The sequence below is a fragment of the Xenopus tropicalis genome, chromosome 8 (assembly GCF_000004195.4).
Source record: "Xenopus tropicalis strain Nigerian chromosome 8, UCB_Xtro_10.0, whole genome shotgun sequence".
Lineage (NCBI taxonomy): Eukaryota > Metazoa > Chordata > Amphibia > Anura > Pipidae > Xenopus > Xenopus tropicalis.
This window is the reverse complement of record NC_030684.2, coordinates 40,533,808-40,822,165: the sequence shown is the minus strand read 5'-3', so window position 1 is coordinate 40,822,165 and position 288,358 is coordinate 40,533,808. Positions and strand designations below refer to the sequence as shown.

At 41.3% G+C, this 288,358-nt stretch overlaps 8 protein-coding genes across 28 annotated transcripts; 5 read left to right on the top strand and 3 right to left on the bottom strand.

The window, feature by feature from the left end:
* The first annotated feature begins 4,153 nt into the window (after positions 1–4,153).
* On the top strand, positions 4,154–19,867 carry hsf3 (heat shock transcription factor 3). Its single transcript, NM_001045588.1, has 13 exons — positions 4,154–4,266; positions 6,782–6,890; positions 9,925–10,046; positions 11,472–11,596; positions 12,135–12,210; positions 12,914–12,975; positions 13,108–13,192; positions 13,945–14,084; positions 14,332–14,652; positions 15,073–15,172; positions 16,254–16,319; positions 16,684–16,744; positions 18,204–19,867. The coding sequence occupies exons 1-13, from the start codon at positions 4,156–4,158 to the stop codon at positions 18,476–18,478; spliced, it is 1,653 nt and encodes a 550-aa protein (NP_001039053.1). The 5' UTR covers positions 4,154–4,155; the 3' UTR covers positions 18,479–19,867.
* Positions 19,868–34,864: 14,997 nt separating this feature from the next.
* On the top strand, positions 34,865–49,075 carry vsig4 (V-set and immunoglobulin domain containing 4). 12 transcript variants are annotated; one of them, XM_031891642.1, is made up of 13 exons: positions 34,865–35,189; positions 38,477–38,824; positions 39,515–39,625; positions 39,781–39,843; positions 41,085–41,132; positions 42,997–43,047; positions 44,077–44,142; positions 45,235–45,285; positions 46,523–46,588; positions 46,919–47,080; positions 48,242–48,346; positions 48,503–48,524; positions 48,637–49,075. In XM_031891642.1, the coding sequence occupies exons 1-13, from the start codon at positions 34,994–34,996 to the stop codon at positions 48,902–48,904; spliced, it is 1,557 nt and encodes a 518-aa protein (XP_031747502.1). In that variant the 5' UTR covers positions 34,865–34,993; the 3' UTR covers positions 48,905–49,075. The 12 variants fall into 12 exon arrangements, with proteins under 12 accessions (XP_031747502.1, XP_031747501.1, XP_031747503.1 ...); XM_031891641.1 differs by having other exon boundaries at positions 45,229–45,285; XM_031891643.1 differs by lacking the exon at positions 41,085–41,132 and having other exon boundaries at positions 34,866–35,189; positions 45,229–45,285.
* Positions 49,076–56,134: 7,059 nt separating this feature from the next.
* On the bottom strand, positions 56,135–69,666 carry LOC100487103 (oocyte zinc finger protein XlCOF7.1). Of its 3 annotated transcripts, XM_002936796.5 has the most exons (10): positions 69,526–69,666; positions 65,022–65,130; positions 64,167–64,223; positions 63,775–63,913; positions 62,680–62,787; positions 61,825–61,929; positions 60,850–60,954; positions 59,369–59,449; positions 59,070–59,177; positions 56,135–58,690 (listed from the first exon to the last, which is right to left on the bottom strand). In XM_002936796.5, exons 2-10 carry the CDS (start codon positions 65,103–65,105, stop codon positions 57,537–57,539), a joined length of 1,941 nt encoding a protein of 646 aa, XP_002936842.3. In that variant the 5' UTR covers positions 65,106–65,130; positions 69,526–69,666; the 3' UTR covers positions 56,135–57,536. The 3 variants fall into 3 exon arrangements, with proteins under 3 accessions (XP_002936842.3, XP_012824357.2, XP_031747459.1); XM_012968903.3 differs by lacking the exon at positions 60,850–60,954; XM_031891599.1 differs by lacking the exon at positions 64,167–64,223.
* Positions 69,667–72,095: 2,429 nt separating this feature from the next.
* Positions 72,096–84,735, top strand: LOC100486951 (zinc finger protein 25). 3 transcript variants are annotated; one of them, XM_002936795.5, is made up of 10 exons: positions 72,096–72,203; positions 76,018–76,126; positions 76,835–76,891; positions 77,106–77,244; positions 78,811–78,918; positions 79,504–79,608; positions 80,147–80,251; positions 81,111–81,179; positions 81,394–81,501; positions 81,971–84,735. In XM_002936795.5, exons 2-10 carry the CDS (start codon positions 76,043–76,045, stop codon positions 83,122–83,124), a joined length of 1,929 nt encoding a protein of 642 aa, XP_002936841.1. In that variant the 5' UTR covers positions 72,096–72,203; positions 76,018–76,042; the 3' UTR covers positions 83,125–84,735. The 3 variants fall into 3 exon arrangements, with proteins under 3 accessions (XP_002936841.1, XP_031747440.1, XP_031747439.1); XM_031891579.1 differs by having other exon boundaries at positions 72,102–72,192; XM_031891580.1 differs by lacking the exon at positions 76,835–76,891.
* A 2,860-nt stretch (positions 84,736–87,595) lies between these two features.
* On the bottom strand, positions 87,596–97,034 carry LOC100486793 (zinc finger protein OZF-like). Of its 3 annotated transcripts, XM_031892066.1 has the most exons (7): positions 96,703–97,034; positions 95,726–95,773; positions 94,857–94,941; positions 92,202–92,324; positions 91,063–91,210; positions 90,486–90,545; positions 87,596–89,259 (listed from the first exon to the last, which is right to left on the bottom strand). In XM_031892066.1, exons 2-7 carry the CDS (start codon positions 95,764–95,766, stop codon positions 87,926–87,928), a joined length of 1,791 nt encoding a protein of 596 aa, XP_031747926.1. In that variant the 5' UTR covers positions 95,767–95,773; positions 96,703–97,034; the 3' UTR covers positions 87,596–87,925. The 3 variants fall into 3 exon arrangements, with proteins under 3 accessions (XP_031747926.1, XP_012824359.1, XP_012824358.1); XM_012968905.3 differs by lacking the exon at positions 95,726–95,773 and having other exon boundaries at positions 96,703–96,914; XM_012968904.3 differs by lacking the exons at positions 95,726–95,773; positions 96,703–97,034 and adding an exon at positions 96,504–96,669.
* Positions 97,035–131,996: 34,962 nt separating this feature from the next.
* Positions 131,997–185,854, top strand: msn (moesin). Of its 4 annotated transcripts, XM_031890716.1 has the most exons (14): positions 151,279–151,283; positions 165,780–165,783; positions 171,194–171,277; positions 176,363–176,458; positions 177,065–177,339; positions 177,792–177,875; positions 178,492–178,638; positions 179,074–179,170; positions 180,211–180,374; positions 180,812–180,942; positions 182,394–182,554; positions 182,756–182,848; positions 183,719–183,952; positions 184,231–185,854. In XM_031890716.1, the coding sequence occupies exons 3-14, from the start codon at positions 171,215–171,217 to the stop codon at positions 184,393–184,395; spliced, it is 1,710 nt and encodes a 569-aa protein (XP_031746576.1). In that variant the 5' UTR covers positions 151,279–151,283; positions 165,780–165,783; positions 171,194–171,214; the 3' UTR covers positions 184,396–185,854. The 4 variants fall into 4 exon arrangements, with proteins under 4 accessions (XP_002936828.1, XP_031746576.1, XP_004916858.1 ...); XM_002936782.5 differs by lacking the exons at positions 151,279–151,283; positions 165,780–165,783 and adding an exon at positions 131,997–132,181; XM_004916801.4 differs by lacking the exons at positions 151,279–151,283; positions 165,780–165,783 and adding an exon at positions 164,041–164,079.
* A 1,899-nt stretch (positions 185,855–187,753) lies between these two features.
* Positions 187,754–194,844, top strand: LOC100498263 (adrenodoxin-like). The gene is made up of 4 exons (XM_002936781.5): positions 187,754–189,308; positions 192,202–192,329; positions 193,293–193,422; positions 193,685–194,844. The coding sequence occupies exons 1-4, from the start codon at positions 189,151–189,153 to the stop codon at positions 193,803–193,805; spliced, it is 537 nt and encodes a 178-aa protein (XP_002936827.1). The 5' UTR covers positions 187,754–189,150; the 3' UTR covers positions 193,806–194,844.
* An 8,593-nt stretch (positions 194,845–203,437) lies between these two features.
* LOC100486629 (rho GTPase-activating protein 20) lies at positions 203,438–251,908 on the bottom strand. Its single transcript, XM_002936793.5, has 15 exons — positions 251,218–251,908; positions 228,364–228,446; positions 220,436–220,606; positions 220,117–220,266; positions 218,709–218,750; positions 217,720–217,804; positions 216,340–216,417; positions 215,256–215,322; positions 214,752–214,940; positions 214,117–214,289; positions 213,366–213,527; positions 210,367–210,476; positions 209,366–209,555; positions 208,711–208,828; positions 203,438–208,453 (listed from the first exon to the last, which is right to left on the bottom strand). Exons 1-15 carry the CDS (start codon positions 251,293–251,295, stop codon positions 206,778–206,780), a joined length of 3,372 nt encoding a protein of 1,123 aa, XP_002936839.2. The 5' UTR covers positions 251,296–251,908; the 3' UTR covers positions 203,438–206,777.
* Positions 251,909–288,358: the final 36,450 nt, after the last annotated feature.

The window sequence follows — 288,358 nt, the reverse complement described above, 5'->3', positions numbered from 1 at the left end:
GTCTTGCAACTGCTGGGGGGCCAGAAAGCACAAGGGGCTCAGTAAGACACTGACTGATATTCAGTTTTTTTATCCCCAAAGTTTAGGGAGCCTAAAATAATTTTACTGTGAGCTTAAGAACTTCTAGTTATGCTATTTCTATCTGATAATGAGAAGACACAATCACTCCCTAAGGGGTGTTTACTTTTGAGTTAACATTTAGTATGATGTAGAGAGTAATATTCTCAGGCAATTTGCAATTGGTCTTCATTTTTTAATATTCAGTAACTCTCCAGTCTGACATTTCAACAGCTATGTAGTTTGAATGAGAAACTGGTATATGAAAAGGAGAGGACCTGAAAAGATAAATAATAAAAGTGTATGTCTATGAAGATTCTCATTCATCCAGGTCATGATATACAGTATCTAGTAGAATTAAGTCTAAAACAACTGGACTTTTCTGAGTTTTTCATGAAAACGTTTCACCACTCATCCGAGTGGCTTCTTCAGTTCAAATGACTGGTAGGGAATTCCCCGGCGGTTTCAAAACAGTTCACACTTCCAGTCATGTACTTTGAAGGATTAACACCTTCATCAATGAGAATCTTGGTACCATTGTGATTGGATCATACCTTCTTACACCTGTCAGTTTCAGCCAACACCTAACTGAACAAGTTCAATGGAACCATTGTGATTGGATGTCTGTGACTGTACTACCATCCAGATTAAATTTAAAAAAGTTTAAATACCGGGGAATTCCCTATCAGTCATTTGAACTGAAGAAGCCACTCGGATGAGTGGTAAAACGTTTTCAAGAAAAACTCAGAAAAGTCCTGTTGTTTTAGACTTAATTCTACTAGATAATAAAAGTGTAACTTTACAGAGCTATAGTTTCTGACTGCTGGGGTCAGTGACCCCCATTTGAAAGTTGTAAAGAGTCAGAAGATAGATGCAAATATAAAATAACATTTATTATAAATAAATAACAAAGACTACTTAAAAAGTTGCTTACAACTGGCCATTCCATAACAGAGAGCAGATTTTCACATTTCAGTTACACAAAATGCCAGACTTTTTTGAATATTTTGTGCTCTCTCACTTTAGTGGGGGGATTTTCAGTTTACCTAGGAAATATATACATTCAGGAGACCCTGATCTTTCTAAGGCTGCCCGAGTACAAGATTTTAAATTTTTTTTTATTTTTTTATTTTTCATGATATAAGGACCTATACTAGAAAAATATTATGCTCCAAAATGTAACTGATTCAGAATGTCTCATGTCTTTCAAATGTGCCAATACCAGATATGTATCATTTTATGGAGATTTCTATGGATCGAAAATTCAAAGCATTAAACAACCAAATTTTTAAAGCATTACAGCAGAATATGGCATACTTTAGAAGGCAAAAATCTTGGAACCCCCAGGAACCCATACATTTTTGAAAACTACACATTTTGCCAAATCTAAAATAGGTAACTGTGTCTTTCTACTTTCTGCTTTTCTAAACTATAAAATGTATGACAAATTCAGAAAAATCACCTCAAAACTTTCATTTTGTGAGTTAGACCCTCTTACACAGCATTGGGTACTTCGAAAAAACACCCTAAATATGAAAGCCAAGGGTCCATTGAACAGTTTGAGGCCCATAGTGCATAGGATTACCAAAGTTTCTGGCATTTGGAGATGCAAAAATTAAGTTAGTGCATACAAATTGCCCGAGAGCTTGTATTTCACCTCATATTTGGTAGCGCACTTACATAAAACATTCTAAATTTGCCGTACAAAGGTGCCCAAATGAAAACAGTGCATATGAATTTTCACATTGGTCTCTGCAATATAAGCACCCGCTATGTGTATTATGTGCCATAAGACCCCTAACAGTACAGAGACCCTGCAAAACCATATATATTTGCAAAGTACACATTCTCACAATAAAAATGGGTAAATATGTCTTTCTACTGCAAAATTGCATAGCTATGCGAAACATAGGAGTGGATTTATCAATATGTGAGTTTAAAGCTTAATAAATAAAAACTCACCCACATTCTAATAATTCCTATGGGATTTTTAGAAGTGTATTTATCAATGGGTGAAAGTTAGAACTCACCATTTGATAAAGACACATCTAAAAATCCCATAGGAATGAATAGAACATGGGTGTGTTTAATGTATTAAGCTTTAAACTGACATTTTAATAAATCTACCCCACAGTGTTTTTTTAATAAAATGTCTAGAAATTGTCGTAAAGTTTGCATTTTACCCCATTATATTCCCACATTTCATAACATAGCAATATAAAACATTCTAAATATGAATGCAAGGGGTCTGCTGAACAGCTTGATGCCCAATATACATGGATTTACTTAATTATATGGCATACAGAGGCACCCAAATGACAAAAGTGCACATGAATTTTCACGTCTGACACTCTGGTTGCTGCAATATAAGCATTTGGTATGTTTATTATGTGCCATAAGAACTCTCCCTACTATACCTGCTATCCCATAGCCCCAGTCCCTTCCTAGAGGCTATTATCCCACTGCTACTATCGGCACCATCTCTCCCTACTATACCTGCTATCCCATAGCCCCAGTCCCTTCCCAGAGACTATTATCCCACTGCTACTATAGGCACCATCTCTCCCTACTATACCTGCTATCCCACAGCCACAGTCCCTTCCCAGAGGCTATTATCCCCCCACTGCTACTATAGGCACCATCTCTCCCTACTATACCTGCTATCCCATAGCCCCAGTCCCTTCCCAGAGACTATTATCCCACTGCTACTATAGGCACCATCTCTCCCTACTATACCAGCTATCCCACAGCCCCAGTCCCTTCCCAGAGGCTATTATGCCCCACTGCTACTATAGGCACCATCTCTCCCTACTATACCTGCTATCCCACACAGTCCCTTCCCAGAGGCTATTATCCCCACTGCTACTATAGGCACCATCTCTCCCTACTATACCTGTTATCCCACAGCCCCAGTCCCTTCCCAGAGGCTATTATCCCACTGCTACTATAGGCACCATCTGTCCCTACTATACCTGTTATCCCACAGCCCCAGTCCCTTCCCAGAGGCTATTAACCCCCACTGCTACTATAGGCACCATCTCTCCCTACTATACCTGTTATCCCACAGCCCCAGTCCCTTCCCATTGGATATTATCCCACTGCTACTATAGGCACCATCTCTCCCTACTATACCTGCTATCCCACACAGTCCCTTCCCAGAGGCTATTATCCCCACTGCTACTATAGGCACCATCTCTCCCTACTATACCTGTTATCCCACAGCCCCAGTCCCTTCCCAGAGGCTATTATCCCCACTGCTACTATAGGCACCATCTCTCTCTACTATACCTGCAATCCCACAGCCACAGTCCCTTCCCAGAGGCTATTATCCCACTGCTACTATAGGCACCATCTCTCCCTACTATACCTGCAATCCCACAGCCACAGTCCCTTCCCAGAGGCTATTATCCCACTGCTACTATAGGCACCATCTCTCCCTACTATACCTGTTATCCCACAGCCCCAGTCCCTTCCCAGAGGCTATTATCCCACTGCTACTATAGACACCATCTCTCCCTACTATACCTGCTATCCCACAGCCACAGTCCCTTCCCAGAGGCTATTATCCCCCCACTGCTACTATAGGCACCATCTCTCCCTACTATACCTGTTATCCCACAGCCACAGTCCCTTCCCAGAAGCCATAAATCAAGGCTAGACATTGGTTTTACCTGTTATAATTAACCATGGGAACAGATTTATAAAAATTGATTTCTATGCGCTACATGTTACATAACTATGCAAATGAAAGTGGAATGACATGGCACAATGTTACACTAGCGGTGTCAGGCAAAGTGATCTAACAAGGAACACACCTCACTGGGGAATGTGCCACTAACCACACACAAACTATAATAGGAAGAGCAGCTGCACTGCATTTCTAAGTGGAAGAGCAGAACAAGTACAGGCCGCACTGCCACATGTCCCTGTCTTGTCAATGTGTTTATCCAGGGAGCTGAGTCACTGGTTGCGTCACTGGAAGGCAGCCAATTATCACCGACTTTGTACTTTGGAGGGGGCAGGGCCTGAGTGACCCGGAAGTCAGAAAGTGTGTGTTTGAGCTGCTGAGGGCTAGTGTCGCCTTACTGCGGTGCAGCTATGGAGGAGCCGTCTGTCCCTCTGGGGCCTCCCACAGTCCCTGTGTTTCTCACAAAGCTCTGGGTTCTAGTGGAAGACCCAGCTAATTGCGACGTCATTGCTTGGAATTTGGTAATGCTGAGTCTGCGCTACATTTGAATCTTATGGCAGTGGCCTTTTACATTTGTCTCTTCCGCCTTAAACTATAACTCCCTGCATCTCCAGTCTCTTTATTTCCCCTGTCTTTTCTCTCCTGGCAGCTGAAGTCTATTCTGGGTTGGAGAGCCACCGGTTAAGGGGTCCAGCTTGGCAAATCTCGTTTCTTCTCTGCTTTTTCTGTGAGACTTTTCTGCAGCCTTTATGGCCAAATCTAGTTCTGTAGCTGTTTATTGCCAACTTCATTTCTCTGGTAACCTGCATTCCATAGCAGCTCTCACCGCTGTGAGGGGAGATCATGTTTGAGTAACTGCGAGTATGTTCTGGGATGAGCAGTGTAGCAACATTTCACTTGGTCTTATTTTGTTTTAGTGAAGTGATTTCCTTCCAATTCTGTCTCTTTCCAGAATCTGGTTGTTGGCTGTCACTGACTGCTGAAACTGTAAAGCTCATGATCTGTGAGGCTACACTTCTTTCTTTATTGGTCTTCTCCGATCCATTTTTCATTCCGACTTCCAAACCAATGATTGGTTGCTAGGTTGTGAGGGCATAGCAACAAGATCATTATTGGAATTTAAACATGAGAGCTGCGGAAAAATGTTAAATAAGGCAGAACAAAACACAAGATAATTTAAAAAATGAAGACCAATTTAGATTCCTAAATTACTGTTTTCATGAAAACTCATTTTATGTTGCACTTCCCCTTTAAATGAGGTGTCTTTAAAAGCTGCAGTGTTAAAGATTAGTTAATGTTGGCTTATTATAACAGTGTATAATTAAAGGACCAGCTTATTATGTAGCTTAGTGTTTAGTGTACACGGTGGCCCAGACCCAAAGGCCCCGTGACGCTCCCACAATCCGTCTGTCTCCCTCCCCCAACACGCTACAGGTAAGTTTCATTTAAGCGCGCTCAGGGGAGGGGGTCGGAGGGTGTTGGGGGGGCCCCTGCAGGGGGGCGATGTGTGAAGGCAAGGACCATTGGGGGGTGCAGGGGCCCCTAAGGCAGAAGCCCCGGTGGGCCCTGCACCCCCAGTCCGACCCTTAGTGTCTGGCTGAAGTCCATCAGGACAAACAGAAGACCTGCCTCAGTGACCCACAACTGCACTACATCTAAGGATAATGGCACATGCTAAAATTAGCAGCGATGTTGATTTACAGGCCAAATGCTGTAGATGTCCCCCACATTTAGAGTTGATGGAAAACTTAGTGATCATGCCTTGCCCTGCTTTGTAATAGGTGCATATCTCTGCCTATGTATTGACCTATATGTTATGTTATCATCATACTAGGGCTTATTTATAAACACTGGGCAGTAACCTATAGCAACCAATCATTGATTAGACATTTCTAGCCTGCTGCAGGTTAAACACTAAAAGCATTTATCTGGCTGGTTGCCATGAGTTACAGCCCAGGTGCAAATTTGCCCAGTTTTTATAAATGACCCCCACAGTGTATTTTATATAACATGGGAGGAAAGAGTTATTGCCTTCACATTTGCACTTCCCATACCCAGGTGTCAGTATAATAAGTTTATTTCATTTACTCATTTGGTGGCTGTTGTACAGCTTGTCTTATGCAGTAACACGGGCTGTGATCTACCACTAGAGATATGCTAGGAATTCACAGTTACTCTACATATTGCTCCTGTTATGTTCATATGGTCAGCTAATCAATTTCTCTCTGCAGCCTCCTTCATATTCTATTTCTATGCAGGCCTGTCAGAACGTATCATTATGTTGATTCATTTTAATTCAGGGTGCTCGTCACAACAACATTTTCGGGACAATAAGGAAAACTGATATGTTTATTAAAGCCAAAAAATTTGTCAATTTGCTGAGTTCAAACACAATTAATTGGGTGTTAGTAGTGAGCAGAGTTTTTTGTGTGTGCACAAGATCACATGGGTTAAAATGTAAATATTGACCCAGACCCACTAAACAGAAAAACAATTAAAAAAAAATCCCCTTTTGCAATTACTATTTTCCAGCAGGGTTTTGCTGGTCATTGACCACGGCAGCCAAAAACCTGTTGCCCAGGGCAGCCATCATGGGTTACTGTATTCAGGGCCCTCTTGGCAAAGAGGGGCAATTTGGGGGTTGTGAAAGGGGTTTGTGTGGATCACAGGCAAAGGTTAAGCATAAATGGGGACTAAAGGGGCAGATCTGGGGCATGACCCATATATTTTTTATTGGGGCACCATCCGGGGAGCCCAGGTGACCAATGGTTTATTAGTTAGGGCCCCCTGAAGAAGATCCCTGGTAACTTAGTAATATGGGTATGCCATGAATACTGATAATGACCTTTTTGCTCTGTGAGGCTACATTTCTATTTTTGTTTTTTTAATTTCTCCACAGAAGCCTTAAATCCTCATTTGCAAATCCCTCCTCAATATACTTTCATTACCGATAACTGCTATAGAAATGCAAAGTAAGGGTGCCTTCTGACAATTATGTTTTCAGAATAGTATACATTTTGTTACATTCTTTTGCAGAATGGCCAGAACTTCAGGATACTGGATGAGCAACGATTTTCCAAAGAGATTCTTCCAAAATACTTTAAGCACAATAATTTGTCCAGCTTCATTCGGCAGCTCAATATGTGTAAGTTAATTAACTTAAATTTGTTCCTTAATACTATAGGTATATACAGTGAGGAACATAAGTATTTGAACACCCGGTGATTTTGCAAGTTCTCCCACTTAGAAATCATGGTGGGGCTGAAATTCACATTGTAGGTGCATTCCCACTGTGAGAGACAGCATTTAAAAAAAAATTCAGGAAATCACATTGTATGATTTTTAAAGAATTTATTTGTATTGCACTGCTGCACAGTTGTATTTGAAGTATTTGAACACCTGGCAATCAGCAAGAATTCCCTAGGACTAGGGCTCCATGCAAGATCTCACCTAGTGGGGTATCACTGATGATAAGAAAGGTGAGGAATCAGCCCAGAATTACAAGGGAGGAGCTGGTCAATGACATGAAAAGAGCTGGGACCATAGTTTCAATGGTCACTGTCGGTAGAACACTACGCCATGGTCATGGTTTCAAATCATGCATTGCACGGAAGGTTCTCCTGCTCAAGTCCTCGCATGTCCAGGCCCGTCTGAAGTTTGCCAGTGACCATCTGGATGATCCAGAGGAGACATGGGAGAAAGTCATGTGGTCAGATGAGACCAAAGTAGAACTTTTTGATCTAAACTTCACTCGCCGTGTTTTTAGGAAAAATAAGGATGAGTTGCATCCCAAGAACACCATTCCTACTGTGAAGCATGGGGGTGGTAACATCATGCTTTGGGGGTGCTTTTCTGCGAAGGGGACAGGGCGACTGCACTGTATTAAGGAGAAGATGAATGGGGCCACGTATTGTGAGATTTTGAGCAACAACCTCCTTCTCCGTTTGACCTCTGTAATTGCAAACAGAGGCTTTTGTACCAAATATTAACATTGATTTTCTCAGGTGTTTAAATACTTATGTGCAGCAGTGCAATGCAAATACATTCTTTAAAAATCATACAAAGTTTTTTCCTGAATTTTCTTTTTAAATGCTGTCTCTCACAGTGGGAATGCGCCCACAATGTGTATTTCAGACCCCTCCATGATTTCTAAGTGTGAGAACTTGCAAAATCGCAAAGTGTTCAAATACTTATGTTCCTCACTGTATGCAGTGGGTGTGAGGCATTTGTTGCCCTATAGTCTGTAGATTTAGGCCATAAAAACTGTGGTACGTGAAAAAAATGTATTAATTTTAGTTTTTTCAGAATCCTTATTTTCTTTCCCTTATGAGAAACGTGATAGCAGTGTGTAAAGTGTTCATAATGCCACAGTAGTAAGATTATACTGTCAAAAGACAGCCTTCAGGAGCTTTTTATTGAATCATGCTGATATAGACACAGACACTGATTGTGGTTAGAGCTACATTAAAAAATTAAAGTCTAAAGGTGGGCATACACGGAAAGATTCACTTGTTTGGCGAGGTTGCCAAACAAGCGGATCTTCTTCCAATATGCTCACCTAAAGGTGGGTGATATTGGGCTAATTCAGATTGCAACAGTGGGCATACGTGCTATCGGACTGAGGACCACATCAATGAGCCGATGAGGTCCCTGATCTGACAGAAAATCAAACCTTCCCAATCAAGATCTGCCCAATTTTAGGCCAGGGGTGCCCATAAATGGGCAGATAAGCAGCCAAATTGGTCTGAAGGTACAGAAGTTCTCACTCTGCAGATTGTTGATCCCTACATTTGACATCTGTAATGGGGAATAGATAGTTTGTGCTGTGTTATCCAAACAGAACAAAGTTTACATAAAAACCTTTTATTTGATGGCAACAAGGTTATACATTTGAAAGCTTGTAATTTGTGTTTTATCCAAGTACTGATTATAACTTATTATATCTTCAAGCAAGCAAATGCACATTAATCTATAATATTGTTAATACAAAGGGGCTGATTTATCAAAGTCCGAGTTGGAAAAATTCATATTAAATTACAAACATTTCGGATGGCATCGTCATCGCACGAAAATATTGTGGTACGATCCGAAAGTTCTGAAATTTTCATATCCGAATGATCGTAAACGGCTCAAAAAAAATTCTGACTTTGAACCTTCAGTGCATGATTTTGGAAGCCTCCCATAGGACTCAATGGCTCTCTGCAGCTCCAACCCGGCCCAAGGAAAATCTCCCATAGGGCTCAATGGCACTCTGCAGCTCCAACCCGGCCCAAGGAAAGTCTCCCATAGGGCTCAATGGCACTCTGCAGCTCCAACCTGGCCCAAGGAAAGTCTCCCATAGGGCTCAATGGCACTCTGCAGCTCCAACCTGGCCCAAGGAAAGCCTCCCATAGGGCTCAATGGCACTCTGCAGCTCCAACCTGGCCCAAGGAAAGTCTCCCATAGGACTCAATGGCACTCTGCAGCTCCAACCTGGCCAAAGGAAAGTCACGATACCGAAGCTTGAATGAATAACGAAACTTTCTACTCGTTGCGATAATACAATATTGTTGCAAAGCACGAAACAGTTAGAAAATATGCACAGTTCTAAAAGTTAAAAAAATATATGAATTTTTTCCATTCGGACTCAATCGTACTTTAATCAATAGTCCCCAAAGTGTGCAGAAATGTTGTATATACAGTACTGCAAAGATTTAATGAATCTGTTAGGGAATGCCCAAATATCACTATTTCCAAGCTGTAGCCACTTCACACAGTACACTATACACTGGTTAAAAAAAAAAAAAAAAAAAAGGGCATAGTCATAATGTTGAAAACTTCCATGTTCCAAATGCATAGGGTTGGTAATGTAGAAAAAGTCCCAGAAACAAAAATGTTTTGACCATGACATGGGTTTTAAAAATACTGGAAATACATAAAATACATTTTGGATAATTCAGGTGCACAAGATTTGCCTATTATATATGACTACTGTTTTCTTTGCTTAACATTTTATTCCTTCTTTTATTATTTTTGTAATAACTTTCTTCCTCTCATTTTTATCTTGTTTCCTTTGATCTCTGTTCAGCATTACAGTTACATAATTAGGTACTTTAAGTGTGTAGAGAGGCTATAACAAACTGAATTTATTGTCTCACTCTTTGTGTGTCAGCTTAATTTGAGTTATATTTTCTAAATAGATGGTTTTCGAAAGGTGATGAGTTTGGAGAATGGTCTTGTGAAAACTGAGAGTTCCATTGAGTTCCAGCATCCTTTCTTCAAAAAAGGGAGACCTGAGTTACTGGAACAGATCAAGCGTAAGGTATAGTCTGCATATGGCATTAATTACAGAGTAATATGTGTAGGACAAATGGGAGAATGAAATATCATTTACACAAGATGAGTAATTTAGTGTTTGTTTCCATATAATGACTTCTTTTTATTCCTATGAAAAGTACTTATTATAAGTAGAATTTTTCAGGTAGTAGGTTATGACTCTGCAGAGCTTGCAATTTAAGCAATAAAAGTTGACTTAACTGTTATCTAAGCAAATCTAAATGGAAGTGAGAGGAGCTTTATCTCTCATCTTCACCAAGAGAAGACAAAATATTCTGTATGACCAAACCAACGGTAATCCAGTAGGACAAACATGGTCTGTGAAATGATCCCAGTGCATCAGTAGACAACTAAAACCTCTCCTTGTTCCTTTTGGTGGCAGTGTCATACAGCAAATAATGCCAGGCATTTCTGACTGCAGTCCTGAGCAATAATAATTGTAGTGCATAACACAGCAACACATTTCCCATTCTTTAGAAAGGGAAGTGGCAGCAACTGGGAAAAGGCTTTTTCATTTGTTGCCTCTTGAATTTATTTTTAAATATTTATCTTATAGATTATTTTTTCAGGGATGCTTACAGTCTCCTGTAGACACCAGGTCAGTCACTATTGTTATTTATTTAAATGTCACCAACATATTCCACTTACACCTCTTGACAGATATTATATATACATCATTCACTTGCAGACCCTGGTGGCTATATGGTACGATTAAAGATAAAGTGTGCAAATATATGAATTATATATTTATTATTTATATAGACAAACATTTCTCCAAAAATGATTCGCAGTTACAGTTGTATATGGGAGGCAGAAGGGGAAGAGCCTTGCTCTCTAGGTCTTACATTCTGGATTAACCATTATACCAGCACTTTGCTGAGCTGTTTTATGTTTTCTTTTTTCAATAGTTATTTAATTATCAAACGCTCAGTTTTTAAAGCTACATACTAAATGTAAAACAACTTTAATGTAAGAGTCAAAGATGGTTTCTATCGTAACTTGCCATAGCAGTTATATATTTGATTTCATTATTCTAACAGCACTACACCAATCAAAGCTGACAGCCGATTGTTTGCTATGGCTTACTTGTCTAGGCAGGGCATATATTACTGCTGTTAATGGGAAGTATGGCTTTTTATAAGCATACTTACAAGGCAAGTATGGGTTTTGCTGTTTTGTGGGGTTACATTGTTTAGCAATAATTCCACTTCTTGCATGCTTTGCCAAAAGGTCAGTTCTTTGAGGAAGTAGATTTATACTGCTATTTCTTATTTTTATATTTTGTTACATAGCTTGCTGCAGTTCCTAAAATCTCTATTTCCTGTGTTTACTCTTCTTATACATTTATAATAAAAGGAAAATTACGCTTGATAGGACACTTGTTGTTTTAATACCTTTAATATTCTTTTAGGTGAACACAGTGAAAACAGAAGACTCTCATCAATCACAGGACAATTTGCAAAAGGTTCTTAATGAACTAAGACAGCTTCAAGATGGACAGGCCAACATGAATGTCAAGTTGGAAACCATGAAAAGGTACAAACCTGTCTGACACTGGCTAGTAGAAAAGGTGATGTTTTCAGCAACACTTTGTGACACTAGTGTACACAAACAGTAATGGAAATTTTTTAAGAACGGTGTACAGTGCAGGCAATTTGCATAAAATGAGAGAATATTGGGTTAGACAATTGTGTAAATGGGGAGTAACAGGTCTGTGTGTAAGAGCAGTTTTTTGTTTCTGCTCAAGGGGGTAGGCATGGTTCCTGTATCTTAAGTGGCTGTATGCTTTTTGATGTCTGGTTTAGTGTCCTTATTGATCATGCATTGGTACAGCATTAACATAACTCCTAACAATTGAAAATCAGAAAGAGGGGCAAAAACATCTGCTGCATGTTCCATGATGAAATTTTCCTGGACACCCATTTAATGGCCACACCCCCAAATATAATGCCCACTTTACATAAGCACACACTTTTTTTACTTGGTTGGTTGCTGCTTTCCCTGATGCATTTTTCAGAAATTCTTCGATGAACTTGTCATGGTGACAGTGAACTATTTTTTTTCTTTATTTCAGAGAAAATGAAATTCTTTGGCAGGAGGTTTCTTCCTTGAGAAGGAGACACAGCCAACAGCAGAAACTTCTTGCAAAGGTGAATCCCGTTTGATGGAGTCTCTAAAACATATTTACTAAAACTAGGCAAATTTGTCCCAGCTCGGTAACTCATGTCAACCTATTAGTGACGTTCTTTGAGTACTATACCTGCAGTATAATGAACAAAGTAGAATTTTAGTATATCAGTGCCAAATTTTCCTTTACATTAACAGGTATGGGATCTATTATTCAGAATGCTCGGGACCTGATGCTTTCTGGATAAGGGATCTTCTTCTTAATTCAGATCTCCATACCTCAAGTCTACTAAAAATAATTTAAACATTAAATAAACCCAATAGGATTGTTTTTCCCCCAATAAGGATTAATTATATCTTAGTTGGGATCAAGTACAAGGTACTGTTTTATTATTACAGAGAAAAAGGAAATAATTTAAAAAAAATTGAATTATTTGCTTATAATGGAGTCTATGGGAAGTGGCCTTCCCGTAATTTGGAGCTTTCTCATAAATTAGTCAGGGCAGTTTGACAAGCTGCTTGTGAGGCAAAATGTGCGACAGTTTCTGGGATTGACTCTTGTGTCATTAGCATTAGGTAAATCTTAGAAATATTTTAGTTATGTTTCGCTGACTGTAGCACTGTATTGACATTTGTCTTCAATAGTCACACATTTGTGACTTTTGTATGACTTTGAACATGTCATTTCCTTGAAAACTGTATTCACTAAAAATGTTATTTGTCTAGATCCTTCAATTCATCCTGAGTCTTATGAAAGGGAACATTTTAATGGGAAGCAACAGGAAAAGGTATTCAAGTTCAGATTATCAATTTCTTGCTTGAGTTGGAGAACAAAATTTACACTCTAGTGAAATTAATTCAGTAATTTATATGAAGTTTTGTGTTATCATTTTCTTATCTTTTTTTTCCCCTGTTTACAGGCCATTAACCATTGAAGCTTCACAGACAACTGCCCCTAAATACAGTCGCAGTATGTTACAGCTTGTTCAGGGAGGGGCTAATGAGGTGAGCACCTGTCATTATCCAGATTAAGACCCATTGCATGTCTGTGCTGCTCTGGATCTCCTGGCCAGCCCACAGCAAGTATCAATGGATAGTAGAACATAAACAGACTGCTCAGGTCAGGTCTTACACAGGCCTACCAACTGCAGGGATGTGGCTGATCTGCAAGGGGTTTTGTGGGCAGTGGTGACTGAATAGAATGTAAAAGATATGTGATGACAATCCTATGCTAAGGGTGGGCATGCTTGTGTAAGAGCTAAGCTTAGATTAATGCTTTAACATTGTGTCCCTAATTCAAGATAACTGTGCCTAAAACGGTCCCAGACAATCAAGTGGGTTGGTGTAGCAGAGATTTATAGGTATTCCTGTAGCTGGCACTTTCAGACCAACGGCATTACCAACTTGGTGTATTTCTTGAATGTTTAGTGGGCTTTGGAATCTCTACAGGTTTCTGTAAGGACATTAATTAAGTTATACTATAGATTGTTAGCTGTTGGCTGTCTTGTCTCGCTTGTGTATGTTTTGGGCTTTAATAGACAAAAAACAAAACATGTTATTGGGAAAAATGCACCTGTGCAATTAGCACTACTGGCCCAACAGAAGATAGCTTTGATCTACTACAAAATTAAAATCATATCTGTTTGATTACTATAAATAAATGCACTTATGTTAAAATATATTAGCGCCAGTAGCTACTGTCCACTACCCAGCTGTCTTTGTTGTGAAGTGACAACTTTTTTTAACTAATTTCTCAGGAAAATCAGTCTTCAAACCATCGAGGCAGCACAACCAACAATTACCTTGTAATCCACAAGATCCCTAGTGCTGGGGAGGGAACCTCTGCACAACTCTCCGAACATAAATACCACATACCAGCAAGCCAAGAAAGCCTCAAGTAAGTGCATTAGTCCTGGGAATTAAACCTACAAGCTGTGCAGGGGTGATGGGAGGGCATATTACCACGCCAGGGCAAATTTAGTACTCTGACTCTGCCCTCACGCAAACCCTTATTTTAGCACATGTATATAAATTTGTGTAATGTAAATGTATAAAAATTTGTGTAATGTAAAATTCCCGCTTGTTTAGGACAGACTAGATATAAGACCAGAGAAATGCTCACTATATGTTTTTTCCATCCTCAGGAATACAGAGCAGGTGATTCTAATAGATAAGTCTGACGTAGACCTTCAACTGGAGGTGGAAGAGTCTCATTCTCCAAGCAGCTCTTTCCTGGCACAGGACCAGGTTATGATCCCAGATGTTTCTTTGCCCGTAGCAGATCAGTCAGTAGTTCCCAGCAATTCTACTGAAGCACAACGTTCCCTCATTTCTAGTAGCTCTGCTACTGGTGAAGAGTGGGCTCTGGATCTGGTACAAGACAACGCTTCTGAGGACCCTGAAAGTGTCATCGATTCCATTCTTAATGAAAATGTCTCTTCAAGCAACAGTGACATATTTGACCGGTGAGAACATTTATCCTATGCAATATACATAATAATTTGAAGTCTATATGTAATTTATTCTTGCCAATGACATATACATTTTCATTAAAATATGTTCATAAAATGTTGGTACCAATGAAACCAAGATATTCAGTTCTTGGTGAGTGTGCAGAGTTAGTTCCATTTGGGTCAGTGTCAATAAATCTCACGCATCTGACAGCTGTTTTGTGACATAATAATAATTAAAAAAAAAAAGGAAATCTGTGACTGGGGAAAAAGGGAAATCTGGGAAGTTGGTTTCAGGAGAGCCAAGGCAATGTACAGGCCTGTTTCATTCTCTCTTTCTTGAGTATTCTGCCATTGCAGGGCCTGAAATCTGACTGGGAACAAGAACTTTCCATTTTGTATGAACATTACCTTACTTTCAGCTTCTTTTTTTAGAGAGGAGATCCAAGATTTCTTGAACTGCATTGATGCCAGCCTGGAGGATATTCAAAATATTCTAAACAAAAAGAATGTAAATAGTGATTTTCTTGAGGAGGTGGGTATTTGAATTCTCTTTTAAAGCACACAAACCCTTGAAACAAATCTCACCCTTGTATTTGTTTAAGGGAAATATAAGAGCAGTGGTCCCCAATCAGTGTTGCTCCCAGTGGCCTCAAAGCAGGTGTTTTTTATTTTAATCCTTGGCGGCAAGTTTTGGTTGCATAAAAACCAGATGTACTGACAAACGGAACCTTATGTAGGCTTCCAGTCCATATAGGGGCTATCAAATAGCCAATCACAGCCCTTATTTAGCACCCCCAGGAACATGTTTTATGCTTGTGTTGCTCCCCAAGTCTTTTTACATTTGAATGTGGCTCACGAGTAAAAAAGGTTGGGGATTTCTGTATTAGAGGATGAATATGTAATTATTTTGCAGTTGAAGGGCTTTCTGTTATAAATGCAGATTTCCTACACCACCAAACCGATTTCTGTTGCTTTCATAAACATATTGTTAATAATCTTTTCCAATTATGCCTTGCACGTAGAAGTCATTTTACTATATCCCCCCTTAATCTTTCTTACTTAAATTATATAATATAATTTCTAAATAATGAAATAGATTCCTGCAGAATCAGGTTTGTTTGTATAAAACAAATTCAGTTTATATCTGGAAGTTCATAGGGGTGTAATGTCATTTATGGCTCTTAAAAAATATCTGTGTTGGAATTGCTGCATGTAAAAAAAAAAAAGACTTTACATGCAGGTATCCTTTGTAGCTGTGCATAAATATAGAAGCATCCCATATGTCATCGACCATAAGGTAAAACCCTTTCTTATAAGAAACTTTGTTTGCTAAATAATTGTAAGACCGCTGTTTGTAACAAATTATTTTAAAGCTCTGCACCACTACAACTTTATAAAAATATGTGTGTGTGCCAGCTCTGGTCATAGATCTGTGAATTGTCACCTTACTAGAGCCACAGCAGTTCTGTTCTGTTTTTTGTTTTTTTTTGGTGCCACAGATGGACAGCCATATAAATATTTACTTTTTAGTCTAATTAGAATGTGGTTTATGTTGATTTTCTATAAACCGTGACTACGAAAACTGCCATGTCACCCTTTATGTCCTTTTGCAGCTATTTAAAACTGACTTATTATCCTCAGATAATACCATGACTAAGGAAGACAGCAGCCTAGGCAGCGTGAGTATATCAATTTTATTTTGTAATTTTATCTTATGATTTAAAGGGAGAGCACCATCAACACAAATTTTCAGTTGACTTAAATAGTACACCAAAATAATGACATTTTATTTGCCTCCTTATGTTTCCCAGAAACAGCTCAGTAGGGGGGTTTGTGGGCTATCTAAACTTCAATTTGACACATTTTATTTGTTAATAACAGCAGCAGTCTGGTATACTATTTGAGAACAGTTAACTGGAAAAGTGTTTGGAGGTGAGCTTTACCCCCTTGCCATTTGCATGCTGATTTGTTCTATATTGTGGCACTTTACTGCCCGCTTGCCATAACAAAAACTCTGGTTCACTGTTGTGCTTGTTCTAACAGGGGGTATCAGAGCAGCAGAAGGAGGTTCCTGTGCTTTCCCGTCAAAACTTGCTGAACAAAGGTTTTTTTTTTTTTTGTTATTATTATTTCTTTTTAACATTTGGCTAAATGAGTCTCAGTGTGTGTACATTAGCTTCCTTAATAGCTGGGCAGTCACAATTATGACTGTGATTGTCAACCACAGTCACTTAAATGGGAAACCCATGAATGGCACAGTGGCTGCACAAGTACTGGTAGAGCGGGTTAATCACAGAGATGGCAGTGACTGATTTTATTGCACCTTTAGCATGTCTCTCAAATATGCTGGAGCAGAAAAGCATCAGCAGCAGTGCTGTCATGAATTTTCTGTTAAAATGAATGTGAGGCAGTTGATTTGGGCAGTTCTTCCTTAGTGCAATCCAAATGTGAGCTAAACAAAAGTCATGCTATGGTTTTTTTAGTTTTTTCCTGCCTTATCAATCATGACTGTAAGCAGGTTGCCTAACTAATCTGTAGAAAGAATAGCAGTTAAATACTAATACTGTCATGCTAAAAAATTATATTTATATCAATGTAATTCTTCACCTTATTTATAAAATAGCCAGCAGCAGCAAACCCAATATAGGTGTCTAAAGGTGGCCATGCATGGGCCGATTTGGCTGCTGATATCGGTCCTATAGACCAATTCGGCAGCTTATCTGTCCGTGTATGGGTACGAACGATTGACCTGCCAACAACTGGTCTGAAATTGGCCATATCTCGATAGGGCAGGTTTGATCTTTTCATCGGATCAACAACGCCTATACTTGCCATCCTAATTTGATCGTTTGGCCCTACATCATCTAATATTAGTTACCATGGTCACCTTAAGCTGCTTGTTCCTCCAAATGGCTACTAATCCGTAGAAGCAGGGATACTCTAATATCAACTTTAAAGCTTCCGTTATGTCACCCAGGGTTTGATGCCAAATCATTAAAAGTTTTTAATTCAAGCTTTGTTTTTCTTCAGGTTTCAAACCATTCTTCCTCCTAGTAATTACATAAATTGCCATGTATAACAAAAAAAACTGAAACAATGAAAACCAGTAAATTAGCAAAAAATTTTTGAAATATGGATTGAAATGTTTCAGTTTGAGAGTGATTGACTGGGAGCTCATAGTATTGCAGGACAGCCTTATGGGACCATTATGCATTTTCTGATGGTCGGGCAGTATGGCTGATATTGGACAAACTACTTGACCAGTACTGGGCATGTATCCGTTGCCTTTACCTTTGGGCAGTTTTATGGGAAAATCCTGCAAGCTGTGTCACAGACAATTAGCTTTGTTACAAGCAATGGGTGTTTCATTTTCCAATAGAATATGTGCTGATGTGGATGGCCTTTTTGTGGAGGGCATTTTGGCGGCAGTGGAGAAGGAAAGGTTGCCTTTCCTACTGTTAATCTTCTCTGTTCATAAATCACAAACATTACAATAAAAGCTTAGTAATTTCTGCATTGTGCTTGAAGCTGCAATAAGCACTAACCTTCTACTTTCTTTACAGGGAAACAGTTGGTACAATATACGGGGAACCCTCTTCTCTCCTTATTCGATGACATGCCACAGAGCAGCTATGGAGAAGGATCATCAGACCCAGGTCATCTTTTGAATGTAATAGATGATACTATGATCCCAGTGAGATCAGAGGAACAAATTGTAACCAAAGAAGCCGACCTGGCAGTAGAGGATTACCATGGATCACATGTGCTCTCACCAATCTATGTCCTTAGCCCTGTTAGTAAGTTAATAGAGGAAGCCACAGAGCCAGACACAGTTTGAATGACACAGGACTGTACTATAAGAAGGCTCAGCAGGCCAGATATGTTACCGTATGCTTGCATAACCTGTACTGCTTTGTTGCTATTGCCTTATGAATGGTAGGGTTAAGTACAGAAAAGAGTTGAGCCATAAATGTTCAAAGTACAGATAAAGTGTGGGTGCCAGGGTACGTCAGGCAGTCATTCACAGTAAAGTTGATGCAGTATTAAAATTCTTATGTTTTATATTAATATAAAAATGATCAGTACTTTACACTTGTCAGAGGACTACAGAACATAGTTACATAGGGTTGAAAAAAGACCAGAGTCCATCAAGTTCAACCCTTCCAAGTAAACCCAGCACACACAAACCAGAAGGCTTAGAGAATACGTACATTTCTCTGAATACATCAGCTAATATTAGTTACCATGGCCACAGTAAGCTGCTTGTTCCTCCAAATGGCTACTAATTATCAGAAGCAGGGATGCTCTAATAGTAAGTTTAAAGTTCCCTTTACATGTCACCCAGGGTTTGAGGCCAAATCATTAAAAGTTTTATTTAATCTTAGTTTTGCTTTTTCTCTGAGTATTTCCTCTCTCTCGAGGTTTAACACCTTCCTTCCTCAGACTCCTTGTAGTTACATACATTTAGGGGAGCATTCTCCCTAGACTACAATATTAACTGTCATCTGTTAACTAATATATAACTAATATAATAAATGTGCTGCCCTCAGTCACACTAATGGTTCATTTGTCAGCACTTCAGATGTTGTGCTTGCATATGGCCCATGTATTAATTATTATACTACAGTAACTAAGTTCCTATAAATATACATGCTATACATACACTACTTCCAGATGCAATTCTCAACCTTGGATATGACCCAAAAGAATGTTATCTTATTAATAATTCTAATGCTTATTTTACTTTTTTTATTTCATGCCATTAGCACCTCTCTGCAAAGAGGAACATTGTGTATTTTATATATTCTATATGGAAAATTGTCTGCTGTTCCCAAGTAACACAGCTGCATTCTTTTTTGCAATGGTTAGTTCTCATATTGGTACATTTAGCTATGCAGAGAGCAGCGCTTCCTTAAAGCCTTAAACCTAAGTTACATGGAAAGAAGGATTTGGTAGCAATGGCTTCCAGCTTGTATTCATTGAAACTTTTCTTTCAGGGGCTTGTTTTTATCTAAAATAGCCTCTCTCCTACCTTGCTAATAAGGCTCAGCAATAAGTTGTATTGTTAGATTTCTCACTCTGGTTTGCTAAAAGAAACACACGTTTGTCTGGGTTTTTTAAATGTATTTTATTATTTCTGACCTTGTATGTGCCCAGTATTAAAAAAAACATTTTGACTATACAACATTGACCAGATATCAATAAATTGTTTTTTTAGCAGACTCTTCTGCGGCCTCTGTTTGCTCTCATTTCTGAAGTAGTTCTAGGCTACTGACGTAATATACAAAAGCTACAAATGAAGATATTAAAGTCATCAAGGAGTTCCATGATCACATAAAGGCTGAAATACTTTTATACAGGTCATGGATAACCAAGATAATATCCTTAGCAGGGTACACATTATTCTTTTTATAATAGGCAAGTTTCAGTAAAGTTGTGTGCCACAAAATCACCAAGCACCAATTATAGGTGATGGCAAAGTAATTCAGTACGTTTGGTTGATTTTTGGTCTCACAATTTATAGCCTTTCAAGTGAAAAGAACAGTGCTTTTAAAAATAGTTAAAACCAGAAATGATGATATGTATTGGACTTCCCCTCTAACAATAGTCAATACAGATTCCACTGTTAAAGAAACACAACTGTCATTCTTATTTATTTGTTCACAAGTCATAATTTCCACTTAACCTGACACCTTTTGTAAAGAGGTGCTCTGCAATGTGTCTTGAAATCTCTGCAGCCCAGCATCAGATTCCTGTATTTCTAGTATATGAAATGGGAATGCTGGAATGAGTACATGATGCTGCACTGCAGAGATTTTGGCACACCCTGCTCAGTACAGTTTGCAGGATACGGATTGAATTGGTGCTTCCCCTCCGATGCACAAGGATGGAGGTCAGTCAGAATGGATAGTGTGGATAGGAAATGGAGGTGCCAGGGCTCATGCATCATATAGGGGGGGAGGGGGTCAGGGTTCCATGTATTATGATATATATGAACCGGAACCACTATATCAGTCATCTCTGATCTTGCCACTCATACATTAGGTACATTTATAATTCCAGCACAATTACTGATCTCTGTAACCTATCCCAGAGAATCATCAAGGACCCATAATCTAAAAATATCTGGGAAGCTAAAGATCTCAGCCACTATGAAGAAGGAGGAGTTTGCTCAGAGAAACCTGGCTTCTTGGTTACCATCAGTCCCGGATATTACACATGTGTAAGAATATGTAGGCTGAGGGAAGCGACATTGGAGCAAACACTATTATTAGGTACTTGGACATGTCAGGATTTGGTAACCCCCAGTGGCACAAGCTGGCTTGTAATTCTTACTCTGCTAAGCATATACCCCTGCTCCCAAGCACTAAGTATACATTGTATTTGTTTCATTCTTTTTTTATTTTCTGTGGTTTCACACACACAAAGCTGTGTGTTGTATTTTAGTACATAGGGATATTGTCCAACTTGCTAAACACTGCAGCCGTATTCAGTATGGAGAACGGATCCTATTTTTAACAGGCACCAACCCCACAGGGAATGTAATGCACATGAGCAAACTGGCTCTTGCCTTCCCTCACTCTCCAGCCCTGCACACAAATATTCTATGGGCAGATGAGAAGATGTCTGGGTACAATCTTTTAATAAATGATTAAAAGGTTTATAAATCACATACATTATTTGTACATTGTGTAATTTTCTAAATTGTAAGATTGTACATTACAAAATCCTGACATTTCCAAGTACCTAATAATAGTGTTTTTAAACCAAAGTCACTTCCCTCAGCCTTACAGGACTTTATAAATAAAGTTATACATACGTACAATTAATTACATTAGACAATTTGTTAAACAGACAACTAAAAACATTTACCGCATCCTGCCCTAAGTCCATTAATACACATCTAGTCCACTGGTGGAGCCTTGATCCACAGTTTATTGTTATCAGGGATCACTGCTTTGGGCCATATATTGAAGAGTCTTATCCCAACCAATATATATCTGCTTGAGGCCCTGGATTTACAGGTCTACCACAGGGTTACGCGCTAAAGCATTTCACACATTATAATTCCTATTTTACCTTTACCATTAACCACTTATTTAGCTTATCTACACTGATAAACTCTTTCCTCTACAGCAGATTCATCCTTCATGTTCCTTAACCCTCGCTTTTACCTGTCTGCTCGTTTGTACTTACTTGGAAATGTCACTTAATATACTCAAATGTGCATAAAGCATTAATGAATTTTCAACAACAAAATTTCACAGAGAAAAATACTCATTGACTTTAATGTATTTGGAGTGGGGAAAAAAGCTGTGAGTGTAAAAAATTGTCCCATATGTGTAAAATCTGAAATTATTCAGCAGTTTTGCGAATTTTTTGGCTAAGTGAAATAGGGCAGATCTGTACACTAGTGATATTATTTAAAATCCTTGCATAGTGGTCACGCGTTAAATGAGTCCTTATAATAAATAATTTGCCCCACTGCTTTACATTATACCTAGTCATAAGAGATCATTTACAACGCAGAATGCTGTTTGCAAAGTGCAATTGGCCATTTATTTGTACTTTGTACACTGTATTTTGCTCTGGTAGAATGGCCGCAGCCTCTGCACCAGGCCCGGATTTGTGGGGAGGCCACAAAGGCCCGGGCCTAGGGTGGCAGAAATTTAGGAGTGGCATGCCGCCCTGCCACAGCAGAAAATTTGGTATAATTCTGGTATATCCAATGGTATTAATGCTTACTAAGCACAGGGATTTAAAATAACAGGAAAAGGTATGGGATCTATTATCCATAATGCTTGGGAGCTGAGGTTTTCTGGATGAGGGTTTTTTTCCATTATTTTAGTCACCATTCCTGAAGTCTACTAAAAGTAAACTATTAACAAATAAGCCCATTAGGAATGTTTTGCCACCAATATGGATTTGTTCAGCTTAATTACCATCAGGCACAAGGTACTGTTTTCTTATTACAGACATAAAGGAAGATAGCCTGTTACCCAGAATGCTCGGGACCTGGGGGTATTCGGATAAGGACTTTTTCCGTAATTTGTATCTCCATACTTCTATACTTCTATAAAAAAAAAAACATTTAAACATGAATTAAACCTAAAAGCATATGTTTTGCCTCCAATAAGGATTAAGTATATCTTAGTTGGGATTAAGCACAAGGTACTGTTTTATTATTACAGAGAAAAAGTAATAGGTTTTAAAATTTTGAATTATTTTATTAAAATGGAGTCTGGGAGAAGACCTACCCATAATGGATAACAGGTTTCCAGATAATCTGATATACCTGTACTGATATAAGCTAATGTAGCAATATTCTTCTCATACATTTTCATTGTGGTGGGGACATTTTGGCAGAAAAATATTCTCCAAAATGTCATAACTACCACACAAATATATCCTTGCCCTCCTTTTGTTGGCAAAAGCAGAAAAATGGGAATTGGTCCATGAAATGACAACATTTTTATTTCCCAACACTTTTGTGAATTCCCTCCCATAGAGATAGTGCTGGTAGTGATAGTGCAACAGTGGTATTGGCCACATTATATGGGCATTATATTAACCCAACCAAAACAGAGCTTGAAAGCAGAAGTGCATATCAAACCGTGCCGTTTCCAAGAATGTGCTTTCCCCATCTGTACAGTGTGCTCCGTAATAGAAACATGGTGCAGGCTTTAGCCCACAATTTCTTTATATAATGATATCCTTTACCATTGCCTGCAGTGCAGCTTAGTTTGCAGTGCTCTCATCTGCCCTCATGTACATTTCATGGTGCTTTTGGCATCATCTGGTCAGCCCCAGACTGCCCTTATTATTATTAACCAGATGGCTTGATCCCTATCTTACCAAGCCACTAACAGAACAAACCATTACACAATCATTACAGCTGTAATTCCCATTTAATGAAGAATCTAGAAATGGTAGTATGTTTGTTTGCATGTTACCTTATATATATGAACCACCCAGAAGATCAGTGATAGGTTTTCCTAATAATAAACAGTATTATTCACTTCCAGACTCTATGCATTGTCAGGAGTTAGAGATTCTATGTTATCAGTCGCATAGGGTAGCAACTAGCTGGTGGCTGCCTGCCAGGAGAAGAAGCAGAAGAGAAGTGGTGGGGATGTACCTCCTGGCAGGCAGCCACCAGCCTAGAGATACCCTGTGTGAGTCATACGACTGGCATCGTGCAGCTACTGCACAAATAAAAAAAATACAAATACAGAACAAGCAGAATGGGCCCCTGATCACACCGGGCCTCTAGGCTATTGCCTAGGGGTGTGTGTCTAGGCATTAATCTGCTACTGCCAGTTTGACCCAGAATGTATTTTAGAAATGTGCCATGCATTTTACCCGCTAAGGGGTTTGTTAAAAGGAATTTGCTCCACTCTGTATTGCAGTTTCTATAAAGTGAGGGTAATTTTACTCAAACACTCACTGGTAACTGGTCTAAATCATGTGTATCTATTGCCCCAACAGTTGCTAGTTTCAGCACACACAAAACTGTCCCACTTAGTTGCAGAACATGTAGAAAGAGATCTACTAAGAGAAGCAAGAGAATCATATCCTGTTGTCTTTCAAAACCCAAAGAGGAACTGGGTGTGAGCGAGTTGCACTAGCAATCTGACTTATCAAACTGTGCATCTTGTGATTGGGCAGGAATGCAATTCTTTTACAAAAGAAACAGAGTATAGCCAATACAACAATACAACACATAATTCTGTAATTAATTATTGGGGTGAAAATCACAGTTCCTTTGGTCAGACTGGAACACTTTTGTTTAAGGATCAACACTGCTGCAATCCCGGTACCCACTCCAAAAATCAAGTAAACAGGGCCAGATAAATTGGACCTCAATGAAACTGAATAGAGTGAGTGTGATAGGGATCTTAGATTAGAAGCTCCTCTGATTGAGTTTGTTGATATCTTTTTTTAATTACCCTTTCCAGATGGACAATGCTAGCAAAAAACACCAGTGGGTTTAAAAGAGAACATATTAGGGCTGATTACCAACATAAATGCTGTACCACTAGTAACCAATTAGATATTTGCTTTCATTCTCCAACTTCAAGAAGACTGCTCAAAACTAACTGGTAATTTGTTGCTATTGGATACTATACTTGAGCTATTAAGTCACTCTGTTTATAAACCCCCCTCTTTATTTTTGTCTGTGCATGATTGCTCGGTCAATTGACTTGTGAGCTTACTTGAGAATGCAAAAATCATCTGTCACGGTTGAGACTGTCTGGCTGCAGTTCTGAGATTTGGGGCCTGGGTCTCAGCATTCTTGAGCCCTGAATACAGGGTATATAGGTTAAGCCAGGACACCTTAATGACCTGGCTGGCGTTTCTATTTTTGCTGTCAACACTGAATTGTGTAAAACTATAAGTTCCATGCAGGATGCTGCCGCTTTGCAGAGCGATTTGACTAAATTGGAAAACTGGGCAGCAAACTGGAAAATGAGGTTCAATGTAGTTCAAAGTTACAGACTTTGGTACAAATAATATAAATGCGAGCTATCTACTGAATGGTAGTGTGTTGGGGGTTTCCTTAATGGAGAAGGATCTGGGGTTTTTTGTAGATAACAAGTTGTCTAATTCCAGGCAGTGTCATTCTGTGGCTACTAAAGCAAATAAAGTGCTGTCTTGTATAAAAAAGGGCATTGACTCAAGGGATGAGAACATATTTTTGCCGCTTTATAGGTCCCTGGTAAGGCCTCACCTTGAGTATGCGGTGCAGTTTTGGGCTCCAGTCCTTAAGAAGGATATTAATGAGCTGGAGAGAGTGCAGAGACGTGCAACTAAACTGGTAAAGGGGATGGAAGATATAAGCTATGTGGTTAGACCGTCAGGGTTGGGGTAGTTTTCTCTGGAAAAGAGGCGCTTGCGAGGGGACATGATTACTCTGTACAAGTACATTAGAGGGGATTATAGGCAGATGGGGGATGTTCTTTTTTCCCATAAAAACAATCAACGCACCAGAGGTCACCCCTTTAGATTAGTGGAACGGAGCTTCCATTTGAAGCAGCGTAGGGGGGGGTTTCACGGTGAGGGCAGTGAGGTTATGGAATGCCCTTTCTAGTGATGTGGTAATGGCAGATTCTGTTAATGCCTTTAAGAGGGGCCTGGATGAGTTCTTATCCAAGGCTATTGTGATACTAATATCTACAGTTAGTATTAGTGGTTGTATATATAGTTTATGTATGTGAGTGTATAGATAGGTCAGTATAGGTTGTGTGTGCTGGGTTTACTTGGAAGGGTTGAACTTGATGGACTCTCTGGGTCTTTTTTTCAATTCTATGTAACTAACTATCTAACTATAACTATACATCTAAAACATAGAACCAATCTAGACTAAAGCAGTCACTTTTCCTCCCTGACATCACCTAGAACCCTAAACTATACACAGATATGGGTGAACCTACCCAAATTAGTTAATTTCTAATGATGATAAATTGTTTTTCATTCTGCATACTGATAGCCAATGACAATGCTGCTGAAAGAAGAAGATAATTCAATTGGATTAAAGGGAATTTGTAACACTGAACACTGCAAGCCTATATAAAATATATATTTAAAACAAGTGTTATATAAAGTCTATTAAAAATTACAATATTTACCACTGGAATATCCCAGAATCAAAAGTCCCCATTATACAGTAAGTACTAAAGTCTGTCCCTCTGTATGAGCCCCCCCCCCGTGCTAACATACACACTAAGGACAGGCATATCCAAACTTCACTTACATTCAGCAACTGAATATTTATATAACAGACGAAATACCCAGAAACTAAGAAACAGAATAAAAAAAGCAATTTGTTGTTTGTGGGGAATAAGAAGAACAAAGCTTTGCTATTCGGTTTACATTATTGTGTTTTCCATGTCGCAACTGCACTGGCCGCCAGCGCAAGCTCTGTGGCTAACCTTATCAAATGATTCAAGTGATAGTGAGAAAGTTCAGCATTTTGGGTTTTCTTGGTCAATTTCTATATCATGTTGCATGTTCTATTGCACCAATACAACTGGTGGTTGTAGAAAATGCTTTCACCAGAAATATATTACACTAGAAATATTTATCCCGGTATATACTGTCCAGAGCAGTATATCTACCAGGAAACTGCAATATGCATCTTTGGTACCAGATCCTTTATCTGCCCAAGTGGCGCTTACACTTAAGGGCCATGGCCCACGGGGAGATTAGTCGCCTGTGATTACTGTTTTCCCTGAAATGCTTTCCCACCAGTAACCATGTAACTCGCTGGTGGGAAAACATACTCATCACAAAGTTGTCCGAAGTTTCCTTGTAAGGAAAAATAAAGTGATGCATGTGTTTTCCTACTGGCGATTTACATGGTTACTGGTGGGAAAGCATTTCACGGATATCAGTGATCTGCAGATTTATCACAGGCAGCTAATCTCCCTGTGGCCCCTTGCCCTAAAGGTCTCTAACACATTAAGGTTTGTTTAATTAGGTGCACAACCTAACCTGTTAGGAACTGAACCAAGTACAGTAGCGCTACAGGGCTATAAAGCTAGCCACTTCACCACCATGTTGTCAAGCCATTCTCAGCATTTGATATCTGTTGGCCTTCAGGGAATGATACTAGGGGTTATATTTCAGTAACAGACATCCAGACGTTGTCTATGATGCACTCAAAGCACTGACAGTGTTTCCCACTGCAAAAGAAAAATGAAACAGCAATGTATTAGCCTGATCCTTTTTAACTATCCCCTTAATGTATAAACCCCAGCACCCTCATTTAACAGAGCACGAGGCTCCCTGTACCCTGGTAATGAATTATCAGAGCCTGCCTCTGCCAACAACTTACTGTATGGGATCACTACAGGTCATGGCGCTTTAGTAGATTAAACTGCTTTGGAGCCCATTTTGGAGAAGAGATATCAGAGCTCCAAGCTACTATACCATCTTTGCCAAGAGCTGTGTTGACCTCTGTTGAGAATGTGAGACCTCTAAGAGACGGTTGGCCTGGCCCACCGGGATACTGGGAAAAATCCTGCCCACAAGCCAGCTGCCCAAAACCATCAAAGAACTCTGCTCCGCTACTTACTTTGCTGTCAAAAATGAAAAATGGCCATGCTTTTCACAGTAGGATGCACAGCCATCTTTAATTTTTAATACAAAAGTAAGTATCGCTGTGGAGTAGAAACAGTGGTGGCTAGGGGTGGAGAGTTAGTGGGGATTGGCAGTGGCTGAGTGGCCTACCAAGTGCCCCAGTTACCCCAGTCCAACTCTGCCTGAGAGAACCCCGATATGTAGGACACCACTAAGAGGTTATTAGCAGGAGTGCCAGCTTAATACTTTCCTGACAAAAGACCCGAAAGAACCATTCTTAAGTGAGAGATGAGGATGTGGGACTTTGATTTAAAGAAAGATAACTAACTAGTTAATTGTTTTTTGCCAACTTTATCTTTAAATATGCCTAAACGGATATTCTATTACATTTAGGCATATTTAAAGGCAAAGTTACCAAAAACCCTTATTAACTAGTTGGTAGTGGAACCTTCCAAGATTATCTTCCCGTAAATGTTTCTTTAAAAGAGCAAGGACCCCCAACCCTTTTTACTTGTGAGCCACACAAACATGAAAAGATTTCTTTGGGGATACAAAATAAGGACAGTGATTGGCTATTTGGTATCCCCATGGGGACTGCTGGGCTGCAGGAGGCTCTGCTTGGAGTAAAACTGTGTCTCTGGGCTTCCAAAACTTGCCTCCAAGCCAGAGATTTAAATATGGCACCTACATTGAGGCCACTGGGGGTAACATCAAAGGGGGCGGTGAGTGACATGTTTCCCCAGAGCCACTGGTTGGGGATAAAGGTAGTAGAGTTATACAGCTGGTGTTGTGCTAGGTAATTAGATTGGCCCCTTTGTAGCTGTAAACAGTTGCATTAGATCTGAGTGGTATGTTCTATATAAAGTTCATTGTTATTCTCATGTGTGTAATCCATTAGATGAAGGCTCTATGTATCATTATGTGCTAGGCTTTCCAGTGCCCTGTCAGAGAGCAGGTACACACCCTTTGTAAATAGATCTGTAGTTCCACCAATTAAAATAGGAAAATACAACATATTTTAAAATTTTTCATCAATGTGTGTCACCCCATCCTCCTAAACTGCTACAGTGTAAACACTTTTTTAAATACTTGTTATAGCAGCAACAGAGCTTGTAGGTTCTCTGCCCAAAATAACCCGTCTGCACTTTTTCTGTGTCTTGGTGAGACACAGGCCTGTGGCAAGTAGCAGTGCTCACACTTCACCCCTAGGGGTCAGGGATAACAGATTTACCTTCAGCCAATCATTCAATGAATAGTAGAGAATCTTAATATTCAGCATGTGTTTTTGTTTGCCCTTCATAGAACTTAACTGGCTAATTCCCTGCCCTGCCTCACCAGCTGAAACCTATAAAAGAAATCTATTTTTAAAGTACAAGAGATTGAAACTATGTCATTGATTGCCGTTTTGTTATTAGACAGTCTTGTGATAGAGTTGTTCATCCTTGTGGGGAGAAAAAAGGGGAAATTGTCCACTACCACAAAGTGTATGGAATCTGCTGAGAAGGGAAGAGCACATCCTTTCCTTTTCTAAGTTAGAAAGAATATGCTGAGGCCTAGAAACCAAAAACAAGAAGTGACGCATGATACATAACTGGTTTGTTAGCAAAGTGTGTGGTAATATACACTTTAACCTGCTACTGTCATAGAAAAATTCCCCAGTGGAGGTGTGGGCTAATAGAGACTGCTCTCTGGTTGGGGGAATCAATATTATTTTGGCCAAAAATTGCTCCTAGGGAACAATATGCCACATACTCTGGGATGAAGCTTTTGGTGTGGGTGCCTATGTTTAGTCTGACACATAATGAGAGAAATGGGACTCTATTTAATATTCACATTTTATAAGCCCCAAAATGGATTCTCAGGCTGCAATGCCCCACTGATTATTAGGGAGGCAATCCCTTTCAGCAGAGCAGTCAATTTACCCCTCACTATGAGATTATTTGCAAAGAAATAAACTAATGTTTCCCCTCTATTAGCCCCTGCTTCCAATGGGTGAAAACAATTTTTAGTTGATAGATGTTACTCTGCCATTGCCAGTGCTCTTCCCCCCTGAATGTACCTCACACTGCTTGCTGTCTCTACATATAAAATAAAACATTACCATTAAACATCTAGTCTTGGCATCTAGCAGGCAGATGAAATACAGTGCCTTTTTGGCTATTTTAATCAGTTACATTTAAACAATGAACCTCCCAAACATGGGAAGGAAAACATTTTAGGTCCTTACTACCAGGTTCTCCGGTGGTCCCTTGATGCCCTAGTCCAGCGTTTTTCAACCACTGTTCCGCGGCACACTAGTGTGCCGCGAGATGTTGCCTGGTGTGCCATAGGCAGGGCACCAATGTACTAGGGGGGCACTGCTCTTGGCACCAATGTACTAGGGGGGCACTGCTGCTGGGCACCAATGTACTAGGGGGGCACTGCTGCTGGGCACCAATGTACTAGGGGGGCACTGCTCTTGGCACCAATGTACTAGGGGGGCAGTGCTGCTGGGCACCAATGTACTAGGGGGGCACTGCTCTTGGCACCAATGTACTAGGGGGGCAGTGCTGCTGGGCACCAGTGTACTAGGGGGGCACTGCTGCTGGGCACAGAGTTAAATGTTTTAACATTTTCTAATGGTGGTGTGCCTCGTGATTTTTTTCATGAAACAAGTGTGCCTTTGCCCAAAAAAGGTTGAAAAACACTGCCCTAGTCCAACACTGTTCTTATTACAGAGTTTTATCAGCTGTTTATATTGGGATCTGTTTACCAAATGGTATGAGCATCTCCTACATGAACATTTGAGCAGTGGGATGATTAAGCTCCTAAACATTGGGAATATTTTCCATAAATATAGCTACTTATACTACTGGGACCCATATAGTTCTTTAGCCCCAGCTATAGCTACACCCTGGCTTTTGAGAATGGTACTGACACTAAACACACAAGTTGATCTAAAGAATGGCTCTATTAGTGCACGCTTACAGTGGGGGAAATGGTTGTCTTCCAGTAGGTGACCTTTAAAGAGAGCTGTTTTAAAATATACAATAATTGCTAGAATCTGACAGATGCCACTGATAAATGTGCCAAGTAATGAAGCAAATTACAGCAGAGCCTGCCCCTGGATTACTGAGCTGCCAGACTCAAACACCAAAGACAGATATATAAAATTTACATTTTAGAAAACTTTAGAAAGTTTGAATGTTTAAAACAAAAAATAGAAACAAACAGAAAGCAATTGAAAAAATCCTTCATTTCTGCAGTACTGTCTGACAACGGAACTGGAAAAAGCATTTGGAAGGTGAACAACCCCTTTGGTTTTGGAATGGCCAAATCAAAGTCCTGACCTTTATCCAGATCATGTGACCATCACCAGTCAGTGAAATCAATAGGTCACATACAGTACCTCTTGCCACACATAAATAATAATAAAAATAATAATAAAAATAAATGAACATCATGTGTTTGACTCATTTCTTTAATTGGGCCCTTATTATGTTGTTTTAGGACCTGCATGAAAAACAGATTATGTTTTAGGTTTAAATATTACATTCAAAAGGGTTCACTTTCAAGCACCACTGAAGCTCAAGGGCTTCTTATATCTCCAAACCAAATGTTGGCCAGCTGTATACAGGGGTCCCTACTCTACATCTATGTTTTATCTAAAAGGCAGTGAGAGTTCCTCTCTCTTATTAACAGGTCATTACAATAGTAATACCTAGGGAAGGAAGAAATGCAGAAGACCTTTTAGTATGGGAAAAATATTTGGACTGAGTCTCAACGTCCCATAGTTTCAGTATTTCTCCTAAATACAAGATTTCTGTGAATACATTGACACCAACTTGACCCTGGTGGTGACCAGGCACAGGAAGAGTAGCGTTTCCGCAAATTTTCCTTTGACCATCACATAGCATGTGTGTATCTGTGAGACAGTTCATACATGTCAGACAAAGATGGATGACAGATATTTAACCCTGCACAGTTTTAGTTAGTGAACATATGGGAAGCAACTGAACATCTGGAAAGGGGACAGACAGACAAATAAAATACAAAATAGAAATACAAATGTGTCTTTGCTGAGGCTGAACATCCCAAATCAGAACTTGTAAAGCTCCATAGGGCATATTGATCCTGGGAGCGAATCTGATTGCCATTTAGGAGTCGGGAAGTATTTTTTTTCTCTAGTGAAGCAGATTGGCCCAAGCTTTTCAGAAATTTTTTGCCTTTCTTGGGATCAAACAGCCCTTTGTGATAGGGCAGTGATCCCCAACCAGTGGCTCGTGAGGAACATGTTGCTCACCAACCCCTTGGATGTTGCTCCCAGAGGTCTCAAAGCAGGTGCTTATTTTTCAATTTCCTGGCTTGGTGATGTTTTAATTGCATAAAAAACAAGATCTACTACCAAACAAAGCCTCCTGCATAGGGGTTACCAAGTAGCCAATTGCAGCCCTTATTTGACACTCACATAAACTTTTATGATGCTTGTGTTGCACCCCAAGCCTTTTTACATTTGACTGTGGCTCACAGTTAAGAAAGGTTGGGGACCCCTGTTGTAGGTTTACCAGCCCCTCTGGTGATGGGAGGACACGTATAGAAGGTGCATTTATATTGCAGCGTGCAGCTCTTTCTATATGTGCCCTCTGATTTCCAGTGGTATCGCCTACAATAAGTATCATAATAATACTGGAGATTAAACTGCCCTTTGAAATCTTATATTCTTTTGCGTTTATTTTGCACAGTTCTAAAAAATACTGCACTCATAGTATTGTTTTGTTTTCCTTCTTGGGTGAGTAATTTTAAAGTTTATAAATGACATACCTGCGTTGCTTTAGGTTATTCTCACTTTGATATAAAATTGCAGTGCAGAAAGTTTAAAACAGTACAAAACCCATATCACTAGAAGAAGAAAAGCTTCAGAAAAAAAAACAATGTTTCAAAAAACAAAGTGTTGGTTAAGAACTAGGAACTTTATTATCAAATAGTATCTTGTCTTTATAAATAGCAGTTCCTTCTTCTGCAGAACCGCAGAAGAAAGGAACAATGCTAAAGGCCAAAAGGCACAGGAGTATTCGCTCATGTAATTAGCGCTTAGACAATAGCTGTATCTGTGCCTTTACAGATTCTGCTCAGAGGAAGTTGAGGTTCGGTAAGACCCTATTATGTTCTTTGGTAATAGTTTTTATTTTTAAGCAGATACATTGGGTGGGTTCTCTATGTTCTGCAAATGCACTGTTCACCAAGTATTGTACTCCCTCCTTCCCATTTCAACTTATTATCATAATGCTACCCCATTTACTAATGGAAAAGATGGCAATCCTAATATAAATATCCAAAGTGTCACCCTCAGCCTACCACCATAAAAGCTTTGACCAATGAGAAACCTAACTTAGGCCCCAGACTCACTAAAGCAGGGGTCCCTAACCGCCAGGCCATGGACCAGTGGCGGGCCATGGGCTGCTATACACTGGGCCGCCTCTGATCACGGCTGTGGTTGATATGTGTTGCGCCAATGACATTGAGAAAAAAGCCCCACGTGAGAATGAACACATCATGCGCATAAAGGTGAGAATGAACACATCACGAGCAAGACCAACGCGAATGAACGCATTGTTTAAATAATGACACAAATCACTTTTTTAAATAAAATAATTACATTTACATTATATGTGTAATAATTATATACTATGGACTGACTAGTTTATTGTGTTTTATTATACGCCTAAAATGCGCGCCCCCCTCCCCCGACGGTCCTTGGAAAAATTGTCCTGCTTGAAACCGATCCTTGATGCAAAAGAGGCTTGGGACCACTGCACTAAATCATGAAACACTACAGCATGAAAGTTAAACATTTATCACAATCATTCATTTTTTGCATTATTAATTCAGTAAAAAAGGCAGTCAGACCGGGAGGAATTGTAGTACTCAGGAATGCACCTTTCAAGCACAGTCTTTCAGGTTGGTTACAGTAATTAAGACATTTCTGACTGATCTGCCCATCAAAAAACAATGTTCTATTTTATTCCACAGTGGAAATACTATGTGGCACATTTATCTAGGCAATAAAGGACAGTTCACTAGGAGGAAAACTGCACCGTTCTCTACACAATTCTGCATTCTCTAATAGAGGAGTTCAGTTTTAGCAACCCGCCCTTTGCCACTTTGATACAAATACCCCTATTTCTTATGTATATTGTTAGAAATGATTCCAATCGTGGCATTTGCTGGACAACCCCAACCTTGGTGTCCCCCCACAAGTTATTACATTGTGCTTATAGCCAGTGTCAATCTTACTGGGAAGGGAGGTCTGCCAACTTTTTGCTTGCTGACAAAGAGAATTAAGGCTAATGCCAGACAAGGCGTAGGGCGGATATTTTCAGCAAGCGGAAAAGCGCTTGCTGAAAATACCGCCCTACGCTTCCTACATGTGCCTGTACCCGAATGCATGAGATACGCTCGGGTGCAGACACACGTCTTGACTTTGCATTCTCTCGCTTTTCATGCGTATTTCGGCTACATGTGCCTGCACCCGAGCGTATTACATTCATTTGGGTGCAGGCACAAGTAGGAGGCGTAGGGCGGAAATATCCGCTTGCCGAAAATATCCGCCCTACGCCTTGTCTGGCATTAGCCTAAGAGGCTCTTCCAGTAGATCAGTCCCAGCCATGACCCATCAACATGTGAACATGTGAATTATTACAGTATCAATTCAACAAGGAAAACAGACTCACAACCTTGCTCCTGTATTAAATGTTTAGCAACTCTAATAGCAACTCACCTATATTCCTCTGCCTACAGAAACACATAAGAAATTCTTGACAAACTGGAGGAAGTAGCCTCATTGGATCTGTGGGGGTCTCCCTGGAAGTGACATGCATTTCAAGATAAAAACAATAGTACTGATGCTATAAGGCATTTTGTTTAATTTAAGTGAAGGGGAGGCAGCAAGGGGCCCCATTTGACTTTTGGATTGTGAGAGCAAACTGGGACACCTGGAGGGAAACCACCCAAACAATGCAAACAACTACAAACACAAATAATGCTCTGCTTGCAAACCCGCCAAACCACAACAAACCAGGTGTCTTTATGTGGCTGCACAGTGGTTTTTTTTGTCTACCCGGCACTGGGTCTTCCGCTGCCACATAAAGAAATCTCCTTTTCTATATTACTGTATAATATAACAATATCCCATGATGTTGCAAATAAAGAAAACTGTATAATTTACTCATGGAATCCGTATTAAAATCTCAGGCAATGCACTGGACTGTATTTCTTTCGAAAGAGACAGAGGATGAGTATCTTACCATGTCAAAAGGGAAGGAAGAAACATCAGCAGAATTGTAGGCTTTCAAATAATAAAGGAAGTTTGGCTTCTGCTGTGGTTCATAACAGCAACAGGCTCTGGAGGAGAGATCAGGACAGGACTGGAAGTATGGCTTCATTGGCACTGCTTATTGCCCTTGTGTTGTGCCTGGGAGGCAGAACTGGTAAGTGATAAAATTATATATTTATATATATTTTATTTATTTATGATTTTTGCTGTATTTCCTTTAGAAAGGTTATAGTTACCAAAATGTCAAGTTTGTCAACGAAATAAAAATAACTTATTTTTGCTTGCGTAAGACCTGTTGAGTGCTGTACTTCATTGGACTATTACATTATTTGTTACTAGCACCCAGGGAGAAGATATATTTTTTAGTCCTACTGTATGTATATATATTATATATACAGTATACACACACACACACACAGATGGAACATTAACTATCTAAAATAATTTCCCAGAGCAGAATACCACACATATTATATATATACTACATATACAGTATACAGTTCAGCTTGTCTTGAACCATTTTGAGCCAAAAAATATATAACAATACATTATAGGCTACACAGCAGGGTATTTAAATAAACTATATTAGGGTTTCTGAAGAAAGCACACACCTTTTACCAGTGCAGGGCAAAAGTACATTATAATTGAATTGCCTTAATACAATACAATTGCCTTAATCATGTTCATGTGTGGCTCTTTCCCAGGGAAGCCTAGAAGCAGGGTTGGACTGGGGGGTGAAGGGCCCACTGGGGGTCCCGCCCAGGGGCCCTTCAGGTGCCCCCGCCGGCCACGGCCCCCCACCTGATGTCCTCCCCTGAGCGTGTAAATTTAATGCGTCAGGGGAGGAGCAGTCAGGCAGGGGGAGCGGCGGCAAGGTTCGGGTTTGGGCCGCTGGGGACCACTAGAGCCGGGGCCCGCCGGGATTTTTCCGGGTGTCCTGGCGGCCCAGTCCGACCCTGCATAGAAGTGACATTGCATTAACTTTTACTTTCTGGAAACTGGTGTTTCCTACAACATACAGTAGTTTTGATAAAATGTGCAATTGGCCAAATAACAGGGGTGCAATAGACACAGCAGACCCAGCAGTTACTAGGGGAGTAGAAGTTCAGAGGTTCTGATGGAACTAAGGTTCTGATGGTTCAGAGGAACTAACTTACAGAGAAAATACTCCAGCACAGTTGGCTAAGGGATAGAAATAACAAAACTATATATAGTGTAGTAATTTAACAATATACCCTTTGTGATCTAAGGAACATATGGGAGAAAATATCACCCAGTGTAAAACCAAATATATTTTAAATATATAAATACTTATAGATATATAAATAAAAATCTAAATATAGAAATACTTATATTAAAGACAGAGAGTTTTCATTAAACGACAACTCCCCAACTGAATAGTGATGCCCAAGTGTAGGTGGGTACTCATCACATTAACGTCAACGTAAGTAATATATAAGTAATATTTTATTGGTTTTACACTGGGTGACTATTTCCCATATATGCCCATCCTTGATAAAGATACAGGTATGGGATCCCTTATCCAGAAACCCGTTATCCAGAAAGTTCCAAATTACAAAAAAGGCCATCTCCCATAGACTCCATTATAAGCAAATAATTTTAATTTTATAAAATGATTTCCTTTTTCTCTGTGATAATAAAACAGTACCTGTACTTGATCCCAACTAAGATATAATTAATCCTTATTGGGGGCAAAACAAGCCTATTGGGTTTTTTTCAATATTAAGTTATGGAGATCCAAGTTACGGAAAGATCCCTTATCCGGAAAACCCCAGGTCCAGAGCATTCTGGATAAATGGTCCCATACCTGTATATATTTAAAAAAGGCTTTTATACTGGTTTGTTGGTTCCAAGGTCTGATCATTTTATTCCTCACAGACTTGTTTTAATAGATGCTGTGCCTGCACCTTAGATCACAAAGGGTGTATTGTTAAAAGCAAATTACTACATTATATATAGTTTTGTTGTTTCTATCCCTTAGCCAGTGGCGCTGGAGTATTTTATCTGTCTGATCTGAATGAAAAGGATTTTGTTGGCAGTGCATTAACTTCTGCAGCGATTGGCTTGGAACTTGTATACATTTATCTATTTATTGTATTGTAGAGGAACTAACTTGATGCGCAGTGTCTATATACAGTATGTGTGCAAAACAGATCTTTTGCAAGGGGGTTAGGTGGGGCCAATTTAATAAATAGCCAAAAGGGGCATTTGACCAGGACAGGAAAGACTAACATAAGCCTGATTTCAATCAGTCAAAAGAGCTCTATTAATATCTGTTTCCTTTTTTATTTGTAAGCTTTCTTTGCTTTTGTATTATTCTTGATTTCAAAAACTGACTGATATCAGGGCATTTTTTTATGCACAACATGTGGGGGCAGATGGGTCAACAATCACAAATTAAACAAAGATTGTTACAGTTTGCCTATGACAGCTCCCATTGATTTCTACATGAACTCGGCAACTTTTAGATGGTGTATTTTTGCATTTACGTTTTTTGTGGTTTTGATGCATAATAAATAACAAAATAGTGAGTTTTAGCACAAAAAAACACAAAGTGCGGGAAAAAAAATAATAGGAACATTAGTAAATGGCTCCCATCTACTTAACATATAAAACTACACAAGTTTAATAATGAAATATGAATATATCTTAGTATGTCAAATGAATGTGACTGCAGGTCTAGGGGCACAATTAAAGATAGTGCTCATTGTATACCATTATGGATGGCAGATATGAAACAAGGAAGTAAAATTAGACAACATTTTTTTTCTAAATTGGGTACACTTGCAACCAACCTGAAAAGTGCAGTGGGTCCCACAACATCATTTTTACCTGCTCAGACCCGACACAACTATAAACAATACACTGGTCTACTAGAGCACCATGGTACCCCCAGCATAGAGCTAGGAAATGGGGTTGAGGGGCAATCTATTTAGTGCAGGTCCCCATATTGTTATAGGAGTCAATAAGAAGCCAATTCTGCAGTCAGCGCTGGGCCCCCCTGTCCTTCTCACGTACAGGACCCAGGGCAGCTGCCTCTTTTCCAAGCCCAAGGACTGTTCTGGTATTGACATATGTAACATTCCTGGGACTACACACTTATAAGTGTTGCATTGACAGATCTAGAAGGTAATAATGAGCCATGGGGTAGTGAGAATAGTATTTTCCCCAGTCCAATGAAAGTGATAACTCAACTTTATGAGACAACTTTCATAGTATAATTATAACTTTCAGTAAATTAGCAGTAAATGATGAGGGTTTTGATTATTTGCATGTTGGGTGAAATGTAGTATGCTTTTCATTTCTTTTTCCTCACCATCACCAGAAAAAAGTCTGAATGTGAGGGCTTGCAAAGTAGTAGTATTGAAGGCCTCCATTTCTTCTTCATGTTCTAACCAAAATCTTGTTCTATGGCTTTAGCTCTTTGCGACCTCTCACTGAAAGTGCCACATGAAACACAAGGAGTAAGAGGTGACTCGGTGGTTATACCCTGCACTTACACGCCCTCTGCACGCTATACGGAACATGAGGTTCACTGGTATGCTGATGATGTCAAAATAATCAGTCGATTTGATTCCCAGTCACACATTCTAAAGGCTGACTTCGAAGGCAGACTCAAAGTGGCCGACACTCGTGCCGGAGACGTGTCTTTAACCATAAAAAATCTAAGAACTATAGAGAGGGCTGACTACAGGTGTGAGGTCATCTGGAAGTCAAGTGATGGATTTGTCACCAAACAAGGAATCAGCAAACTCATGGTACTTAGAGGTGAGTATAAATACTAAAATGACATCCTTGCTAAGAAGCCATGAATGACTTCTCATTGGGGAAGATTTAAGGCAATTAGAGCCTATATTTATTAATATAGGCATGAAATTATTCCATTAGTGCAGTGTTCAACTTCCAGTATGCATGCTAGTGCTACTGATTCCAATCTAAGCAGACAGCCAGAAGTAACATGGCCCAAGATGGTAGCTTGAACCAGCTCTGACACTTTCTCTTCTGTTTCCTGTGATACAGAGGCAGAGTGAGGATTTTCATGTTCTAAACCAGGGATCCCCAACCTTTTATCCCTGTGAGCCACATTCAAATGGAAAAAAGTTTTGGAGAGCAACACAAGCATGAAAAAAGCTTCTGGGTGTACCAATAACAGCTATAATTGGCTATTTGGTAGCCCCTATGTTGACTGGGAGCCTACAGAAGGCTCTGTTTGGCAATTACACTGGGTTTTTATGCAATCAAATCTTGCCTTCTAAGCAGAAATTCAAAAATAAGCACCTGCTCACGAGCCACTGGTTGGGGATCACTGTTCTAAACAATGTGGTTTGGGGGGGGCAATATATTGGGGTTAAATTTAGAAAAACGACTGGCTAGAAAACAGAAATGTTCTATAACTGCAGTGAATGTTTAATATATTCCACTAAATCTGTTTTTCTCATCCTCCTATATCTAATACAGTTCGACCCGCTACAGTTCGACCTGCTACAGTTCGACCCGCTACAGTCCGACCCGCTACTCAGAAACCAGAAGTGAATATTGGCACTAGCAAGATCGATGACATGAATAGAGGTATGATATGTAGGGAGTGTGCGGGGTACAATCATTAAAGTAATCTTTTTCTGGTGTCTACAGATAAATTGTGCTTTTTGGCTGGTATAATTTTGCTTAGTGTTGAATATAATATGCTCTAACAGAATTACCTTTTTTTATTATTTTTATTTAAGCTACAATGGGTTCAACTAAGAAGCCCAATGTGCCCGCTATTATTACCGGAGGACGTGCCACAGGTGAGCAATAGTTTGCTGTTCCAACCGGATGGCTGTTTCTCACCAGTATAAAGAGAAATAAGAGAAATTGCCCAAAGGGAGGCAAAACCTCTCACCCACCCCTGTTTCTCCTTTCATGGAAGAGTCTGGCTCTTGAGGCTGCTTTAGCTGTAAGTTTGTGCCCACCTGTGAGCCTTTGTTAGCAATGGGAAGTCAGGGGCTCTACTTCACTCTCATCTAGAGCTAGGGCTTTCAAACTGGTAAGAACACATTAACACTGCCTCCTCAATCTATGGGAAATATCATAACCGGAACAAATAAAAAATGATACAACATCACACAAACTCACTATTCTTCTATATAGTGAAGCCATCTTAGTGGTTTGGATCCCACTTGAGCTTCACTAACATTGCTTATTAGTATCACATTGTGAGATAACATGTCCGGATTAGCAGGGACCTGCTTTTTTCAGTGCATTATAGGCTGACAGTTCCTCGGTGGTTCCAAAGTGTCTACTAAAGGATATATAAACCTAACATGTTGCTACCATGTATATGGGCACATCTCCCCCACCCAAACCACACCATTTGTACTGCATATATTCCCTTCGTTCGCCAGCACCATCACATGTTCCTAAAACAAATAGCAGCTTTACCCAGCGGCCATTTTCTCTCTCGCACATCTTCAGTGACATTTACATATGCAAACAGCACATGTGCACTGTAAAGTTCAAGAAATGAAGAATGCAGGCTTACACAGGCAGAAGTTATTATGATAAAAAGTTCTGCTTAGATTGAGCACTGTAATGGAGTGCACTGCTAGAGCAGAGTTTCTATGGAAACTACCAGTGCCATCTCTTCATTGGCTGCTAGACTGGAGGGTGTGTTTTGTAATAAGAGTTGATAAGAGCTGAGCATGCCCAGTAGCCAAGAGCCAAAGTGAATTCCTAAGGAGGAGCAAGTGGATTAGAGGAGGAGAAGGAATCCCAAGTGATTAAGGGGATGCTGCAGCCTTATTATTAACCTTTGAACAAAGTGGCAGGTATGAAAATATTTCAAAAAGGCTGTTCACTGATTTTTGTGGGTGGTTTACATGTCCTTTAAAGGGGTTTCTTCCTGTAGAGAAGCCATATACAGAGGGAGAACAGCATAGTTTGCCCCAAGGCACCTACAATTTAAATGTTAATTAATGACCCAAAAAATGTATTTTTCACATCTTCTTCTAAATCTAACATTACTAACGTGGAAATCTTTTACCTACAGTTCAAACTACTACTAAGAAACCAGAAATGGTCAACAACATTAATACAGGTGTGATATACAATACTACTACTGATATGGTTGGGCATTTTAAAGGACAAATAATGGCCAGGTTCTTATTTTGACATTCATTCATTTTTTTGTTGTATAACAGAGCAGAAAGATAGGTAGAAATTTGGGAAAAAAAAATACAATACTCCCTTATTTTATTATGATAAGATACAAGTCTGACTTACATGAAGGCCATCTCCCATAGACTCCATTTTAATCAAACAAATCACATTTTTAAAAATGATTCCATTGTTGTCTATGATAAAACAACCTTGTATTTGAACCCAAATAAGATGTAATTACTCTTTTGAAGGGACCTATAGGGTTAACAATCCATATGGCTTTAAACCCTACACTTCCTTATTTCGCTGTTACTGGGCAGATGCCCATGTATCTATTTTGCTATTCCCATATTATGTGTTATTGGCCGATAAGGTTACTGATCACTTCCCGCACACAGTAATATAGTGTTTAGCAGGGGGTGGATCTTTCTCTTTGGCCTGCATCTGTTGAACTAGGTGGATGCTCCGGGGAGCCTGGGATTAACAAGGCCCAGTAAGTGTTCTGTGCTAATGGGACCAATGGGCAGGGGAGCAGGGACTTAATGAACAAGGGATATTTAAAGCAGGTTAACTTTGTGATAGCACTTTTTAGAAAAGTGAGACAGCTTTATTTAGTAAAAGCAGCTCATTTGCGCTTCAACCAGGAGAGACAGCAGGAGTAGTATCTTTTACAGGCTCTGCTGCCTCGGTGAAGGGGCCGCAGTAGTGACAAGGGAATCAGGCTTAGATTTATTCTCTCTAGGATCTGGGCCATTTAAGGTAGAAACCCTAAGGACATAAATCTACTTACCCCAGCTGGTCCTCTGCAGTGGTTGTATTGCCTGCTGTTCCATGTGCATTGTGTGTATTGATCACCCATTGCTGTTGTCTTGGACAATAAAAGTTGTTGGTTCTAGTTTGCTGCAAAACAACTCCTGGTGTCCTTCTTTTACATGACTATTTTACATCTGGCAGTGGGAGATGTAGTTCAAAAACACCATCCAAATATACTCTTCCACATAGAGAAGGTCCATGCTTTTGAAAGAGTCCAATGTACCCTATGCCTGTGAAAAAGCTCGGGCTTGCTGAGCCAAATGTGCATTAGGCGCTTATTTTAACCAGCTGGGTAGGCAGGTGTAAAAGCGCCGTGGGTGTTGATGGTGTGGGAGAGGGGAAGAGGGTACTGTTGGTAAAGGGTGCGTGGTGGTCCTGAATGATGTTGGTGGGTGGTATAGTGTGTCATATAAACCCCACACTTACCTTTCTCCACACTTGCTCCCCTTAAGCCAGGCACAGAGTGCTATTGTGGGCACCTTAGTGTGTCTCCGAGCCGTACCCCTTTTAGTTTTTTTTATATATTTTAATGATTAATTAAAGGTTACGTTTTAACTTCATCTTTCTTTCTTCCTTAATTGCATTTATGTTTTTGATCATGCACACCCCCATGCACTAATTTTTTGTTCAAGTGTTGGTGCCCCACCTAAATCTTTATTGTACCCTATACTCTAACATTACTAGCCAAAAGGGTTTATTTTTTAAACTTGGGTTTACTGTTACATTTCACTTTGTTGGCTTTTCTGCTCTCTTCTGTTTGCTGTGATACAGAGGCAGAGTAAGGATTTTCATGTTCTCAACAATGTGGTTCGGGAGGGGGGGCAATATATTGGGGTTAAATTTAGAAAAATGGCATGTTTAGTGTAGATGTAGGACTGGCTATAAAACAGAAATGCACTATAACTGCAGTACTGAATGTTTAATATATTCCGCTAAATCCGTGGAAAATAAATCTAACACTATTAATATGCCAATTATTTTACCTACAGTTCGACCCACTACTAAGAAACCAGAAGTGAATATTGTCACTATGAATAGAGGTATGAAATGTAGGGAGTGTGTGGGGTACAATCATACCATCATACAATCGGCTGTGATAGACCTCTGCTATCATGGCCAACAAACCGATGCTAAGGGCTTTCCACCAGTGACTCCTATTGTTGCCGGTGGAAAGCCTTTTCATAGCGGTTTGTCGCCCCCAATAGCAGAGATTTATTGCGGCCGCCTCAACCCGTGGGTTCTTACCCTAAATCAGGGGTGGCTAGATTTTCCATTCCGCGGTCGACTGATGACTGGGGAATGCGGAAGTGCGTCATGAATGCGTACGTATGCGACTCCGCGTACATATGCATTCACGCAGCACTTCTGAATCCCCGGCTTCATCGCGGTTCACCAGTGATCCACGGGGGATGGACTGGTGGACCATGATCAACTATTGGCCACCCCTGCCCTAAATGATAATAAAGTCTATACAACTGGACAAACCGTTGTGTAATTGTATAGCAAACAGGTTAATTGCATTTCCATGGTGTCTGAATGCTAATTGTTTCTGGGAAAACAATAGGGATAGGGAAAAGTTGGGCTGTAAAACATCAAAGTCAGTAACACCTTATCCTGGTTAAAAATTGAACTTCATTTCTGTAACTAGTTAGCAGGGTAGTAGGGTTTAGGGACAGCATTTAGTATCTTTCTGTGCTGTATTTCTGTGCCACTAACCTGTTCATTGAAAAGAGAAATAAATATATTTTATTTTGTAAAAAAATATTATGAGTCTGAAAATGATTATCATACCCCTAGACACACGAGTGAGTCGGCACGTGTATTAGTAGCTGTAGTATTCTGCTAAATCTGTAAGCAATAACCAGACTTCCAACATTATATATCAGATTACTGATAATATGATTGTAAATAGTAAAGCAGTTTCTTCCTGTATAGAAGCCACATACAGAAAGAGGGCAGTATAATTTGCTCCAAGGCACCTACAATTTAAATGTTAATGACCACAAAATGTATTTTTTACATTCTCTTCTAAATCTAACATTACTAACGTGGAAATCTTTTACCTACAGTTCAACCTACTACTAAGAAACCAAAAGTAATTACTGTCACTAGAAAAGTCAACAACATTGATGAAGGTATGATATTTCATACTACAGCTGACATGGTTATGCATTTTAAAGGACAAATAATGGCCAGGTTCTTATTTTGACATTTAATGATTTTTTTTGTTGCATAACGATAGTGTATGAGTAGACAGGTAAGCAGAAATTTGGAAAAAGTGACAATACTCCCTTATATTATTAGTGGAAAGATACAGGTATAGGTCCTCTGCAGTGGTGCACCCTTCTATTTTTTTTGCTGCCATCTTGTGCCTTGTATTGTCTGCTTTTCCATCTGGATTGTAAGTATTGATCGCCCATTGCTATTGTCTTGGACAATTAAAGTTGTTAGTTTCAATTTGCTGCAATGAGAACTCTTGTCCTTCTTTTACATGACTATTTTACATCTGGAAGTGGGAGGTGTAGTTAAAAGCACCATCCAAATATACTCTTCCACATAGAGAAGGTCCATCCTTTTGAAAGAATCCAATGTACCCTATGCCTTTGAAAAAGCTCGGGCTTGCGGAGCGAAATGTGCATTAGGCGTTTATATTAACCAGCTGGGTAGGCAGGTGTTAAAGCGCCGTGGGTGGTGATGGTGTGGGAGAGGGGAAGAGGGTATGGTTGGGTAAAGGGTGCGTGGTGGTCCTGAATGATGTTGGTGGGTGGAATGGTGTGTCATACAAACCAACACAGGTAGAGTTAACCCCACACTTACCTTTCTCCCCACTTGCTCCCCTTAAGCCAGGCACAGAGTGCTATTGTGGGCACCTTAGTGTGTCACCGAGCCGTAACCATTACTTTTAGTTTTTTTTATATATTTTAATGGTTAATTAAAGGTTAATTTTTAACTTGGTCTGAGTCTACGAATTAATACAGCTGTGGGGGGTGCAGTGTTCTTCTTCTTTCTTTCTTCCTTAATTGCATTTATGTTTTTGATCATGCACCCCCTCATGTATTCGTTTTTTGTTCAAGTGTTGGTGCCCCACCTATATCTTTATTGTAGATGTAGGACTGGCTATAAAACAGAAACGCACTATAACGGCAGTAGTGAATGTTTAATATATTCCGCTAAATCCGTGGAATATAAATCTAACACTATTAATATCCCAATTATTTCAGCTACAGTTCCACCCACTACTAAGAAACCAGAAGTGAATATTGTCACTATGAATAGAGGTATGAAATGTAGGGAGTGTGTGGGGTACAATCATACCTTTATGTTATACCTTTATCAGCAATCTTAAATGCAGTTATTATAGCAAATGTTGGTTAAGGTTAAGAACCGACGGGTTGAGTCGGCCGCAATAGACCTCTGCTATCGTGGGCAACAAACTGATGCTAAGGGCTTTCCACCAGTGACTCCTATTGTTGCCGGTGAAAAGCCTTTTCAGAGCAGTTTGTCGCCCCCAATGGCAGAGATTTATTGCGGCTGTCTCAACCCGTGGGTTTTTACCCTAAATGATAAAAAAGTCCATACAACTGGACAAACCGTTGTGTAATTGTTTAGCAAACAGGTTAATTGCATTTCCATGGTGTCTGAATGCTAATTGTTTCTGGGAAAACAATAGGGATAGAGAAAAGTTGGGCTTTAAGGGCTGTGGCACACGGGGAGATTAGTCACCCGCGACAAAACTCCCTGTTCGCGGGCGACCAATCTCCCTGAGTTGCCTACCCCTGCCATCCCACCGGCGAACATGTAAGTCGCCGGCGGGATGGCAGATGCGGCGGCGCGATTTTGCGTAAATTGCCGAAAAAGACTCGCAAGTCTTTTTCGGCGATTTCCTGAAATCGCCCCGCCGCGTGTGCCATCCCGCCGGCGACTTACATGTTCGCCGGTGGGATGGCAGGGGTAGGCAACTCGGGGAGATTAGTCGCCCGCGAACAGGGAGTTTTGTCGCGGGCGACTAATCTCCCCGTGTGCCAGAGCCCTAAAACATCAAAGTCAGTAACACCTTATTCTGGTTAAAAACTGAACTTCATTTCTGTAACTAGTTAGCAGGGTAGTAGGGTTTAGGGACAGCATTTAGTATCTTACAGTGCTGTCTTTCTGTCCCACTAACCTGTTCATTGAACAGATAAATAAATATATTTTCTTTTGTAAAAAAATATTATGAGTATGAAAATGATTATCATACCCCTAGACACACGAGTGAGTCGGCACGTGTATTAGTAGCTGTAGTATTCTGCTAAATCTGTAAGCAATAACCTGACTTCCAACATTATATATCAGATTACTGATGATATGATTGTAAATTGTAAAGCAGTTTCTTCCTGTAGAGAAGCCACATACAGAAAGAGGGCAGTATAGTTTGCCCCAAGGCACCTAAAATGTAAGTGGTAATGACCACAAAATATATTTTTTACATCCTCTTCTAAATCTAACATTACTAACGTGGAAATCTTTTACCTACAGTTCAACCTACTACTAAGAAACCAAAAATAGTTACGGTCACTAGAAAAGTCAACAACATTGATGAAGGTATGATATGTCATACTACTGCTGACATGGAAAAACTGTAACTTATGCATCTGAGTGTAAGTGCTATTACTAGAGGGAGTAATAACAGTAACACAACTGCTTATTAACAGTGGGCAAATTTGCCCCAATACAATGACCCAAAATAAGAAAAACCACAATATTGATGTTTTCCTTGTTTCCTGTAAAGTTAAGGACCCTCTATTTCACCCAATCAAATCTGGGCTTTTAAAAGAAATATTAACACAACTGTTACGTTTTTGCGCACAATATATTTTTTTGTCAAAAATTTCTGACTTTGCTTTGGCTAAATGCTGTGTGTTTGTGCGGCAGTCACCTCGCGGAATACTGCTTTCCCTACAAACAGGAAAAGTAGCACCGCCAGGGGCGGCCATACCACAGGAGAGATGGGCAACTCACAGAAGAGTCAGATCCCCGTGTTGCACTCTCCCAAAGATGCTACTGAAACCGCAAAACTGGATTATATAATAAAAGGTAATATCGGGGAGGATCCCAGTTGCCATGTGGCACATTATACTCAGTGCTGGAAAGGATAACTACACTATGATATGTCTATGAATATACCAAGGAAGTAGGACTAGTAGTGGAACTAAAAAAAAACTACCTTCCTGTGGTGATAATGCAGTGCTTAATATTTCTGTTAGACAAATCCATAGGGAACATTTAAATGGAAAGGTGGAAAGGCCCTTAAAGAGGGTTGGGAAACCCTTAAGGCACATATAGAAAGCAAGAGTTATTCCATAAGGTAAAAACTGTCACAAAATTATTTTGGAACCTTTCATCCATGGAAAAAGACAATAAAAATGCTCAGAGTCACATGAATTGTTCCCCATTTTTGTGATTACAATGCAGAGTGCCCTCAGAAGTGCCAAACTCTGTATATTGGTCTATAAAATGATTCAATCAGTTTTGAGAAAAACCCTCTAGAAAGTGAGAGCGAGTGAGAGCCAGACTAATATGTTTATATGAGAAATGCAAGATCAAGAAGGAATAAGGAGGAGTGGAAAGAAGTTGGGGAGAGACAAGGTGGAATGTGGGAAAGGTATGAATGAAACTGGTGAATAAGAGAGAAAGAAGGGATAGCTGAGAGTAATGGAGAAGGGTCATGGTGAGATATTAGGAGAGGCGGAACAGAAGTAGTGTTGAAAACATGAGGCAGGGGGAAAAGTGACAGAGATGAGGAATACTTTCATGAGTGGGTAAAAAGCATTTTTCTACGCAGGGCTGTCAATGGGAGAATGATGGGATGTGTATTGCAACAACTTAATTGCTACCGGTTATAAATCCCTGATGTTTTACATTCCTTTCTTCCCTTCTCCTCTCCTCCCCCCTGCTGGTAGGCATTAGGCATGCCAGTCTGACACCACATTTGTATGTGTATTGTTATATTAACAAACGACTATACTAAGAGAGGACACTGCAACCTGATTCTGCCCCTTGAATTGTCTAATGCGCAGCTCGACTACCAGTTTGGGACTGGGACTTTGCAGCAGATTCTGTACCTGGGGGGTCTGTTCTTGTAGGAGGGATTTGCCATACAATAATTAGATTGCCTTAGATCCCTTAGATTATCCCAGATTACATACAGAAAACTGTCAGCAATGCAATTCTTTCTTTGTGTTTGTATTATTACAGGCTCAGGAGTGCCACTCTATATTATACTGCTTATTGCTCTGGTCTGTGCCCTCTCCATTTGTACATTAATTATTGTCTTCATCACCAGAAGAAATAAAAATGCATGTAAGTGTCCAAGTGTGTAAATATTGTGTACATATTGCATATAGATTTGCTGAAATGAACCTTGCTGAAACCTTGGCTGAAATATGTCTTATTCAGCCAAATAATAGATATGATGATGATGATGATGATAATGCTAATTCTACTTTACCCCCACAGATTACAGTTATAACATGCCCACGTAAGTATCACTCTACTTAATTTGAAACGGATTTATTTGTGCTTGTTGAACAAGTACATCTCCCAGGTAATGAGCAAGAACTATTTAAACTTAGTGATTTTTTTCTCCCCAGCATGGCCCAGTTGGCTATGAGGCAAGAAGGATCTGCTCCAATTGCCTTTGGCGAATATTCATCCTGCGCTTGTCAAACCCCACAAACTGAAAATGATTACCATCCATGCAAGCAGATGCCTGAAACTGAGTATGAAGTCATGGCAGCTCAGGCCAGCAATGAATATGAATTGCTGATACCAGAGAGAGAAGTACTTCCCAGCTGTTCTGCTCTTACAGAACCGAATCCTGCTGTTCCCCCCTCTCCCAGAAGCACATTTCTAAAATGATTCTCTAAGAACTTTGCCCACTAAGGCTTGATTTTCTTCTCATATCATCCCCCCCCAACAGTTACTCTGTACCTCTTCCCTGGCTGTGCCCCAATTCTGCATGTACATATGGTTGTATTTAAATCATACCAACAATGTATATATACACATTTAATAAACATAAGAAAAGTATTCCCAGACCCAGGGGTGTTACTAGAAATTCCAAGATTTATTTTTTATCTTTTATGGAATTCCTTGTCAGAGTGCAGTACGTAGCAATATTAGTCCAAGTGGCCAAAATTCAGCAGTTTTGATGCATATCCCTGCTGAGGGTTCCTTGGCAGTCTGGCACCATGCCACCCCAAACCCCATGGACCTGCGCAACATTCACATCGATACACTGAACTACTTTCCAGATTGGAAAATGTCATTCTGTATTATTAAATGTAAGTAAGGTACAGGCATTTTAGCATTATATACTTAGCCAGGACTTAATTGGGCTTTGCTTTACGGCAGCATGTAGGAAGGCGCTAGCCATTGAAGGTGGTAAATCCCTTTGATCCCAATATGACAATCATAGTGCTTCCTGTATCAATAAATTTCACCAACTAAAAATGTATCCAACTGACCTATTCACCCAACTAATAATAGTGGTACAAATCTAACTGAAGGCTCTCTTTGCCTTAGAAATAGTATGAGTTGCAGATTGCTGCTTATTGTGCATACACATCGAGACAGTCAGTCTCTATAGCAATAGTTTTAACTGATTTGCAGCTCAGATTATTTATAGCATTACATGGCAGAATAGAAACCACTGTATTCAGCATCAAAATTGATTAAGAAATCAACCCTAACATTGGCTTCTATGGCAGATATATCCTCACTTTCCTTGACAGCTTAGATCACACTGTGCAGAGTCACTGACGCTCTGAAGGTGGAGTAAACAGACAAGAAGATGGGGAGCTGCTGTGGACAGTTTTAAAGGCCTGGAACAGTGCTCACTTTCCTTACTGACTTCATTTTCTACTGACTGTGTCCTGTCAGAATGAACAGCCTCTGTTTTAAATTAATGGTATAAACTGTGCAAAACCTGCACAGGAAAGCTCTCTGAGAAACTTGACTTTGTTTGGAGGGTTTATATTGTAATAAGATTCATATTCTGGACAGATGCTAACAACTGGAGGTGCAAGTGCATTGGGAAATATGTCAGAAATTTAGAATAAACATACATATAAATGTACTAAGTGTAAAGCTACAAGAAGTAGAGTATAAAACAAACACAGTTTGCTGTTAGGAACCAGTTTCAGGCACAAGCACTGTGTATTATACACCAATGGGCACAACTTTCCTCACAGTACTAGGCATATTGCTTGCACTAAAACAACAGTTAGCCTCCAGGTTTCCCTTTCAGAAGCTGGTAACTATACAGGGAGCTGTCTGTCTGTATGGGTATATAGGTGTCATATTATAGCTGTTGTCATGTATCTGTTAGTCCTAGGTTCCCTTAATCCACCAATGGTCGTCACAGCTCACTGCAGAGTTTCAGGTATACAGATAAGGGAGGAAGAGTACTGGTCTATTTTGATAAAGCTGAAAACCCTACAATACCAAGAATCCTATCACATGTGGATAGTATCTGCAGCAACACGGCAAGGAGTTCAGGGGCTCCTACGTCAATGTATTCAATGTATTCAATGTTTCAGTCAGTAGTTAACACAGTATATAGGAAAACTGCTACAGCTAAAGCTCAGTGGTTAAACCATATAATACAGATACTGCAAGGGCAAGGAGAGGATAAACAGTGCAAGGGCAAGAAGAGGTTAAACAGTGCAAGGGCAAGGTGTTCTGACACCAGAGGCTCTCCTGGCAATATCCCAATCCCCACATGGTTAACATGAAAAAAACATATATTAAGCATATAAAACAATGTTTTCCATTTATTAGTAGAATTATCAAATTTTTAAAACTTTTATTTTCATGGTAATTCTATGTGAAGCGAAATAGGACAGATTCACTCATCACTAACTACCAGTAAGAAAACATAAATGTTTGGGGTCACCCCTGTACTCACCATTTTTCTCTGGGGTAATTTCTCTGCCTCCTGGCTTTCCTCTCAGTTCTGCAGACACTCAGGCTCTCATTTGTTTTGTCGAGGCTCCATCTGCAGGCAGCACCCCCAGCCCCTCAGGGAGTTTCAAACTCAGACAGGTATCCTTCCTACTGAGAAACCTTCATAGCATTCTCACTATTATTAACCACAGGACAGCCTTCCTTGGTGGAAAGTGAGCTCCAAAATGCGAGCTGGACCACTGCAACGGATCGCCTGGTCTGCCTGTTCCTTCCAGAACACTATAGCTTCCCAGACCAGACAGCTTTAAAGTCTGAGCTTCATGCTTGTGCTGTTTTTTTTTATTACACTTCACTAAGCAATAAACTTTTTTGGCATGAAAATACTAATTTTGTTTTCTCAGTTAGTAAAAATCCAGTCTCGTTAGCATATGCTGAATTGTATTAATGAGCAACTGTATATGTGTTAGAAATAATTCTATTGTGCAGCTAAAGAGTAAAATCATTGCCTAGAAAGACAATATTAGGCAAGTTTGCCAGGGAATGGAATATTATTATCATGCATGGAACAAAGTGACTCATGCTCGCACTTATTTTACCAGTAAAGGCACAGTTAAGGTGAAATTGCTGTAGCCCTGCAGATTTGCAGAGCAGTGTAGAACATTTAGGAAGGCTAATGCAAAAACCATTTGGTTAATTCTTGTATTGAAACGTGTCCATTCATACAGAAAGGCTCACTGCTAAGATTATCTGAGCAAAGGGTAACGTCACTGTTTCAGAACTCATACTTGCCCTTTTTTTATTAAACAAAAAGGCAGATGTGTTTCCTCTGTCATGCTGAGCCAAATGCCACAGGGAATAATCTGCCAAAATGGCATGCTTACCAACCAGCAACCCCCAAAAGCCAATTGTAAAGTTGGATAAATTTTAAACTCCATGTTGCACACTCCTGCATCTATAAACCCTTCCATGTGTCAAAAGCTTTAGCAGAGAATTAAGACTTTAGCAAAATAATGGGTAAAGTAGTGCCCTTTTAAATACAGAATCAGTACAGTGATCTGACAAGTAAACTCTGAATCCCAGAGGCACTTACCAATATGACAAGACAAGTCAGGCAGACAATAAAGTCATTACTTTTAGTGCAGGTACAGACAGATGTTGTGCTCTATATGCAGGCTACAGTGAGTGTAGCATGAGTCTGACATAATTTATATTGATTTAAAGCTTCCTGCCTCAATGGACTATTTAAGTGACAATGCTGACACCACTGGCCCACCCAACCAAAAGAGCACAGGTAGATCTCCCATGACCCTTCATGATAACAGTTCTGCTAGACGTATCTATAGACAGAGTAATTCTGCTAGGTCTCTATAACTGCTGGTTCTTTGAAAGTGGTGCTGTATTCCCGCACAGTGTGACATTGCCCCGGTGCTTCTCAGTGCATCTGGCCTTACACATGAAGCATTTTTATTATTGCTCAGGGTTGTTTACATCATTTCATTAAGTAGAATAGATGTTTCTCAAGCATCATCTCAAGGCCATTTCGCATTTTTCAATGTAAGTGTTTTTCCAGACTTCAGTACATTCAATGCAACATTACAAAATAGATGTTCCTAATGATATCTCTATAAGATCAGGAAAAGGAAGTTAGGGTGCCCTTACAGAAGAGCTTTTTAGGGTTCATATTTTCAAGGTCTCATTTATATAAATCATTTACAAACCCCTACAGTTGAGCAAAATTATCAGGTATATGTATTTCTACCCAAAGAGTAAAAGTATTAAATCATCTGTTAAATCTGTGTGAGCTGCACATACAGACAGTAGTTTGGCTCTATGCAGTGTCAGGGTTTCCCATTGCACACACACGTGCTCAGATGTATGCTGTCCTGGAATAACCCTGTATGTGAGACCAAGTACCAAGTCTTCAGCAGGATTTAGTTTGGATTGGAATATTCCTCCCTATGCCATACTTTACCACATCTTTATTCTAAGCCTTTTTCTATTGTAAGGACCAGTTTGTTACTCACGTAGAAGCTCACATTGGAGACCGACAATACCTAGAAGGAATATACTTCCAGTACCAGATGGAGACATTGCTTGCAAAGGTTTACTAGCTCCTCGAGAAGTGAGAGGGTTAAACCACTTGGCACTAGGATTCCCAGATCTTTCCAGCACAATGTGGAGAATTTTTTTCTTGTGCCCAGTTTGCTGTAATAAAATATCATATTGCTTTATTTTTTTCCTCTTGGTAATTAATGTATTGATTACCCGATGAACAAAATAATGTAGCAGATGAGACACATAAGTTCAACCCTTCTCCCAAATAATTCCCCACTAGATTGTAGATAAGGGCTTCCTATCTTTTGTGCAATGCTCCCAGAAGAACCCTCTATGTTACTGAATTTGAAACTTATTTCCTGTCCTCTAAAGACCTCTTATTCTTTTTCAAAAATTATAAAGGTAAATTATATGAAAGTATCATAACTAGTGGCTGTATGGTAACCCGCCAGTCACATTCGAATAATGATAAATCATTATATTATAAGCCATGGTTTTTTTTTACCCAAAATTCAAAATTTTCTCCAAAATTGCAGTGTAATTGTAGGCACTAAAAATGAGTGGAAAATGTTATGCCTGCAACAAAAGGGCCTGGACATGGTCATGTTCTTTCCTTTTTTTTAAACTGAATGCAAATGTTTTGCTAAACATTTGACCCCTGTATTAAAAAAAAGGATATCATTGCTCCCAGAGACCCTGAATAATGACACATACATAGTGACTTCATGTGAAATGGGGGATGATCACAGCTTTAATAATTACAATGTTTGAATTTACTTAAATATGGATGTTTAAAGATGGAGTTTCTAGATGCACCAAGGCTAAACACACACCAGAGAGATTTAAATAGAATCAGGGTGTCCTTTAATGATTAGATATTGGTTAATTCTTTTCCTGCTTTGTCTAAAGAAAGACTAAGAAATCTTTAAGAAGGGCCAGGGAAGAAGATGAACCTGATATGGGATTGTGGTAATAAGACATGGCCAATGCAGGGTATGCTTCAGAAAACTACTGGGAACACATAGAGATATATTGCCATATTGGAGACCTGGAAAAAAAGCAGTAAAAGCACAACAATAATGCTTTTACAATTACATGGATCTTTAATAAATGACTTTCTATCTAAGGGATTCATTCCTGGCAATCTTAAATGTGCATAATCTAGCCCAACACTACTATAGTTTAAAGGAACAGTAACACCAAAAAAATTATATATTTCAAAGAAATTAAACTATAATGTACTGCTGCCCTGCAGTGGTAAAAGTTTTGTGTTTGCTTCAGAAACATTACTAGAGTTTATATAAACCCTGGTGTGTAGCCATGGGGGCAGCCATTCAAAAGAAGAAAAGGCACAGGTTATATAGCAGCTAACAGATAAACCCTGTAGAATACAATGGTGTCTTATCTGTTATCTGCTATGTAACCTGTGCCTTTTCTCCTTTTTTCCAGCTTGAATGGCTGCCCCCATGGCTACACAGCAGCTTATTTATATAAACTATAGTAGTGTTCCTGAAGCAAACACACCAGTTTTACCAGTGCAGGGCAACAGTACATTATGTTTCAATTACTTTAAAACACTTTCAGTTTTTGATGTTACTGTTCCTTTAATATAGTCCTCAAGATATTGAATTATATTATCCAGACCAAACTGGGGGGTCATTTACTCTGGTGGACCTCCAAAAGTATTTGCTCTTTATGCTAGGTTTAATTACCAATTATCCCCATGCAGTCATTGTGAGCCACGCTTGCATGCACAGTGACAGCTGAGGCTGGTTCTTGGACTTTAATGCTCATATGCAACATATGTATCTATGTCCCAATGTGTTTTCAGATAAAAAAATGTTCCAGAGCTATTCTAAAGGGATAAACACACAAGGGTAAACTATTTTAGAAAAGCTGGTGCAGTGGCCTCTGGGATATCTTGGTGTGATGGTGGTTGTCTTGGTGTGATTGTTGTGTTTCTTGAAGGACTACTGAGAAAGTACTGGCCCACACCATTATTTACCCTGGGGAACCTCAACAACCTGTTTCAACACTGCGTCTTTGAGTCTTAAGGCAGCTATACATGGGGCAATTAGGTGCACTCTCCATTGGATAGGCAATTACAAAGAGCATATGAGCCACACATATTATGGCTGACTCAATTGTTAAGATCAAATAACAGAAAGTGAAGAGCAGTTGTAGTTTCCCTTCCATTTCTCATCTGCCCCTGCTCCATAACTGGCTGATATGGTGAATAGGCAGATGAATATTGCAAACCTTCCTGATTCCTAAATCAACTTATCAGTACTCTCAGCCACTTGGATTTTAAGCACAAATATAAACAATCAAGTCCTTGATACAGACTTGTTTTGCTCTTGTTTGGGGCCCATCAGCAAAGATGTTTTGTTCTTAATGTGTGAAACCAAGGGTGTGTGTTTTACTGGAGCACCGTTATAATGAGAAAAGCACAAACAGTAACTAATCTGTTGTGTCTTACATTTTGCTATAACCTTGAGTTTTCCCTTCCACTTTTGATTTGCCCCATCCCTTTTGTTATTATTATAATGTATTTATACGTATTTGTATCCTCTGCTGCTCCCATACATCATCCTTTACTTCATACATTTATGCTTCCCCCCATTCTCTCTTGTGCTTTGTGCTTATACTTTTCAACCTCATTTGCCTTCTCTTTTTTCTACCGACTCTCATGCTCTTACTTTTGGCTGCATTCTGGTCTGTTCTTTTTCAGTTGCCCTTCTCCCTTTCACATTGGTGTCCACTTTTGGTTTCAGTGTTGGTGAAGTGTTCTATATAAACATTCAGTTCTGGAGAAGTGTGTCTGTCCAAAGTAAAAAAGGGACACTGGCTATCCCAAAAAGGCTCTTGTGATATCCCAGATATCTAGAATTTATTCCTAAAGTGTTATTTGTGTAAATGGATCAAAAATGGGGATCTTTTCTGGTATAAGTACCCCAGAGCAGCTCATATGAACAAATAAATTAACCCCTAGAGATCTAACTAACTGGGATATGCCTAGAAATCATGAGTTTAAGCAAATGTCTCTGATGGCAGAATCCAAGAGATTATGTTAGTTCTTTGCTTTAGAAACAAGATATTCTATGAAAGGAATCACAAATCCACGCATTCAATAGTTCCATTTGTTTTATTAAAAAACACAATAACACTTTTTTTGAATAAATCTTAAAAAGAAGGAGCTAACACTTCTACTAAATAGGTTCATGTTTGCTACAGACTGAGTAGACTTAAGGGTAGAACCAAGCGCAACACCGTGCATCCTCTTTCCTTATTGAGCAAGCAGGGATGTTGGTATTTAATGTTCTCCAGAAAAGCCTGCTTACCCCCATTAATTATTTGCCCAAAGTGATTTCTTTAAATCTGCCTTATGCTCTAGCAGTCTGTAGGCCATCATTAGCTGCCCATACTTGGGAGAAACCATTATTATCTCTAATATCTAATGGCTCCATGCACACTATACAACTGGAGTTTTGAAATTAAAAGTCACACAGTCACCTTCAATAAAATTGTGCATAATCATTATTCATCTCCATTGCAACAATTGCAATATTAATATTACATTTTGGTGACTTGCAGCTTTTAATGCATTGTATAGCCATATGAGGTGACCTCACATAATAAAATGTTGATCCAGATACTAAATTAATCTCTACTTCCCATGGATTCTGATTTTTAGATTTTTTTGCCTCCATTTTTCACTAGTGAATTTCACTAAAATCTAATGGAATGCATGAGCCCTTTAGAAGATAATAAGTTAACCTTGATATTTAAGTGCTACAGACATTAGTGTTTAGTTAGGAATAATACATATTTAATAGCTCCAGGTCCATCATTTTGGCACTTCTATATTATACATGTGTTTCTCCTAGCTCTGCAGAAAAGCAACCCGGGGAGGGGGTTAAGGTAATAACAGATGCAAAGTTTATTCAGCTCTAGTGACCCATAATAACCAAGCAGGCATTTCATGTCAAACAACAGACCAGATAATGCCACTTTACTTATAGGTTGCTATGGGTTACAAGACTAAGAGCAAACTTTGCACCTTTTGTTACATTACATCTTTTTAGTTTATTACACAATTACAGTCAGTGGACTTCTCGGGTAGAGGGGAAAAGGGTAAAACAAAATGAAGAATTTCCTCAAGCACCATGTTGTAGAAATGAATGTCAGAAATTGTACATCTATCCCTCTGAATGCTGCAACATGCTCTTTTACAGAAGAACAACTAGATTTTTAAATAAGATTATTTTTCATGGAAATTCCAAGCACTCTATAGTTCTGCCCTCCCCAATGTAAAGTAATATTCTATATATTTGCTGTTTCTGTTCTCACCTGTGAGTTCTCTCTTGCACAACGTTTGCCAAGCAGTTCCCTTTAATAAAAGGAAACGTGGATTCTTCCCGGCATGAGTTTGCTGGTATGTAACAGAAATGAAGTGCTTTTTCAAGTAATTCTCACCTGATAAGACCCTTTCCTGCATGAGTCCTGTTGTGCTTAGGGTAAGAGATCTTCAGGGATTCTCTTCTATATGAGACCGGTGATGTACAATGAGGGCTGCCATTTGGGTGAAGCATTTGCCACACTCCGTGCAAGAGTAGAGCTTCACCCCCGTGTGGGTGATTTTGTGCGCATCCAGAAGTGCCTTGTTTGTGAAGCACTGGCCGCATTCTGTACAGGGAAAAGGTTTCACCCGCATGTGGGATCGGTTATGCCTATTAAGACATGACCTCCTAGTGAAACGTTTCCCACACTCACCGCACGCATATGGCTTCTCTCCGGTGTGAGATCTCCGGTGCCTAACAACACTTTGCATGGCAGTGAAGCGTTTGCCGCACTCAGGACACGAATAGGGCTTCTCTCCTGTATGAGTTCTCTTATGTACAGACAGATAGGACCTGTTAGCAAAGCATTTCCCACATTCAGGGCAAGCATATGGCTTCTCTCCCTCGTGAATTCTCCTGTGTGCCACAAGATGGGACTTGTTTGAGAAGCATTTCCCACATACAAGGCATGTATATGGTTTGTCTCCGCTATGGAATTTACTGTGTCTAAGAAGACTTGACCTTCTTGTAAAGCATTGTCCGCAATCGTTACAACTAAAGGGTTTCTCTCCTGAACTATCCATATAATGCGTAACCTCATGTGGGCTATCAGTAAAACATTTGTCAAAATCAGTGGAAGCACAAGGCTCCTCTTTTGTGTGAATTAGTTGATGTCTATTAAAAATAGAATCATAAAAAAAATGTTTTTCACCTTCAGTACATTCATATAATGTATCATCATTGTGTCCTATCTGCTGAGTGCTCATATAGGAATTACTAACGTCATCACAATTAAAAGGTGTGTCTTCAGCAAGAGTGTAGTATTCACAAGCTGATTTGCCAGAGGGCCCTTTAGCACAGATTGTCTTCTCTCTATTATTATGTTTTATAGCCTCCTCTTCGCTGCTATAGTCAAACTTCTCATTCACAGCCAATGCATTCTCTTTACATTGATAAGGCTGCGGAGCAAATATGGTGTCTCCTCTTTTCCACAAAGCCAGGTTCCCCTTAGCATTTTCTGCTTTAAGCCCGTGAAACACACCAGATTCATATTTTGCTAGCTCGTGTGATATGCATACGGCTGTTTGGTATTCTCCTGACATTCTTCTGCTCCAAGACCCACCTACACAACAGGAGCAAATGAGTGCAAAGGTTAGTTTGGGTAACATGAACCCCAATCCATCAGTCCTATCTGTTACAATTTATCAGCAATCAATTAATTCAGTTAACAAATCATATTTAAATCCATCTTCTCTTTGACCAAATTATCTTTTGACTAGGAAATCTCACCAGTTTATGTATCAAAATATGACAGTTCTATTTTTCTGTTTTCTGAAACTATCAACTGTATTTGCCATGTCAGTACCAAGTACAACCTCTTTATATCTTTATGCATCCTAAGAGGTTAAAGACATGGCAAGAAATGTTGCAGCAGGTATAAAGACAGAGGAAGCCAATGTCAGGGAGCAGCAGTGGGGGATTTGTTCATATTCTGCACCTACCTGAGCCGGAGCTCACACAAACTTCCTCATCTTCATCATCCAGGCACCTTACTGCACATTGCTTCACTTTTTCTTCCACGTCTCTTGCAACTTCTGGGTTGATTTTGCCTTAATCAGTACAAATCTATAGTTTATACTTGATGCCCCTGACAATATTATTATTTGCAATACGAACAGATGGCAAGTATAAAATTACATTACAATTATACCTTAGTGCATGTTTTATTGTAAAAAAAAAAAAAATCCCCTTTGCATTTACATTAAATTTGTTGTTTTCTATTTAAACCAATGATATTTACCCGTATCATCATCCCCCACCTCATCTGATATGCATGTGGCAGGCTGGGATTCTTCTAAAATATCCACACTTGAGGATTCACCTACAAGAGCAAGATTATAAAAAAACAGTTAAGCAGAATGTAAGTGCAACCTTTCAACAGTACCTATCAACGGCAAGATGTTTCTAGTTTGGGAATAAGCAATATTGTCACAAATTTCAAATGTTTGTGTTTATTGAATAAAATGTTCCTCATGTGCCAATATAAGAATGAGCCTAGTCAATCCAATCATTCTAAATGCCAACCACACGGTAATAAGTAAACCTGATACTGCAAATGAAGGATTATGAGCCACTTTTCATAAATTTTGGGTCACCATGTAAATGTATATCATAAATGTGTATCAAATGTATATCCTATATTTAATTTCAAACAAGGCAAAGACAACAGATCAGGCAAAGTGAAAAACTGTCCTATGGTCTGACCAATCAAAATTAGAGAAGAAGGACCATATCAACAGAACACCGTTCAAGAGCTAGCATCAGTGATGGTACGGGGGTGCATATGGCAGGGGTAGCTTGCACATCTAGGAAGGTGCCATTAATGCTGAACAATATATACAGACATGACATCTGTTCAAGTCAATGCCAAACCATATTCTGCACATATTACAACAGCATGGTTCTGGAGTGAGACTACGGGTGCTAAACTGGTCCCTTGTTTGCAGTCAGACCTGTCACCCATTGAAAATATTTAGGACATAATAAAAGAAAAAATACAACAAAGGAGACCCCCAAACTGTTGAGCAGGTGAAATTCTATATCAGGCAAGAAAGGGGCAACAATTGAATTCTAATTTAAAAACTCCTGAACTTTTACAGCAATTGGTCTCCTAATGGATAGGCAATGCAGACAGTAAGACAGTAACCTCAGCTACCACAGGCACAGGGCTGCTCTTGCCATTAGACAGGGTGAGAACCTTGCCTCAGGCGGCACTGAGCAGCCAATTACTGAACCCTGTCCAAACTTTCTCAGGCTCTCAGTACAATAACTGCAAGGGCCTGTGCTTCTGCCTAAAGATCCAAACTGGCCTGTGGTCTAACCTAGAACAATATGTGAAACTAAACTGCACTGATATGCAGGCTATCACTAAGAAGGATGCACAGTATCATATCCTACAACTTGGGCAGTGCATCTCTACTCACTGAATGGTAACCAGATGGATCAGCTCCTGTCCCTTCTTACATAAAAGCTCACAAACTGTGCAAAGAGTAAAAGCCCCCCAAAGCTAGGTAGGCTGTACTAACCAACTGCCCCATGCCTACATAGTGGGCACTGTAACAAAAACTGTGAGGGATGCATATAGCTATGTATGGTATCTGCTCATAAATTATAAACTGGATATTATATATCCTTCAGTACATCCCTTACTATAAGATTTCAGCTGGTGTTTGAACAAGTAGCCGGGGTGCAGCCTTTTGTTTTGACATGCTCTATATTTACCCGAGTCAGCATTCACACAGATTATCTGCACAGTGTCTTCCAGGCTTCTCTCTGCATATGGCTCCCCTTTATTTTCAATATCTGACACAATTTCATTTATTTCACCTGGAAAAATTAAGATTTTTTGCCTTATTTGAAAATATATTTTATTGGTAAACAACATGGAAATCTTTCCCCATCTTATATTTTTGTATACAAAAGTTCTACATATAATGAAAGCTGTGCCTTATTCACTGAATGCATAGTAATTCTTCATGGCTATCTACAAATATAGGCAAGGTTTGGGTGATATTTGCAAACCAATACCCCCAATCAGCAGTGTAGATGCAGTTATAAAAATGAAAACAAACATCTGATTGGCTGCTGCTTCCTGGGCTTGTGGTTTTTATTTGGAGATTCATACAAGGGATATCCTTGTAGGGAAGATACTCTTTTAAAATACAAAATTAGGCAGGGCACAATGCTCCATGTTTATTTGGTCACTTGTGGGTGGGGGCAGCCTTTTATTAAAGTTTGTGGGTGGTACAGAATTTTCCTTTAGAGTATTGTCCCACAGAGAGATTAATTGCCCCCGATAAATGTCTGCTACTGCGGGTGACTAACCACCCCAAAAAGCCTTTCCACCGTCACTTAAAGGAAAAAGAAAGGTAAAGTCACTTGGGGGTGCTTAACATTTTGGCACCCCCAAGTGACTTTGCCTTTCCTTCCCCTTTAAGGGAATTGCCAGTGGAAACGTCTATGCATTGTTCAGTTTTCCAAAGTCACCTACAAAAGGGAATTTCACTCGACTTTGGAAAGCCTTTTCATCGTCGATTCCCTTTATTGCCGGTGGAAAGGCATTTTGGGGAGATTAGTCACCCACAGCAGCTGATTTATTGTGGGCAACTAATTTCCCCGTGGGAAATTAACCTAAAGCGGAGGAAGAACAGTAGTTCTCACAACTCTAAATTGCTACATTTGCATTTAAATACTCACCCGAGTCATCATTTATACAGATTTCCTGCTCTTTATCTTCCACACATATTACTGCACGTGCCTCGTTCTGATCAATGTCTGGTTCAAAACCTGGCTTACTCCTGCCTGAAATATTCATTTACAAACAAACAATCAGGCATTTGACATTTTTTAGCAAATTCAGAATTGATATTTGAGGTACAGGGAGGCAAAGTGATTGCTGACAAATTTAGTGGCAAGGTAGTTTGCACATGATTCTTTGGGTGCAACCCATAGGGCACAATTTGCACTCCTTAGCGCTCTTGCACTTATGTATAATATGGACAATAATAAATGACCCCTAAAGAGTTTAAATTCACCAGTTCTACCTTCCTACCAGAAGAGTAACCGTGCAATATACTGCATATTTATAAATCATTCTGAACCAGTGTCCATTCAGCTTTCTTTCACCACCATCTCTCAACCACTGAACACTGTACCAGGCGAATCCCCAGCCTTGCCTCCCTCCCTTTTCTGAACGCAGTATCAGAGCATAAAGGGTATTTATTAGACAGCTGAGGGCTATAGGTTCTACACCTCACAGATGTGGCCTAAGAAATTAACTTACTCGATAATGGTATTTTTTTTTTCAGAACACCCCTCACTGTAACTTTTATGAATATTTTTATGTTACACACTCAAAGGCAATGACTTGTGACTGCAGACGGGATGACAAATTACTCCTCTAGCAGACAGCTTGCTAGACTAACTCTCCCCAGAGTCATGCCACTGGTGACTTGACACCCCACCTCTCAGCCCCTTCAGTAACATTGGTTGAGTCAGGTTGGAAGAGGGGCAGGATAGAGTTGCATGTGGTTCATTGATTTGCCTACTTACCAGGGCCAGCATTTCCATTGACTTCCTGTACTTCTGTGTCCTGTCTCCTTATTGCATATGATTCTTCTTTTTGTTCCTTATCTGATGCAACCTCCTTGACAATTTTACCTGTAAGCATAATGCCAGTACACTCAGAGTGTCTTCAGGGCAATGGCATAATAGGTGTTTGCATTGCCTTCTATTAAACTTAATGGGTATTGTTAGCCTTATAGTTAGGGATGTACTGAATCCACAGTTTTTAAATTGGCTAAAGATTCAGGCAAACACTGGACCAAATCCAAACGCTAATGTGCATATCCTAATTCAAGCAATATTCATAAAATAAATGCTTAATTGGGCAACAAACTGTGGTCTTGTGCTTTAGGTTATGCTTTTAAGGGTTTAAATTTAGGTTGGCTAGGCATTCAAGATTCTTTAGAATCCAACTTCTGCCAAAAATATTATATTTCAGCCAAAGCCTGAACTGAATTCTGAAGTCATGGCTGAAATATGAGCCTTGCTGTTTCTTTTTGGAGGGCCATGTGTGTGATCCAAGAATGCTCACAAATGTGCACAACACAGAAAAGTTCCCAGTCAGCGTGCCCTTTAATGATTGGGATAAAAATAAGGTGGTGGTGACTACTTTATGAATGATGATTACTGACAGAATGCACTGTAAGCATTTGGAAAAAGGATTTCAAGGTACCAGTTACCAAAATTCAAGAAAGACAGAACCCAATGAGGAGCAAGGGTGGAAACAGGAAAGTTGGCAGATCCTCTGGTGATTGGATGAAATTTAAAAATGCAGTTATTAGAATGGCAAACGCTTGGGATTTAAACTGCTTTGATTCTCCCTGACACACTGTGCACGATTACCTGTTCATTATTTTTTTTATATATTTTCAGAAGATGAAACACCAGCAGCAGAGAATTAAAGGGAATCAGGGAGATATTTCCATTAAGATCAAGGTTAGGTATATGGTGGCTTTCAAAAGGATGGGGGCTTTGTACAGTGGGTATCAGAGGATGCTGCCATCCTGTAGCAAGCAGGGACTTGAGCATTTAATCTGCTTTTATTCATAGATTAAATCCCAGCAATAGCAAACAATACATTACCGGAGGTCTTGCTGGTTGGGATTCCCAATGTACCGAGGGTCTCCATCATAACATCCTTGTAAGACTCCTTGTGTCTCTCTATATATTCCCACTCTTCCGTGGAAAAATACACAGCAGCATCCCCACTCTTTATATGCACCTACAACACACAGAATCTTATTGAGCACTGGCATAATAATAACAGTAATAATAGTTTATTTTTAGCTATTTACTCATAACTACTTACACGAACTTGTGAATTCAAGTGAACCAAAAAAACATGGTGTGCTTTTGCATTAAACATATTTATAAGAATGGCTATCCTATATAGGCTCTTGGGAGCAGATCTACATACATCTCAGATTTATAAATCTCTAAATGTTAAATTCCTTACAGTCTCTGAGTGTCCTCACCTCTCCAGTCAGAAGATGTATGCTTTGGGGAGCATTCTTCTTCATTATTATGTATTCCTGAAGAGAGAGAAACCTATTTTAAAACTAAAGTAAGCCAAGGGCTAGACATAATGCATGTTTAAAGCTCACAGGTGGTAGTAGATCCAGGGTTCCCATAGTAACCTGTTTAAAATGGATGCAGCAAACTTGCCTTTAGGGTTCTAACTGCATCAATAGGCATTCTGTGCTCAATTCGCAACAGAAGGGGGATGGACCCAGTGCAACTACATGGAAATAAAAGGAGCAGCTTTTGACCTTTAATTTATAGACAGCAGGCGAAATGAGCCCTATAACATCAACATTAATTATATACAGTGTACTGCCAAGTTCTATAATACGTGCCACTGATGCCAGCAACTGCAGCAACCAAATCATATTCACGTTGAGGCATCAGCTTTATTGGTGCTCTTATTTTTCATTACCTTCTTTTCAGGCCATATCTGATTCATCTTTTACTATGGCTTCCAATTTCGCTGCCTGGTTGCTAGAGTGATTAAATCTATCAACTATAAATCAATCAGTGTCAATCCAAGAGTTACAAACAACATATATTTGAAATACCTGAAGCACAAAAATTAAAAAAAAATCTCTTTATATTTTGGAATATAAATAAAATGATTTGTGTTATTAAAACTTGTGTTGATAAATATTTAAATGCTTTTCCCACTTTGTTTTCCAGATTATATACAGTGTTTCAGGTTCCGATCCCATTTTTCAGATGCTTAGATTATAGTGATATTTACTTTTATGAATATTATGTTTGTGGTACCAGTGCATTGGAATAGTGGTATAAGGGAAAGCTTGGGCTCCTCTCACCTCTCCAGTAAGCAGGAAGATTATCTCCAGCGCATGATTTACTATCCGCTCAGTCATCTTCTTCTTGTCTTTCTTGATGATCATTGTAGCGGCTTTTTAAGAGTAAGGCCTGGCAGGGAGAGACAGGGGTAAAATGTGAAATATGCTTCTTGGCTCATCGTATTGATTTGCATTTGGGTCACTGTGATATATAAGAAATCACAACTGCATTTAGGACTGATTTGAGGGTTCAGGTTTTGGCAGGCCTATGGCAAGTGTTAAAGGGATAGTGTCATGATTTTTATGGTATACATTTATCTCTAAATTACACTGTTTACTTAGCAAATAATTCACTCTACCGTTTAAAATTTTATTCTTCAACCAACAAATTTATTTTTTTAGTTGTAATAATGGCGTGTAGGCACCATCTCAGTGCATTGTGCCTGAGTCTGAGCTTTCAGAACTGCTTTCGGGTAACCTATTGTTTCTCCTACTGGAGGATTCCCAAGCCAGACTTGGATTTCTTACTATTGAGTGCTATTCTGATATCTACTGGGAGCTGCTATTATTATTATCATTTATTTATAAAGCGCCAACATATTCCGCAGCGCTATCTTGCTCCCTTTCCATTGTTCTGCTGATCGGCTGCTGGGAGACAGGAGATATCACTCCAACTTGCAGCTCAGCAGTAAAGTGTAAATTAAGTTTATCAGAGCACAGGTCACATGGCTGTGGCACCCTGGGAAATGAAGAATATGGCTAGGCACATGTGAAATTTCACACACACCCACAACTGGGACTGGGCAAGACAAACACCACAGGAGGGTCTGGGGTGATGTCAATAATGGGGAAGGGGAAGGCCTGCTACCTGCCTGTGACCTGCTACAGGGGGTAATTTGCCAGTGTACAGTGCAGCCATTGCTCCGTACGCCGTACTATGTGCATAATCACTACTGTGTCCAGGTCATTAATAACTGATTCCTAACGTGTGTTGGAAGCCTAATATACAGGAACCCCTTGTACCTACAACATTGCACTTTGTACATCTTGCACAAGAGCTGCCGTATGACATGTGAGAGAGGTGAGAAAGGGATCACATTCATTACTAATAAGGAAGGCAGAAACACTTTCTGTTTTATTTATGCAAAATTGCATTTGTTTTTGAGCTTACACCACAAGGTATCATATCAATAACCTATTATGTCCACAACAGCTAATTTCCTGCACTTTTCAATCTAAAACAGACAACTTTCAACAGGGCAGCTGCTGAAACTTCTAGGCCAGACTCGTAAACATGTAGTAACTCTCCTTTCTAAAGGTGGCCATAGACATTCAGATTTCAGTTGTCTTACAATAAACATTTGGATATCATTTAAACATTTTAATGCAACAATCTAAAACGAACATTGAAATGGTGCAATTAAAGTCTTAAAAATAACAAATCTCACAACGTTTTAACCATTAATAAATAATCATACAACAGTTATGCCCCAGAAATACATTGTAGGTAACCCACAGAAATCGGCAGAAAGGCAATCCATGCACAGATATTATTATTATCTGACAGATATTTTCTAAACTGTCAGCACCTGGCAAAGGGGTGAGCACCCCTGCAACCAAAACGCTTTTGCCAGAATTTAGATCAGCCCTTCCACCGACACTGACCCTCTGTGTATTAGAAGCACACTCCCTACTCAGAACCTGCCAGTGGGTAAGACGGGACAATCCCGCTGGCGCCCTCTTGAATGGATTACCCCAATCAGCTCGAGCCACAAGCTTATGTCCTTATAGTCCCAAAGCATGCCAAGATGCGCTGCTTTGCATTGTATGTATGTATGTATGTATATCTTTATTTATAAAGCGCTACTTATGTACGCAGCGCTGTACAGTAGAATTCATTAATACAGATAGGGGGTTAAAGATAATGGATAAATACAAAAGATAATGGATAAATACAAAGTACAACAATAAATACAATAAATACAAGGTGCAGTTGCAATAAGTCAGAAACACAAGATGAAGGAGGTCCCTGCCCCGTAGAGCTTACAATCTACATGGGAGGGGTAACTAACAGACACAAATGGGCAAATGTAAGTGCTATAGGTCACAGTGGGTGACTTTACAGTATAAGTGCCAGTTTCCAGATCAGGTGCTGGGTGAGTGCTCCAAAAGGTAGTCTTTAAGTTTAGTTTTAAAAAGACTGAGGGACGATTCTCTCCGGAGGAAATCAGGGAGGGAATTCCAAATGTAAGGGGCAGCAAGGCAGAAGGGTTTAAGGCGGGAAACAGCAGTAGTAGTGGGGCGGTTGCTCTGCGAGGAACGAAGGAGTCGGCCAGGAACTTACGGAGACACCAGGGAAGAGATGTAGTGAGGGGAACGTGCTTTTTGTACCTCCACTAGGCAAGGCCCCCAAAGTCCCAGTTCACCGACCAAATTTTGTCAACGTAACTAAACAGGGAAGAACACAGCTGGGGATGTTTCCTGCCAAGGACACTGGCATTGATACAAAAAGCCCTAAGCCATGTCCCAAAGGTTTTAGGGATCTTTCTATAATGCTTTTTCTTCTCCTCCTTGTCCACCCCCACATGAACAAAATCCTCCCTAGGAAGTAGTGAGTAAAGCTCTATGGATTCCTCTTTCCATATTTTTCCCCTGCCCTAAGGGGCAGCACAAAAGTAATACGACCCCCCCAAAACCGTATCCACAACATGAATCCCACCTTCCTGTTCCAACACCAACTATAGGGCTGGCAGCCTCTGCGGTACCCCCCCCAGGCCAGGTAGGGGCAAACTTGGGACACCACTAAATCCTAGTTTCCCATGATCCCACTTAGTCCTGTAATCCAACAGTAAGCCCTTAATCACACCCCCTCTCCTCCAGGGGCCCTTTCTGTGTCTCACCCACTCACTGCAATGGTGTTATCTGCATTGCCTGATGTACCTTGGGGTACCACCAGCTGCAGTATGGGCAATCCTGCGTCTGCTGCTTCCACAGCCACCTGGAATGCTTCAGAAACTCCAACAACACTTGTTCTGGACTCTGTGAGGGTTGGTGGGTCGTGAAGCAAGCCAGCGGCACTGTGTGTTCTGGTTGTCAGGACAGCCATCCGAATCAGAGTAAGGAGGGCTGTAAGATGGGTTCAGATCCTTTGGCTGCATGTCAGGGCCTCCCTCTGGGTTGTTGCATCCTGTGCCCACCACTAAAACCCCAGCCATGCTGTGTTGCTCCTGGACCGAGCACCTCTGGAGCTGTTTCGTCCAAACCCCCATGAAGAAGTCCCATCAGGGTTTGTGGCTGTCCCGGAACCCCAAGCCGCAGCAGAGGTCCTGGAGGACTACACTTCTCATGCTGGAAAGTGGAGAAGTGGTGTCTCTGGTGGTCTTGACTGCCCGCCCCCAGATCCTGGGCATGGGAGCCAGCGCCATCTTGCATGCACCCCCCTGTGTCCCTGCAGCCAGACTGTGTGCTCTTCCACACCTGGGTGCTGCAGAACCGGAGGTCCTGGATCCCTTAGTGATGAGTTTTGCCATGGGGCTCAGACTGGAGGTCTGCCATTGTTTTTCTCACACCTCTGGGCTTAGGTGCACTGGGGGTCAGTACCTGTGCTGAGGCCTGGAGGAAGGAGGGGCCCCACTGGGTTTTGGCCTGCCATGCCTGCCAACTGAGCTCAGAGCCAGGCTGAGCAGAAAGCCTGTGCTTTAGGCTCAAGTAGTTCAGCATGTCTGTGACCTCCCTGTGTACCATGCTGATGGGCTATGCTGCAGCTGCCCCTACTGCTGCTAACACTGACTGAAGAGTTTCTGGCTCAGCACTTCCTTTCTCTTTCACTCGGTAACTCCTCCCCTTTGTTTTCGTCTCATAATACTTAACCCTTTCCTCCCTCATGTCAGTCTAACCCTGTCAAAGCTTCCAGACCTCTACTATGCTTGTCCGAAAAGCCCCTATTCCCTTTGTTAACTTAGTTTGCTTTCCTCACCTTTTTCAACTAATGGGCTTTTGTGTTCTGAGAACAAATATAACTGTGCAACAATCAGGTGACAAATGAGCTTGAGGGCTGAGCTGGGGACTCAAGGAACTAAACGGCAATCAATTACCTGGTCGTACCCCTGGGGTCAGCACCCCTCCACCAATAATATGGACTGTCAGCTAAAAATATAAAATGAAGCATCTTGTGGGGCATATTTACTAACATGCAAAAATCAAATTTACCTTTCCCCGTGTAGTTCCCATCAGTAAGTCATGTACATTTTCATGATCAGGTAGTGCAAAAGCTTAAATGGGAGCATACTGGGGTGCAATATCACTGGCAAAAACACATAATGAAATTCTGTAAGTATGTTTTTAAAAAAGACTGTTGATACTGCTGGATATTAATGACAGTCTATTATCTATACATTATTGTATTGCAAGGGTTGTTTCATTGTTCAGCATTAATATTTTTTTCCAGACTGCATGCCTGGTTGCTATGCACCAACAGTGTGTTACCAACAACACTAACCAACCCGCGCTTTCAGATTATACTTACACGCTCATAACAAATCTGTGCCTTCCTAGCTGTTCCTGTCTCCCCCGTCCACACTCCCCAGTTCAGACCAGCACTGCCTCCTGTTCTGTAGCCGTGTAGGATTCCTGCTGCTTGCTACTTCCTCTCCCACACTGCCTCTACGGGTCCCCACACTGGACACACTCAAAAGCAATCACTGCAGGCTTGCTCCTACCCCATACACCATAGAATACAGCCAGGCAGTAAAAATAAGGGAACATTTTAGAGTTTTTATTATACACCAATTTTTAAAACAAATGTAAACACTTACATTTAGGTTTTTAATACTCCAACTGATGCGTTTGGTGCCCTGGCATGAAACTCTGAGGCTCCTTAAGCACTCACCCCCTTTATACACCTTTATATAACAATTGCCAGGCCCCCCCAAAATATTTGGAAGAGCCTGGCGCCTTATTATTACGCCACTGTACAATTAGATAAATGGGTGGAGGCAGAGTCTTACAGGTCAACCCTACTTAAGGAAACAATTAATATCAGTTTCAGTGTTTAGACCATATGCATGCAAAGTCTTTAGTTCAGTGCAGTACAGAGCAGTGTGTGATTCAGGGGGCTGGCTCACGCCATCAACATTTTTATCACACATACTTCCAGAAGTGACGTCACACACATGCGCAAAATTGCAGCTGAAGTTGAAAAATTCTACCCACACAAATGCATCAAATGACGTCACTGGACACATACTGCACATTCTGCAGGACTTTGGGAAGTATCAGAAAAATTGGGAGAATGCTATTAGGGGACAGGAGACTGGAAGAGAGCCTCCAAAATCTGGTAACTCCCAAATAAATAGGGGGGTTGATAACTCTGTTAGTTGTATAATCCATTTGGCCTCTTCTTTTGATATAATTTTACATTCTAACCTCCCCTCCAATGTATTAACTTGTGGAATATTCCCATACATTATAAGCCACTGGGGTCCTTATTGTGATGTTTTGCAAAGTAATCAGCTTCACATTCAGCTTTCTCACTGACCTCCCAATATACTGCAAACCACAGTACCTGTCTGATTTGATTTGAATTTACATATTTTCTTCTGTGACTTCGCTGTATTCTTAGGGTGAAGACACACTGAGCTACTAGTAGCAGCTACTTTTTCACAGCTACTAAACTCCAAAAAATACCCTGCCATAGTCAGTACTGAGAACTGCCTCAGCTGAAACAGACAGACAATTATCAGTAAATGATCAGCATTGTCTATTTTAGTAGCCACAACAAGTAGCTGCTACTAGAAGCTCGGTATCTTCACCCTTAGGGCTCTGGCACACGGGGAGATTAGTCGCCCGCGGCAAAACTCCCTGTTCGCGGGCGACTAATCTCCCCGAGTTGCCTTCCCCTGCCATCCCACCGGCGAACATGTAAGGGATGGCAGATGGGATGGGATGGCAGACGCGGCGGGGCGATTTTGGGAAATCGCCGAAAAAGACTCGCGAGTCTTGGTGCGGGCTACTAATCTCCCCGAATTGCCATCCCACCGGTGAGAATGTAAATCGGGGGTGGGATGGCATATGCGGCACCGAAATCGCCAAAGTTTCCTCAGCAAATCGCCACGCTGTGTATGCCATCCCACCGGCGATTTGCATTCTGTCCGGTGGGTTGGCATTTTGGGGAGGTTAGTAGCCTGCGACAAGGGAGATTTGACGACTAATCTCCCTGTCTGTCACAGCCCTTACACACTATATTTCACAAAACCCTTTTGTTACACTAACCGAGTGGATATTCTAGCCCCCTCGTACTCCAAATAGCTTGGTTCTAATTTCTGTCTTAGGGTACTGGGGAGGGTATATATCACAGATGGCCACTTACCTACTATGTTTTGTAACTCCATATCAAGCGGCTAAACAGTGTTTCTTTAGGATATTAGATATCTAATATTCAATATCTACCACTGATAAAGGGGGCACAAGGCTCCTGAAACATGTGGTTTCTGCACTCTGCAAATAAATATTTTGGAGGTACTTTGTTACACAAGTATGGCTGTAAAGGTGGCCATACACGGGCAGATCCGCTCGCTTGGCGATGTGGCCAAGCGAGTGGATCTTCACCCGATATCCCCACCTACGGGTGGCGATATCGGGGAAGCATGTAGGTGAATTCGATCGTTTGGCCCTCTGCACGTGGCAATGGGGCAGTCGGTTCGGGAACCGCATCAACGAGCCGATGCGGTCCCCGATCCGGCGGGATTTTCTAACCTGGCCGATCGATATCTGGCCGATTTCAGGCCAGATATCGGTCGGCCAGTCCGCTCGTTTCTGCCCCTACACAGGCCGATAGGCTGCCAAATCGGTCCAAGGGACCGATATAGGCAGCTTCTATCGGCCCGTGTATGGGGACCTTTAGTGTGCATCCTTCTAATTCCTTGTTTAACAAAACACATCAGGCAGAGTATTAAAGACCTAAATGTAAGTGTTTGCATTTGTTTTAATGATTGGTGTATAATAAAGACTCATGTTCCCATATATGTACTGTCTGGCTGTATTCCATGGTGTAAGGAGTAGAAGCAAGCCTGCAGTGATTGCTTTTGAGTGTGTCCAGTGTGGGGACCCGTAGAGGCAGTGTGGGAGAGGAAGTAGCAAGCAGCAGGAATCCTGTGGACGGGGGAGACAGGAACAGCTTTGAAGGCACAGATCTGAGATGTGCTTGTAAGTATAATGTGAAAGCGCGGGTTAGTGTTGTTGGTAACACACTATTGGTGCTATCTTTCATATCAAGGGCTGTTGGTGGGTGTGTGCTGCTGCAGACTGCTACGGAGGAGACGATGTGAGATCTAACAAAGGAGTGTGCCAATTAACCCTGAACAGACCAAGAGTGGGAGGATGTCTAGGGTTGTGGGAGCACAATTTTTGTCTATTATACTTAATTACCAGAGCGCCCAGGCATGCAGTTTGGTAAAAATAAAAGCTGCACAATAAAAAAACCCTTGCAATACAATTACGTATAAATAACAGACTGTCATTAATATCAACAGTCACATGACATATGTCATTAATATCAACAATCACATGACATATGTCATTAATAACAACAATCACATGACATATGTCATTAATAACAACAAACACATGACAGTGGCCTTTTTCCACAATAGAAATGCACTGAAGCAAACAAAATTACCTTTCATTTCTATCTCTTTTGAAAATGCACTGATGGAATTTCATTATGTGTCTTTGCCAGTGATATTGCACCCCAGTATGCTCCCATTTAAGCTTTTACAGTACCTGGTGTGATCATGAAAATATGACAATACATGACTTACTGATGTGGTATATGTGATTTTTGCATGTTAGTAAATATCCCCCACAACCTGTTTTGTTTATATTTGTAACCGTAAGTCCATATTATTGGTTGAGGGGTGCTGACCCAAACACCTTTAATCCCAGTTACTTGGTTGCCTTTCAGATACTTTTATCAGCAGAGCCCACAAGTTAAATGGGTGATTCACCTTTAAGTATGTTATAGAATGGCCAATTCTAAGCAACTTTTCAGTTGGTCTTCATTATTTGTTATAGTTTTTGAATTATTTGCCTTCTTCTTCCAACTCTTGCAGTTTTTAAATGGGGGTCACTAAACCCAGCAGATAAAAAACTATTGCTCTCTGAGGCTACAGTTTTATTGTTATTGTTACTTTTTGTAAATGTATTTTCTATTCAGGCCCTCTATTCATAAACCAGTCTCTCATCCAAATCACTTTCTGGTTGCTAAGGTAACTTGGACCCTAGCAACCTAAAAGCTGCTGAAACGCCAAACTGGAGAGCTCCTGAACTGAAAATAAGTAATTAAAAAAACTACAAATAATAAAAATGAAGACCAATTGCAAATTGTCTCAGAATATTACTCTAGTCTACATCATACCAAAAGCTAACTCAAAGGTGAACAACCCCTTTAATTTGATTGATGCACAGTTCACTCTACCGGTCCCTTAGGTGAAAAAATGTACTCACTGCTTTCTAGGGAGAATTTTTTTGCAGTGGGAAAATAGACGGATAAGGCAAAGAAGCGGGAGGATAAGGAGAAAAAGTATAATAGAAAATTCCCTAAGACCTGTTGGACATGGCTTAGGGCCTTTTGCATCGATGCCAGCGTCCTGGGCAGGAAACATACCCAGCTGTGCTCCTCCCTGTTACGTTAACTACAGGGGCTTTGCCTGGTGGAGGCACGACAAGCACTTTCGCCGGCGCAATGCAGCGAATCCTGGCATGCGTTGGGACTATAAAGAAATCAGCTTGTGGCTAAAGCTGATGGGGGTCATCCTTTTAAGGGGGTGCCTTGTCTAGCCCACTGGCATGTTCTGGGAAAGGAGTATGCTTTCAATAGAACGAGGGTCAGTGTCTGTGGAAGGGCTCATGTATAAGAGGATAGAGTGATGGCTAGGCAATTACAGTCACGGGGGGTGATGTCAGGAATAAACTGGGCAATGAGTAACAGGTATTATGGGTGCACCAAGAAAAAACAGAAGCCCCTACTACCTGCCTGGAGTTATTAGGTATCACAATTGATACTGTGAGACTCGAGTGCAAGTTACACGGGGGGTGGTATAATTTGTGGGGCCTTTTGGGTGGGTGAGCTGGTGTGTGTCAGTAAGGTGCGGACAGGGGGTTTGCTTGTTGGTGATGTGCGGATTGGGACAATGTTTGGCTCAGAAGGTCAAAACTGACTAGACTGAAAGTGTTATGTTTATTCTCCTGGAGGCAGTGGGGGGTGGTGTGCCCGGTGCAACTGGCACACCAATTTTTCCAGCTTCGGGGGGCACCCTGGTCTCCTTTCCTTAGGCATGATGATGGCACCCCTTTGATCCGCTACTAGTTTGTGATTATTTTGCATAAGGCTTTGAAAGGGTTGGGGCCTGGTGATTTCGGCACGCACTCTTTTCGCATAGGGTCCGGTGTGGAATCAGTGCATCTGGGTCTAGCAGACAGCTCCAATGCTTCCAGTCTTATGTGCGGCTAGATAGGTTGTGATGATCAGAAATTACCCTGCCCCTTTGATTTGTTCACATTTCAGGTTTGTCTAGAACTTTAATTAGGGTTGTTGGTAATTCCTACATCGATCAGGCCCATCGGAGGTTACAGCACCATCAGTAGTTACAGAGAGGTCAGGGCTTTATTTTTTATATTGTACCCATACCTAAGGCTGCACCTATACAGAATATGTTTGTTCAAAATTGTTTTCTAAATCCTGACCATTTTAAGGTAACAGTGGTGCTAAGGCAAACATCAATTGGTGGGTCACCTGTAGACTGTGACAGTACTATCCTCAAACAGGGTACAATTGAATATAAAAAGGCAGACAACAAAGAAATGGTCTGTGCTTCGTTATGTAGACTTCAGCCAACAATCATAGATGTCAGCATGTTTCATCATGATGATGAAAAACAGTAAGTAAAAAAAAAATATTGAAATTGCTTTGTAACAGAGCTCCTCCTATTGATTTAAATGATGGATCTGCCATTTCTGAAGGATTGTTTAAGTTATAGGTGACATGGCGGGCCCTGGGAAAAATCCCTTTGGCTCATTTACTGAAGTTGCCCTGCCAGATAAGCTAACATTGCTAAAAACTTACCAATACAAGAAAGTGGAAGAGCTATGTGGCACTTTGCAATGTGGCACTTTGATCATTCATAAGATTGATTCTGCATTGCACACACACAATGTGGCTATTCATGGCCACAGCATAACTCTGCACTGTAGTATGTCAGCTTGAATATTCAGTCACGCAGTAGCTGATCTACAACAACCTGTCCCATCTTGTGAGATTTTATGAACTAGAACATGACCCAGGTAGAGGAATAAAGCAGCGAAGGTATATAGGAGGAAATATACACATTAGTGTTGCCATGGGTTTGGCCTGGAACAACTCTAATTGGATGCGGCTTAAAAGCAGGCATTGAATTTGGCTGCCAATACAGTCAACATCCCTGATTTACAAAGAAACCTGATGGGCTGAAGGCCTTCCCCACTGTTGACCCCAGCCACTGTCTGTCTTGCCCAGTCCCAGTTGTGGATTTAAAAACATTGGCAGACCATAAGGCTGGGTCATCAGGCACAAGGTGTAGAGAGCAGCGCAGTCACACTCTGTGCAACCCTGTACTTAACACCTGCCAAAGGCCTGCCAAAAACTGAACCCAAATCAGTCCTAAATGCAGTTGTGAAGGGTCCACCAGGGCTCCCATCCCAGGGGCCCTGCAGGTGCACTCAGCCGGGTGTGTCCTCGGGCCCCCCTCGCAGGGCCCCCACCCAACGTCCTCCCCTGAGCGCATAAATTTGACGTGTCAGGGGAGGAGCGTTCGGGAGGGGGAGGGCCGGCAAGGGTCGGGTCTGGGCTGCCGGGGCCCACCGGGATTTTTCCCGGTGTCCCGGCGGCCCAGTCCGACCCTACAGTTGTGTTTCCTTATATATCACAGTGACACCACAATGATCCCAGAAGTATATTTCACATTTTACCTTCTCTCCCTGCCAGGCCTTACTCTTAAAAAGCCGCTACAATGACCATCAAGAAAGACAAGAAGAAGATGACTGAGCGGATAGTAAATCATGCGCTGGAGATAATCTTCCTGCTTACTGGAGAGGTGAGAGGAGCCCAAGCTTTCCCTTATACCACTATTCCAATGCACTGGTACCACAAACAAGATACAGGTATGGGACCTGTTATCCAGAATGCTCGGGACCTGGGGTTTTCAGGATAAGAGATCTTTCCGTAATTTGGCTCTCTATACCTTAAGTCTGCTAAAAAGCCTTTAAATATTAAATAAACCCAATAGGCTTGTTTTGCCTTCAATAAGGATTAATTATATCTTATTTGGGATCATGTACAAGGTTCTGTTTTATTATTACAGAGAAAAAGGAAATCATTTTTAAAAATTAGAATTATTTACTTATAATGGAGTCTATGGGAGATGGCCTTTCCGTAATTCAGAACTTTCTGGATAATGGGTTTCCGGATAAGGGATCCCATAACTGTAATCATAAAAGTAAATATCACTATTCAGGAAAATGGGAAATCTAAGCAGCTGAATAGTGGGATCAGAACCTAAAACACTGTGTATAATCTGGAAAACAAAGTAGGAAACACATTTACATTTTTATCAACACAGGTTTTAATAACACAAATCATTTTATTTATATTCCAAAATATTAAGATTTTTTTTTTTCATTTTTGTTGTTTGCAATTCTCTTGGATTGAAACTGCTCTGTAGTTGCTAGATTTAATTACTCTAGCAACCAGGCAGAAAAGTGGAAGCCATAGCATTGAAATAGGTTTCTTATTTCTTATTCAGGAATACATAATAATGAAGAAGAATGCTCCCCAAAGCATACACCTTCTGACTGGAGAGGTGAGTACACTCAGAGATTCTGTAAAGACTGTAAGGATTTAGACATTTGGAGATTTATAAATCTGAGATTTATGTGGATCTGCTCTCAAGAGCCAAATAGGATAGCCATTCTATGTTTAATGCAGAAGCCTGTGTTGGTAGCTATAGGTAAATGGCTACCAACAATGAACTGTTATTATTATGCCAGTGCTCAATACGACTCTGTGTGTTGTAGGTGCATATAAAGAGTGGGGATGCTGCTGTGTATTTTTCCACGGAAGAGTGGGAATATATAGAAAGACACAAGGAGTCTTACAAGGATGTTATGATGGAGACCCTCGGTACCTTGGGAATCCCAACCAGCAAGACCTCCGGTAATTTATTGTTTGCCATTGCTGGAATTTAATCTGTGATTAAAAGCTCAAGTCCCTGCTTGCTACAGGATGGCAGCATCCCCTGATACCCACTGTACAAAGCCCCCATTATTTTGAAAGCCACCATATACCTAACCTTGATCTTAATGGAAATATCTCCCTAATGCCCTTTCTGGTAGTGTTTTATGAAAATATAAAAAAAAAATATGAACAAATAATTGTGCACAGTGTGTCAGGGAGAATCAAAACAGTTTAAATCCAAAGCTTTTGCCATCCTAATAATTGCTTTGTAAACTTCATCCAATCACCAGAGGATCTGCTAACTTTCCACCCTTGTTTGATAGCTCTGCTGCGTCTTTTTAAAACTGTACAGTTTTTTATGTTGTGCTGAACTTTCTAGTATTGCTAAAAGGGTTGCAAATGAGAATTTCCATATCTCCCCTTTAATACAGGACACATATAAATAATGCGTGCTGCAAGTAAACCTGCCTTTAGTGCTATTACTCTTCTTCATGCAGAGTCCTTTATTAAAGGTGAGGCAAGGCCACTGAATAGTCACGCTATCCTTTTTAATGGAGGATTAAAGCTTTAGAGCTGGTAAATACCTGTACTTGCTCTGTCTTTCTTGAATTTTGGTAACTAGTACCTTGAAATCCACTTTTCAAATGCTTACAGTGCATTCTATCAATAATCAGTATCAGTTATTAAGTAGGTCAACACTACCTTATTTTTATCCAAATCATTAAAGGGCACGCTGACTGGAAACTGTTCTGTGTCGTGCACATTTGTGAGCATTCTTGGATCACACACTTGCCCCGAAAAAACACTATTAGGCTCATATTTCAGCCATGACTTCAGGATTCGGTTTAGGCTTTGGCTAAACCCCAATGTTGTTTTTTTGCAGAGTCTGGATTCTGAGAAATCTTGAATGCCTAGCTGAACCGAATATAAACCCTTAAAATGTAACCTGAAGTACAAGACCCTGGTATTTTGCCCAATTAAGCATTTATTTTATGACTGTTGCTTGAATTAGGGTATACACATTAGCGTTTGGATCAGTGTTTGTCTGAATCTTTTGTCAAGTATTCAGCCAATTTATAAAACTGTGGAATCAGTACATCCCTAACTATAAGGCTAAAAATACCCATTAAGTTTAATGGAAGGCAATGCAAACACCTATTATGCCATTGCCCTGAAGACACTCTAAGGGGCACATTTACAAAAGCGCGAACGCTTCGAGCGTATTTTCACCGTTTTTTTGCGGGCGTCTGCATGACTTTTTCGTACGGCGCACGACTTTTTCGTACGGCGCACAAATTTTTCGAACGTTTGCACGAAAAAATCGGAAAGGTTTTACCGCTGTTTACAATTGTTCGGTACGAAAATTTCGTGACTTTCGGATCGCCAATACGATATTATCGTAACTAATACGATTTTTTCGTAAGCATTTTCGTGATATTTTCGATCTTCCGAAATTTTCGTTTCCAATGCGATTTTTTCCCATTCGTGATTCGGATTCGTGGATTAGTAAATGTGCCCCTATGTGTACTGTCATTATGCTTACAGGTAAAATTGTCACTGAGGTTGCATCAGATAAGGAACAAAAAGAAGAATCATTTGCAATAAGGAGACTGGACACAGAAGTGCAGGAAATCAAAGAAAATTCTGGCCCTGGTAAGTAGGCAAATTGATGAACCACATGCAACCCTATCCTGCCCCCCTTCCAACCTGACTCGACCAATGTTACTGAGAGATAGGGACTAAGAAGAGTTAGGCCAGCAAGCTGTCTGCTACAGGAGTAATTTGTCATCCCAAACCCATCTGACACACTGATAAACCCATAGATTTTGCCCTAGTACCCACTCCTGGCAAGCACAAGGCTTATAGTCTGCAGGTACAGGTCATTTTACTTATTATTAAAGTTATATTTATTAAAGTTACAGTTAAGGGTGTTCTGAAAGTTTGTAATTTGATTGAGAATGATTCATCAGCCCACATGAAAAGTACTGGGAGGTGTAGAACCTGTGGCCCTCAGTTGTTGTCCTTATAACTACCCTTTATGCTGTGATACTGCATTCAAAAAACGGAGGGAGGCAAGGCTGGGGATTGGCAAAGTTCAAAAAAAAAGTTTTTCATTTTTGCAACTTGCCACTTAGTCAGCAATCACTTTGCCTCCCTGTACCTCAAATATAAATTCTGAATGTATTGCTAAAAAAATACTAAATGCCTGATTGTTTGTTTTTTAAATGAATATTTCAGGCAGGAGTAAGCCAGGTTTTGAACCAGACATTGATCAGAGCGAGGCACGTGCAGTAATATGTGTGGAAGATAAAGAACAGGAAATCTGTATAAATGACGACTCAGGTGAGTACGAGGCAAAGCAGAATGGGTTTAAATGCAAGTTTAGATTTTTTATTTTTTTATGAGTAGTGAGAATTACTGTGCTTCTTCCGCTTTTAAAGTAAAGAAAAATACCACCCATGGACTTTATTAATAGGCTGCCTCCCCAGAAATGACCAAATAAACATGGAACATTGTGCCCTGCCTAATTTTATATTTTAAAGAGTATTTTCCATACAAGGATATCCCTTGTATGAATCTCCAAGAAAAAATCCAAACAAAACTATGAACACACACCCAGTAAGCAGCAGCCAATCAGATGTTTGTTTTTATTATCATAACTGCATTTACACTGCTGATTGGGTGTATTGGTTTGCAAATATCACCCAAACCTTGACTGTATTTATGCATACCCCTGCAGAATAACTATTCATTAAGTGAATAAGGCGCAGCTTTTATTATATGTAGAACATTTGTATAAATAAATATATGATGGGGATTTTCATGTTGTTTAACAATTAAATATATTTTCAAATAAGGCAGACAATCTTAATTCTTCCAGGTGAAATAAATGAAATTGTGTCAGACATTGAAAATAAAGGGGAGCCATATGCAGAGAGAAGCCTGGAAGACACTGTGCAGATAATCTGTGTGAATGCTGACTCAGGTAAATATAGAGCATGTCAAAACAAAAGGCTGCACCCCGGCTACATGTACAAACACCAGCCGAAATCATATAGTAAGGGATATACTGAAGGATATGGTTCTGGTTTGCGAAGAGGTTGGGGAATTTTTGGACAGTCCTTGTTTAAATCACACAAGTAGGAGTATGTGCATAACTAGTAGTTGGGTATTATGCATGTACATAAGAATACATACATTACACTATGGGGCATTTACATTTGAGTTACTCTGTGTTCTTGCTGTGAACCGTTTTACACAGCTTTATACATATGCCCCTTAATACATATATAATTTCCAGTTTATAATTCGTTAGCTGATACCATACATAGCTATACGCATCCCTCACAGTTTTTGTTACAATGACTGCTATTTGCTCATGGCGCAGTTTGTGAGCTTTTGTGTAAGAAGGTACAGAAGCTGATCCATCTGGTTAGCATTCAGTGAGTAGAGACACACACAGCACAAGTTGTAGGATATGATACTGTGCGTCCTTATTAAGTTACATATAGGGCTTAAATGATTGACAGATTATACTATTCTCTTTTTATTTACATATGACAGTGTCCCAACTTTTATGAAAACTGGCTGGTAATCCTTCAGTTGCAGTATCAGGTTTACTTATCACCATGTGGTTGGCATTTAGAATGACAGCTGGAGTGAACTGACTAGGCTCACTCTTAAATGGCACATAAGAAACATTGTATTCAATAAACAAACATTTCCCATTTGTGACAATATTCTGGTTTATTCCCAAACTATATATTCCCAAACTGCCATAAGTACTGTTAATAGGTTGCACTTACAGTCTACTTAACTGTTTGCTCATAATCTTTCTTTCGTAGGTGAATCCTCAAGTGTGGATATTTTGGAAGAATCCCAGCCTGCCACATGCATATCAGATGATGACACGGGTAAATATCATGGATTTTTTTTTTTATAGAAAACAACAAATTCAATGTAAATGCAAAGGGGGATTTTTTTTATAACAACAAAACATGCACTAAGGTATAGTGGATAATTCAGAAATCTGTTTGACATGTAGTTTGTATAATCTTATAAAATTGCTAAATAATAATAATATTGTCAGGGACATCAAGTCTAAACTATAGATTTGTACTGATTAAGGCAAAATCAACCCAGAAGTTGCAAGAGACGTGGAAGAAAAAGTGAAGCAATGTGCAGTAAGATGCCTGGATGATGAAGATGAGGAAGTTTGTGTGAGCTCCGGCTCAGGTAGGTGCAGAATATGAACAAAAGCCCCCACTGCTGCTCCCTGACACAACAGGGCTTTTCCCAGTACTACTCCCTGCCATTGGTTCCCCTGTCTTTATACCTGCTGCAACATTTCTTGCCATGTCTTTAACCTCTTAGGGTGCATAAAGATATAAAGAGGTTGTACTTGGTACTGACATGGCAAATACAGTTGACAGCTCCAGGAAACAGCTTTGTCTCTGTTCAGAAAATCAGAATATGCAAGGTTACTGGGATCAACATAAATAGTATATTCAGATCCAGAAACTGGTGAGATTTCCTAGTCAAAAGGTAATTTGTTCCCTCAAAGAAGAGATGGATTTAAATATGATTGGTTTACATTTTTGTGGTTCACAATTGATTGCTGAATGAATTGTAACAGATAGGACTGATTGATTGTGGTTCATGTTACCCAAACTAACCTTTGCACTCATTTGCTCCTGTTGTGTAGGTGGGTCTTGGAGCAGAAGAATGTCAGGAGAATACCAAACAGCCGTATGCATATCACACGAGCTAGCAAAATATGAATCCGGTGTGTTTCACGGGCTTCAAGCAGAAAATGCTAAGGGGAACCTGGCTTTGTGGAAAAGAGGAGACACCATATTTGCTCCGCAGCCTTATCAATGTAAAGAGAATGCATTGGCTGTGAATGAGAAGTTTGACTATAGCAGCGAAGAGGAGGCTATAAAACATAATAATAGAGAGAAGACAATCTGTGCTAAAGGGCCCTCTGGCAAATCACCTTGTGAATACTACACTCTTGCTGAAGACACACCTTTTAATTGTGATGACGTTAGTAATTCCTATATGAGCGCTCAGCAGATAGGACACAATGACGATACAGTGTATGAATGTACTGAAGGTGAAAAACATTTTTCTTATGATTCTATTTTTAGTAGACATCAACTAATTCACACAAAAGAGGAGCCTTGTGCTTCCACTGATTTTGACAAGTGTTTTACCGATAACCCACATGAGGTTACGCATTACATGGATAGTTCAGGAGAGAAACCCTTTAGTTGTAACGATTGCGGACAGTGCTTTACAAGAAGGTCAAGTCTTCTTAGACACAGTAAATTCCATAGCGGAGACAAACCATATACATGCCTTGTATGTGGGAAATGCTTCTCAAACAAGTCCCATCTTGTGGCACACAGGAGAATTCACGAGGGAGAGAAGCCATATGCTTGCCCTGAATGTGGGAAATGCTTTGCTAACAGGTCCTATCTGTCTGTGCATAAGAGAACTCATACAGGAGAGAAGCCCTATTCGTGTCCTGAGTGTGGCAAGCGATTCACTGCCATGCAAAGTGTTGTTAGGCACCGGAGATCTCACACCGGAGAGAAGCCGTATGCGTGCGGTGAGTGTGGGAAACGTTTCACTAGAAGGTCATGTCTCAATAGGCATAACCGATCCCACATGCGGGTGAAACCTTTTCCCTGTGCAGAATGCGGCCAGTGCTTCACAAACAAGGCACTTCTGGATGCGCACAAAATCACACACACAGGGGTAAAGCTCTACTCTTGCACGGAGTGTGGCAAATGCTTCACCCAAATGGCAGCCCTCATCGTGCACCACCGGTCTCATATAGAAGAGAATCCCTGAAGATCTCTTAACCTCAGCACAACAGGACTCATGCAGGAAAGGGTCTTATCAGGTGAGAATTACTTGAAAAAGCACTTCATTTCTGTTACATACCAGCAAACTCATGCTGGGAAGAATCCACGTTTCCTTTTATTAAAGGGAACTGCTTGGCAAACGTTGTGCAAGAGAGAACTCACAGGTGAGAACAGAAACAGCAAATATATTGAATATTACTTTACATTGGGGAGGGCAGAACTATAGTGCTTGGAATTTCCATGAAAAATAATCTTATTTAAAAATCTAGTTGTTCTTCTGTAAAAGAGCATGTTGCAGCATTCAGAGGGATAGATGTACAACTTCTGACATTCATTTCTACAACATGGTGCTTGAGGAAATTCTTCATTTTGTTTTACCCTTTTCCTCTCTACCCGAGAAGTCCACTGACTGTAAATGTGTAATAAACTAAAAAGATGTAATGTAACAAAAGGTGCAAAGTTTGCTCTTAGTCTTGTAACCCATAGCAACCTATAAGTAAAGTGGCATTATCTGGTCTGTTGTTTGACATGAAATGCCTGCTTGGTTATTATGGGTCACTAGAGCTGAATAAACTTTGCATTTGTTATTACCTTATCCCCCTCCCTGGGTTGAGTTCTAATAAGTAGGCTGCTTTGCTGCAGAGCTAGGAGAAACACATGAATAATATAGAAGTGCCAAAATGATGGACCTGGAGCTATTAAATATGTATTATTCCTAACTAAACACTAAAGTTTGTAGCACTTAAATATCAAGGTTAACTTATTATCTTCTAAAGGGCTCATGCATTCCATTAGATTTTAGTGAAATTCACTAGTGAAAATGGAGGCAAAAATATAATTATCTGAAATCAGACCATACAGCAATGTTGTTTCAGCTCTTAGAGGCACATTTGTTAAACCTTGTGGTTGGAAAATCATGGGTTGTTTTGTAGGTCAATGTAAGCTGATTGCATTCCCCCTTGCCTGATGCAATTTTCACAATTTATGATACAATAAATGTGACATTTTTAAAAGTGTTATATTGCTGGTTCTGATCTACAAGTATACCATAGAAGAAGGGAAGGGGAAGGTTACTTTTCGATCAGGATCTTTTATTTCCCTTTTGAAATTTGTTGTCACCTCAGTTGGCTTTAAAATGCAGTGAATGCTGCAATTTGCCAAAATGATCACAATTACTTTCTGTAATTATATCTATTGTGATTAACCCATTAGAATTTTTTTTTTTTTTAAAAAGTCAGAATTTTGACATATTGTGATTATGTCAATGGAGATGGACCTTGATTATCCACAATTTTTAATTCACGTGCCCTTAGAGTCTGATTGTATAGTGTGCATGGAGCCATTAGATATTAGAGATAATAATGGTTTTACCCAACAAGTATGGGCAGCTAATGATGGCCTACAGACTGCTAGAGCCTAAGGCAGATTTAAAGAAATCATTTTGGATGCACGGTGTTGCGCTTGGTCTTACCCTTAAGTCTACTCAGTCTGTAGCAAACATGAACCTATTTAGTAGAAGTGTTAGCTCCTTCTTTTTAAAGTTTATTCAAAAAAAAGTGTTATTGTGTTTTTTAATAAAACAAATGGAAAGATGGAACTTTTGGATTTGTGTTTCCTTTCATAGAATGTCTTGTTTCTAAAGCAAGTTGCTAATCTTGTTCTCTTGGATTCTGTGATTGTGGACATTTGCTAACCTCATGTCCTGGATTATACAGGATCTCGGACTACTCCACATGATTTCTTGGCATATCTCAGTTAGATTTCTAACTAACACAGAAACTGTCCATATATTTGTATCCATTTACTGATTTAAAGCTCTCAAAATCAATTCTAGCTATCTGTGATAACTCATTTAGGATAGCTCAGGAACTCATTAGGACAGCCAGTGTTCCATGTTTACTTTGGGCAGACACTCTTCTCCAGAACCAAATGTTTACACTTCACCAACATACAAGTGCACACCAATGTGATCTATGCAAGTGCAGGTATTTTTTTAAAACGGGGGTTTTTAGTTGCAAAATTATGATCATAAAATTAGTAAGCCACCATAGCACCTCAAGGTAAACCCCATATGGTAGTCCTTACTATATACCTACCTGGCAGTTCCACGTGCTAGCATTTCTTAGGGTAATTGTCTCCTGACCTGGGCATTGGTTGCAGTCACAAAGCGGCTCGGTCCTTCCCCGCCATTAGCTTTTATAGGAGAGAGATTGCAGAGAGGGTTAAGCAGGTGGAACCAATACTGTGGTATTGGCAATCTCTCTCCTATAAAAGCCAATGGCACGGTGACTGCACTAATCGTGCAAGGGGCATGTTGGAAAGTCAAAGCCTAATCCTACTCCAGGCAGTGGATTGCACAGAAGTTTAGAGGCTGGTAGAGTCTGGCCAGCCCATTCTGTCCTAGAGTTAAGGCTAATGCCAGACGAGGCATAGGGCGGATATTTTCGGCAAGCCGAGAAGCGCTTGCTGAAAATACCGCCCTACGCCTCCTACATGTGCCTGCACCCAAATGAATGGTATAGGTGCAGGCACATGTAGCCGATATACGCATAAAAACACGAGACTTCACATTCTCTCGTGCTTTTATGTGTATTTCGGCTACATGTGCCTGCACCCGATCGTATCTCTATGATATTCTATCATATTACCACAAGGGACATACACATTACAGGCCTGCTGCCTTCTTTACAGAACCCCAAATGCACACCACAGGTCTGTTAAGGGCTCTCCCCTCACAAGAGTCGGATCCTAAAAGGAAGTTTTTATGGCATACACACCACTGCTTAGGGCTGGTGATGCCATTCCAAGAAAAAGTACTTTAAAAGATTGGCACCCACAGCCTACCCTACACAGAAAGTCTTCTGCTGCAGATTCACAAGGGAAACAAGCTCCTTCTGGACCACATAAATGTGTTGCAGCATAACTCCGAGTGGTGTCATTCCATGCAATTTCCATCCTCTGTTGGCACGCCCAGGAAATGGCTTCAGTAACAGGCACCGCCATGGTTGAAAAGGGCCAACAGGACACTGTAAAAGACCCGGTGGGCCCCACCAACCCAGGTGCAATCCCTGCCAGGAGACATTGGCACTCCCTACTGACCTCCCTTCCGATTGCAATAATGCGGTATGCGCACACCCCAGTCCAACCTCTAGGCAGATGCGGTTTCTTTTCAGTACAAGGCTCGGATCACTAAGTGTGCAGGGCAGCCTAATAGTAGCTGGCTGGGTGCACCACAAGCCTGTAGATGCAACCAAAGGTAAAATAAAATTATCTAATTGGGTTTGACATTACTTTTTGATATCCATGGCCGCATCCCCTTCAATAAATTCCAGCAGCAGAAGAGGTAAGGAGGCAGGGAGACTAAAGTTTCATCTTAATGTATGAAAAGTTTTAACAGTATGCTAGTTTCCTAAATCAATCATCCTGATAGTCTTTTAGCATATTACTCTATATTACACCTGAACAATGGAAAATATAGCCTTATAAATGGCACTGAAGTTATCAGTTAAAAACTGTACTTTTTTGGAGGTTTTTTTTCCCCTTTTAATATACATGACACATATATATATAGATATATTTTCCCTAGGAATCCCCCCAAATGTTTTTAGCAATCACTTTTGTTTTTTGTATGTTGTCTATACCAGTTTTATTAAAAAAAACTTGTACTTTGCAAAAGCTTTTATAGACCTTTATAAAGATGGTCCTTAGCTGAAACCTCTTCTGCTTTATGTATCCACTGGCATCAACAAAAATAAGGAACACAGAAAAATAGAGCATGTTCCATAAGGTTAGACAGATCAATTAACACTTGCACATCTGTGCAGTAGAATACAAATTCAGTGCATGTTACATACACATACGCCTGGGTGTATGAAGCCTTAGGTTTTTGAAGGTTTAACATATTCAACTGAGCAGGTAAACACCAGAATTGGCAGTGTAAGCTGCTCCCCCCTACTTTTACATGTATATTTTTTTTTGGTTGAAGCGTCACTTGACTGTCAAATTTTTCTGCAGACAGTTTAGGGCTCTGGCACACGGCCTGCGACAAATCTCCCTGTTCATGGGCGACTAATCTCCCCGAGTTTGCCGAAATCGCCTGCGCAGCGTGTGCCATCCCACCGGCGACTTACATTGTCGCTGGTGGGATGGCAATTCGGGAAGATTAGTCGCCCGCGAACAGGGAGATTTGTCGCGGGCGACTAATCTCCCTGTGTGCCAGAGCCCTTAGTGTTAGGAATACCCACATTGGCACAGATTTATGGCATACATTTATGCCAATTGTAAGGGATAAGTGTGTTAATATTCAGATGGTCACATCACATGGTTGCCAGGCCACACCCACATCCTTGCATAGGACAATGCAAGCGAGACAATGGTAATTTATGCAAGACTAATCTGCACACTTACCCTGTAACACGAGCACAGAGATAAATAACACAAAAGAAATACATTTACAGTCAGGTTTTAAATTCTTAATTGCAAAAATCCACCAATAAAGAAAACAGATTTAGTGCAGCACTGAAATGAACGATACATTGTAATGTGTAACAGCACTCAGAGAAACAGAAAGTAGCAGTACCCTGTGGCAGCAGTTACATGCTGCACATGTTTCTTTTACTCCCACAACCTTGCAGTAAGAAGCAAAAGGCGCAGACTTAGCTTCACTGCATCGTTTCACATTTCCACTCCAATATTTGCTCAGTGTGTCATAAGCTAAGCCTTCTCCTTGTGTGCCCTCAGCCCAACACAATTGCCATGGCAAAGCTTTTTAGCAAAGCAAAATAGAATTATTGTGCAGACCTTACAGTTCCCCCACGTGATCTCCCATGTGTTTTGTGATGCCTCACCATGTGTGACTTATCGTTAAAGCATTTCCCACACAGCGGGCAGGCAAATGGTTTTTCCCCAGTATGAATTTTATGGTGCCTAACCAGAACGCCCCTATCGGAGTAGTGTTTGCCGCACTCTGTGCACTGGTAGGGCTTCTCCTTTGTGTGAGTTCTCTGGTGTGCATTCAGGGCAGACCTTTGAGCAAAGCACTTGGCACACTCAGTGCAAGTATATGGCCTTTCCTTTGTGTGAGTTCTTTGGTGTAATCTCAATGTTGACCTGTACGGGAAGCACTTTGCACATATAGTACAGGCAAATGGCTTCTCCCCTGTATGAACTCTGCGGTGTCTATCCAGTGAGGCCCTTCTTATGAAACCTGCCCCACAGTCAGGGCAGGGATATGGTTTCTCTCCTGTATGAGTTTTTACATGTCTAAACCAGTCTGACCGGTCAGAGTAGCATTTCCCACACTCTGCACAGACATGCGGCTTTTCTTTTGTATGAGTTCTGCGGTGGGTTTTTAGACATGACAATTGGCCAAAGCATTTGCCGCACTCGGAGCAAATGTGCGGCCTCTCTCCCGTGTGTATACGGTAATGTCTGGTCACATTTGACCTTTGAGAGAAGCGTTTTCCACACTCATTGCAGGAAAAGAGCTTTACTCCTGTATGGGTTCTCTGGTGTCTAACCAGCAGGGACCGCTTCTGGAAACCTTTGTTACATTCACTGCAAACATGCGGCCTTTCTTGTTTATGCACTTTCTTATGGGTAAACAGAAGCAGCCTACTGGAGAAGCTCTTCTTACACTTGCGGCAAGCATACGACTTCTTTTTAGTGTGAGTGTTCTGATGAAGCCTTAGCTTCTCAACAAAAAGGAATTGCTTTCCACACTCATTGCATTTAAAAGGTCTCCGGTCACTGCAAGTTCTCTTGTGCATGATAAGAGAATATCTGGAAGGAAATATTCCGCCACATTCCTTACACAGGTGACCACTTGCTTGGGGTTCTTCTGTTGCATCGTCCTCCTGCCTAGATTTTCTATCAATCCGTTTAGTATATCTTTGCCTTCCTTTTTGCTTTGGCATAGTTATATCACCCACATTGTGTTTGCTGCCTTTCAGAAATTGAACCTTTTGTGCAATTGTATTTTGAATAATGGATGGATGGTTTCCAGACTCCAAGGAACTCAAGTCTGTTGCATTAAAGGACATACTGGTATCCTGTGTGATCATCCCAGATGTGTTGGTGGAAGTCCGGGGGTCATCTAATATATTTCTGCTCTGGTCATTATCTACAAAACAATGCAAGAAATTATGATTAACACAGAAGGCGCAGCTTGACATCCAAAAATTATCAGTACAGAAAGAAATATCAGATAATAATATAAGAAAACCATGTCCCCTCTCCAGAACCTCACCACCCACACTCCCTAATATGGGCTTCTTTGCCCATATAATAAATGGCAAAGTAGAAAATAAGACTGGTGGCCACCATGTCTTTGTTCATGTCCCCAGATCTCTGACAAAGAACATGCATAGTTAAATCAAGACCAAACCGCAACTATAGGTCAACTATAACAGCAAGAAATAGAGGCCACCATATATAGATATAGTGCTACTCTGCCTTTTATTACATTATTGTAGGTATGGACAAAAGAGCTTAAAGGTGGCCATACATGGCCCAATAAAAGCTGCCAACAAACCATGTCAGCAGCCTATTTGCCCGGTCTGTATTCAGTGTGTCTGAGTACAGTGTGTGTGTGAGAGAAAACCAGGGCCGGAACTAGGGGTAGGCAGAAGAGGCACCTGCCTAGGGCGCAACGATTTGGGGGCGCCAGGCAGGAACCTCTCCTGCCTACCCCTAGCCCTCGCTCCCTTCTCTTGCCCCCGCTAGTTGTCCTAACACGGAAGGTGCAGGTGTGAGGTGGCCAACCGGGTTGCCTAGGGCGCCCGGTCGGCTGAGCCCGCCCCTGGAGACAACACTAAGTATGGCCATAATGATGTCAGATCAAACCCCTGGGCAGCTAGGTTACGCACCCCCTCAGATCATGCAAGGGGGTTATGACAAAAAAAGTAGACTATGGGAGGTAATAAGAAAGCCTGTTGCGAGCCAGCTTGTGAGACAACAGCAGCTTGGCAATAATAAAACCGCAAGGTGACCCAATAAGCTAGGGACAAAAGTACATGAAACTTGTGATTTTTATTTCCATTAGACAAATACAAAGAGGAAATAAAATAAAGTTAGAGTATCCATGTATTCCGAAACAGTTCAATAAAGTTGGGTGGCTATATTAAAGCAAAATAATTAGTGCCTCTAAAAATCTGGTGAGCTATGTTTAGATTAAAGTTACCAAGCCCAGATCTATGTAATTAAAATGATCCCTTGGCCTCGAGTGGGGAGAGTTTTATTCTTATTTTAGAGAACTGGAAGCATCCACATCCAACTCATTTGCTTTCACCCATCGGTCACCGGCACAGGTCTGGGAGTACAGTGCCAACAAATGAAAGGCATTTTTACTTCTGTCATCCTCTTCTCCATCGCCAGTTGCAGATATATCTGGATAGTCATCCCAGAGGGCTGCCAAGGAATAAAAAAACTGCTTTCAAAACTATGCATTAAATAAAAAAACGGATCGATGTAATTAAAGCAAAATATTGTGTAGAGTATCCCTTTAAGTACAATACAGTTATTTATCTTAAGCATGAATTGATGTCTCCTCCAGGCACTAATCATGATTCAAGATGTCTGTTTTACATTTGAGCTTTAACTAAAATTGGCAACACACAAGCAAAAATGTGCTGCTGACTTAAGCACTCTTGACCGGGTCAACAGCCTACTGATGCCCTCTAAATTAATATCTATCTAGAGTTCATTGAGACTGGGCAGGGTGGAGAATCATGCTGGCCGGAGTCTATTTTAGGGAATGAATGCATGCTGCAGCCTAGCCCCATAAGCTTTTTATACAATCTAAAGTTGAAATAATCTTTTAGTAAAGCTAACTTTTTGATAGAAGATGTATTCTCTGCTTTATCAAGGTCTTAATCATTAGATGGTTACACAGAGCATATTTTTAATAAAGAAAATAAAACATTACCTGAACAGTCTTCTGGTGTTTTGAAAGAATTAGCTCTTTGTTGGTTTGTGTCTACAATTGTGTCCTTGTAATTCTTCTTGTGTCTTTCTATATACTCCCACTCTTCCATAGAGAAATAGACAGCAACATCCCCACTCTTTATAGGGACCTGAAATATATTCAGAGCGAAGGGTCTTTCAAACAGAGAGCAGATGGAAAGGTTAAAATAAAACAGAGAGTAAAATATACCTAGGCTCAACCTGGCAGGGAGGGCTTTAAATTATATGGCAAGGTAAATGCCACAACTGTTGGTGTAACCAAGTTTCAATTAGGACAATGAGAATGAGAACCAGTAGAATCAATAAGATTTAGGTATTGGAAATTGTTTCCTGCACTTTTGGAAAACACAATAACCCTCACAACGCGGGTATTTTCCTCCAACACTATATCTTGCCTCTGCCTGAGCAGTATTACTGGTTGAACCCATTATATGAACATAAAGCTGAAGGTGTGTAACACTTCAACAAACACCTCCCCTACCTTCAGAGGAATCACGTCATGCCCACCTCCCATCATTCCTGAATGGAAAAATCAGGTCAAAAATACCTAAAATACCCTAACAGGCCAGTATTCTTCTAGCTATACCACCAAAATGTGTCCAAGCCATAGCCATGTCTTCAAGTCTGCAAATCAGAGCTATCTGGCTTAAATATTGACAGCTGATAGTAAGGCATCAAGACAATGAATGGAAATATTCATATTAACATTATTTCTCTGCTAGGTCCATCAAATTTTATTCTCAATTGCTAAAAAAAAGTTCAAAACTAGCTATGGGCCTTTCCTAGAAACTCACTTAGTGAGGATGAGTTTTTGGGCAAGCACTGTTTTTATGCCTCTGGTATATCTGGAACATTTAATAAATGGCTGGTTTAACAAAGTTTTCATATATCTATAACCTTAACCTTATCTACTGGGGCCTCTGACCAAATCCAATATATATCATTTGTTCAGTAACAGTAACCCTTAATTTAGTGTTGTCTTCTCCATTGATCTTATTTGATCTATTTGGATCAACTTCTATTGCCAATTCATTGTCTAAAATCTTTCAGGATAGTGCTTTGTAAGTAAAAAAGTAGACGTTATATTTGAGTAGATCTCACCTGTCCAGTCAGAAGGTAAATTATCTCCAAGGCATGAGTTAAGATTCCTTCAATCTGTAGCTCCTTGTCCTCATTAACTGCACTGTTCATTACAGAATCACATAGATGGTTTGGAAGTAAGACCTGGGTGAATGAGGAATAAGTTCTTGAGATGTTTGAGAACAAGTTTCACTCATTTCCCAGATGATTTAAGAGTTTACATTTAGATGTGTGTCACACGACTTCAAGCCATGGTTTATTCTGTACAGGGAGCCTAATATACACTATAATATACAAATTACTATTAATATACAAAATCTCATTCCATAACCCAGGGTATTACTATTATGAAGATGGTTCTCTGCTTGCTGCTATAACAGCTTCTAATCCTCTGGGAAGGCTTTCAGCTAGATGTTGGAATATTGTTGCTGGGATTTGCTTTAACAAGAGCATTAGTGAAGTTGTTGGGGGGGGGTTGGGGAGGGTTCCTGGCTCTTAGGCAGTGTTATAATTCATCCCACAGATATTTGGTTGGTTGAGGCTAAAGATTGGAAAGAGTACTGTAAGTGGGACTGAGTGATATCTTTATCCAAATTGTCCCATTGACATTGATGAGAATACTTAACATTAAATCCTCAATACAACACAAGGGTGTATTATAAGATGTAGTACACACAGTCTTCCAGCATTCTCTGGAGTTCACCACTGAAAATCAAAAATGCCACTAAACAAAAATGGAAAGCTTTAAACATGGCAGGCAGCAGAGATCAGGCTAGCAGCAGAGTACATGTTTGTTATGGTTGATGTCAGGTTGGGTTAAGGTCAGGGCCCTGTGCAAGCCAGTCAGATTTTCCTGATCTCTTCGTAACAAACCCATTCTGTATGGACAATGCTTTCTACATGAGGGTATTATTATACGAGGAGCCTGGCACCTTGTATTTTGAGGTTCCACACAACATTATGTTTTCACAATTATGCTAACGTAATGATGCAATGCACCATGGGGAAAGAAGTTACTAATAATGGCAATGGAGTATGGGAAAGATATTTCTGCATCAGCATAATTACGTCACCATGGGGATCTTTAAAAACGCAACTTAAGAGCCACAACTTGTTGCATTAGCCTTATGGTTTGGAAATTGGACAGTAATTATTAGCCCAGCCATAAAGGGAGCATATTGCTATTATAAATATATCTGTGCAATGTTGTTGTTAGGGACAAATAGTTACATGACTGGCCCATGACAAAGGCACACTGTACCACCTTGCTATCCCACTTTGGGAAGTGACTACTAATCACAATGAGTATCCCTTGTGTTAGAGACTTATCTTTTCCAACATAGCCTCTTGTAAGGTCCAAAACTGACTGAGCTATTGTCCAATCTGCTCACACAGCTGGTGTAAGAACTATGCAACCCCCACCCCCTGTTTCACTAAGGCCATGGCCATCCGGCTGCACACCCTGCCCTGCAACTGAATAAGACACAACCAGGTCCTTAAAATGTTTGTGCATTGCAACCTATAGGGTTCTCACATCACATACAGTAAATATTTCTGGTAGGCTGCAATCACTTGTTCAGAAGGGGCTGAGTGCAGTGAATACAAAAGAAGCCCCATAAGGGCTGTGTGGGTAATAGGCCGGATGAAATCAGTCTGGGGGGGGTTTATTAATGGATGCACAATGAGTGATGGGAAATAAGAGGCTGAGTCCAGTGTCTGCAAAAGAAGCCCCAAAAGGGCTGTGTGGGTAAGCTATCAGAAGTGGGCTCTGTGGGGGCTATTTTGTTGAAAGAATAGGGTGCTGGTAAGGCACTAAAATAGGGAAACTAGTCTGGAGGTTAATTTTGTTGATTAGAAAACAATAGGCCCCTGGGGGAGCACTGAAACAATCAGACTAGTCTGGGAGGTTAACTTTGTTGAGTAGGAAACAATAGGCCTCTGGAAAGGCACTAAAGCAATCAGGCTAGTCTGGGAGGTTTTTTAACAATAAACTGTTTAGGAGGCGGGGAAAAATCTGGGGGATGGATTTTGTGTATCAAGGATACGTAAAGTGGTGGCACACAGAAGGGGATCATAACTAACTTGTGTTTTTTCTCCCACCTTCCCTCCCTAAGTTTTTCTAGGTTGATATAAGCATGAAATACTGCTTAGCCACAGGAGAGAGGCGGCAATGCGGGCCCCATATGGTGGTTGGCAGGCCCTGGAACTGTGTGGGGGCAACCGCTGGGAATCCACCTGGCACGGATTCTGCTTTCTGGCCTTGGGGATAAACCAAGCAAAGCCCATTTTTAACGGAGGGGGAACCACTGAGGGGCTCACTGGCACTGGTTCTGCTTCCAGGCAGGAGCTATCCCTACAGGAGAAGCCCATATATGTCTACTATGACAACTGGTGGTGGGCCTGCCCATTTGCAATAGTGCAAATTGTGTTCTCCCTTAAATGGGAATGATTTGGGGCCCGCATTTTATTCGGTCAAAATTTTTAATAAACATGACCTCCCCCTTTTTTCCAAAAACTAATTATGTTGTCTGAGTGATATGATTATTGTCATATGATGGAAGTTGGTTGTTGAGGGTTTTGCTTTAGTGACAGGAGACCAATTACATGCTACAGACCTTATTCAAATTTCAAGTGACTCCACAGAGATATAATGTCCCATTCTGTGGCTACACTCACCTCCCCTTTGAGCAGGTAGATGATCTCCAAGGCATGTGTCAGAATTCTCTCTGCCAGTGGCTCCTTGTCCATCATGAGCCAGATTCTATAGCAGAGAAAGAGTCAAGGTGTCACAATTAGAGGAAAACAATTCTGTGTTGTTATTAAACAAAGATATCAATTAAATTATTGGGTGTCAGTACTATAATAAGGCAAAATACATCCAAGAGACTTTTATTTCATTTGCTTTCTGTCCATTATTGACCAAAAAAACCATGACAAAAGCCAAATACTCTTATATAGTGTTCCAACCTGGTACTACAGCCAGGGACCCGGTTGCAGAGTCACAAAATGGGGTTTGTGGTCTGTGTGGGTGTGTTTGTGATGGCAGGGCCTTTCACCAAATGCCTAAGTGACAATTAACATACTCCAGGTGGGGGAGGGCCACTTAGTAGAATGGGGCCCCAGGATTCCTGATGGTGGCCCTGCTTGCCATTACAGTATGTATCTCTAAAAATAAATTGAATTTAAGACTTTAAAAGATGCCTTTTGCCCTGCTTTTAGTTTTATTCAAAAAACCTTTCCTTGACAAGTCAATTCCACTGCAATTTTCAAAACTGGAATTTTGCAATTCTGCTTCTATCTGTATCTGCTTTATCTGTTTTTTTTTTTATTTTTACAGGTAATGATATATTGTTATTCCAGGAAACATGTATTATTTATCATTGCCTGAAAGATGCATCTTAAAGGGTTTTGTTCACCTTTAAATTAACTTTTAGTATGATAAGTAGAGAGACAATTTGTAACTGGTTTTCATTTTTTATTTTTTGAATATGAATAGGAGAGGGCCTAAAGAGAAAGATAAAGAATAACAATAAAATTGTACTCACAGAACAACAGTTTTTTGGCTGCTGGGGTCACTGACCCCCATCTAAAAGCTGGAAAGAGTCAGAAGAGGAAGGCAAATAGTTGAAAAAGTATAAAAAATAAAGAATGAAGATCAATTGAAAAGTTGCTGAGAATAGGTCATTCTATAACATGAAGGTGAACCACCCCTTTAAAACACCATATCCCATCTAACAGGCAGGAATAAATGCAAGCTAAACAATCTAATACCACTTGACAGTCTGAGATCTAGTGCCATTTTAAAGGGCAAACAGATTCTCCCCACAGAACTGCTGTACATGCATGCTTGCTACCCAGCTCTAGGTAATGTACATATTAGCCCACTGTATTTCTTTAGCCTGTTACACCTGGTTATATTTGTGCTGAAAGCCAGGACCCTGAAGAAGTAAGCTAGAGTTTAGTATATACATTGCGCAGAGCTGGCTTCCAACTAAAAGCATGATATTCAAAAACTTTAGGGTTTTGCATTGTGACCCAGTAACTGCTAGTTATACCACTAGCTGTTGCCCTTATTTGCTCCCCCAGACAGTAAGGATGGATCATTAGCTACAGATTTACTGCAACTACAAGTATTACTGGAATAACACTGCATGCTGTGAATCTCCAAGGACCACAGGTTGTCCGATATGATAGGAGAGGTGTGTGCGCTCTAAGAAACCTTAGTGGGTTCATTGGAACCTCAGCTACAGAGCAGCACTAACATCTCAATGAAAACCAGAAGCCCAACAGCAGGACTGAATGTGAATAGCAGAGCAAACTGACCTGGAAACCATTCCACATGTACCCATTAGCACAGCATAGTTCTATAGGCAGCTTTTGCACACTTCAGGTGATCAACGCTAAACATGAGTGATGAAGATATCTTAATGTGCCAGTATAAAACACACAGTGAGCTGGTAGGGATTCACTGTAAGTACAGCAACAGCACAACAGAACTGAGATACATTTCATCAAGTCATACCTTCACTGTGTGGGCAAGTGCTTCTACATTCACTCCAATGATTGGCTAATCTGTGTCATCTGACAGAACCTTTAGGGCATGGTTCTCTGGTAGTCCTAGTCGAAGCATTTACTTTATTTTAAGTATTCATTAGGAGGGGGTAGTACATCATCCAGAAATACAGGGCAGGAGAATCCCCGTCACATGGAGCAATTTATCCAATCGGGGGGGGGCGGTCTATATATGTTACCAGCTTTCCCCAGCTGTGAGGGTTTATACACTTTTAACCTGTAACAAAGTGCTGTGTTCTGGGCAAATACCAACTAAATCAGACATGGCAGTGCCCAGTATTAGTTACCAGATGGAGAACAACACACACCAGCTATTATTAATACTGTTGCAGCCAGGGTGCTTAACCATTCTGCCTCAATGGTTCCTGACCCAGCCCTCAGGGCACGCCTCCTAATAGGCTGCAATTTAACCATTGAGGGTAAAATGATTTCAACCTGAGTTTTTGGCTGTTCTCAGTAAATACCACATTGAGCAGCAGGAGGGCCACAGGTTTAGTAACCCCTGGCCTAGATAGTTCTATACTGTCTGGTTGAGAGTCAGCAACGTGCCTGTTATTCCTCCTGCATGCAGTGATTTTGTATCAAAGTAATATCACACAGGGTCCCGCGCCGCCCCCCCTCGCAGGGCCCCCTACCCGATGTCCTCCCCCAAGCGCGTAAATTTAACGCGTCAGGGGAGGAGCGGTCAGGCAGGGGGAGCGCCACTGGGGCGCACTAGAGCTGGGGCCCACCGGGATTTTTCTCAGTGTCTCGGCAGCCCAGTCCGACCCTGAGATCACACATTACAGTTAAAAATCCATTTCTGTTTCCAGCTATTAAAAAAACACAGGGGCTAAATTCAGGTATGGTATTGCCTGACATATTTGTGTTTCTCTAGGTCCTTAATAGTGATGTGTGGGTCAGGAAAAATTCAACCCGCACCCATAACCTGTACAGGGAATCTTTGGAGGCCGAGGAGGAATTTACTTTCCCAGTCTGACCGAATCCTATTTCGCACATATCACTTAACAACCAGGCAGTGGTTTAAACGAGAGATGGGAATACAAATAGTAGAGGACCTGTCTAGAAATATAAGTAATAAAACTTAACAATAATAATCAAATTTTAGCCTGACAGAGCAATCATTTTTGGCTGTGGGAGTCATCAATCCTTATTTGAAAGCTGGAAAGAGGAAGAGAAATGCTAAAAATTCAAAAACTATAATAAATAAGTAGTGAAAACCAGTTGCAAAGTTGCTAGGAATAGGGCATTCTGTAACACAGTAAGCATTATTTTAAAGGTTGAACCACCCCTTTTATTTTTTCCCCACTTAAAATGCCACAAGATATACTGAAATTTAGTAAGTCAACCCCATGGTCTGACCCCCCCCCATGACTGCGAGTCTGCTTCCTCTGGCTCTCCATCTCATTTACCTGAACTTAGGGACTGGCTCACAATATATTGTTTATACAGAATATAAATGTCATGATACAAGGCTAATTAGTAATTAATTCAGATTATTAGTACATGGCAGCTCAGAAACCAATGCAATTAACAATAGAATGTAATATTCATTAGCTTCTATGATTGAAATAATTTTCTGCTTAGCTTAGCTTCTCAACAGCTGCCCAGAGCACAATGAGCATGAGCTTCAATGATAAATTTGAAGGCCTGGATCATTACTGTTAAAGGCCTGCTGAACCTTTGGGCTTGTGCATTAAGTTATTTTAAGGTGCGGTTCTTGGTTAAACAGGAAGATGCCTCATTCTAAAGCTATTACATATGAAATGACTGTTGGTAGGCCACTGAATTTTGCCCATAAAATAATCAGCGCAATAAAATGTTGGCTCAGTTATTGGTCGCACGTCATTGGCAATTTTAGGGAAGGTTCCCCACTCAGCAGAGGGTTTCATAACTAGGAAGGGACACAATGTTTCTGCGCTCCATCTATTTTATTCTTATGATACTATTCATGTATTTATAAAGACAAGAGATTTGTGTTAAGTTTGTCACAGAGGAAGTTTTTTCACATAACGAAGATGGTCACTAGGTGGCAGCATCATGATATATGGATGGAGGCACATGTGTGTGTGTTTTACTAGTTTGACAAAATATAAGGTGACAGCAAACATGTTAATGCTGTTTTTAAATTCCACCCAAGAAGGATAAAAGGCCAAGTAGTGAGTGTAGTGGTTCTAATAGGTGCATATCTTTTATTACTCAATATGCTTTTGTACTTTGTATCAATACAAATGAGCCAGAATGTAAGCTTGTCCAGCCATGTATTTTAGTGTATCAGAATCTGTGAAGGATAGTGGGTCAGTGGCAAGGATTCTATGGCTTATTTTATGGCTTCAGGTCCCAACCTGAAGGCATATTAGGTTTAGTTTTGGAGATGAATGCTTTAAAGGTTATTTGGCCTATAATTAGGAATGCACGAATCCAAGATTCGGTTCGGTATTCGGCCAGGATTGGCCATTTTCTGCAGAGTTTGGATTTGGCTGAATCCACGGCCCTGGCCGAACCAAATCCAAATTACCATAAATTAGCATATGCTAATTAGTATTTGGAAGGGTTACATTTTACCTATAATTATAAATAAAAATAGAAGATAAGCAGAAGACCAGCTGCAAAATGTCTCTGAATATCAAGCCTATGCTGTATTGGAATATAAAACAGACTTCACCTGTAAGTTACTTTCTGGGAACACTCCAGGGTCGGACTGGGGGGTGAAAGGCCCACCTTGGCTTCTGCCCCAGGGGCCCTGCAGGTGCCCCCGCCAGCTGTGTGCCCTAATTCCCTCCTCCCCCCCTTGCAGGGGCCCCTCTGACCCCCCTCGCAGGGCCCCTCACTCGACATCCTCCCCCGAACGCACATAAATTAACGCGTCAGGGCAGGAGCGGTCGGGCAGGGGGAGCGCAGGTAAGGGTCGGGTCTGGCCCGCTGGTGTCCCAGTGGCCCAGTCCAACCCTGGAACACTCTGATAGTTATCTCACATGAATATTTAGGCTGATGGGCCACAAAGCGAGTTAAAAATATCCATTATAGTTTAGCATAGTGGAATTACCATAATTGATTTAGTAATTTAACAAATGAAGATGTTGCAGTTAATCTGAGGATGACGGGGGTGGTAGTTAGCTGTGTAGTGGGCTCAGAGGAGAGGGGGCGACTCGGGCAGGGGAGCAGGTTTAAAGCTCCATACTTAAGGAAGAAAAGGGGGTGTGGCTTGGTGGGGGCGGATGTCAGGATGAAAACCTTCAAGGTTGCAGCACAGGTAGGGGAGCAGGCTGGGGAAGAGGGGGGAGTCCGGGCAGGGGAGTGGCTTGGGTTGGCCAGGCCCACCAGCTTTTATCCCATTGCCCCACCGGCCTAGTCACACCCTGGTAAAGTAGCAGCAGAATTCTAAATTAAGTATTTGTTCTCCAAGAAAATATAAAAGGTGAAACCCCATGCTGGAGTCAGTGAAGTTCTAATGGGAAAAAAATGAAAACCTGGGGGGTCACATTTAGCTGTAGGTCATACTGCTCCTTTTAAATGGAAGGTTAATTTTCTTTAAAGCAATAAAGTAAAAATGCATGGTCTGAAAAGAGCTTTCTTTTTCTGCATATTTTTATTTTGATATAGGAGCTGCTGTAGTGCTTGCATCTGTTGATGCTTCCTCTGTAAATAATAATGCAACAGTACAGTCTATTCATGGCCTATGCAAGCGGTATGGCAGCTTTAATAAACAAATATTAATGGAAATATGCAGACAGTAAATTAATCAGTGCAAATGATAATATATGCAGTGAATGCACTTTACTGTCTATGGGAAGAGAGAAGCGAAGCATATTCTGTTCTATTCTATAAGAATTTATTTTCATTTGCTGTGACATGTTTCTCCTAGGCTCAGTAAAAGTGCAACATTTGTGTTCTTATTGCATAGTTGAACATACTAAATATTCATTTTGCAGAACTCAAGTAATGACAAGACTCCCTACAAGTATAACCCTACTGGTGACCCGTCATGGCATCTGGAAAGAGACATTAGGCCATGTGCCTTTAACTGGTGCCACACAGGTAAGTAGTAGTTAAACAAGATTAAAACAAATGTTTGTTCTACAGTTCCATGTGTTCTGGAACCATTGGAATTTCTTTTTAGCCTATTTGCCTGCTAAAGCCTATTCAACTGACTAAAACAATGGCATAGTGTGACCAACTGTTCACTATCCCCCTCTCAGCAATCCGTTTAATGGTCTTGGCCAGTGATACTATGATACTAAAGGTCCCCATACACGGGCCGATTATAGCTGCCGATATCGGTCCCTTCTGCCCGTGTATGGGCAGAACCTGAAATTGGCTAGATATCGATCGGCCAGGTTAGAAAATTCAGTCGGATCGGGGACCGCATCTGCTCATTGATGCGGTCCCCGAACCGACTGCCCCATGGCCGCAAATGTAATCTGATCGTTTGGCCCCAGGGGAGACACAGCTAATTGCAAAACAGGGCGTATTTGTTTCTTTACAGGCAAACGCGACTTTGCATAGAGAATAGCTAAATATTAGTTGACATTTAAAGGCAAGGCTAGAAAACTAGAGGCAAGAAGCACATGGCTAAACATTTTGCCAATAAAATGAAAAAATGTTAGAAACAGGATGAGTGATAATTTATATAACCCAGACATCTGTTTCCACATTTGGATACCCTTTGTGGGGGTAAATCACCTGCGAAAGTGGAGGGTCATCATAGCTGCTGGTTTCTCTGTGCAGAAAACAGGTACAATGCATGTGACATGCATACAATATAGAAAATACATATAAAGATAAAATCAGCAGCACTAGTAGTTAGGAACTTATAAGTAATTGCTGTCAATTTTATGATCAACACTGTGCTGGCCTCATATACCTTGGGCCCACTGGAGAACATGATCTCAGGGGCCCTTGCTGCCCTTCGACGAGCCAATGCCATCTCCCTGCCACACACACTGGGCAACCAATTCAGATGAGGCTCATCATCTATGTGTGCCAAGCATATCTATTAAACCTTCATTAGCAACATGCGTATACACATACCTGTAAATACTTGATTAAATGTACATATTTATTATTATTGGAATATCATTTTTTAATGTAATATGGACTAATGGTGATTTTGGGTGCTTTGCCTGCCATGTTTAATACCCTAAACATACAACACCAAAACACCCAAAATTGCCCTGTCTCCTGGGCTACTACAAAATGTAATGCCCAGGCCCAGAATCCCTCATGCCATTGCCCTTTAGACAATGATTTCTGTATTTCTTTACAGAATATACACACATCCACCCTAATTCTTTATATAGGATACATCTTGCAACATTCACCTCATGTTTAAAGGTCAAGTTCACCCTAGAATTTCTTATTATTTATAAAGCATCAACATACTCCACAGCATTGTACAATAAATGAGTGTATACATTTAATATGCAAGAATACATACAACAACCAATAACCAAAAAAATCTATTTTGTTATCTGATATAAAACTGCGCAGAAACATGAGGGAAATCAAGCACCCGGCTATGCCATTAAATATTCCCTGTGGGCAATTCTAAGAATATTATAATAAAGCTGATAATTATTTCAGTTCAATGTCTCTAACTGACCGTTTTATGCAACAAACATGGCTCCTTCTGGGTGCTACCCTTGAAGCCAGTCGTGATGTTAGCAGCATTCAAGTGACTGTAATATTTATTCTCTTCTCTCTGTGCTTAGGTGATGTTGGCATCATTTGCACCAAAGAAACAACTCGTGGCAATTAAGATGGTGCCCAAGAAGCCAAGCAAGAGCAACTATGAGTGCATCAGGATGGAGGCCCGGATCTTGAAGATCGCCAGAGGGTGCCCCTTCCTGTGTCACTCCCATGCCACATTCCAGTCCGAGGTACAGAACTCTGTTTGTATTGCCGCATAATCTGTTTTATTAATGGATTTTCCTTCTTAGGTCAGCTTAATGCCTTTAACATATGCAGTGCTCACCTTATATACATATAATTCTGTCACTCCCCAAGTTTTATAAACCTAGGTATTATTTTCTCTTTGACACTTCTATACACACAGTCCTTTGGGCTACTCTGTGCTCTCTGAAGAAGCCCCTGCAGTATTTACACATCTATTAAATCTAGTACTATAAATGCAGGTACACGTGGGAAAATGTTTCATTTTTTAAGCCGCCTTAAAACCTGTGCCTTTGCAAAAATGAGTTTCATGTTATAGTGCAAATACAGTGCAAATTTCATTGTAATTATGTGTGGGGGCAAACTCTGTGGCTCTTATAAGGACAGATGATTTCAGTGTAGAGAAACAGAACAGCCCTGTGTTGGGCTTCTGGTTTGAAAGCAGCACAAGTGTCAGTGGGCACACAGCTGGTGTTCAAGTTGTAGTACTCATACTTGTACTCATAATTGTTCCCATATCCATATGATTTACAAGATGCAGAAATAGTCTGTCCTCACCCTTCCTGCAACTGCAGTCAGGCAACACACGGCACTTGACACATGACAGAACCGCACTCAGTGTTGTTGTGAGGTTTCCTTGTATAGCTATTGGGGCAAAGTCACATCAATGAAAATGCTACTCACAAAGCTACTTGCATCTGTTCCCTCTGCTTCATACTTCCCTTGTGCTAAAATGCTAGTGGTGCCAGCTTCCCAGGGCTCCCTCTATATGTTGGGCAACCATAATGCCTCACATGTAAACTCCATTTCCATTTAGTAACATGAGAATAGATCCATAATGGAGGGCAGAGCCCATGAAACAAGGGGATATCTTGATATCCTCTGACAAGTTTGAATTCTCCTTGCTTTGCTGTTCATTTCTGGCTCATGTATTCCAATGTCTCACCATTTTCTCATTTGTCTCTCTAACCAGGTTCAAGCCTTCTTTTTGCTCGAGTATGCCGGTGGGGGAACGCTGCACAGGATGATTACCAATCAAGGAAATCTACCAATGAAGAGCATCAAGTAAGGGTTAACATTCTTACTATTGAGGAAGTATATATAGAGTATGAGGAGTGTATGATATAGACTGGGGTTGATTTATTAACTCTGTGCCAATTTGCACATGGGCAGTTACCCTTAGCAACCAATCAGTGATTGGCTTTTTTGCCAGCTGCAGGTAGAACAATGAATGCAACTATTTAATCAATTTCATGTCCTACATTTAAATTCATGCACGGATGTATTTGTTCTTGGGCTTTTGTCAGAATAAGAGAGGTGAGAGGTGTGTGCACAGCATATAATGCACTAGGTGGTGCCTATATGTTAGGTATTCCCACCCCCAATGAATTAAGCCACTTACTTATTTCTGCAGGTCTTTCCTAAGGATTGTCTAACACAGGGCTGTCCAACGGGAGGCCTGCAGGCCATATGTGACCCTTAAAATGTTTATCATGGCCCCCCAGTCTGCACAAAGGCTTTATAGACTTCTCTATATTACATAATTATTTTAACTGAATCCGGTCCCACTACATGTAATAAGTTGAATAGCACTGGTCTAACGTATAGGCATCCACCAGTGGACTTTGCATCAAAAGTGATTTTCCTTTTTTAATTTCAGATTTTGATTTTTAAGAAGAATTGGTAAAAAAAAAAATTCAAGTTTTTCAGCAGGAGTGAGGAATTATATGCATATACAGGTAGTGCTATATAAATAAATATACACATACATCTATATATATGAAATGTTTATGATACAGAGCTTATTTTTGTTTTTCAGGTTCTACACTGCAGAGATGGTGATTGCCCTCCAGTTTCTGCACTCCAATGGCATTATTCATCGGTCAGTACAATCTTAGTTCTCTTTTCTAGAATATTGTGGAATGTCTAATTTCCGTTTCTGTTCACTTTTATCATGATACAGTTCACAGCTTGATAGTTCTCATCCAAATGTCTTTGGGATACTTAACACAGCAGGCATGTAAGTGTACAGCAATGTGCCACCCCTTCCCTAGCTGGCACAACTTGTGCCCATTTGTTCACAATACACTGACACTAATGTTTCCACCTCTGTTATCTGGTGCAATCAGTTAGGTGACTCAGACTGTTTGTTATTCTGACATCATTTTTTTTTTTACATTTCATTATAACTTAGCGATGCATTGTTTTTCTCTGTATAATATGTCTTTACTGCACAATTTATTTTTATTATATAGCTTTTATCTGGTCATTTTTTTTCTCAATACATAGCTTCATTGTTTCTATGTTATCTTATATCAAAAATATATATTTCAGTTGCTTTTAAATTCACCTATTCCAACACCCCTGATCATCATTCCCAGAACTCTCCTCAGTTACAGTATTAACGACATTTATTGTTCCCAACGCATATGTTGCAGTGATCTCAAGCCCGAAAACATCTTGGTGGATAACGACGGACACATCAAGATCTGCGACTTCGGCATCGCTGCTGAAGAAATGTTCGCCGGAATGGAGATCAGTGGATTGGGAAGAACACCTTGATATAGGGCGCCAGAGGCCAGAAAATCTTTTGTCGTTCAGTTTATATACACTGCCATTAAATCTTTCTCTGCCTGTTTCCTCTATGGACATATTTGCAGCTTTTACTATAAATTTTCAACAATAGAACAGTTTAATAATATAAACAAGAATAATATGAACAAATGCCCAGGTCCTTCAGAATATGCAAAGGGGGAGAGACCATTGCCTTTTATGCTGTGCATTTTTCCCCTTTGCATTTATACTAGATTTAGGACCTAACTGGAGATTTCATTTCAATTTATTTAATAAAACTGTGTTTTCTGTAATCTCAGAGATAATTAGTTCTTTTTTTTCGGAAGATTTTGTCATTGGAGAAGTACGACGTTGGAGGACGTTGGACTGGTGGTCATTTGGTGTCATCATGCCTTATTCAGCAGAATTCGGCCAATCCAAGTGCCTGGTTAAAACGAATCTAAACATTGTAAAATTGCATATGAAAATGAAGGTTTGGATTTGGTTCAGGATTTGGCCAAATCTTGCACGAAAGGAATTCTGTCATGATTTTTATGGTATACTTTTTATTTCTAAATTACACAGTTTACATAGCAAATAATTCCCTCTACCATTTAATATTTTATTCTTGAACCAACAAATTTATTTTTTTAGATGTAATATTGGTGTGTAGGTGCCATCTCAGTGCATTGTGCCTGAGTCTGAGCTTTCAGAAGGAGCCAGCGCTACACATTAGAACTGCTTTCAGGTAACCTATTGTTTCTCCTACTCCCATGTAACTGGAGGAGTCCCAAGCCGGACTTGGATTTCTTACTATTGAGTGCTATTCTGATACCTACTGGGAGCTGCTATCTTGCTCCCTTCCCATTGTTCTGCTGATCGGCTGCTGGGAGGGGGATGATATTACTCCAACTTGCAGCTCAGCAGTAAAGTGTGACTACAGTTTATCAGAGCACAGGTCACATGGCTGTGGCACCCTGGGAAATGAAGGATATTGAAAAAAAACATATTTTCCCATAACAGTGTTCCTTTAACAATTTATTGAACAACTTCTTGGGTGATTAATCTGAGTTCCAGGCTTAATCTGGGCTCCATAAGAAAAAGGTTAAGAAACACTGGACTATACTGGAATCAGTATGGAATCTCAGGTATGACGGTGTTAACATTTGTAGAACAAAATTGATTTATTGGAAGAGTCTTGCTTTACAAAAGGGTTGGGCAAGGAAGTTGTGGACACCAAATAAAGGGAGATGAAGAAGAGATTTAATCTCACAGGAAAGGTTTCTGTCCCACACAGAAGAGGCTGAGTCAGTTAAAATAATTTAAACAAGGTAAACCAAGGATAGTTAGTAAGGAAGGGTTATATAGGTTGCAGAACATGACCTGAGAAGGGCAGTAATCAGTTACTGGGTAGTACATTTTATTATTATAATCCTTTATTGAAATGGCACTGGCACATTCCGCAGTGGTTAACGAAGTAATGAATCATTTACATGAGTCAAGTCCTTGCCCTGATGCCTCTTAAAATATATCAATGAAGGTGTCCATCCAGATCATCAGAAACCAAAGCAACTGCACTTGCTGAGTAAGAAGAGTAGAAGATTACTGTTTAATAGAATATCATTTTACTTACTTGGGTTAGTTCTGTCAGGAGATAGTTAACCAATCAGTAGGGGTCATTAACACAGACCCCCGTCAGCAGTGCAAAGAACACTAAGGGGCACATTTACTAACCCACGAACGGGCCGAATGCGTCCAATTGCGTTTTTTTTCGTAATGATCGGTATTTTGCGATTTTTTGGAAAATTGTCGCGACTTTTTCGTAGCCATTCCGAAAGTTGCGCAAAATCTGGCGATTTTTTCGTAGCGTTAAAACTTGCGCGAAAAGTTGCGCCTTTTTCGTAGCCATTCCGAAAGTTGAGCAAAATGTTGCGATTTTTTCGTAGCGTTAAAAAGTTGCGCCTTTTTCGCAGCTTTTGCGCCGAGTACGAAACATTCGGATTCATTCAAGCTTCAGTATGGTGACTTTTCTTGGGCCAGGTTGGAGCTGCAGGGTGCCATTGAGTCCTATGGGAGACTTTCCTTGGGCCAGGTTGGAGCTGCAGAGTGCCATTGAGCCCTATGGGAGACTTTCCTTGGGCCGGGTTGGAGCTGCAGAGTGCCATTGAGCCCTATGGGAGACTTTCCTTGGGCCGGGTTGGAGCTGCAGAGTGCCATTGAGCCCTATGGGAGACTTTCCTTGGGCCAGGTTGGAGCTGCAGAGTGCCATTGAGCCCTATGGGAGGCTTTCCTTGGGCCGGGTTGGAGCTGCAGAGTGCCATTGAGCCCTATGGGAGACTTTCCTTGGGCCAGGTTGGAGCTGCAGAGTGCCATTGAGCCCTATGGGAGACTTTCCTTGGGCCGGGTTGGAGCTGCAGAGTGCCATTGAGCCCTATGGGAGACTTTCCTTGGGCCGGGTTGGAGCTGCAGAGTGCCATTGAGCCCTATGGGAGACTTTCCTTGGGCCGGGTTGGAGCTGCAGAGTGCCATTGAGCCCTATGGGAGACTTTCCTTGGGCCAGGTTGGAGCTGCAGAGTGCCATTGAGCCCTATGGGAGACTTTCCTTGGGCCGGGTTGGAGCTGCAGAGTGCCATTGAGCCCTATGGGAGACTTTCCTTGGGCCAGGTTGGAGCTGCAGGGTGCCATTGAGTCCTATGGGAGGCTTCCAAAATCATGCTAAGTCTGAAAGTTTCGCCCGCCGCTTCAGAGCGCTCAATACGAAAAAGTCGCGACAAGATACGAGCGAATCGTAATGGCTACGAAAAACTCGCGTTTTTTCGCGCAAGTCGTAATGGCTACGAAAAACTCGCGTTTTTCGCGCAAATCATATTGGTAACGGAAAAGTCGTGACAATTTCCGAAAAGTCGTAAAGGCGCCGGAAAAATCGCAAAAAATACGAAAAAGTCGCAAAATGTTCGTTTTCCAATCGGAATTTTTCCAATTCGGATTCGTGGGTTAGTAAATGTGCCCCTAAGGAGGGGTAAAAACATGGGGAATAAAAGAGCACTCCTGTTCAGAAGTCTGCTGCATTCTGCACCTCACATTGGATATAAAATCACTTAACCACAATTTTGATGATATCCTGGTACCAGTATAGGTAGAGCAATCAATAGTGTAGGCCAGTGCTGTCCAACTTCTACGGTGCCGAGGGCCGGAATTTCTCTAGCATACATGGTGGAGGGCCGCTAATGGAAGCCAGTTTTGACCACTCCCCTTTTTGAAACCACACCCACTTCAAACCACACCTATTTTATCACAATGGTGGTAGCACAGCAAAATCCCAAATGCTTGGTGCTTACTGTAGGGATATCAACCATCATTCATATGTGAAAGAATTATGTCATATTAAGATATACCCTTAAATTCCATATGCCTCCTCCTCCCCTGTGGATAGCAGAGCAACCCCCAGTACATAACTACACACCTTAGGGACCATTTAATGGCTATTTCCAACTGCTAACAAACTCCCACAACAAACCCCTGCCAGGTTCACCTCCCACAGGCAGCATAAGGCAGGCAGAGTATGGCACACACAGGAAGCATTCTGCCTGTCCTATGCTGTCTGTGTGTGCCATACTCTGCCTGTCCTACCCTGCCTGTGTGTGCCATACTCTGCCTTCCCTATGCTGCCTCTGTGTGCCATACTCTGCCTGCCCTACCCTGCCTGTGTGTGCCATACTCTGCCTGCCCTACCCTGACTGTGTGTGCCATACTCTGCCTGCGCTACCCTTCCTGTGTGTGCCATACCCTCCCTGACCTATTCTGCCTGTGTGTGCCATACTCTACCTGCCCTATGCTGGCTGTATGTGCCATACTCTGCCTACAGTACCTATGTCTGAAGTGTGAAGAAGTGAACAATGGGAGTGATTACAGCCTGAGCCTGAGGTGTGAACACTGCAGGGGGTGAACAATGCAGGGATTAAAAGGTGTGAAAAACACAGGGGATTACATTTTTAAACAATACAGAGGGATTACAGCCTGAATCTGAGGTGAGAACCATGCAGGGGGCCAGTTAATCTCAGTACTGATACCATTTAATGCTTACTCAAAGGTAAGACATTAAAGCAGCCAGACAGGTGGGGGGCCACACAGAGGGGGGTCACGGGCCGCCAGTTGGACAGCACTGGTGTAGGCAAATCAGTTAGGATCTATATGGATAGCTCAAGGCCAGTGAGAACATAACTAAAAATATCTGTGTAACTATATATATTGCTGAACCTTAAGCTGGCCATACATGTACTAATACAATCATATGGCACAAAGGGGCACATTTACTATGAACCAATGGTTTTCTGGGCTAAAATCATGTAATGGTAAAAATTCGTAGTAACCACAATAATTTCTGATGTTCTAAAATGTCACGAAAATTCTTTTATCGGTCGTACGAAAATATCGCAATTACATTCCGAAAGTCACAAGATGTTTGTGCCGAAAAGTTCGATAAGCGATGAAAAACTTTCTGGCTTTGATGCTTCCATGTCTGGCTTTGTAAGCCTTCCATAGGACTCAATGGGACTCGACAGATCAAACCTGGTGAAAATATAGTCCCGAGGAAAGTTTATCCAAAGCTTTAAAGAATTCCGAAATGTTCGTAGTCTTTGCGCTAAATACGCTTCTTCTTTGGTTTTTTAACAAAAACCACGAAAAGTCGTGGAATTTTAACTAAATGTTCACATACATTCCAAAATGTTCTATAAGTAAAAAGAAAGGTAGAAAAAATACGAAATTATCTCAAAACTGTTTAGTAAATGGGCCCCAAAGTGTCACCTTCTATTATTATAAAGGCAGCCATAATGTATATGGTGTTGTGTATATTCGTATGGCCTGCAGGCTTATAGGTCAGATAAAGTACCTTGTCGGTCTGTATATGTCTGCCTTAAATATTCTTGCTGGATGTATTATTTGACCTACATCTTTTGTAAGTCTACCACCTTGTGCTAAGAGCAACAGAAACAGTCATTCTTATTGCCCTCCAAAAGTCTATGGTGCCCCCCATCCCTATGAGGCAAAATGCTAATAAACTGTTTCAAGCAGCACAGCAGCATCTCTATCCCTAGCAACACAGCAGAAACTGTTTGGGTCACTAGGGATTACACATGATCTCATGCTAGGAAATAAAAATAAATATACATGAGTGGGAAAATGCACCGTGCTTTCATAATACCGTGCCTTTAATTTGCCATTATGCTTTCTTCTGCTAATTTTTATGATCTCTAACAGATAGTTCCTATTTTTGGGGTTAATAACAGACCGTCCAAAGGATGAAAGTGACACAAACTATATAAGGCTGCCATGTAATTAACACTCAACATCCACACCCTGTATCCCATCAAGGAGCCTAAGTCCTCCATAGTGTAATAAGAATCGCATAATGGGTGGATGGATACTGCAACATTATATTCTGTACATGTTTAAATCTGCTCTGGAATTGCAAGAGAATTAAAAAATGTGAGCATCACTAATTGGCAACTTCTCTTCCTAAGGAGAAACCTTGCAACTGCTGGGGGGCTCAGGAGCAGAGTCGTACTGGCCTGGAGGGACAACAAAACCCCGGTGGGCTCTGGCCCTTGTGTGCCCCGCTAACTCAGACCTGATACCTGCCTACATGTACTGGCACTCTCCTGCTCACTTCCCTTCCCTGATTGTAAATACACATGTGGGGGGACGTGGAAGGGGGTGGTATTTAGGTGGGCTGGCCAACAGCAGAGGCCTCTGGGGTGACAGCCCCGGTGGGCCTCACACACCCCAGTAAAGGCACTGACTGATAAGCAGTTCCATTGTATGTTTATAAATAATGCCTTATTTTATGTGGGCGCTAAAATTATTTTTATGTTGTAGGACCCAGTAACTTTCAGTTATGTCACAGTTCTTCATTACTGAATCAGTTACAGAGAAGTTGCTTACTGTGTCCAGGTACTGCGCTCCAACTATAACCAATCCCTTACTGATTCTGCTACACCTGATCAAGGGTTACTAATTTACATCAATACTTTAAAAATATATCTAAAAATCAAGTGACCAAGCTGTAGTGATTAAAATACCGTATATACTCGAGTATAAGCCGATCCGAATATAAGCCGAGGTACCTAATTTTACCTAAGAAAACTGGAAAAACGTATTGACTCGAGTATAAGCCTAGGGTGGGAAATGCTAACTACTGCTAATACTGCTAACAGCTGCTGTAATAGGATTTCTCTTGTTTAAGTATCACTCCCATCATCCTGCTGTGCTCCCCTGCGTGCGCTCCCATCATGCGCTCCCATGGCAGCTTCATCATCCTGCTGTGCTCAAGGGTGCGCTCCCATCTATCAAGTTGTTACACCACTGGACCTACTGTAATACCTTAATCAAGCTGATGTTACTGGGGACATGGCCCTCAGCACGTAATGGAATGCACTAGGCATGGAGGCATATTTATCAAAATTCTATTTTTTTTAAAATTTGCATAAACTCAAAAACTTATCAAACTCGAATGTGTTCTTATTTGTTAAAAACTTCAAGATTAAAAATCTTGATCATGAAAAAAGTAAAAAAAACCCACAAAAACACAAATGCAGCAAATTTGTATTCTACTCTTTTCAATGGGTCTAAAAACCTCGAAAAAATTAGAAAAAAAGTTGGCTTCTAGCCTATTAAGTGGGTAACACTAAATTGTCTTTATGTAATGAGTAGGGTTCAGCAAAAGATTATAATATATTTATAAATGCATAATGTCCATTTAACTGGAACAGCAGGATATTTTATAAGCAACTATTAAAATGTACCTGTATAGTTTGTATAGGAATGGGATACCTTTTCTGAAAACCTGATTTCCAGAAAGCTAGGAATTATGGGAATTATGGGAAGATGACCTCCCACAGGGTCTATTTTAAACTAATAATTCTACATTTTTAAAAATGATTTCCTATTTCTCTGTAGTAATTACCTTGTACTTGATGGAAACTAAGCAGCATGAATCCATATTGGTGGCAAAATAATCCTATTGGGTTTATTGCAAATTTAAGTTACTTTTTAGTAGACTTAAGGTACAGAGATCCAAATACCAGAAAGATTTCTTATCTGTAAAGCCCCATTTCTCAAGCATTCTGGATAATAGGTCCCATACCCATACAAAAAAATCCCTGTTATCCCATATCAGTGCTTTCTCCTTGCGCTGCTTCCAGTATAATTAATGCTATGAATATATGTTAGCTGATATTCTGTGCTATTCTGTGCTTTCTAATGAGTCAGAGTTTACACTGAACTGCAGGCAAAGCCTCTTACATTAATCATCCGGTTTCTTTTTCTCTACCAAACGTATTACAACATGCATTTCACTTATAAGGGGAAGTGAAAAAAGGTGGGTTCTCGTTTACTAAATGGATCATGAGTCACAAAATTATCCAGTGTCTGTATTACAATTCTCTCCTTCTGCTATTGAAAGATATTATTTGAGACAAATCAGTATATTCTCAAATGTTAGCTTTAAACTGGAGGAGGGCCTCACTAAACTTCACTATAGGTAGGGGTTATACATATTAAGACCTCAAGTAGAGTGGCACACAGAAAAAGCCATTACTTAGTATGAACTATGTCTATGGAGATTTGTAATTTGCCAGAAAGCAACCAACTTGTGATGTAAATCTTATGTGGTCAGAGAGGACAAAAACGGGGCTTTTTGGTGAGAGCTCCAAACAATATGTGCTGGGCAAATCAAACACAATGGGATCTGGGCATCTTGCTAAAATAGAAAAAAACACACATCTGGGAGTTAAAGGGTGCTAAGAAAATCCTCATTACCTCCCACAACCCCATTAATAAACCTTATACAATTATATACATATACAGGTATGGGATCTCTTATCCGGAAACCTGTTATCCAGAAAGCTCCGAATTACGGAAAGCCCGTCTCCCATAGACTCTATTTTAATCAAATAATTCAGAATCTTAAAACTGATTTACATAGTAACATAGTAAGTTGGGTTGAAAAAAGACATACGTCCATCACGTTCAACCATAATAATTTCCTTTTTCTCTGTAATAATAAAACAGTACCTTGTAATTGATCCCAACTAAGATATAAATAATCCTTATTGGATGCAAAACAATCCTATTGGGTTTAATAAATGTTTTATTAATTTTTTAGTAGACTTAAGGTATGGAGATCCAAATTATGGAAAGACCCCTTATCCGGAATACCCTTGGTCCCGAGCATTCATGCATAATGGGTCCTATACCTGTATACATTCTATTAGAAAACAGAGAGAATATATGGGCCATTTTAAAAAAAAAGTAGCATTTCTTAATAAAGCACATTGGAACGGAAAGGAAATAAAATAAAGAAAGGAATATTGTGCCGTTCAAGGTAACAATGTCATACTGAAGAGACCAATTTGAACAACACGGACACAAACGACCACAGGGAGCCCAAAAAGATATGAAGGATATTTTCCCCATTTGTGAACACTTTTCTGGTATGAAGGTCAGATTGATGTATCAGATCCAATTTAGAATTTCTGGGTTTTTTCCAAGTCAAAAAATAATGTGTTAAATCGAACTAGATCCATATTTTTTTACAACCTGATGAAAAATCATTGTAGGGGGATAAATCAGCCCGATGGCCTCCAGGTCAGCCAGAGGGCTTTAAACCTACAACTACAATAAAAAATCAAAGTACAAGTATGGGACCCATTATCCAGAATGCTACGGGCCCAGGGTATTCTGGATAAGGGGTCTTTCCGTAATTTAGATCTCCATATCTTAAGTCTACTAAAAAAATCAATAAAACTTTAATTAAACCCAAAACGATTGTTTGCATTCAATAAGGATTAATTCTATCTTAATTTGGAGGTACTGTTCTCTGTTTTTACAAAGAAAAGGGAAATCAATTTTAAAAATCTTAATTATTTGATTAAAATGGAGTCTATGAGAGACAGGCTATCTGTAATTCAGATCTTTCTGGATAACGGGTTTCCAGACAACAGATCCCATACCTGTAATTTATTTTAAGGTAACTAAGACTAACTAAGCCAGTGGTTAATCTCGGCCTTCCCTCTGACTATAAAGTGAATTGCTGGTGGGAAGGCATACGCAGAGCTTCATTTTCCAAAGTCACCCACAGTTTTCTGCAGGAGAGCCATAGCTCTAACATAGATCAGGGGCCCATCTATCACACTCATGTACATAATGAACAAGTCTCACCCAACATGGCTACAAACTTAACACTTACAGGGGGCAATTTTAAAAACAAAGCTGTTTCCCCTAACTACAGTGTGGGTTTTATTAGCCTGCACCTCCACTGGGGGCAGTGTCGGACTGGCCCACCAGGATACCAGGAAAACTCCCAGGGGCCCGGGTGTCTGTGGGCCCTCTTGCTTCTAAATATTTAGCCTATTTCATGGTCATTCCCTATTTCTGTATGGGAACAAGGAAGCTTGATAGATGGAAGAATATAGTATGTAGAGAAAAGAGACTAGGATAATAAAGAGTTTGAGGGAGGAGAGGAGAAATTAAAGATTTGAGAGTGGGCCCATTGTCCATGGTTTTCCGGTGGGCTCCTGCCATCTCAGTCCAACACTGATTGAGGGAAACAATTTCTTGATGATGGATGCCCTTTAATAAATCTTTCCATGGGGCATATAATAGAATCAGTGTAATGTTACTATTATTAATAGTACTAGTAATATGATTGTATTCATTATTTTTTACTAGTAACCCACAAGTATTTGATTGCCATCTAATGATCAGTCCAGAGTTGTGTTTTTGATTTAATCATTTTATTGACATGTACCTGTGATATTTCCTGGTTCAATTCTTACGTAAAAATCCCCAAGACCCATGTTCCATTTAGCTGGGCCCTATCCCTATATTCTAAGCCTTAAGCTCTTCTCCCCAGAACTGACTAACTAACTTCATTTTCCTGAATAGTGACCTTAAATGGGATGTTTCACTTTTCTGTTAACTTTATTATTTTGTATTATAAGCATAACCAGAGTTTGGGGGACCCCTCACTATTATTAGTTATAGATGTTATGGTCCGGTCACAGACAGCGGGGATCCTTATTTACACCACTGATAGACTGAGCTATTCTAAGCAATTTTTCAAATGGTCATAATATGGTTTTTGAATTAGAAACATTACTATTTTGTCTATTTCCAGTCTTCAATTCAAAGATCTTATCTAGTTGTTGGGATCACTGACCCCTGGTAACCAAAAACAGATCAATTATGTTAATTTAATTTTGTTGTTCTTTTTCATTTAGGCATTATTAATTTTTCATTCTGACTTGCAAACTGCTGCCTGATTGCTAGGGTAAATAATCCCTAGCAACCAGATACACATTGAAATTCTTAGCCAGGGAGCTACACAACCAAAAAATGTTGGTTTCAGATTAAAGGAACAGTAACACCAAAAAATGAAAGTGTATAAAAGTAACTAAAATATAATGTGCTGCTGCCCTGCACTGGTAAAAGTTGTGTGTTTACTTCAGAAAGGCTACTATAATTTATATAAATAAGCTGCTATGTAGCCATGGAGGCAGCCATTCAAAGGAGAAAAGGCACAGGCACATAGCAGATAACAGATAAAACACTATTGTACTCTATAGAACTTATCTGTTATCTGCTATATAACCTGTGCCTTTTCTCCTTTTTTCCAGCTTGAATGGCTGCCCCCGTGGCTACACAGCAGTTTATAATATAAATTATAGTAGTGTTACTCTAGCAAACACACCAGTTTTACCAGTGCAGGGCAACAGTGCATTATATTTTTATTACTTGAAAGCTCTTTCATTTTTTGGTGTTACTGTTCCTTTAACTACCCCTTTAAGCCAAAGTCTGGGTGAGCTGCTTCTATCACCTTCAGACAATGGCAGTTTGATGCACATGTGGAAGTTAATCACATCAGTCATCTATTTATATATTCTTTATTACCTCTTGTAGTGAAAGTCAGACTCTCACCAGTCGTCATAACTTAATGCGCTGCTGCATAAGAAGCACTTATTTCCCTGTTTTATAACGTACAACGTTTGCCTAAAACAGAAAACCTTCCTAAACTCAGCATCTTGTTACATTGGAAACCAGTGCTTTCCTCAGCTCCGTTTCCTTATAGGGTCTGAAATCCCCTAAAGCCGGGAAGGCGGAGGAACTTGTGACAGCCTCCTTCATGGTGACCGGTCTCCTGGAAGCCGGATTCACTGATGTCAGCTTACAATTTAGGCTACAATAACAGGAAATCCTGGAGTGTTTACACTGGCTGCTTTGCCTGTGATGGGACATATTCTTTCTCCTTCACTTCCTTGGTATGTCTGTTTCCTCTGATTAAAATACTCTAGGCTGGAACACTGAAGAAGGATGATGATAGTATGAATTGCAGAACGGAAAGGTACATTCTGTAACTGGAATGTTGAGGTGTGCAACTGTTACCTTTCTGGGATGTCAAGATAAAGCTTTGCCCTTTGGTCATTCTTTAACGTATACTTTATTCAAAGGGATTAGTTAATATGTTGGGTATTTGGAATAAAGAGGTACTCTAATGCATGGACTTGCTGAGATGATACACCTGTATGTACAGAGTCAACAGTAAACAGACAACAGCTTGCAGGCTGCAATCCTGTTGGGCCTACAAGCCAGCCAAATCAGAAATATTCATGTGAAATTAAAAATAGCCCTGTGTTACACTGTTAATTGCATGGCCATCTTTGATTTTTCCCCTGAGATACAGCCTGATTGACACAAGAAGTGTCGGTGTAGTGCAAAGGCAGTGAAGGGTCAAAGGTATGCACTGTGGCAGTGGATGGGGGCCCTTGACTGGGCTACCCAGTGGACCCCAGGTAGCCCAGTCTGACACTGAGGATACAGTACTACTGCAAACAATATTCAGGTATGTATGTAGTACTACTAGATGCAAAATATGCACACTTAATACTGTTTGAAAATCAATGCAAGGATACAAGGTATTAAGGTATGTAAGGTAGTAGTGAGTGCCCCCCTGCATAGTATTTAGTCCCCATTTAGTGCCTTCAAGAGAAAAGATCTGGAGATGTGTGGGTGGGAGAGGTAATGTAGTCCCAATGGGTCATGTCATATTCTTTGAGTGCAGATGGGTTGCACTTGTACAAGTATATTGTACCCAACCCAATGTGATTTCCTTGGACCTGCCTAAGAAAGAGAACAGATTTTTTGTCTATAGCCTGGGATGGAGCAGGCACCAGTGAAGGTGTCGCCTTTTAGACAGAAGGCCTCAGAGAGAACACAAGTCATTGCAATATGGCATCAAGCACAGGAGTCTTTTAGTAAGCTGCTTTGGCTTCACTAAGTGAATGTGAGTGGTTTGTACCTTAGGTAAGTAATCCACCAATGTAAAAACTCAAGTGCAAGTGACTTTGAGTTTTTTTCCCCAGACATCTACCAATTAGATATTAGCTATTGTTGGAACCGTGAGAACTGTAACCAAAATGCCCCTGTGTTCATTTGCTACTATTGATCCTCAATACTGGATTTAAATGTATCTGCATTGTTCTTATAAGTACATTTCCTACTTAACTTCTGGTGCCGATGAGTGCTCTTGTGTAGGAGTGTCAGGAGTGTAACCTGTGTTCTGGCTGAGTGGGCTAGAAGGGAGTAACAATAGCATTTCACATAGTTATTTATACAGCTGTAAGCACTTGGTACAGTCGGAAGTGGAAGAGCTTGTCCATGGTAAAATATTACTGGCCATATATCACAGGCCACTCAGCCTATAGTGAGAGACCACAGCCCTAACAAGTGTTTGTAGGCTTGATTATGACACATGGGGGTTCTGAGAGGAGATAATGTGGTGCTCAGAGAGTCTGATAAGTATCTAATGTCTCATTGAAGCCAATTTATAGAAGCTAGGGGAGTAAAGAAACAGGGAACTGCTTGAACTTTCATCTAGGTATGCCCATATCTCAGAACTAACTTTCCAGGATTATATAAGAGCATCAGTATTTAATTGCCCCCATTTGTTTGCCAATCCCGCAATACACCTCCATAGCAGAATACCTGCATCTAGTATTATATCTGTATAACAGCAGCAGTCTCGTCCCTTCAGCAGTATGTCTGACTGTCGCCATGTGTCCAGCAGCATATTTCTCACAAAATAAGTGAATGTTGCAAAATTGTAGGACTCTGCTGACACATCTTCTTCATAAATGGTATATCACGTATAGGAAGAATATAGACCACCCACATAAAATGTGTTTGTCAAGATGCAAGTGGAAAAAACCTTTTGTTATGAAGGGGTTGTAGATTATTATTAAATGTACAAATTCAGTTAAACAAGGTGTGTGGCTTGAAGTCATCCCGTTAACATAAGAAATACACATCAGTCAATAAGGTGCATTTACTTACCTTGAGTAATTTTGCAATTTGGACTACAGTCATCAACTTTTTTGCCCCAATGCAGTGGTTTTTCCAGAATTCAGGCGTCATTGCGGACCACATATATGTGTGTTTTGTGCAAGAGTATACAGTATCTGTCAGAAATAGGGCTGCCTCCTTCCAATATTTTCTAATTTTTCTCTATTAATAACACTGGCATCAAACATAATTTTTACTGGCCAGGCCAGTAAAATACCAGCCAGGTGGCACCCTAGCTGGAAAGCCTCTAAATCAGTCTCTCTTGCCAACAGTCTGTCATAATTTTATCTGGTATCACTGTAGGGACCAGGATCCCCCTCTGAAGACAAAATGAGCACCAGTCGATGTGTGAAGTGTGCAAGAGCTCACTGTGAATCCAAGTCCTTGTAAACATATTTTATAAGCGCTAATAGATGTCTATGTTTTGTCAAGTTGTCAAGTGCTCAAACACTCATGACAAGACTTCACACTATAGCAGACAATGGAGTGAAGGGTAGAAGTTTCGGATTTCTGGACATAAAGAAGCTCACACAGAGTTTGTCTGAAAAGGGCAAGGGACATTTATAGTTGTGTTGCTCTTTTAAACATTATTAAACTGCTTCCTGTTTATATACAATCATTGCTTCATTGTACAGAGTCCAAGTGAAAGTGGCACATGATTACCTAAATCAAGGCCCTAAATGCACACAACAAAATAGAATTTCCCTAGATCAAAACTAGAAGTACCTGTTATTTGCTAATTTAGTAGATTATTGAGTGTGAGCTTTCAGTACCTGTTTCGGTCATGCTTGAAGCAGGGACCTAAGTCTCAAAAGATCACACTCTATAATCTACTATCTTAGCCAAGGTATTAACTACAATATTTGCTTTTATATCAATTTATAATGGACTATATAAGTTTATTTAGCAATCAGGAAGGTTTGCATTATTCATCTGCCTATTCACCATATCAGTCAGTTTAGACTACAGGAAATAGGTTTTAAATTCAGTAACATAGGGGGTAATTTGGGAGCTGGAAAAATGAGAAATTCCTTTCCAGGATAGATTATAACACCCAGTTCAGCAAATGCATTGTAAGTAGGCTTAGACATCCTTTAGAAAGGAATACTGTCATGGGAAGGTGTGTTTTTTTCTAAATGCATCACTTAAAAGAGCTTCTTCAGCAGAATCCTGCAATGAAATCCATTTTTTCAAAAACACAATTTTTTTTCATATTTAATTTTGAAATTTCACATGGGGCTAGCCATATTCTTCATTTCCCAGGGTGCCACAGCCATGTGACCTGTGCTCTAATAAACTTTAGTCACAGTTTACTGTAGTGCTGCAATTTGGAGTGATATCCCCCCCCTCCCAGCAGCCGATCAGCAGAACAATGGGAAGGGAGCAAGATAGCAGCTCCCAGTAGCTATCAGAATAACACTCAATATTAAGAAATCCAAGTCCGGCCTGGGAGTCCTCCAGTTATATGGGAGTAGGAGAAACAATAGGTTACCTGAAAGCAGTTCTAATGTGTAGCGCTGGCTCCTCCTGAAAGCTCAGACTCAGGCACAATGCACTGAGATGGTGACTACACACCAATATTACAGCTAAAAAAATACAATTGTCGGTTCAAGAATAACATTTTAAATGGTAGAGTTAATTATTTGCTATGTAAACAGTGTAATTTAGGAATAAAAAGTATACCATAAAAATCATGACAGTATCTCTTTTAGGAAAATCAAAAAAAGACTGCACTAATGCTGCCATTCACTGATAGATTAAGGTTGCAGGAGCAAGTAGTATAGATCAGAAGGGTCAAGCTTATTGAGACGAGTCCAACACTGCCATTAGTTCCAAGCTCAGGTCTGGCTATGGATTCCAGCCCAGTAAGGGGAGAGCTAAAGCTAGCAGCTTAATGCAGGGATTATGGAATTAAGATGGACAGGGTAGCCCAAGGCAGTACAAGGTCACTTGATGGCAATGAGGTGTTGGGAAGGTGTTCTCTCTTAGATTTAAATAGTGAAACAAAGTGGTTGAATTACCTGTGTGTGCACACAGCTTAGAGGAAACTTACAAGAAGATTTTTTGCATAACTTAACCCAGATGGTTTTTCCCCCTTTAATATAGAAACTAATGGGATGAAAACTATGGTTGCCTTCTTTTGGATAATTACCATGATGATGCAATAGACAATGGAAAATAAAGGAGGACACATTTCTACTGAATCATGGGTGCCAAATTGCAATCATAGAATCTGAGTTCCATTGCAGAAAGGATAAGAAGCCCTTATCTACAATCTAGTGAGGAATTATTTGGGAGAAGGGTTGAACTAGTAAACAGATGTGTGTCTCATCTGCTGTATTATTTTGTTCATCAGGTAATCAGTAGGGTAACCTGTGCATTACCAAGAGAAAAACACATTTCATACCCAGTGTACAGATTTCAGAGTTTTCAGAGCATACAGCAATATGATATTTTATTACAGCAAACTGGGCACAAGAAACATTTTCTCCACATTGTGCTGGAAAGATTTGGGAATCCTAGTGCCAAATGGTTTAACCCTCTCATTTTGCAAAGGAGCTAGGAAAGCTTTGCAAGCAATGTCTCCATCTGGTACTGGAAGTATCATATTCCTTCTAGGTATTGTCGGTCTCCAATGTGAGCTTCTACGTGAGTAACAAACTGGCCCTTACAATAGAAAAAGGCTTAGAATAAAGATGTGGTAAAGTATGGCATAGGGAGGAATATTCCAATCCAAACTAAATCCTGCTGAAGACTTGGTACTTGGTCTCACATACAGGGTTATTCCAGGACAGCATACATCTGAGCACGTGTGTGTGCAATGGGAAACCCTGACACTGCATAGAGCCAAACTACTGTCTGTATGTGCAGCTCACACAGATTTAACAGATGATTTAATACTTTTACCCTTTGGGTAGAAATACATATACCTGATCATTATGCTCAACTGTAGGTATGCTTAACTGTTTTGTTATGTTGCATTGAATTTCCTCATCCCTAATGATGTCCAAAAGCAGTGATGGGCATCTGCAGGCTGAATGTAGCCCGTCAAGAAATGTTTTACCCCCAAGCTATTCAAGAGCACCACTGGCCTCTTTTGGTGACCACATTTTATAATATGGTCTTTTAACATGTAGTATAGTGAATAAACGCCAATGCTGTAAAGGCTGAAAAACTGGAGAATATTTAAGGCCATACTGAAGTCTGGAAAAACTCATAAATAAAAAACTCAAATAAATATTATTCTCTACTGCAAACATTAGCCATTTAGGAGTCATATCATCATTAGGAGTCTTATCATAAATCAACAATCTATGAGAGTATGTACAGCAGTAATAAAATATGTTTGATATATGGGCCTCCTCATGTGTAAGGTTCAGATGCTCTGAGAAGCACCAGTACAATGTCACACTGTGCAGGAATACAGCACCACTTTCAAAGACCCAGCAGTTATAGAGACCTGGCAGAATTACTCTCTGTAGAAAAGTCTAGCAGAACTGTTGTCATGAAGGGTTATGGGAGATCTACCTGTGCTCTTTTGGTTGGGTGGGCCAGTGGCTTCAGCATTGTCACTTAAATAAAAAATTGTCTATTGAGGCAGGAAGCATTTAAACAACATAAATTATGTCAGACTCATGCTAAACTCACTGTAGCCTGCATATAGAGCACAACATCTGTCTGTACCTGCACTAAAAGTAATAACTTTATTGTTTGAGGAGATATCTTGTCATATTGGTAAGTGCCTCTGGGATTCAGAGTTTACTTGCCTTAATTCTCTTAATCCTGTTATTGCTAAAGCTTTTGGCACATGGAAGGTTTATAGATGCAGGAGTGTGCAACATTGAGTTTTTAATGTATCCTACTTTACGGCTGGCTTTTGGGGGTTGCTGGTTGGTAAGCATGCCATTTTGGCAGATTATTGCCTGTGGCATTTGGCTCAGCATGATAGAGAAAACAAAAAGAAAGGGGCAAGTTTGATTTCTGAAAGAGTGATGTTGCCCCTTGCACAGATAATCCTTAGCAGTTTCAAAAGTTTCAAAACAAATATTACAGTTACATTGGGTTGCAAAAAGACCCCGTCATGTTCAACCCTTCCAAGTGAACCCAGCACACAGATACTGACCTATCTATACACTCACATACATAAACCATGTATACCAACATCAATAATGACTGTAGATTTTAGTTTCACAATAGCCTTGGATATTATACTTGTTTAAGAAATCATCCAGGCCCCTCTTAAAGGCATTAACAAAATCTGCCATCACAACATCACTAGGAAGGGCATTCCCCAACCTCACCGTCAAAACCCCCTACGCTGCTTCAAATGGAAGCTCCACTCCTCTAATGTAAAGGGGGGGGGGGGGGGCCTCTGGTGCGCTGATTTTTTTTTTTGTGAAAAAAGCACATCCTTTATCTGCCTATAATCCCCTCTAATGTACTTGTACAGAGTAATCATGTCCCATTGCAAGCGCCTTTTTTCAGAGAAAACAACCCTAACTTTGACCCTTTACCAGTTTAGCAGATGTCTCTGCACTCTCTCCAGCTCATTAATATCCTTCTTAAGGACTGGAGCCCAAAACTGCACTGCATACTCAAGGTGAGGCCTTACAAGGGACCTATAAAGGGGCAAAATTATGTTCTCATCCCTTGAGTCAATGCCCTTTTTTATACAAGACAGCACTTTATTTGCTTTAGTAGCCACTGAATGACACTGCCTGGAATTAGACAACTTATCTACAAAAACACCCAGATCCTTCTCCATTAAGGATACCCCCAACACACTACCAGTTACTGTATAACTTGCATTTATATTATTTTTTTCAAAGCACATAACTCTGCACTTTTCAACATTGAACCTCATTTTCATTTTGCTGCCCAGTTTTCCAATTTTTTTCAAATCACTTTGCTCTGCGCTCTGGTTTTTGCATTAGCCTTCCTAAATGTTCTACACTGCTCTGCAAATCTGCAGGGATACAGAAATTTCACCTAAACTGTGCCTTTACTGGTAAAATAAGTGCGAGCATGAGTCATTTTTTCCCACTGTCCAAAAGCATGATAATAATATTCCATTCCCTGGCAAACTTGCCTAATATTGTCTGGCTATGCAAAGATTTTACTCTTTAGCTGCAGAAAAGAATGATATCTAAAACAAATACAGTTGATTATTAATGCATCTCAGCATATGCTAAAGAGAGTGGAGTTTTGTACCCTGGAAAAACGTAATAAGTACAGGTATGCAATCTAGAAACCCATTATCCAGAAAGTTCTGAATTATGAGAAGGCCATCTCCTATAGACTCCATATTAAGCAAATAATTCAAAATGTAAAAACATCTTTTCTTTTTCTCTGTAATAATAAAACAGTACCTTATACTTGATCCCAACTAAAATATAATTAATCCTTATTGAAGGCAAAACTATCCTATTGGGTTTTTTACTGTTTAAATTATTTGTTAGTAGACTAAGGTATGGAGCTCCTTTGGCTACCAAAGAGTATGTGGAATTTTCTCTGACATTTCAATATACCACTTATGAAGTAAAAAAAGAATTGTATAAGAAATGCATGGCCCATTTGTCCAGCACTGTGACAATAAATGTGATAAACCCATTGGTAAGTGAAATACCTGCATTTACAGTAATCCCATACTTCTACATAGTAATGGCATGATGCACAAAAGACTAATACAGCCCAGAAGAAGTGTCTGCTGGCAACCACTCACTCTGCTACTACTCGTTGACTTCATATTTTTATTGACCCCACCAATAAGAATTCACATTCCAGTCTAAAATTTGAGATACATTTTTATATGTTTAATTACCTATAATTCTACAGTTTTCTATGTATCTCTCTGTCTAGCATATAGGGGGAGAAAATGTCCCAAGGGTGGGGGCAGTAATGAGAGAATGGCACAATGGATAGAGGGAAGAGAGATTATGGCATATGATGTGGACATAACGGTGGAATGGGACATGAGTAGAGAATAGTGCATAAACTGGAGGAGAAAAGACTATGGAGCAAGGGAAGGAAGGAGAGAGATAATGGAACATGGGTCATGAGTAGAATGAAGGAGGAAATGGCTAACTAGGAAAGGAGAGAATGGCACTGAAGGAAGGGAGGAGAAAGTGTAACATTAAGAAGAGCTAACAGGGAGTGGGAAAATGGCACTCTATAGGGAGAAGGAGACATGGGCAAATTATGGCACATGGGATGGGAGCAAGGAGAAAAACCAATAGATAAAAAGTATGCTTGGGGGAGAGATTATAAAGTGAAAAAGGACTAATAATAAAAGGACAGCATAACATTGAAATTAAATATGAAAAACTAAAAATTCTACTACTAAAAAACTGTTTTATATGTGTGTTTTTTTCCTAGTTAACCATGCGAGGATGGTGTCAGAACACCTTGCCCTGGCACTGTTTAAACTATCCTGCCTTTGCAGTGCTTATCACTGAGCTGTAGCAGGTTTACTAAATACCACTGAATTAAAGTAGTAAACTTTTGTTGGATAACTAAATACATTTTAACTGTAAGCTTTAAGCTTACATCTTTCCATAAATTTCAGACCTCTGTCCAGCCCCAGATCATATTCTGAAAGTTGGACTGTTATTATGTACCTTTGGGCAGGTAATGTGAGGTATACAACCTATTGCCTTGAATCTGATTGGGGTGATGTAGAAGTGGCGTACAAATGTATTAATCTGTTCCTGCTGGATGCTGGTAAGTAGTAAGCTTTTTGCACGTTATGCCTGGAATTATTATAAGAGAGACAAAAGGGTTTGAGTTCATTTGGGGAGGACTCTGAATAGTTCATAGAGCAGTTTCTGTGATTAGTTTTTCCACAGCAGATGTTCAATCTCAAAACTTTGAAAGAGCACCCTCCTTGTGCCCAACGGGGCCTAAAAGCTATACTCAAGTTGGGGAAACCTTAAAGGACAATGAAAGGTTAATATAAATTAAAAGTAAGTCTAAAGGCATTATTTTAAGTACTTACTGCATATCTAAATTCCCAGATCCCTGCTTGCTTCTCTGAGATATGGTGCTGGCAGCCTACAGCAGTGTGAAGACTACAGTGACATCACTGAAATATCTCTCCCCTTCCTATTCTCTGAGCATGTGTGTAACTTGATCCTGTCTCCTGTTCTGAGCTACACATGCCCACCAGCCAATCAGAAGCGGATCTGCCAGAGGGGAGGGGGGGAGGGAATAAAACACATGTGCAGTATGAAGCAAGGAGGGAAAGGAAGGGAGAATACCTTTTTAGAGATGGCTGCCTGTTCTAGAAAATGTGAAGTAAGTGTGACAGTAAATATTTGATTAGGTGAGCCAAAAGTGTGGTGTTTTTACTAAACAATAGGAGGACTATTGGGCAGTATGCTTTTTAAATTTTGACTTGCATTCTCCTTTAAGAAATTAACAATACAGTTTTGACGTACAGATCACCATAACTATAACAAAGGTGACTTTTCCTGTATGGCATATTTCACACATGGCGACTTGTATGTTTGCATATGGAATTTGTTACTCAACTAGGATTTTAAAAATTGTGCAATCTAATTGCCCAGTTTGTCTTCACCCAAAGGGGTGATGTGCCAATCCTAATCATATGTGATAGGATTCTTGATATTGTAGGGCAGGGGGTGGCCAAAACGTTGATCGTGGTCCACCAGCGGACTTCTGGTGGACTGCGTCTAAGCCTGCAAATGCAGAAGTGCGGCGCTTTTATGGCGTATGTGTACGTATGCTGTGTCGCGTACATACATGGGGAGGGGCCAAAGTTGATTGCTGCGCAAAAAGGTCTGGGCACCCCTGTTGTAGGGTTTTCAGCTTTGTCATGATAGACTAGTACTCTTCCTCCCTTATCTGTATACTTGAAAAACTGCAGTGAGCTGTTTATAAGAGGGACAATGATAGCCATTGGTGGATTAAAAGAATTTAGGACCTTGGCTGTGGCCCAATTGAGCCATCTACCTTTCAAATGCTGCCTGGCCTTGGCCTTATAGAGATAATTAGGTCACAAACTTATACAACTTGAAGAAATACTTATAGGTTAGTTAAACTGCTAAAAGCTTGTTTTGGTGTCTGTGCACTGTGTTTTTTTTAAGCCAAAAAGCCCTTCTCAGGTGTACAGCATAAAACTGATGACTATTTTATGGGGTAGCCAAACCCTAGTCCTATGTGTATTTGAAGAGCAACTTTAATTAAATATGTTCATTAATTGTAAAGTTATTTAGAAATAGAATGTCTACTTAAAGCAGTATTTGTATGTTGTTTACTGCACCAGACTACAGGTACCACTGAAATATTGAAGCAGTAGTGTCTGCTCTCCTCCAGTTGTATATCTTAGTTTACTACCCCTTTAGGGCTCTGGCACACGGGGGAGATTAGTCGCCCGCGACAAAACTCCCTGTTCGCGGGCGACTAATCTCCCCGAGTTGCCATGACCCGCCATCCCGCCGGCGAACATGTAAGTCGCCGACGGGATGGCACACGCGGCAGCGCGATTTCCCGCGAACAGGGAGTTTTGTCGCGGGCGACTAATCTCCCCCGTGTGCCAGAGCCCTTAATCCACGTGTCCATAATATCTCTCTTGTCTTTGCCCATAGTGATACAGTCCATGACATTTATCAGTAGCAAACCAAAACTAGCATGCCAATGCAACTAAGCATAAATTTTGAAAATTTGCAGCTAGTCTTTATTTTTACTTTTTCCTAGAATTCAGGCATCATTGCAAACGCAAATGGGCGATGCTCTTGATTGCGCTGTGGCAACCGTAGTTGCGTCTGATTCGCCAAAATGGACACAATTGCAATGTGCTTTATTGCAAATCGGCCACAGTTGCACTGAATATTTTCTAAGCCTCTCTGGCATCATTAGCAGTGTTTGGTGCGCGAGTGACACGTGCGTCCAATCCTTTTGATGTACCTATTTACACAGGAAGGAACACTGGACCTACCATCTGGTCAGGAGGTGGTAGTAGCTTTAGGGTTCCCCTGTGTCAATAGGCACAGCAGCATCTGATTCGGAACTAGAGGCAGGAAGGATTAAAGGAGAAGGAAAGGTAAAAACTAAGTAAGCTTTATCAGAAAGGTCTATGTAAATACAGCTGTAAGCACTTACAGTAACGCTGCACTGAGTCCTCTATCAAAAGAAACACAGGCTTTCTTGTCTTTTTTTTTGTAAACATGATGTTCCAGTGTCTGACTTCCTCCCTCAGAAACAGCCTTAATTCTCTGGGCCAGAGTCTGCGCAGTTCTCTTCTCTCTCCTGCTCCCTCCCCTCTCCCTTAGAAATGTGTGATCTGAGCTATAACGGCTAGAGACTGCAGGCAGGAAGCAACTTAAAATGGCAGCTGCTATCTTAAGCAAAGGGAAAAAGCTTCTAAAGCTGTTTACTCAGGTATGGTAATAGTTTCTGCAGAATAAATATATTGTTCTAGGTGGCACTAATATGGCAAATCTATTGGCAGTAAAATGCCAAAATGACTTTCCTTCTCCTTTAAGCAGCACTGAGTGCAACTATGTGGATGTGTAAAGAGCGCATTTTGACGCAAGTACCTTTAATGAAAGTTTCAGGCTATGCTTGCCACCTTTCAGGTTTATTCTTACTGGCAAAGGCAGGGGGCAGCCCAACGTGGGGGTGGGTCCATGACATCAGGGGTGGAGTAATGACAGCAATAGGGATGGGGCATGGAATCAATGGGCCACATTTGAGGAGAAATAGTTTGAGGGCAGGCTAGAAAGGGCGCTGGAAGAAGAGATAGGGGAACAAGGTATTATAAATTTACCGGCCGGTCAGCATCCCTATTTTAGGTGCAACTCACTGCATGGAAAAGCACAAGTTGCCCACTGCACTTGCAAATGTGAATAAGCCCTTGGGTTTTCTCACTAAATTGAATCTGGGCCGTGATATGCAAACAGTTTAATATCTAGCAGCAGTCACCCTTTCACAAGAAAATAGTAACGGAATTAAATGAAAGCCAGCCAACTACTTAATCCTTAGCCTCTCTGAGTAAATCTGCCAGCAGCCAGCAAGTACTAAAAGCCAATCTGCCATCTGTAGGCCGCAAACATGCTAACGCCTCAAAGTGAAGCCAGAACAAATACACACGTTGTTTGGTCCATGGACTCAATTCGGTGCAGGAGATAACCTGTGCAGCTATGAAACTCTCTCGCTAAATAGCGTATAGAAGACCATGCATACATACTTACCCACATTGACATAACACATTTTTGTGCCAGTATATACAGTATATATGTATGCTGCAGGAATCCTGAATATGTATACAATAAACATTATCCATTCAAGAATTTTAACCATTTGCATATTTACATTAAATTCACCCTGTCGTTTTTTAGGCACGTCAATAAAGAAATGGTTTTATAATTCTTTCCAGGCATCATTGCGGCTTCTCTATTTTCCAGCTCAAGACAGTAAATACACTCATCTACATGTATGGGAACACAAATTCCCAGCGTTTAGTCATGGATGTTCTGTGCTGCATTTCTCATTGCGGATAGGAAAAATAGATGGTCCTTCACACCTGGTGCACTGGCTACCAGGCAGAGCAATAATAGCAATAAACAAAAGCCTAATATCATAAATTCATAAATCATATGCAACCCTACTTGCCTATATTAGGGTTACACCGATTCCATGATCTGGTCTGATCCTATCACTTTCTGCCTGATTCAGATTAGGCCAGATTCTTATTACTCGGTTAAAACGCTGCCCACCTGTGCATTAGTGTAACTCCATTCAGATGATCTGCCTATAACTTTATTAAACTATATACTGTATAAAAGAAATGTCTGCCACACACTTTCATGTCAAGAACTAGTGTGTGGAATGTAATAACCATGCAAGAGTTTGGTAAATATTAGGTTGAAAACAGCTGCCATTATTTTGGGTAGCGGCTGCCAGCAGTTTTGATAAGAATAGTTTTCCCTAGGAAAAGTGCAGAGATAAAAACTGTGTGCTAATGCCCTTTAATACAGTGTGATTGCTTATCTACTCCCTATCTACAGTACGGATGTGTTTGCTCTGTTTTATATACAACTCACCGCCAGTGCAATGTCAGAAGCTCTGATTTCAATTAAATACGTGGGCCCCCCAAGGTAATTTACCTGGCCCCCGCTATGTCCTCACCTCTGGCTACTACCTATCTGCGGATGCAGCGGAGGAGCAACTGGGAGCAAGGAGTCAGAGGCGAAAACCATGGAGCAGGGAGCCAGAGGATGCAGCGGGGAGCAAGGAGTCAGAGGGGGGAACCGGGGACCAGGGAGCCAGAGGATCCAGAGGGGAGCAATGAGTCAGAGGGGGGAACCGGGGACCAGGGAGCCAGAGGATCCAGAGGGGAGCAATGAGTCAGAGGGGGGAACCGGGGAGCAGGGAGTCAGAGGACGCAGCGGGGAGCAAGGAGTCAGAGGGGGGAACTGTGGAGCAGGGAGCCAGAGGACGTAGCAGGGAGCCAGAGGGGGCAACCAGGGAGCAGGGAGCCAGAGGATGCAGCGGGGAGCAAGGAGTCAGAGGGGGGAACTGTGGAGCAGGGAGCCTGAGGACGTAGCGGGGAGCAGGGAGCCAGAGGGGGCAACCAGGGAGCAGGGAGCCAGAGGATGCAGCGGGGAGCAAGGAGTCAGAGGGGGGAACCGTGGAGCAGGGAGCCAGAGGATGCAGCAGGGAGCATGGAGTCAGAGGGGGAGCAGGGAGCCAGAGGATGCAGCGGGGAGCAGGAAGTCAGAGGGGGAGCAGGGAGCCAGAGGATACAGTGGGGAGCAAGGAGTCAGAGGGGAGAACTGGAGAGCAGGGAGCCAGAGGATGCAGCGGGGAGCATGGAGTCAGAGGGGGAGCAGGGAGCAAGAGGATGCAGCGGGCAGCAGGGAGTCAGAGGGGGAGCAGGGAGCCAGAGGATGCAGTGGGGAGCAAGGAGTCAGAGGGGAGAACTGGAGAGCAGGGAGCCAGAGGATGCAGCGGGGAGCATGGAGTCAGAGGGGGAGCAGGGAGCAAGAGGATGCAGCGGGGAGCAGGGAGTCAGAGGGGGAGCAGGGAGCCAGAGGATGCAGTGGGGAGCAAGGAGTCAGAGGGGAGAACTGGAGAGCAGGGAGCCAGAGGATGCAGCGGGAAGCAGGGAGCCAGAGGTGGGAACCAGGGAGCAAGAGGGGGGAATCGGGGAGCAGGGAGCCAGAGGGGGGAATCGGGGAGCAGGGAGCCAGAGGATGCAGCGGGGAGCAGGGAGCCAGAGGTGGGAACCAGGGAGCAAGAGGGGGGAATCGTGGAGCCAGAGGGGGGAACCAGGGAGCAAGAGGGGGGAATCGGGGAGCAGGGAGCCAGAGGTGGGAACCAGGGAGCAAGAGGGGGGAATCGGGGAGCAGGGAGCCAGAGGACACAGCAGGGAACTGGAAGGTGCAGCAGGGAGCGGGGCAACAGGGAGTGGGAGGACGCAGCAGGGAGTAGGCTGTAGTTTGAGGACTACAGTTCGGGCCCCCAACAGTGTGAGGGACCATGAACTGGCCCCATCTTTAAAAAGTTTGAAGACTCATGACTTTAAATGGTAACTGCCTGGCACATTCTGGCCCAAAAACGCACATGAGCATTTTCAGGCTGGAGATGGTGGTTATCAGAACCGTCAATGACAGACTGTACAGGAGGTATCAGGGGTGTTTGGCAAAGTGGCACAAGTGCAGTATTTATATACAAAAGATAGTGGTTTAATCGGTATGTCCATGCAGTTTGTTTTATAAACTAGTCATTACTTTTTACCATTTATTTTTTGGCGGGTACATTTACTTTTGAGTGCATATAGTCACTTTTTTTACAGTGCATTTCGAAAAACGATGAAAATAAACTGGTAGTTAAGTGATTCTCATTGCAATTGTCAGGTTCAGACCACCCCCCCCCCCCCACATACACCAACATACATCTGGCTGATTTAGTCAATACTGTTACACTTAGCTCACATACATCCCAGACCCCATCCCTTGCCCGATATAGCCAAGGATAACCCCAAATAAATTTTAACATGTCTCCTGACAAATACAGGTCTCACTGGCGGGCCGCATGGTATAAGGGCGGCCCTGCTTCCACTGCGATTCTGTCAACACGGGCATTCGATTGTCATATCTCCAGGGCCACCAAAAGGCCCCTGTGATGCAGGTTAATGCCCTCTCTGCTCAACTCCAACACCAGCCCTGCAAACTACCCCTTATAATGTAAGACTGTGACTTCCACGGCCACTAGCCACGGCCACTAGTTGACTTCATTCCGCGCCCTAAACTTCCCGCAACCTCACCCCCTGCCTGAGAGTCACTGACTGGTGGGGTTGGGTGGGAGGAGTCACTAGCAGGGGGGAGGAGCCAGCAAAGACTGTTCTGTGGGCCAGCCCTTCCTTAGCTGGGTGTGGTTATAGCAGCCAGAGCTTAGTGTTCCGTTAGCAGCAGGGGGATTAGTTGCACAGCTACAGACAGACAGGCAGCCCTGCGGCGCGGAGACCCTCTGGCACCCACCCACTGTATGGGGAGACGCTGAACGAGCCAGGACACAAGTCAGACAGAGAGATCTCAGCAGCAGCAGCCACCATGCCAAAAACTGTGAGTTCCCATAACTTTCTCATCTCTCAGCCTCCAGCTGTTACGGATCTGTAAGTTCCATCACCGTCCCGCCACTTCTGCTGTGTAAGGGAGAATGATGGGAGTTGTAGTCGTAAAGCTGCAGCGCATTGCCGTCCTGTTATGTTATGGTTGTAACAAAAGCAGCTGGGTAGGGGGGATTCTCTGTGCCCATGGCAGAAGCTTGGACATGGCAGGATTATTCTGCTGGGTAGCGCCCCCCCCCCCCCCTCCCCGCCTCCCTGATCTTTTGGCATTGTCTAACAATAGACTTTATTAACTGCACTTGCTTAGATTAAATGGGCTGTCTCATCCCTGGCAGCTTGAAGGGACACTAAAACGTGGCCACTGTTTCCTGTCACTGCAACTGCAGCTTTGCGCCTTTTTAATATTCAAATCTGCCTGGGGCTTTCTGTATATTCAGCCCCTTCCATCCCACCCTCTCAGGGTAAATTCATTCCACTGGATTGGGAGCTTTTATTTAGGGGGGCAAAAGCCTGTCAGTGGTACGTGTCAGAGAACTACATTCATATTAAGTTCTAGGATGGCTTTCTAGTTATGTGTACCCTTCCTGTTCCCTGGTTCTAACTGTTGACACAATGTAGCAGGTCAGTCACATCAGGAGTCACAGTCACCAGTGTAGAGAAGTTCAATATATATGAAATATGGATAAACGTTGGGGCTGGCCTGTTAAATATATAACCGCAGGCAATGCCTCCTTTGTTATATATTGGCAACGCTAACCGTGAATGAGTTAATGAGCGCGCAGTCATTTCCAATGACATAATTCCGACTGGAGTCTGCATGAACATTGTAGTTAGTGTGCCGTCACAACTTGTTCAAGTGGAAAGTAAATGAAGTTTTTCATAATGGTAAAACCAGCGTGTCCCCTATTATTTCTGGATAATAGAAATCAACCCTTTAGCAACGTGATAACAGAAAGATGGGGTGCTCCCTTCATTGGGAAATACAGCCTATAGTTGATCTTTTCTTTACAGGACCTACTTTACCTTTAAAAGACTGAATAAGTTATTGCTATATATGTCAGGATTGTTCTTGCCGACTTTAATATAGGAATTAAGACATAAAATACTCCTCCATGTTGAGCCCTGTTATTTTCTGTCAAGGAATAACTACGATGTTCAGCTTGGGGTTTGTAATTCATGTCTGTCGCAGCGGTGCCTTAAGTTCCCTTTAGAAACGGCACATTTAGAGCAGGGAGAAAAGTTGTGAAACTGAGTTAGGGAGTCGGTATGACTTGCAGACGTGATTCACTGTCAGTGGTTTGGATATTCCCCCCCCTTCCTTTCCTGTAATGTTAGAGAAGAAACTGTCAAAGCTGTCTCCCAAGGGCGTGTAACTTTAGGGTGTCTCCTCTGCCAGCTTCAACAAGGAAGTGCCAGCGGTGACGTCTGAGAAGTTACAGGCATTTCGGGGCCCCTTCTTAATGCCTCCCCCCCCTTCCCTGCAGCATATAGTGGTAGCCTCTGTCCCCACCTCTTGCAAGGCTGCTCACTCACATCATTGTGCCATGGCTTCAGTGCTGATTCTTCAGCTGCTGCACTTTTTTTTTTTTTTTTTGCAGAAGGGCAGAATTTGGGAGTTGCGCACAGATCTTTCTCTTCTCCCCCACTTAGCTTGGCCTCTTTCCAGGCGGAGAGAGAAGGCTTCTTACACCCACTGATATTCATGAAGCTCTTGTGAATGGCTTCATTCTGCCAGAGCATCCTCTGTGTCCAGCCACTGCGTTAGTCGTATTCATATCTAGGGAAGAAATCCCCGGTGCTGCTGTAGGCAGGGAAGCAGCTTCCACAGAAGCGTGCAGCAGTAAGCACTATAAACCGTCCTGTTGTGTTCTGTAAATCTGCTGTATGCTTTGGCTCATACACCAGCTCAGCAAATCTAAGCCATTGCATAGCTCTTGGTTATCACAGGGTAAGGCTGCCCCCCCCTCTTTGTGGCAGGAAGTGAAACTAAACTGCAGAAAGTTGAAACCTGATGTATACTTAATCTTGCACAGCAGCTCTCTGCATGGATGAAAAATATATATGGGCTTGTTAAACTTTTGTAGAATGTCCTGTTCTTAGAAACCTTTTATGTTGGCCTTCATCTATGATAGTTTTTACATTATTTGCCTCCCTCTTTTGGGTTTTCACTAGAAATGATATCTGGTTGTTGGGCGTCACTGACATAATACTTGCTCTGCGAGGCTGTGGAGCGGTTGGAGCGAGGACCACATCAATGAGCCGATGCGGTCCCCCATACAACTAAAAATCAAACCTGTCTGATGGACACCTGGCCAATTTTCAGCCAGATATCAGTCAGGTAGGGTTATTGGGGGTCCCCATACACTGGCAGATAAGGAGCCAAATTAGCTAAAGGATTTAAATCGGCCCATGTATGGCCACCTCTACTTGTTACCACACATCTTTCTATTGAGACCCTTCCCCACCTCCCCCCTTCTTGGCATTCAAACCATTACCAGGTTACTAGGATAACGTGGCCCCTAGCAACCTACTGAACAGTACATAAAGGTAGTTTGTTCTAGTTGTCTCAGAATATCGATTTGATTATACTAAAAGTAAATTCATAGGAACCAGTGTACCCGTGCAGGAAAGAGTCCATGGCTGGGGTAGACGAGTACAGTCGACTGCTCTTGCCCTTAGTTAAAAAGCTGTCTAATATTACACAGCTTGGGTGTAGCATTAACTCAGTGGAGGGCCCAACGGGAAGGATCTCTAACTTGTCAACTTAATATTTCAAGTGAACGAAGGAGAGAAAAAAAAAAAGCCATGAGATAGAGTTGAGTAGTGCAAGCGAGCGCCTTCCCTGCCCCCACTGCTGACCTTGGCGCTTCCTTCCTCCTTCTCATAGAAAGAACTGACAGTTGAGTTTTGGGTGGACCCTCCTTTCAGGAGGAAGCAGTAAAGTCGCAGACATGGTGAGCTACTGTGCACAGTGCTGCTAGCCACCACTCTAAAGGGCATTTCAACCCAAAAATCTCTTCCTAAATAGAATCAAAACCACTTGCCAAGATACATTCTTTCAGTATGTCACGCTACAAAATAGATAATACTTTTCTCTACTTGTGTTATAGTAGAGACTATTATCGGTATTGTCTATGGCAGGATATTTTCTGGCATTTTCTACCTGCAACAAATAGCTAGCTACAAGTAGAACTGTGTGTCATTGCCCTAAAAGTTCTTTGTAAATGCTAATAAAGGCAGTGTTTGCCTGTCTGTCCTCTGAATGAATGCAGCTGACTTTTAAAACAGTCTAGCACATTGGATCCCAAATTGCGGTGCTGCCACCCTGGGGAGAACAGGCCTGAAGTCTTATCCAAAGGTTGGACCTTGAGGGGGCGCCCTGGCCAAAGGTTGGACCTTGAGGGGGCGCCCTGGCCAAAGGTTGGACCTTGAGGGGGCGCCCTGGCCAAAGGTTGGACCTTGAGGGGGGGCGCCCTGGCCAAAGGTTGGACCTTGAGGGGGGGCGCCCTGGCCCTGGGCCTTGAGGGGGCAGCCACTAATGTAGCTGAAGCCATCTGGTTATCAGGTTGGAGCAGAGCAGACTCAAGGTCCCCATACACGGGCCTATTCTAGCTGCCGATATTCGGCAGCTAATCGGCCTGTGTATGGGCACTACCGACGGGCCTGCCCGACCGATATCTGGCCTGAAATCGGCAGGTTAAAAAATCTAGTTGGATTGGGGACCGCATTGGCTCGTTGATGTGGTCCCCGGACCGTCTTTGCCTATACCCGCCGTAATAATTTGATTGTTTGCCCCCAGGGCCAAATGATGGAATTAGCCTGGATTCTCCCGATATCACCCACCCGTAGGTGGGGGATATCGGGAGAAGATCCGCCAAGCAAGCGGATCTGAAGGTGTATGGGCACCTTTAGGCTATTTTGCTTCAAGGGTCAGAACCAGGAGGTACAGTAAGAGATTAATAAATACTGCTTTTAATAGTAGTTACATTTACAAGTGATAAATTGCACTTTTTTTCAGGTAGGGGGTGGTGGTGAGTTTGTGTGTTTGCACATTTTTTAAAGGGAAACTATCATTAATGGGAATATGCTTAACTTGGCTGAGTTCTAACAGGCAGCTTGTGTTCTTAGCAGAGAGGAGTGGTCCAACCATTCTTGACTGACATCTAAGGTTCAGCGCCATTTCTTAAAAATACATGGACTGGCAAAGTAAATGCTACTCAAGAAGCCTAAAAGCTTGGCTAGTCAGGGGAGCTCTGACTGAGAGACATAGAGAGGTGTTTATGAATCCAACAAAAAGGAGTCTATGTGCCTGTACACACACATTGGCCTGTGCTGAAAATGACCTGTTACTAGAGGAAATCTCTATTATACACTCCTTTGTTACACCTGTGTCTGGCTATTGAAGTAAGATTTGTATCTGTAATCCGCTTGAAAAAGGAACTAAAATGTTGCTTGCTATGGTTATCTTAGTTAGCCAATAAAGGTATCACCTTTATACCACTTTTGTTATTTTTTATTTCAAAAGGGTTACCCTGTAAATATTTTTGACTAACTAACCAGGTACATCGCCTTTTCCTGTATCTGTGTGTGTAAATTGCAAGAGGGTGACTGGCTGCTGGTGAGTAGCACAAAACCCAAATGCAAAAGAGCCTGAAGTGCTGTGTATATAAGAATTTAAAAGATATAAACAATAAGCTGCTTTACTATTATACATACAAATACAGCTATATCAGTGCCCGGCTCTGTTCCTTTACTTTTCCTTTGCACATGTTTGCTGATTGGCTGTTGCATGTCATGAGGCCACAACCCTAATCAGCTTTCGCTCTGCTCTGTTACTCACACATTTCTGCGACACTGACGCAGACCAGGCACCCAGACATTCTGGGGGGGAAGGAGGCTCCTTCAATAATTAGCCATAACTTTGTTACGGTGCAAAATTTTTAAAAGCTATAAATTGTCAAAATGTTTGTCTAGACTTTATATTTTTGATATTACAAATACATTTCTCATAACCAGCTGAGATCTGTGCCCCTTATTTTGCACTTTTTACCTTTGTGCGGGGATTCCTAGAGAAAGGGAGCTTGCACTGATTATATTCTCAGAGCAGAGTCGGTGCTTTGTTTCGGCTTGAAAAGAAACATTTTTTGGCTGCGCTTACCCTAAGCTTTCAGCTTGGCAAGTTCCTACTTGACTGTTCAGCATGAGAAACGGTTCTGCTTTGCAGATTAAAAGAGAAGGCGGCCGAAAACTTCCACTTAGTTCTCTACAAACCATGCTTGTCCAGAAAATGGATTTTCTTTTAATTAAAGGAAATGTGCCCCTTCTATAAATCATGTTTATCTTTCATTTACTTACCTTGAGTTGACTTTGGAAAGGAAGGTGTGCGCCGAATATTGGGTACCCTGAGCTGGGCTCATTCATGGCCTACTGCTGCTATGGCCGCCGTGATGGGTGCAGGTGTAGATGAACCGATTTAAAGAAGATATTAAAGGGAAACTAAGGTCCTTCATAAACATTAAAGTCTTAGGATAGTGTATAATATAGTGAATAATGTAACCCCCATTGTAAAATATAAATATATTTGAAATCACCTTAGTAGTTCCATGGCCTTCAGTGCTTTTTAGACAGCTTATGGAATTCCAAGGTGACTTCTGATATCCATATATTTTACAAAAGTGGGGATGTTTAGGGACAAAAGGACGTGTAAAGTTGGGCATACCTGGGCCTTAAAAATCTGCTGGCTCAATTCCTTCACTTCTGATTTTCAATATACAGATATGGGACCCATTATCTGGGAACTCGTTATCCAGAACATTCTGAATTATAGGAAGGCCATCTCCCATAGACTCTATTATAACATTCTAATTTTTAAAAAATGATTTCCTTTTTCTCTGCAATAATAAAACAGTAGCTTGTACTTGATCGTAATTAAATTGTAATCCTTATTGGAGGCAAAACAATCCTAGTGGAGTTAATAAATGTTTACATGATTTTATAGTAGAATTAAGATCCCTTTTCTTGAAACCCCAGGTCCCAGGCATTCAGGTCCCAGGCATTCTGAGCAACAGGTCCTATACCTGACGATTCAGTCCTAAACGTCAGTGGAGGGTGGGAACGATCGATTGAAAATTGCTACCTGTATGGCCACCTTTAGGTTTCAAGACAGGGAAACTTTGGAAGCTGAATAAGATTGTACTTTCCCAGTCTGACCCACACCTAGCCTGAACCCACAATGGCGGCAAATCTGCATTAGGGCAGTGACACGCGGGGAGGTTAGTCCCGCCGGAACACATCTCCGTTGTCTCGGGCGACTAATCTCCCCGCAATCCCATCCCACCGGCTAGAATGTAAATCGCCGGTGGGATGGCACAAGCCGTGTATGCCATTCCACCGGTGATTTACATTCTAGCTGGTGGGATGGCATTGCGACTAATCTCCCCGTGTGTCACGGCCCTTAAGAGTAAACCCACGGGTTTTGGGTCTACATCTACCTTGGGAGAGTCACTCAGAACTTAACTGCATATGGGCTCATCTCAGAGTATGCCCTCACCCTGTGAAATCAGTGAGAATAAGCATTGACCCAGAGTTGCATTATACAGTGTTTCCTTGTGAGACCTTAGATCAGTGATCCCCAACCTTTTTTACCTGTGAGCAACATTCATATGTAAAAAGACTTGGGGAGCAACACAACCATAAAACATGTTCCTGGAGGTACCAAATAAGGACTATTATTGGCTATTTGGTGGCCCCTATATGGACTGGCAACCTACAAGAGGCTCTGTTTGGCAGTACACCTGGTTTTTATGCAACCAAAACTTGCCCAAAAGCCAGGAATTCAGAAATAAGCACCTGCTTTGAGGCCACTGGGAGCAACATCCAAGGAGTTTGAGAGCAACATGTTGCTCACGAGCCACTGGTTGGGGATCACTGCCTTAGATTGTAAGCTTCCCTGGGGCAGGGGCACTGGGACAAATCTGCATGACGTTTGCATAGAATCCATGCTGTCCCAAAGAGTCCTGAGATTAAACAATAGGATTTGTTGAGTTGCTTTCAAAATCTCAAGGCCTTTATATCCAGTCAAGTGTCTATTTATATCCCCCTTCAAACATTTCCTTTCCGTTCAGCACAAATAAATTTCCGGCACCTTCTAAAGAGAAGTCAGCCAGCGACTCAAATTAAAGATATGAAAGAATTTGAACACTACCAATATACAAGTTCATTGTTATACAACTGATATTGAAAGCAGTACCTGTCCTTTTCTATTTTCTGACCTGGTGGTTCAGACTTATGAAGCAATTTAGAAGCCTGCTGATCAACAGACCAGTGTAAAAACAAAAACACTCTAGATATATGCCAGATGCTGAGAAAATGTTTACTCAAGCGGGGCAGCGGCCAAATTCTTGTTTGTAATTGGTATGTAGAATATCGTAACATATAGGTTTGACTCACAGAATTAATTGCTCTTTGTAAACACCTATTTTGGGGCAAATTAATAATGAATAGAATAGTCCAGGTTTCCCTTACCCTACTGCAGTAACTGGATTTTTCAAAAGTATCATATATGCCATCTTGGCATGAATTCAGATTTATACCAGGGCTGCCCAGTTGGACCCCCAAGACTTGCCGTAAACCTTAATGTATAACTGTATCTGATTAGAAGTCAAACTTGTTTCTCCGTACCTTTTTGGTTTATTCAGCTTGTTTGGCATAAGTGAGGCTGACATGAAAAATACTGGGAGCATTAAAACATGGTACCCTCACTGGGCATCTCCTAGTAGTCTGCTGCATGGCACTAAGGAGGGTGCATGGAATTATTATGTGGTAAGCACTGATCTTATGAATAAGGCACAAAGCCAAGCAGAGGGAGAGCTGGAATTAATATATGCCAGTGGCACCCTGTAATTACCAGGCCCTGTGCAGGCATGTTAACCCCCCTGCAGTTACTAAACCTGTTAGGTCACTGACTGGCAAGAGATGGCAAGAAACCCACTCATCTCTATGATGATATACATATACACTCTCAGAGGAAGGATATCCCTGGAAAGAAAGAAAATTATGTTGAAAGGTTCCCCCCCCCAGGAGGGAAAGGAAGGGGGATGTCAGAAACAAAGATAAGGAATAAATGGAAGGAAGGAAAAGCAGAGAGTAAGCACCCAAACCCACAGATGGATTCATGCACACAAGCAACTCTTGGGTTACGCTTATAATGCATGATAGTCATCTGTAATATTATTAAATTAGTTCTTATCTTATATATGTGTATGTATGTCTGCTAGGCCCAAACAGCCCCCTACGAGTCTGTCTATGGTGATTGCCAGTCTGATACTGATGGTGCTAAGGTTGCCACTTTTTCTGAAAAATACAGACCTTTCATATTTTTAGCTTCTCCCCCCCCCCCCCCCCCCCACACTAATAACATTGGCATCAAGCATAATAGCATAGTTTGGACCTTTGCATATAATGGGCAAGGAAGATTATTAAAAAGGCAGTGTATTTATATAGAACATTATTGTGCCCAGTGGGTGCTTTCAGATTGCCCATTAGAGCTGAGGCATTGAGCTGTTACTTGTGAGTAATAGTCTGGTTCCTGCCATGCCTTCTTCTTGACTGAACAAATATCCGGTGGTGGGAAGGCAGTATGCAGCCTATTCTGAATCACTAAAGGGGCACTGACTTTAAAAAAAACCCACAAAATTGTAGTTTATTTTAATAAATGTTTTATTTTGCATCTTTTTTTTGGCTACTCTAACGCTTTATTTGTGAGTGCCTCAGTTTAACATTTTCTGTTCTTGCTGCAGACCCCTCACTCTGTAAGTTAAATGTAATTAACTAATGTAAATAGTTATAGAAAGTGCAGCAATAATGATGTAATTGCACCCGGCACTGTCAGATGCTTATTTGTGTGCCCAGTTTCAGTGAGACAAAGGCTTACTCCTGTATGCTGCGTGCAACTTGGTACTTGCTATGTCATAGGCTTTGCTGTGGGCACCCATTTGCACTGCCCTTACTGCCACGAGATTCCAAAGGCACAAGGTGTAGCTCCTCCAGGAACATAGAATCCCTAGGGAGGGGGTAGTTGCCCTGGAATATGTTGTGATTGCACCAATAAAAGGTCATTTGCAGTTTTTAACGATTGCTGGGATTCTTGAGGCTTTATTACATATTGTTGGCTAAGCAGCAGAGAAAAGTTTATTATTCTAATCTTGGACAGTTTCTTTGTGAATCTGAAAGTCCCCTACTTGCCACCTCCTCAAAGCTTCTTTGCACTTAACACCCTGACACATTGTATAGTACTTTGTTCATAATTTTTTATTCACACACTTGGAACCAAAAAACCTGCCTGTATGTTCTCGAAAGGTGTTCCGAAACCAAATTATCCAAAGGAACCCAGACATGCACAGGGAGAAGGGATGTATTTGTGTCCAGTGCTTCCCTCTGATACAGTTTGTGTATGCGCCACTTATGGTGGCCATACATGGTCCACTAAAAGCTGCTGACAGACAGATTATCAGCCTGTGTATGAGGCCCTGAGACGGGCCTGCCCCACAGATGTCTGTCCAAAAATGTCTGGTTATGTGTGGATTGGTCAGGTTTAAAAATCCTGCATTCCATCAGATCTGAATGTTTGGCCTCAAAGTGGGCATATTGGGGAAAGATTTGCTTGTTTGGCAACCTCGCCAAACAAGCAAATCTTTTAATGTGTGGCAAGCTTTAGTCACAAGTGTCTGCCAGTGACCTGGGGACATTGTTATTATTTTTATTATAAGCACCTTTTTTTCTATATAGGCCTGGACCGTCGCGGACTAGGAGATTATCCTAACTCTATGCAGTTTGGGCCTTTAGCTGGAATTTAATTTCAGTGCTGCCCAATATGCCACCCTGCTGCCCTATGCTGAAACCTTAGCTTGTATGTGAGTACTGGAGTTTTTGGTCATTTATCTGTTTGGGCCTCAGGCAGAATAAATGTATCTCTGGTTTGAGCTATTTGGTTCAACTTACGTGTACATGATCTGGTCATTTATGGGCAGCTTTAAGATGGACTGGTAAGGCCACCAGAGGAGTGACTCTTTCTTTGATTTGGCTACCTGCAGCTAATATGATGATAATTTAACCCATGGGTCACAAATGGATGATATTATGAAGCTGTTTAGAAAGGACCCACATTTTGGGCAATCACCAAATCAGGATATACACCTGACCAATAGCTATCTGGATAATATTTAGTCAAATATTGAATTTATTTGTTGCAACTTGATTTCCTTGATTGTTTCTTTGTTTCCTTCAGTGCTTTTTACTATAATCTAGTAAAAGTTCACCCATTGGGAGCTCATGACACTGTCAGCTCCAGTATCCTTCTCCTCAGCCCGGGTGGCCCCATGATTGACATCCCTGATGTTATGTATATAAAGTAGATTTATGGCTGTCTGGCCTGGCTGAAGTGAGAGGTTGAGACTGTCTGTGTGACTGCTACTGGGTAGTGCTGTCACTTCTAGGGTGGCTCCTTTCTAAGTTTTAATGAATTTCATGCAGTCAGGGAATTACCACCTATTTCAGATTTGACTTTTGTCAGCTAGATGTGAGCTGTTTCTCACTGGGTGGGGCACTCCTTGCAATGCTTCTCTTGCTATGGCACATTTAGCATTTCAACATTACCAAGGTCGGTTCTTAGAGGCCACGGTACAAAATGCTGGTGTACGGCAATGCTTGCAGTCAGTATCACCTCCAGAACTTCATATATCCTTCAAAAGCCAGTTGGACTTTTTAGGGCAAAGATAAACACAGAGATTACTGTACTAATACTCTATGACGGACTGTCGGCGTGACAGTGGTTTTAAAAAATTGCGGTGACTGTCCGCCAAAGAGTATTACTACAGTCAGTGCAACTTATCTTGCACGAATTTCGCTGCGTGTCTTCGCCCTTAAACTTTTTTGTGGTTTCCCTTAATGGACCTTTGGCCAGTGCCACTCAGGGAGAATGTTGGGAGTTTTGCCCCCTGTGTATTTTGCTAACTTAAAACACAATAATCGAACAGTGGAAATCATGCCCTGGGCCTCCCATTGATGTTAATCAGAATTGTCGCTTTTGTCTTACATATCCCTGTGCCCATTTCAAGTTATTGTTATCTCAAGGATTGAGGGAATTTACGATCTTTGTATGTCGGCACAGAAACTTTAGGGAAATGGCACATCAGGGCAATTTAAAATGTAGGTTTATAGATGGGCAGCTGCAATTGTTTTGCCGCTGGCCTGGCAGGGAATTGCATGGATGGGGTGGCACCATTATATTTAGCACAGGGAGTATGAGTTTGCTATTCGCTGGAGGTGAGGGCATGATGATATTATGGTTAGCAGCCTTTAGTTTCGGGCAGCATGTTTTTTAGTTACAGCCATGGATACCTTGGCTGTTGGGATTAAAATTGCCCTTTTTTTCCCTCTCATAAACCAAAGTCTCTATTCCAAAATAGATCTGTCTAATAATAGAATAAGCACAAACAAAGCATGAATGGAAAACGTAGTGTCTTTAAACATTTGTTCATTTTCCCATACAGAAACTGTATTCTTTGGTTTTTCACTTTATTTTATAACTACCGCTGGTCTGATTTTATGCTGGGCAGTCCAAAATCACAGACCAGGAAAGGGGCAGACTAAAGGCGGCCATACACGTTCAGATTTTAGTCTTCTTCCGACGAGCTTTCAGATATCGATCGTATGTTTAAATGCAACAATCTAAGACTAATATTCAGATTGAACCCGTAGGACAAAGTACTAAAAGTAACAAATCAGAGGATGTTCTGAACTGTGCTGGGCGGTATACCGGTAAAAACCGATCACCGTTTTTTTTTTTTAAACCGATATGAATTTTCTACATACCCCCATACCGGTGTGCTGAATACTTCCGGGTGCGCACGTGACGTCAGCGCGCACGTGACGTCAGCGCGCACGTGACGTCAGCGCGCACGTGACGTCAGCGCGCACGTGACGTCAGCGCGCACGTGACGTCAGCGCGCACGTGACGTCGCGCGCACGTGACGTCAGCGCGCACACTCTACAAAAGCGCCATCACTAGGACGCATTCAGAGTCGGATACCAATGTGAGCTGTCGGGGGGTTCCTGGCCAGTAATTATATTTTATGTGAAGGGGATGGGTGGGGGTGGGTGGGTTATACTTACAGTGGTGTGAAAAACTATTTGCCCCCTTCCTGATTTCTTATTCTTTTGCATGTTTGTCACACAAAATGTTTCTGATCATCAAACACATTTAACTATTAGTCAAAGATAACACAAGTAAACACAAAATGCAGTTTTTAAATGAGGGTTTTTATTATTTAGGGAGAAAAAAAATCCAAACCTACATGGCCCTGTGTGAAAAAGTAATTGCCCCCTGAACCTAATAACTGGTTGGGCCACCCTTAGCAGCAATAACTGCAATCAAGCGTTTGCGATAACTTGCAAGGAGTCTTTTACAGCGCTCTGGAGGAATTTTGGCCCACTCATCTTTGCAGAATTGTTGTAATTCAGCTTTATTTGAGGGTTTTCTAGCGTGAACCGCCTTTTTACGGTCATGCCACAACATCTCAATAGGATTCAGGTCAGGACTTTGACTAGGCCACTCCAAAGTCTTCATTTTGTTTTTCTCCAGCCATTCAGAGGTGGATTTGCTGGTTTGTTTTGGGTCATTGTCCTGCTGCAGCACCCAAGATCGCTTCAGCTTGAGTTGACGAACAGATGGCCGGACATTCTCCTTCAGGATTTTTTGGTAGACAGTAGAATTCATGGTTCCATCTATCACAGCAAGCCTTCCAGGTCCTGAAGCAGCAAAACAACCCCAGACCATCACACTACCACCACCATATTTTACTGTTGGTATGATGTTCTTTTTCTGAAATGCTGTGTTACTTTTACGCCAGATGTAACGGGACACGCACCTTCCAAAAAGTTCAACTTTTGTCTCGTCGGTCCACAAGGTATTTTCCCAAAAGTCTTGGCAATCATTGAGATGTTTTTTAGCAAAAGTGAGACGAGCCATAATGTTCTTTTTGCTTAAAAGTGGTTTGCGCCTTGGAAATCTGCCATGCAGGCCGTTTTTGCCCAGTCTCTTTCTTATGGTGGAGTCGTGAACACTGACCTTAATTGAGGCAAGTGAGGCCTGCAGTTCTTTAGATGTTGTCCTGGGGTCTTTTGTGGCCTCTCGGATGAGTTGTCTCTGCGCTCTTGGGGTAATTTTGGTCGGCCGGCCACTCCTGGGAAGGTTCACCACTGTTCCATGTTTTTGCCATTTGTGGATAATGGCTCTCACTGTGGTTCGCTGGAGTCCCAAAGCTTTAGAAATGGCTTTATAACCTTTACCAGACTGACAGATCTCAATTACTTTTGTTCTCATTTGTTCCTGAATTTCTTTGGATCTTGGCATGATGTCTAGCTTTTGAGGTGCTTTTGGTCTACTTCTCTGTGTCAGGTAGCTCCTATTTAAGTGATTTCTTGATTGAAACAGGTGTGGCAGTAATCAGGCCTGGGGGTGACTACAGAAATTGATATTGAAATTGAAAATTGAAATTGATAAACCACAGTTAAGTTATTTTTTAACAAGGGGGGCAATCACTTTTTCACACAGGGCCATGTAGATTTGGAGTTTTTTTTCTCCCTTAATAACGTAAACCTTCATTTAAAAACTGCATTTTGTGTTTAATTATGTTATCTTTGACTAATAGTTAACGGTTTTTGATGAGCAGAAACATTTAAGTGTGACAAACATGCAAAAGAATAAGAAATCAGGAAGGGGGCAAATAGTTTTTCACAGCACTGTATGTGAAGGGGATGGGGTTGTGTTTGGGGGGGGTGGGGTGGGGGGTTATATTTATGTGAAGGGGATGGGGGGGTGTTTGGGGTGGGGGTGGGTTATACTTATGTGAAGGGGATGGGGGGGTGTTTGGGGGGGTGGGGTGGGGGGTTATATTTATGTGAAGGGGATGGGGGGTGTTTGGGGTGGGGGGTGTGTGTGTGGATGGGGGGGTGTTTGGGGTGGGGGGGGTGCGTGGGGGTGGGGGGGTGCGTGCGGATGGGGGGGTGGGGGGGGTGCGTGCGGATGGGGGGGTGTTTGGGGTGGGGGGGTGCGTGCGGATGGGGGGGTGGGGGGGGCTGCGTGCGGATGGGGGGGTGTTTGGGGTGGCGGGGGGGTGCGGGTGGCGGGTGTTTGGGGTGGTCACCTAATCATGCATGGGGGAAAAAAAATACCGTCAAATACCGTGATACCGATATAATTTTGAAAAATACCGTGATATAAATTTTTGGTCATACCGCCCAGCACTATTCTGAACATGAAATAGTTGGCAGACAACAATTGTACGAAAGCTACTTCCCGGAAATGCACTGAATGCCACCCAAAGATATCAGATACACAATACATGTGCAGATATTATTATCTTTATCCGACCAAATATCCTAACTTGACCAATCGCCTTGGTAGGAAACAACTAATTCTGAGCCCACACATGTCCGAAAATTATATTGGTGTGTGTATGGCCAGCTTAACGCATAAGTGGGCACAGTTTGAGCTGGATTGAGCTGGGAAATAACTGGCATTGCCCAGGAATGGGTCAAAGGTGGGACCTAATTGTTCTGATTTTTACACTATTCAGTTTATAGGGGTATGCTGCTTAAATTGTTAACCATAAAGCCATAGCTGTGTGTTTGTGTATGTACCATTACTTATTCTTTGGAAATGCTACATTGCCTGCCTTGGGTGATCCTTTCTCCATAGGCTGTTGCCACCAAGTGGTAATAAATAGTCTATTTGCTGTCCAAACATCTTTCACAAAAAAGAATTATGACCAATTATGGGCCACAAACATTTCAGAAATGATTGGATAGCCATATTGTTTCCTAACTGACCTTCAAGATGGAAAGCAAATAGGCATTCTGCCCAAATGACACCCAAGTTAAAGGGATGCTTTACCATATTATAGAATGAATGCTCTCTTCCTAGCAATTTTGTAGTTGGTTTTCATTGTTTGTTTTTTTTTTTTTTTGCTGCTGGTAAAAAATAAACAAACTTGCTCTGTGATGCTACAATTTTATTATTATTGTTGCTTTTTATTTCTTATCTTTCTATGCAGGCTCTCTCCTTTTCATATTCCTATCTCTTGTTCAAATCACTGCCTGGTTGCTAGGGTAAATAAGACCCTAGCAAGCAGTTGCTAAAATACCAAATGGAGAACTGCTGAATTTTAAGCTAAATAACTGTAAAACCATAAAAATGATGACCAGGTGAACTACGCCTTTATTACGCCTGTGCCCCCATTCCACCCCCCCCACAGGCCACTGCTTCATGCCCCACTGGGGAACACTGTTCCTATGTAACAAAGCTTGTATAGAGAGATGGCACTTTACTTTGCAGCATATAACATCTAAATAGATTACAGCACAAAAACCTTTATACCAAGATGCCTTGTGTGTGTGTAATGCTCTGACACATGACACCAAATATAGATCCGTTGTGTACCAGATCTTGGGACAAAGAGAGCTGGATTATTTCATTAACATTTCAGCGTCAGAGTGCAGCTTGGTCAGGCCACTGAATTCCCCTTCAGATTTTTGTTCCAGCAGAACGTGGATTAATAGCCATTAACACTAGGTGCCAGTACTGCCTATGCACATGGGTGGGGACATACAGGTATTTTACATCAAAACAAGGCGAAGCCGGTATATATACAGTAAATTCACTTTTTTATAAGTTCAGGAAGGGAGTGGGCTGGTTTTAAAAATAGCTTCATATTAGCCACACGGTTGGGTGGTGACCGAATTCTTGCAGGGGAAAGTAGAACCATCAGATCCTGCCAGCACAAAGGGGGATTGTTGAGTGGTCCAAACACAATGCAGAATGTGTGTGTGTGAGACATTCTCTTCATGACTTAGGGGTATTAGCATTATGAAGTCTCCCTTTGAAACTGCCAGTTTAGTAGCTCTCCTGGAGTGCCGGCCAGCCACAGCTAAGAAGGTCATTTAGTAGGGGTGAAGGTTACACCAGCTTACCCATGCCTTGGCATGCCCTTCATCTAACGTACTCAACATATTTCCCCGAGCGTGAATACAGACAGCACATTGTGCCATACCCTGCAGTGTGGGCAGATTAGTTGCACATAGCATTAACCCTACTTGTTTTGTGTATGAAAGGAAAAAACACGTTTTAGAGGACTGGGTTTGGATTTAAACCCTTTCTTTTACTGACTGCAGGGCCAGACTTCTCTTGGTGGGCAGTATGAATGTGCTGTATGCTTCTATTGGCATAGGGATGCAAGCTCTGCCAAGATCTAGTAACCCATAGCAACCAATCAGAAATCTGATCAGGTGACAAGCAAAAATGCTTCCTGCTGATTGGTTGCTATAGGTGATTGCATGTAGCAAACATTGGACCAGTTAAGTTGGCCAAAGTCAAAGGATTATCCAGCTAGTACTATGGGTCCACGCCTGTTTGTTGTCTTTGTTTCAAATGGAACTATAACAACCCCTGGCTGTGGGCAGATGTGATCAGTGATTACCTTTGTCACAAGATCTACCAGCGCCACCTGCATTTTCAGAATTTAATTACAGTGCCGGGTAGAATCAAGTTTAATTGTAGCCAGCATGGTGGCCCCATGATTATCATTGCACCTTGGAGCACAGCGTACATAAACCAGTGTATATAGGGATCTTAGACTGTAAGCTTCACTGGGGCAGGGACTGATGTGAGTGATGGTGCAGGGAGGGATGTGTAATTCTAAAAATATTTTTTTCAGTCTAATATTATCTGAATATTGAGTGAAGTAATGGAACAGTTGGTGGGCAACACCCTAGTGTCATGTTCTGCTGGTCACCATCCTAACAGCTACTGGCAGATTACAATCTAGTGTTAGGGCAGCAGTGCTCAAGGGCTAATACATAATCTAGCCATTACAGGATGTGGCAACCCACAAAGTGAAAACTCCCAAGAAATATAGAAAGACAAAGTGTTCCATAGATAAAGTTGCTGTAGCAGATGAAGATGATGAAATCTTCAGTAATTTTGGTTGTGTTTGACTAACATGGGTATGAAATCCCCCATTAGCGTGTATATTGAAGAAGAGGCACCTTTAAATCACTGCGGTGTATTTAGACACTTGGTTTCCTTTGTTTTGGCAGCAACGCGTAGCTTGACCTCACATTATGGCACAGGACAAAGGGGGCTTTTGTGTGCGGGTCTGTGTGCCTAAGCTATTATGGCATTCATTTTGTGGGACTAATGTTCCACTGCTGTTACAAGCAAGTCACTATGGAGATCTGCAGCCACATAAAGAGAGGAGACTACAGGTCAGGCTCCCACGTTCCCAGTTAACTTGTAGCATCCTTATAAACATTAATGCCTTCTAGAAATGATGCAATAAAAACTTTACAGCAGTTTCATCTTCTGATCCTTTAATGCTGGCCCCTTTTAGCTGGACTTATTTGAAAGGTTGCCAAACGAGCTGATCTTCAACAAGTTTGGCCACTAATGCATTTGGCCAAATCAAAATGGCCTCAGTGATCAGATCATAATTGGGACCTAGGCACACTCGCTGGGAGAGGATTTTCTAACTTGCTGATAAATATCTGACTGATTTTTGGCTAGATATTGGCAGGTTCTGTCTGCCTGTGTATGACCACCTTTACACACATAATGTACTTTGATACCTTCTTCTGGGGGCTCACCAGCAAACTGGGCACTGGGGGGGGCCACCAGAGAACCAGGCAGTGAGGTCCCATTTTCACAACAGTTTGATGTAGACAATGTAATAGGTGTCATATAGACCTAAGCTGGAAGTAAGAAAGGGCTGCTGGGGATTGTCCTTGCCTGGGGCCCACCGATTGAGTCTTTAGTTGGCCAGTCTGGCCCTGATAAATTGTATTCAAGACAGCAGGGGGTTTATAACCTTTTCGCTGCTTTTTTTTGTTAATTGTATTCGTTACTTCTCATTTAATGAATCAAGAATTGTGTTCTGTTGTGTGATTATGTTTTGAAGTTAACAAGAGACCAATAACAGCAGTTGGATATGTTAGATGCTCTTATTATATCTTGGCAGCAATGGGTGGGGCACCTTCTGTGGAAAATTGCATTGGGTCAGTGATGAAAATGGAACGTGCCAGGCTCCTTGGCAACCAGCTTTGTGATTCATTGCTCTTAAGGGATTATCTTGCCGGCACCTACTGCACAAAAGGGAGAAAGTGAATGCCAGAAGCACAGGAGAGATACCAATTTATGGAAGTATCAGCTGTGGTTTTATTGCTACTGTTCTCCGGTTTCCTCCCGCACTCCAGCAACACACAGGCAGGTTGATTGGCTCCTGATACATCTGACACTAGTCTCTGCTTGTGTGAATGGCATGGGGTCTTTAGAGTGTAAGCTCCATTGTAACAAGGACTGATGTGATAGCGCAGGGGTCAGGAACCTTTTTGGCTGAGAGAGCCATAAACACCACATATTTTAAAATTAATTCCGTGAGAGCCAAACAATATGTTTGGCCGCGGATGCTTCGGAGCAAGGTAGGGCGTGGCCTGCGTTCGGCGGATAGAAGACGTGTTCTAAGGTGCCGAGCGCAGGGGCAAGGTAGGGTGGGTGCCAAGGATGCCGGATGTGGATGCGATGCGGAGGAGGGCGTAGAACACGTCTTCTATCTGCCGAGCGCAGGACACGCCCCCCGTTATTTTTTTTTTTATTGAAGATTTGGCAGCGAGCCAGATGCAGCCATCAAAAGAGCCACATTTGGCTCCCGAGCCATAGGTTCCCTACCCCTGTGATAGCGTATAACGGATACTAAAAATAAAACTATAATGCAGCTCTCCACTCTTCCATTTCCAAGGACATACCACATGGAGGGTCCAGAAGCAATATCCTGTGCCCATATTTGCCACATACATAGATAAAAAAGAAATGTTTGATTAATGCAGTAAATTTAAGTCTGTTGGCCCATAGAGCATTTGCTGCCCTTCAGCAGAGAATGGTAGTTGTAAAAACACATTTGTTACCAGTTGATGGAAGTAGAGCAGTGAGAGGTGGATCCCATGAGATGTAATGCAATTGAAGCAGTGAGAAGTTGGACCACGCCAAAGTACTCCTATCATGGCTTTGTGTTTGTCCTACTGGACATTTTCATTTAGTAATCATGGATGTTTTGACTGTTTTTCTCTTCTGGAGGACAAGCAGCAGCAAAAACACCATTTCTTCCATTAGCCTAAGTCTTCATATGTTAAAGTTAGCCACAAACTGTTCAATAAAAGCATTTGACTTGGCACATCCAGACCAAGTTGGCAGCTTATTGGCCCCTTCTGATAGTCTGCCCACCCGATGTTTGGCTGGAAATCAAAAGGTTTGAAAACCCAGTTGGCCAAGGACCTCACCATCGCCTTGGTGCAGTCCTTTCTCAACAGGTCTCCATAGGCTTACATTTTAATACTGAGGGCCAGTCGATTAGTATCTTCCAAATTTTTCCCAGGGTATTATCGGCCAAATCTGATTACGATCTATGCATCTGGTGACGTCGCCAAACAAGCATATCTTTTATTGTGAGGGGGTATCTCAGCCTTTGCACTGTGGATGGTGTTGTGCTAAAGCCATTAAGGTGTGGCCCATCTGTACCATTTCCACTTAACTGCAGAGGGGACAATTTTTAATGATAATCAGGTTTGTGTGCTGTACCAATATCTACAGTTGCATGTGGTCTAATTTAGTTAATTTACCATCCCCCAAACATGTGCCATATGCACTGCATTACATGTAGCACTTTGTATAAAGCAAATATACACACACAGGATTACGCTAGCTTGGGGGCACCCTTGTAGCTTATATAAAGGCCACGGGGGGCATCCTGGCATCCTGTGCATACTGAAGTGCTCTGGGGGAGATTTGAGATTTGTACGGAGCTTGCTGTCTGCTGAAAGTCTGTTGGCCGGACTCCAGCATCAGTAGGAAATGGATGACTAAAGGCTTCCTCTGCTCGACGTCAGCTGGGCCCAGGCCTTTCCTGGCTGCCGCTCTTGGGTAGAGCCTTATTTGGCAGTCTGGCTGGTACTGTTTTAGGTGAAACAACAAGGTCCCTTGCTTTCTCACAAACTGCTTGGGCCTTGTCCATGATTGGCAATAGCTTGGGGACTGGCGACACTTGGGAGGTTGGAGATATTGGTATTCTAACTGCGTACTGATGAGGCAAATGCTATTTAAAGGGATGTTTCTCCTTAAAAAAAATTTATTTTAACTTTGGTGTAGACGGGAGTATTGTAAGAAGGTATGCAAACGTGACTTTTTTGTATTTTATTCTTGGTTTCTACTTTATTCTTTGCTTAGTTACCCTAGTACCCAAAAAGCAATTTAGAATTTAAGATGAAAGGGAGAAGGCCTGAATAGAATGATACACCTAAAAAATGTCCCTGCCTTAAAGGAACAGTAACACCAAAAAATGAAAGAGCTTAAAAGTAATAAAAATATAATTCACTGTTTCCCTGCACTGGTAAAACTGGTGTGTTTGCTACAATAACACTACTATAATTTATATAATAAGCTGCTGTGTAGCCACGGGGGCAGCCATTCAAGCTGGAAAAAGGGAGAAAAGGCACAGGTTACATAGCAGATAACAGATAAGTTCTATAGAGTACAATAGTGTTTTATCTGTTATCTGCTATGTGCCTGTGCCTTTTCTCCTTTGAATGGCTGCCTCCATGGCTACATAGCAGCTTATTTATATAAATTATAGTAGACTTTCTGAAGTAAACACACAACGTTTACCAGTGCATGGCAGCAGCACATTATATTTTAGTTACTTTTATATACTTTCATTTTTTGGTGTTACTGTTCCTTTAACCTTTGTCTTTGGCCTAAAGAACTGGAATAATGTATTGGCCATCCTTCAGCTCCTATGGGCGGGGTTGGTGTAAGGATTAGCAGCTGCACCCCTTTTGGCAAGGCCTATGCCTTAACTGGGCCCCTGACCGGAGTCCTGCCTGTGCCCACTACCCCTGAGGCAGCGCTGGTGACTGAGCAAACTAGAAGGTATGTTTGCGTAGGGACGCTGTGCTTGGGTACTGGTATTGGGTGCACTGTGCACACTGTGCAGTTTAGCTGATTTTTGCGTGAGGAGGTACAGTGGGGGGCAGCCCAAACACTGATGGTTTCGTTTTATAATTTATCTTTTATTAAGTTGTAAGACTGCAGCCAGGATTTAATATGAATGAATACTTGTTGATCTGGATGAGCTCATGTTCCCAGCCCTGTATATTGTCTCCCACAGGAGTGACATACAGTGGGACAGTCAGCCGTTGGCACCAAGCCCACTCTGGCCATAATTAGTAACATCTCAGGAGCTCCTTTCTCAGCAAACACTGTGCTCATTGGGAAACATGGTGGCTCAGTGCCATTCATCCTAGCGCCCCTTTGACATTAGGATGAAAGTTTGCTATTGCAGTCATCAAAGTGGTTGAGTGGATAAGTGGAGGAGGCTACACACCACCCAGTGACTCGTATTCCTATGAATCCCAGAAGGAGGTCTTTGTTCATTGGAAAAGGGTGCTGGCAGTTATTTGCACCTGTGTCACACACAGGGTGTGTGTGCCAGGAATGGCTCTAGTATTTGTTCTTAATGACCAAGATCAAGCAAGGTGGAAGGGCCCCCCCAGCACATACTTTAGTGCAGCAGGAATGTCTGACTCACATTCTAATTATCCCTGTTAGACTCCCTTATCTATGCTTCCTATGGAATCCCAATAGTGCCAAGCTGCAAATAATTATTGTGTGGGAATTTTTATATGGAGAAAGTTTGTCTTCTGAATCTCATGGATTAATTACACCAATTAGTGAATATTAGGCGTGCCATAGTAGAGGGGGAAAGCAATATATCAAATGTTGAGTAGTGCTGGACAAAGGGCAAATGGTTGGCTGTGCCGGCTTCAAGTAACTCTATAACTCCCCTTAAGCTATTTGTGATCACTGCCACATGGACTCCTGCTTTTTTCACGGATCAGAGATTTTTGCTTAGTCAGATTATAGCTTCTTTCCCGGAACTTGCATATTTATTATTCCCTTTAGAAGAGAGATTATCCTGTCAACTGAGAAACTCTAGAAAGACCAGTCTGGTGACCCGCTGAGAGCCAGGGACCCATGCGTCCTAAAGAGCCATTCCAGCCTCCTAGCTTTATAGGATAGATTAAATGGCTTGCACCCCATGTTCGGCTCTAAAATGAGCTTTATGGACAGCATTGCTATCATCTTACAGTGTGTCTGAGATTCCCAGAATTTTGATGCAAGCCTATGGTCTGCTCTGTTTAACATCACTCTGTGGTGTGGATATGACGCCCACAGAATGGTGCGGATATGACCCCCATGGAGTGCGACCCATCTCATCAGTCTTTGATGCTATTGATCCACAAGGAAGGGTTAAAAGGGAAAATCCTTCCTGATTCCAATATAATGGCATTGGAACATTGTTAGAAAGCAAACCATGAGTTGCCCAGTTTCTCAAAGGTCATGGGTTCTAAAGTGTTTTAGAGCAAGAGTTGTGCACTAATGCCCAAGAATATCAGGCTTTTATTTACACTGACTCATTCAAACATGGAGTGGCTTGTATCCATACAAAATTGATATTAAATGTTGTAATCTTAAGATACACACACACACATATATATATACAATGCATTAGAGAATTCAAAATGTACCTGTATCTTCTTTTTTGGTATACCCGTCATGACTACCATTATGGAAGTCTTTTTCAGTTGCAGGAAGCAAAACCTTTGCCGGGCAGCTCCATGTTGAGTCAGCAGCTTATTGGACCAAGTATGGGGCAGGTTAGAAATCCCAGTTGTCAAGGGCCTCATCAGCACATTCATGTGGTCCTCTCCTGTACCCAAAATTGCTTACGACTCCACAGCCTTGACTGTAGGGAATATCAATCCAGTAATTGGGCATTGCACAGGAAACAGCCACTAAAGCCCTGATACTTCAAGGTTGGTACTAAATTTTCACTCCTGGTGATTGAGGCACATTGTCTGAGTAGAACAGCTACCTTTGTTGCTTCTCTAACTCCAGCCCTGTGCATCAGGATTACTGGACAGGCCGGTTTAAATACAAATAAATGCAAGATACAGTTGCAATAAGTTAAGAGTCAAAGACACAAGAGGATGGAGTTCCCTACCCTGCAGAGCTTACAGTCTAGATGGAATACTGAAGGAAAACACTTTGAAAAAAGGGTTAGTGTTTTTTGAAGTGCACTCCATCCCCAGATATATTTTATTACCTGATCTGTGTTCTGCTTGTGCACTGCTGATTCATTTTGGAGAGCTAGTTGTGGACCATGAAAATGACTATTATCAATATTGCTGTTTAAGTGTAGCCTGTCATAATCAAGCCCTTGCTCTATAAATATTCCCATTACTTCACTCTTGAACTGACCTTGTTCTACAGAGCGGAGAATGGGCACCTTTGTTCCTACAGGGTGTGTGCGAAAGTAGTGTTCTCCTGATCAGAGCCAACTGCTTTATGTGGAATCATGAGGGCACATTAATCTAGAACACTATTCTTTGGGCTTCTGAAATTAAACTAAGCACAGAGTGATTGCAGTTAAACAATAAGTAGCTCTGGGATGGGCAAGGTTTGGCATACCAACTGATGCATTTACAAATCAGAGAAAGCTCAGCTAATGGATCTGGGAGACTTTATATAGAGCCTGCTTGTCTGGTCAGGATCTGCATGCCTTGTGCCCATCACCCTGCATATTCTTAGCCCTACCAGTAGCCTTTCAGCAAAACACAACTAAATAAGCAGAAGAGCACATTCCTGCATGCCATTATTGGGTATTAGCAGCAATCTGTGATCTAATATTTTTCTGTGATCTATACGGTATAGAGTACCCTTGGGTGTAATATACTGTGGAACCGTGTAGAAGGTCATCTAATAACTAAAGCTAATCTTGTATGGTCTGATGTTGCCTTCTGACTTGCCCATTGAGTTGGCAGCTTGTTGGCCAATGTATGAGCGCAAAAATGACTTCCAGCCGATTGTGAAGTGAAGTGAGGGTGTGGATGTGGTGCTTTCACGATAGAACTACTCAGGGTCCTAATTTGATCACATAGTTGGTCATGGTATCCAAATAATTGGATTTAATTACCAAGGGGCTGGTTCAAGTTGTAATCCAGTGCCAAACTGGGGTAGCTGATCGAGGGTGGGGGTTGAGTGGCCAAAGTTTGGAGCAGGCCTTGGTTGGCAGGCACACTGGGTTTTCTTCCGGTGTCACGCGGGCTCAGTTTGACCCTGGTTAAATCTTTTAAAGCAATGGTACCTTGCTATACAAGCATATTTTGCAAAAGTATTACATCATAAATCGCTACTAATGACCAACATTTTCCTGTAGGAAAGCTTTCTACTGTTTATCTAGCTGAATGGGAGCTATATCTTCGGCCAGCAGCTGATATAAAAGAGAAAGGGATGGGTGCACATTATGCAGAGCTTAAAGATAAATACATTGTATGGAAATGGGATTCTGAATGGAGAAACCTCCATGCCAAGTTTGCTATCCTGCTGCCAGCAGTGCCAGATTTTAAAAAGTGAGGTTTTATGTGCCGGATTTCCAAACCATGAGGTTCGACTTGTTTAACAGAGCTCAGTTTGGGACCAGTTGGATATTTGCCACTGGGCGAGCTGGTAATATAAGACTTATTATTTGTTAACTAGCTTAAAAAGTATTTAATCCTGCCATAGATATTCTCTCAAGGGTAAACCATGGATATTATATGACAAAGCAAGATGCACAAAACTGAACCTCATGCCCTCAACTTGCCATAAAATGTTCTGCCGTGCTCCTTCTGATGTGTAACTTTGGAATGTGCCTGTTTTTTCCCACAAGCTGGCTCTTTTGACCAAGTAGGGGAATATTTGTTTTTTTTGCTAGTGTAAGTTTGTCCGAGTTAAATGGTAGCCGGCCAAGTGGCACATTAATGACCTATGTTAATTAGCTACACAGTTGGGTAAATAATTGCTAGGAGTGAAGCACTAACCAAATGAGTGATTCTAGGACCAGACCACAGCCTAGTTCATGCTCCTCGTATTAAGGGCCTTATGTTTTTCATTAAAGCAACATTATCTTTGTAGTTGTTCTGCCTCTGAAACTAGATTATTCTGTTACATTAAGCTGTCAGCGCTTATGATTATGTGGCATTTGTTTCTCTGGATTCTGCAATGCACCTTATTATTTAAGGGATCTAGTGCCAAATTTTGGTGCCCCACAGCACAATCTTTTTAAGCCCCCACTAAACTTTATTTTAATAAGCATATATTTAAATCAGCATGGGCGCTTTTTACCTGGGGGCCCTTCCCCAGTAGGTGCAGGGTCTGCTCCCACTAGGGGTGGTTGCATCTAGTGTCAGAATGACTGCAGTATCAGTATCTAGTCTATGAGCAGATAAACCAGATTTCAATTTGATTTTAGCCATCTGAGAAGGAAATCTGTCTCCCACCTCTTTATACAGCATATGATAGAAATCTGTATGGGATTTTGAATAATACGTCTTATATCTGGCAGCAGTCAGACTGTAGCGGCGGATATAGCCGGTGTGGCGGGCCGAGAGGCTTGGATCTCAATGCTGGAAACAAAGCTTCTATTGGTGGCGCTTGGCTCTCTGCGCTGGCCCTTGTCTGGAAAATCCGGGAAAGATGAAAAAGCCATTATTATGTGTGTCTTCTCATCTGCACTGTATCTGCAGTCTCCACATGTTCCATGGCAGCTTGGCTGATCTTTTTTTTTTTTTAATAACAAAGTTAGAGCTTATTTAGGAAATCAGTGTCCAGGGGGATTGGCTTAATTCATTAAGGCAGGGAATATGACTCTGCCTTATGATCTTAGGCAATCCGATTGTGTCCTCGTGCCCCAGTCAACTCAAGTCAGGCTGAAAGCTCTGTGGTACTATGTTGTCTGCTGACTACTTTCTTTCCAGCAGCCGTGAGTCTGGATTGTGGCCACGTGACTTCATAGGTTAATACAGTAGCAATCATCTGCCAGGGGTTCTGAGGCTCTGGGGAAGGGAGCCAAAAATGGGTCACCATACTGTTTAGAGTGGGTTGTCATGGTCACCTATTAATACAATGAACAATTCTTCTTGTACAATTCTTTTGTTGGCATTTGTAATTAAAAGTGATTCATTGTAACTTTAGACCATAAAGCAGAGTCACTTGGCTTGTGTATAGGGCCAAAATCATCATTTTTTTTAGATTGTTGATCTCCTAAAGGCAACCATACACGGGCTGATCCAAATGACTGACTTAGGGGCGGAACAGGCCAATACTGTATGAGGGGTATCACCTTTTTATTGTCCCTTTCGGGAAGACACCCAAACAGTACAGCAGGAGATAAGTTGCATGTCCTCCTGTGCCGGGGCAGCAAGCATGGCTGACATAGGGTTGGCACCTGGTCAGTAATTCACCAGTCTAGCTGGCAATATACCAGCCAAGGCTGGTATTACAAATTCACAGCAATGTAGCTACCGGTAAATTTGCATTAACTTGTCCTCTGCCTCCAATCACCCCCAACCTGCCTCCTATCCCCTCTCCCAGCTCCCTTTGTAGCCTACCCTGCTTACTGTTTCCCCTCATATGAGGCCCACCAAAGTCATGCCCACCCCCATTTACATCACATTTCCTGCCTAACTTCACAGGCCTGGTTAAAAGATTAAGGAAAGCTGGCAAACCTAGGGTGGCATGGTGCATTAGCTGATGAAGTTTCCATACCTATTCTGAAAAAGGGCTAACCATTGTCCATTGTAGATAGATTTCGGTCAGGGTTGTGTAGCCATCGCACACATACTACTTGTATCAGTGTGCCCAGTTAGAAATAGCACTATGTACAGAAGGCTGCAACATACACACCACCAAATGCTTTGCATCTGTGACCGCCTCACCCCTGCCTTCCACTGAGGAACTGCAGCCGGGAGAGGGATTCCAAAGCTTCCGTGTAGGAAATTCCATATGGAGGGAGACATAAGGAAAATAAAGCCACACCCAGGTACTCCCTCTTTTCTGCAACGAAAATAACCCATTGAGTCATGATTTTCCACTTAATATTTTTTACATATTTGGAAATCTGTTGACAGGACCCTTCATATTCCATCTGTAACAGGGAGGCTTTACACGGTATTTTGTAACCAGGAGGGAGATCAGGGCTGATATTGATTTAGATGGGCAGTACACACCCATGTTCAACTCACGTGTATTAGTAAGAATTTACCTTTTGCTTTAGTAGAAATAAAACTTTGGTACCTCTTTACCAAAGTTTTTCTTTTCTTTAATCACTTTCTTGCTTAGCTCATTTACTTCAGTACAGTAAACTTTCATTTTATGTTGCACAGGAAAGCATCTGGGTGTGTGAATCTCCCTGTGCAGAACACCTTATACTAATAAGATCAGATGTTAGGCCTCTTTAGTCCACACCTGGGTTAATTTGGCCATACAGCTTGGTATCTCTGACCAATAGTTTTTTCCCCCCTTAAACTAAGCAATTACCCCCAGTTTTTATCAACCAAATTAAAACAAAAACCGGATATCTGCACTTTTGGGAATCAGTAGCCAACCATAAACATAGTGGGGGTCATTTAAAAAGACTGGACAGATTTGTACCTGGATAGTAACCCATAGCAACCAATTAGTGATTAGCCTTTTTTTTTTTTATCCAGTTGCAGGTTGAGCAGTGAAAGTAAATACCTGATTGGTTGCCATGGGCTTTGCCCAGTCTTTATAAATGAACTCCAATTAGGCTGCACAGTGATTTAGCTGAGTGACCTACAGTTAGGCCACTGGGGTACAGTCCATTGTGGCGCCATCTGAGAGTCTAGGAGCAAGAGTTATCCAGCATTCACTTGCTGCCTGGTAAAATGGGGGTTCTGGCAGGTGAGTCTCTTCTATGTACGTAAAAAAACAGCCAATCGTTTTACATAAATGCAGTCAGATGTGTGCCCCCAAAAACATTTATTACAGCTGTGACATGTTTGAGTGGGTGCTGCCATAGTGTTTGCTGCCACAGACATCTGATTATCATAATTACAATGAAATCATGCAGCCATCTGGCCTCCCTATTCAGATATTCAGAAACCAGATCCACAAATTGACGCTGTTTCAATGTAGGATTAGGATCCAATAAGATTTTGGGGTTGCAGACGCCTCCCTTGCATGTTGGGCGATTGTGACACTGAAATTTTGCATTTATAAATACTTTTGCGTAACTGTTTAGTTTAACTGCGTGGGAATTGCCCCGGGTTCTGCTTTGTGAAGCTTAAACCATTTTTTAGTTCCTCTCAGAATTACTGTGCCATTTATTTCCAGGGTTTCATGGCCAGCCTTGTGCCAAATAGTGGAGAGGTCAGAATGTGTGATATGCAGATCACAGAAATGATGCCCACCCCTAGTGAAGCGCTCCTGTCTGAGCCTGTGGACCCTTATTTGAACTGATCCTGTACCTGCCTGTGATGTCACAGGGGGAGGGGCTGCCACTGACTCCACCTACAGGATGGGCTTGCTGGACTCTAATTGGCTGGATCCTGATCTGAAACCCACATTTTAACCTGCAATCACTTTACCAGCAGAAGTGATTGAATACCAGGGTGGGTGGAAAGCCGGCTGAGGAGCTGATTTGAGAAAAGTAGAGCTAAATGTTCTGCAAGAACCAGCCTGATCTGCATGGCTGTTGGCCCCACTTGTGCTTGCTCTCTTAACTTGCATTGCATTGTGGGTCCCTACAGGTACCTGGTGGAGTGGAAAATGCTTTCTTACTGGCTAATTCTTTCTTTTTCTTCTTGCTTATATTTCCTCTTACAGCCTATAGCTGCGCTTTCATTTCTAACTGTCGTGTTTAATAAAGGAGTGGGTGTGCTTGGCCTTTACCAAAATCCTTATGCTGCAGAATAACAATATTTCCCTGGATTCCCCCCTGCAAGATACTTTCCCTTAAGCCCTTACTGGCTCGATTCACCCACCGTTGGTTCTTACTGAGCCTGGCTGGATTACTAGCACAATCCACCCGCTTGTTACTTTTATCACCCACACGGCATCCCCCCGCTCGCCTCCCCCTCGCCCTGTTGTATGTGCAGTGATGCTGAGCTGTGCTGCTGGAGGATGTGGCTCATTTCCTGTGGTAGGCCCAGCTTGAGGTGATGCTACGCCACGACAGACTCTATCCTCTTAAACATTTTTACTCTGCAAGGTCAAAAGGCGACATTTGTTTTACTATCCATGCCCGGGGAAAGTTTTAACTTTTTTTTTTTTTTTGCAAAATACACACATTTTAGAATTCTTTTGAACAAGTTGTTTCTGTGAAATTGTAATGCCAGGCAGCATAGTCCACCTTAATACAGAACATTCCTGCAGCATAAGGTCAGGCAACTAAAGGGCCCAGCATGCTCCTGTATGGAGAATCCCTCTGTACGGAAGGAAGGCAATACAGACAATAGAGTTGCACACAGTGTTAATCCTTATGTGGGAAGTCAAAGGTGGTGTCAGCATGTGAGACCCTGTTATATCACAGCGGATGTCTCACATATAATCTTGTGGTAGCACCAGTACCCATAGTAGCCTACCTTACTTGTACATCAGCAGCCTTATTTCCTTCCTCAGTCTGTTTGTTTCACGTTTTTGTTGTGTACAGTATTAGTGCAGTACAGTATGCCCTGCCTAACATGTACCTTTTTAAGGGTGAAGACACACTTAGTAGCAGCTACTCGACACGGTTACTGAATGCCAGAAAATGCCCTGCCATAGACAGTACAGGTATGGGATCCCTTATCCGGAAACATATTATCCAGAAAGCTCTGAATTACGGAATGCCTGTCTCCCATAGACTCCATTTTAATCAAATAATTCAGATTTTTAAGATTGATTTCCTTTTTCTCTGTAACAGTAAAACACAACCTTGTACTTGATCCCAGCTAAGCTATAATTAATCCTTATTGGAAGCAAAACAGTCCTTTTGGGTTTGATTAATGGTTTATTGAAAAGACCCCTTATCCGGAATGCCCTTGGTTCCGATCATTTTGGATAACGGGTCCTATACCTGTATTTAGAATTGCCTCTCCTAAAACACACGTAAAGACCATTATCGGTAAATGATCAGCATCCTCCAAATCCCACAATCACCTGCACACATGATGTCCCTTTTATATCTAATGCACTATCCACAGCCAGTAGAGAGTGTTTTGCTCTTTTGCTATAACAATGTCCCGTAATGTAGTTGGGAAAGTAGTTGTGAGTTACGTCCCAGTTTGGTTCATTATAACTGCTGAGAGTGTCACACGTGTGTTACTGCGGCCTGAGGATGCAACTGCTGGCACGATTGTATGTATGTCACACAGTGATTCCCATGGCTGCAGGGAAAAGTGGTTTTGCACAAGACATTTGTTACTTTAACATAAACATTTTGAGATGCTCAGAGATTAATTGCAATTTATACACTATTGGTGTGTTTTGTTTTGTTTTATTAACCAATTAGCCCATCTTATGTATGTGGCTGGATAAAAGGAAAGAAGAGGTTTGGTGCGGGTTTCAATTATTTCACTGGGCACTGGGGGTGCCTAACATTTGTACCTGTCCTTCTCCTTTAACAGCAGGCTTGTGTTCACTCTAGGAAATAAACCGGATTATAATTTTACCTGGTGGTTGACAAATGCTGGTGAGTTGCTCCTTTAGAAAATGTTGTATAGAAACCCTTGTTGTGGGTAGCTGCTCAGCAGCTGAAGGTATATATATGGTTTTAATGTACATGCTGTTTGGTTATAAAATGGCAGTTATTTGTGGTTTACTTCGGCAGAGCGAAATTAGCTCTGGGCTATTTATGTCTTTATTACACAGGGCAAGCAACACACATAAGTCCTCTATCAAGTTCCTCCTTTACTATTTTCCTGTAGGAAACTGAGGTAAGGGCTGATCCTTTATGGCAGGGATCCCCAGCTAGTTGCTCTCGAGCAACATGTTACTCACCGTCCCTTTTGATGTTGCTCCTAGAGGCCTCAGAGTAGGTGCCAATTTTTACATTTCTGGCTTGGAGGCACAGAGACTCCTGCAGGCTCTTAGTCCATATGGGGCTACCAAATAGCCAATCATGGGCCTATTTGGCATCCCCAAAGAACTACTTCCATGTTTCTTTGGCTCACCAACACTTTTTTTTTTCTTCTCAAAACTGATACCACAAAGCCGGAAGGTGGGAATATTGAAGAATATCATTGTACCAGTGAGCAGTGTTGCTCTTACTTGAACCAGGTGCCCTAGCTCAACCCCAGAAAGGGTTCCTAGATCTTTAATCCTTTTCCACCAATCATTATTGAGTGCAATAGGGATTTAGGCCAGTGGTGTTCTGACATCCACCTCCCGCACACCCATTACTGAGGACATGTGATTTTAGAAGATGTGTCCTGATGCTGTTGGCCATTTAAGGTGTCTGGATACTGTTGGCTTAGTACATTCTAACTGTTTTGGTAGTCTAATAACATTTAATGGAAGTGTGGCACCTCTTCAATGGTTGCTTATTAACTAAGGATATTTAAAGTTTTGTTCTTTACCAGTAGGGAATGCTGCTCCTGTATATAATTAAATATACATAGTCAAGTACCACAATACTTGACAAGCTTACAATCTAATAAAGCCCACCCACCACAGATTGCACTTCAGCCAGGGATGCATTTTGCTTGCTCTGCATTTTGGCAGGGGTTGAAACGGCCCTTTAATTCCTCAGCATTGGGGGGGGGGGTTTCTTGGTTTAATTAAACTTGTAATCCCTTCAAAAATTGCAAGCACTTTCATGTGACCTGGAACGCTGGCTCTGTTACAGCGAGAGGTCGGTGTAGGGAGTCGCGCTTCTCTTCTGCTCCTACCAGAAAGCACACCTGATGTCTGTAAGTAAAACCCTGTAATTCATTGATTTATTGGCCGCGGCCTCTTTACTGCAGCTGCTATAAATGTTAGAGTGTTTATCTGTGAGTTATTCCCCTTGTCCAAGGAATCCAGGCTGCAAAAAAAAAAAATACTCACAGGCCGTAATATACAGGTTTAGGGTCTGTTCAAGCAACCCATTGTCCAGAATGCCTCGAAATATATAATTGCCCTTTCCTATTAAAACAAAAAATGTATTTTTGACTGATTAGCTCTGTTTTATGCTTAGACCAAATCTTGTAGTCGGGGGGGGGGGGGGTAAAAGTGATTCTGTTTAACTATTTCCCTGCTATCTGCCCCTCTGGGAACAATGCATTGCTTGGCAGTGCTCTTCTTCCATTGATTTAAATGAAATACAGAGTCTCTATGCTGCACCGCCCTCCACCCCCCCCCCCCCCCCGCCAACATTGTAGAATCTACTTTGTTGGCTAGGAAAAGGTTAAAAGTAACCTTATCATGGGGTGTGTGGTAATTTCATAACACCATTTATTTTTGGGGGGAGGGGGGATTCCTGAATCTATTTTAGCTGTAGTTCAAGAAGATGCCAAACAATATTCCGAATTCCACTGTGAGCACTTAAGAAATAAAAGTCAGTTGAATGACGGGGCTATTTGTAGAGCGTTCATTGTTCTTGCCACTTTATCAAGTACTGTGCCTTTAATGTTTTGTGCTTCGGGAAGAAGGCAAATGATGGGTTCGACAGTGCAGATAGAGGTCCGATAGATAAAACTACACCAGAAACTGAATTTAAAAGACTGTTGTAGCCTTAAATACAGATTATGGCACGTCGGTCAGGTTGGTCTTTGAGAATGTTGTCACATTATAGTTTTTAAGGTCATGAAAGTCCCTGGTTTGATTTCAGCGTCAGCCTCCTGTGACTTTGGCAAAGGTTAATGCTCTGTTGCTCCACAAACCATAATCCAGGTAGGGAATCCCAGTCTTTTGGATGTCAAATAGCACTGGATAAAGAATAAAGAATGTGTTGGGGGGATCCTTAATTGAGATGGGTCTATGGATTCTTGTAGATAAATTGTCTTATTCCAGGCAGTGTCACTCAGTGGCTACTAAAGCAAATAAAGTGCTGCCTTGTATAAAAAAAGGGCATTAACTCAAGGGAGTATGCAGTGCAGTTTTGGGCTCCAGTCCTTAAGAAGGATATTAATGAGCTGGAGAGAGTGCAGAGACTGTAACTAAACTGGTAAAGGGGATGGAAGGGTTAAACTATGAGGTTAGACTGTCATTGTTGGGGTTGTTTTCTCTGGGGGAAAAAAGGCGCCTTGTGATGGGGACATGATTACTCTGAACAACAGGGATCCTCAACCTTTTTATACCTGTGAGCCACATTCAAATGGAAAACGTGTTGGGGAGCAAAACAAGCATGGAAAAAGTTCTTGGTTTATGGCCACATTAAATTTGCATGTATTTAATGGTTATGCCAGGCCTTCAGAATTTCCATAGGTTTTTTTTTTTTTTAATCTATACAGGAAGCTGGTAATGTGGGTATAGGGAGCAGTAAATGAAACTGTTTGTGAGTTACTTTTTGGATGGGAATATAGAGGTTCTAGGGCATGCTTTCATTGGTCCCTGTTACAACTGATTGTTGGCCCAGTGGCCAAATGGTTGAGGGGCAATGAATTGGATGGTTTATAAGTTACTTAAATAGAACTGTAGAGGTTATAGATCATGTTACCCATATCCACCCCTATATCCATGTTGTGTTGTTCTCTTTACCATAACTGTGATCCTAAATGGGCTCTTACCCATGCAACCAGAGAGTTTAATGCAGCTGTGGCGGAACTGTCTTCTTGGCTGGGAGCTCCCTCTGTGCAAGCAGTGTATTCTTTCATTAGGAAGGTTTGGTCTTCTGAGTTTGCAAGGGCACAGTCTGAATTTTACCGACTAAACTAGTACAGAGCTCACATGTTAAACAGCAGCTTATTCCCGACTGGAATGCGGAATTCCACTGAGGTCCCTAAAAGTAAATTGTGTGTGTGGCACACTGGGGTGTGCAGGGAATGGAGTAGCATGCTGGAGAGGCCTTAGGAATGTTCCGTGCTGATATCTGTACCAGTCTGAGAGCTGCCCGTGTCTGCAGGTGGGGGATGGAACGGCAATGCTGAACTTCACAACTCTGTGTGTGCAAATGTGACAGCCAGTGAAACACACATTTTCCCCCACTTACATTCTCCCATTTGTATTTTTGTTTTTCTTAGTGGGCGGAAATGACTGTTTGTTTTCCGATAATTAGTTGAGTAACTTTCGGGCTTGCTTCCCTAGAAATTGCAAGCGGTCAGTACAGTACATGGAACTGGGGAGTTTTGGGCAGCATTACGGACAAAAGAAACCCATGGCTGCAAAAAAGGGGATTGACTGACTGGTTACATGCACCTGTCACATGGGTGCTGCGGGTGGGCGCGCTGTATGTTTTATTACCGTTTAAAGGAAAGTATCATTAGTGTGCATTTAGATTATTCTACTTCCATTGGTGTAAATCTTTGTGTATGTATAAATTGTGTACAAAGTTGTGTGTTGAGCAGCCCTAGCACTCTGCCCTTTGTGCAACCTTTGTGCTCCCCCCACCCCAGAAGACTATAGATGAAATACCTATTCCTGCTTTATTTTCTATCAGTTATTAAAGAGTTGTATTCCCCAGAGGGCCACAGTTGGACATTGCTAAGCATGATCTAGTTGGGTTGCTAAATTTACAGAAGCCTTACAATAGGAGACCAGGAAATGTTGATTCTTAGCCTACTGATTTTTTGCCCCTATGTTGAGGCATGGTATTATATGTAACAGTATCCGTATTCATAAAAGACGGTCAGATAGACGTTTCCTCCAATGTCTCTCAAATCACCTGACCAGAAACTACTGCTGTGCAATTTTTTAAAGTAATCTAGCCACTAGAGGGCACTGTAAATGCCATTTTATTTTATTTAGAAATAAAAGTGTATGGAAATTCTATGTTTCTTTTAAATCTAGACAGCTTGTATTTTCAATTTAATTTTCTAATATACAGTACATTACATTTTTAATACTTGTAATACATTTTTAGTGAGCTATAGTTGAATTAAGAAACCTTTTATTTTGTCTTTCCTGCCTGCAACTAAAATACTGCCATTTCCCCTCACCCCAGCAAAAAACAAAAAAAAAAAAAACAACCCAACACATACAAATAATATTTTATCCTCTCTGGTATGGAAGTGCATTGCAGTAGAACAAGAGACTGGGGGTTTCCCTACATGCACCTACTAAAACTTGCTTGGCTCTAGTGGGGAAATATCTGCCCTGAAACTTTTTGTAATTAAACAGGAGGAGGCAGCTTCAGGGATGTTATAGTAGAGATTTTCCAGGGAGGCAAACAAAAATTGATGATCCTGCACTATTATGCTTAGACTTACATACAGTTTAATGGATAAATTAGCTGTTTTAGCACTTCCCACTAACTGCCAGTTAGTGGGAAGTGACCCTTGGCTATTCCTGTTTTTTCAGTCCTGGCCAATCCAAAGCAATGATTGATATTGCCTGTATGCTCATTAAAGAGATGCTTTTTGTTCTGATAATACAGAAATGACCGTAGTGGCCAATGCCAATGGGCCTACTAAAGGATCTGCCCCAGCCAACACTTGTAGCCAAGATTTAGTCCCTTTGTATTGCCCATTCTTGCTGTTAATTAGTGAGGGGTGACCACATGACACACTCTATAAAGTAGACTGTGGTATCCTTCCTAAAGGTGGCCATACATGGTAAGAGGTCATGAAGCGAGCGGATCTTCTCCCGATATCCCCCGTCCGGCTAATTTGGTCAATTGAATTAGAACAGCGGGTATAGGCGCTATCTGATCTGCCCAATTTCAGCCCAGATGTCAGTCGGGCAGGCCCGTCTTTAGTGCCCATACACTGGGCAATAAGCTGCCGAATTGGTCTAAAAGGCCGATATCAGCAGCTGGAATTGGCCCTAGTATGGCCACTTTTAGTCACCAGTGAATACAAAAGCTGTAGCAGGATTAAATGTCCTAAAATGCTGGGCTAGTCCCTGTTGGAATAAAGCGAACAAAGCAGATTGAGTGAAGAGGCTGTGGTTGCCAGTAACACTTATCCATAGCATTTAATTAGATAATTTCTCTCCTTTCTATTAGTGCTATTTTGTGATCAGAGCTATTGCTTGTTATGGGTGACTGTACTGGTGCCAATCGCTATCTCTCAAGAAGGATCTCTATCTTTCCTGTACCAGAGGGTAGAACTTGCTTACTAACAAAGTTAAATTAACTCTAGTGTGGGTCATTGGTTTTTCCTATTACTAGTTGTTACAAAAAGAAATGTGGGTACCGGCATTAGGACTAGACTGAGATGTAGCTGGATTAAGTTGGTGTGGGGGTGTAAAGGTGATGCTTTGTCTGTAATTAGCAAAGACTATCACATGCTGGGAACACAGCTTCATTTCCTACAATGATGATAAAATAATGTTGGAGCCTATTGCTTTAATAACATTATATGGAGAGCTGAATGCCCAGAACTGTGTCCTTGTCATAACTCTTGTACTTCAAGTGGCATCACTTGGAGAATGAATGGGGGTATAGATTTTCCGGGGCATGGGGTGATCAATGAATTGTGCAAATATACTGAATGAAAACAGTCCATCATAGAAGAGGGATTTATACATGGCTAATTCTCTTCACTTGTGGTAGAGTGAATTATTTGCCTTGTAAACAGTGTAATTCGGAAATAAAAAGTACACCATAAAAATCATGACCATATCCCTTAAACATAAATGGCATTACTTCTTAAGAGAAGACCACATAGAAGGCAGATCATTTTATCTATCGTTTGATACACAACATCTTATCCAGCAGTATCATCATCATTCAGACCTTTTTGAAGGCATCTATACAAGTACTTCAGATAAAGGTAGCCTGTTCCCCTATAGGCAAAACCACACCAATATCTGCAGCTAGATTAGAGCAAATTAAGGTTGTCTGTTGAGTGACAGACAAATCACACTGTAATTGTTCATGCTTCCAAAACCTTTGTGGGTTGTGTTAGTCTGGAAATCAATTAACTTTGTACAGCCTAATTGTATTGCTATATACAGTGGTGTGAAAAACTATTTGCCCCCTTCCTGATTTCTTATTCTTTTGCATGTTTGTCACACTTAAATGTTTCTGCTCATCAAAAGCCGTTAACTATTAGTCAAAGATAACATAATTGAACACAAAATGCAGTTTTTAAATGAAGGTTTACGTTATTAAGGGAGAAAAAAAACTCCAAATCTACATGGCCCTGTGTGAAAAAGTGATTGCCCCCCTTGTTAAAAAATAACTTAACTGTGGTTTATCAATTTCAATTTTCAATTTCAATATCAATTTCTGTAGTCACCCCCAGGCCTGATTACTGCCACACCTGTTTCAATCAAGAAATCACTTAAATAGGAGCTACCTGACACAGAGAAGTAGACCAAAAGCACCTCAAAAGCTAGACATCATGCCAAGATCCAAAGAAATTCAGGAACAAATGAGAACAAAAGTAATTGAGATCTATCAGTCTGGTAAAGGTTATAAAGCCATTTCTAAAGCTTTGGGACTCCAGCGAACCACAGTGAGAGCCATTATCCACAAATGGCAAAAACATGGAACAGTGGTGAACCTTCCCAGGAGTGGCCGGCCAACCAAAATTACCCCAAGAGCGCAGAGACAACTCATCCGAGAGGCCACAAAAGACCCCAGGACAACATCTAAAGAACTGCAGGCCTCACTTGCCTCAATTAAGGTCAGTGTTCACGACTCCACCATAAGAAAGAGACTGGGCAAAAACGGCCTGCATGGCAGATTTCCAAGGCGCAAACCACTTTTAAGCAAAAAGAACATTATGGCTCGTCTCAATTTTGCTAAAAACATCTCAATGATTGCCAAGACTTTTGGGAAAATACCTTGTGGACCGACGAGACAAAAGTTGAACTTTTTGGAAGGTGCGTGTCCCGTTACATCTGGCGTAAAAGTAACACAGCATTTCAGAAAAAGAACATCATACCAACAGTAAAATATGGTGGTGGTAGTGTGATGGTCTGGGGTTGTTTTGCTGCTTCAGGACCTGGAAGGCTTGCTGTGATAGATGGAACCATGAATTCTACTGTCTACCAAAAAATCCTGAAGGAGAATGTCCGGCCATCTGTTCATCAACTCAAGCTGAAGCGATCTTGGGTGCTGCAGCAGGACAATGACCCAAAACACACCAGCAAATCCACCTCTGAATGGCTGAAGAAAAACAAAATGAAGACTTTGGAGTGGCCTAGTCAAAGTCCTGACCTGAATCCTATTGAGATGTTGTGGCATGACCTTAAAAAGGCGGTTCATGCTAGAAAACCCTCAAATAAAGCTGAATTACAACAATTCTGCAAAGATGAGTGGGCCAAAATTCCTCCAGAGCGCTGTAAAAGACTCGTTGCAAGTTATCGCAAACGCTTGATTGCAGTTATTGCTGCTAAGGGTGGCCCAACCAGTTATTAGGTTCAGGGGGCAATTACTTTTTCACACAGGGCCATGTAGGTTTGGATTTTTTTCTCCCTAAATAATAAAAACCCTCATTTAAAAACTGCATTTTGTGTTAACTTGTGTTATCTTTAACTAATAGTTAAATGTGTTTGATGATCAGAAACATTTTGTGTGACAAACATGCAAAAGAATAAGAAATCAGGAAGGGGGCAAATAGTTTTTCACACCACTGTATGTCTTTGTATGGAGCCTCCTATTTATAATTTGCAAAATGGAAAAACAGTTTGCTGATGTCATCCATGTGCATGTGGGGGCAGGAACCAATTCAGAACAGGCCTGAATGAGTTGCACTTGTAGGGACCAGATTAATCAGCCCACAGTGATTTAGTCAGATCCATGCCAGGAACATGTGGCCAAATTCCTCCATAGTCAGGAGATTACCCATGAATCAGGTATCCAACAACTGGGCCATGTGTGCCTTTCTGTACCATTAGCAAGCGTACATTTGCAAGACAATATAAAGTCAATAATGCAAGATTTGGTATATAAATATGTATTTTGCAGATAATAAAAAGTCTTGTTGTTCCTTTCAGATCAGTGTACGTGTGACCACCATGGATGCTGAGCTGGAGTTTGCCATCCAGCCCAACACCACGGGAAAACAACTCTTTGACCAGGTAAGTGGATTTCTTCAAATTTCTTGAAAAAGAAGGGCCTGGCTATCTGGATGGTGTGGTCTGTTTATTTTGGATGGATCCCCTTATTTCTATTCAGCGTGAATTGGGCAGCAGCCTGTGTTTTGTGGGAGAATAGAATAAGGGAGATCCTGAAGATGACGGCCATATGGATTCTAAGCTTATTGGGAAGAACAGTAAACAAACCGCATAGACCAACAGAACTTCTGTATTCTTTGATTCTAGAATAGAACACTGACCTTTGGGAGCGGTGAGATCTTTATTTACAGTACATACTTGTCATTGAGAGTTGATACTTTCATCCCATCCTTATTCTGCCAGGATGCAGGTTCTCCAAATAACATTGCTATAGGTGTTTGAACTTTTTCTTCCTCTAATAATGCACACCCAATCTGCATTGCCACCAAGCCTACTCCATGTGTCCAACAGTGTTTTCCCTTTAGAAACAGCACAGTGAGATGTGTGGTTTTAGAAATACTACTGTTAAGCATCTGAAAAACATAAGGAGCCATAAGCTTCATTCATGGGTTAAACGCGTTTAGAAAAGCAAACTGCACACTGCACCAAGTGTGATTCTGGCCAAATGCTAAAGGAGAAAGCCGTTTCCTGTGGTCTGACATTTGTCTGTAGGCCAACAACAATTACAGGTTGGCTACAGTAAGAGGCAACCTATTATTTTCTATCCCCTAAGAATGGGCGTGCAGTGCTTTGAGTCACATGATAAACCATTGGTTTATTTTCACAGTTAAAGGGGTTAATATATTCTTGGATCTATAGATTAATAACTGATAACAGAAATGTTCTCCTGTATCTGTAACCTTGTTGTTAGCTAAGGAGGGGGGTTGCCTTGAACAGTGGCAGGTCCTCCAAGGGCAGCTTAAAAAGAAGTAAACCTTTTTTTTCTTCCATATTTGTTTAAAATTACTCTAAACAATAACATATCTTAGTCCCTGCATGTAGTCTGGTCTGGTTTTCGAATGAAATTTTGAAATCCCCAGCTTCTTTCCTTTACTTCCTTGTACAGCATGAAGCCCCGCCCCCTATTCCTGCTGAGCTCTCCTTTTCTTTTCGACTACAGGATAGTCTAAGAGGAGAGCCTTCTGGGCATGCCTGACAGTGCTCAGAGAAGCAGGAGCCAATGTGCAGCAGCAGCAGCAGCAGCAGATTTTTTTTCTGTGCTCACTCATGACTGCATGACTCATTGAAAACTGAAAATAAAAATATAAATTGTGCTTTGGGTTTCTGTTTGTGAAGGACTATCAGTTCATACCAATGCCCCATGTTTAATAATACCTATAAATTAATTGTTCTAAAAATGTACAGAAAGTTTGCAGCTTGACACGGCAGTGCGTTATAGTTCAGGGGGCGGGGCTTAGGGAACAGTTCCAAACCATATTATTACATTACAAATCATGAAAAGGCTGCATATTTTTTAATTAATGTATATTGCAAAGTTGCTTGGAATCATGTTTACTTTTCAAAAAGCATAAAGCTGGCCATACATGTTAAGATTTTTAAAACATCTTTTAGTTATCGTAGGACCAATCTTACCCTGAAACAATCATTTAAAAAGTACGATTTGTCCATCAACAAAAACAACGAAATAAAACCATTTCAAGCGATATAGTCTAGTTGGAACTAGGAAACCTACCTGCCTCACCCTACAAACAGTGGGACAGTGAATATATTTCATTGCCAATGATGGAAATGTCCAAACCTGCCAATTGATTTTCTGACTGATGTCGGACGAAAAATCGCTAGATCGTTCATTGCCCACTATCCTTACAATGGCACTAAAATTTGTTGTTAGGGAGAAAACAATCCTAACGTGTATGGCCAGCTTAAGTTGTGTTTTTGTCCAACAAGGAGTAGTTTAATGTGACTCAACAGTCTATAGACTCCTTTCTAGTGAGGCTGGGATTAAGCATACTGTAGATATATAGTGCATGTAATATATACATGTATAGCACGTAAAAATGTCCCTTTCTGTAAGTAATTAAAAATGATCCAGACATAAATATAGATGTTTAGGCATATTGGCGTCGTGCCTTTCTCAAGTGCTTGTTGGTGCATTTCCAAGAAGCTGTGTTTATGTTGGTGAATCCCACCCCAGCCCAAACAGAAGCTGATCAGCAATTAGGGACCTTGGAGATGCTTTATGGGAAACAGCTGCCGGCTGAGCGGCCTCCCTTGCACAGCTGTAATCCTGTGGGCAATATGGCTCCAGCAATCAAAGGGGAGACACTGGGAGCCCCTCTTAGTGCCAGTATTAGAGGATGCCTAGGGAGCAGCTGGGCGTTGGCTCTGGCACAGAAGATCATAAAAAAAAAAAAAACTCAATTCCATTTTTTTAAATGTGGATCTGTCTGCCAAATTCCCTCAGTATTTGGTTAGTTTGGGTGGGGCTACTGTTGATCTCTAGATATGAGGCACTTGTAATTTAGAGATCTCTTCTCTCCCACTTATTGCATTGTTCTGAGATTACACATTGGCTCCCCCTGCTGGCCTGAAAGGGTTGCACTTTGTTTTTTTTCCTCAGCAGTCTACACCCTGTTTAAAGGGGTTTGTAAAATGGTTCCTTGGCTATTCCTGTATAGGAAGGATTTTTTTGTTTTTTATTGTACAGGGAGTTGGGAATGGGAGTGTTAGCCTTAAAAACAGGTGCCTATACATTCTTACTGGCTGTTGATTGGGCCATTGCTGTCTGAAAGACTGATCTGATCAGGCAAAAAAAAAAAAAAATGCAAGTGCAATGCAAGCTATATCTGGTTCCTCACCATATATACATATATGTGGCTGATATTACAAGAAAGGATAGTCTGAGATTGGACCATTTCCAAGTAAATAAACTGTTACGGGGTGTAGTAAGGGACAGTCTGAAGAAGCAGACACCCTGCAGCAAACTAATGCGACGGGTTGGTAGCCTTGCCACGTGTTTGTGCGGCGGCATTCCATGGATACTGTGTCAGCGCAGGGAAGCAGATAAGGGGGAAAATTAGTTAGAGCACTGTGCAAACATGATACAAGAGCCTACAGCGGCGGGAGGGTCGCTTGGTTATAAAGTGACATAAATATGTCTTATCCTGTGTGTGCTGTCTGTGACGTCAGTGTGAACTGGTCCCTTAGATCGGAGTTGTTGCTGTGGGCCAGTCATCACTACATTTTAACTTCAATTAATGCTTTTGGGTTGGCTCTATGCAGAATATTTAGGGCTCTGCTCTGTGCCACTTCTGGCCATTTGGGGCATCCATGGTCCCCATATTAATTCCCAGCCTCCTTTAAACAGGACAGGCCATTGAGCCATCATCATTATTGTTGTTATTTAGAGCCTCAGAGACTGATTTGCTGTTTGTGATACCCATAAAAGAACATTTATCTGCCTTAAAGGCCGATAGATTGACTAGTACTTCCCTTATGTCCAAGGTTGCTTTGTAATTATTCATACACAAATGTCTTTGTTTGCCACATTTAGAATACGCTTTACAGCCCTGACATGACTAATTTTGTTATTCCCCTAGTAATTGGCTGTGACATCTTACAGCAGCCCCTCTGGCATTTGCCTGTACAGGCCTGGGCTGAACCCTTCCTTGCCCTCTGTTAGGGCAAAGGCATATAATATTTCCCTTTTCCTGTGGTGGAGGCAGTACCCTATGCAAGTGCCATGGGCAACAATGGGGTTATGTAATGTAAACTTAGTGTAATAAAAGGTTTGCCCAGGAGCAGTAACCTATAGTAACCAATCAACAGGAAGCATTTACCATTCACCTGTTTAAAGACACACTGGGCTACTAGTAGCAGCTACTTTTTCAAGGCTACTAAACTCCAGAAAATACCCTGCCATAGACAATACTGAGAATTGCCTCTGCTAAAGCACACGTAGGGACAATTATCAGTAAATGATCAGCATTGTCTTTTTTAGTAGCTATGACAAGTAGCTGCTACTAGTAGCTCCGTGTGTCTTCACCCTAAAAGCAAACCTCTTATTGGTTGCTATCAGTTACTGCTCCTGGGCAAACTTGGTGCCTTTTATTACATTTGGGGATTGTGTAGTATCTGTGTCCTCCCTCTTGGTTCTGTCCCCTCAGCCGTGGCCCTCAGTGGGTGTATGAATGTTTCCCCCATTGATAAGACTGATAGCAGAACAGATAACTGAAGTGAGACCATAGAACTGGGCCATCCAACTGGAAGATGTGGCCCTCCAAAGCATTTTTATGCTCATAGGCTCCATAGACTATATGACATCATTATTTTAATTTAGTCCGGCCTCCAACATGCTGTATAAGAGATTATTGTTCCGCTACATGTAATAAGTTGGACAGCACTGCTGTAGAATAAAGTTCACTAATGGTTAATAACTCCCCGCGCTGTGTTGGAGCAGCTGAGTACAGCTGTTATCAGCCCTCGATGGCGGTGAGACTTTCCCAGTTCCCAGAAGGATGCTAGGACTCTGATAGGAGCAGACGGATGCGCTGTGCCGTGGGCCTTTGGCCAGACAGAGGGCCTCAGTTTCCGGCATTTGCATCATGACAGCTGGCACTTATCTTGCACACGTCTGCGTGGCATTTTATTTTTCCTAGAATTTGCCTTGTTTCCAGTATGAAGCTGAAAAGCTCTGGAAATAAGCTCTTACATTTCACTCTGGGTTCTATCAGGTTCCCTTCCTATATATGTCAGGGGCACTTTCCTCAAAGATAGATGGCCATACTCAAATTTACCCTTTAAATATTTAGCATCTTTCACTTTTCTGCAGACAAGTGTGCTGGCCCATTTTCTAAGGTTAGCACTAACAAATTGGATTTATGCAGTGTGGGAGGAAATCTAAAGCAAGTGCAGGTTCCTTGTGGGTAATGCCATGGCTTAAATTAAACCTAGGACCCCAGACCTGCAAGGGGGCAATAATAAACACTGTATTGCCCATCGGCAAGTGGCAGCTTAATCTTGTAATAAAACTTTGAACAGAATCAATCAGCTCTGCAGTTGTTAGGCTTTTTAATCCAGGCTAATCTATATATATGGTTGCAATTAAAGCAGGTCTGTTCATGTGTACTTTTTCTTCATCTTCCACAGGTTGTGAAAACCATCGGTCTTCGAGAAGTCTGGTTCTTTGGGCTACAGTACCAGGACACAAAGGGTTTCTCCACATGGCTAAAGCTCAACAAAAAGGTATTTTCTTGCTTTTGCTGCTATTAGTAATGCCCATTCATCTTCATGCAGCTGTTAAAGGGAAGTATCCCTGTTATTCTTGCTCTTCTGTTAAACAGACCGTGGTATATGAATCATAACTTGCCATATAAACAGAAAATTCCTTGTATATGTTTGTGGATGAGGTCCCATACTGCTTGACATTGTATTAATAGCATCCTTATGTTAATAAGCAGCTGTATTAATTATCCGCAGAGTATTTCCATTTGTTTTTGGCAAGCAGTATGGCCACTCACTGTCCAGGGTTTACAGGTTAATACAGTAGAAGCACAGTAAGCTATTCCTTGATGTTTTGCAGTATAAGACCAAGAAGATTGGTGGATGAAATGTACATTAAGGAATTGCTTTATTTCACCTTGTTCTTTCCCAGCTTGAGTTACAAGGTATCTCTGTAATTCTGTTATTGTTCCCCTGGACTCCTGCTAGTCTGCACAGTGATGGGTGGTGCACTTCCTTCTCCATGCTGATAGCGCTGATATCTGCAGATGCATTGGCAAGGAAAGGTCCCTAATGAAATGAGTATTTCATTGAATCAATAAAGACTGGTTGTGTCCGTGTCTTGCTCAGGTGACAGCCCAGGATGTTCGGAAAGATAGCCCGCTTCTCTTCAAGTTCCGTGCCAAGTTTTACCCCGAGGATGTGTCTGAGGAGCTGATCCAGGACATCACCCAGAGGCTTTTCTTCCTACAAGTGAAGGAGGGGATCCTAAATGATGATATTTATTGCCCCCCAGAGACTGCAGTGCTGCTTGCATCATATGCCGTGCAGGCAAAGTATGGAGATTACAACAAAGAATGCCAGAAGCCAGGCTACTTATCAGGGGATAAGCTTCTTCCACAGAGGTAAGTGAAAAAGAAAAATCGGCACAGGGGGTGCAGCCCTGAGCAGGAGGAATCACTTTTGGTCTCCATTCTCTAGCTGCAGGATCTTCATCCTCCCTTAATCTAGCCTCACTATAGTGGGCGCAAATCACTCACTATTGAGTCTTAGCAAATTCTATTTGGTGCATAGTATTAATCTGTGTGTAAGTTAGGCATTTACCTGGTGTGATTCTAGTATGACTTAGCAGTTTGCAGCATGTTAAAACTATGTGCAGCAGTAATAAAAAATAGAATAATTCTAAAAACTACATCCACTACAGTTTGATTGTCATTTCATAGCATTGGCATCTCCACCTTAACGTAGACATATTTTAGTAAGTTACTGGGAAGATTTTTGCTTTCCAAGACAGTTGGCTAAGATGGCACATTGGATATTATGTTGCAACTGAGACAATTTACTCTCTGTTTTACAGAGTTCTGGAGCAGCATAAGCTCTCAAAAGACCAATGGGAGGAGAGAATCCATGTTTGGCATGAGGAGCACCGTGGAATGCTAAGGTAACATTTTATTGGTGGCTTGCAGCGCTACCTAATCCACAACCATGGCCTAAGCATTGATGTAGCAGGCAGAAATACAAAGCCTGTGTGTTCAATTGGATTAAAAGAATTGCACAAGGTAAAGTGTAAAGGCCTCAAGTCAGTGGTTTTGACTTTGTGTTTAGTTACTTTGCTTTCCACTAAATGGATCAGCACCTTGAAAAAAATATTAGAGATAGTGAAAAGGATTGTGCTAGACCTGTTTTACTGTTGTGGCTCTTATAAAACACTAACTCGGTCCCCTCGCATCCAAATCTACTCTGTAATTGCTCTAAGAATAGGCTTTGGGGAATACCTAATATGGCATATAAGCAGTAACCCCAAATCCCAGCAAGGGTTTTTGTCTTGACCTGTTACAAATGGAAAAAATTAAACAACAAACATTTTGTACTGTTCATCCAAATATACTTCTTCCCATAAAGATGTGTTGCATTAGCTGCCTAAAGAACACTCCTAGAGAAATATGTAGGCATAGCTGTACTAATACTTTAAGGATATCAAACATGGAAATGATTGGCTGTTGAAGTTAGAGACAGACAAAGACCTCTACATTCAACCATTTGTCCTGTGTGTGCAGGGAGGATGCTATTTTGGAATACCTGAAGATAGCGCAGGACTTGGAGATGTATGGTGTCAACTACTTCAGCATCAAAAACAAGAAAGGCTCAGAGCTTTGGCTTGGCGTGGATGCTCTCGGCCTGAACATCTATGAACAGAATGACCGGTAAGTTGCACCTCTCTGCTCCTGGACCAGTCGGGTTCCCTAATAGATCCAGAAAATGTGTCTGGCCAAACTCCAATTCTGGCGTAAGTAACTTTAATGACACCCTCTAGGAAGCCACCAAAATGAGAAAATTCTGTTCTCATGCATTTAAGTGCTATAAGTTAGCATAAAAATCACCCATTGTTAAGGCAAATTATTCCTGTACAACTTCCATCAGCGCTTACTTTATTGTACACATAGAGCTTTCCTTCTGTACTTGGGAAAAACATATCCAGATTTGCTTGGGCTTGCATAGAGATATAGAATGCTCTGTCACAGATTAGCTCCTTTAGTGCTTCCACATTGTGCCAAAATCTAGTTTTCTTTAATTCTTCTGCTATAATACTGTTAAAAACGAGTGTACTGTAAGTGTGACTGTGTCCCTTTTGTATCCAGGTTAACACCAAAGATTGGCTTTCCATGGAGTGAAATCCGAAACATTTCTTTCAACGACAAGAAATTTGTAATCAAACCAATTGACAAGAAAGCTCCTGTAAGTCTGTGAATTGGCCTCCCCTGTGCTATTGTGTGTTTACCTGCTGAGGTTTTGTTACATGGAATGAGTTTGGCTTGGAGTAAGGCAGATTAGGAGTCCCTAATCACTCACTGCACATAGAGAAAGCCATCAAAGAGACCTATATCAGTTACTAAACTTACAATAAGCTATTAAATGTAGGGCGAACATCAGGAATATTGGGGCCCAATATCAGTTATTTGGGACCATTCATGAACACAAAGGCATAATACCAAAATATTTGGCCATGTTCCTTATCTGAAAGATCATCAAGCAGTTAGGCATGGTTAGCTTGGACAAAAGGTTGAACATGATGTTGTGATCTCCAACTAGTGGCTCTGGGGCAACATGTTACTCACCACCCCGTTTGATGTTGCTCCAAGTGGCCTCAAAGGAGATGCCCATTTTCACATTTCTGGCTTGGAGGCAAGTTTGGAAGCACAGAGACACCGTTTTACTCCAAGCAGAGCCTCCAGCAGGCCAGAAGTACACATTGAGCTACCAAATAGCCAATCGCAGTCCTTATTTGGCATCCCCAAATAACTTATTTCATGCTTGTGTGGCTCACCCACACTTTTTAAATCTGAGTGTGGCAAGTGACCCAAAAGGTTGGGGATCCCTGACTGGATGGATGTGTGTTTTTTTAACCACAATTACTATGAATCAAACCCATTTTACTGAAAAGCTGCTGGAAGTGAGGACTTAGGAACTATAGGGGGCCCAGTGGGACTCTGCATTATATGTTTATTGATCTTACTGTGGGGCCCAATAACCACTGCTAAAATGTTCATATAATTCGGTAAATTGATCCCAATATAATTCATTGGGGGTCGGTGGAGTTTGTCCTAAGTTTAAACCCTTCCCACCTACCTGGCCCTGCCACATTGCTCTGCCTTGTCACGTTTCCAAAAGTGGAGGAAATTGGCTTCTACTAAGGGCCAGAGCTAAGGGCTAGAGCTGGAGGATGTTTTGAGTAGTGTTCATGCACATGCTCCATGAAGTCTGTTCTTGTTTGCCAGGACTTTGTGTTTTATGCTCCACGATTACGGATAAACAAGCGGATATTGGCCCTCTGCATGGGGAACCATGAGTTATACATGCGCCGCCGAAAACCCGATACCATCGAAGTGCAGCAAATGAAGGCCCAAGCACGAGAGGAGAAGCACCAGAAGCAGATGGAGAGGTGACGGAGAAACCTACATTCAAATAGCCAGGGCACTTCCATAGAAATTTAACATAGGGGAAATGGGGCATAACTTTCTGCTTCATTATCTTTTGGGATCTGTACTTTTTTATGCTTAATTAGATGAAACCATTTGTTAAGTGATGAGACTTCACTGACAGAACCCAAGCGCTTGGCTGCTCCATATTTGCATGGTCTGTATTGGATATAGGGACTTATATACCTAGTGCAATTTTGTAAATTCAATCAAATATTTATTGGATGATATAGGTAATCTGCAATTTAGCACCCATAAATTTACCCTGAAATTCTTTATACCACCTTAAGTCAGTGGGAAACTGCCTATATTTATATGGTTGATTTTTGGCTGTCCATGGATGAGCACATTTATTATTTAATGCGCATTTTAATCTGGCACTGGATTACCCTTCTCTCAGGGCTCTGCTGGAGAATGAGAAGAAGAAGAGAGAATTAGCAGAGAAGGAAAAGGAAAAGATTGAGCGGGAAAAGGAGGAGCTGATGGAACGCCTAAGGCAGATTGAGGATCAGACAAGGAAAGCACAAGAAGGTATAAATTCCAATTGTACCATGTACTCCATCTGCCTTTTATTGCACTGCATCCTCCTGGCTGTCTGCTGGATAAATCTATAGCAAGAATATGTGCAATATCCGCTAGCAGCAGAAAGCAGCTGGAGGGCCGAAGGATGATGATCCTTGCATTAAGTTGTACTTTAGATTCCTGTGACTTAGGTGTTTACTTTGAGTTGAAAAGAAATGTAACTAATATGCACCTCCCATGGCTAGTCACTAGATGGCCCACATCTTAGTAGTATTAAAGGAAGAGTAACACCAAAAAAGTGTTTTAAAGTAATGGAAATATAACATACTGTTGCCCTGCACTGGTAAAACTTGGGGTATTTGCTTCAGGAACACTACTATAGTTTATATAAGTAAGCTGCTGTGTAGCCATGGGGGCAGCCATTCAAACTGGAAAAAAGTAGAAAAGGCACAGGGTACATAGCAGATAGATAAGACACCATTGTATTCTACAGGGGTTATCTGTTAGCTGCTATATAACCTGTGCCTTTTCTTCCTTTGAATGGCTGCCCCCATGGCTACACACCAGGGTTTATATAAACTCTAGTAATGTTTCTGAAGCAAAGACAAAACTTTTACCAGTGCAGGGCAGCAGTACATTATAGTTTAATTTCTTTAAAATAAATACATTTTTTGGTGTTACTGTTTCTTTAAACGGAACCCTTTCCACAAAATAAAAGCTGAAGATCATCCAGAAGAACATAAATATATACTTGCACATGAAAACAAGCTCTCCCGTTACAAGCAGTATCACATGACTCGCATAGGAACATGTTTATGAAATGGACTGACTGTTTGTGGCAACTGCTTTACACCTCCCTGATTCTGGTTCACCAAATTAGGCAAAGATTCTAGTTTGTCTGGTTTTGCTGCCCGGTCTGCCATTGTAGGAAGAGTATAGCAGTCTAGAGATACCCATACACAGAATTCTTTTTCTTAGTGAGATTATACAATTATGCATAGTAGGTGAGGGCTTTTCTGGATAAGGGGAATTTCCATCATTTAAATCTCCAGACCTTATGTCTACTTAATAATTAAACATGAAATAACTGCAATAGGATTGTTTTGCCTCCAATAAGGATCAATTATATATTAGTTGGGATCAAGTACAAGGTACTGTTTTATTATTACAGAGAAAAAGGAAATCATTTTTTAAAAATGAAAATGATTTGCTTATAATGGAGTCTGTTGGAGATGACGTTCCCGTAAATCTGAGGTGATGTGTGTATGTGTGTATGTGGGTGTGTGGGTGTGTGGGTGCGTGTATTTTGTTTCCTGTGTAACTTTGCTTGAGGATGTTCTGTTCTTCCCAGTCTGTAGTGAAGGTGTCTTGTTCTTTGACCTTCTAACCTTGTGCCAAGCAAGTGGTATTGAGGACACACTGCATTGCACTGATGCATTTACCTTTGCAATCTTGACCAGCTTTGGAGGAACAGACCCGAAAAGCTCTGGAGCTGGAGGATGAGAGGAGACGAGCCCAGGAAGAGGCAGAGAAGCTTGCAAGGGAGCGCTTAGCTGCGGAGGAAGCAAAGGAAGCCCTGCTGAAGCAATCTCAGGACCAGATGAAGAACCAGGAGCATTTGGTGAGTTATAACAGCCTCTTGCACCACTGGCATTATTGTGTAACTGGAAAAGGGTGAGATCTCTCACCTTGTTATTAATTATAGGGTGCCCTGAACAACCTCTCCATTCTCTTGCATGTCACAGTGACACAGGGATGGTTGTGGCAGCGTGTAAGTCTGCCCTTACAGTCCATGGCTAAGCTGTTATGTTTTGTTTCACAGGCTGCTGAACTGTCTGCACTGACTGCCACAATCAGCCAACTGGAATTTGCTCGACAGAAGAAGGAACTGGAAGCCCAGGAGTGGCAGGATAAGGTAATGGCTAAATAAACAAGCCGAGGGCAGGGAGAATTGAGTATGGCCTTCTGTTATACAAATGGTCATTTATTATTATGTGTATTGTTGGTTTCAAAATATTACATGTAATTATACATCTGTATTAGAAGTCGAGAAAAATGCATTTTGCTTTTTATTTTATTTATTTAAAAAAAAAAAGGGGGGGGTTGTATAGTACAGGTATAGGACCCATTATACAGAATGCTCGGGACCAAGGGTATTCCGGATAAGGGGTCTTTCTGTAATTTGGATCTCTATACCTTAGGTCTACTAAAAAATGTATAAAACATTAATGAAACCCATCAGCTTTAAAATTCTGAATTATTTGATTAAAATGGAGTCTATGGGAGACGGGCTTTCCGTAATTCGGAGCTTTCTGGATAACTGGTTGCCGGATAAGGGATCCCATACCTGTATATTAAATAGTGCTCAACCTTGGAAGAGATAACCCGGATAATGTACTGCTCCTGATCCATTCTGGCTGAGCCACAGTTACAGCTGCCGAGGGAGTTTGTTTTACAGGGCTCACCCTAAAAGAGTGTGGAAGTGCTTTGCCTTGCCCCAACAGGCTTATTAGGGGGTTATTGGGTTGTGGCCATACTACTAAAGTGGTGCAAATGCAGTAACATTAACAGTAACCATTCACTAGCCTAGAGCTTGTCTCAGTCTCCAACTGTGGTTCTGGATACATAGTTGGTGCCAGGGATATAAAGGATTCATTTTGATGATCCCTCCAGGATTCCTTAAGTAACAGTTAAAAATCTCTTATTTCTGACCTTTAAGGAAATTCTATGCATACCAAGTGAACTTCATATATGGTTCTAATGTGGCATTCTAAACTATTGACAGGCTCACAATGTGCAAGCTGATCTGGAGAAGACGCAGGAGGAACTGAAGCTGGTGATGACCACACCCCATGTACCGGAGCCTGTGCACGCTGAGAACGAGCACGATGACGAGGACAATGAGAATAACGCAGAAGCCAGCGCCGAACTTAAATCTGAAGCAATGATCAAGGACCGAAGTGAAGAAGATCGCACCACAGAAGCAGAGAAGAACGAGAGAGTGCAGAAACACCTGCTGGTATGTATTGGCCTATGGGATATACTGCCCCCTCAGGCTGTCACCCTCCCCCAGCCTCAACAGAGAAAGGAATAATGTGGCCCCTATAGAAAACATATACGTGACTTCTGAGTACCATGACCATATAAAGGTATACGATAAAAAGTAATGAAACTCGCAAGTAACTTATAACAGTCTTATTCAATTTTACTGGGGGTACATAATTTTTATCACTGTTTCTCGGTCGCAGCTGCTACCATCTGTAGGTGCTGACACTGTACCTTTTGCTTCCTGTGCAGCTATTAAGCTCTGAGCTAGCCAATGCCAGAGATGAAACAAAGAAAACTGCCAATGACCTCCTCCATGCTGAGAACGTGCGCGCAGGAAGGGACAAATACAAGACTCTCCGCCAGATCCGCCAGGGCAACACCAAGCAGCGTATAGATGAATTTGAATCCATGTAACACCCTATAACCTCCCCGTCCATTCCACACATCTGTGTCTTTCCTTTCCATGGCTCAGCTGGAACCGCCACTCAAATGAGTCGGGGCCTAATGCCGTACAATCATAGGCCTTTAAGATGTGAACCAGTCTTTCTCTTGTGCAGGAAGGTATCAAATCCACCTTATTTTTTTGTAATCTAGGTAGTTCGGTGCATATTGAACAGGGGGCTATGGAAAGGCCTCTACTCCTCTCCTGCAGTACAAGGGTTCAGAAAATGAACCTCCATGTTTTCCCATTTACTGTCACTTTTATTTAGACCAATGGGATTTGCATGTGCCAGGATTCTGCCATTCCATGAACCATAATCAGAATACGAATTCAGATCTCTCCGCTGGGTGCCTGAAATCTTCCTGTTTGCACAATGTTTATTTCATAATAAATGAACGGGGGTGACTTTACATGCCGCCCTTCCCCCCGCCCCAGTTACTTGATCTGCCGCAGCAGATTTTTGTGGGTGTTTTTCAGATGCCAGGTGCCTTAACCAGAAAAATAAAGGGCCAGTAACCAATAAATACACTGTAATGAACTGATATATATTTAATATATATTTTTTTCTTTCGACGTGCAAACAGTTGTAACATTTTGAGACATAATGTAAAAAAGAGAGAGAGCAGTCCATAATTATATATAAATATATATATGAAAGAGAAAGTTCATTTAGATTATTTTATGTGGGTGACCGCCCTTGGCCACAGGCCGATCCTTCCAGTGTTCACATGTGCACAGGTCTTTGACCTCACCAAGTGCCAGTAACTAGTCACCTTTGATCCTGGTAAGGTTACACAGTAACCCTCTCAATTTTTAACCCTTCGCTGCTGGAGAGCGCACGAGTGCTTTGTCTTGGTGGTTCAAGTTCCACGCTGGCACCTCCTTTCTCCCTCTGCCAGTATTATATATTCCTGTGATAAATCTAATATTTTGATTTTTTTTTTCTAGCTCTGCACAGTTTAGTAAATAGTACATGGAAGAGGCAAAGAGTTCTTATGGGAAGCAAAACAAAACTGTATACTGTATTATAATAAAAAAAGAGGTTATTTTGGGACAGTATAGTGTTCAAGCAAAAAAAAGAAAAAAAAAAAGATTTCAGTATTAAACTTGAGATTTCTAGTATTTTTTATTTGACAAATGACTTTAACCTTTTCATTCCTGGTTATATGGTTCCCCCCCTTCCCCCAAACCAAAGTGTTATATATATATTATTATTTTTCTTCTACTGCTGTAAATTATGTTGTGGGATGTTAACAGCAGAGAGAGGTCAGCATGTGGGGTTCTTATCCTACTAACCCAGTGCACAGACTCATTGAAAAAAAATCTGTGTTTTGTTTGTTATTTTCGTTTTCCCTTTTTTTTTTTTTTTTGTTTTGGCTGAACTTGTTTTGTTCTTCCTGTGCCAATAAAGTATACAAATGTGGATGTTTATTTGTGTGCTTGTGTGTGTATATAACATTATTAAATATTGCAAGGAGTCGCTGAGCTGATTGCTGGATGCAGAAGGGACAAGTAGTTTTGGTGCTGCTTCTATTGGTGGAGGATTTACTGACGGCAGCTCCCATCAGGATTGCATCAGGGTGCAGTGATTTATAGAACAAGTGGTAGTGCCTGTTAAAGAAAAAGCTGGAAATGTCATCCTTTGTTCAAAATAAACTTTAAAATTGATTGTGGCAGAGCAGGACCAACAATACTGTGACCAGTGGGGAAGATATGGCCAGCACTACTTGTGCTGTAGGCTTAATGTGGACAACAAGTTCCAGCATACAGATTATGAAGAGTGAAAGCATGCTGGGAACTGTAGTCCAGCTATAGTATACTATAATGTATAGTATAGTCAGCATTGTTTACTGCAACAGCGCTCATTAAACATTGACCCTGGGTAGCTGGAAAAAAATGATACTATGGATATAAGGGTATTATTCAGTGAGGATTGTGCCTGATTTGACTTAGAAATGGAGCTGGAAACATTAATTACAGGTTCTCTAGCACTGAATCCATAAACAGCAGCCTGTCTGCCCCCCTCGTGCTGGACTACAGGATAATTGGGAAGCCAGAACCTGTATAGTTATGCATGTCATATACCAGTGCTGTTATCTAATAATATAGGAGCCAGGTCCTGGGTGGCAACCTGTGGATTCTGGCAAATGCCAGAGGGGCTGCTGTAAGATGCCATAGACAGTCACTATTTATTGGGCTGGTGGGGGCTGTTTGGGCCTCTGTGTACTTGCAATGCCAGGGCCTATCATGAATCCTAGTCCAGGCCTGATGAGAACCACCTACATTAGAGAGCATAGTGGGTTTAGGGATCCCCTTTAAGAAATGTGTAATGACTATCTGCTCCAAGGCATTCTAGTTCATGTAGAAGAGAGTGCACATTATATTAGGGGCTGGTGTAAATGATACTGGCGTCTTTGCAGCAGCAACATTTTTCTATGACCTTAGTTTTCTCTGCTGCTTGTTTTTCACTGCTTGCGCCACCTAGTGGAAGAATTCTTGAATTCTTGTAATAAAAAGAACTTGTGATAAAAAATGTTATATAAAATAATGTAATATATAAAATGTGCTAAAACACCTAAATGGATAAAAAAAAAGAAAGAATTTGTCACTGAAAAGGCAGAGACTATTCTGGGATAACATTAATACCAGCCTGATGGCCTTTAATTTGGTTAAGACTTTGAGCTCACTATGCAATCCCTAGGCTTTTTGTATGTCTTTGAATATCAACCACTGTGTTTTGTGCCCAGGAAAGGGTACAGTCCTAACCATATTGGGTACTAATGCACTGGCTAATGCTCAGAAGATGCATTATGGGAACTGATTCACATTATTAATCCCCCTGACACATCCTTTCCCAGGTGAGCTGAACACAGAATTCCCCTGATAGCTGTATGGGAATGGAACATACCACAGCTCTGTTATCTGGGGGTTCTTTGGCACTGTTAAATTAACCCTACAAGGAGAGTCAGGGACTTCCCTGCATTTTTTTTTTCTTACAAAGGGTTTAGCAACCTGCAGGCTTTGGTGCATTGTTAAACTACAAATCCCAGTATCCCCAGCTAAAGTAAGGCTACCAATTGCAATTGTAAGATTATTTGTAAGAGATGCTAGTTGTTATATCAATACCACACACCGCAAATTCAGAACTAGCATAAACAGTCCATGCACGTTGGTATTATTTTGCCTGAGATAACCCTGGCAGTGCCTAGTTTGCCCATGCAGTGATGCTCCTTAGCACTGCCTCTCCCTGTCAGAAAGGCCACATGATGAATGGCAATACACGCATTTCTCTCTCCTCCCGGAGGCCACTGTGGTCTGGCATTGACCTGGGCTTAGTAACTTGGTGGATAGAGGAAGGTTGGAGTCAGGATTACGGCATGTCCTTGGGAACCAAGAAGCCTGCAATCATTTGCTTTGACATTTCCAAGGTCTCTGCGTTGGGCACCTCTAAGGGCTGTGTAATATTTTTCAGTGTCTCACCCTGACTGGCAGGGCAATACAAATGGAAAGTTACAATCTAATAGCTGCTTGTCCCAGTTTGTAAACAAATAAGTGCAATATAGTCATACATGCCCTTTATTGTAGATAGAATTCAACCACTTCTATTATATGATACGGTCACATGATGGCACAATGCAGTGACAGATACAAGAAGCACACCGCCATTTATACTTAATAGTTGCAGCTTATAGTATGCCAGAATAGTGTGTGCTGCCCCTTATTTGAGTTTGTCTGGATGCTGAGGGTAACAGGCAGCTACCAGGAAGTCAGAATGGTTGATCAATAGGGGTGGGGACAAGGAAAGAGTTAATCATGGGGGGCACCCCCAGTAATTATTATTACTAACCTCAGATCCTTGGAATGTTACTGTGCATGCATGCCCCCAGGACAACTGCAAAGGATACCCGGACAGGGTACAAAATGGCAGCACAATACTCACAAGGTCTGAGCTTAGCAGTTTATCATTACAAGGGGGGTACCTAACAAATTTGCATTGCCCAGTGCTTAACAAAATAAAACAGAAGCCTCAACATTTGTTGGTAGATTATTAATTGTATGGGTATTATTCAGATCTCCATTAAAATCCCCATCCAGGCTCAAGTACCCCTTTCAGGCTCAGTGGTACGGCCTGCAATGGGCTAAGTCTAACTGAATGCAAAAGAGAAAGAACCGAGTCATGGGGCAGATAAATACTAATGTAGAGGGGACATTGGACCTTGCTTTCAGAAGCATCAAAGTCGAGTTACATGTGACTTTCAGTTGGACACACGCAGCCAATCAAACAGGTATAGGAACCAATCACATGTTGGCTCTTAAAGAGGAAGCAGTAAATGCTACATGCTAATTGGTGACAATGAGGTGCCTAATGGTAACACTTGTTAGCCTCGTATCTGTCTCAGAGATAGCAGTGTATATTTTGTTTTCTTCACTTCAGTCGTTATTGGACATTTTCCAGTTCAAACTCCGAAACCCTGACTTTGTGACATTTGGCGAGGTCCCCTCAGCCCCTAACAGGGTTACAGATCTTTTAAAGCACAGATATAATAATACAGTGATGTGGGTTGGAATAGCGGCGAGGGCAGTGTTTGCCTGGTGTGGGTGTGCCCCATGGGTGCTGGCTATGCCCACAGTGGGAGGGGCTGTGCTGCATTACCTTTTGCTCTCCTTATATCTCTGTGTTCCATACAACTCCAGGCATTTAGGAAGAAGCAGCCTCCTGTCTGATCATGGCTCACCGTACATTAGGATTTCTCCAGAGGCTCCTTCCTGCTCTCTGTGGCAACAAATCCCTTCCATGCCGTGCTGTAACCCACACCAACTCCATCTGTGCTGCAAGAGGTATCACTACAACACCGCAACGCCAGGATGCCCTATTCAGTTCTGGGTGAGAGCAAAAACTATATTTTTGTATTTGTACTGCAATGAGAGAAAATTTGCCCCCCCCACCTCCTCAGTAATTGCAAGTACTGTGCTGCCATATTGTTGACTCTGCCAAGGATTCCCCTGTCTTGGTGGTGTGCACAGCCCAGGGCCACAGGCAGTTGGGTTTTTTAGCAAAGATGAGCACCAGCCTGGGGTCTGCAGTAAGCAATTAGAATCACTAGAGGTTGTCTAACAATTTGGGAAAAAATGCATGCAATTGTACTCCAAAAGCATGTTATCAGACTGCCCTCTAACGGTGTTGATATAAAGATATAAAGGGTTAACTCAAAGGGCACTGCTCATAGACTGGCCAGCTATTTACATTTAGGAAACCTAGTTCCAGACATTCTCTATAAAGTAGTAACAAGTGCAAACCAATCAGCACATAGCTTTTACTGATCTGCTGTTTGAAAGCAAACATGAATTTAGTTGCTATGGGTTACTAGACCTGCAGCAAACTTTGCAGTACAACCATGGGGATATAGGAGCTGTAGTTTCACAACATCATTAGTATTGTATATAATTAATTTATATAACTCCTTCAAGTAGTTAAATCAATATGGTTAAAGAAAGTGAAAAACCTGGTCAGCACAGCTTTAAGGGTATTAGCTTTTGCAGAACTACATCTCCCAGAGTCCATTATGATGTATGTGGCTGCAGCTGGAAGGCCAGATGATTGGGCAGGGGGGGCGGGGGAGTTTGCCAGTGCTGTGAAATGTTACAGTAGATGCCAGGCAAGAATTTGTTTCATCTCATGTGGTGTGTGGCCCTTGCCATATCTCCTGCCTTCATCTAGGGCTTCTCTGTAGCAGAGTCCAGGGTTCCAACAACATATCAGGGTCACTGCTATCACTCAGTGAAGGCTGCGCAGATACCAGCACATTCAAGGTCTCTCTGGAGATAATAACAGTGAGCAGCGGGCAGCGTCCAGACACACAAAAGCAATATCATATGGAGACGCTCCCCAGGCTGCACCCATTCAGCTTTCTCAAGTGCCGGTCATATCTTTATATATATATGTAGAGTTCTGCCAAACTACTCTCTGAAATAAATCACTAGTATTATGTAAATGGTTGCACTGCAAAGAATGGCGTAGTAGTAAATACTAATTATAAATGTATTTCATTCGTTTCCATTATCCAGAAAGCTCCGAATTACGGGAAGGCCATCTCCCATAGACTCCACTTTAAGAAAATTATTCAGAGGAACAGTAACACCAACAAATGAAAGTGTATAAAAGTAATTACAATATAATGCACTGTTGCCCTGCACTGGTACAACTGGTGTGTTTGCCCCAGGAACACTACTATAGTTTATATAAATAAGCTGCTATGTAGCCATGGGGGCAGCCAAATCAAAGGAGACAACACACAGGTTACACAGCAGATAACAGATAAACCCCCATTATATTTTAGAAAGTTTATCTGTTATCTGCTATGTAACCTGTGCTGTTTCTCCTTTTTCCAGCTTGAATGGCTGCCCCCTTGGCTAGACAGCAGCTTATTTATATAAACTATAGTAGTGTTCCTGTAGCAAACACACCAGTTTTACCAGTGCAGGGCAACAGTACATTATATTTTAATTACTTTAAAAGACTTATTTTTTGGTGTTTCTGTTCCTTTAAATACTATTTCCTTTTTCTCTAATAATAAAACAGTACATTGAACTTTATTCCAACTAAGATATAACTATAAGCATTCTGCATAACAGGTCCCATACCTATATACACTGCAAGGCAGCACAAGTGCACAAGTCAGTGCTTATCTGCCTATATACATTATGGCTCTTTGCCCCAATGGGATCTATTGGATAGGCCATTGGGAAAGTCTGCCTCAGCTAGCAATGTAGTCCTCTCCTGCCGCAATGCATGTGTTCCAAATGATCAGATCCGCTCATATAATGGCAGTGCCAAATGAGCAGACCTTAAGATGTATGGCCACCAGAGAGGAAAAGCCAGGTATCCTGTCCCAGAGACCAGATAAACACAACAGAGAGTTTCTGAAATTGGGCAGAGATAGGGGCATGCGTGGGATAACAGATCATGAACAGGCAAATTGCTAGCATAGACTATTTAGATAAACATTTTTTTTTTTTTAATTCTCCATACTCCAAGGGGCCCTGTCCAGACAGTGAGCTAAAATCTCAGGCCGACCCTATAAGGACTTCTAGTAAGTTGCACTATGAGGTGTTTCCTATTCAAGCAAATGAGAAACAGCAAAGGCAGTTTTGGGTGCTGGATCCTTTAGAGTTGGCATCCAAACCACTCCCTTGTTGCTAAGGTAACTTGGACCATAGCAACCAAATAGCTGCTGAAGCGCCAAACTGGAGAGCTCCTGAAATAAAAATGAAATAACGAGAAAATTACAAATAATAAAAAATTAAGACTGATTGCAAATTGTTTCAGAAAAGCTCCCCCTACATCATACTAAAAGCTAACTCAAAGTTGAACAACCCCTCTGAACCAACTTGGCTGATTCCAGGGGATGGAACAGAGGGTACAAAGCTTAAAAACAAAACAAAGCAGCACAGTGGCTCAGTATGTAGCTTTACCCACTTGCACAGTGGCGTAACTATCTGTATAGCAGGTCTGATGTACTCTAGTCCCTCCTCCCTGGCCACTCTCCTACATTTAAAATAGTGACAGGGTTGTGTCAGATCCCCTTAGATTTTTTTGCAGGGGGGCCCGGCGCAAGCAAGTAATGTTGCTGCACATGTAGTGCCAGGGTCCTGAGTTTGGCTGCAGCATACTGTAGGCACTATTTGTAAGTAGTTCCCCATGTTTGTGTGGATTTCCATATTATTTGCCCTTTCCTACATAAATAATCCAACTATTGATCTTCATTCTGTTTCTACAGAGACTCTGATGACAAAATAACCGTTAATTTTATCAACCGCAATGGTGAAACCCTGACTGCTACAGCCAAGGAAGGAGAAAGTCTGCTGGAAGTGGTAATACGCCACCACCTAAACATAGACGGTTTTGGTAAGGTGTTTTTTCTTTCTGAGATGAAAGGGGAAGTTCTTTAAACCAAGTTTCAGTGGGCTGGGTAAATATATAAATATATATATATAAATATACCAGGAAAGTGTTCCGCTAGTCTGTTTAACAGCAACTTGGCTGTCAGTCAGGTTGCCTGCATCGGCGACCCCTGCATCCGCAAACCCTGCATCCGCGAACCCTGCATCCATGCAACAGATTTAATTCAACGCAGTTTAAAAGCCACCACTCACGTCCAGATGAAGAAGATAGTTCCCATGATGTAATGCAGGGATCCCCAACCTTTCTTACTCGTGAGCCACAGTCAAATGTAAAAAGACTTGGGGAGCAACACAAGCAGCATAAAAGGTCATGGAGGAGCCAAATAAGGGCTGTGATTGGCTATTAGTAGCCTCTATGCACACTTTCAGCTTACAGGAGGCTTTATTTGGTAGTTTGTCTTGTTTGTATTCAACCAAAACTTGCCCCCAAGTCATGAATTAATGTAACTACCTGGTTTGGGGGCACTGAGAGCAACATCCAAGGGGTTGGTGAGCAACATGTTGCCCCTGAGCCACTGGTTGGGGATCACTGATGTAAACGAATCTGCACTCACTGGGTTTTCACTAATATTTTGGCTAACACAATAGCCTTTGTAGCCCAACATTTTCATTAGTTTTAATGTTATTTGCATAAAGTATTTGCAGATGAACTAGTGTTTTTCCCTTCTGCACTGCTGGTTGTGACACTTGAAACAATGCCGCTGAAGCCCATCTTACTGCCAGCCAAAAAAAAAACAAAACTCTAAAACTACTGAAAATGTTTGGGCAAGGTATAGTAAATTGTTGCTGATAGTTACATTTTCTTTTAATATGGTGTGTAATTCTCCTTAATTTTATTCTTATCCTTATTTCAATATCTAGTGTTTCTGTTTGGCAAAGGCATTCTAATCTTCCACTGTCCTTATAGGAGCCTGCGAGGGAACACTGGCTTGCTCTACATGCCACCTAATATTTGATAAGAAGGTCTATGAGAAGCTGAGTGCAGTTTCAGATGAAGAAATGGACATGCTGGACTTGGCATTTGGACTGACCGAAACGTGAGTCCCATTATCCCAATATACCTGGTGTTCTTGGAGGTTGCACTGCATGCCATGGGCTTACAATGAGACCTCCTTTTATTTAGCTATACATTGCTCATTACCCCTTTGTTTTTATTTTGATGGCTGGGGCCCTCTAATACTCGTTGAGTGACCCTAGCAAACATGTTCCAAGATGCCTATTCATGACATCTGTTCTTGTCTGAACTAAAATGTAAAGTATTTTCCCTTCAAAATAATGCAGGACTCCTTGATTATACAGGTCTCGCCTTGGATGTCAGGTTTGCATGACAAAGGCTTTGGATGGCCTGACTGTACGGGTGCCCGTGGATGTATCCGATGCCAGGAGGGAAACAGAGGTTGGGAAACAAAGCAAGCAATGAGTGCCAGATATGCCCCTACCTAGGGTTTGTGTCATAATTCTATTACTCATCTCATAAAAAAGAGGACTAGATGGAATATGAAAGGACATCTCCATTATTACATCAATACCCTGACCGAGAGTGACATTTGTCTCCAGACAACACCCAGTTCCATCACACGGGTGGCACTAAGGCGGAGAAACGGCCACATAACAGTTCCTTCTGATACTGCTTGAGAGAACATTGCTGTGGGCTTCTGTAATGGGACCTTGGTCTTTAAGATGGGATTATTATTATTATAGCCACTGTACTTTATACCCTTGGATATATATATGACAAGTTCTTAGGGAAAGTGATCATATAATAGCTGTTGCGTACCAAGTACTGTATTTCTTTAGGTTTGTAGATAAAGTTCTAACACACAGTGCCTATTCATGCTTCTCCTGTATTCTTTCCTTCAAAGCATCCTTTGAAACTGGGCAACCGGGGATTAGTATGACTGCAGCAGTGCTACATTGTAGGAGAAGGCAGTGTGGGAGACTACATTGGGCAACTAATGGCTCTATATCTGATGGATTAAATCCTTTTTCTTTCTGATTAGACACTGATGATGGGCCTTGGATACATGCCATGGGATGCCCATAACCCAACACCCTTTCACTTTCTATTCTTTTCTTACAAAGTTCTCTCTTTCTGTTCCGCTCTGCTCTGAGACAAATTAGAGCGGATACAGATGGGGTTTTTTGCCTTCCTCTGGATCAGCTTACAGGCAGGGTTATATATACTTGATAGAAGTGTGTCTTTTTTTCAAGATAATTTACTATTAGAACACATGATAATGTTAGCATTCCAGTTTCCTTTGTTTAGACAAATAGTTAATACCTCAAGTCTTTACAGTACTTTGCAAAGACCTGTATTGACCAAAATATCCCTCAGGATTTGGTTTCAAGTGTACCCCCTGTAGGATTGTGAGCCTTGACAAAGGGAACAACTCATTCATGTTGAAGAAAGGCCAGTCCTTTAATCTGTTTCAACTGAGCATTAAATGTAGTGGAAAGAAGTTAAGAAGTCTGCATTGTCTCCTTAGTAGCTGCAATAGGCTTCCTAGAGTTGCAGTTGTGTCATATGTGCCTTGTGGAGCTTTGTTATTGCAAGTCTTGTAATGGCACATGTCCATATGTATGTAATTCTTGTGGGCTCAAATTGCCCCCTCACTTAGTAAATGAGGCACAGGTTGTCATATATAGCTACGCTGTACTTCTGTCTTATTGTTTGCCCAGGTGGGACAGATTGCCATCAATTCAAAAACATATTAAAAACCACAGGTCACCCAGGAGGCAGAACAGCCAGGAGTCAGTCATTCTTTGATTATGGGACCATCTTGTCTATGTTTAAATGAATGGCCATAGACTTCCAAACACCAGGGAATTGGCACTGCGACCCATGGGTCCTGTTGGACAGTATGCACTAATGCAGAGATCCCCAATCTTTTTTTACCTGTGACCCACATTCAAATGTAAAATGAGTTGGGGAGAAACACAAGGATGAAAAATGTTCCTGGGGTGCTAAATTAGGGCTATGATTGGCTATTTGGTAGCCCCTATGGGGACTGGCAGCCTACAGCAGGCTCTGTTTGGCAGTACCTCTGTTTTTTATGCAATTAAAACTTGCCTCCAAGCCAGGAATTAAAAAATAAGCACCTGCTTTGCGACCACTGGGAGCAACATCCAAGGGGATGGGGAGCAACACTTATGAGCCACATGTTTACTTACCCTTTACCCAGTGAGATAAGCAGGGAAGGGTTTAAGCCCGCACTGTGAGAGAGTACTGGAGGTGGATTGCCAGCAGGAAGCAATAATAGTCTATGATTGTGCACAAAACAAACAAATCTCTTGAAGTGCCCATATGCCAGCTTCCTTACTTGTCTCAGAGATGCCAAGGGATGAGGGTGCATCTTGGCCACTCCTGTCCCTTCCTGGCACTGCCCCAGCCCCCTGCCATGCTCCCTTTCTCACAGCTCTGGGCAGAGATCAGAAGACTATTCAACGCATTTAAATGAAGTGGGATTTTAGGTTTTGAGTGCAAATTAATGAAAGAGGGTGTCAAACCTGTTACTGCTGGTGACTGGGTGAGAAGGTTTAAATCAGGGTGATTCCTACAACGTTGCCATGTCTGTTGTCTCACTAACCCTCCTGAGTAAAGGGTAAGTAAAAATGGATTTATGGTTCCGTAGCTAACCTAATGCTAAAAAGCCAGGTATCATGAGTTTAGGTTTTCTGAGACCTGCCCAGTCAGTGACAGTTATCATTGTACCTTTGCCAAAACTGCAGAGGCAGGTTCATTATTCACTCATTTCACTGGTCAGCAAAAACAGATAAAATCTCATTTTATAACTACAAGCTTGTTAAAGGAGACATAAAATGGCTTTGCTCCACCTGTATGTTGCTCTACTATACCTCACAGAAAACATGATCATGGGCTGAATTTTACAGGGAGCTGTACCCCAACAATATCAAGGATGCAGTCTTAAAGTGACTGTGCTCCATAAACCTTGCCCCTTCCCTCTCCGGGGAATATGTGAGTATCCTGCCTGATCTCTCTCACCAGCCCCATTTTTCCCAGGGGATCATTGCTGGGAAGATTAAACATATTTTTCTAGAAAAAGCAAAGAATATAAAATGGTGTCTCGGCACAGACTCATCCCTTCCATTGTGTCCTCAATGTACAGGCTGGCTGGCCATTTACATGCAGTGCTCCACCACTGCTATAGTACTGCATAAAAGGAAAAAAAATCCACTCCTTCTATAAAACATCCTTTATTCCATTATATATAAAAACATGTGTGACTACTGTGAAGCTAATACCTGACACGTTTTGGGGAGAGCCCTTAACCATAGGCTAATGGACAGCAAATGTGCAAATGTTCTTTTAAACTCTTATAAACAGTGCCATCTACAGGTCAAAATGCAAAATGTATCTTTTTTTTTTACAAGATTTTTTCTAGCACTAACAGTACAATATCAACCAGTTTGGCATAAAGCATCATTTTTAATGGTCAGGCTGGTAAAAAGGCCCATATTTACATAGAGGGTCAGCACTCGTTCTACCCCGCCCCCTCCTTTTTACTAGGTCCAGAGCACTGGGGATTGGTGCACAGGAGATTTTAAAAACTATCCAATCTCCTGCACCTCCCTAGTGCTTCAGATGCAGCCGGGCAGAATGCTGCCCCTAAAATCCTGCCACCCGGTGGCTTTCCCACAAATTCAGGCCTGGCAACCCTAGTTACACGACTGCAACTAAAACGTGTAAGTTAAAATCACTTTGAGTTAACATTTAGTATAAGTATTGTTATTATTACTTTGTATTACTTAGTGTTCCATTCAGGCCCTTTGCTATTCATATTTAGTACCTTGTTCAAACCACTGCCTGGTTGCTAGGGTAATTTAGACCAAAGCAACCAGATAGCTGTTAAAACACCATACTGAAGAGCTTCTGCGCAAAATTATAACTAATTAAAAAAACATACACAAATAAGTAAAAATAAAGACCAATCGCAAATTACCTCAGAATATCACACTACATACATACATCATACTTAAAGTTGATTTAAAGGTGAACTACCCCTTTAATGTTAAAGGACAGTGATCATGCTCACTGTTAGTAAGCTTGGGATGTCTGTTTTGGATCAGGACCAGTAACATAAATAGAGCCCTACAGGCCCTAGTACAACATTTTCACTGGGCCCCCCCATACCTGTACTTGCACCAGCACTTGCCACACTTTGTTTAAATAATTTTCAGAGGGCCTAATGGGGAGGAAGGCCCTGGTCAGGTCCAGAGTGATTGTCAAACTAGGCCCTGGCATTTCAAGTACACAGAGGCCCAAACAGCCCCCAACATGCCCAATAAATAGTGACTGTCTATGGCATCTTACAGCAGCCCCTCTGGGTTTTGCCAGAATGCACAGATTGCCAGTCCAGGCCTGGCCTTGGAGCTGTCACCCCCCCATCCCGTAGTTCCACCACTGAATGGGATCATGTTTAAGAAGGTTTATCATTATGAATAGTTACAGGGAAGAAAGTAAGACAATTCATTAAATAATCCTGCAGATGGTGCTCTCCCCACACAGACTGCAAGAGCAGCCGTAGCGCTACGCCCAGGTAGTTGGAACATGTACTGGAATGTCAGAATCAAGTCTCTACTGTGCCCAAGCTGCTTTATTTCTTATTAAATAAATATCTGATACCAATGTTATTTATAGAACAGAAAGGGAACATTTGTAGCCATGCACCTAAAGATCTGCTTGTTCGGCAAAGTTGCACAACTTTGTGCAATACAAACACATATGTGCTGGGCTGTATCACACTTACGAGATTGTTTGGCACTTGGCACAGTGAGGGGATCATATCAAAGGCCAATGAGGGCTATAAGCAAAGTACTGCATAAACAAGCTGATGCAGTCCTGTATGATAAATATTGGGCCAAATTTTAGCCAGATATCTGTAGTGGGGGGCCAATACACAAGCAGATTTGCCGGCAACTCACACTGCGCATGTATGGCCAGTTTAAGTTTATTCCTTAGGAGCCCCAGTTAGATATTTACATATGAAAGGTGTAAAAAAAAAAGGGGGGATTTAATTGCTTTTAGATCAGTGTTGCTTTACCCCAGTGTTGCAGGACCTCACCCTAACATGATGGGAGTTGTAGTGTGGTAATAGAGATGGGCTCCTAAAAGCAAATTTACACAATGAAATTTCTCAAGGGCTAGTAGCCCAACTGATTTATCTACAACATCCAATGATATTCCTGCCCAGGCCCGGATTTGTGGCAACACCACAAAGGCCTGTGCCTAGGGTGGCACAAAGTTAAGGGCAGCATGCCACCCAAAAAGGCACTAAAATTTTGCTCACATACGGAGCAATAGGGACCTCTCCACACTGTCCCGTATGCAAGTTTAAATGGAAGCACGAATGCGCACGTGAGTGAGGAGGGGGTTGTAAATGGGGGCAGCCTTGGGGCGTCCCAAACACAAATCTGGTGCTGCTCCTCCTGTTTTGTCTGTGCAGGGAATGCCCTTGTACCTGTGCTGGGAGAGGAGCAGAGTGTAAGGTGAAGGTGCTGAAGGTGAGATGCCAGAGATTACTGTTTGGAAAATTAGTGGGAAATGGCAAAAAAGTGCGCTCTGTTTAGGGTGTGGAAGGGAAGGGAGTCCTTGTCAGGGCTCTGAAGAACAAAGAGTGCTCTTTTCAGGGCACAGAAAGCCAAAGGGAGTCCTTCTCAGGGCTCTGTAGAAACTGCCACATAAGTGGTATCCCCCCCCCCCCCAGCAAAACAGAGATCAAACATCTGAAATATGACATGAAATGACTCCTGGCTGGCAAAACCATATGCCTCTGTGTGCTTGAGGATCAGAGAAGTTCCTAGGGAGGTATATTACAGCCCAGTCTGTCCTGACCCTGGGTGGAGGCACACCATTTTACAGTGTACCTGCTCTCCCATATATCTGAGGCACAGGACTCCAGCAGAGCCAGAACTAGGAGGAGATCAGGCAGGATTTGTGTCAGTAGCAGAATAGGGCTACACACCCCTTTAGGAGGGTTCCCAAGGAAAAAGGGTTTTGCAAAGACCTCAGTTCTGCGCTTTTGCCATAAGGCCTGGAGATCATGGGCTATCAGAAGCCACATAATTAATGGGTATTTAATGCACGCATAGTGCTTATTGGATATATCTCTTATGGGCTAAAGCATCTGGCACTCTTTATACAAAAGATTATGTGAAGTTAGGAGTTACATTAGTAATAGCTCTTAAAAAGCACAATTATTTTTATCTTAGTAAAATATAATACGATATGCTGCCAAGTTTTGCTTTTTACTCTGGGGAATAGCTGGGGGGGGGGGGGGGGGGGTTTGATAATTGCTATGTAGAAAGGGCCCATACAGTAAGCTCTCGGCTTTTGGGTTCCTCCCCCCACCCGCCAATCTAAGCCAAATTGGATAAGCTTAGCCTTTTTATTAGGCACAATTAATCTGAGTAAAAGGTTGAACACGATGTTTGTCTTTATTTAACCCTATTCTACTATGTATTAAATACATATGACTTAAGATATGGGCAAAGGGCTACCCTTCATATGTTGTTAAACTGCAATTCAGATCATCACGTTTTGGATTACTAAAACCTGGAAGGCTACAGACACAAATAGGTCTTAGGGCATTCCACCATGGGATATATATGGATAATACTCCTACTATCCAGGCCAGTTGGAAAATAACCCCCATGGGCAACAGCACCATCTAATATTTACTAATGGATGGGAGTTAATATAGTATAAAATAAGAAATAAGGATAAGACTTGCAACCCGCTGACTCAAATCTATACCCGCATGCTAAAAATATACCCGTAGGGTACCTGCTTTTCTTATGGGTAGCCCACGGTACCTGACCTGCTGAAGGAGTGATGGGTATATATGAACAGCTCTAGAGCTCACTAGGAACTGTGACACTCTCAGAACTTTATAAGAACTTAACAGGTCCGACCTTTAGTTCTTACTATGTAGGAATCCTCTTCCTGCTGTGCAAATGTGCATCATTATTAAGCTCTAGAACATAAATAGTGATAAGACAAAACAGAGGCGCCAAAAGGATAAAATTAGCTAAAAACACTTAAAAACCCAATGGGTAATTCAGAGGAAGTAGTAGTAAGCTTACCTCCTCCAGGCAGACACCAACAAAAGTGGTAATTTTCAGTAATAGTTTATTCACAACAATATTGCAACGTGTTTCGCAGGCATTTCCTGCTTCATCAGGCAATGTAGAATAAGCACAAAAAAAACAGTGTCTTTGTATATACACACCAGGAGCCTCTGTGTGTATATACAAAGACACTGTTTTTTTTGTGCTTATTCTACATTGCCTGATGAAGCAGGAAATGCCTGCGAAACGCGTTGCAATATTGTTGTGAATAAACTATTACTGAAAATTGCCACTTTTGTTGGTGTCTGCCTGGAGGAGGTAAGCTTACTACTACCTCCTCTGAATTACCCATTGGGTTTTTAAGTGTTTTTAGCTAATTTTATCCTTTTGGCGCCTCTGTTTTGTCTTATCACTATACCGAGTCCACCCCGAGTGGAGGGGTGTCATCCCCATTTTTCTTCCTTCTACAGAGAGCGACTTCTTATTCCTGAGTGGGGTCAGGACAATCTCCCCACCTGCCTATACAGTGGTTGCCTATTGGTAACCCTGGCTTGTGAGTATTTATTTGTTTATTCTACCATTACTCCTTGTAAAAACATATTACACTATTGGGGCTCTTGGTGTTCCTTTTTGTCTTCATTTTATACTAGAACATAAAAAGTTTGGGTTATTATTAAACCCAACATCATTCTCAATTTAAATATCTTGACCAGCCCCTAAGTCAGTGGCTGTTGAACTTTTTTGGTTCCAGCCCCCCTTTGGGGGGGCAACTTTTGTTCAGGGCCCCTCAATTAATATTGGTATCAATTCAAATATAAGCCATTCAATCATAGTTCACAGAATATATGGGAGAGCAAATTATATTCACCCCAAGTCTGACTGTAACTGGCCTCCTACAGGGGGATGCAGGAGAGAAGAAAGACATTATACCACAATCTTACCTGAATTAGTCTTCCTTTTACTGTATCATTGGTCCAAGATGGAGTTCAAATAATATATAGGAAAGCAAATAAGTGTTCACCCCAAGTCTCACTCTAACTGGCCTCCTACAGGGGCTTTCAGGGGTATGTAGGAGAGCATATAGACATTTTTCTAAAATCTTACCCCAATTAGTCTTCCTTCTACCACTGGTCCAGGATGGAGAAGAGGCAATTAGGGAGAGATTTTGGCATAATGTATCTGTTTTTCTAGGTACCCCTGAAAGTCCTTGTAGGAGGCCAGTTAGAGTTACATTTAAGTGAAGGACCATTCCCATAGGCCCTAGTAAAACAGATTTATATGAACTAAGCAGGGAATACAACAGATAAGGGAGCATTCATTATGTTTCATACCTTGGGATAAATGGTATTTAATAGCAGGGGCCCCCGATACTGCACTTGTGCTGCAATATTTAACTTAATCTCATGGTTCCTAATCAAAGCTGCCTTTCATCAGGCGCCAGGGGCAGGAGAGGTGTCTGTGATGTGGATATCACAAAGCAAACACGAGCCACTTCTCCTGGCCTGGATGGAATGTCCTATATGCTCTCTCTCCAAGGAACACACATACAACCCCCAGTCTCGCACCCTCTCTACAGTATAACAGAGTAACACGGACCAGCTTGGCCCCACTCCAGAACCATGGCGTCATGAGAAGGACCAAGAAACGGCAACTATTTGAAAGTGGCTCCTTTGTATAAACACGCGTCCTGCTCAGGGAGAGACGCCAAGCCATTATTGTGTGCAAATACTTGGTGCTCAGACCCTATTACGGCTCTTGTGGCTGCGTGTGTGCATTCATATGAATTCTATTTAAGACCAGCACAACACACAGGAAAATTATAACTGTATAACAGTGTTGTGTTGCAAATGTCTTTTTCAGCCCAGGCTCAATTCACTATTTCCATGAACTGTTAAATGCTGTGAGGTGTGTGCAATTGGTCTCCATTTTATATTCTTTGTGGTTTTTGAACTCTTGTGGGGTTTTTTATCCAGGGTTCCTCAGAAATTTGGAAGTTGAACACCTGACCCCATAGGGCAGGGATCCCCAACCTTTCTTACCCGTGAGCCACAGTCAAATGTAAAAAGACTTGGAGAGCAACACAAGCACCATAAAAGTTCATGGAGAAGCCAAATAAGGGCTAAGATTGGCTATAAGCTTGACTATTGACTATAAGCTTACAGGGGCTTTATTTGGTAGGAAATCTTGTTTGTATTCAACCAAAACTTGCCCCCAAGTCAGGAATTCACAAATAACTACCTGGTTTGGGGGCACTGAGAGCAACACCCAAGGGGTTGGGGAGCAACATGTTGCCTCTGAGCCACTGGTTGGGGGATCACTGCCATCCCTATATCTCAGTGGATCAGTCACTGCTTATTTTGGTTTCTCATAGCAAACATCCCTTTACATACTCCAAGCTGTTTTTATACCCTCACAATGAATTAAACATTATCAGCTCTCTCATTAGGAAACTTTATTACATTACTGGCCTTTTAGTAGAGAAGCTGATCCATAGTTCCAAGGGGGAACCTCCTTTCCTCTAGGTTTCTTGGATATTCATTGGTCACCCGCCCAATCCTAGGGAAAAGGTCCAGCCTCTTCATTTTAATTGATGGGGACTGGGCTACAAAACAGGTCCTGGCATTTCCAGTACTCATCAGCCATAGTGATTATCTACGCATCCTGCAGCAGTTCATCTGGCATTTGCCAAAGTCCATCTATTGCCAGTTTGGGTGTGGATGGGGGTCACTGATGCTCATACATGATACACAGAATAGTAGCTAAGGAAACAAGGCAATATTAAAGCCAAGCTATGACTGATACAAGGGTAGATGGGCTTGCAGAAACTAGTCTACGCCGAACATCCAGACTCTGCCTGATATATAGTCTATAGTAGGATGATACAATAGGATTCCTTGATCGTCATCATAGAACTAAGAGCACTGCTGACTTGTGGATGGTGCCCCAGAAGAACAACAAACACAATGACTTTCTGAATTCATCTTGGCTTTATTGGAATAGTTACAACCATACTGTGAGAAAGAAGTTGGGGACACCATGTGCCGCACATATTTAAAGGCTATGTACACCTCGAATTGTGAAAAATACAAAACCTTCTGGATTGCGGAAAACAAAACAATGTCCTGAGGTGTCCCGTGCAAGAAGCCTTCCATAGTAATGTAGTATTGCTTACCCCAGCCAAACCTTAGAATTACAGTGCATCACCCCCCTTATAGTCATTTCATTCCCATCTGCTGAGACAGGAAGGGTCGATGTTGCAGTTCACACCACTATAAAATCTGTCATCTCAAGTATCTGGGCATGGCATCGCTCCCACCTCTGGCCCTACTGACTTATGGGAACTCATCACACTTGGCCTTATTTTCCAACACTGTGCAAGCCTCCTGCCAATGACCAACTAGAAAGCTTATTCTACCTGTAGCATACAGGTTAGAGCTCATTGCCAGTGTTAGTAAATCAACTGAAGGATTTAGAGCCTTGCAAGCAGTAGGTTTGATCTTTAAATTTAATTATTTTGGTTAATAGAGCCTTCTGTGACCAGAGGGGAGGGACATCAGAAGAGCTCAGCAAAAGGGCAGCATTAACCAAAATAGAATTAGTTGTAACTTTCAGCTCTTTATAGGCCCAGCATGTTTAAACACCATATACCACATACAATACATGCTACCACATGATAATCCCCATTGAAAACCAGGTCTGTATAAAGAATTATAAATAAACCCAAATGACAGAGAGGTGTAACATTGGCCTCCTGCTCTTCATTTGCTGTTCATAATAACTTGTGTTTCGGGACCTTTGGCAAATAGAGTGTTTGCTTAAGGTTCGGGGAGTAACTGGGCTCCTAAATCCTTTATAGCTATTGGACCCTGAATTCCATTGTGTTTATTATCCTCTGGGTAGGAGGGAGGTTAGTTGCAAAGACAGCAAAGAATGTGAGAAGAAAAGCAGACCTGGTAGTTTTCACTAGTTATCTCTATTTATTATTAGTGAGAAAATAAGGAGTCTGCATTTGCACCTCATGAAAGAGAAAGCCGATTGGTCCAACTCTGGGTGAGGTCACTTTATAGTTCTCTATACACATACAACTTGGGCTGGGCTTTCTGGGCCAGGTTCCAGAAGTTGATATTATTTGTTCCCTATGCTATATGCGCAGACAAGTTGTGTGTTTGCATGGGCCCACAGGGACCAATGATCCTTACAGCTTATGCAGCAGATGTCTGGGGCATGTCCAGAAAAGCACAGCACCCAGCTCAGACCTGCACCCTATTCTGTCTGCAAATGCAGCCTCTCTATGTGAATAATAGGGTAAATTGGGAGATAGAAATCTAACCCCAATTATAATTATTATTTGCTCATTCCTCCCATGTAAGATAAAGACACCTGTTGACAAAAATGGACAATATAGTAAAAAACCTCACTCTTGACACAAAGGTTACGTTTGGTACAGACTTTGCTTAAAATGCTTATTGTTCTTGGCAATGAAGAACGATTCATAAAATCTGTAACATGTAGAATACAGTATTGGGGTTTATTGATAAAATAACGTCCAGCTGCAGGAATGCAAATAATATGTTTTGCAGGCTCAACACTGAAAGCCCTAAAGAAACACCATTCCCATAAATAGTTTGTTCCCCACCTTTTACTTTCATTGCACTTGCTTCTGGAACCTTTCCAACAGGCTATAACATGCTGGTGTGCAGCCTGCTAATGCTTCCATCAGGGCCGCCAACAGAAATCACAGGGCCCTGTTCGACAAAGTTTTCTGGGGCCCCTGGAGCCTGTCCACCCAGCTCTGCTTTAGGCCCCCCCCATAAAAGTTAGGAAAAAAAAAACATTTATGGCCAGGGGTTTAAAAATAAAAAATACCATTGGTGTTCAGTGGAAGTTACCTTTAAAATTCAGCGGGCGGTCTTCTCACGCTTTATTGGATGGTCTTCTTTGTTCTCCTTGGCAATGGCAGGTTTTTTTGGCTCCTTTCAATGACTTTGGATCCCTTTGGTAGCTTGAGGCTGCTTCTTCCCCAATGTCCCACTTCAACTCCTGTTCTAGGGAAGCCCAGCTAATCCGGAAAGTGCAGCACTGCTGGGCCCCCCTTAAAAATTGAAATCCTCCAGGACTGTCCCCCCTGATGGCGGCCCTGGCTTCCATTATTCTCACTCAACCTCTCAATGCCTGAAGATTATGGGAGCTGTGGTCCACATACTATGGTGCCTGTTTTTTGAGACTATCATGACTAAGTTATCAAAACTAATTAATTAGTTAATTAATTAAAGCAGGCAGCCACCCTTCAGCTGTTGATAGGAGCTACAGTTTAACAAAAGCTAGAGCATTGGGCAGCCACATGCCAAAAATATCTATCAATAGTTACACAATACACATCCTGGGTACTTTATGCCCAATTCTTATCATCCTATGGCCCCTCTGATGGCACATAATGTGCCTCTTCTGCCCAAACTTAACACCAACCCTGCAGCCTCCAGTTGCTGACATATGCATGCCACCCAGGCCTAGCTGAATACCTATTAGAAAACTGCAATGCCCACATACTTTGCCCTGGTTTAAAATAATAAATCTTACCCCAACCCCTATAATATAATATCATCCCTGCTCCTCTCTTTTCCATTTAAACACATACGAGCACCCTCATGCTAATACACACGAACAATACATTCTCTTTCCTTGGCATCTCATTCCCACGTTAGAAGTGCAAATTTGCTTCAGTCCATCAGACTGAGAGTATTTTTTGTCCTTACAAACACTGTTGCTTCTTGTCCAACCAGCTTTTGTCGCTGGTGGAACGATTCTATATTGGTATCATCATCCCCAGGCAAACAAACTCCATTTTTAGTATCCCTTTCTTTGCAGGAATGCTGTGGTAGATTTGATACAGATTCCAAAAATCAGATCCAAAGTTCTGCCATATTCCATAATTCCATTATAAATTTCTGGAAACATTTTCAGGATTTTTTTTTTAGGATTTTGAGTCTGCTGAAGGTCGAGGTGGACATAAGGCAGACAGACTGGCTGGGGATCGACTGTCTGGCAGAATGTAATCTGCATTACATGAAATATATGGAGGCTTCTGTGAGCGTGGAGCTTGGGTCTTTGGTGTGAAATATAAATAGGAGTTTTTAAGGAAAAGCAAAGCATATTAAAAAAACATTCAATTTACGAAAGAAAACATGAAACAATTAAAAAATATATTCCTCGTTGCACATATTTCCCGCAATTTCTTTACATCTAATTCTTCATGTCTCAGACTTTATACATTACTTTTTCTGGGAATATCTGTACAAAACCAGCTCTACACAAAAGTTTTTTCGGCAACACAGCTTTGGCCCTTTGCTACTGTGTCACTGTCTGGCCCCTGCAGTTTCTCTTTTTCCATCAGTTCATCTTCCATGGAATCTGCTTGAGAAGCACTGGCAGATCTAGACTCACTGTGCCGGAAGTACTCTTTTACAGTGTTCTTTACAGAAGAAGGCAGTATAATGCGTATGCTATGGCTAAAAGAAGCTATGGCCTTGTGGCCCTTATTAAGTGCTGGATCTGTTTTACTCTCCTCTGCGCTATGCTCTCTGTTCTCTCTTTCTTTGTCCTGATTCTCTGCAGGAGAGGTCCCATTTTCAACTGGATCTCCAGTTAGCATGTCCTTTGTGGGAGATCGTTTTAAAACATGTTTAAGCTGTGTTTGCCAGTGAGGTTTTTCCACTCTAGAATGTTGCCTTCTAGCAACTGAATGGACAACCAGAGGGGTGTTTTGACCATAAAATACTGTCTGGGGTATGTGCACCTTCACCTCCGAATCTGTATTTGGATTTTGGTCACCCACATTTTCCACTTGCATTACATGTGGAGTCATAAAGAAAGTAATTTTTGTGCGCTTTACGTTTTCATCACACGAAGTCTCTGACCTCTTGATTTCAATGTGCTTTATAGAGGTCTCTCTGCGCACACAGTGACCATTCTCTGAAGACGCATTTGTTTCACTGGAGCAAGGTTCACAACTTGAATCAGGCATAATAGCACAACTACTCTTGGCTTGTTCAGGACAATGCAGGCCATCAACTTCTTTGTTATCAAAAATACTATCCCCAATGTGTTTTGGTTTCTCAAATGTAGCCTTAGCTTCTGCCCCCTGACTTGTTGCACTACATTTCTCAGTAGGCACTGCCTGTTCATCGTTTGAGTCTAGCTCATAGGAGTCACCCCCCAATAGTGTGGAAAGAGGCAAATGCCATTCTTTTAGCTTTTTTTTGGAAATTTCTGGAGAAAGTGTGTGTAGCCTTGCTGATGTCCCAAACATGAATGGTAGTGATGATGCTTCACTGGGGCTGAAGACAGAAGACTCTGAGCAGTAGGAGAAAGCACTGTCAAGAGAACTCAGTGAGGTGGCTGAAGGAGAAGTGGTGGTAGATGACAGACTTGAAAAGCTTGACCTGCTGGAAGGGTTTGACTTTTGTGGACTTTTTTTGTCCGTCCTTTTATTGGCTTGTGGAGATCTCCAGTAGGGATGTATGGACTTGTTCATGTTGGTACTTAGTCCTTTACCTATAAACCTCTGGCTCTCCAGCTGCAGTTGCTTTAGCTGATTAATATAGTCAATGTGATTGTGCATAATTGTGGCATCACAGCTTGACTGTCGCGCAACAGGTTCATGATCCTGGACCGAAATCTTGGAACTGACACAAACACTCGGTTCAGAAGAACACCTGTCTCGGGCAGGACTAAGGCTGCAGGCTGAATCTAGACAGCTAAACGAGTCCTTGCCGTAACATTCCAAATTGTTCATTCGTGCTTTGCTTTGGTAGCAGGCAGTTATTTCACTGAATAGGTCCCAGTCTTCCTTCTCCTCCAACAGCAAGGATTCATCAAATATCCCATCAACATCTTTAAGCAAGTTCAAGTTGGACTTGTCCAGGTCAGATGCAGCAAACTCAAGTTCATCAGATGAATCCTGCCCATGCATTAGGGTTATACCTACAACAAAGAAAGACCAAGTTATTATATATCTTATCCACCAACATCTTTCAGACTTCTAAGCTTGTAAGAAAATTTCAATTCTTACACATTAATTGGTGGTTCAGCGGAAAAGTCACTAGACTGTATCAGGGAGCACTGGATTGAATTCCTGTGTTGGCTTCCCTGCAAACTTAGTCAGGTTATTCAACCTTCCTATGCCTCAACAACATATATATTTATAGCCAGTGGATTTCCATTCTCCAAAGACAACATACCAGCCAAATCCTCGGTGCTTGCCATCTGCTCCTGATCAGGTTTTCTAAACAAAGAGGCTGCATCATGTCCAAAGATAACTTCATAATTTTCAATCAGGAACTGCACCAGTAAAGCCACCTAAAACAGAAAAAAATGTGATCAGAAGGATTTCTTCTGCAAAACGGGTAGAAACATCTCTGTTGGTTTGGTACTTGATAGGGTCCTTCTCGTGCCCTTCCCTATTTTTAGTGCGCCCTTGCATCAGTTTTATAAACGTGTGTCTAGAAATGAAGGAAATCCTTAAAAAGGGAACAATGTGTACAGACGTTCTAAAATTAGAGCCTAATTAAGGTGGAAACCAGCCAAAAACTGTGACTGGATGATAAATCCCTGGCAATTTAATTGTTTCCAACATTTAAGTAACTGCTTCTGAAAACATGAATGTCTGGAATGTTAGCACATCCAGCAAACATGCAGAATAATTAAGTCCTATGTTAACAGGAATAGGCTATTGTAATAGGATAATGTCACAGTGGTGACATTTGTAGCCCAGTAGGATATCATCTCAGTGGAAGCGGCATTAGTAAGTGTTGCCCAAGGAAGTCAGAGACTAGGCCAGGATGTGAACACAATAACAACCGAGAAAATGGTTGATCTAAAATGAATAATAGTTACCTTTTTGGCCGATCTGCTCTCTTCCTCAGGGTCATTGGCTGTGGGTAGCCATAACATGGTGGGGGCAATGCAAAGAGCAAGATTAAAAGCGGTCATCTGATTTTCTTCAGACTTCTTCTCAATGTGATGCAAAACACCAAATAAATGTTGAAGCAGAATAAAATTGGCTTCTGGCAGCTGCTCCAGTAACCTGCATTAGAACAGGTTGCATCTGTTAGCAAAGTGTACCTTGTTGGAAAATCCTAAGGGGTATATTTATCATGCTGTGTAAAAAGTGGAGTAACACATTACCAGTGATGTTGCTCATAGCAGCCAATCAGCTTTGCTTTGGATTTCTAACTAATTGCTGATTGGCTGCCCTGGGCAACATCACAGGTAAGGCTTCACTCCACTTTTTACACAGCATGATAAATATACCCCTAAGTGTTTAGGGAACAATATAACCCCCTATTGTAAATGATAAGGATGTTGTAGGTAACTGAGGAGCTCCAGGCCCACTTTAAGGCATGTGGCCTTAGACTGATCATCATCATTTATTTATATGGCATTAGCAGGGCAGATGGTCTTGCTCATAAGCTCAAGAGCTTACAATCTAAAAGCAGGCAATTGAAACAAGATAATGTATAACATAAAAGGTGGCTACAGCTGAGTAACTGCTAATATCTTGAAGTACTCTGAGCAATCTACTGAAGCACAGTAAGAAGGGGCTGTTCTTTCAAAATCTGTTGTATATTATTCAATATATATATATATATATATATATATATATATATATATATATATATATATATATATATATATATATATATATATATAAGCAGCGTTAAAATGGCTAATATCTTGAGAACTAGTGGCATCACACACTCTCACTTTTTTAATCATTTTTATGTGTAGGATAATTAAATCTTTACAATTAATTATAAGGGTGTTGACAGTCCCCATGTGGTTGTGTGATAACAGAAGGCAATGGTAAAAGAATTTTTTTTATAAGCTGCACTGACCTTTTTATTATGTCAATCTTATATTCATGCTGTTCAATCTCCGTAGCCTCCATCCACAGCCCGTACATGTCTGAAGATAGAATACTGTCAGGTATATTGCGCAGAAAATCCTGAATCAAATATACATGTATAGTACAATGGTCAAGAACCACAATAATGCAAATACTGTACAAACATGAATCCTGCACATCACTGCTAGCATGAAGATTTGCATCCATTTATTTTAAAATTATCTGACAACTGTTAGAACATTCTATAGACACATGGATATATATGCACATCTATGCTTGGAATTTCAGTGAGGAATGAAGTAACAGCTGCAGTTCTACAAGCCCATAGCAATGATTTCTTAATGTTGTCAGTCGGCAATGTTCCCTCTAATGTCTTGGTAGTGTGCACAAGCACATACATTAAAGGGAACTGTGTTGGTCAGTATAAGCTGCTAGTTGCTCGCTAAGGCTGATGGCACAAGGTGAGATCTGTCGCCCTTGGTTAAATCTGCAGGTGACAAATCTCCTTTGAATGCTTTCCCACCACAATAAAGTGAATGACCAGTGGGAAACCATAGTGTGGTGCTTCATCTTCCGAAGTTGCCCGGAGTTTCCTCGCAAGGATGCGTTCCCACTGGCAATTCACATTATTGCCAGTGGGAAAGCATTTTGGGAAGATTAGTTGCACCCGGTTTAAAAGATTTAACTGCTGGTGACTAATCTACCTGTGTGCCATCAGCCTAATGGTTACTAGATCTGCATTCCCCACTCACGGTATTACATGGCATGTGTAATATGCTGGATCTGTTCAAATGCATACATCATATCCCCCATGAATGCTCAGTTTACTATTTATTTTCTGCATGTGTGTTACATACCAGTTACAAAATCCCCTGAACTGGTAGCATACCCATGTTTTATTTACCATATAGGTGCCCAAGAGCCTATGGCTAGGGTGGCAGCTTTAAGGGGGCAGTCCTCCGGTGTCTATATGGTCAATACGCCCTGACAGGAATGCACAGTATTGCAGAAAGCAGTTGAATTGTTCCACTGGCTACTGCAAGTTATCATGCATATAGTTAAATAAGGGGATTACCACCATATAGTCAGCTTTTATACGCAAAGTAAATTGTTTTTGTAAACACAGTAGCCTCATGGAGTCTGTGAATCTTGGAAACCTTTTAGGTGTCCAAAGGTACCATGGAAGCACACGTATGTAAAGGTGGCCATATACTGTATGTCACCAAGCGAGAAGATCTTCTCCCTATATGCCCACCTACGGGTGAGCGACAAAATTAAACGATCAAATTAAAGGGCTGGGATAGGAAACGTCGGTTCAGGGACCACATCAACAAACTGATGTGGCCCCCGATCAGATGGAAAAATCAAAACTTGCTTGATTTCAGGCCAGATGTTGGTCGGGGAGGCCCAAAGGTGGTGCCCATACATGGGCAGATAAGCTGCCAAATCGGTCTAAAGGACTGATATCGGCAGCTGAAATCGGCCCGTGTGTCGGCCGATATCGGCCACCTTAAAATACTTAAAATACCTTAAAATCAAATAAACAGAGCTACATGCACAGATACACTAATAAAATATGAGATATACTCAGTGATATTGAGAACATATCTTCACAACCCAGCATGCGATAGATCAACTTTAATACAAAATATTAGGGCTCATTTATTTATTTAAGTCCAATTGCAGTCCCAGCAATTTCCCTGCAGCCAGATACGCGTAACACCAGTTTTTTAAAGGCACAGGTAACCAGTTATCCAGAAAGATCTGAATTATGGGAAGGCCATCTCCGTTAAACCCCATTTTAAATACAGTATATAAATCAAAATTTTTAAAATAATTCCTTTTTTCTCTTTAATAATAAAACAGTACCTTAATTAAGCTGCATTAATCCATATTGATAGCAAAACAATCCTATTAGGTTTATTTTATATTTAAATAATTTTTAAGTAGACTTAAGGTATGGAGATCTAAATTATGGAAAGACCCTTTATCTGTAAAACCCCAGGTCCTGGGCATTCTGGATAACAGGTCCCATACCTGTACTTGCATTAAAATGCTCTCCTTGCAAATCAGTATAGATGCACTGTGCCCTGCTTATTTCTTCCTGCTTTCTGTATTGAATCAAGTGCTGCCCCTATTTTACATGACAACACTGGAGGTTACTGGATTCTCCTGGCCAGGCAGTAGCTCCAGGGTTCCCTTTGTGCCCAGCATGAATAGGCACAGCATCGGCCTTAGTGAGTATTGGGTTTGACTTCTGCCCAAACCATGAAACTGTACAGCTGATGGAATATAGCTGCAAGATTAAATGACAACTTGTGTACATTTAGGACTTCTTTCAAATCAGTCATCTAAGTTGTATGCACTGGAAAATATGGATGCATTGTAGGCATTTCACAGTGTATTGAATCAGGCACAGTACGTGTGGGATTTCACAAGCACAATGGAGAACACAGCAGTTGGCAATGTTGCATAATGTACCTGGCATTGATCAGCTAGAATTTAATAGCCGTGCCCTGGCACATAAACATACAGTAAAAAGTGCAAGTTTTTGGGAGGGTACTGTTTGGCAGCTGTTTAAAAAGAGTTTGAAAACTACCCTATGCACCCTCAGGCTGAATCCATGAAATTCCTGATGACATTCGGAGAGGCCTGCGCAGGGGGTTTGTTTTTGTTCCACTGGCATGAGATGGCTATAGATTACATTTTTTTAATATATCCTGAAAAGCTATACTGTTACAGGAAGCCCATGTGAGTGCTCATTTTATTCTGTTCAGGCCAAGAAAAATATTCATATTTATAGCAGTCATTACAATCGTGATAAAAAAAGAGGACATGGCTGTTTTCATGCAGTCTGTCAGTTAAAATGACTTCACCACATAATACTGATTATTCATTTAGGGACCCCAAAAGTCCTATAAAACGAATAAATCCAGATGCCAAAAGTGTTACTGCATGTGTAGATTTATATATATCTGATGTACATACCGTAATTACAGCAGCGGCCACAAACACAGATTCTCCATCTATCTGCACCTCATCCCCAGAGATTAACTTTTCCTTTAGCTCCTTCCAAGTCTTGGCATTGGCAGAGCGCCTGAAGATTCCCTTGGTGTTTGGGCCTTCCTCATATAGCAAAAGGAGCATGTCCTGTGAAGATTGACAGTAGTAAACTTATCATTAATATCATTTTATATACATAATTAAAATGACAAACTAATGAAAGCAGAGGCTTGACTCTTTTGTAATCACTAGGGATCTTAGGTGCAAGGGTTTCATTTAGTGCAGGGTGCAAAGTAAAGAACGACAGCCACAATCTGCTATGTTTTTGCAGCAAGTCTCCACGCTCCAAAACAGAATGCAGAGACCTGTGTTTTCCCCATAAATACAGTGTAGCCTGCATAGAACAGCACTGTATTCATGGGGGGATGCACGTGGGCCTGCTTACCGCCTGCTTTTTCGTTCCTTAGTTCTCTTGCACTTGTGTCCAGGGTCAAAGTAAATAACTTGTGAGCCCATGTCATGAACATTTCATATACTTTATACATGAGGTTTGGTTTGGACACAATCTTTGGGTGCCTCATTGCTTTGGTCATGACATGTAAGTAGTTTCTCACCATGAACATTTAAACAATAATTTATAAGGAATATATCACCATTTATGTGCATTATCAAAGCACTTTTATTGGCACCTTATGCTGCCACTGCTGCTATTAAGTTAAACGGATCTACGTCTTACCATAATTGGTTTGGGCAGGTTGCCATTGCGACAGACAGAAGACAGGGACAATCCAAAGAGTTTTCGGGGTGTGCAGGGTGACTGGGATGAGGGGCTACTTAAAGGAGTACTGCCGCTGCGTCGCAGAGCCCAGTCAATGAGGGATTTCTTTCTCTTGTGTTTTTGGACAGGATCTGTAAAAAAACACAGCAATTATATTTAATTGTTTGTCACACTTCAATCATCCATTAATAACTTACTCAGAGCTGCACATATTTGGTAAGACTGGCACCCTTCATTGCATCTGTACAAGGGGGCTGGAAACGAGTGCAAGTTGCCTTAAACCAAAGCTCAATTACCACAGCTCATTTGGTTTGTTGGTGCCAAGGAAAATTAAGATTAAACAGATGTGGATATGGGCTAGGGATTCATCCTTTTGTAGTTTAAAACATCTTACTCCACTGCTTTAATCAGATATGTGGCACTCCAGCAAACAAGGGTGTCTCCTAGTGAGGTAACAAGATTCTATTGGCCTGGAACAAAATTCGCTGCAGGGACTCTTCCTTGTCAGCACCAACACCAATGCCCTAAATGATTAACAGATTCTTAATCCCAATTATTTGTCTAGCAGTGTGCCTATGCATGTACTATGGTACCTCTCCTCAGGTGCAGGGAAACGTGGCTTCGCAGTTTCAGGATGAACTGGCACTGTCTCTCTTTGGGGACATGTTCCATGATGACAGACTCGGAGCCTAAGTCTAAGAAGATGTTATTGTTGATTCCTCTGGATTGTTGCAGGGAGTCTCTTAGGCAGCTCATTGTGATACCGTATGGATACTCATGGCCTAGTGGGGAACAAATCCAGGTTACTACATTCTGACTTATGACCATACTGTACCAGAAATATATGAACGAATATCATTAGGGGTTTTTAGAAGGGTTACCCTTAAGGCTAACCCTTAAGTTTGGTCCCCCCATCACTGGTCCAGGGGCCCCCACCCCACAGTTTAGGAATATCTGCTAAGGATGTGCTGCCTTTCAGAACAGAATGAATAGTTCAACAACAACAACAAAAAATAGATATATTAAAGGCTGATAAAAACCCAATATCTCGTAGACACATGGAGCCTAGGCCTCGCTACTTTACAAGAGATACTCACCAATCAAAGGGTATGCAGAATCTTCTTTTCCTGACATCGCCCACAGATGGTAGTCGCCGGGTCTGCCCTACAGCCGGAACACAATAAGTGAAAACAAAAGGAATGGATTACTATAAGACCGAAGCAAAACACCCTTTCCTAGCCTGAGCAGTGACAGCCATTTAGAAAGCAAATGTTGCACAATAGAACAGATTTCAATCATGATTTTAACCCATCAAGAGGAATATCAGTAAAACCAAAAGACTTTGAGGGAAAGCAATCATGAGGATAAATTCCAGATAACTGACAAGATATTAAAGACATCAAAGCAGCCCTGCCCATTGTATTTCATTCCACATGGAATCCAAGGCTGCCCAGTGTGGAACACATGGAGCGTGCGTGCTCTCTATAGCCTTTGATTCCGTTTGTTTGATTCCAAATGTGCATAGCTCTAGAGCTGGAGATCCTCCCCTTTCCTTATTTTTGTAAAGTTTAAGGTCTTGATTATTTGTGGTTTTTTAATTATTTAGCTTTTTGTTCAGCATCTCTCCAGAAATCTCTTCAGCAGTTATCTGGTTGCTACTGGTCCAGTTTACTCTAGCAACCAAGCAGTGGTGTGAATGAAAGAGTTAACGATAAGTAGGAAAGGCCTACATAGAAAAATATGTAATAAAAAGTACCAAAAACAATAAAATTGTAGCTTCACAGAGCAAGTGTTCTTTTGGCTGCCAGGGTCAGTTACCCCAATATAAAAACTGGAAAGTTTAGCATGCATATAGGACACAATATATCAGACATACACACATTTAAGGGCAATTTGTACTACAACTTTTCCATGGGAGAAGAAAGGTGTATAATACTGAAGAACCACAAAACAACTGCCAAAAAGAAAGGGTATCCCAGCCAAAATACTAAAAGTATAAAGTGGGGTGCATCATGAATGGAAAGTGCTGGAAGTCACCCGAGCGCTGGTAAAATCAGTGACAATGAACACACAACATATGTTATAAACATGAGACAAGGAGCCCTTTCATATAAGCCAGTTATATTTTATCTCTAGTTGTCTTATAACCAGCAGAGATATTCCCTTTTTCTTTACACTTACCGGAATTCCAAGTTGCTGCGAAGCCAATTTAATCACTGTATCTGCTGTATCCACATTAGACACATTAACAACAGTGTTCTAAAATAAACAGACAATGTGACAGTGAGGCAAACAGGAAGCACCCAACACATGGCTGAAATGGTAAAAATTGATAAGGGAAATCTATTCCGCTCCCACTAGTGTTTACTGGAACTCTGCTAAGAATAAAAGAGATGTTGGCTTTTAAAATAAACAAGGCAAGATCACATAAAATGGATTTTGTAGCAATTTTGTTACATTTGTAAATGCGGAAATATGGATTCTACAGCTACTGATGTTAATCTTCTCGACTAATCATTAAACTAATGCCAACTATACCTTATTTATAATTTGAGCATGTTGTCATTTTAGGTATGTGTGAAGGCCTGTCCATGTCTGCATTTATAGAATAAGTAAAACTTTTTTTTTTTTAAATCTCTAAAATTACAGCCCCCAGAATAACATACCTGTACCTCATACCAACTAGCTTTATTTCGGTTTTATATTTCAGCAAGTTTAACTACAGCTTTTACTTACTTTCTTGTCTAGAATAAAGCTCCTCCTATTTTGCTTTTTGAGCACTCCTCTCTCTGACAATGAAGACCTCAAAGAAGTGCCTACTGGGCATGTTCACTGCCTATGCTCCAATGGAAATCAATAAGGCATGTGTAGTGGGCACCTCATTGAATTCAACATAGTCAGAAAGAGAAGGAGTGCTCAGAAAGCAAAAGGAGGCAGAGCTTCAAGCAGAGCAGAGCTTTAACGGAACCTTAGAACCTTTGCACTGTCACAGCTATTGTCCATTGTTGAGCCCTGAGCACAGGGTGGTTAACCTTATGCATTCTTATTTATCCTAGAACAGCAGCTGGCTCAGCCTAAACACAGGAGAAAATAGCAACAAAACATGTTTGCAGTCATTAAACATGGACTCCACCATGTCATAGTTGGGGCACTTAACGGAAGAGATAATTAATGTGTTATACTTATAGCAGGAATGTTAAGGAGGAAAATATCATTCAAATCCAGCACAGACAAAGCAACAGGAAGGAATCAGACTGGGTTGCCAAGCAGTTATTACATTTACTTGCTCCCTATGTATTTATATTGGTGGGCTACTACAAGGCTGTGCACATGACCTTTAAGAAATTCATGTACTGACCATGTATTGACCATCCTTCAAAATGTGTGCAATATTAATATATGTGTGCGTGTAAATCAGACTCCTCTATACTCTTTTAACCCCAGAAGCACTTGGGTCTGCTACTTGGAGGCTGAATGGAGGCATCAGCTAGTGGGTCAGAGAGAATCCGAGAATGATGGGGGGGTTATGGCAGCTAAAAAAACCAGGACACTGCTACTTACAGTGCTGAATTCCTCTGCGTCCAGGTACAGAACACTGATGGGAATTTTGGTCGGGTACTCATCTTTCTTGGCTTCGTTAATATGCCTAAAAATAAAGTGCACATTTTTAAAAAACTTTTTTTCCCTAGGCATTTGAAATTGAGTGATGTATAGAGACTTTTGCACTGACACTACAGGCATATCTGGGTACAGGTGGTACAAATTCCAAAACCCAAGTTAAACAGGAATATATAGGGGTATGAGTGGGGGGGCGAATAGCTTGCAATTTTTTAAGCTCCTGCTGACCAGAAAGTTACAATGTCCAGTTTGTGACCCTCCAGCTTGTAAATGACCCTCCAGCTTATGCCAAACTATACAGCAGCTATACATGCAGCTCACAACTACCTTTGAAAGTCACAATCTAACAGCATTGGGGGCTACATCCTTTACATACCTGCCACAAACACTAGAAGAATCCAACAGGATTTAGCCTGTGTTATTATATATCTCCAGAGCCCTTTTGGATTACATTGTTTTATAATAAACTGCCATCCCTAATATGTAAAAGAGAAAATCCTTGTTGGTACTGGTCTACAACATTGTGCATCACCAGTCTTTCCCTTATCTATATGCTCAGGTTTGATTGTCTCTAATATTTATGTGCAAATACCCTTCAACCTACTGTAACTGCCAGATGGTGCACAAGCATGCATTACTGGCACTTTAGCCAAGCCAACGGCACTGCAGTCCCTGTCTAAAGAGAGCCACCACTATTCATACAGTAGCATTGCCCCATTATTTGGCTGCATAGAGACAACCCTACTAGGTTATATGGGACAACTAAAATTACATTTAGTCAGTAACAATCTTTTGCTTCTACTTGGGTCAAAGACATTTCCTACTCCATCGAGTAGAAACTGGACACATCTGAAGTACCCAGTGCTGTTGCACACATTTATTGTCCCTTCTGAAAATGACAGGGTTAATGAGCTTTCAAAATAATCACTTACCAGCACAAAGTCGAGAGCCACTTCTCCTTGATGTCTGAGGAACTATGGCACAAAAACAAAGTAGAGACAAGTGAGCCCCACTCTTAATAAAAACACTTCTATCCACATATTATACTTCCTTCCCCTCATCCTCAACAAAAGCAGACAGCCTTTCCTGATTCTATTTTAATGCTGAAGCTGCAGCCAGTCTGGATTTCCTGCTACTGATGTCAAGATCTTGCATTGAGCCAAGTTTCCCTTTTGTTTTTATCTCCTTTGACCTGAACATGAGGTTTTTATTCACAGAATCCCTTGGGTGTGTGTACGGGGGAGAATCAGGCAACAGCAAGCTCAATTCTGGCTGCCATAGCCATCACTGAGTTGCGCCATTTATTAGAACATAAGCTTAAGTATGTAAGTAAGATGGATATATTGTTTCCCAACCATAACTCAAATCTAAACCTAGCTCATGTACAGCACTCATGGCTCTTTATCCAAGGTTAATCAAGGTTATTGTTGAAAAAGATGAATAGACCCTGAAAAGTTATGCATTGCCCTAAAATCCAATTTAAAAAAAAAATTAAACCTGATAATGTTCTCAACCTGGCCTAAAGAACCTATGAGGAACATCAGCCCCATAATTCCTCTTCTATATACAGGTATGGGATCTATTATCCAGAAAGCACAGGACCACAGGAATGCCATTTTCCATAGAATCATATTAAAGCACACAATTCTTTTATCTTAACTGATCATAAAACAGTAGCTTGTACTTGATGGTAACTAAGCTGCATGAATCCATATTGGTGGCAAATAATCCTATTGGGTTTATGTAATGTTTAAAAGCCTGTTGTGCCTATTGACACAGCCCACGTCGGGCACCTTTGGCCTGGAACAATGGGCACTTGCCACAAATACATGGAAGTACAAGAAGCATGTTTGGATGTTGGTATGCAAAAAATAAGATTAAAAAGGTAAGGAGTTTCTTATTCAGAATGCTTCAAATTACTGGAAGACCATCTCCATAGAGTCAATTTTAAACCATTAAATTCTAATTTTTTAAGGATCTCCTTTTTCTCTGTAGTAATAAAACAGAATCTTGTACTTTGTACCTTGTAACTAAGCTGCATGAAGACATATTGGTGGCAAAACAATCCTATTGGGTTTCATTAATGTTTAAGTAATTTTTTAGTAGATTTAACGTATGGAGAACTAAGTTACAAAAAGATCCCTTATATAGAAAACCCCAGGTCCCAAGCATTCTGGATAACAGGTCCCATACCTGTAGTAAGGAAGCCATCTTTGTAGCCCATGCTACATACCAGCTATGCTTCACACACTTCAGCATCATCAAGGGATGGCGACATCACTTTAGGGTCAGTATCATGATCCAGATGTTCATTACAGTCACATAAAAATATGCAGTTACCTGAAAGTCACAACGTAGTTTGTTGTGGGCCAGCCAATAACAAAAGAGTGGTCAGAGCTTAATTTTTTTTCAGAGACTTCACAGAGGGAGGAAGATGTCCATATATCACTCAAACGGATTTGTTTCTTTAGCTTCAGGGTGGATGAAGACCTGGATGAGAAAGGCCAATGATAAATAAACATAATCCTAAAGAAGTTTGACATACTGAAGGTCCTAAGACTGTATTAAAGTACGTATGTAATAGAATGTCATGGATAAATGGTCACATATCCATCATAAAGTCAACACAGTTATCTGTATTGTTAGAGTGGTTTCTTACTTTGACTTTGCAATAATGAGGGCATCACTGAACAGGTAGAGATGTCTTTCTTGGGTCTGCCATCCACTGGTTAACTGCACCCGTTCCCTTAGGATAATCATAGAGTTAGGACTGCAGAAAGCCCCAAGGAGAAGTCCATTACCAGAATGTGCAGGAAACAGTGAAACCTCTCTGTTTGAACAGAACAGCAGTTGAAGAAGGTTACCATGAGCATTAGCCAGAGTGTGCATGAAATATTTCAGTCTGACATAAAGTTGTAAGAAATGGGGAAAACTGTTCAGTGACATTATTCCTCGAGCCCTATTAAATTAGGTGCACATGTTCCAAAGCAACCTTGTAGCTTTGGAAATCAATCTCTAGCAAGCTCCAGGCCCTGTCTGTCGGCAGCTGACATGCTGACATCCAGCATTCCAAGTATGGTAGGGAGCAAAGACCGAGACTGCTCAAGGGCAATTGAGGTATATAATTGAATTGTACAAGAATATAATCTCATACTAACTTACTTTAGAGAATATTATCACACATTTACCCTGAGTAAGCTGTAAGTATTCATCCACACCAAGACTCCAAGAGTGGAGCTCAAATGTCATATATTTGGTGTGACATATGCCTTCAAATGTGCATAGAGGATTACTATTATAGGGCTGCTGGACCTCTTAGCTGTTACAATAAGTTCAGTATATAGAAGCCAGCACTTCTTGATTAATAGATTCTTTCACTGTAGTAAGAGGTTTTGTTCAGACTGGGCTGCCAGAGTACCACAGGGTCTCCTTGTGGACCCCAACCATGGATAATTCATTCAAACCCTTTGTATTACCAATATAAACCTTTATTAAAAACCTATTACACTTAGAACAGTCTACATCTATTTATTGTGAGAGTGTGGCCTTAATATCAGGTTCTCTGGTGGGCTCTAAGGGCCCAGTTCCAAAACTGATTTGTATACATATTTGCAAGCAATATTCAAACAAACACACTACAACTTTTTAGTTTTTTGACAAGCCAGTGCTGAATTAAGGTACCAGTCTGAGTTTATAAAACAATAACAATTTTATGTTTAGGTTAATATTGGTTTTTAATTAACAATTCAGGACAGTTAGATTTATGCTGACCCCTTAATTTGCCGTAATGAGCTATCGCATCATGGTCAAAAACAGTGAATTGGAAATATAGTGCTTCACATATTTTCATTACTAAAGCCATACCTTATAAATGTGCTACTGACAATATTTGTATATTTTACATAGATATTTTGTGAATAGTAGTGAATTATAGGTAGGATTTTCTTCTAAATCAAAGTCATTCAATATGATAACCCTTGCTTGGCAATAAATGTGTACCTAGTGGGCATGATGGATTGATTTGATCCTGCTGCTGGTTTGTACATGGGCAGCACAACGGGTTACTCCAATGAACACGCCTCAAGTATCCATGTATAAAATAACTCTACAAAGAATGGCTGTAAAGTATCCGTGGAACTAATGCCCAACTGCATGTGTTTGTCATCTGTGAGGTCATATAAGGATTTCTCTCTATTCCTGTCACATACACATTTCTTATTTCTGTAGTAACATTTGTTTCATAAAACCACAAGGCAGGAAACGTGCAGGCCTAAAAATATACCCCATAAGAGTGCACGACAAGACAAATGTGCAGGCCTAGTAATATGCCTCTTTACACCATAGGCAAAACACATGTGCTCGGCACAACTCGTGCAGGCATAATAATGTGTTCCATTACACTATCCAAGATTCATGTGCAGACTTAGTATTCCAAGTCATTGAGACATATACAGTCCTAGTAATGGGTGCTAAACTATAGGGAGAGATACACATGCAGATATATTTCATTTAATCATAAGAAAGACTCCTGTGCTGGCCTATTAACACCCCTTTAAACCAAATACAGATTTGCCAGGGCTGCTAATGTGTCCCATTAATCCATAGACAAGACACACATATAAAATACACGTGCAAGCCTAAGGGCTAAACTCAACGGGAGCTTTTGTCTAATGGTGTCAGATCGTCAAAACGCATCTTATAAGTTGTATGTAGTTTGATGGCTTTGAATATAATGGGACGGATATATAAATCTGATGTGTAAACTACATGAAAGTATTGCTATCTGACAATGTGCCTGTTGGAAGGGAATGCTGCATCTTCACCCGAATCTGATGGTGTCTGACAGACTTTTTTCTTTTTAAATTACATTGACTGTTGGACAAATATGCTGGAACAAAAAACTATCCAACACTGTGGTACAGCTGTGGAGATCAGACTCTGTAGGATCCTACAAAATCTTGTTCTGTTGCATGGTGTTGCTGTTGCATGACAAGATCACATAAAATCTAACCCAAAAAATCTGATCAAAATCTCCCATGGAGTTCAGCCCTAATAACATGCTCTATTAAACCACAAGGCAAAACACAAGCAGGCCTAGAAATGAGCTCCAATAAACCATAGGCTTGACACATGCTGGCCTAAAGATATGTTATATTAAATAATAGGAAAGACACATGTGCAGGCCTAGCGATGTATTCCATTAAACCATAGGCAAGACACATGTGCAGGCCTAGAAATACTCTCCATTAAGCCATAGGCATGTGTCTTGACCATGGTTTAATAAAACACATCTGTAGGCCTGCACTTGTTACTTGCCCATGGTTTATCTTGCTTATGGTTCCACTGCAGGCAGTTACTGTGCAACATGCCTTATGCTCTTCATATAAATTGAGTTACTAAGGTAAAATTAGTAACTTTACAGAAAGCTACAGCAATTACTGCAAGCAGAATTGTTATGGCGATTTGGCCTTTTACTGATATTTTTTTTCTTTTTAGGCTTTTTCCTTCCATATAATTTCAATCTCAGTGCATTATTTAAACATCTGCTTTGTGTACCAGACTTTGTCTACTACTGTGATTCTGCACCTTTAAGTGAGGATTTAAGACCAACACTTTATGTTTGAGAAAGGGTGGACGAGCCCCTCACCCCCAAAACGCAGCAAGGGTCAGTGTGACGCCATCATTGTAGAATGTGTCTGAATATGGAGTCTTCCAGAAAAGATTTGGCAGATGACCAAACAAAGTAATTTAACTGAAATATCCTTCAACTCCTGTTAGTCATAAATATTTGACTCCAGACATTTTATAGGCTATAAACACAGGAAAATCAGGGAAGGAAGGCAGCCTAATCTGAAACTTGATAAATCCATAAGCAAGTCCTTAATTATCATACAGAGGTAAGAAATATAGAGAAGACAGACAGGCACATAGGCAGGCAGAAAAAGAAAAGATGGCATGTGAAACCTTCTACCCTTTACAACGTTTGGTATCCTAAGACATGACCCCTTTGGTTTTTTTTTGTAAAGCTAGAAAAATAGGTATACAATCAGAGCCAAAGCTAGGCAAGTTGTTATGATCGAACCTAACTTATAGCAGTCTATCTTCAGCTGTACAATGGATTTGGAATGGAATCCCTGTAAGAAGCAGGAAGGGTGGAGATAAGAAAAAGCACTGCTGCTGACTCTCAGTACTTTATTTGTGGGAGCTTCCAGGCCCGTCATTGGCAGGGGGTGTCCTGTTTGGGGCCTAGTCAAAGTTGTTGTGACAGATGGTTATGAAATGATAGAGTTTTTCCAAGAGACTGAGAGAGGGTTTGGTGAATCCAGTTTGGACTGATTGGGGAGTGTGGCCAGACAGATGGGCATATTGGGCCCTATGGTTCATTAAGGTTTCTGCAGAAAAATGCAAAAAATGCAAAAAATGCTGTGTTTAGAAGACATGGCACATCAGATATAGTAAAAGACAGCATTGCAGGACACATTGGCCTGACAAAGATGTCTGCAAAAATAAAATTGTTTTCCTGAGAATAAAAATCCCATCTCAATGTCTATTTTAAGGCCCACAAGAAAGAGCAGTCCTGCAGTCTCCAAAGAAAATTACAGAAATAAACTGTTCCAAAAACATACAGCGAAAATCTGGAATTTAAGTGGCATTGCCAGAACAAAAGGTTACAAAGGTCTCAATTTCAAAGACTGATACAGGAAAGACAGGGCTTTGATTTCCATAAAATCACTGTCCTGGTACAAGGAACAGACTACAATAATGAACAAACAGACCTTTACTACCAGGTACAAGCTTGGCAAATTTATGTGGATAGCTATTAAAAACCGGAGTTGGCACAAACAAAAGATTATGAGGAAGAAACCATCTAGAGCCGAAGAATTGCTACAGGAAAGGCACAGGATGTCTAAGGGTATTGTATCGAAAAGAGCGGGATTTCAAACAACAGGAAAACAAACAGCTCCCACAATTTCTAACTTTATCTCCCACCCAACCCTGCTGACCTTGTATTTAGTAGGTTGGGCAATCTTCGGATGCTCACAGATACAGACTATTATTTAAGGCTGGTCACTGAACCCAGCTTTTTTCAATTAATTAACCTTGAGCTTAGCTGGAGAGCTGGCATATACTCTATAAATAATTTGAAAATTTTGGAGGTCAAGTTGGTATCACCAATGTTTAGACCCAGTTTACAGTAGGAAGTGTGAACTGCCCTCTTGCCTTTTTTCATCTACATTTCCACTATTTAATGACACCATTGTTTCTGTGCCACAGACAGTACTATAGGTATGGGATCCATTATATGGGATGCTTGGGACCTGCAGTTTCCTGGAATATTTCTTTTATTTGCCCCTACAAATAGTAAAGGACAATTAAAGGTAAAGTAAATAATGTTTATTTCATATGATTAATAACAAGAGCAGCCTGATTCATTTTGTGTCAGCCACCGGGGGTGGCAGTTTGTTTGGCACCCTAAATCACTTACCCCATGCAGTTTGGTCTGTGCATATGCCAAGCCTGGGCAGAGACTGCTGGAAACAAGTAGGAAAATGGCGACTGGCTGCCCTTCCATGAACTACTTCAGCTAGGCCAGTAAAATATGGTATGGTTGGCAACTCTAATTGCAAAGAATGCAGTTCTTGCCGGAGACCATGGGGGCTAGGTAATAAAAGGCAATAAGTATGTCCAAGAGCAGCAACCCATAGCAACCAATCAACAGGTGGCATATATTGGTCACCTGTTTAAAAGCAAACATCTCATTGGATGCTATGGGTTACTGCTCATGGGCCTTTTATTACATATAGAGTCATGTATCTTAGCGGCCTCTGCATGCATCCCCATGAGAACTTTCAAAATGTTTGATCACTGCAACTAGACCTAAAAAGAGTGCAGTTAACAGATGCTCTCACGTGCCAATTGTCATGTAATGTGACAGTACTGGGCTGCTAAGGACACAGTACATTGGCCAAAGAGGTTTTGATAAATGCGGCAAATTGATTAACACAAAACACACAATTTAGGAAAGTGCTTTTTGAGAAATTTTGCATTTATTTCTTCATTTTCTAAAGCCCTGGGCTTAAAAACACACACTCCCCACTAGTGAAATATGGAGGCAAACTTTTATTAGCCCCATATTTTTAAGATGATCTGTAGCTGGGAAATCTACAGAATTGTTATCCCCTAGTGCTTTAAAAAAACTGTTTCAGATGAACCCAAGAATAAATAGCCGGCTGTAGCCTTTTACTAGCATGGCAGCTGCTCCATCGTAAGATGGGAATTTTCTGTGAACACAATAGTGGCACATAATTGTACATCTGTTTTTAAACTCAAACCTCATTTATCAGGCTATAGCTAATTTAGAATATGATTCAGAGCTCTGTGGTTTATGTTACACGGGTTGGACAAAAAGTGTCAGAATGAGAGACCATAATTAAGAAAGGGTTTGTCAAAACAATATTCAGAGTTACTGTAATGTATGTAATAAATACATTTTCAGTGGACAGAGGTATGCATGGAAAATATGTATACATTATATATAGCAAAGTAGTCTTTTATGGTGGCTCAGCAGTTAATTCCTGGCAGCACTGGGGGACCTAAGTTTGATTCTGACCTGGCCACTATCTGCAAGGAGCTCATGAAATTGACCTTACTGTGCTTGCTTATGTGATAGGAAGAGTGTAAGCTCGAGCTTGGTAGGAACTGATGTCAATGATGAACAATCTCTGGAAATGGCTATGTAGCATGCTGGCACTACATAAATGATAATAGAATTAATGGGATGCCATTCAACAGAAAGTTATTTTTCTGACCTATGGATCTTCACCTCCCACCACCTCCAAAAGCTCTTGGCTCTCAGTGGGTTCTGATATTTGTACTTAAGCAAGTACAAGAGTTGCTGGTTGAGCAAATGCTGTCTCCACCTTTTACTATACTACCTCCCATAACACACAGTCCCTTTTAGAGGCCATTATCCCCTCAACTACACTACACTGGAGCTGCTGTACTGCCTCAACATTCAGGGTGGGGCCTGTTGAGCTTTCTCAGACTTTACCTACTTAATATATTTGATTAAATCCTTCTGCCAAAGTTTTAAGTTAATACACAACTAAAAGACATTTAATCAACTTAATATTTTGAGTATTTAACTTATCATCAGACTTAATTGATATACCAGACCTAATTTTGTGCATTGAATGATAGAGAAATCTTCCCTCTAACCATTTGTTTAAAAAAGTTTAAACAGAGACAAACACTCAGTGGATTTATTTATAAGAGAGCAGACAGATAAACAGAGCAAAAGCATTTGGCTCACTTTGTTGCCTCCGTGTTAACGTTTAGAATGAGAAAATGATTTTCTGGCTTGGGGCTGAACCCTGTTTCATTTCAGCCTGCTCAACGACTTCATCATGGCTCTTAGCACTACAGAACAAGAACACTTTCTAAATTGGGTATCAGAAACCCCAAAGCCAAGGCTCTCATTTAGTACTGGTTAGTTGTAACTCACGTAGAAACAGTCAGTCATAAATGCAGATTTTTGTTGGGTTAGGCAGAAGAACAGGCAAAATGAAGGTTTGTTTACACCAGCGCTTTCCAAATGGCAACTGGTGGCTCGGTGATATTTGGAGTTGCATTATTCATTCATTTATTATTATTATTTAAGTATACATTCCCCTGCCCTGAGGTAACTACAAACCATCTGGGAAAAGAGAACCATGCTGTATGAAAACATTACACTTTATGCATACTCACAAGGCATTTTTTTTTTTAAAGGGCAGTGTCAAGCTGAGAGCTGCAAAGTACACAAATGATGTAAGGTGACAGGGATACAGTGGATATATATGGCAGCTTCCTCTCCTCTACCTCACCCCCTTTCCAAACTGTATGTGCCTCACTAGTCCTGTTCAGATTTCACTTCTTTCTCCCTCTGCCCCTATATCTGGCCTGTTTCTCTCCAATCTAGCCCTTCCTCTCTTTGGCTCTGTTTCTAGTTATCCTGCCTTTTCCTGTGCTCCCCTCTCTGGTTGGTAATTTTGTTCTCCTATCTAGTCGATTCCTCTCTTTGGCCCCCACTCTAGGACTTCCACCTGTCTGGTATTTTAACAGCCTGACCAGTAAAAATTATGCTTCATTCCAGTTAATGGGGAAGAAAGGTAAAAATGTAGGAATCCTGGTATTTTTTCCAGAAAAACCCTATACCTCTCTAATGTGGATGCCTCTCTCTGGCCCCCTCTCTAATGTGAATGCCTTTTTTGTGGCCCCCTCTGGTATGCCTGTGTTTTCTCCCATTCCAGAATCTGGCCAACCTTATGTCCTGAAAAAATAAAAATTCCACGTGCTTTGGTCATCCCTCAATGATAAACCTCCATCTCAAAGGACTTGGACAGTGCTGCTTTACACAATGGGGAAGGGAATAGCACTGGATTCCCACCTTGTAGTATAATCTGCTCCTGCATTATTATATGATGTATTAAGAGCTGCAGATCCAGGATCTGGAATATTGTTCTGAATGTAGTGACCCTGCATTTTTCCATTTTGAGACAACTATCCTTTACTTTATCAGACACAAGTAATTTACAGTGTCCTTACCTGGAATTTAACTTGGTCTTGCTCAGGGCTCGAGAGAGGGCTGAGGAAGAGGAGCGTCTGCGTTGTACTGACCCCTTCATCTTCTGCAGGAAAAGAAAACACCTTAAAATTATGCTTAAAAATGTGTGTAGCAAAATTAATTGGAACCAGTAAAACCACCATAACATTCAGCTGTATTGGGCTGAGAAAAGCAGTTTCAGCGTTTCAACCCACCACTACAGCTCCCAGCAGCCTCCCAGAAGTTCTAGATCATCAACAGAGCAAATGGTGAATGTGCACAAGTGAACCAATAGCTCTTTCGCTCTTTCAAAAATACTGCTTGGTTGCTATAGTCATTAGAAAAAAATTAGATTAGATTAGGTCCAAATGCTGCAAATGTCACATGACAGATTGTTCTCACTGTCCCTTATGCCAATCCCTGGCATGTGCCCCCAGAGATAAAGAATTGTCTGAAAGTATAAGTTCTGCCCCTTACCCACAAAACTCCCTACAAATACATACATATCATTTTCATTTACTTATTTACATAATCATTTTCTACTTTCCAACTTACATTGATTTTTGGTAATTTTTAACCCCCCCCCCCCCCACACACACACACTAGGGTCAGCGTCATCAAAATCCAAGTAACCAACCAGAAAGCTCAGGTCTGCATTTGTGAAAAGCCACAAAATCCTTGCCTAGAGTGGCAGGAATCTGGGGTGGCCATGGCATACCACCTGGGGTACAAGTGTACAGAACAAGAGAGTCAAATAGCTGTCAATATCTTCTGCTTGCCCAGTCCCTAGTACTGCAGGTGGGGCAGCATGGTGGTGGGAACCTAGGCACACCCCACCATTAAATCTAAGTAAGTTGACACCTTTTGAAGGACCCAACTGCTGCAAGCAAGCCTGGACTGGCAATCGGTGTGTTCTGGTAAATGCCAAAGGGGTTTCTGTAAGATGCCATAGACAGTGACTATTTGGTGGCCTGGTAATGATCTGTTTAGGCCGCTGTGCACTTAAAATGCCAGAACTTATTTTGAATCCCAGTCTGGACCTGGCAATAGGTGTTTGAAAACAGGCAATACGTGTATGTTGAGATCAGCCGTTCTTCTTACACATAGGGGCACAAGTAGGTACTATTGCTTTGCTAGTGCCAACGTTAAGCATATACATCAAACAAAAGGCACTTTCTTTTAAGACTTTCAGACTCCTTATGAAGCCATTTCAGGTTGCGAGTGGCTCCCTCCAATGAGGCCTTATTGGGTAAGGGATGTTGGTTTCGACTGGGCTTCGGCTTTAAACCTGTCACCCGGGAAGCTTCATCAACAACGGACTCTGTGTTATGTTTCCAAGGAAACACCTCAAAGTTTACCCGCTCTTGCGCTTTGGGCTCGGAGCTGTAACTGTGCATTATCCATCAGTGAGCTGCCAACTTCAGATCTGTATTTCTTGGCACGCCAACTTCGAATATTGTTCAATTTAAACCCATTTATGGCTTAAAGCAACAAAGGGTTTTCTTGTTTTCAGTGAAATTTGAAAGAGGATTAAGACATTATATGTCACATATGCCTGGTTTATGCATAGAGTGATATGTAATCTAAAAAAACAACAATTTGACAGGAAATTGAAAGAATATAGAAAAAATAAATTCCATGGGGTTGAATGAAATCATCAGGCTTAAAAACAAAAGCATGTTTAACAAGTCACACACGCAGTGGAACCTATATGCCATATAGAGAAATGGAAGGTATTAAAGGGGTGGGTCACCTTTAAGTTAAAGGTTAGCATACTGTATCATAAAATGTACTCTTTCCTAGCAACTTTGCAACTGGTGTTCATTATTTATTCTTAAAGGAGAATGCAAGTCAAAATTTAAAAAGCATACTGCCCAATAGTCCTCCTATTGTTTAGTATTTAGTATTGTTTAGTTGCGAGGGGACATGATTACTCTGTACAAGTACATTAGAGGGGATTATAGGCAGTTGGGGGATGTTCTTTTTTCCCATAAAAACAATCAGCGCACCAGAGGTCACCCCTATAGATTAGAGGAATGGAGCTTCCATTTGAAGCAGCGTAGGTGGTTTTTCACAGTGAGGGCAGTGAGGCTGGGGAATGCCCTTCCTAGTGATGTGGTAATGGCAGACTCTGTTAATGCCTATAAGAGGGGCCTGGATGAGTTTTTGGACAAGCAGAATATCCAAGGCTATTGTGATACTAATATCTACAGTTAGTATTACTGGTTGTATATATATAGTTTATGTATGTGAGTGTATAGATTGGTTAGTATAGGTTGTGTGCTGGGTTTACTCGGATGGGTTGAACTTGATGGACAATGGTCTTTTTTCAACCCTATGTAACTATGTAACTAAGTAAAAACACCACACTTTTGGCTCACCTAATCAAATATTTACTCAGTCACACTTACTTCACATTTTCTAGAACAGGCAGCCATCTCTAAAAAGGTATTCTCCCTTCCTTTCCCTCCTTGCTTCATACTGCACATGTGTTTCATTCCCTCCCCCCCTCCCCTCTGCCAGATCCGCTTCTGATTGGCTGGTGGGCATGTGTAGCTCAGAACAGCAGACAGGATCAAGTTACACACATGCTCAGAGAATAGGAAGGCTGCCGCTGGCACCTACAGGAAGGGGAGAGAGATTTCAGTGATGTCACTGTAGGCTTCACACTGCTGTAGGCTGCCAGCACCATATCTCAGAGAAGCAAGCAGGGATCTGGGAATTTAGATATGCAGTAAGTACTTAAAAAGAATGCCTTTAGACTTACTTTTAATTTATATTAACCTTTCATTGTCCTTTAATAGTTTTTGCATTATTTGCCTTTTTCTTCTACCTCTTCGCTATTTCATTACTTATAATTACTTATTTTCCAATTCTGTTACCTCCTAAACTTATTTCATTCTCTTATTCAAACCACTGCCTGGTTGTTAGGGAAAAAAATAAGGCATTAATATGTAATTTTTATTTATCCGAGTCACTTATTTGGTATTTAGGGTAGGCGTTATCAGGACGGTTGAAGGGAATAGGGTTAATTGCATATGGCTATGGATGACAGGTAATGACCTGGCAAAAAATGTTGATCATTTTTTTTATATAAACCTCCTGCAATGTTTGGGGGGTATAGTTTCCATTTACAATCTGGTTTATAAAAAGAAGTCAACCAGTATCCATCTGTAATACTGTGCTATCCAGGAGCAAAGTAATGTATCTGTATTGCACCCAGTACAAGTAAATTTAAAGGAACAGTAACATCAAAAAATTAAAGTGTTTTAAAGTAATTAAAATATAATGTGCTGCTGCTCTGCAAAAAAATGGTGTTTTTGCTACAGAAAAGCTACTATATAAATAAGCTGCTATGCAGCCATGGGGGCAGCCATTCATGCTGGAAAAAAAGAGAAAAGGCACAGGTTACATAGCAGATAATTAGTAGATAAGCCCCATATAATGGGGGTTTATCTGTTATCTGCTAAGTAACCTGTGCCTTTTCTCTTTTGAATGGCTGCCCCCGTGGCTACACAGCAGCTTACTTATATAAACTATAGTAGTCTTTCTGAGGCAAACACACCAGTTGTAGTAATGCAGGGCAACAGTATATTATTTTGTAATTACTTTTATACACTTTCATTTTTTGGTGTTACTGTTCCTTTAACTAAACACTTTTCTCACTGCTGCCACTAAAGCGCAATTTTTTTTTAACATGAGTTTGGGGAAAAAAATAAACCTTGAGTGATTTCTCACGTTGTGCACGTTGCCATTAATTGTCAGATCTTTGGAATTCTGGTGGGGAAAACATTGGTTTTTTTATGTCCTGTGGAACAGAACAAGAGGTTCTTTGAATGCAAAACACTGGCAGCATCAGGGGTGGGGTTTGGTAAATCGATTCCCATCACTAAATCCAGCGTGGTTTCTAGGACCTTGAAAGGGTAAATGGATGAGAGTTGCTAAAAAAGCAAGGAGCACAAACAATAGAGTCTCTTTTCCATTTTATAACTAGGTTAATATTTTGGCTGGAACTATTCTGTCCAGGAAAAACATTCAAATCAGCGCAAAATAGATGGAATTTTATGGTCATCAAATGCCAAGCATGATCATATTTAGCAAGAGTAGGTAAAGAAACGGAACATTAACCATGTTAGTGCCATGCAACATAGAATCTACAGCCTTGCTAGGAAGAGAGCATTGGGCCAAAACCTTAGACAAAAAGAACTGAGCATCAAAACATTGTCATATGTTTTATAGCGGTCATAAAATAGGGTTAACATGATGTTTTCCCCTCTAGGTATCAAACATCTCAGATTGTAACCAATCACAGTTTGATCAACAGGTATCACTTTAATTGTCCAGCCAATGCTACAATGCTTGAAATTGTGTGTGAGGGGTGATTTATGTCATATTTCAGCCTCAACTACTACTATGTAATTATGTCCCTTAAAATTAACTACCACGGGACAAATTCATTTTCTTACTTTTCCATAAACACTCAGTAAAAAAATATTGGCCCAGGTCGTTCTACACAGGGAGCCTTTATACAGGGTGCCTAGTTAAATGGAGGAAAAATGTGCAATATGTTTGGTTGGCATTCATGTCCTCTATGTAACTTAGGGGACATGGGATGTAATGTTTCCCACATTTAAGAACCCACTGTATTCAAAGTCTAGTCATTCCATTGTATTCCATAATTGTCATATTCCCAATAGTATCCAGCTGAATCAAATACAGCTAAGATATGAGGTCTTTGCTTCTAGAAAAGAAGAGACCATTCTAGTGATGGGTAATTTATGTTTTAATACAATTTCCAATACACAGGGTAAAAATTCTAAAGGTAATAAAAGTAGTATGGGATCAATGGGATCATCTGAAATGTATTATCCAGAAAGCTCCAAATTACAGGAAGGCCATTTCCTATAGAATGCATTTTAAGCAAATAATTCTAATTTTTGGAAAATTATTTGTTTTTCTTTGTAATAATAATACAGTACATTTTACTTGGTTGCAACCAAGCTGCACAATATATTGTGGAGGCAAAACAATCCTATTGGGTTTAATGTTTAAATGATACATGGCAAACTTGGAAAAAAAGATTTCAAGTAAAAGATCCCATACCTTGTACTTGATGATAACGAATATAGCATGAATTCATGTTAGTGGAAAATTGCTCTTACTGGAATTTATAGGATTCTCCAGCAAACTAAAGGGCATGATAAGCCACATTATGGCAAATACCATATGAGTATTTATGTGTGTGTACATTTATATCCTGTATGGATATACATGGATATATATCCTGTATGGCAGTGCTGTCCAACTGGCGGCCCGCGGCGACCCCCCTCTGTGTGGCCCCCCACCTGTCTGGCTGCTTTGATGGCTTACTCTTGTGTAAGCTTTAAATGGTATCAGTACTGTGATTAACTGCCCCCCCCTGCATGGTTCTCACCTCAGATTCAGGCTGTAATCAGGCTGTATTGTTTAAATATGTAATCCCCTGTGTTGTTCACACCTTTTAATCTCTGCATTGTTCACCCCCTGCAGTGTTCACACCTCAGGCTCAGGCTGTAATCACCCACATTGTTCCCCTGTTCACACCTCAGGAGCAGTAGAAACCCACAAATAATCCCTGCATACTACAAAAAGAACATATACTGAGGTGGTACTGCAATTAAAAAGTTTTTTAATATATATTTATTGTGCAGACTGTAGGAGCAGTGCCAGCATTGTGTCACTGTAGGCTGCCTGTGTGTGCCATACACACGGGCAGCATAGGGCAAGCAGAGTATGGCACACACAGGCAGGGTAGGGAAGGCAGAGTATGGCACACACAGGCCAAGTTTGGCACAAACCAGCCAAGAATGGCATACACAGTGAAAGTATGGCACACGCAGGCAGGGTAGGGAAGGCAGAGTATGGCACACACTGGCAGGGTAGGGCAGGCAGAGTATGGCACACACAGGCCAAGTATGGCACAAACCAGCCAAGAATGGCACACACAGTGAAAGTATGGCATGCAGGCAGGGTAGGGCAGGCAGAGTATGGCACACACAGGCAGGGTAGGGCAGGCAGAGTATGGCAGGTTTTTGCTGTACTACAACCATTAATATGGGTATGGTCATGTGATAACATGGGTGTGGTTTCAAAAAGGGGAGTGGTCAAAACTGGCTTCCATTATCGGCCCTCCACCACGTAGGTCGGAAAAATTCCGGCCCTCGGTACAACAGAAGTTGGACAGCACTGCTGTATGGGATCAGTTATCCAGAAAGCTCAAATACTGGAAGGCCATCTCTTATAGACTCCATTTTGAGCAGATAATTCAAATATACTTCCATTTTCCCTGTAATAATAAAAAAATACCTTGTACTTGATCCAAACTAAAATAGAATAAATCCTTACTGAAGGCTACACAATCCTATTGGGTTTATTTATAATTTAATTGATTTTTTAGTTGACTTTTGGTGATCCATATTACAGAAATATCCCATGGCCATTCCTCTTTTATGTGACCGATAAAAGATTTGTTTATTTCACTAGGTGGAAACCAAAATGTTAGGCACCCCCTAGTGAAATAGATCACCAAGATTTTCCTTGGGCTGGTGCAGTTTTCTATGGGTTGGTGCAGTTTTCTCCTAAGCGCTGCACTGGCATCTCTATACATATGGTCTTCTCTCCATTGGTTCTTGGTATTGTGCACAGCAGAGTAGATCTGCCAGGTTTATTCTACTGTTTATGAGTGAACATGGATTTTCCCAAGGGGACGCTGATCAGATGTTCTTCCACAGGCTGGTGCACTTTTCTCCTAAGAGAAGCACCAGCCTGGGGGAGAAATAAACGATCTACTTTACTGTGGGGTGCCTAATATTTTGGCACCTCGCAGTGAAATTGACTTTACATGTGATTAAAATTTAAAATATATTTTTACAGTTCCATTGCAGTATTTTGCAGGTAAAGACTACAACAAATGATAACTAGAATTGGTGGGGAAATATATTGGGTGGCAAATTTCACATGATTGAGGGGGCTTGCTCTCCCACTCCAAAAGCAATAAATACACCCCCTTGGTGTCCCCCTCTTGTCACATAACCGGATGTGCCATCACATCTTTTCTGAGCTTTACGCCCTTTTTTCATGCAAGTAGGTTTACCCCCAGAATAATGCATTCAGATGCTGTGGATGACACCCTTTTAATGAAGTAGCAAAATTGCCAGTAAAACAAGGCAATACAGACACCAACTCTCCTTCGCAACAGTATTTTTTGCCTTTTCTTCATGCAGTAAGAATTGGGGATATTCTGCATAAGCCGTTTCCTGCCTTGGACATCTGCTTCCTCTGTGAGCCAAGCTTGCACGCAGAGTGCATCCCCTCTCACCACTTCTGCATTGGAGCCGCTTGCCATTTGTCAGGGAGCCTTACTCACATTATTTGCAGAAGTAGATCTTGGCGATTGGCATCCGTATCAGACATGGGCTGACTGGTTCTCGTTATTCTGCAAGGCGTGCTATTTGCAGAAATAGAGACTTACATAACTGCATCTGTAACCAGACTTTGCCTTTTACTCTGTTTTGCAATATGTGACACTGTGTCATGTATACCCAACAGAAATCCCCTTAGTTTTACTGACCTCAAGAAAATATAATTTTTGTCTAACTGGCAAGTCATTTTTTATAAACAAAACAATGGGGGGGGGGGGGGGGGCACCAGCTTCCACATTACAGGAAGGTGGCACAACAACTCATGACTGGCTGAACCAAATCCTTAAAATCATATGAAAATGTTAGGACCCCAGCACATCCAGTTAAAGGAGAAGGAAAGGTAAAAACTAAGTAAGCTTTATCGGAAAGGTCTATGTAAATACAGCCATAAGCACTCACAGAAACGCTGCACTGACTTCTCTGTGAAAAGATTTCTTGTGTCTGTAATTTATGTGCAAGAGACACGCAGCTCTTTGCTGTCTCCTCTCTCCTGCTCCTGCTCCCCCCTCCCTCAAGAATGCTAAGAACTCACTCCCCCCCCTTAGGAATGTGAATCTGAGCCAATCAGCAGGAAGCTGACTCAGTCTTACTAACTGAGCATGTTCAATTGGTCTGGGTGTCTGTGCAGGAGCGCGGCATTATGGGAACTTTCTTTACCCAGCTCAGCGTTTTTTCTTCCTGTTTGGCTTCTGATCATCTGAACAGGTGAACTATGGGGAGACTTAAGGGCACTATTGAGACAACTGAAGGTTTGCCTTCAGTTGAACAGCACTGCTCTAGGAAATCTCTCCAATATTGAAAGCTCTCAGGATCAGCCTGTAACACCAAAGACTGGACAGGTGGCACTTTTACCAAGAAGGTGGAGGTGTTGCCAGCTTGTTAAGAATCTGATCAATTGTAATGAAATAGGACCACTGGTTTGCGTTGACATGGGTAATGCTGTTTAGCCATTTTGTGATCAAAAACTTGGAAATAAAAACATGTTGGGCCAAGGAACATACATTGATCAATCCCTTTTTTGTTAATATTCCACTTATTCTGCACCACACAAGCAAATATTCTCCATTACCAATACCAGGACATAGTGTAGGTGCAGTCCACTGCTCCAGGGTACTTAATGTGCACATACATGAAAAAACATAAAAAATAATGTCTGAGCAAGGCAGCCCAATTCCATGACAGGAATTTAAAATAACTAAGTTCGTTAGTGGCTAGATTCCCTTTACTGCTGACATTAACCCTCATATGTAAAAAAAGGCACTAAGTTTGCCCAGTAGCATATATATATAGCAAAAAAGGTTTCACGACCGGCACACCCTTTTAAAAATATCACAAGTTTATTGTGTAATAAACTTGTGATATTTTTAAAAGGGTGTGCCGGTCGCGAAAACTTGAAAAATAATTACATTAGGCTGTGCACCCAGTAAGAAATAACGTTTTTGCCATTGGAGTGCAGACACTGTATATGTATATATATATATAGTTTATTGGAAGCCCAATAAATTAAGATATATTAATAGATACTAATAGGGTCAAAGACCTTGACTCCATAGTGGTAATTAACACCTATCTTGGAAGCTCAAAAGTCATCCTTGTTTACAACAACCTTGCTTTTCTTCAGCACCTTTAAGATTTGACTTTTAAAATGTCCTCGTTAAATCTAATTATTGTCTAAACACATGTACAGCTGGCCCTAGACACAAAGAGAAATGCATGCTGTACAGACATTTTTTACCAATATTTACCATGCTGTATAATGTAACATAGAACAGTACAGATCTGTAGTTTAAACTTGTGGGACATGTGGTCCCGCTGGGAGGCATTGAGCAAAAACGCCTCTCGCTCCATCGCATGCAGTGTGTCTAATCTCTTTCTTCAGCTCACAGCAGCCAAGTTAAACAACAGAAAAAGCCTGATTTCCCTGGATCTGCCAGATTGCAACACTCAATGTAATAACATTAGAACAGCTGGAAATTGGTTCTGATTCTGGCTGTTGGTCAAAAGTATCAACTTGGCCACAGTAGAAAAGACAATAAGGAGAAGAAGTGATAAAGGGTCACATTTATGGGACAGTAGCCATCAAATCTGCCATATTGGCCTTCTTTTAGTATCTACACTCAACGAATGTCAAAGTGGATGTGTTACACAGGAATGTATATTTCCACACTTGCTTGGTAATGCATAACTGGAACATAAGTGGCACTGGCACAGTCTGCATCCTTTCCTTCAATAGGCAAGAGAACCTTGCATTTATCTCCTCTATGATCTTTATGTTGGTCATCAAATTAATTAAAATAAGTAAAAATGAATACATTTTAGTTATAGTAGCTTTTTCAGCAATGTGGCTGAAACTATAGCTTTATAAAAGACCAGGATCTCAAAAGCTCCATATTACGATTCTTTCTTTGATGCTCATTTTCTATTAGTACGAGGCTCACAAATACAAATCACTTGATGTTACAAGTCATAGCCAATAGCTCAACCTGAACCTAGAAGAATCCTTATCCATGCAGATGGTAATCAACATATTAGGAGAACTGAATCCTAAGTGGTACATACAGCTTTAGCAGTGAATACTTTGCCCATGTCACCTCTCGCAATGTCATTTAATGGAGAGATGGAAATGCTCAATGGATGTTTTTGCTTTAAGGTCCAACTGTCAACAACGTAATTTAATTCTGACTGTGTATACATGTGCTATATGTTGATCATATCAGTACTGCAATTTCCATGGGAAAACAATCCTAGTAACTGAAGGCCTTTGTGATAACAAAATCCATTACTTTAATGTGACTTTTTTTTTTTAACATTCCTATTTCTAAGGGTTTTTTTTAGATGGGAACCCTAAAAATAGCACCCCAAACTATTATTTAAAAAGAGAGACAAGTAACTGCATCCTGTGTCGGTTTAGAATCATTTTAATATGGGAGTTCATATTTAACTCAATGTTTAGAACAATGTTGACAGTGATATTCTGGGACAAATTTCCATTTGTCTGCATATGTTTTTTTATTGTTTGTGGTTTTGAACTATTTAGCTTTCTGTTCAGCAGCTCTCAAGTTTGGAATTTCAGTAACTATCTGTCCAGCTTAATCTTGTAACTGGCCTACCATTTGACTGACAAGTGCATGGGCAAGGGCATGAATAAAAAGATCACCAACAATGGTATTGCAGCCTCAGAGATCAATCGTTTTTTTACTTTTTACCGTTGGGGATGACTGACCCTGCCAACCAGATAGCAAGTGACAGGTTACTTTTCATTATAGATATAAATAAGTATGAGAGAGTAGCCATTTACATACACCTCTACTTTTCTAAAATTTAAGGCAAGAGAAATGTCAGATTCCACTTGCATGTATGAATGTAAAGGTGTACACAAAAAGTTGCACTTTCCCCTGTGATAATTAAATATATTTGCCATAACCTAGTCCATATCTGTCTTGTAGTATATTCCCCTTATAAGTACAGTGCCCAGAAATGATTCAGTGCCAGTACTGTAATCAGTATCAAGTGCTGGGATTTCTCCTAACATCTCACTACTCCTTGGCTACAATCTGAGCTCTCATATCGCAACAATAGTGTTTACCGTAACGTAACACAACTGTTAGCAGCTTGGCGCTGGAAGAGTTCTCTTAAATAAATACGGCTCCCAGCATCTGGAATTCATTAGAACAAGCTGCTGATTTCTTACCTCTTATGAGCATCACCTCCTGCCACTGATCCTGAGTGTTTAGCCATGCAGCATTCCTAGAAAGAACACTCTCTTTAACTTGCAAAGCACTCGCTTGATTAATGGGAAGTAAATCATGGGTGATCTAATGGAACATTCTGTGGTCAATAGTGAACTGCAGAGATCTACTGGCAGACCATGAACTATCATTTGCACCCCCTGCTGTCAGTTTTGTGCTAAAGAGACCCAAACAGCAGTTCTTATTTCTCATGTGGCAGCAGATGTAAGTGCTTGTATTGCCATTAATCTGTGTACAGGGTTAAGCTCATGTTCTGGTGCAGTTCAGGAGGGCAAACATGCAGTGCTAAATGGTGCATTGTATTTTTAGGAAAATTCATTGCTGGATGTGAAAATATATATGGAAATGTACCCTATATAATACATGATAAAGGATGTTAGAAGTTCTGTGCAAAAAAAGCAGTCTAAAAACTAAAAGCATTTAGTCAACAGCCCATAGGTTACAAAACAGTTCATAACCTTAACTTATAAGTTTATTGACATCTGCTACCCTTAGGCTGTACGTGAATAAAAATTCCCCCCCAACCCAAAATCTGGTGTACCCCATTCTTGAGATGAGGCCTAAGACTAATGATTGATTTATGGGGAAACTGATGTTTGCATCCCTGGAACCAAATACATTTTTCATGCATGCAGCTTCTATAGCTAAGCTATAGCTATGCCTTCACAGGTTTTCTCATACACTTATTTTAAGGGCAACTAAACCTCCTCTGGTTTTTTTTTCTGGAGCCCTATTGCACTTGCTCAGTAAACCTCAGTGCCCTCTATACCTGCTGTCTAAATGCAAAGAGACATCATACTCCCAGTTCTTGGCCATACCCACATCACGACCTGGCTACCATCTCTGGTCATGTTATATATAGTGTCAGGCTTTCCTGCAGCAACTCTCCACCAGACCAGATCTGCTTCCAGCATAAACCCTCCTGTTTGACAATAACTGCCAGGTAGCCTAAATCCAAATGTGACAAGGACACAGAAGGCAGCCTGCCAGGGGTGTAAGTATGGATAGGGTTGCAACCTGTCCCGTTTTGAACTGGACAGCCGATTTTCAATTATTGCATACCTGGTTTTCCTAATTTAAATTAAATTTGCCATGGGGCCCAGTAACGTCTAGTAATGCCACTGGCAGCCACCAATGCATTTATAGTAAATTTGGGGGTTGGGGTGGTCATTTTACACTGAAAATATAATTATTTTAGAAAAGGGGCAGGAGGGTCTGTGCAGGTTTGGACCTTTAGTTCCCCTTTATCTGCCTTTAATCTATAATTCGCTCTTGTTAATACAAAACTAAAGCTGGCCATACACGTTCAGATTTTAGTCTTTTTCCGGGGAACGTTTGGATATTGATCATACACTTAAATTCAACAATCTGAAACTAACATTCAAATTAAAATTGTAGGATAAAGAACTAAAAATAACAAAAAGGGGGATGTTTGAACATAAAATAATTGGCAGATACTAATCATATGAAAGTGATGTCCCACATGCATTGCAGTTCCCCCAAGGATATTGTTAATGGACTAAAATTTTTTAACCTGTCTGATCGACTAAATGACTGATCGCCATTGTTGGAACGATAATTTGGAGCCCACGCAGTCCACAAATTTAGCGAAACTACTTTTTGTAAGATTATATTGGTGCGTGTATGGCCATCTTAAGTGCATGCTTTATTATTATTATTATTTATGCACACTGAAGCTCAGCCATTTTTCTATGCAGTCCTCAATCGTTTCAAACCCTGTATGTCGCAGGGAACTTAAAGTGGCCCATTTACTAGCATTGTATCTTATTTGTTTTCAGCACTGAATTATGCAAATTACTCGGAACCAGGAAAAATTCATAATCAAAAAACCCACAAAAACACTAATACAAAACTTCTAACATCTAAAAGATGGTGAAGTCATATAGAAGTCAATGGGAGCCGTCCTAGGCAAACTGTATCAATCTTTATTTAATTTGTGGTTTTAGAGGTTTTTGTGTTTGTGTTGCTTTACAAAATGAATATTTTGAGGTTTTCAGATTCTTATTTGGATTCTTTTTGATTTGTTTTTTTGTTTGTCCTCTTTATATTAGACTGTTCTTTTAATCAATTACTTAACCTTTGTGGTTTTAGTGAAAACTAGATTGATAAACGGACCTCTAGGGCATAATACGTAAAAACTCACACCCACATTCTAATTATTCCTATGGGATTTTTAGAAGGGTATTTATCAATGGATAAAAGGTAGAATTTACCATTTAATAAATATGCTTCTAAAAATTCCATAAACCTACTTTTAAATGTTTCAATTGCAATTTAATTAGCGAACACCTTAACACTGTGCATCTTCCAGTTTGGTTTCACATTTTGTTACATATTGCCAGCATCAATTAAAGCATAACTGAAGGAAACCACAGCACTTCCCCGAAGGTTTATTGGCACAATAACTTTATTTCTTAATTTAATACTGTACACTGGATTTATCTGAGGGTGTATTACTTAATCACTAGCAGAATAATGTTATATATAACAACACTAGCTTCTTATTAAAAATGCCCCCTTCTACGGTGTCCTGGTGCTGAAATGATGAAATAATTGTATTTTCTAAGTTCTTTAGCCAAGAGACAATATGACTCATAGCGAGAATAGGTTTTGATCTTGGCAGCATCTTATTATGTGGGCAGACATTTGCCTCAGCTACTTACAAAGCAATCAGCTGTGGTTATAGCGCTTTGGGTGTTCATATGTACCCGGTGTCTGTCCCTTTATCACCGATTGCTGCTGTTTGCATTCAGAGATTATACTGTGAAACAGCAGTACCTATTGCAACAGAGGCTGGCATTAACTTTAAATGAAAAATGATTTGGGGTTTTTAAAAACCACAAGGCAGTGACTTACCGATGATGACACATTTTGTCCCTAAACACTCTATTTTCAATGGCACAGCTGCAAAAACTTGAGGCCCAACTCACTTAGGAGCTCCAAAGTTGGGTTGCTTATAGGGTTGCCAACTGGCTGGCATTTTACTGGCCTAACTAGTAAATCACCAGTAAATTGGGATTATTAGTCAGATGTTTGGCGGTGAATTTATAGGTCCCTCTCCTTCACTCACCTCTATGAGCACAACCCAACCTGCCCAATTAAGCCCACCATTGCCGCAACAACCCCCCCCCCCACAATCAATCAGTTAACATCACTTCTTTGCCCCCTTCAATGCAGGACTGTCAGCATTCACCTGCAACAGTCCATTTGCTGTCCAACCCCATTTCCTTTGTATCTGTGCAGTGCATGAATTCAAATACACTCTGTTTCTATACATGGTATAGTTTCTATGATTTTGAAAGTTAAGGTTGTTCTGCCTAGAGAAGATTCTTCCTTAGCAGGGGCTTTTCTGCCTAAGGCAGACATGAGAGCTTGCATGGATTTTGCAAATACACATGGATTATAAAAGGTCATGGTATATGGTCATGGAACTCCTCAGTCACTTATAATATGGCACCAAACTGTAAATTATATCCTTATAAAAGGTGCTTAGTGATGTCATCAGTTATAGTCTGAGCTTGGTGATGTAATTTCTCTCACATGACTCACTAAAATTTGTATATTATAATAAATGAAGTATCCCCTGTAAAATATGACGATATTAGAAGTCACCTCGGAGTTCCATGACCTGTATAAAAGCACTCGGTTTTCCGAGTACCTCTTGTGCCTCAGTGACTTATAAAATCCCAATAGAGGGTAATTAATTCACTATATAATACACAAAAGCCATGACTATCCTGCAAATTATATCCTTTTAATCAAAACATAGTGATGTTATCAGTTATAATCACTGCTTAGTGATGTAATGTCACATGACTCAATAAAACTTGTGTATTAAAATAAATAAGGTATCCCTTGTAGTAAAATATGAGGATTTTATCTTTGGTTTTGTGCCTTCATATAGTCATGGAACTCCTTGTTGACTTATACTATCCTTATATTTTACAACAAGTGTACAACAATCTTACATATGTTATGTCACTTTGTTATAACAAAGAAAATAATTTTGGGGGTAACAAAATAACTAATGATGTGTGGGCCGGCCCAAAACCCATGGCTCACCTGGTCAGGATGGGGAGGGGGCAGCTTTTTGCCAAACCACACATCACTAGTGGAAGGCTGTTGAAGTTCTAGTAACACATAGCTGCCAATCAACAGGTACCATTTACTGGTTGGCTGTTTTAAAGCAAGCAATGGTTGCTATGGGTAACTTTGTGGCAGATCAATGGATTTCTTAATATTCACTCTAGAGCTGCATAACCAGTAACGCTAAAGAACTTCAAACACAGACTTGTTTGTCGTCCATCCGGCGTAGTCTGATCAAGGTAAAGAGATTTTACTGAAACGTATAAAGTCTCGTTACGGTTCTATAACCTGTATAAAGACATTTGGCCTATGGCCGTCTGCCTTTATATGGTCATGGAACAACCTTGTGTTTTCTAATAGTCTAAAGAAGAGGCAGTAACCTGTTTATGGAGCTGGCTGACGCAGTGTAACAAAGGAGTCAATGAGTCAGAGCTCACAGTAAAAAGTCATTTGGTTGAGATGATTTGGTAGCATAAAGAGCCAGTCCTGTTACACAATAGGTACAGATACACACAATGAAACAAACTATAAGAGTCAAACACTAAAATGCCACAAGGCAGGAGGGAATGAAAAAAAAATCTGCAACAGTTATATTAACAATATCACAATGTCCAACATGGCTCCGTGGTAGAAACAGTGTGAGTGTACAAAGTGGCTGGCCACACTGGCTAGGCGCCCCAGGCCACGAAGTGAGTGGCGCCCATTCAGACAGGTCCTGTGCAGGACTTAAGGGCTCAGACTAGGGGCAGGCAGAAAGAAGCAGTACATGCCTAGTGCTCCACCACTGTTGTGCCCTAGGCACATACCTCTTCTGCCTACCCCTAGTTCTGGCCCTGAGTTTGGGAGTCCAGGCCATTACCATGTAAGTGAATCGAAGGGCAATTCAGGGGGTTTGTTACCCAGCCACCGCTTAAACTGAGATAGTCAGTTATGCCGACAGCCAGATCACCAGCCATATCTCCCAACAGTTCCATTAAATATGGCCAGTGCTGGGTTGCCCTACAAAGGATAAAACTTATCGGGTGACATATCTTGGGAAGGGGCACCAGAACCCTGGGCTCCCATATACTAATGAAACACAGGTCATTTTTTTCACTGGCATATATAAGCCAACAGAGAAAAGCCTCTCATCTGTATGCAGGGGGCGGAAGGTAGCAGATTGGCTTTTCTTCACCGGCATATATATATGATATAGTGGCCAAAGCTTGGGCAGTTTATCTTCAATAAATAAATAAATGTGATGCCTGATAATCACCCTGTGTGCGCTACCAAATATCTCATACATGAGGTTATCCACACACCCTGTTCTGAGAAATCTTTTTAACTCACAAACAATACATTTTTCAGTTAAAAAAAGAACTCAGTGACCCTGCAAATCTCTGGAGTAACATATCCATTCTGTGAAGGTGAATAGGTTGGTTATTGTTTGCTGTACAGTATATATATGTCTCGCTCTGTAACTGAACTCACTTTAGGAACTACCATACAAAAAAAAGGCAAAGCAAACAGCAGCTGTATATATTACACACTGTATATATAACACAATGTAGCTCAAGATGGGGATAAAAGGAAACAAGTCTGGTGAGTTCATGTATATCCTGTCCCTTGTGTGTTTTTTGTGCTATCTATAATAGGCGCAAGCCTGAGGCAAAGTAGACATTGTAAGGCATCATTATGCAACTAATCGCCCTACAGCTGTTGTACTTCAACAACTCCTAGCACCTCCCAAGATGTACTTCAATATCAAGGGGCTGCGGTTTGGGGTTAATATACATACAACAGTTACTGCCACTTGTCTCATCCTACTATACATACTATAACACAGCCACGGTCCCTTCCCAGAGCAATTATAGCCACTGCTACTACATGCACCATCTCTCCCTACTATACCTGCTATCCCACAGCCACAGTCCCTTCCCAGAGGCTATTATCCCCACTGCTACTATAGGCACCATCTCTCCCTACTATACCTGCTATCCCACAGCCACAGTCCCTTCCCAGAGGCTATTATCCCCACTGCTACTATAGGCACCATCTCTCCCTACTATACCTGCTATCCCACAGCCACAGTCCTTTCCCAGAGGCTATTATCCCCACTGCTACTATCGGCACCATCTCTCCCTACTATACCTGCTATCCCACAGCCACAGTCCCTTCCCAGAGGCTATTATCCCCACTGCTACTATAGGCACCATCTCTCCCTACTATACCTGCTTTCCCACAGGCACAGTCCCTTTTCAGGGGATAGTATCCCCACTGCTACTATAGGCACCATCTCTCCCTGCTATCCCACAGCCACAGTCCCTTTTCAGGGGCTAGTATCCCCACTGCTACTATAGGCACCATCTCTCCCTACTACACACAGCACAAACTAATACGATTTTTTTGTATTCGGACTACCTGCTTTCCCACAGGCACAGTCCCTTTTCAGGGGCTAGTATCCCCACTACGACTGAAGGCACCATACTAAGGAAATCAGCTAGATCTGATTCATTAAAAAGAAAAATATTAGCATATGGCAAATCCCAAACTAAATCCTGGATTCTGAGCGTCCCTAGAAGGAAGCCCAGCAAGTCATCACTAATGGAACAAACATCTGTATGTGAGCAAGAAAATATTAACAATTAACAGCGAAACCTTAATTTAACATACCCTGATTTTCAGTTTTATCTCATTTTATCTCATTTTATTTTGGAAAGCTCCAAATTACGGAATGCCCATCTCCCATAGACTCCATTTTAATCAAATAATTCATAATTTTAAAACTGATTTCCTTTTTCTCTGTAATAATAAAACAGTACCTTGTAATTGATCCCAACTAAGATATAAATAATCCTTATTGGATGAAAACAATCCCATAGAGTTTAATTCATGTTTTATTGATTCTTTAGTAGACTTAAGGTATGGAGATCCAAATTACAGAAAGACCCCTTATCCAGAATACCCTTGGTTCAGAGCATTCTGGATAACGGGTCCTATACCTGTACACTATGCATTTCCCTGATTTTACATTTTTTCAGATTTTACATAATTTTTTTCCAGGCCCCTGAAAAACGTAAAATGGGGGCTCTACTGTAATTTAAAGCAGTTCTTCAGTGCTACATTATTATATTATTATAGACATATATTATTATAGACATATTTATTGACAGTACTTCCTCAAATCTAATGTACAGCAATTTTCAGCAGGGATGTTTCAGCTGGCTAAAAAGTCCCAAAACACATGAGACACACAGGTCAGGTGGCTGGTTTGGACTAACTTCCTAGCTAGCAGGCCAGGCCTCTCTGGTCATTAAGCCACTGGATGAGCCCATCACTCTATTTTGCCATCTCTGACATTATAGTAAAGGCGGGTATGGGATCTGAAGACCCTTTTAAACCTCAGACCAGATCAGGTGTTGAAAAGGAGTTCCACATCACTGGCTTCCATTGACTTAAATGGAAACTCATGAAAGTGCAGTTGTGAGCACCCTTTACCAGATATACACTGGAGGATTTTCAAGCCAAACAGTGCTGGGCAAAAAATGCTGGAATGTGGAACCATCAACTGCAATTATCAATATAAGGTAACCATACACCAAAGTCTCCCTCTACCTCCATGAACTCCGTTTATGGGCTCGTCCCGTTTAGTGTGTGAGCAGCTCTGTGCCTGCTCCATGCATGCTGGGCTACACTAGGTTCATTGTAGGAGTGTGGGCTTGCTCTCAGCACAGGAACAGGAGTCAGATGGAAATCAGTTTTGGGGAGAGATATCGCTAGGATATATATATTTTTAGTTCAGAGCATTCGTTGTTCTCAGTGCTATATTTGCTACTGAAACAGTTTCAATAGTGTCCTAGGGGGATATTAATTACCTAGACCTGCATCATGCACAGTATAAACATCAGGGGGTGTTAAAAGAAAAAATTATTTAAGCACAAATTGTGCATATATAAGTGTGCACAAAATATTTCTTCTAGAAATGAGTAGGAGCTGCCACAGTGCTACAGTCAGATGTGAATACAGCTATACATAAATGCAGAGAAGGACATATCTTGAGAAGCAGGTGCCCCCTTCTATGCCAAATTTGCTCTAACACAAACACAAACTTTAAATCTCTGTTTACCGATCCCTGTGTTTGTGTTGCCAAAAATCCTTGTGTACAGAAAGGCATTCATTCTGTAGATGCTATGGATGAACCCAAGGTTATTTTTAGCCTAGAAATGGTCTGAGGGCAAAAATAAGACTGTGTTAATAAATATATGAAGTTATGCACAAGGACTTCAAAGTTATTAGCAACTATAATTGCAACTGAAAAAAGTATAACCCTTTCTGTTCTTTGGCTCTGACTTGAATAATGTCGTTTTTAAGTGATTGATACCTTTAACCATTCAAATGCTGCCAGAAAGGCTAGCCCCATTTAAAAATAACAAAAGCACTTTCTAACACAGCTTAATGTGTTTGTGTATTTTATTCTTAGCAGGTTCCCTGCATTTAAACCTTTGTTAATAATAAAGTTTTCAATGAATCGTTAGCAACTGGGTCAGCTAATCTAACTGAAATGTCTATAGAAAAAAATCTAACTTATAGAAAGTTATATATGAATGAGTGTCAAATGCACAGAGGGCCCAGCCCCAGGCAAATCACAAGAGGAATTATGATACAGTCTAAAAGATACAGGGAACAGTCATCAAATGTAATTGCATTAGAATAATACCATGAACCAAAACACTGAAAGCGATGGTGAGGGGGTGAGTTGATTTGTTGTAGTCATGCCTCAGGACTGTGGTGAGTATATTACACAACTTGCAAGCTGTCTTAGGGGCTGATTTACTAAGACACGATTTCGAATCCGAATTGGAAAAATTCCGATTGGAAACGAACATTTTGCGACTTTTTCGTATTTTTTGCGATTTTTTTCGGCGTCTTTACGATTTTTGCGTAAAAACGCGAGTTTTTCGGCGTCTTTACGATTTTTGCGTAAAAACGCGAGTTTCGTAGCGTTAAAACTTAAAAGGCGCGACGTTTCGCGCAAGTTTTAACGCTACAAAAAAATCGCAACTTTGCGCAACTTTCATAATGGCTACGAAAAACTCGCGTTTTTACGCAAAAATCGTAAAGACGCCGAAAAACTCGCGTTTTTACGCAAAAATCGTAAAGACGCCGAAAAAAATCGCAAAATTACCGATCATTACGAAAAAAACGCAATCGGACACATTCGGCCCGTTCGTGGGTTAGTAAATGTGCCCCTTAGAGTAACTCTGTTTAACTCATGAAAAAGATTAACATTTTAAAGGAACATTAACACCAAAAAATGAAACTATCAAAGTACTTAATATATTATGTACTATTGCCCCGTACTGGTAAAAGTTGTGTGTTGTGTTTCAGAAACCCTACTATAGTTTATATAAACAAAGCTGCTGTGTAGCCATGGAGGCAGCCATTCAAATTGAAAAATAGAGAAAAGGCACAGGTTACATAGCAGATAACAGATCCGTTGCATAGATTCCCCATTGTATTCCACAGAGTTTGTTATTTGGTGTGTAACCTGTGCCTTTTCTCCTTTTTTCCAGCTTGAATGGCTGCCCCCATGGCTACACAGCAGCTTTGTTTATATAAACTATAGTAATCTTTTAGATGCAAACACACACCTTTTACCAATGCAAGGCAACTGTAGATTATATTTTAACTACTTAAAACATTTTCTTTTTTTGGTGTTACTGTTCCTTTAAGGTGAATGTCCCTTAATCAGTCTAATCTATCTAATCTATATAGCCCTTGGTGAAGCTCAAGGTTCTCCTCCCAGAATCCTCATGTTGTCCTCAAAGCATGTGTTCAAGTTTTATACACACCTGTGCCCAGGAGGATACCCCCATGAAAAGAAACAAAAATATCCAAGCAATATTATATATATATATATATATATATATATATATATATATATATACCGAATACAACACAACCAGCACCAAGGGTCTTGTGGTTCAAATAAATATTAGTGTATTATAATTGCATGTACAACCGATGTTTCGGTCCCTTTTGGGACGCAATTATAATATACTAATATTTATTTGAACCACAAGACCCTTGGTGCTGGTTGTGTTTTATTCGGTATCGATATGGTATTCCGTGCACAGGGGCAGCTACATGGTAGCAATTTTGAAGTGAGGTGCTGTTGTGTGGACTCTCTTTTATAAATATTATATAGATACATTCTATAAAGCTGCACAGAAACCAGTGTTTATTTTCTCCATTTGTGTATTTCAGTTGGCAAAGGAGTGCCCACCACTATTACTATTTTTACTATTATATGAATAGGAATCACCAGCTTATATTTATTATATAAATAAGTGCCAACACAGCATCCTCCAGCTACTGAGGGCTTTAAGTAAATATAGGTAAATAACAGTGGGAGGTTACAGGCTGTGTAGTCCTTCTTTTATATATGGCTGGGCACGGGGCTCCATGCATCAGCACCATTAAGAAAAGTCTTGAAAGGCAGAATAAGGATTTATGATTTCTCTGGTTCCAAAGGGATGCATTGGCAACTCTCCAGTATGGAAGCAAAGTTAGCTGCATTCAACATAAGACAGTAAAATGTTCCAACATGGCTATTTACTTCTGGTAAAGAAGTAAATATTAGATGATTATGTTTTTGTTGTGAAGTACACAAACCTGATGCTACCAGACACTGGCAGGAGTATAGGAAACAACTGACCCTGTTACATCCCTTCAGTTACTGACCATTGTGGGTCTTTGTGGCTTCGGAACATTATCATTAGCACTGCTACTTGCTGAATAACTCTTGGATGATCCTGTAGGGCAGCAATTCCCAACCAGTAGCTCAGGAGTAACATATTGTTCACCAACCCCTTGGATGTTGCTCCCAGTGGCCTTAATGCAGGTGCTTATTTTTTAATTCCTGGCTTGGAGACACGTTTTAGTTGAATAAAAACCATGTGTACGTACAAACAAAGCCTCCTGTGGGCTGCCAGTCCATATAGGGGCTACCAAATAACCAATCATAGCCCTTATGTGGCACCTCAGGGACATTTTGTTATGCATGTGTTGCTCCCCAACCCTTTTTAGAAGTAACAGGGGTTGGGTACCCCTTCTGTAGGGCAACCCAAATGAGCCACTACACCTTTAAAAAATAAATAAAGGGAAGCCGAACCTCAATACCATGCTATTATCAGAGCCAGATTGACAGTCAACAGATACATTTTTGGTGTATTACTGGGCTTTTATATACCTATAGTTGCCAGTTGCATGGCTCAGGCATGAAACCCCCTAACTAGGACAAACTGGGAACCCTGGGTTGAATTTGGAATCTTGCCACATCCTGAGAGAAATTGATTGTAAGCTCTCCTGCCAAGCACACAACAGCTTCTCTGTACTATTACACATATGCATTTCAGATATGCAAACATACAATATATCTTTGTCTGTCTTAAATATGTGTATATTAAGTTGAAATCCCTCTTGCAGCCAAACACACATATATATTTAAAGTTATATACGTTAATACATATAACAGGCGCATTCCAAAGCAGCCACTTACCTTTCCCCCCTCCTGAGAGAGAGTCCCCGGGTCGTTGCTGTGTCCCTGGTGCAGATTAGCGTTCTGCTGAGGGGTCATTGTCACACGGTAGCGCCGCTGGGAAGTGCATGGTGGCTCAGTAGGACATGTTACTGTCACGGCGATTGGGGGGGGGGGGGGGGGGGTGTCTGGCTTCAGGGTCCCACTTTGATTAATAAACTGGGCTGCACAGGGGGAAAGACTTTTTTCGGGTCAGATCCTTATGTTTAGCCGAGGGAGGCTGCATGAGGCAGCGCAGACAGTTAACACTGACTTGGGGCTGACTTTTTTTTTTCCCTCCTCCTGAGCTGAGGGAATGCAGAGTGGCGCTGCTCCACCTCACAGGCTGACTAAATAAGGACATTCATATAGGAGGCTGTGCTCAGGCTGCCCTCTCTACTCCTACACTGTTTCTCTCTGGCAGATGGAAAGCAGGCAGTGGGCACTGAAATTCCAAGGCAGGTATTAGCCTTTGCTCCAGCTAATTGCCAGGGACCATATCAGAGCTACTTATTATAAAATGAGGTAGACAATTAGTAATGACTTTTTACAGGTGCACAGCTGCCTGCCCATTCTTATGCCAGGCTGTAGGGGAATTGCCAGTTAGGGGCACACTGGGTATTGCTTTTTTTAAATGGGTAAGTGCTGCAATCAGCCTCAGCTGCAGAGCTTCCAATCACTCCTCATACCTGAGGGGGCGGATATAAAGGGAGTGGGCGTGGCCTTAACCTGAGGGAACACAAGGTTTCAATTGATTTGGCTGGTCTTGGTAACCAGGTAACTAGGATAAGTTGGGTCCTGAATGATTATCAGATCTTTAAACACTTTGGGGCACATTTACTTACTCACGAACGGGCCGAATGCGTCCGATTGCGTTTTTTTCGTAATGATCGGTATTTGGCGATTTTTCGGAAAATCGTTGCGATTTTTTCGTAGCCATTCCGAATGTTGCGCAAAATCTGGCGATTTTTTTGTAGCGTTACTACTTGCGCGAAAAGTCGCGCCTTTTTCGCAACTTTCGTGCCGAGTACGAAAGATTCTGATTCATTCAAGCTTCAGTATGGTGGCTTTTCTTGGGCCAGGTTGGAGCTGCAGGGTGCCATTGAGTCCTATGGGAGACTTTCCTTGGGCCAGGTTGGAGCTGCAGAGTGCCATTGAGTCCTATGGGAGACTTTCCTTGGGCCAGGTTGGAGCTGCAGAGTGCCATTGAGCCCTATGGGAGACTTTCCTTGGGCCGGGTTGGAGCTGCAGAGTGCCATTGAGCCCTATGGGAGGCTTTCCTTGGGCCAGGTTGGAGCTGCAGAGTGCCATTGAGTCCTATGGGAGACTTTCCTTGGGCCAGGTTGGAGCTGCAGAGTGCCATTGAGCCCTATGGGAGACTTTCCTTGGGCCAGGTTGGAGCTGCAGAGTGCCATTGAGCCCTATGGGAGACTTTCCTTGGGCCGGGTTGGAGCTGCAGAGTGCCATTGAGCCCTATGGGAGGCTTTCCTTGGGCCAGGTTGGAGCTGCAGAGTGCCATTGAGTCCTATGGGAGACTTTCCTTGGGCCAGGTTGGAGCTGCAGAGTGCCATTGAGCCCTATGGGAGACTTTCCTTGGGCCGGGTTGGAGCTGCAGAGTGCCATTGAGCCCTATGGGAGACTTTCCTTGGGCCAGGTTGGAGCTGCAGGGTGCCATTGAGTCCTATGGGAGACTTTCCTTGGGCCAGGTTGGAGCTGCAGAGTGCCATTGAGCCCTATGGGAGACTTTCCTTGGGCCGGGTTGGAGCTGCAGAGTGCCATTGAGCCCTATGGGAGACTTTCCTTGGGCCAGGTTGGAGCTGCAGGGTGCCATTGAGTCCTATGGGAGGCTTTCCTTGGGCCGGGTTGGAGCTGCAGAGTGCCATTGAGCCCTATGGGAGACTTTCCTTGGGCCAGGTTGGAGCTGCAGAGTGCCATTGAGCCCTATGGGAGACTTTCCTTGGGCCAGGCTGGAGCTGCAGAGTGCCATTGAGCCCTATGGGAGACTTTCCTTGGGCTGGGTTGGAGCTGCAGAGTGCCATTGAGCCCTATGGGAGGCTTTCCTTGGGCCAGGTTGGAGCTGCAGAGTGCCATTGAGCCCTATGGGAGACTTTCCTTGGGCCGGGTTGGAGCTGCAGGGTGCCATTGAGTCCTATGGGAGGCTTCCAAAATCATGCAAAGTCTGAAAGTTTCGCCCACCGCTTACGAGCGCTCAATACGAAAAAGTCGCGACAAGATACGAGCGCATCATAATGGCTACGAAAAACTCGCGTTTTTTCGCGCAAATCGTATTGGTAACGAAAAAGTCGCGACAATTTCCGAAAAGTCGTAAAGGTGCCGAAAAAATCACAAAAAATACGAAAAAGTCGCAAAATGTTCGTTTTCCAATCTGAATTTTTCCATTTCGGATTCGTGGGTTAGTAAATGTGCCCCTTTAAATTAGATACAAGTTATCACCTCATCCTGCACGGCTAATTAGGAGTTGCAGATGCAGACTGCACAGATTTCTGTGTTGTCACCCAGAATGTATCCAAATGAGCTGCTAATTAACCATGCTACATAGAGACATGTCCCACACAGGCATCATGTACCATTTACATTACATTAACATTTATTTATAAAGCGCCAACATATTCTGCAGCGCTGTACAAAGCTCAGCATTAACCCTAAAGGCTATATAAATACAGTATTTCAAGTTTTTAGAAGACAAAGGGGCCCATTCATTAAAGCGCGAATGAGAAAAATTTGTATTTTTTTCTAATTTTTAGAACTTTTTCGTGGTTTTCCACGAATAAGTCGTATTTTTCGCAAGACCATTTCGGAATTCATTCAAGCTTCGGTATCGTGACTATCTTTTGGCCAGGTTGGAGCTGCAGAGTGCTACTGTGTCCTATGGGAGGCTTTCCTTGGGCCGGGTTGGAGCTGCAGAGTGCCATTGAGCCCTATGGGAGACTTTCCTTGGGCCGGGTTGGAGCTGCAGAGTGCCATTGAGCCCTATGGGAGACTTTCCTTGGGCCGGGTTGGAGCTGCAGAGTGCCATTGAGCCCTATGGGAGACTTTCCTTGGGCCAGGTTGGAGCTGCAGAGTGCCATTGAGCCCTATGGGAGACTTTCCTTGGGCCGGGTTGGAGCTGCTGAGTGCCATTGAGCCCTATGGGAGACTTTCCTTGGGCTGGGTTGGAGCTGCAGAGTGCCATTGAGCCCTATGGGAGACTTTCCTTGGGCCAGGTTGGAGCTGCAGAGTGCCATTGAGCCCTATGGGAGACTTTCCTTGGGCCGGGTTGGAGCTGCTTAGTGCCATTGAGCCCTATGGGAGACTTTCCTTGGGCTGGGTTGGAGCTGCAGAGTGCCATTGAGCCCTATGGGAGACTTTCCTTGGGCCGGGTTGGAGCTGCAGAGTGCCATTGAGCCCTATGGGAGACTTTCCTTGGGCCGGGTTGGAGCTGCAGAGTGCCATTGAGTCCTATGGTAGACTTTCCTTGGGCCGGGTTGGAGCTGCAGAGTGCCATTGAGCCCTATGGGAGACTTTCCTTGGGCCAGGTTGGAGCTGCAGAGTGCCATTGAGCCCTATGGGAGACTTTCCTTGGGCCGGGTTGGAGCTGCAGAGTGCCATTGAGCCCTATGGGAGACTTTCCTTGGGCCAGGTTGGAGCTGCAGAGTGCCATTGAGCCCTATGGGACGCTTTCCTTGGGCCAGGTTGGAGCTGCAGAGTGCCATTGAGCCCTATGGGAGACTTTCCTTGGGCCAGGTTGGAGCTGCAGAGTGCCATTGAGCCCTATGGGAGACTTTCCTTGGGCCAGGTTGGAGCTGCAGAGTGCCATTGAGCCCTATGGGAGGCTTTCCTTGGGCCGGGTTGGAGCTGCAGAGTGCTATTGAGTCCTACGGGAGGCTTCCAAAATCTTGCATTGAAGTTTCAAAGCCAGAAAGGTTTTTGCGCTGCTTATGATTTTGTGACTTTCGGATCGCAACTAAAGTATTTTCGTATGACCAAGAAAAGAATTTTCGCACATCAGAAATTATTGTGGTTACTCCGAATTTTTTCCAGTCGTGCTTTTAATTGGTGAAAATTCGGGTTTTAATGAATGGGCCCCTTAGTGTTACTCTCATTTTTATGCATTAATTTTTCAACGTATTAATTCAAATTATTTCAGTTAATTGCCAGACACTTTATTACAACTTGACGCCAAAGACATCTGACATGGCACTTAGGTCTGCTTGTGGCTCTAGGCTTGTGTAAGGGACAATTCCTTTTTTCAATGGGTGTCTGGTTTTATCCCATGCATTGTCTGGGTGTGACCACTATGTTATTCACCGCACAGATGAAAGCTTTAGAGTTATTCCACTCTGAAAGGTACTGTATATATTTCCTGATCTATTCTGCAGAGCTAAACCAAGGAACTTTGGCACCCCTTTCCCCTGTGGTATTACATACCAACTGCTGCCTGGTACAGCTAGTGACAGACATAGACTGATGCACCAATTTATTTATTAGTGTTATTCATATTGACAATAAAATGGCAGTAAACATTTTCTGCAATTGTGTATTATTAACCCTTCTTTCTTTCTGCTTCTCTTTTTTTTGTATTTCACTCTTTCACTCTGTCCCCTTGTTACCTTTCTGGACAGATCCTTTCTTAAGTGTATGGCATACCAATGCCAAGGTAGAGTACTAGCAGGGCCATTCTTATAAACTGCGGGGCCCAGTTGGGACCATTTTGGCATTGCCCCCTGGCACAGGATTTCAGTGCTGGGTGGGCAAATAGTCCCTGCCTCTCACTCTCTTCATGTGAGTGATGTTGTAACCCTGCCTTTTCACTTCTCTTTCTTTTGTTCCATTGGCCTCCAATATTTCATGGCACAATTTGGCTCTCCAGCACTGGGCACTGACAATTGGCCTAAGGCCACCCCTGAGTACTTTTTGCCCTAGGGAAATAATTTTATTGGTGAACCCCCCACAAACCCCAGGAAATTTGTGATAGAACTACACTCAAGCAGGCAAACTTGAATATAATCAGGGAATCCAGGGGCATCCAGGAGCCGCCTCAGGCGGCGATATGTTCAGAATCACCCCTGGATGAAACTGATCATTAATTCCCATTGGGCCCTCTATACTACTCGCCCCCTGCAACCACAGGGCCTCTAAAGCTGCACTATAAAAAGCCACGCATTAGCCACAATGTGGATGTGGCTTTGGAAGATGGACATGACATCTATTGCCTATGGTCCCAATTTTCAGATTCTGATTCAGATTCTTCAGGCAGTGATATCTGTGCTGAACTAACTTGCTATGTTAGACCTTCCTTTATACTGAATTACACATAAGGTGATTAGGGCAACGTCAAGGTATTTTCAGGTGTTCTGTCACCTGCGGGAGGTGCAGTTTTGCTGCAGGCGACAAAAAACCCCGTGTGCCATTGCCCTTAGGGCTTTGAGTGCTGATTCTTATCAGGGTGCTGTCTGCATAGAGATGATATTTTTCCATATGTTTGCAAGGGCTTTCTCCTACAGTTTATATACATACAGGTAGGTTAACTGACTGATGAAATTCGCTGTGAGCTGGAGAATAATACACCCCCTGCACAGTCTAATGTAAGTGATTGCATGTGGAATATGCCAGTTATATATAAATAAACAAAGATAATAAAAAGAAAAAAAACTCACTGTAATATAGACCCAATAAGATATAGAAAATTAAAGAGTGTGCATATCCCTTTCCATCTGTACAATGATTGAAGAGAATATCATTTTACCCAGCAAATGTTGTCGATTATTTAGAATTTACATATATTTAAAGGGGAACTCCACCCAAATATTTAAAAAAAATGTTTTAAAAATGTTTAAGGAGTTCTTGAAAGTGTGTACCAAAAAGTGAGCTCACCAGCCTTAAATCCAATTCTCAAAATGCTTCATAGGGACCTCTCCCTTCACAGAACATAAAATTATGGAAACTGGAGTCTTGGATAGAGGAAATCTGCATTTCTGTTACAGTGTTAGATCAGTGGTGCAAAAGTAGAATGTGATATATACTGGACATATGCTGCTATCAATAGCAAATACAATTGAAAATCTGTGTACATTTTTAAAGAAATAATGCATGAGTTTAATAACTGGGGCCCTCTCCAGAGCCTTCCTCCCCAAACCTCAGTTTCAGGGACCATAGAGAAGAGGGCCTTTAGCAGCTCTTGCGATGGCAGCCACAAACTCTACTGGGCGACTCTGCTCTACAGCTGGTGGGGTTTCCCCTTTTAACGTTGGAGGAGCAAGGAACACAAACCAAAGTCCCAAACAATACTCTGGAAAGAATTGGGTTTTACAAAACAGTGGGTCAGAGTTTGGGATTAGGGTAACTAGCTAGTTTGACTGGCCATTGTGGGGCACAACATTGGACGACTGTAAGCTATTTAATAAGGTTCCAAACTTTTAGTATATGCAGAAAAAAATGTTTTTTGTTGAAATGCTTTAATGTTTAGAAAAAATGAGTCACAATCAATTCAAAATGGATTTGAAGCCCATCAGAATCAACCGCTACTCAGAATAACAGATTCATGTGCCCAAAGATAGGTTTTGATCTGCTTAGGATTGGTACTAGCATATATGTTCTTATTTACAATGGAAAAAAGTTTGGGCTAATGGTGGCATTCCTGTCCAGTGAAAATGGATATGCATATACAAACATCCAGAAAGGCATTGATACTAAAAGTGTGGGGAATTGCCTCAATAAATTTTGATACAACGAACTGTCCATAAATATTAAAAAAGGATAAGCACATAAAATATTATGTATTAAAAGCTCCAAATACTTTGTATCATAGTACTTATATTGCATCAATACAGTATATTGCAATTTTTTTCCATAAGCTCAGGTAACTGACAGCAGGCAAAAGCATTTAATGTGTATCAGCAAATGGGGAGCTACTGGGGGTATTTTCAGAGCCCCAGATCTTTAGTGTTAACGGCTGGTAGAGAAACACAAAGTATAATGTGCAACACTTTGTTAAGCTTTAGTCAACCTTTAAGCAAAAATGTAGAAAGCTAACCATTCTCCCAAATGCCATCTCGGAACCCATCTAACTGCTGTATGTTGCCCTAATTACATGTGGTGTAAAGGGCATAGTGGGAAAAGTGTTAATCTTTTAGTTTATGTGCTTTTGATCTCTTTCACAGCTTATCAGTGGCATATGATAAATTACCTTGCAATGCACTACTGTAAGTTATTTTTTTGTATGAACCTCAATCCTCTACTTCTACTACTCCTTGTGAGTTTCTAGGAGGATGGAAAAATACAACCAGTGGCCCTTAGGACCCTTTCTTTACAAGGGCATCATGCATTTGGCCTACAGCAGTGCTGTCCAACTTCTGTTGTACTGAGGGCCGGAATTTTTCCGACCTACGTGGTGGAGGGCCGATAATGGAAGCCAGTTTTGACCACTCCCCTTTTTGAAACTGCACCCACTTGAAACCACACCCATGTTATCACATGACCATACCCATATTAATGGTTGTAGTACAGCAAAAACCTGCCATACTCTGCCTGCCCTACCCTGCCTGTGTGTGCCATACTCTGCCTTCCCTACCCTGCCTGTGTGTGCCATACTCTGCCTTCCCTACCCTGCCTGTGTGTGCCATACTCTGCCTTCCCTACCCTGCCTGTGTGCCATACTTTCACTGTGTGTGCCATTCTTGGCTGGTTTGTGCCATACTTGGCCTGTGTGTGCCATACTCTGCCTGCCCTACCCTGCCTGTGTGTGCCATACTCTGCCTTCCCTACCCTGCCTATGTGCTATACTTTCATTGTGTTTGCCATTCTTGGCTGGTTTGTGCCATACTTGGCCTGTGTGTGCCATACTCTGCCTTCCCTACCCTGCCTGTGTGTGGCATGCTCTGCTTGCCCTATGATGCCTGTGTGTATGGCACACACAGGCAGCCTACAGTGACACAATGCTGGCACTGCTCCTACAGTCTGCACAATAACTATATATTAAAAAACTTTTTAATTGAAGTACCACCTCAGTATATGTTCTTTTTGTAGTATGCAGGGATTATTTGTGGGTTTCTACTGCTCCTGAGGTGTGAACAGGGGAACAATATGGGTGATTAGAGCCTGAGCCTGAGGTGTGAACACTGCAGGGGGTGAACATTGCAGAGATTAAAAGGTGTGAACAACACAGGGGATTACATATTTAAACAATACAGGGGGATTACAGCCTGAATCTGAGGTGAGAACCATGCAGGGGGGGGCAGTTAATCACAGTACTGATACCATTTAAAGCTTACACAAGAGTAAGCCATCAAAGCAGCCAGACAGGTGGGGGGCCACACAGAGGGGGGTCGGGGGCCGCATGCGGCCCACGGGCCGCCAGTTGGACAGCAATGGCCTACAGTAATTAGCTAGGGAGAAGTAAACAGTGCAAAATTACACAATAAAATTTGACATTGTAAAATGCATACAAAGTATATGTACCTGTTATACAGTATACACACACCTACCTTAATTTCTGCTATTCACAAGACCAGGGTTGACCCATAAACCCTTTTTCCAACTACAGATGAGGAGAATGCATTATTTCTTAACCCTGTAGAAGTTGTTGCACCACAACACCATTCACTGTATTGCTGCACCAGTAACACCAGTTCTATTAGTATATATGTTTCCCTTTATGGTATGATATGACATTGTTTTAGCTGATGCTACCCACACTGGAAAGCATCAAAACAATTGCTGGGTTCTTTGCCCCAATTCCACACTTCCTTGTATTTCAGTCTTTCCTAAGGAACCTCCTCTTCTGCTGTTTATTGGACTCACACAAACCCACACAAATATAATCAACCTATTATTTTTTGAATATATAACATTTTTAGGGAGTTTTCCGTTTAAACCAATGTAAGGATTTTATAATAATATTTTAGGGCTCCAGTGGGAGCTAAGCAATTATTGTGCTTATATCATATATTGTAAACATTAGATATCTAATTCTGAGCATATAAACCACATATCTTGCATGAGTACAAGAAGGGGGTTATAAACAAAGAGGTAAAGCTGTGGTTCTCTGGACTTGTAAGCGCCCAGATCTTTGCTAGTGAAGTGGGCTAAAAGGAGCAAGCAGCATAAGGTACTAGCAATTTTCTGTATTTTTCCATGAGTTGACATGACATTTTTTGTTTGCTAATAAAAATTACACCTTGTGGAAGGATTAGGCAGCCTTAAATGAACTTTTCTGGCGTTATGATGAGCTGTAAGTCTGAGAGAAGCCAACACAGGCAGAAGGAAAGAGCTTGTAAAGGCCTCTAGATCCAGCACTGATTCATTTTATATATTTTCCACTTGGAATCAGTTTTTTTTTTAATTCACGGTCCTCTGGCACTTTGGCTGCACCTAGCTCCAGTTTCCTTTTCAGTGACACCAGATCTGTGATAGGACCACACCTAGTCGGTATGGCCAGTGAATGGGAACGAGCCAAGCCCAGGCTTTAAGGCTTTTGTTATAAGAACAACTGTATGAAATAGTTAGATCTTTTTTTAACCAGCAACCCCAGATATTGTATCAATCTTTTGATAAAGGAGTAAACAACAGAACTGAGGCAGATGATTTTTACTTCCCTCAAAATGTTGTATTGTTTAGTTTATTAAGTATTATTGCTGCTTTTGCAACCTATCGATGGCACGATGGTTCTAATAAAGAGAAGGTTAATCTTAAACCAGTAACTAACAGAACATGAGGAGATGGAGTAAGGAGCCTTTGTATATTGTCAATGCTACCTGTATAAAAAGCCATGAAGGGAAAGGTACAATTCCATCTGCAAAGCTAATCCACTAGCAAACATTACCTTCCCATTGACGTCTTTGGCAATACCACTCACAATTCCTGGAGTAGTAGATGTTGCCGAGTTAAAAGGTCTCATGACACCCAAAGAGCTTGAAATAAGTCCCACCCCTACAAAAGGAAAGTTGTTTTTGAAAAATCCCATATACAAACCATGAATTTCAAGAGCTACAGGACGCCTGAAAGAGAGATTTTTGTTGCACACAAGCCATTAGTTGCACACCTTCTGGAATGCATTGCTGCTCTGAGTAGTGGTAGATACCACAAGTGTCAGTGCTGAGAATGAAAGGTTACATACATGACAAAAAAAACCACAGATAACTTTATATTGGAGGAGGCTGTGGGCAGCTTTTGTCTTCTAGGATCAATTATTGACAACAAAGGATCCAGCTGTCAAGAATTACAATGATAGTTGGTAGAACGTACATGAAAACCTAGAAAAGACCCAAACAGAAGAGAAGAAATTCCTATGAAATACTAGCAGCACTGCTTGGGGATATGTACATTCGCATACCAAAGTATTTTTAGACACATTTAATATTATTACTATTACTGCAGAAAACCAAAACCATAGGAAAAGAAAGTGAGTAAATAAGTAAAGGTATGGAATGCTTTAGACGGAGATAGGACGTCCAGCTCAGGGGAATAACCTGACCATCTAAGGAAATTTCTTTAACCCCTTTAAAGAAGTACCCCTAAAGTCAGAAATATCCTTCATTCTGTTTTTTTACATTCACCCTACCAAAGAAAAAAAAGGCAAGGAGCAGAGGGTACACTGTCCTTAGATAGCTTGAACCTTTGTTTCCTGTGCAATACCTCTAATTTATTGTTCTCCATAAAACATGCAGAGTAGGGGAAGAGAGACAACCAAGTCCCCACCATTTCAGAGATCTCTCAAGCAGAATTTATTTCCATTACTGTGAGGATAAAAAATGAAGGCTACGCTGACTAGTTTTGGGTTAGGGAGTTACCATTTTTCCTTCAGGATTGCTGCTTTTATTAGACTAGTCCCCTTGCTGATAAACCGAGTAAGGAAAGCAATATACATTAAGTAGAACTACTCCTTTAGCCATTTCTTGGACTTTTCTGGCTGAGGTAGAGAGCTACTACAACTTTAATGGAAGCTCTGGCTGAACATACAATAGCTGCTTATGTAATGAATGTAGTACAGCCAATGTAAGATTCTATTAGTATGGGGAGTAAGAGTTTTCATTGCCTATTCACCACTCCACATTAGTTAAAATGAGATGAGCAAACTTATAGTTGCTACATTTCTTTTTATGATGCATATCCTCCTCCAGGCATAGATAGAATCTGTCTCTTTAATATTCTGTACTTCTGTAGTCAACTGAAACTCAAGTTTCTTGCGTCTCTCCAACAACACATGCAAATCATCTAATATTTGATAAATATATCCAGTGACATAGGAAAAAGTCTAATAAGGTATTTTAATTGAGATGAACACAACCTTTGATATAAAAATCCCCTCATTACATAACTGAGATAAAATTCCCATGACCTATGGGAGACTAAAATGGACCCTAAAAATTAGACAGACTTTTATCTTTGTATAAAAACGTGGCACAATAAAGTTATGTAGCACAGTAAAAGTTTTTTTTTTACATTTTAGGGCTTATTTATCTTTGCCAGGCAAGGTGTAAAGTACAGAAAAAGGCGGCATGTTATTTGTACTTTGAACCTATTTCTCGTGTGCCTGCATATGGCAGGTAATCAAGTATAGGACTGCCTTGCTGCATTATGAATAACAAAAACTATAGCTAAGGAAAGTAGGGGACAGAAAAAAGAATGGTGACAGTAAAGGTGGCCATACACGAGGCGATTTTGCTCGTTGTGCGATGAACGATTATATCGACAAACGATCGTATGGCGATCGAGTTCCCATACGATATGCCATCCACGGGCAACGATAATTCGGGAAAGATTTAGTCGCATCATTATCGTAAAATACGTACGATCGTACATCTACGTACGATCGAATGTCGTTGACTTCCGCTGCTGGCAATCGTGACATGCGCAGAGAACAATCGTTGAAAGACAAATGTCTGACACTCACACCAACTGGCAGATTTTATCGTTAAACGACCAAAATTTTTAAACCTGGCCGATCGATTTTGGGGACGATAATGTCGGCTCGTTTAGTGGGCCGACGATCGTTCGTACACCACCAACTATACGATAACTTAACGATAGCATCGGATTGTTCGGGAATCGGTCGTTTGTAAGTAAAAAATCGGTCCGTGTATGGCCACCTTAACAGTGTTGCTTAATCTTGATCATAACCTGTTTGCATCTTCAGTATAGCAAAGGCCTGTCTGAGTGTGAGGAGTTCATGTTTTTAATTTTCTACCCTTTTTGGGCCTAGCATAGACGTGGTGAGGTCAGTGAGATGGGCTAAAGGCACCATGCATTATTAGAATATGCAATATAATGCAAAGCAGTCAAACACTGGTGTAACACATTTCTTGGTATCCAAATTAACCCAATATTGCTTAAATGTTACACTTCAAGGATAAGCCTCCCTTAATATGGTAGATAACGTGATATCAAATGGGTGTCTGTGGTTCTTGAACTGTTGATAATAGATTGATAGCAGGAAGAACAGCAATCCAAAGAGCCATTAAAGATACAATATAAAGGGTTCCAGCAACACTGGCTCTCAATGATTCATGGCTCACACAGCAACAGTAGGTCACCTGTCCAGTGGACTCCTGGGGAACATATCTGCTTAAGATTAATGCACAGAGGACTTTAGAAACCCATTTTTCCACTGGGGTCCTGTTCAGTTGAAAAATGTTGCCCTATCCCCGTTATAATATTTAACAATTCTAAATATTAGAATTAGTGAGTGCCCTCTACAGTAATAGCTGCACTTTGCACTGGTCAACTACTCACATGGAAGACTAACCCACCTACACTCCTTGTTCTTGCTCCTTCTCAGGCCTCCTGCCAGAGGGCTCAGTTTTTACAGGGAGTCCTACCCAAAGCTCTAGACTACATGCTCATTTCTTCGCTAAGGATCTCCGAGAAAAAAATGGTGGCTCATTAAATTTTTGAGGTTGGTCTAGTCCCCCCCTACGTTATTACATAGAACAGGTTGTCCAGATGCTATGGTCTTAATTTCTCATGAATCTTTTCAAGTATCTTGACTTGGGACACATCAGTATCTTTGGTCAATTCTGGGCTGTTGCTTCTGGGATACAGTGCATCCTGTATGCCCCCACTAATACTGCTCTAGTTTCTCGCCCTGACCTGTTTTTACTTAGAATATATCTCTGTGATTCTGATAGCTTTGCAGAAAGTGATTCCATCTCACTGAGTGTAACACTGCGAGTGTGTTGCCTGTTGATCTTTTAGGCTCTGAACTCCATGGGGGGAGGTTTCTTCTCTTCTCTCATGTTTGTGTTCAAGAAGTTGTTCTTGGCACTTTTTAAAATGAACTTGGCCTGGGTAAACCCCACATGGGAACAAACCAAGAAAAATAAGCTTGGCTGATGTCACCCTGGACATTAGATCACCAGCTATCTAAACTATGCAGGGCCTGTAAAATAAGAAACGCACAGCGTTCGTCACTGGCATTTTTTTCCCACAAGTTCAGTATGGGAGAAAGATTAATAAAAGAAGCTCCAAGACAGGCCATGTTCAGGAACAGAAAGATTAAAAGGCCTTGTTTGCAAGAGCTGACAATTTACAGGGTTCTTAATGGATGTACTCTTGTCACTAGTGCTGCCCCAGCAATGTACATCCTTCTGTTGTCCTGGGATTCTTATAGTTGTAGATCAAGAACATTTAAAGGACCTGGATTATTCATTCATAACATTAATTGTAAAGTAAATTACTATAGTGCTCTGCCTTCATGCTTTTCTACACCTTACGCCATAACACTGACCAACTGACCTATTAGTCATTGGACTGATAGCTCTGCCATGGGTTTTTTCTCAGTCACTACATTCGTTCAGATCAGAACAAATCTGAAAAGAGCTGTGCCCCTATCACTTGCAGGTCTGCCAACACCCAATATGTCGTTCATGATCTGGCAACATAAATCGGCATGCACATATGTACAAATGATCATGCAATAAGACTGAAATCGGACAAACTGCCTGACTGCATCAATGGCTGCCAGTACAGTGTGCCTTTCTCTGATCCTGCTGGCGGAGCAATAAACAGTAAGCAAACAAAAGATTTTTTTTCTCATCTTTTTGCATAAAGGGAGATTGACTACATATTCGGCCCCTAGAGTTAACCAAGGAAGCGATTTTCCCTGGTAACTGCCATTTGAGACAGTGTGGCAAAAAGGTACTGAAAAATAATGTTTCTTTCATCTTTAAGCCTACGATTGTAAGGTTAGACTCATCTTCTAGTATGCTAGAAAATATTGTGATGGCTCCCATCTTAGTGCTCAAGCCAACCACCCTTTAGTATCCTCAGTGCTCTGCAGCACCCAGAACTCCTTATATATATATATATATATATATATATGCATCATGGAGAACCCAGCATTTGCAATCTGGAGGGCACAGAACATTCACATAGACCAATAATATGATGTGCCTCACCCTCACAACTTAGGATTCCAACAACCAAAACAAAATCAGTTGGAGGTTCTGAGTTTCCACAGGCACCAACCAGTTGCCAATGCTGCTTAATGATGCCTTTTTAAACACTAGTGAATGGTAAGTGTCTGACAGCTAGAACAGGCGTTATGATTTGCAATCACAAATATATGTGTGCGATAACCCCAGTGGTGCAAATACATGGGTACTGGTGAAAGAAATATTATTTAAGAAATACATTAAGGCCAGGGAAATGGGTCAAAGTATATCTGAGACTTTTTTGGTTCTCTTTAAGAATACAACAAAAACACAGCATAGTTCTGCAGATGTCTGGGGTGATTACTAAGACCATCATTTTTATCTTCTGGATGCAAAACATTAAAGGGTTAAATGTTCAACTTCCATTAGAAAAAAAAAAATCTCATTGCACCCCCTGAACAAACCTAAAGTGAAACGTGAAGTTGTCCTATTACTGTATTCCTCTGGAGATCCCACCTAGAGAGTCCACTAAGTACCCATATATGCAATAACTCTATTACCACTGAGCATAACAATGTTCTTTACTGTTTATGCAGGTGTTCCTTTTAATCTTTCAATCGGCTTTTTTTTCGTTAGAGGAAGCATGTGTTGCTCTGTTATTGCTGATTGACAGTTATTGCTGACCTTTTTTATGACTGGCAGTAAGCTTTGCCCTTTATTATTTAAGGCAGGTGCAGAAGATTCCAGATGAATGAGGAACAGCCAGAAGATGTTTTATTTACCTGCAGATGTTCTTCCATGACCAAATCTGGCCAGTAATTGAGAGTATCCAGCAGAGCATTAACTGGCATATACACAACGGGATGATATTTTAGGTGCACTAAGCTTGATACCGCATGATCATCCTATATAGGGTTAATCTTAATTATTATATATTATATAAACCCAAAGTGATTAGTATAAATCATTGTATTTATGGGAGGGAAATATATTTGCATGTGTAATGTTAAATTGCCACAGTACTGTAAAGGAGGCCATACATGGGCAGATTTTAGCTGCTGATTCGGGACCAATTTGTCAATTTATCTGCCTGTGAGGGCACTCCTGACGGGCCAACCAGACTGATATCTGGCCTAAAATTGGGCAGATCTTGATTGGGCAGGTTTGAATTTCTGTGGGTTGATTTTGTGTCATGTTGATGTAGTCCTCAGTCTGATGGCACCTATGCCCGCCGTTGTAATTCAATATTTTGACCCTGGGCCAATCGATCTAATTAGCCCCATATTGCCCACTTTAGGTGGGCATATCGGGAGAAGATATGCACCTTTGGCAACCTTGCAAAACGAGTGGATCTTACTGTGTATAGCCACCTTAACGTTATATTTCATGTTTAGTATGAACAGATTGCAAAATTATTTCCCTTTTTCTCTGGTTTCCCTAACCTCTATGACAGTTTTAACGACTCATGTTCCAGTTTTATTGTTGTATTAACCACATCTCTCTGGATGCTTGGCCACAACCATCCTCATCACCTCCCACTGCCCTCCAGTTTTGTTGAGCAGAGATTGCTACAGTCAGGAGATCACAGTGGTGGGCAATAAAAAGGGCAACTATTTGGGAGTTTTAACCGTGAAAGCAAGTAAGTTGCAGGTAAAACTCAGTCCCTTTGTTAAATGTATAATGAAGCAGTAGAATTCTTAATGAATCAGATAAAAGTGAGTGTAGGACTGGCCAGACTGGGGATGACTATAATGTAGTTGGCCAACTTGAATATATTGCATTGTATAGACAAACAACCCCTGTTTTGTTTAAAGGGGAGGGCAGTTCTTAATAGTTTAATGCACAGAATGTCTGGATGTCCTACATATATTGTTAATGGGTGATAGGATGGATAGGAATAACCTTTTGCACATCAGGAGCTGCCACCACCCCCTTACATTGCAGGCAATACCCAAGGGTCAGTATATTCGGGCAAGAAAAATCTCTTCTAATGACTCTTTGTATAGAGATGCTGCTAATGATTTGACTAAGCAGTTTATGGATAGGGGTTACCCCAAACAAAAATTAGAACATGTCGCCAATGAGGTTGGTAAGTTGCCTCTTGAGCAATTATTAAAGCCCAAATCTCATATCTATAATGACAATAGAATGACTTTTGTGGGGAAATTTGATAAGAAAAGCCGGAAAATAGAAAATGTGATCAGAAAGTACTGGCCCATATTGCAATCAGATACAAAACATGGTAGTTTATTCAGCAAGCTTCCTAGGTTTGCGTATAAAAGAGGTTCTTCCCTTAAGGACATTTTATGTCCAACACAATCATCTGGTATAAAGACATTGTTTGAAGGCAAACCTAAGATAGGCACTTTTCCATGTATGGAATGCAATTGCTGCAGTTCCATTATTAAGGGACCTAACATACACCATCCACTAAGTGGGGTGGAAATCCCTTTAAAAGCATATGCCACTTGTAAGAGCAAGTTTGTGATTTATGTATTAAATTCCCATGCGGAATGCTATATGTGGGAAAAACCTTCCGTCCGGTTAATACACGTATAAAAGAACATAAGAACTATATTCGGAATTTTAAGAAGGATTCTTACACGGATACATCTGTGTCACCAGGGGCGTTTGGGCCCCTCTTGCCGCCTGAGGCGGCTCCTGGATGCCGCCCCCCCGCTCCCCAGCGCTTACCTCTCCAGCGCAGGAGCGGGTCCGGGGGCGGTCTTATCGCTAGTGCAGAGAGCGCAATTGCGCTCTCTGCACTAGAAGAGCCGAATTTCCGGTTTAAAAACTGGAAATTCGGCTCTTAAAGTTACCAGGAACGGCTTTTTGCCGCCCCTTGTAACTGGGGCGCTTCTGCCGCCTGAGGCGAGTTTCTCAACTTGCCTCATGGCAGAAGCGCCCCTGTGTGTCACGGCACTTTATTGATAATAAACACAGTGCCTGTCAGTTAAAATGGAAAGTGCTAGAGGTGGTACAAAAACCTGTAAGAGGTGGGGATTGGAAGAAGCTGTTATTACAGAGAGAGGCTAGGTGGATAAGGCGCCTAGACTGTGTCATGCCCAGAGGTATGAATGAACAATACAGTTTACTCTGTTTCCTGTAGGTTCAATTATATATTGTCCACTCTTTTTTTTCAGGTGAATAAAGTTAGCCAGCTAGTCGTTGCGAAACACGGATCTCCTGTTGTAAAAAATTGGTATGGGTGAGTCCCCTATTACAGGAGATAGAGATAGATAATAAGGCCGGCCTTTAAAGGTAATATTTCATTAGTAACTGTTGCACATCTTGCAGTTTATTTTATCCATTTTGTAACAGTAATTTATATGTAAATGACTTGAAAATATTGCATTTAAACATGTTTAGGCAATTTCAATATATAAAGGATTACATTACCCTGGATAGGCCCTGTATGGGCAGTTTCCTATCACTGGTGTGGTTAGATACGTGTAAACGTGCAGTGGCCCCCAAGAGTGTTTCTTGTGGATTCGGTTCAACTGGACCTCACTTATTTTTTATGGAACTGTTTTTAATGGATTTCTAAGGACATTGGATCAACACTCATGGACTTATTATTTGGACTGTATGCTTTATTCACTGCCTGTTTTGATCATCTTATATATTATTATCTTATATATTATTGTTTTAACAAATCTATGCACATTGTGGCATTATCTATGCTTAATTGCTGCACTATCACTTTAATGTTAATGTATAATGAAACATCACTTTTTTCATATGGTATATTATACAATGACCCCTCACTTATGTTCAAATATTGTACTATCACTTTAAGGAGTTTCCTAAAATGCTATGTGTCTGGTGGGTCATAGGTCAATTTGGCTTTAAATGAGAACACATGGGTATGGTTTTTGTACACTTAATAAAGGGTATTGACCCGAAACATGTGGTGTTACCATTACCCACAAAAAATGGTTTGCAGTAAATCTGCTGAAGCTTTTTTCCTACTTTTTGGATTTTTGCAGTTGTATTTGGTTGCAGCACAGAGCAACAACTAGGAGTTAAAGCTTTTTTCGTAAGTACTTTATACAAAGTTCACCAATAATTTTTTAATTTTTAATTTTTGAATATATATATATATATAAACTTATATAATACTGTCACCGCACTCATCCATAATGCGAACCCCGGTGCTCCGCAACTTCAGGACGCCGCTACGTCCCTCCACCATACAAAATTTGAAAAAGATGCAGCACACGGGTTACTTGCAAAAAAAGTGTATTAAAAGAATCACATATGCGACGTTTCGGACAAAATACATGCCCTTTATCAAGCCTGTAATAACGTGATCCATCCAGTGAATCACATTTAAAGGGATATACAGGAAATGACATCATACATTGAGCGTTACCATAGCGATACATTTCAAGTCATAGCAAACATTTTACATATGCAGCTTATTATCAGTCAAGTAGCAGAATTACATAGAGGAAAACTGTATAATTGCATACAGATATTTACAAAAAAAGAAACAAATCATAATCCCTATTCAATCCTGTCGGAGAAAGCGATTGTAATTTATTAATCCACCACACCTCCCTTTGTTTCAGCTTAAGTTCCCTATCCCCTCCTCTTTTTAGAGGCGGTATAGATTCCAATACCATGAACCTGAGCTGTTCTGCAGTGTGGCCTTTTTCACAAAAATGCTTAGACACCGGTAATGTAGTATTTCCCAGATTAATAGCTGATCGATGTTGTGATATACGGGATTTTACTGTAATAAAATTACCTTTGGTGCGGCGGGGATGCCCGCCGCACCATCGGCAGGGACGCCTGCCGCGCCGCTCCTCTAGCCGGCTCCTTCCTAATGCGCGCGCGCCGCGCACGCCGGCTATTTAAAGGCGCAGGCACGCTGGCGCGTGACGTCAGCGCGCAATGGCGCCAAATTTGAAAAATTAAAGGGGTATTTATAGGGGTTTTCTGGAATGCTTCTTTGCCCGTGATAGGTTTATTCCTGGTGCCTTTCTGTGCTTTAAGCTTCTGCCTGATTCCTGATTCCTGCTTTGACCCTGCCTGGCTTTGACTATTCTGAATACCTGTATCCTGACCCGTGCCAGTTTTTGACTACTGATTCTGCTTAATCCTTCTGTCTGATTTCCCGGTGTGACCCTTGCCTGCCTGACGTTCCTCGCTATCTGCCTGCCTCGACCCGGTCTGTCTGACTTCGTATCCGCTAACTCCAGTCTGTACCGTGACCGTTGGCCTTAAGACTTTTTATACTGTCGTGCCCCATTGCTGGCCAGAACTCCTGCCCTGCACCTCTCGTTTAAGTCCAGGTGGCATCTGAGTAGCTGAGGGCTCCTCCCGAAGCCAAAGGCGGTCACATTACTGGCGAAGCACGAGCCGAGACCAGGGTGCTTAGCGTTTGTTCTGGCATTGGGTGCCGACCGTGACATTATCACGGGCCCTAAATGGAAGACAATGGTCACGAAGCTGCTGCTGCTCCTTCTACCACTGAAGTGTTGCTGACCACCTTACTTCAACGCCTAGAGGAACAAGAACAGAAACAAAACTATCTTCTGCTGGGTTTCCACAATCTGACCCGTAAGCTGGAGACTCCTCAGCAGTCCAGTCCTGTATCTTCTCCTCCGGTAGGTTCTACTTCCATGTGGGGTAACACCTTTAGGCCCCAAGAACCTAAGATCGCCTTCCCCGATAAATTCTGTGGGGACCGATCTAAATTTTTTATATTTAAAGAGGCTTGTAAGCTGTACCTTAGTTTCTTTCCTCATTCTTTTTCTACTGATGAGGAGAGAGTAAGGTTTGTAATGACCCTCCTTCAAGGTGACCCTCAAATTTGGGCCCTCAGATTGCCCACTGCTGACCCAGCCCGTTCCTCCCTAGACAATTTCTTTGACTCCATGGCGATTCTCTACGATGACCCGGATCGTGCATCCACTGCCGACGCCGCAATTCGTAGGCTTCGTCAGGGGAAACGGGATGTGGAGGTGTATTGCACTGAATTCCGTCGGTGGGCAGTGGAAACTGGTTGGAATGACATGGCCTTGCGCAGTCAGTTTCGTATAGGCTTGTCTGATGCTATCAAGGATAGTCTGGTCAACTATCCCCTATCTTCCAACCTGGATGACCTCATGTCTTTAGCCATCCAGGTAGATAGGAGACAGAGGGAAAGAAGGGGTGAGAGGAATACCTCTTTTCGTTCTAATTTTTCCAGCTCTTCTAAAGCTGTGTCTAACTTTGAATGTCCTGGTCCCTCCGTACCTTTACCTCAGGAGGAACCCATGCAATTGGGTGTTTCCCGCTTATCTCCTGAGGAAAAGGTTCGCAGGCGTTCCCAAGGGTTGTGTTTATACTGTGGGGAAAAAGGTCATTTCTTAAATCAATGTCCTAAGAGGCCGGGAAACTCCCAAGCCTAAATGGAGAAGGGGAGCTCCATTTGGGTGCAGGTGTTTCCTCTCCCCTATCTGCCTCTAGGATTTTGATTCCGGTCAAACTGACCTGGCCTAGGGGTTCTATTATTTTAACTGCTTTCGTGGATTCAGGGGCGGAGGGTAATTTCCTGGATGCTGCTTTTGCAGCTAAACATCATATTCCTCTAATACCTCTAAGTACCCCCCTGAGAGTTTTAGCAGTGGATAAGAGACCCCTAGGGTCAGGTATAGTCTCCAAGAAGTCTATGTTATTATCTATGTGTGTTAACAATCATCATTGTGAGGAGATAGCTTTTTTCCTCATTGAAGGCGCTTCTTCGCCTCTCATTTTGGGGTTGCCATGGCTCCGGGCCCATAATCCCCTTATTGATTGGGTATCTGGGGAGATTATTCAGTGGGGTTCTAATTGTGGGGGGGTCTGTACTCTTTCGGTAGTAGCAACTACCTCACTAGAGGGTTTACCTGCAGCTTATTCTGAATATTCTGATGTGTTTTCCAAAAAAGCTGCAGAAACATTACCCCCACATAGGCAGTATGACTGCCCAATTGACCTTATCCCTGGCTCTACCCCTCCTCGTGGTCGAACTTATCCTCTTTCCTTGCCGGAGGCCCAGGCAATGAAGGAATATATTAATGAAAATTTACAAAGAGGTTTTATTAGACCCTCTAGTTCTCCTGCCGGGGCAGGTTTTTTTTTTGTAGGTAAAAAAGACGGTAGTCTACGCCCTTGTATTGATTATAGGGGTCTGAACAAGATCACCGTAAAGAATCGTTACCCTCTTCCTCTGATCTCTGAATTATTTGACCAGGTTAGGAATGCAAAATTTTTTACCAAACTTGATCTCAGAGGAGCTTATAATCTCATCCGTATCAGAGAGGGGGATGAATGGAAAACTGCCTTTAATACCAGGGACGGCCACTATGAGTACCTTGTTATGCCATTTGGCCTTTGTAACGCACCTGCAGTTTTTCAGGAGTTTGTAAATGATATTTTCCGGGACCTATTAGGATTATTTGTAGTGGTCTACCTAGATGACATTCTAATTTTTTCTTCTAACCTGTCTGATCATCGTAATCATGTCCGGGAAGTATTGTTGAGGCTAAGAGGGAATAATCTCTATGCAAAACTTGAAAAATGTATTTTTGAGGTTCCTTCTGTTCAATTCCTAGGTTTTGTCATATCCGATGAGGGGTTGGCAATGGATTCTGTGAAGGTTAAGGCCATTCTTGAATGGGCTCAGCCTTTGTCCTTGCGTGCACTTCAGAGGTTTCTGGGGTTTGCGAATTATTATCGTCAATTTATCAAGAACTTCTCTTTAATTGTGGCTCCCCTCACTGACTTAACCAAGAAAGGTGCAGATCCGAGTTTATGGTCCTCCAAGGCAGTTCATGCATTTGAATTTCTTAAGAAGGAATTCGTATCTGCCCCTATCCTTCGCCATCCTGATACTTCCTTACCTTTCATTGTTGAAGTAGACGCCTCGGAGGTGGGAGCAGGGGCAGTCCTTTCTCAAAGGCACCCGACGACCAACAAAATGCACCCCTGTGCCTTCTTTTCCAAGAAATTTTCACCTGCAGAGGTGAATTACGACATTGGGAACAGGGAGTTGTTAGCCGTCAAATGGGCCTTTGAGGAATGGCGGCACCTTCTTGAAGGTGCAAAGTATCCCGTGATGGTCTTTACAGACCATAAAAATTTGCTATACATAGAGTCTGCTAAACGCCTTAATCCTAGGCAGGCCAGATGGGCTCTATTCTTTTCTAGATTTAATTTTTCCCTTACATTTAGACCGGGATCCAAGAATATTAAAGCGGATGCTCTTTCTAGGAGTTTTGAATCTATCCCTTCGGACTCCAGAGAGTGTTCTCCCATTATTCCTAAAGACCTAATTGTGGCAACTTTAGAGTCTGACCTCTCTTCCTTACTGACCCCTTTACAAACTTCAGCTCCTGTTGATACTCCTTCGAATAGATGGTTTGTACCTGAAGAGTTTAGGGAGCAAGTATTGAGGGAGGTACACGATTCCAAAATGGCAGGTCATCCAGGTATTGCTAAGACCATTGCTTTGCTGTCTCGTCATGTTTGGTGGCCTTCACTTAAATTAGATGCTAAAAACTTTGTTAATTCTTGTCCGATTTGTCAAAGGTCTAAATCCTCTCATAATTTATCCCAGGGTCTGCTAAATCCATTACCCATTCCTGTAGAACCATGGACCCACATTTCCATGGATTTTATTGTTGATTTGCCCCCGTCTCAAGGGAAAACTGTGATTTGGGTGGTAGTAGACAGGTTTAGTAAGATGGGCCATTTCATTTCCCTCCCACACCTCCCTTCCGCTAAAACCTTGGCTGATCTGTTCATTTCTCACATTTTTAAGTTACATGGCTTTCCAGTAAATATTGTTTCTGATAGGGGGGTTCAATTTGTTTCTAAATTCTGGCGTGCTTTCTGTTCCTTAGTTGGTACTGAATTGTCCTTTTCTTCTGCTTACCATCCCCAGACTAATGGTCAAACTGAGAGGGTGAACCAATCCCTTGAGCAATATCTGAGGTGTTATGTCTCAGATAACCAGTCCACATGGTCCGAACTCTTGCCTTGGGCAGAGTTCGCATACAATAATTCTACTCATTCTTCCTCTGGGGAATCTCCTTTTTTCATAGTTTATGGATTGCATCCCAAAGCCTTTTCCTTTTCAGGTTCTGCTTCTTCGGTACCCTCTGCTAATTCTTCTGTGAGACTGTTTTCTGACATTTGGTCCCGAGTTCACGATTCTCTATCAGCGGCTTCCTCTGCTCAGAAAAAGGCTGCTGATAGATCCCGTAGGGAGGCACCTCAGTACAAGGTGGGGGACTTAGTGTGGTTGTCTACCAAAAATATCAAGCTGAAAATTCCCTCTCCCAAACTTGGTCCCAGGTTCATTGGTCCGTATCCCATCATTTCCATAATTAATCCTTCTTCAGTTTGTTTAAGGTTACCTGCTAATTTCAAGATTTCCAACTCTTTTCATGTTTCCCTGTTAAAGCCTGCTGCTGGTGTTCGACATTTGTCTGTTCCTCCCCCGGTACTGGTAGAGGGGCAGCCGGAATATGAGATCCAGGAGTTCCTCGACTCCCGCATTGTGCGGGGTAAGCTGCAGTATTTAACCAGGTGGAGGGGCTTTGGCCCTGAGGAGAACTCCTGGGTCTCAGTTGAGGACATTAAGGCTGACCGCCTCAGAAGGCGGTTCCATTTAAAGTTTCCTGGGAAACCTGGGGGTCCGGTGGCCCCCCTAGAAAGGGGGGTAATGTAATAAAATTACCTTTGGTGCGGCGGGGACGCCCGCCGCACCATCGGCAGGGACGCCTGCCGCGCCGCTCCTCTAGCCGGCTCCTTCCTAATGCGCGCGCGCCGCGCACGCCGGCTATTTAAAGGCGCAGGCACGCTGGAGCGTGACGTCAGCGCGCAATGGCGCCAAATTTGAAAAATTAAAGGGGTATTTATAGGGGTTTTCTGGAATGCTTCTTTGCCCGTGATAGGTTTATTCCTGGTGCCTTTCTGTGCTTTAAGCTTCTGCCTGATTCCTGATTCCTGCTTTGACCCTGCCTGGCTTTGACTATTCTGAATACCTGTATCCTGACCCGTGCCAGTTTTTGACTACTGATTCTGCTTAATCCTTCTGTCTGATTTCCCGGTGTGACCCTTGCCTGCCTGACGTTCCTCGCTATCTGCCTGCCTCGACCCGGTCTGTCTGACTTCGTATCCGCTAACTCCAGTCTGTACCGTGACCGTTGGCCTTAAGACTTTTTATACTGTCGTGCCCCATTGCTGGCCAGAACTCCTGCCCTGCACCTCTCGTTTAAGTCCAGGTGGCATCTGAGTAGCTGAGGGCTCCTCCCGAAGCCAAAGGCGGTCACATTACTGGCGAAGCACGAGCCGAGACCAGGGTGCTTAGCGTTTGTTCTGGCATTGGGTGCCGACCGTGACATTTACCATCTGTGTGGTCTCACCCACATAGATGAGACCACACGGACAGATCAACACATAAATTGCATATTTGGTGACACATGTAAAGTGTCCCCGTAATTGTATCCTTTGGCCTGTTTTTGGATGCACAAACTGGCTCCCTTTTAAAACATATGAACATTGCGTACAATTTAGGCATGGATACATGCCCTTAGTTTTTGCTCCTAAAAAGGTATAACCTAATTTGTTTTTTGTTCTCAGTGTAGTAGAAGTAACCGAAGCACCAATAGTTCTCCCTCTGCGATATGAAATCATAGGGGGTGCCTCAAATTCTTGTATCAACGAATAAGCCCTTCTAAGGATATACCAATGTTTACGCAACGTTTGAGCAACAATTTCACTATAGTCCGAATACTGTGTGACAAAAGGTATACGCCCACCTCCCTGTTTTCTCCTTCCAGTAGAATGCTGTACTCTATATTGTGCCTTGTTAATCACCTTCTCAGGATATCCCCTATCTCGGAATTTCTGGCACATCCTATTCTCCTGTATTTCTCTTTCTCCTGTCTCACTTACCAATCTCTAGAAAGTTGACTCACAGGAATTGAGCTTTTTGTATGTGGTGGATGTTGACTTTTAAAATGTAAAATCTGGTTTCGATCTGTTGCTTTGGTAAAAAGAGAGGTGCACAAACGGCCTTCAATATTTCTATATATTCGTACATCCAAAAAGTGAATTTGTTGAAGATCATGAGTAAGTGTCAAAGTGATAGAGGGATGTATATCATTCAGTTTACTGTGGAACCGTTTCAGGGAGCCAACGTCACCCGCCATAGTACAAACACATTATCGATGTATCTCCACCAAGCCAAACAATGCTCTGTGAAGTCTACATCGTGATAAATGTACTGATCTTCTAGCTTGGCCATGAAGGCATTAGCATATGACGGAGCGACGTTGGATCCCACGCAACTGTAGATAAAACTGATCCTTAAAAGTGAAATAGTTACATCTCAGTATAATCTCCAAAGCTTGGATAAAAAAGGAAATCTGCCCATTGGAATAATGTGCCAGTTTCCTAAGTATCCATTCACATGCCTGAATTCCATCTTGGTGTGGGATAGAGGTATACAAACTAGCCACATCTAGTGTGGCCAGAATTATATTCCCCCCTCCCAGACCCTCCTGTGAATTCAGGCGTTGTAAAAAGTGCTCAGTATTTCTTAAATATGAAGGAACCATTTGTATCAAAGGACTTAAGACCTTGTCCAACATAGTAGCTAAAGGGCAGAATACTGAATCTACTCCTGAGACTATGGGACGGTCCCGGTGGTCGAATTAAATCTTTATGTATTTTAGGCAAAGTATATAACATTGGTGTTCGTGGATTCTTAACTGTCAAAAATTCACACAGTTTCTCAGTAATAATACCATCATTGTACATCTCATTAAGTAAGCATCTAATCTTTCGCATAATTCCCAAGATGGGATCCCCCATTAATGGTTTATATATCTCCTGATCAGAAAGTTGACTCTCAATTTCTTCTACATAATAGGATGTGTCCATAATAACAATTGATCCGCCTTTATCAGAGGGCTTAATTGTAATATCAGTTCTCTGAGATAAAGACTTAAGGGCTTCCCTCTGCGCCAATGACAAATTATGTGTTACTCTAAGAGAATCCTTCTCCCTCTGACATATGCCCTTAATGTCAGTACGTATATTGTTAATATATGTTTCTACTGCAGCATAGGTAGTAGGTGGCGTAAAAGAACTTTTGTGATATAGACCAAAGGTTTTAACATCTAATATATCATCCCCCTCTACCATCACATTATTATCATATGGGCGTTGATTAAAGTGTACCTTAAGTCTAAGCAAACGAAAAAAACGATATAAATCGATATCAAGTTGTAAGATATCCAAAGTCTGTCCTGGACAAAAATTCAAACCTAAGGACAACACTGACTTCTCCGTATCAGTCAAGGATTTAGATGATATATTGTAAATTACTTGTTTATTGTCCTTTTCTGGCATCCCCTCAGTGATCGCCTGGAAGTGCCGCCTGAATCTGGAGCCTCCTCTACGTATTGGCTTCCCCTTATTCCTTCTGGCCAAAAAATCAGGTGTGTTAGTAGCATCCCGGTTAACATCAATCTTTCCACCCGTCTGGTTAACACGTTTACCCTCACGTTGAGTATATGGCTGTCTGTCCCTTTTACCACTCATCCAGGGATAAATAAAACCTTTTTGATAATCTGCAGCATCTCTATCAAATTTTGAACGTTTTTGGCGCTCTCCTTCCTTCCGATAACGCTCAATTTTAGTGTTAAGCTGTTCCTGTACTTGGGATAATTCGTCAGCCATGCTGCAGTGTTGCAGTTCAGCCTCAGCTTTAGTAATATCTTGCTGAACTTGCTGCAACTCCCTGTCAATAAATTCCAAAGTAAGCATCATGATGTCCATAGAACATCTATCTATCACTTGTTTAAACTGCGCACAATAAATGTCATTATTAGCAAAAAGCGTAGGACGTAAACTCACTCTGAGTCCCCGTGGTATCCAGGCACGTCTATGATATTCTGCCAAGGTAACACCATGGAGCTCCAGGTCCACCGCCCTTTTGCGCAAAGTTTCCAGTTTCCGCTTGGTGTTCGTAACCGTCGGGACATGTAAAAAAAAAATAAAAAAAATATATAAATATATATATAGAGAGAGAGAGAGAGAGAGAGAGAGTTTGAAAGGCAGCACATAATGTTTTGGTCCCACACAGAGGACCTTTATTTATCAAGACATCACATTTTGTCCTCTGTGTAGGACCGAAACGTTGACTTACACCATAACATTTTTGCACATAATTTAACTCAAATGAGTGCTCTGTGTTCTACATGCTGATTTATATATATATATATACATATATATATATAGATGCAATACTCACAGTTAGCAACAGCTGAAAATGGAATTATACAAGCATGGAAGCATGGCTGCAACATGAATACGAACTTGTTACCTTATATCATAAAGCTATGCAAGCATCAAAATTGCCCAGCGCAGCAGGAAAATTTAAGTCTAAAGTGACCCTTTAATACTTTGAAATACAATGCCAATATTATTTGGCACCTGCCCTAATAGGATGCTCACTCTCCATGTAGTGATGCTGGCTGTTTTCAAAATACTCCTGTCTCTCAGTGCCTTTGAAGTGCGCACGAGGGAAAGCAAACAAACTGACACAAGCCTACCAAATTAAAACACTGTGCCATTCTTTAAGCAGTGATCATCATAACCATGTAATTTAATATTCCCATTTAAAAGCAATTGGAAGAATAAAGAATAAAGAATAAAATAATGACACCGGGAAAAAAATAATGTAATTAGAGAGTATATTATAAATGGAGAATGTGACAGAGTTACTCTAGCTCCCACTGTGACTAAGATAAACAGGAAAGTGTGAGGGAGGTGATAAAATATTCCATGCCACTGATACTGCATCCACACTGAAACCACGCAGTGCACTATTTATTTAGGCTGATACATCACAAAGTAAATACTAACAAAAGTGATAAATATTTTTTTTTACTCATAATGCAGCAATCATCCCAGAAATCCAGTGTAAATGTGTCTGATTTTTGCTAGATACCAGAGGCACAAAGTCAGTGTGCAGAGTGCAAATAAACACAATTAGCACCTATGATGGGGCAGCAAGCAGGTAGGGTTGCTTACAGTTACATACAGATGGCCCTAGAATAGATGAGTGCAGGTAGACACAATTGCTTTGTGTACAGGCAGAACTGTGCACTCATTTGGCACTTAGGGAGGGATTTAATGGAGAAGGAAAGGCTAAATCACTGGGGGTGCCAAATGTTAGCACCCCCAGACTGGCATCCACACAGACTGGCATCTTTATTAACTCATTTGTACTATACCTGTATGTAAGGTGGCCATACCTATGGGCTGGGCCATATTGAGCTGATACAATTGTTTGGCCCTCAGGCTAATAATCAGATCATAATGTAGGCCATTGCAGGGCATACTAATACAGACCTATCTCCTACAAAATTTTAAAACTTGCTCAATAGGCATCTGCCAAATTTTTAGCCAGATATCTGTCAGGGAGGAAGTTGGGGCTTACCCATATAGAGGCTGGGCCCTTCTTCCTTTGCAAGTCTTAAACCTTTAAGAAAGATTCTTTGGGGCTATGTAATAAAAGGTGCAATATTTTCTACAGTATTGATCATCTGTTTAGTAATAAACATCTTATTGGTTGCTACGGGTTACTCTGGCCTGTTTGTGCCTTTTATGGGTTGTAGAGAAAATGACCCTTAATTATTACATTTATTTAAGAACATGTACATCATGTAGAACAAGGAGTGGGAATAACTGTCATTGGGTAAACTGTGGTTATACATTCTTCTCACAGATTTCATTTATAGATAATTTAATGTTTATTTTAATTTTGCCTGTAATGTTTGTTGGGCATTGGGCCTGTGAGTTAGCAGAACACTCTTGCCCATATGGTGCCTGACAGATGACCCTAAAGTCCTGTGTTTTGATCTTTTTGGATGGGGATAACTAAGATGAAAGGATGATGTCTGTGAAGAAATGTTTACAAAGTTCCCCTCTGAGACAAAGAAATGGAAAGACCAGGAGGAGACCCAAGATTCCCCAAAAGGAGGAGGGGGCTCTGGCACAACAACTAAACAAACAGCATCATGGCCTGGTGCTCACATGCTTGGAATCCTGATGTCACTTTTCACCCATGGACATCCCTTCATAATTAGGCAAACATTAACCTATTAATTGATTTCTGTGGCAGATCCAGTTCAAGCATAGGGGAAAAGTTCCCAACACAGACATAAAGCACAGACCAGAGAAGACCATAAAGTGCCCAGATTTGGTCATGTAGCTTGGCTAGCTTTCACCATACTGCCCAGCCATTTGGGCATCTATGGCACCACTGGGGTCCATCCTTAGATCCTGTGAGGCTGCAGTTGGTTTGCCCAAATTCATCTTAAATGTTCATTTACTCAGTGAACCCATAATCCACTCACTCTACACCTGCCCCCATGACTGCAACCCCCCAACAACCTGTCCACTTGTCTTACCACATGCTGAACCTTAGCATTGGGCAAACAACAGATTTAAAAGAGACGGAAAGGTACTATATAATCACTGGGAGTGCAGGATGTTAGGCTTCCCCCAGTGATAATAATTGCTTACCTGAGGCCCCAGACCAGTGCTCCTGTGCACTAAAAACTGCACCACCCTGGGGTACTTTTGCACGAGCACCACGCAGCAATCTTCTTCATCTTCTTCTGTTTCTTCAGTGGCCCCAGACCAGTGGCACATGCACAGTAAAGGAAAAAGACACCTTTTTGCTTTTACGTTCGGCTGTTCATTCTACTGTGCAAGAAGATGGTGGTGAGACTTTCCTACGGAATACTACCCCAATGATTAGCTTACCAGGGACCCAGAGCGAGTACTCCTGTTAGCTGAAAATGCACTTTCCCAGGACTTCAGGTAAGCGACTATAATCACTGGAGGTACCTAACATTTTAGCACCCCCTAGTGATTATACCGTTCCTTTTTGTTTAATCTCTTGGAGACAGATAAACCTATCTGGGCTCTACTCCACTTCTTTATTAGGTAACTAATAACAGGGGCATTTTAAGAGCTAGCTTCAGGCCTGGATTTGTGGCTAAGACCTGTCCCCCCAACAACTTCTCTAAAAATGTAAAAATGAATGCGTAGACTGCACTGGCTTCCCCTACCATCCAGGATAAAATTCAAACTAATAACTCTCACATATAAAGCAGTTCATAACTCTGTCCCACCCTACATCTCTGAACTTATCTCTAGGTACCATCCAACCCGCTTGTTACGCTCCTCTACTGACCTGCTCCTCAACTCCTCTCTCATCCCCTCCTCACACGCTCGCATTCAAGACTTTGCAAGGGCTGTCCCCCTTCTCTGGAATTCGCTCCCACAAACTATCAGACTTTCTCCTAATCTCTCTGCTTTCAAGAGATCTCTAAACACGCACTTATTTAGAGAAGCTTACCCTAATCTAGTTTAAAATAACCTCAGTGTGCTGCTAAAAGCAACACCCTGTGCCCCACCTCTCACAACTCTGGTCATGCCCATTCCCACACCTTGTGCTCTTTTGGGCAGGGCTCTCTTCACCGCTTGTATCAGTTGTATATGTTACTCTGTATGTCCAATGTATGAAACCCACTTATTGTACAGCACTGCAGAATATGTTGGCGCTTTATAAATAAATGTTAATAATAATAGCCTACTTGTCCTTCTGTTCCCTATGCCCAATGTAATGTAAGTTTAACAAAATCCAACTTCCTTACCTCAGCTGCATGAAGAGAGCAAAGAAGAGGCCACACAACACTTGTAGATGCTCAGAGTAGCCTACCTCATTTATTGTGCCAATTTGACAAACCACAATGTTTTGGGGGTTGTTCTGACTGTACTTAGTTTAACATCTTTATTTATTAGAAACTTTGGGGCTTATTAGAAAAAAACAGGTAACAGCACTTTATTTATTGACTGATTTATTTTTTTGCCCATGGATCTCTTTTAACCAGAATGCTGCAGGGTGGCATTGTAAAGGGCAATATCCTTTGTCAGATATAATGAATAATAAGGCCTATAATCTATGTGGCCCCCAAAATAGAGGCGCCTTATCACCACTAATGACAATTCTGACTATCTTTCAGAGACACCTAAAAAGTACAATACTATTGTACACAATTCTATAAGTATTTAAAACAAACTGCATAGCTCTATGCACAGAACAGCAGAAATATTGATGGCATATAGGGACATTATGTCAAAGGAAAGTGGTGAATGAAAAGTGCAATAGATTTGGAAGCTAAAAGATTTATCAGTGATAATCAGGACTGAAAGTTCCAAATTACACCCTTAGCAATAGCGGTGCAGAGGTTAATTATACGCTATTTGTTACTGCGTGAGTTATGACATGTTCGCAAGGAGTTTTTACTGAGGCAGGACATGCAAGTCCAACAGGGCCCAGGAAATCTGGGAGGCAGAAGTACTCATAGAAACAAAAAAATAGAAACATTAATTATTCACATAAAAGTCCAAAATGTTCTCTGTCCCAGCCAAGAAGTTGTGTCACGTTATAGGAAAATAGCTTTTCAGAGGCGCTGCACCAATTACTGTGGTAAATGCTAGAGTATTGTAATTGTTTGTTTTAGTAGCGCTTCAAGCAATCCTGGCATGCAAAGGCTCTTCAGATACCTATAAGGAGTAATCATATTGTAGGGCCACCAGGGCTGATTTTTTTTTCCAGTGGAATCAATAAAAGATGTTTTTATTGCACGGAAATGGAGAAAGTTGGAGGAAGGACTGAAAGTTACTAAGCAAAATAAAAATGCCTTTTAGTGTGAGAATAGGATGCCATGGGGCCACCAAAAAAACATTAGACCAAAGGGACCTCTATCAAAAATGTTTATCCTCTCACCACATTTTTTCTTCCAATATTTACTTGTCAATAAATACATTTTTCTGCACATGCCTATTGTATTTAACTGTTTTCCCCCTTCTGTTTCCATTTGCCTTTTTCAATTATTTTCTCCTCTTCTGCTTTTTTCTCCTAATGTCTGCCTTTTCTTTATTTCATTCAAGCTCCATTGCCTTCTGTCTTTCATTTCTTGCTTCCATTGTCCAAAGGGGTGGAGGGGATGGCACTGTTTAGAATGGTGAGCAGGAGAGCAAACTGATGCCTCAGCCCACTGGAAGATTTCCCTTTACCTTGATGGGACAGTTCAACCCTAATGCCTTGTAAAATTTGTCTATGAATGCTTTTTTATGAAATGCAGTTTAAAGACCACCCTAATTTAGAATTGTAATACAGCTGCAAGTTAAGTGAAGCTTTATATAAGCTGAAAAAACATATTTTTGACTAACCCCAATTTCAGAAGTCTTAAATCCAGACAGGACTCAGGTACAAGTCCTTCACTGACCCCACCCCTGTCTAAATTCTTAATGACAGAAAGGTGGCAGCACTATGTGTGAAGGGATGTGGGGATTGAGAAGTGGATGGAATTGGCAGGCTTCCTTCACCACAACATATACATCAACTTATAATAGTATTATATTAGTGAGTGAGTCTCACTCATCAGGCATTGGCTGGACCAAGAGACACATTCTCAGTATTAGAATAAATTGCAAAAGTTTTCAGTGGAATAAAAACAACAACATTTATTGGCTCAAATAAATATGAACATAAACATAACTCATAACAAAAGCATACTATACCAAAACATGACCAGGTGCATCCTAATCTCCTAACGCGTTTCGCACCATGTGGCACTTTATCAGTATTGTCCATCTACTGTCTATGAGGCAGGGGACTTATTTTAAAGAAAATTATACATATATATATATATATATTGCAAGAAGACAGGCACTCACGTATAAGTAGGTCCAAAGGAGCCTGGGTGCAGTCCCAAAATAATAGATGGAGTAGCTGTAGAGAGAGTCCGCACTCACAGGTCTTAAGAAAATATAGAAGTTTTATTCAAATCAACATCTAACGTTTCGGCTGCATCCACAGCCTTTCTCAAAGACAATGTGAAACAAAAAAAAAAAAATAAAAAAAAAAAATTGTTTCACATTGTCTTTGAGAAAGGCTGTGGATGCAGCCGAAACGTTAGATGTTGATTTGAATAAAACTTCTATATTTTCTTAAGACCTGTGAGTGCGGACTCTCTCTACAGCTACTCTCTCTCTCTATATATATATATATATATATATACAGTATATATATATATATATATTGTCCCACAAAGAACAGGTCTTATGAAAGCAAAGATACGTTTTTTTCTTTAATGTGAATTAAATAAATAACAAAAACATATCTTTGCTTGCATAAGACCTGTTGAGTGCTGTACTTCTTGGGACTATTACATTATTTGTTACTAGGACCCAGACAGTCAATATTTTTTTCAGCGTGAGTGTTCCTCTTTTGGGACTATATATATAAATATATATATATATTATGATGCACCAAAGCCTCAAAGTCTGTGTGTTACCTAGACTCGTGTGGTATTAGCAATAAACTCTGGAATTACCACCCCATCTGGGTTGCAGGTAATTGAAAGGCTCTCTTATGTCAAGTTACTTGTGCATAATTCATCAGAGCAAGCTAAACAGGCACATTGGAGCTGTGGCAACGTATTAAGAGCACATAACTTTGTGAATGGCACTTATAAGGCTTCACGAATGTCACATTTGAATTGTGTGACTATAATTCTAAAGTTAGCTCCTTTTCAATATTTACATTTTTTGCGCAGTAATTGATGGTAACATGAGACTATTTTATCACTTGATATCTTAAATGATTCTACTTCTCAGTCAGTGTTGCTGTAAAAAATAAAATCCGTCCGTAATTAACTGAGGGTGTCAAAACTGTGCATTTCCTGTTTTTGGTTCCTTCTCTCTATACACGCGATAGGCATGTAATATTGGCAGCCCGTCCAAAAATGAATGTGTATTTGTAGTGAAATAAAAAAAAAAAAAAATAAGCATGCACACAAAGCTGATGGTGAACTGGATTCGTACTTATTTCTGCTCCCTCGCTGGTGACAAGCCAATGAATGTGGGCTCTTTGCATTAAGTCCTGCTGCCAGGAAATTCCTTCACATGAGAAGTATGCAAGGCCCTCTCACATTAACGGGCAGGGCTTCCTGACACATTCCATGTGTGGGTCCAATGCTGGCTTTTAAAGGCCCTTCATTCCATTACTATGACGTTGTATTCATGTTTAGTCAATTATATATCAAACTTTGGGAGGAGTCGTTGGGGGGGGGACAAAGGGCGCAGTTGAAACCACCGGAATCTGCGTTTGACCTAAATACAATGTGTACATAGGAAGTTAGTATGAGCCCTCAGCAAGGAAGTCACTGAAATATTGTTCCCTTTGTAATGAGAGACATACAGTTGACCACATTCTTCTGAAATTCCTATCACACAGCACACAACGCATAGCAGCCTGCTGCAGTGATTGCACAAATTAAATAATAACTTTTCCAGTGAAGGCATTCCACTCATCCATCCTGGTTTTTTATTAGTTTATTAATATACACATCTACTAGTCAAATACAGCTTGAAACACAGACTTATTAGGCTACTTTAATACTTGTTTCAAACACTCCAAACGTTAAAATATATATATATATATATATATATATATATATATATATCCTTGATAAAGGCCCTCAGGAGGGACAGAAACATTGGATGTTTTCATTTCACCATGTAATAATAGATATACATTGTTTTTACTTCATAAGATCCTGATCCTCCTATAATTATTTGTGTGTATGTATATATACAGTATATATATATATATATATATTAACAATATTTTGTAAAATGCCTGCCCTTAATAGTTCTTGCCTCATTTTTGGAATTAAAGGTGTTAAGGTTGCCCATATGCAGTAACCAACCCATAGCAACCAATATGATGTTTGATTTTAAACAAGTGACCAGTAATGCTGGCTGCTGATTGGTTACTGATTCTAAGAAAAATTGCTGCATTGTCCAGCTTTTGTAAATGTGCATTACTGTTCTGTGTATGGTCTCTAATCATGCATTAAAAAAGAGATAAAATCTTCTTTAAATTGCTATTACATTTACAAATAACTAAAAGCACTGATGTACACGAATGTACAATTATTCTTTATTATAATTCAATTTTCTTTCATTATGCAGAATACTGTTTGTGGGTGGAGATCCCATTTAATATGGAAAACAATTGTATATAAATACTTTTAGAACATTTTCACTTCCTGATAGGGATTCCATATGACTGGTATTTTACCACCTTGGCCAGGAAAAAAGACAGATGCAAATTAAAGAAGGCTGATATTTTTTTCAGAGACGGTGGCAACCTTTTTTCCTGGTATTACTAGTCCTTTAGGCTAATGCCAGACAAGGCATAGGGTGGATATTTTTGGCAAGCGGACGGTGCTTGCTGAATATACTGCCCTACGCCTCCTACATGTGCCTGCACCCAAATGAATGAGATACGCTGGGGTGCAGGCACATGTCTTGACTTCACATTCTCTCGCGTTTTCATGCGTATTTCGGCTACATGTGCCTGCACCTGAGCATATCTCATTCATTCAGGTACAGGCACATGTAGGAGGCTTAGGGCGGTATCTTCAGCAAGCGATTTTCTGCTTGCCAAAAATATCCACCCTACGCCTCGTCTGGCATTAGACTTAGTAGCAAATTGCTCAGGTGCAACTATTTTACTAAGTCAGTGATCCCCAACCAGTGGCTCGGGGGCAACATGCTGCTTACCAACTCCTTGGATAATGCTCCCAGTGGCCTCAAAGAAGGTGCTTAGAGCCAAATTTTAGTTGCATAAAAACCAGGTTTACTGCCAAATACCAAATAGCCAATCATAGCACTTTTTTTGGCACCCCTGAACTATTTTCATGCTTGTGTTGCTCCCCAACAATTTTTCCATTTGAATGTGTAAAAGTTTGGGTCCCCTGTACTAAGGGATATGGAACACAAGGGGGCCCATTTATCAAAGTATGATTGCCTCCGAATACAAAAAAAACTTATTTTTTCTAACTTTTCGTACCTTGCGTATTTTCGCCGTTTTTTTCACTAATTTGCGTGACTTTTTCATACTGTGCGTCAAAAATTAATTAAATTAATTAATTCAAGCTACGGTTTTGTGACTTTCCTTTGGCCAGGTTGGAGCTGCAGAGTGCCATTGAGCCCTATGGGAGACTTTCCTTGGGCCGGGTTGGAGCTGCAGAGTGCCATTGAGCCCTATGGGAGACTTTCCTTGGGCCAGGTTGGAGCTGAAGAGTGCCATTGAGCCCTATGGGAGACTTTCCTTGGGCCGGGTTGGAGCTACAGAGTGCCTTTGAGCCCTATGGGAGGCTTTCCTTGGGCCAGGTTGGAGCTACAGAGTGCCATTGAGCCCTATGGGAGGCTTTCCTTGGGCCGGGTTGGAGCTGCAGAGTGCCATTGAGCCCTATGGGAGGCTTTCCTTGGGCCGGGTTGGAGCTGCAGAGTGCCATTGAGCCATATGGGAGACTTTCCTTGGGCCAGGTTGGAGCTGCAGAGTGCCATTGAGCCCTATGGGAGACTTTCCTTGGGCCAGGTTGGAGCTGAAGAGTGCCATTGAGCCCTATGGGAGACTTTCCTTGGGCCAGGTTGGAGCTGCAGAGTGCCATTGAGCCCTATGGGAGACTTTCCTTGGGCCAGGTTGGAGCTGCAGAGTGCCATTGAGCCCTATGGGAGACTTTCCTTGGGCCAGGTTGGAGCTGCAGAGTGCCATTGAGTCCTATGGGAGACTTTCCTTGGGCCAGGTTGGAGCTGCAGAGTGCCATTGA

What these genes read in the sequence shown, in the direction of transcription:
- LOC100486793 (XM_031892066.1), bottom strand. Translation starts at nt 95,766, where the DNA reads ATGGGGGTCAGTGACCCCAGCAGCCAAAAAACTGTTGTTCT. An exon ending in TCTACCTGCTCAAAGGGGAG is followed by an intron (nt 92,325 to 94,856) that starts GTGAGTGTAGCC and finishes TCATTCACCCAG; the next exon opens with GTCTTACTTCCAAACCATCT. An exon ending in TTTACCTTCTGACTGGACAG is followed by an intron (nt 91,211 to 92,201) that starts GTGAGATCTACT and finishes AATATATTTCAG; the next exon opens with GTCCCTATAAAGAGTGGGGA.
- LOC100486951 (XM_002936795.5), top strand. Translation starts at nt 76,043, where the DNA reads ATGACCATCAAGAAAGACAAGAAGAAGATGACTGAGCGGATAGTAAAT. An exon ending in CTGTGTGAATGCTGACTCAG is followed by an intron (nt 80,252 to 81,110) that starts GTAAATATAGAG and finishes TTTCTTTCGTAG; the next exon opens with GTGAATCCTCAAGTGTGGAT. An exon ending in CATATCAGATGATGACACGG is followed by an intron (nt 81,180 to 81,393) that starts GTAAATATCATG and finishes GTACTGATTAAG; the next exon opens with GCAAAATCAACCCAGAAGTT.
- LOC100487103 (XM_002936796.5), bottom strand. Translation starts at nt 65,105, where the DNA reads ATGATCATCAAGAAAGACAAGAAGAAGATGACTGAGCGGATAGTAAAT. An exon ending in CAATGGAAATGCTGGCCCTG is followed by an intron (nt 61,930 to 62,679) that starts GTAAGTAGGCAA and finishes TGAATATTTCAG; the next exon opens with GCAGGAGTAAGCCAGGTTTT. An exon ending in CTGTATAAATGATGACTCGG is followed by an intron (nt 60,955 to 61,824) that starts GTGAGTATTTAA and finishes TAATTTTTCCAG; the next exon opens with GTGAAATAAATGAAATTGTG.
- LOC100498263 (XM_002936781.5), top strand. Translation starts at nt 189,151, where the DNA reads ATGGCTCACCGTACATTAGGATTTCTCCAGAGGCTCCTTCCTGCTCTC. An exon ending in GATGCCCTATTCAGTTCTGG is followed by an intron (nt 189,309 to 192,201) that starts GTGAGAGCAAAA and finishes CTGTTTCTACAG; the next exon opens with AGACTCTGATGACAAAATAA. An exon ending in GCATTTGGACTGACCGAAAC is followed by an intron (nt 193,423 to 193,684) that starts GTGAGTCCCATT and finishes TTGATTATACAG; the next exon opens with GTCTCGCCTTGGATGTCAGG.
- LOC100486629 (XM_002936793.5), bottom strand. Translation starts at nt 251,295, where the DNA reads ATGACCCCTCAGCAGAACGCTAATCTGCACCAGGGACACAGCAACGAC. An exon ending in TGGCTCTCGACTTTGTGCTG is followed by an intron (nt 217,805 to 218,708) that starts GTAAGTGATTAT and finishes CTTTATTTTTAG; the next exon opens with GCATATTAACGAAGCCAAGA. An exon ending in ACGCAGAGGAATTCAGCACT is followed by an intron (nt 216,418 to 217,719) that starts GTAAGTAGCAGT and finishes TGTTTATTTTAG; the next exon opens with AACACTGTTGTTAATGTGTC.
- vsig4 (XM_031891641.1), top strand. Translation starts at nt 34,994, where the DNA reads ATGAGTATCTTACCATGTCAAAAGGGAAGGAAGAAACATCAGCAGAAT. An exon ending in TACCGGAGGACGTGCCACAG is followed by an intron (nt 39,844 to 41,084) that starts GTGAGCAATAGT and finishes TTTTACCTACAG; the next exon opens with TTCAAACTACTACTAAGAAA. An exon ending in CAGAAGAAATAAAAATGCAT is followed by an intron (nt 48,347 to 48,502) that starts GTAAGTGTCCAA and finishes TTACCCCCACAG; the next exon opens with ATTACAGTTATAACATGCCC.
- hsf3 (NM_001045588.1), top strand. Translation starts at nt 4,156, where the DNA reads ATGGAGGAGCCGTCTGTCCCTCTGGGGCCTCCCACAGTCCCTGTGTTT. An exon ending in CATTCGGCAGCTCAATATGT is followed by an intron (nt 6,891 to 9,924) that starts GTAAGTTAATTA and finishes TTTTCTAAATAG; the next exon opens with ATGGTTTTCGAAAGGTGATG. An exon ending in TTCAGGGAGGGGCTAATGAG is followed by an intron (nt 13,193 to 13,944) that starts GTGAGCACCTGT and finishes CTAATTTCTCAG; the next exon opens with GAAAATCAGTCTTCAAACCA.
- msn (XM_002936782.5), top strand. An exon ending in CCCAGGAGTGGCAGGATAAG is followed by an intron (nt 182,849 to 183,718) that starts GTAATGGCTAAA and finishes AACTATTGACAG; the next exon opens with GCTCACAATGTGCAAGCTGA. An exon ending in GAGTGCAGAAACACCTGCTG is followed by an intron (nt 183,953 to 184,230) that starts GTATGTATTGGC and finishes CTTCCTGTGCAG; the next exon opens with CTATTAAGCTCTGAGCTAGC.